The sequence below is a fragment of the Argiope bruennichi genome, chromosome X1 (assembly GCF_947563725.1).
Source record: "Argiope bruennichi chromosome X1, qqArgBrue1.1, whole genome shotgun sequence".
NCBI lineage: Eukaryota > Metazoa > Arthropoda > Arachnida > Araneae > Araneidae > Argiope > Argiope bruennichi.
The window spans coordinates 63,946,793-64,193,641 of NC_079162.1; the positions used below are offsets into that span (position 1 = coordinate 63,946,793).

Below are 246,849 nucleotides of genomic sequence, written 5' to 3' on the forward strand. Positions count from 1 at the left end.
TAGATGAATGAAATTTGACCCGCGATTTTATCTCTAGAATTCTAGATCTGTACTTGATTTTAGATTATATGCCTCAATAAGTACACTGTTTATCATTGCATTTTTTATTATCATGATAAATGAAAAACCTTACGTGTTAGATAAATAAACTTTAGTGGGTATGCCGACATAAAAATTGCAACTCCAAATCAAATTTTGGACCCAATCAAAATTCCAAGAAGCATACCTGATTTTCTTCACTGTAAGGTGAAGCTCAGTGTATTAATATATAATGTTACTCGTCGTTGACACCCCTCCCCCTTCTTACCATATATTGCTATAAAATATATTATGAAAATATCCCTATAAAATATATGCGAAATCTTAACTTTCGTTTTGGCGTCTAGAGACTCAGACAAGCTCATTTTTTTATGCGTTTATAACTAAGGATAAATAATAATTAGTTATTGGATCGTAAACTTCACATTTTATTTATTGACATTTTTATGGTGTATTGTACCAAAAATCAGTGAGCTGGGGTTTCATTTTTTCTCATTGCTAATAGGGTGAGAATTCCAGACTTAGCAATTTTTTAGAGAGCGTATTAGAAATAATTAAATAAAAAAGGTATGGTTTTGGTCAGGAAACAAAAGAAAATTTTGGAACAAAATAATATGACTAATTTAATATATATATATATATATATATATATATATATATATATATATATATATAGAGAGAGAGAGAGAGAGAGAGAGAATGGTATCTCTTAATTTAATTTAAATCCTAATTAATTTCCTAATTTTTATCTTAAATTACCCAAAATTACTTTATTCTAAATGTTTCTCTTATTTCCTGGTTCAAATCACACATTTTTTATTTAATTATTTCTAACACCTACGCATTCCTTTCAAAGATATCTAAGATTCCCTTTTCTAAATCTAACCTTCCCTAAAGTGAAAGAAATCTTTATTAGGGTCTCTAATTAAAATCACAAAAAGGGGGAAAATTCTGTCACTTTTCTCTTGCGTTGTGGGGGGGGGGGAGCAGCCATGCTCCGCCTTTTGTCCCCAGTTACAAATTATTGCTCTCTAGTCGTGAAATAAACTGAAATGTATCCCCATATATATATATATATATATATATATATATATATATATATATATATATATATATATATATATATATATATATATATATATATATATATATATATATATATATATATATATATATAATATAGTGCGCTGTGCCGGTTCCGAAAAATTGTGCCATTTCATTTTTGAAATCAAATCCAAAAGCAATTATATTGCTTCCATGAATTTTTAAAAATATATAATATAACGTTTTTTAATATATTTAAATTTTCTTTAACTTTTAAATATGAATGATTTTTCTTAAAGCCTAATTTGTAAAGAAAATATGTGCTTTCATATTCTATTTGTATAAGAAAAGTTAGTTTTGAAACGAGATATGTTAGACATTACCATTCATTATATTCTATAAATATACGGAAAATGTGTAGTCTGCACATCAGAATTTTTAAAGTAAATATTGCTCTAATCTCCATAATAATATGAAAAAGTATTTATTCTTCATTCTTTAGTTGACTCCTCGTTTATTTTCTCTTCCATAATATTAATTCCATCTGGTCTGGCCAAAATATAATCCAATTTGTTATTATAAATTCCTTAAAGAAATGTTTTTTAGTAAACCCTTGTATTGAGAATACTTGAATAGGAAAAGTTATTTTTGCTCTTAGAATTCCGATATCAAAGCTCGTTGAACGAAACATCAAATGAAAAGGAATTTTTGCATTCAATTTTCTTGGACAGCATAAAATTATGAAGAGGTGTAGAATGCATCAAGAGAAAATGCTTTATGCTAAAAATATTTATTGAAAACTGGTTTAAAAGAAAACTTCATTTCTTACACTATATGAACTATAGAATACTCTAATTCAGCGGTTTATTTTTAGCTTATAGATATCTTAGACTAGAACTTTATGCTCTTATAAGTTATTTTCATTTTTTAGAATATATTATATATGCACATATGAACAGCTAAACATTTTACGTAAAAAATACTGTTCAGGCTTTGCCAATTCGTTCACAAGACACTTATTACTGTTGTGGTATTGTCACGGAAATGTAAAAAGCAATTTTATAAATTTTTCAAGCAGTTCTAATAAATTTGTAAAAATGTCATTTAGTGTTTTTATTACAAAATAGAATTTATTTCAAAGCCCTTAGTTAATTTCGCTTCGAAATATTAAAAGGGGTTTTTTTTTTTTTTTGGCTTGCTTTAATATTATACAACAATCTTCAAGTAGCATATCATTCTCCATAACGGTTTTGTAACGTTACTGAAATGCCAAACATTATTTAAAATGCTTTTGAAACATTTTTAGTAAAAATTTTAACGAAAGCGAACTATTGTTACAAAAAAAAGTATTTCATATTTTTCCATTGATTTAATACCAATTTTTTTCACTCTGTATAGTAGCAAAATATTGATCTTTAAGCACTTAGTATTTCTTTCTTTTTCTAAGTTAACACTTTTGAGATTTGAATTTCCCGTTGTTACGCTTATATATTCAGATGTCGAAAGTACTGTACACTGTAGTAAGCTGTACATTTAAACAAGTAGAACTGAACAAGCTTATTACTCGAATATTTCCGTAAAATTGAATAAATTCGGTAACAGAATGCCTGAAGATATCCACCCCACCCCTTCTTCACCCCAATTTTTAAAAAGGCCCAGAAGAAATACAATGGGTGCATAACACAAATTCCAAAATCCGGAATAATTATCCACCGAAAACCAATGGGCATTAAAAAAAAGGGACAACTTTTTTGCCATTCCCTTAACGTGCAAGCTGTAAGGAATTTAAATGTGAGATAATGATTTTTACTTTATTCTTTCATCCCATGCGTTTCATTTCTATAGGTAATTGCCGGTAGGGAGCGCTGCGGGCGGACCAGAGGGGTAGGCCGCCTTGACTGTAATCGACCGGCGACATTCCACGGGGCTGTAGCGTCTGTTGCTGTCGGTAGTTTCCAACCTCTCGACGTAGAGATCGGCCGTAGATTTGACAGCGTTCGCTGGTTTCGTAGCGGAACGAGCAACAATAGCTGCTTTTGTTTCCTTTCGTCGCTTGGAGACGAATTCTTTGATCCCCAACCGGAATTGATTGGGATGACCAAAGGTAAGGTCGTTGATTATTTATAAATAATTTTTTGGCGGACTTGATTCGCATTCTCCGTCTATAGTTTAAATAAGTAGCACTTTTCTCCAAGTTGAAAAGTGCTTGCGCGAACGGGATGATTGGCCGCGCGGTTTCTAATTGTAACTCTTGGGACTTGGGGAAACTTTTGACGGAAATGCGGTTTTGTTTTTATGAGTGGGGACGGAGAAAAGAGGGTTTTAAGTGGTTTCAGATCATGAAGATTTAAGTTGCGGTAATTGGCCTTGAAAGTGATAAGTTTGTTACAGAGAAAACCGCAAAGTGTTATTATTTAACTTCTTATATTTTAGATAAGTAATATTGTTCGTAGCTAAACGTAAACTTTTAAAATTAGCGTATTAATGTGTTATAAATGTTTATGAGTTTTTTCTGGCAATCAAGTATTTGAAGAAACTTTAACGAAGTTAATTTCGTTGGGGGGAAAAAATTCATTGTTTTCTGTATATTTATTGCTAAGTGTTTTTTCTCTATTTCAAAAAATTTAAATAAGTTTTCATAATGTTACATGTAACATTACGGACAAGTTTTCGTGATGTTATATATAACATTGCCGAAAAAACTCGTATCATAAAATTGCTGCAATGAAAAAGAAAATAATTGTGCAATGAATAAATATAAAAGAAATTTTTAATTACTAATTATTTTAATTAATTTTTGGTATTAGATGTTTGTTTTCTCAATTTATAAAAACTTGAATTTCCTCGTATTGAATTTTCAATAAAGAATTATAATATGTATAACGTTAAACTTTGTGTATGTATAATTTGATATCTGTATTCAGTACTTTTTAGAATTTAAATATTAGTACATTGCCTTTAGCTACTTATAGATGTGCGTTAAGGTGTTTATTTAAGTTTTCTTTTCAAATAGATTTCCTCTTAAAAAGAGTGTTTCATATTTCTTTTTCTGTTAAAATAGATTGTAAAAAAATTCTTGTTGTTACTACAGTACATATAACTTACATTCTTTTTATTTAAAAGAAAATTCCCTTTTTTCTTTATAAAAATGATTATTCATTTATCGTATACTGGGTTTTGAGGGGGGGGGAAATCTTATGAGCTTCAATCTGAAAATTCCATTGTGTTTTTGGAGATAACTGTAAATGTACAAAAAAAAAAAAAAAAAAAAAAAAAAAAAAAAAAACTAGATTAAATATCTAGTTAGATGTTAGCTGTGAATGTTTAGTAGAAAGAAAGGGAAAAAAAGTCTCAAAATATTAAATATTTACTTATCTTCTTTTATTTAATTTTTCTATTATAATACTATGGCAGCAAAGAACCCTATTGATCCGAAAAAAAAGTCGACAAAAAAAGTGCAATAGAATCTTATTGATTTAAAAAAAAAAGTCAGCAAAAAAAAAGATGCTATTTTCTGTAATCAGAATATATTTCATTAATTATTTAATTTAAATATTAAATTATTATTTATTAAATTTGCCTTTATTAAATAAAAATATTGTCACTAATATCATACTTTCTGACCCATGTTTCAAATTCAATGTCCTTTTTAGTATATTAAAATTTATTCGTAATATAAAATTAATTCACAATTTAAAATTTCGAACGAAACGTAATTTGAGTCATAATGAAATATTAGAAAAAAAAAATTCAATGAACTCAACTACAGCATAAAGGAAAAAAAAAAGTTTTAAGATATTCTTTATGAATTCTTCTATTACCGTAACTTTAAGAGTTGCTTATTCAAATTTGTTAATAAATTTTATTACACATTTGCCTAAATTTTCCCACCAACTCAATTTTGATGTAGCTATTTAAATTCTTAAGCTTTTGGCCAGAGATTCTTAGACTATGAGACACGATATTTAAATTGGATAGCTATAAACTGGATAGCCTAAAAAAACCAACGAGAGTGATATTCCCGAAATTTTCCCACATATTCCCAAACTGTCAACAAAAATATATCTTCCTCCTCCCATATAAAAATTGAGAACCTTGGGCAAGGCCCTAAACACCACGAGTATTCTTTTTTTTTTTTTTTTTTTTTTTTTTTCCCTCGTAGAGGAAGAACGCTTAATGGGGAAAAAATGTCCCGTACATGAGCGCAAATAAGTAGAGATTCGTAGAATGTGAAGAAATACAAATTTTGGATGACAGATTTGATTCAGAGTTACAAGTTTAGTAATAAGATAAGATACTAAATTTTATATTATCTATGTCGGCGCGTTTTTGAGTTATCGTGTTTATATGCATACAAATGTATAAACCGATAAACACTGAAAATTTTTGATGGTTTTGGTTCAAAATATTATGCGAGTGCATATTTTAAATACTAAAACTGCGCACCAAATTTTATAGCTATTTCCATTTTGTACTTAGCGTATTAGCTTACACTTGAACAGACAGACAGAAAAAAACTTCATCTGAATGGCTTTCGTTCAAAATTTGATAGAAATCTACTCGTTTGGTGTAAAAACCATATACGAAATTTCATCCGTGTAGTTCTAAACGATTTTGACCTTTGTGTCCACTTTTTTAATCTTTTCTCTGCTTTTGACCAAGGCTTCTTAAATTTATTGCATTCGCATCAGGATAAAATTCTTTCATTCTCATTCTATTCCAAAAAAATTATTTCATGGCTCGAAACAAACAAATTTGCTGAAAAATCAGACAAAAGATGAGAATTCGTCTTATTGAAGTCGATAAAATATATTTATTCGTATCTTTTAATAAAGTAGCCAAATAAAACTAGCTGACTACCTTAATTTCATTTTTGTAGACAGTTACATTGAAAAATTTGGCAAATCAAATGATGATTGATTTGCCCGATTGGGGATCGAAATACGTGATTTAAAAATCCCTAATGCATACTCCAAAATATTCCAAATTCATATAAAATTATAAATATCTTATACTCAATCATAAAAATAAGAGAGCAACCCTCTAACTGCCTTAGAATCCGGGGTAATCTGAATGACCGGACCCCGAACGACAGTTAATACGACTACCGTAGCGAACGAACGCGAAATAGCTCCCCTTTAGCGCGCGGTCGATGCGGCCTCTCACGGCCGCTCACTTGAATTACACCACCCTCCCTCAGTAGAAGTCACTCAACCGCTATTCATTATTGTACCCACCAGGGAGTTTTCGGTCTCATCAAAGTCGTTAATTGCAATTATATAGGTTTTATTTTTCTTTGATAGCCTATAATAGAAAATGTTTCCTTTAAAAGTCAAAGATAATCAAATTCAACCTGCCTATATTATACATTTCCTGATAGAATATATGTGTAGAATATAATGCTCTAAACCAGTAGTAAAGTTTTAGAATTTCTGGAATTTTTCCCACTGACGTGGAAAATTTTCGAGATTCTATGTAAATTTATTAATTGGATATCAAAACGGACAAATAAAACATTAATTAAATACAGATTTAAAAAATGTTAAGCTAAATAAACTTGCTAAAATATTTCAAATATATGTCTAGGTTCTGAAGGATTTTTTTCAAAAACGTTCAGAAATAATTCTATATTTAAATATTTGCACGAAAAAAATGAAAAAACAACTATGAAACTAAAATATACCAGTTAAGAGAAAAAAAAATTTAAAAAGGGGGGGGGAGGCCTTTTTTGGCTAAAAAGAGGTATAAAGCAAAAATCTTCTAGTTTAGAGGTTTATTAAATAATTGGCTTAAAAGTTTGCAGAAAGCTTAAGAAATATGTATTCTAGTTGCTGAACTAAAAAAAAAATAAGCTATTTTTCTATCCATTCTTTCAAAATTGGGTTCAAATAATAAATAACACGAAATTTCCTTTTTTTTTTTTTTTTTTTCACATTGTGAAGAACAAAAACAACTATAAAATATTTCTAAATGAATAGATTACTAATTATCTTTTTCATGAACTACAGAATATATTGAATTATTATTATATCAAATTCAATCAAAAAAATATGCATTAGATTTTAATTTAGGAGATTTTTCGTAAGAAAATTCTATCATAGATTAGAAATTGAGAAAAGGGCATCTAAAAATGCCAAACAGGCTAAAAATGCAAAATGGCATCTAAAAACATATGTTAATGCAAATATAAAAATCAATGTAACTTCCCAAAAAATAGGGTTAGAAACAAAATTCTAACGATTTTATAAAGAAACCTGTACAAACATTAAAAATATTACATTTTTAAAAAATTCATAATTTCACAAAAAAAAAAATGACTTTTCAACGTAGTCACCTACCTTAAAAAGTGTTCACAATTACTTTTGCTTATTGGCATTAAAAAAAAATTGATAAATGTATCATGCTACCAAATATTTTTTTGATACAGTATGTCCGAGTATCGAAATAGACTGATGAAACATAAAATTAATATAAGCAGAAAAAAATATGTTCACGCTGGAAAATTTAATAAAATTAGTCCAATTAGAATAGTTTTATCGATTATTTTTGCTTATTAGCACTGAAAAGACTGTTAGGAGCATACATTGCTAGTTTCATGGCTAAAGATCCTGTGCATGATCCCATGTTTTAAAATTATCTATTTAAAAATATTCCGGTGAAGCCATAACAGCCAGTAATAGTATTCCCTTAATCCGCTGTGGAAAATCAGGGCCCTACGTCTGAATCTGACGTGTTCCTGATTTGATGGTTCCTTTTGCTTTCATATTCTAAATTCTATAACATCGCTAACCCTGTTGTCTTTTGCGAATTCAAATCCATATTACAATTGCTGTCATTTATTGGAAAAGCAATTACTCCGTTACACCATCCTCCTTTGCAGCAGTCGACATTCGGCAAATCTATCCATCAAAAATTTTAAATAAATTGCAAATAATGGATATTTTTCCTTAATGTTCTAAAAGATTTCTGTCCACATCTGTTAAACGGGGCCCTTGAAAAAAGTAAATAAAAGGAACCTCTAAATAGGCAAGGCCAACAGAATAAATCCCCGAATACCATAAACTACAAAAGAGTAGATTTATGACCACAGCTACTGCTTCCTTAAGAAACCCGAGAGGAATTAAAAATAGCTGTGGTGATTTCCCCCACGAAAATGCTTAAATTCTTTAGCCAAATCTCCCTACTTCTTCCAGACAAGTGGAGAGAGTGGATTTCAACGAATCTCCATTTACAGAATCGTTGTTGAACGCGACAGCAAACATGAAGCCACCCGACCATGAGGCCCCTTACGGTAGCTGTTTTGACCCGAGTAATTAATTATCCATGATCTTGGCTGGTGACATCTACATTAAATTTAAGTTTCCATTAAGTGGGTTGCAATGGTACGTCTCGTGTTATTTTAGTTTTCGTATGAAAAGAGTTGCTCAGTGCTCTTTTGTATATCGGGTGTTTCGCCACACAAACTCAGAAACAACACTCGTTCATGAGAACTTTTTCACATCCGCTGCTGTCGCGTTAGTAAAAAAGATAAATCACTTTGGCACTGCTCTCTTTTAAGTATTCTTTTGTACTTACTTTTGGTTTATGGAGGATACTGTTTCAAAAGAAGTATTTGTGTTGCTGACGCGGATACTAATGAAGTGGGAAGAAAGATAGTATCTTTTAGTGTAGTGTATTACGTGACTTGAAAACCTATGGCATCCTTTAGGCAATGTCGCTGCACTTTCTCAGTTAATCAGTTACCTCGCGTAAAACAAATTTCCTTTTCGTTTTAATCAAGGTTTCTAATTTATATTAAATTCTATTCCAAAATTTTCTAAAATAAGGCTATTCTCCTACTGCCTGTTAGATATTTGCATTTATTTTTGAATTCTTGTTAACTTAACCTGTATCTCTTTTAGGAATGTTTCATAAAATATGAGGGAGAAAAATAAGTCCAGAGAATCAACTCTAATTAAAATAAATGAGTAGATTTATGAATATTAGCTAGCTCTTATAATAGTACAAATAAATTCTTCAAAATGTAATAAAAAGCTAAAAAATTATAATCCAGTTTTGTTTTCTTTTGGATACAATATTTATACTTCCTCAAATAATTTTTAAATTTTAATTGTCTTAAACAAAACGTATGTAACTGCAGAGCATTGATATTAGATTATTAATATAATACTTAAAACTTGCTATAATTTGTTCTTTGATAGTATATGTAATAAAAACGAATAAAATTACAAAAGTTTTACCTTCCTTTCAAAATTGCAATATTTTATTACATCTGTTACAGTATGGCATAAATGCTGCGTCCATAGAAAAAGCCCAATAAGTTGTTTTTTAAAGATTAGCCAGATTTTCGCATTTCAAGTATTATGTGTCATTTATTTAATATCTACCATACCTGAGCCCACAAGCTATTTCTTCGGCATTAAAGTGAGGGCGTTACAAATTGCCTTCATTTCACCGTCCTTTTGCTTACTTTGGTGGTTTCCACTCCAAAAGTCTTCAAAACGCATGAGCACATTAAAATGCGACGTAAATGCTGAGAATAGAGTCGCCTTCGTCAAAGTCACTTGCGAGAACAATTAGGCAAAACAATTTTTTTTTCTACCATTAAAGGACCGGAACTGGAAGAAGAACAATGAAGTCTTTGAAATCCCTACTTTTCTCAAAGCGAATGAATCGTCAACTGCCCAAATTCTTCATTTCTTGAGCGAACTTTTTTTTTTTTTTTCCCTCTCCCCTCCTTAATTTTCCTTTTCTCGAACCACAACTATCTCATTACGACGACCCACCTGCCTGTATTAATCTTCCAGGCTTCGAAAACGTGAATAACACATGCTTGAAGATACTTTTAATGAGTTATCATCGTTCGCTTTTATGTCGCATGCCTGATTTTTTCAGCACTGACGAATGATCTGGCAGAAATGAATATACATCGCAATTAATCACAGTTCATTGGTAATTTGACTAATATAATAATTACTCTTTTCTGTGGCACATTTTGCTTTTAATTCTTAATCCGTTTAAACTTATTCACTGCTGCATTGGGAATATTCCCCGAATATGTTAATATTTTTTTTAAAAAATGGCTTCATTAGCACTTAATGGCATTTGATGCTTTTCTTCCAAATTTATCACAGTTCATTTGTAACTTATCGCACTTTATTAGCAATTTGGGTAAAGTAATAAATATTTTCTCTGTAACACTTTTTTATTCATTTAATTCCCTTTTTGCCTTCGTTGAAAATTCCATCTATACTTTCAAAAAACTGCTGCTGTAAGCGACTACTATTATTTTATACATAAACAAATTTTTGTCGAATTCATCATAGTTCCCTCTTATTTTAGTAATCTAATAACAAGTAAGAGTAAATAATGTAATTATCCCTTTTTATGCAATTCTATGCATCTGGTGTTAAATTCTTATGAGTTCGCTAGAAATTCCTTGAAATGATTAATAGTGTATTTAAAATATGAATGCGCTTAATGCTGATCGCTAATTTTTCTTCAGAATTTGTCACAGTTCATTGATAACTTTAATGCTATAATAATTATTCTTTAATGTGACAGATGTTTTTATCATCTGAGCTGAATTTTATAAGTAGTGTAGTAATTTTCCTAAATTGATAAGCATATAATGTTGTTTAACAGTTTTCTTTAGAGTACGCTTAACTTTTCCGAAAGTTTAAGTTTAATATAGTTCCAAATCTTAAAAATTATATCTAATCTGACAAATCATGTAGGAAAACTTGGATGCATATGCACTCCTTCAGAAAGATTTTGCAAAGAATTGTATTAAAAATAGATATTATTATTTAACACTTTAATTTATTTTTTTTAAATTCACAGAACGCAGACTGGCATGTTAAAATATTGAATACATAATTTCCCGAAATGTTCAAATTGAATTTAAATCTAAAACTATGATTCTAAAACTATAGATCATGACCCGATTGCGAAAACACTAAAAATTTGTGTTTTCTCCTTATTCTTTAATACTAATAATTAAAAATATGCAAAAATCATCTCAATTGAGAGTATTTCATCGAAATTCTTTAAATAAATGCATTTAATTAATATATAAAGAATAATTAACGCATTAATTTATTGTTATCATTATTAATACTCTATTTTAATACTTCATCTATTTGCCTATATAAACATAGCAGGTTCGAAAAAAACTCCTTTTGATATTGTGATATTTCGTATTTCTCATCTAAAAACTATAAATGGAAATAGTGAGAGAAAATAGCAAACTATATCTTTTGAACTTTCTAAATCTTCATAAGTTCTTGAAAAATAATTTGCTAGTGACTTGTAAGCATGTAGATTATTTTTATGTATTTTGTTCGCAAAATATTTGCTTTTCAATTTTGCTCCTGTTTATGTATTCAGAAAATATTCAATCGAAAAATAATTCAGCTACTGTATATTTCCGAATTTAATTTTTTAAAGCCGCATATCAGTAAAATCATAAGCGCGCACACTAGAAAAATTTCCCAGATTCTTCAAAAATAATTTGCTCTGTGGCTCATAAGCTGCAGCCAGTAATAGTTTTTAGAAACCGATTGAACTTTGGAACGACTTACTTCCTTGACAGCTAATAATATTTTGACATACAATCTTATAAAAAATTCCAATTTTCAGAAATTTTTCAAAAAAAAATTTTTTTTAAGCGTTAGCGGTTTTATAAGAAGTATACAATTCTGTAAAGTCAAAATTAACTTATTCTTTGCTGTCATAAGTATACAATGGTAGGGGGGGTAGTGAGAGAGAAAAAGTAATTAAAGGTGAAACTGAACTCCGATCACTAAGTAATATCGAAATGTTACACATTTTTCAAAAATTCTTTTCTAGTGGCTCATGAAAAAGTAGGTTATTTTATTACCATTCCGAAAGTAAAATAATCATATACTATTCAGACTCGCATTGATGTGTGGGGAAGAAAAGAGGCAGGTGAAACTGAAAACACCGATCTTTTCAGTAACTACTTTCGGTTCTGCAATAAAAACGGTCATTATTTCGCAGACACCCTGCACCTTTGAAGAACCGAACGGAATTCCTTTCTTAAACGCGTCGCACCAGGAGGAAGACCTATTCACAGCGGTAATCCGAGCACGATGACAACATTCTTTTCTCCTCATCAAAGACTCCCCAATTTCGGACTTGTTCATGCATGAAATAATTTAATAGCTATTCGTTACCTAAGAACTGAGTCTAGCTCGGAATCTGTAGTTTTCGAGCATTGGCTCATTAGAAAGCATCGGAATGAAAAGGGAAGAAATGATGTTAAGCGAGAGCGTGACATCATTGATGACAGGTTTAACAAGGCCAATAATGAACGACGGGGTAATCGAAAAAGAGTTCATTACTTGTCATCCGTTCAGCTTCCTGCGATACAGTAATTAAAGTATTCAAGAATGTGTGCAACTCCCTAAATCAGTATCTTACAACCGAATCTCGGAGATGAAGGATTTTATTGAAGTTGGTTGTACCATCCTCTTTGAGAAGTCTGGAGGGGAGGGAGTTGGAGAAGAAAAGGTTTTACAGGCAGACTGATTAAGAAGACAGTCGGTTTAAAAATCAGGTTTGGGAAGGTAGATGGGGTAGGAGGATCGCATGGCAAGATGAATGTGTTTGAGGGGCGTGGCCGATACCTATCTAACCGCCCTGCACGGCAGGGGAAGGACGCGGGTGAAAAAGTATCCTCCCGGCAGAAAAATCATACTTCAAGTAGTGCACAATTAGTTCCGCATCTACGAATGAAGTGGCAGATCAAAAAGTGAATTTCCTACAGGACAGGGAAAAGAAAACGAAGATTAATTGTTTGACGAAATTGGAGATTTCTCGTGAAGGCCGATATTTAAATGAGTTTCTTTAAACCAGGCTTCGAAGTAATACGAGCTATTAAAAAAAACTATGGATTTTTTTTTTTTTTTTTTGTTATGAGAAATGTTGAAAAGTTGACACTGTTTATAAATTGAAACATTGTAAAATATTACAATAGCTTAATGGTTCTCATCTTTTTAATGTGTAAGGTCCAAATTTCCATAGCTCCTTAAATGTTTGTTAATTGAATTTTGTGTTCTTTTAATTAATTTCAAAATTTTCGATAATTATTATGAAAATATATTTTGTATCTGTATATATTTACATAGTCTTGATGATAGCATAATGTTTAGTTTCTTAATCAATTAAAAGCATCGTTTCTCATTTTGACTGCAAACATTAATTTTCCAATTTGTTCTTTTCGTATGTTTAAAGCCTCCATTTTATTATATTTTCCGCTTGTTGAGAGGGTATGTAGAAGAGCCATATAGACTGAATATTGCTTGAACAATTAATATTTGTACTGTTTTAGCAACTTGAATATTCAATTATCTTTTTCTTCAAATACAGCAGTTTTAGAAGAAAAACATATGTTAAGAATTAAAAATCTGGATTTTCTCTCTTATTTTCCTCTACAGTAAATAATATTTGATTATTTATGTAATGAAATTTGCTAGAATATTCATTACAAAAGATTCTAGGAAGAGGGGAGGTTGCAAATCTCAAAAAACCAGCACGAAGTATCAGTTTTGAGATTGAAAAATTGGGAGTAAGGGGAATGGAATTTTGGATCCCAAATCTGCCGAAGATCAGTCACTTTTAGCGGGGAAGGTACACATTAAATTTGCGAAGTGCCCGAACGTTCCCATGGATGATGGAGCGAACCTCCACGTGTGGGGGGCCCGATCAGTCCTCGCGTGCCGTTACTGTCATTCGTCACTGGTTCGAAGCCGCGCGGCCCTTCCTGAAGATCTCATGGGTATCTTTAAAGGGGGGTGTCAGTCTGAAATTAAATCGAATGGAGTGCTTCATATATTTCTGAATCATTTCAACAAAAAAAAAAGGAAATGAAATTGTGAATTTACATGAAATAAACAGGATTGATTGAGTTAGTCATCACCGTTATTCCCGGACATTTAATCAAATTGGATCTTTCGTTTTGATTTTCAAACGTTGTAATAAAAAGACAATGAATATCGAAAACAATCATTCTATAATTTCTTAATTAATTAACAAAGTTTTTATCCTCTTTCCCTATTTTGGATATAATAACTATGTATTTATAATACTTCTAGTTTATTAAATGGGCATTTTCATGTCCTACTCATCAAGATAATGTTATTCGACTATCACTTCAAAAAATTGCACATATGTGCATTTTCAATTTAAAAATATGTTTGTGCATTTATTTAAAAATTTCATTTACAAATTAAAATGCATATCAATTAAAAAAAAAGATTGTGTAAATGTGAAATATAGAATTATGATTCGCTTCGCTTGGAGTATGCCAACAATGTTTTCCTAGTTTATAAAATGATATGCAATTGAACTGCATTGTTTATTATAATATTTGAATTATTATTTGTATTTTAAATTATTATATGTACTTCTATTATTACTCTGATTTCAATTTTTTAATGACTTATCTTTGACATGTCGTCCGTCTTGGAACTCTACCTTGCCTCATGGTAATTCCTCTGCTTGTTATAATTGAGAGTGAATTACAAGAAGCTGCTCAATTTTCGAGTTTGAAAAGGCTTCCCTTCTTAAGTGGTTCTTTAAAATTAAAGATTTCAAAAATTGATGGATTGAGATAGATTTGACTGAATACATATCTATAGCTAACAAAAGAAAATACTAATCGTTCTTCTGGAATCGGAATCTTGTTTTCCTTTTCTCCCTTATTACTAACATGTCTTGGGCGTTTCTCAGCAATCTTTCTTATAAGTGAACTTGTACATTTCATGCGTAGTTTTAATAAATCAATGCAATAAATAATAATGGTTCAAAATGCTTGCACTGCTAGTTGCTGTCATGATTTTAGCGGCTGCAAAACGTTAAAAGATTTTAGAAATGCGAAATCTGTTTCAAACTTTAAAGAGATTATGAAGATTCTGGCAATAGATTTGTCCATCTTTTTGACAGTAATGATAAGACTGATAAGAATTTATTTATTCTTTTTCCGACTTTCGTGATTGTTTTGTGAAAACTAAACAATCCATCTCATTGATTGTAATCTCAAGGTTTTAGTGACAAAAAGAACACTATGTTTCAGATTCTGTACTCTTTTGCATTTGGTGATGAAAAAAACTCCACTCTTCTCTCTTTTTTTCTTCTCCTCCGTCTGTATACAGAGTACGCTGAATTTTTTCCCCTTCTCCTCCGTCTGTATACAGTGTACGCTGAATATGCTATTAGTAACAAGATAGCGAGCTAATTCTTGTAAGCATAATTTGTGTTACTCACATTGATCGTTGACCAATCAGGAATTTAGTTTGAACATTAAAAGGAATTTACAGTTTCATTCTCAAAACTCAAAAATAAATTAAAAATTTTATCATATGTTGTTACTTTTATTTCTATGTAGTCAACATAATGCATATTTATGGCTGGATTTCTATAGTGAGCATAGTTTTTGAATTCCAGTTCTTCTTTTCAAGCAACACAATATTATCAACTTCTTTCGTTTAATAAAAAATTTCGAAAAGCGCTTACAGAAATTTAGAGAACAGATTTCAATTTTTGCGCGCCCAAAGAATTATCTTAGTCATTATCAAATTATTGTTCAAAAAACCGATCATGATGAATAAAAGTTAAAATTTTTCATTTTCGCTTTCGCTACTCAGCTATTCGCTTGGCAAGCTCGTAGCTGCTCATAGCTTGGTCTCCTACTTTAGTCTCTTCAACGGCAGATGGCAGTAGAATACAGCTCTGGAAACGGCATTGTTTCTTCTGTCAATGTTGCTTGTCCTAATATAAAAATCTTTCAAGAAATGGTTCGTTTTCCCGAACTTTCCGTAATCCGAACTGCTCTTTAATTGGGTAAAAATGAATAGAAACAAATTGCTTCTGTAAATAAAATTTATTTTATGACTGTTTATTACTTACGTTAGTTTATTTAGTGACAATGTTACGTTATTCATATTTTAAAGTTTGAAAGGAAAACTTGTAAAACATAAATCTTTGTTGTATGAACTTATATTTTACGCAAAGTAGTATTTTAAAAAAAGCAAAGCATTTTTCCAAAATCTTCTTTGTCTTAAAAATTTCAGTTTTAATTATTATAAACTTCGAAATATTTTGTATCCTGTGCTTAAAAATATAATCTGCTGAATTTTTGTTTGTATGTTGAAAGAATAATCTTTCAAATGATTCATTTATCATTCTTTTATCTTTCTTTGCGTTAGAAAATTTTGAAAAATTTCATCGTATACATGACTTTAAAAATTAAAAAAAGTGAAGTCTTTAGTAATTCAAAGCGAATATTTGAATCAATAAATAGACGTTCATATATCATTCTTTCTAAATGAAGACAAATTTATATGCATAAATTTTTTATATAAGTTTAATCGTGTCGTTCAGTAAAATACATATTACATTTGTATCAATAATACGTAAAAAAAAAAAAAAATCATGTTGAAGTGCGTAAATTTAATTTATATAAATAATCTTAATAGGATATCATCACAAACATAATTTAAAAATCAACAATAATTTCTGCTTTAGCTAAAAAAAAAAAAAAAATTCATGACTAAATGATGAATGCTTGTGATTTTATTGATTATCTCTTTTAGAAGCATCTTATAAAATTTTAAATGTGCTCTAACTATAAGTATTTAACTATTAAAATTAAAAAATATATTAAGTAAAAAGTATGAAGTATTACATATGCTATGATTATATATGCATTTTAAAATTTGTTATAATTGAAAATTGTTTATATTATTTTTAAATGGACAGTTAAGCTAATATTTTTCCGTTAAAAAAACAAAACAAAAATTGGCTCTGTGGGAGGAGCTTTGAAACCGGTTATTGCTGAGCAGAGCAACTATATTCGTCGATTTGATAATGACGTCAGTCGCATGTGACTTCTGTCTGCTGTGTTGATAGGACAGTGTTTGTTTTTAGAAAGCGCGCAGAAGATTCTCGTTGGATATTCTGTCAGATACGTAATTCACAGGGGCGAAAATCGTATATAAAAGAGGCGGTCGATTTTTCGGGATCAGTATATTTTGGTTTCGTGTGCTCTGAGGTTGTGTCTTGTCTTCTCCGCTGTCACCTGTAGATCGAGATTTATAGTTTCGATTCGCATCAGATGTCGGCAGTCGATTAACTTCATGTTTAGTTCTTCAGGAGAAGGTAATTATTAACTACGCATACCTCAATCCTTTTTTAAATTTTATTTAATTTGTTTTTCTAAATATCTTTTGTTTTAAAATTTCTTTTCATTAAAACATATACCTAGAAATTAGCTGTTCATTTTTTTTTTTTTTTTTTTTTTTTTGTAATCCAATTTGCTTTCCTCCTCCTTCTAGTTTTAAAACAAGTCATTAAATCGCATCACACAAATAAATCACATGATTAAAAGCAGATTCATGTAGGATTTATTTCTTGTTAATTTGTTAAATACTTTTCGTCATTAGCAATAAATTTCTTTTCGATCGTTAAAATTAAATATATGTGTGTGCGGGCATTTATTATTTGAGTTGACTATAATGTACTTTTTAAAGACTTTCGCATCTCAACCTTTAATTAATTATTACGTTGGGACTTCGAACAATTTTAATTAAAATTTCTATTCTGTCTTAATTAATTGCTAAGGGAGTACTTAAAATTTCGTTTGAATATTTTGTTGCAGTTTGCATTTTTTTTTCTTTAATTAATACAAAGTTAAATTATCTTTCTCTAAAATGCTTGGAATTGAAATAATAATTTTTGTTCTACTTTTATTGTAAAAAAAAATCTCAGATTTCTCATTTGTTTATATTTATTTATACATAAAAAAATTTAAAAAACTAATTCTAATTAAAATACTATCTATTGAGAATAAATCTAAGCTATTATATTTTATGATCAAATATTTCTAATATTCTGATTGTTTATCTTAACTTAAAATTACTTACGGACGCATTCCGTATTTTTAATTTGAATTTTAATTTATAGTAATTTTAAGCATAGTAATTTGAATTTGAATTTATAGTAATTTTAAGTATAGTAATTTGAATTTGAATTTATAGTAATTTTAAGTATAGTAATTTGAATTTGAATTTATAGTAATTTTAAGTATAGTAATTTGAATTTTAATTAATAGTAGTATAGTATACTACTATTAACTTTAATTAATAGTAGTATAGTATACTACTATTAATTTTAATTAATAGTAGTATAGTATAATTTTAATCTATAGTAAATTTTTTGGAATTATTATTCGACTAAAATGAATTTAAAAACTTTTTTTCGTTACCAAGAATTTAATTAATATCTAATATGATATATTTTCTCTGATTAAAATTGCATAATATGCAATTACAGATTACTTGCAATAAAATATGCAAGAAATATCCTCCCTACTTCTGCTGCACGGCATTATAGCTAATGTGGTGGTAATATATATATATATATATATATATATATATATATATATATAAGTCAATTACACTATGACATTGATTCTTCATCGTTTTACAGATTCACGCTTGCCACCTTCCATTAAATTTTCTCTCAATCTTAAATAAGTGTAGGTAAATAAGTAAACGAATTAAACATCAATTAGGAATAGATTAAAATAATTGCATAGCTAAAAATATTCTTGAAACATTTTTAAAGTTGGTTTTCTGATTTCCTGTTGTTTGCTAATACGGGGAAATATGAAGGAAGTATTTGTTATTGATTTTCTGCAATCCAAAATTTTATCACGTCACCCTATTTGGGCTCACAAAACTTAATTTTAAAAAATACTATAGTACGGCCACAATCTGTCTTTTAAGACGTATATATCATTAAAGAAATGATACGTCCATTGCAGATACGGATTGCTTTTCTGGTTGCTTAATATCATAATGCCTATATCACAGAATTTAAATTAATTCAAGTCTATTTGGTTACACACTTCAAGATTGACTGTTTGTTAGACTTACAGCTGCTATATTCGGCCCAATTATACGTTGAATATTGAAAATGGGCCGATTTTCCGAAATTTGTATTCGTTTTTTTGGTTATTTAAAAGTTAATCAAAGTTGTTTTTAAGCATTTTTTTTACATATACAATTTTTATTCACCTTTCCAATAACTTTCTAAGGAATATAGGTGCAAAAATGGTCTTGCATAATCTTAAAGCGCAAAAGAAAGAAAAAAATCTATCTTCTTAACGATATTAGCATTAGCACTGTACAATACATGGTCTAATTTTTACAATCTTTTAAACACATCCCGAAATATTTCCCAGTAGCATTGAAATATTGACATTTTATATATTGTTTCGTGCTTCCGATTTTGTATGCAAATCAAAAGCCGACATAATCAATAAAGAAAAGTTAACAAATGATAGTTCAACGCATTTTATTGATTAAATTCAATACATTTAGTAGAAGAAATTTTAATGGAAGGCTTCAAACGTTCTAACAATTTTTCTTATTGAAAAATATGATAGAAGCATGTCCTATTAATGTCTGTATAATCACAACAGGGGCTGGAAGCAAGACTTAAGAAAGTCTGCTTTAAATCAACATAATTTAGTTGACTGTGCTTCTTCTAGCAAAGATGTTTTTTGCAGTATATAACGGCAGAATGCTATCAAAGCTGTTTGAGGCTGAAGCCTCAATTTCACTTCGTAAATGAATGAGAGGCTTCATTTTAAAAATTCAGTCCTGTTTTTAATCAAGGTGATTTTCTTTATTGCTTTCGTATAAATGGAGAAGATTTTTACAGAAGTATACGACACCCAAATGCTTAAATCTTAAAAATATATGCGCGTTTGTGAATGCAGCTTCTTTTCAGTTCGTAAATGAAAGATGAAACTGGATTAGATCCTTCGTTTTACGAATTTGCATCATTTCGTTCTGAGCACCTACTCACGGATGATTGCTATTGATTAACCTTCCCCTTGTGCCTGCAGTTTGTTAAAATGAGGGGATAATTTTTTTCTAACTTTTCTTTCTCGTTGTATAACTTGATTATATAATGATTGCCACTGTTTAATAATTCTTTATTGTTTACCGACGAGGATCTTCCTCGTCTTTTGAGATTCATTAAAACAAGAACGTGTATTTTTATGTAAATGTTTCATTTAATCATTAGTTTTCTTCACAAAGTATGATTAAATGCTAATTTCATCTTTTGTGGTTCTTTAATTTCTATTAGCAAATCCTTTATATGATCGTCTTAAGTTCATTACTTTGAATACGTTTTGTGCATAAATTTTTCATCTAGGTAGTTATTAAATCTTAGCGCACTTTGATTATAGGCAGATTGGGTTGCTAATAACTATAAAAGAATTGAACTAGTGCTTAAAAATTAATAAGTATAATTTTACTAATTAATATAATTATTCTGTTTAATTATCAAGGACGATTGTAATGCAATGCAAATGCTTCGGGCACTTTGACTTAGACTTTTTATTTTAATGCTTGGTGGTATTTTTGGTTAGTTTCACAAAAGAAAAAAAAGAGAGAAGAGGAATTTCATACAAAGCAAATCAATAAGAAATAAAATAATAGTTTCTGTTTGATTATTGACTTTTTTTTTAATATAAAGATGGTGGCTAAAGCTAGAGGGATTTTTGAAATAAAAGTCCTCTGATAGTTAATGATAATTATTTAATTTAACTAATTATGAATGCTTTTGAAATCTTCTCTTAATTAAATATTTAGATTATAAAATATAGCTTTGGAACAAATGCTGACATTTTTATGTCACTGAAAAAAGCAATTAAATGCTAAAATAGTTACTTTTTTAAGAAAATATTAAGTTAATGTAGCATTAATAATGGCCGTCACTTTCTAATATAGTTTTATGGTAGCATTTGCATCTAAAGCAGATTTTATTTTTAAAACAGCCTTTTAAAACAAGCATTTTAGCCTTTCTTGTACGCAGAACAGTTCATGAATTGTTAACCCCTCAAATGGAAAGAAAAGAAGAAAAAAAGGCACTTCCATTCAAGATCAAATTTGAAAACACTTGAATGCTAGAGAGGGAAATCATTTATGATGAATCAATATAATTTTCTTTAATAGAAAATGTGATAGAAAAGAGGAGATGCCCTAAATCAATATTTTTTTTAACTATATAAGCGTATTTACTTTTTATGTTATTGAATGCTGTTATATGTACTTATTTTTATATAAGTTTCAAAATAATGCAGCATTTATTAATTAAAATTACTTTAACTAAATCTAAAGAACATTTTTAATTTATTTAAAATTACTTAATTAGCACTATTTGGAATTATTTAACTTAAATTAATTAATCTTAAAATTCCAATTATTAATTGCAAACAAAATCATTTCGTTAGAATGAGTTATAATTTGAAAAGTTTAATTTATTTCATAATACATTCCAGAAAATTAAGTGATAAGTTTTAATGTATGAGCCATTCTGGAACTAAAAACTTTGTAAGCATTCTCAACTTACAAAAAATCATTGAAGAAAGAGTCATTGCTTTTAGGTTGAATAATTATTTACATAGATTAACGCAAGAAGATTAATTATAATAGAAGGTAGAAACTAAAAGTTTTCATTCTATATTTGAAAAAAAAAAAAAATCATCTGTCATATTTCTCCCCCCCCCCTTTTTTTTTCCATCAGCCTTTCTAGTGCTAGACATATTGCAAGTATTTTGAACTTGTAATTGAGAACATTTGTTACATTTTCAGCAGAAGGGGGTAAATAAAATGGTAGAAAATTGAGCTTCAAAACTAAATAACACGAAACCGAAGTTTCTATAAAATCATAAAAAAATCCTTCAATTATATATGAAAATATATAAGTGTTTGGCTTACCCTTAGATTAAGAGCAAAAACATAGCATGTAAAATAAAGTTTTCGGTGGTTTTTAAATTAAATTTAAGTAAAAAAAAATGTTCTTTAATTGAAGTTAGTTGAAGGAAATTTCATTTATTATTATCATAAATTAAAACTAATGTGAATTAAAGTTCAAAAAAATATCCTTTGTTATTATTTCAAAATTAGCATTGACGCTAATGAGGTTTAAAGTCATTTTCCTAAAGTTTCATTCTTTTATTAATATAATTCTTAAAAAAGAATTGACAAACATATAGCTTAAATAATAGAAATGGCAAAAAAATTCAGAAAGTATAATAAAGTAAAGAGGAAAAAATTAAAAATTTAAATAAATTTTTAACTAAAAACTTTTGAAAAATTTCTCGAGATTGGTTAAAAGTGAATGCAAATAAATCGTAAATTAATTGATAAAGTGCCAAGCATTTTAGAAATTCCGACAGATATTAAATGTCTGAAATTGTTTTCTTCTTCTATAAAACTAAAATTATATTTAATAACATTTCTAATAATTGTCAAGAATTTCATATTACTACTTATATTTATGTGTAAAGGTTTAATTGATTAATATCAGTTTTCACTTAATTTATTCGTCATCTTTTCCTCCTCTTCTTCTTTCAGAGAAAACTACTTGCATTATGTCAAGAATTTCTTATTATTTATCTATCGCAAATAAAATTATTAAAGCGAACTCTTGGTACCCTTCCCAGAATGCCTTATTGCCATAAGTTAAAAACACTAAAAAATAAATGCCAATTTGGTTGCCAAAATTGTCTTTTGCCTTCAATAGAAATTTATTTGTTTAAATTAATTCATATATATTTAAAAGAGAAAAATTTAGATAGCAAGATTTGCATTTGATAAACTATGATTGTTTTTATTTAAATGTATCCTATTTGATTTCCGCTGCTCTTATCGTTTCTGTTGCCAAATAAAATCGGAATACAATACTAAGAACATAACTCACAAGCTCAGCACTTTCTTATCTCGATATTTGCCTGACTGGCATCCGAATGATTTTGATTTGGCAAACATCTTTATTCAACTGTCTCTGCCATCTTTCCTTTTCAATTTTTCTTCCGTTTCATAATGCTATAAAATTTTATTGAAGTATCAAAAGATTTCTTCAAAAGGCTGTTCAAAAATGCTCATTTGGTACTTTTATTATGTTGCCATATTCGAATATATTTTTAATTGGCTCTCCATGCTGAGCATCAACGTTTCTGTAGATGTGTGTTAAGTTTAAGAAATGACTAAAATAAAAATATTTAATAATAATATTTATATAATAAATAATCAATTAAGTGTATAAATTTTAAAGCATTTATTATATAATGAGATATGTATTCACATTCTTGAACATAATATTAATTTTGAATGGTCTTTCAAACTCAAATTAATTCTTTTTACGACCATGTGAGAAGCATGAATTGAGAAGTACAATATTTGAGAAGTACGATATTTATGAAAAGAAAATGGGATATTTATGTAAAGTACATATTGTCCCATTACGTATTGATCCATGATCTCGAAAGTTTCATGCAGAGAAGTGCAAACAAATTTTTCATATTGATAACAGGAAAAATAAAAATCATATATTCTACAATACTACTGTATCGAGCAAAGTATGAAAAATAGTTTATTTAGATATAAAATGTACACAGAAATACATAGAAAATTAATATACACAGAAAGAATAATACAAAAGAAGTGGGAGCATATTTCCCATTAAAAAATTGTATCGAAAAATAAGCAATTTTATAAACTAAATTTTAATAGGCTTTTTTAAAAAAAAAAAATTAGTTTTAGTTCTACCATTACTGGGCAATACATTTTTTTTAAAAATAATCTTGACAAATAAACATGTTATATCTTAAAACTAAAAGAAAACTTTTCTAATACTAATTAATACAATCCGTTCTTATTTATATTGATAGCAATCTAGTGAGATAAACTAGTAATTATTTGTCTAATTATACCGCAAATATAAAGTATTAGTTTAACCTATGTTCACCACCTTCCTTCTTATCTAACCATCCAGCTTTTATCTATAGAGATTTTCCTCCGATGCGGCAAACTGTTATTTCGGTTTTTCTGTTTCCTTTTTTTGGACCAAAATTGGCTCTTTCTTTTCCTTTTATCAGCGAACGGAACTAAGCTTTAATTGCTAGCTCGTTAACTTTAATTAAATTTTCTCACAATTGTGGAAGCTGCGCACGTGAACTAATGCCAAGGAGGCCTCACTTTAGGTAAAGATTTAAGCTTAAAGAAAGCACACTAAAATAAACTCCATTAACATAGCGTCCGTTAAAATGTGCTTCTGCCATGCTAATGCAGCAGGCAGTCCTTCCGTGTAGGAATGTGCTCCCGCGGGAAAACTTGTTCTTGCTTCAGACGCAACTTCAATTAGTTGCTATTCATCTTATGAATCGGTGATTGCACGAAAACGAACTGAGTAGCAAATTAATATAGAGTGCTCAATTAAATAACTACCTTTCGTTGTCCAAGCAAAGAGATTGCCGACCCTGCAAAACTAACTGTTGCGTTCGGTGTACAAGAGTCCAGACAGCTGGAGTTTGCAGCATAAATAGCCCTATTTTATTAAGAGATTTGTATATGTCTTATTACAACAGAGTACACTGAAATTTCTTTAATTCGTTTCATGTTAGTACGCCTAAAGTCATGGAAGATAAGAATTCAATTTACGGTAATTTAATTCGATGGAAAAACGCAAATTTCCCCTAAAAGAAAGAACTATTGCATTAAAAGTAATAATTTAAATTTCTCTCTCTATTAATAAAATGATATACAGTTTCACAACTTATCTAATAATAAAGGGTACATTTTAATGTTATCCGCTAAGATAAAATTTAAAGAAACAAGAAATATGAATTTATCTTTATTCTAGAAAATATGATTTTTTTGTATTTTGAACTATGTTTCGATAGTTATGTCCTTTAGAAATGATCATCTCTCCTTTGGTATTATGCTTGTTAAAACCGTGCATTGTAGTAGAAGTAAAAGCTCTGCAGATAAGCGATTCCTTTCCTCAATATCTTAAAAGTTTAAAAAATTGTTTAACCCATCTCCTGAATTTGTTGCTGACCGGAAATTTTAAATTGGTCAAAAAAATTTTTAAACATTCGAAGCTTAATTTGCGAGATTGCACTTCTTATTTCCCCAAGACTGGGAATAAAATTAATATAATTTATATTTCATTTGATTAAAAATGATATTGTTACTTAACGGGATCAAAGGTCAAAAAGAATTCTATTGAGTGCTAGATCCCATTTTTCAAATTTTGCATGACGACTGTGCATCATATAAATCGGGTATCTCGAAATCGTAATAGGTAGCAGTTTAATGAGCATGAAAATGCATGAAAATTCGTTTAAATACTTGGTCTTCAATGATTGCAGATTGTAGATGCATCAAATCTCTAATCTGATTTCATATACACGGATCTGAACTGGTAGAGTTATCTCATTGTCTACGTCAAGTTATCTCATTGTCTGGAGCGCTACTAAATAACAAGCGATTTTCATTATGATATTCTTTTCTGTTCGATGATTAAAAATATTAGAATCGCATCATGAGTATATTTATTAAAAATATAAATCTTCCTAAACAGGATAAAGTTTTATATTTTAAAAAATCTATCCCATTTCCTCTAACATTTAAATAATTTCTTCCGAATTTGTAAAAGTTCAAAATCATATTAAATTGCCAAAAGTAATTAAATAAGCATAAATTTTAAACTGTATGTAACGTAAATGACATACTATACTTGAAATCAAAAGTTGGAGTGAAATATACTTAGGAAGTAATAAATGGAAATGCTTATACCACAAGTAATATATCCTACTTCCTAAACTTCAATTAGCTATTCCCCAGCTGATGTATCGGCGATTGGTAGCAAATTAATACAGATCTGACTCAAATTGCTAGCTTTCGTTGGCCAAGCAAATCGATTGCAAAGCTAACTGTTGCATATACACATACGAGTAAGGATTGCTGGAGGTCGTAACATAAGTAGCCCAGTTCTATGGAGCGCTACTTAAGAGGATTGTACTTTCGCTACTAGAAGATAGTAGTTGGGTTTGAGATGATTGCTTTCTGAATCTCACGCTACTCTAAATTGCCAATGTCGGGGGAAGTGAACGACCTCGGCCCGTTACCTAATCGATAAAACCTTATGTTAGCTAATTTCAGAGCACTTCGGGTTCTCACACAATGACTTTCCAGTTGGTTTGATCATGAAAGAAAATTGAACCCAATGGAGATGGGGATCGAATGTGAACTTGCAGTTATCATTTCGGAGAACCAGGTTCGTCTGAGGGAGATTTCGAATGCAGATTTCCGCTCAATAATCGTTTGTTGAAAACTCCTACGGCGTGAGGTTGATTCGTGCAACCTTGAGTTAAGGGGAAGAAATAGAATATGTAACCTGTAATGGGGGAGGATAGATGTAGCATCATTATCTTTATGGAGTTTTGAGCGGATTGATTTAAATGTGACTAGTTTTCATACAATATCACCAGCTTTCAATTTGCAACCAGCCTTCTCAATTCATCCATAGCCGCTTTATACTGTTTAAAGTTTCCATGTTTTTGTTTAAATTTATCCTTTTTTGAGTTGAAAAACGCTTAATCGTCTTTTTTATTTTTTTGAAAGCATATAAAACATTTTTTTTTTTTTTTTATGTGAACAACGCTCACTCATTTCAAATTATATTATGGACTTGTAAAAGAAGTAATTATAATGTCATAGTATGTTCAGAATAATGTTGCCCTACTCAGTCATTACAGATTAAAGCTATATAGTTTTTATTAAAATTAATTACAGTATAATTTTAATTTATCAATGATTTTTAACACACATTGACATGGGGTTTCTATCTATCTAGCAGCTTTGCTATTGCTACATATATTAGATGGTACCGAACAAGTTTGTAACTTAGCTTTTATTAACACCATTCTGTAACATTTCTACTCACCATATATTTCGCTTTTATTTTGTTTCTGATAAAAGCAGATCGGACATTAACAACTAATAACTCGCATAAGAGAAAAATATATTAATTTCGTATGAATATACTTTGCTATTTTACATCTATAAATATATTGTAATAATACAAATTGCATAGCTTCATTAGTTGTGTTAGGATATTCAATCTTCATCAACGTCCGATTTTAATTCACTGTTGATTGAATGACTCTATAATAATATTAATCAAAAATATTTCTTTAAATTTATATTTTGAAAAACTTGAATAGTTTATGCGTGTTAAACAAGCTGATAGTAAAACATTTCAGTCTTTTAAAATTTTCAATCATCGGAATATGTGTAATGTTAATATGAAACTATGAACTGCTGGTGATACAGGTTGCCCAATGGTACATCCACGTGGGACTCACCAGTGATACACCGACATCAACGTGTTAATTTTTTTTAAAAATTACCCAATTATAAATTTCATTATATGACCAATGCGTCATAAAGTTGATAACCTGATCACCTTTCACACAAATTATTGGACTGTTAGTAGTCCTGAATAAAAATAAATAATTAAAAAAAAAACCAGTTTGAGGATTTTCTGAAGTAAAAAAACAACAACCATAAATAAAAAAAAATTAAGGCATTATATATTATTTTAAAATAAATAAATAAATAAATAAATTTAAAAGCTATCATTTATTTAATTAAATATTTTCATTAAATTAACGTGTTTTTAATAAAGTTTGTTTTATTGAAAAGTAATTAGTATAAAAGCATATAGTATTTATTAATTAACTTTATATTGACTATTTCTTTTCTCTTTGTTTTATTTCTAATTATTATGAATTTTTGCCCAAATATTTTTAACATGCAAGAAAATTTTTACCAACTCTTCACATTTCCCATTTCTTGAATTATTTATTATTTTTTGTTTTGTAAATTAAAATTGTTTTGCAATTAAATTTGTTTTGGAAATCAAATTACTGGTCTTTTAAGGCGCAACGAAATAAGCTGTAACCTTCACATTCACAATTCAGAAGAAACTTGTCATAGGACAGGATCCTTTGTGTTCATTAACTAGCCCTAGTAGAGTAACAATTATTTATTAAGGAGCGCGGAAGAGATTACAACATTTCTTTCAAAATTTTACAACACATACAAGGAAGAAGTGTTCATTCATGTTAAATGGTATTTTAAACTATATATCGGTTGGGCTGTTCAATGTTAATCCTTATAAACTTTTATAAAACCTTATGCTTGTTAAGTAAAATTACGATTATTATTGCCTAAATAATTAATTCTTCAAACAACAAAAGCGCATAATTTCTTGAATTTAAAACTTTATATTTCGGTGCTGTCCAACAATTTTTAATAAATAAATTGAACAACGATCTTCGATTTAAATTTTAAGGTTAGTCAGAAGTTGTTAGACTATGCCCAATTTAATTTTCAGTCCCCTTCAATTATTACTACCATACGCAACTACACCCATGCATTATGCAAAAAGAATTTAACTAATCTAAACAGTATTCACTGATTAGTTTCCAGCACCCGGACGCATAATTTAAACTTGAAAATTCCAAATGTGCCGATGGGAAGCAACATATTAATTTAGCTGAATTCTAAATTCCTTTTCTGCCTTACATTAAATAACCAAAGTCTATGAGCGAATTACCATTTCTGACGTAATTTTCAAGGGCATTAAGACGTACTGAGTTGAGATTGGAGTTATAAATGATACAACTCCGAGTAAGATATGCATGTGCAGCAGCTACGAATAATCGCGTTCTGTTAGACAGATTGCAGCAGATTAGATCTTCCCGAAATAAGTGAACTTTTCGTCTAGAAATTTAAGAATTAAGCATGTGCTCTTCAAAAAAATGTGATATTAGAAAAATAATTAACACATCGAAATTACAATTTTTAATAATTTAAAACTATAAGATATTAAATAATTTCCATCTAAGATTTAATTATTAAGTTTTCTGAAAAGTTTTATTGCATTTCTAACTTTTCGTCTGGCTTAATCGTGTAAGTTGTATATATATATATATATATATAATACATGAGATTTTGCTTTCTTGCATCCGTAGAGAAAATATTGTAGTCGCGAGAAAGTTTACCAAGAGATTTTGACCTTTCCAAGAAAATCGATCTCGAAATTTTGACGAATCTACACGTTTCAGATTTTCCTGAATCCGAAAACACAGTTTTTGGAGTTATGTTCGTCTGTCTATGAACACAATTTTTGGAGTTATGTTCGTCTGTCTATGAATCTAACAACTCTAAAACGGAGTTTACTACATGTTTGAAATATGGTATGTGATCTACACTAAAATTGTAAGCATGTATCAAATTTTAGATGAACTCCTCCCAACGACAATTCGACTATATGTCCATCCGTACATTTGTGAACACGGTAACTAAGAAATCCAACGAGTTAGATGGTAAATGGTTTTAATCGTAGATCTGTGTCATTTTATACAAAATCTGTCAATGGGTGACTCTGTTTGAGTCTATTTATTCGTATGCTCAAGAATGTGAAAAATCAACATCGAACAAGCTAGAGGGATAAAATTTAGTTTTTTATCTTATCACAAGGTCGGATTCCAAATTTCATTTATTAAATTCATTGCGCTTTTAAATTATCACGTTTGCATATATGAGAAAGTACAGACCAACAACCTTTGACAGATCTGTTTCAAAACTTGATAGAAATCTACATTATAAATGCTTCGCCTGTATAACAAATTTTATCTATCTAGTTCTTTATGTTTTGTAGTTATTGTGTTCACTTGTTCTCGTACAGACCAAAATCCTTTGAATGAGTTTCGTCCAAAATTTAATAAATCCTACAAATGTGATGAGAAGTCTACATACCAAATTTCATCCATTTAGCTCAAAGGATTTTTTAGCTATATCGTTCATAGACAGGCATAATTCAAAAAATGTGTTTTTCTGACTCGGGGAGATTTGTAACAGATGTTCTTGACAATTCATCTCTTTCTAAAGCAGCTCAAGTTTAGAATTTTATATCTAAAATAACTGTCAAAAATATACATTATGCTCCGCAGCTTTTTGACAATTCCTTTCTTTGCAAAACAGTGAAAAGTTTGAATAACTAAAGTTTAGATTTTTATACTAAAAAGTAACTTGCAGATATATACATTATATGCGGTATTTCTTGCCAGTTCCTTTCTTTCTAAAATAATAAAATTGCTACAATAGCTAAAGTTTAAATTTTTATACTATAAATAACTTGCAAATATATACGTTATACTCGGTACTTCTTGACAGTTCCTTTCTTTCCAAAATAGTAAAAGGTTTCAATAACTGAAGTTTAGATATAGACTAAAATAACTCTTATCAGTGAGAATGAACAGATGTGAATTTTCCGACACAACTTCAATCCACATCTTTTCATTCAATTCAGTATCCTCTGTGTGTAAAGGGATTTCTGCTGGATCCCAGCCGTTTCTTTTCAATCCTCGTTTGAAGTAGCCTACGCGGACGACGCCACACAGCTGAGTCCAGGACTACAAAGAGAGCAGTCCATTATTTAACTTCAGGAATCTTGGCTATCAAATCACCATACGAGCCTGCCATTGATCGCGGAAAGAAGAGGAAAGAGTTTTGTGAAATGAATAACGATTTATCAACTCTAGTGTATAGATGGGGATAAATTTTTCCCCTTCAGAAAAGGGGGACAATATATTCGAAGATTTTGAAGTTTCAAAAATTTGAAGTGGATTTGAAACATTAGATGAAAGAGGTAACTTTCTGATACAGAAATTTAGTTCCGTTTTGTGTCAATCTAATTCAGAGTTGTATTTTCCAAGTAAAATTATTATTGGTATTCGTTCGCAATTTTTATCAATTCTTTATATATTTGATAATCAATTTTTCTCTATCTTACAATCATTGCATAACTTGCCATACGAAAGACAATATCAGGGGAAAATAATTTAAAATAAAACTTTTTGTGTTTGGCGTATGCAGCTGAAAGAGATTTCAGCTCCATAAAGGCCTAATAAAACCAACCAAAAATTACTCATCGACTGTAAGATTTTCAACAAGATTAACTTCTTTCTAAAAACTGAAATGGAATCAATTCATGTCATTTCAAGTTCACATGAACAGGATTGCTTATATTATCAATTAACTAACAACATATTGTCTTCTGCTCTATTGCGGCGTCAACCACTTTTTCCTTCCTCAAGATGTGCAATGAATCCCAAAATGGTATTTGCATGCAATATGCAAGTACGATTCATTTTTTTTCATTCGCATCATTTTAAATGGTGCTTAAATCGAGAAATGATTTAATTACCTTACTTATCAATGTAGTTCCAAGAAAAAATGATATAAATAAAAGTTTTAAAAAAATTAAACTTTATCATGGCATTATCACTAATGTGCTAAGGTCTGGCACCACTATTCGGCTACTATTTATACTATCTTAACATCAACGTTTTAGCTTGGTGACAATATAATTCTTGATTAGTAAGAATTAGTGCTAATGCACCAAGTTCAGACCCTAATATTTGGGTATTATTTATATTAAGTTGTCGCCAATATTTAGCAACAATGTAGTATTTGGCGAAAACTGGTGGCAATATTTTAACGTAACAACGACTGGACGGAAAATTACCCCTTCTTTTGTTGAATATTAATTTAGCTTTTTCTGCTAGTTAGCAAGTATATTCAAAAGTTTAGTTTAAATGATATTACATAATATAATACTTACTTATCTAAAAACAGAGTACTTGAATTGAATGATAAATAAGATTTCTGGAACGCAAACAACTTAAACAAAGAAAGAAATAAAGAGAAACAATTCCTTTTACATAAAAGTTCATTGCCCTTATAAATATTCTTTATAACAATAAAGTATTATCTTTAATGATAGTGCCAACTATTATTGGAATTGTTTCAACATCTCCAGATTCATAAAATGCGACATAAATAATATAATCCTTTATTTATCAAATACCGCATTTAGGCTTTGCAGATATATGCAATTCCCAGCATAGACTAGATAAGTTTTTAACAATTATCATGCTCCAATCTTATAAATAAATCCTGCCAATACCGTTATCAAATACATTCTTATTCTTAAAGTTCTTTCTTCGCTATTTCTAAACCATAACTCAAGAACCATCTCATTAGTTCTAGTATCGGGACAGTTTTGATAAGCTTATGCACCTATTAGAGCTTTGCCACCGATTTTCTTCCGTAACAAGCAATTTGTCCATCAGGTTGAGGGACAATAATTCTAGCGAACCTTCCAACAGGGAAACGTTAAAATTTGTTCACCATCTTGGCAGGCTGATAGGCAGCTGAGTCATCGGGGAAGATACAGGAATGGGTCTTCCTAAATTGTTCTTTAATGAGAGGAATTAACTTGACAGATAAGATGTTTCAGTAGCACTCAACATTAACGAATCCATTTATAAACTGTGGTCTGGAGACACCTTTATTAGATAGTCATCTCCGCAACATTTCACTTGCGCTGCTTACTAATCTTAATTATGTAATCTTTTCCAAGATCTCCCTTTTCTTCTTTTTCTTAATCTTCATAGAATTTGGCTCCGATTTTACATTTAAGCTTTACATTGTGCATTTTTTAAAACTTTTAAATAGAAATTATGTCATTTATGTAAATAAATGTCAAGAAAATAGAAAAAAAATAATAATTTTCAAGATTCTAACACCTTTTATAGATAATAATCTTTATTACATTTTCATTTAGTTATCTACTAATCTTAGTTAAATAAAACTTTTTGAAATCTATCCATTTTTTTTTTTTTTTTTTTTTTGCTTTTCATAATCTATTTCCAATTCTATGTTATTTAGTTTAAAACTGCATTTTTCCTTTTAACAAAAATTACGAAATTTAAATAAATAATGTTAATAATATTGGAAAAATGATTTTTAATTATTAAATTTGACTTGTTTTATGTTTGCTAAGATGGTATCTTGAACTAGATATTTTTCTCATTTCCTCATATATTAGTTTCTAAAAATCTTGAATTTGCATGTTCTAGATATTTCTACATTTTAATATTTTCATGGCTTAATTATAAATTAAACTAACATAAATTACCCATAATGCCTCCTGGTAATGAGTGAGAGAGAAATGGACTTTAAAAATAAAAGAGAAATGTAATTCTAAATAAAAAGTTTAGTATACTTATAGAAGTGCGAATTTTTAAGAAGATTCATTTTTAAGAAGTTTAAAACTTTTTAAAAATAAATTCATTCAAAATATTTTTTAAGTTGTTCTTGTTTATGTATTTATTTATTTAAACAGTAATTATTTCTAGTACTTGTGTATATTTTATACAATTAATAAGGATATAAAAATTTAAAAATCACATATTTGCACCAATTTTTGACAAAAAAGAACCTCACAACATAAAAAAACACCTTTATTAGATTTTTACCTACACAATATTTCGCTTGAGCTGCTTACTAATTTTAATTAAATATTCCTTTTAGAAATCTAATTTTTTTTTCTCCCTTCTCTTTAGAATTGGTCTCCATTTCTACATTGATTAGTCATTCCTTGCGTATTTGTTTTAAGAACTTGCGTTTTTTTAAATATTAAATATAACAAATGAGGAAAAAATTAATTTTCAATTTCTACGTATATATTTCAAACAAGATATCATCTATATTGGCATCTAATGGCCATACGCAGTTTACAAAATCACAATCATAAACCTCTTTATTTTCTTACAAATATAGAATCTCATGAGCTAGCCAATACTTTTGAAAATTAATTTCGAATTGAGTCTATGAATTTTCATACCCTTTGAAGCCCAGTATCAGATCTATAGCTGAAATATAAAATATATTAAAGCTACTTAGTTTACGTCATTTAATGCTATACTGATTAATTGATGAATTAGAACTTAATATTCAGCTCAGTATTGTGTGGTTAATGAGATGAAATTTACGCGATTCTAATCGGAGTTTTAAATTCGAATTTATCAATGAGCCCATTTTAACCCATTTTTGAACCCATTTATCAATGATCGAATTTATCAATGAGTTCATCAATGAGCCCATTTTCAATGCAAAGAAAAAAATTAGTGTGCTGAAATATGCGTCACCATAAGTTTAGGGTTATTTAAATAGTCTGCTCCTTCAATTCTGAGGAAAATCCACATTTAAATGCGAGACGGCTGAGTTATATATTGCCTATTATCCTTGCAAGACGTTGGTATGGGTTTATCTTTTGAAGTTCTTCATAGCATAACTGAATTTTGAAGCTCTGCCAAAATTTGACTGAGATGGTCTGTTGGTAATGTCATGGCTTCAAGACTGGAGGATCATGGGCGGTTAACCCCATTCCCCTGAAATCCGTGTACAGTGGAGCATGGTATACGTTAAATAAGTTGAAGTGAAAAATTGGTGTGGTATAAAATTTGAGTGCGATGGCGAAAACGGGCCACATTATCTTATACTGTCAGGTCCTTAGTAAAGGAGCTTAAATGCCGCTTCCAAGCAGTGTTAATCTAATTAGAGTAAAGAGCACACCAGCCTTCAACTTTTGTTTCGAACGGATTGAAATCAAAGAGTTATTTTTATACAGTTAGACGCCGACATTGTAAAACAAACTATGTTATAATAATAATAAGAAAGCAAGCAATAACTATCAGAAAGCAAAATAATAATAATAATAAATAAATAATAAAATTTAAAAAATAAATCCATGATTGAAAGAAAGAAAAGAAAAGAAAAAAAAATATCTTCTGTAATAAATCATTATGAAATTTGTAATCAAAAGCTGTTAATTTTAATGTATTTAGCATCGGGTTCATTTATGTCCATCACCTGTGATGAAATTTTCATACGTTCATGAACCAGAATTGTCAAATTATTATAGGAATTGTAACTAGAGTAATAGCAGCTTCATTGTATTCGATCTTTAAACTCATTCTCTTAAATCAATTAATTTAAAACCATTTTCCTGCTAGTGCAATTATTTTTCTGATAAATAATTCTTGATGTCTTTTCCTATTTAGCAAAAGGAAATCAATTTTTAATGTTAATGAGTTATCAAATTGATTATCGCTTGTCCCGTGCGTTTAATGTTTCACCAGTGATTTTTCAAAACCTAATTGATTTTTTCAATCGATTATGGCAAAGGTTTAGCTTACAACTGCTAATATTTAAATTGTTTTTTTTTCTCCTAATCCATCCATCATTCGATAAAATGCGTTATCTCTTCAAAATTTTATTTATTATTTCTATATAGCTTATAAGTACCCTTTTACTTTAAATACTTACTAAGATTATTTGAAATTACTAATCTTAGTCATTTTCCTACACTTGATTACTTTGTAATCTATATAAATTAATATGCCCGGCTTATCTCGAGTTGAAAATATATCCATGCCTTTTATTAATAAAATATAATTTTTAATAAATTGTCACGTTTTAATTAATTGTAAATTTTATCTAAAACCTTCCTTATGCCTCAACATTTATGAGTAAAATTTGAAGTACTTATACTTAATAAAGTATTTATATTTAATGAAATACTTAACAAATACCTAAAGAAACATTAAAGAAAGGTAACAATTTTCACATACCATATTAGGTGTTAACAATTACGTAGTGTGAATGTCTATAGATGTCGAATTGCAATAGTATAAAAATATATTTAATATTAGCACTTGGCGAAATACCAGCGCACACGGAAGGAAATGCTGAGATAGATGCTTTAAAAATATACTGTACTTTTGATGAAAAAATATTTTAACTTAAAATATTATAATACATAAATTCATCTTATCATCTGCAAAGTTAAAAAAAAAAAATGAGAACACCAAGCATTTTTTTACCCTTTAAACAAACCTCATAATTCGTTAACAAGAGTAGCAATAGTGTACCAAACAATTTTTAAAATCTGCCTAAAGTTTTTTTCATAAGTTATAAATAATTTTTAAAGGCTGATACATATCTCAATTAATTATTGTGGTAGCAGCTCGGAGGCAAACACATAAAATAATTTGAGATATCGATAAAAATCTCATTTGATAAGACTGGCATCATTAAAATTAAAATAACCCTTTCTGTATATAATTATATATAATTTTTAAACTATTTAAATGTTTGGAACGAAACCTTCACTAAAAATTTAGAATTTTGGGGGACAAAATTTGAAGAATATTTATTTATTTTGGATTTTGTTGCTTTTATTATTTGTTTCGGATTTGAATCTCCCTCCCTCCCCCCCCCCCCTTCTCTCTGTATGTATGTGTGTGTATTTGCGTTTATTTCAGAAATACTTCAAATTTGTATACAAAATGAAAGAGCTGATGAATTCAATCAATCGAAGAAGAATGCTTAGTAATTCGGTTTCTAATCAAGAATTTCAAAATTAGTAGAGGCAGGCAGAAGCTTCAAAAGCATAGTTTCAATGAACTCTGAAAAAATATGCAATTTGTGGTGCTTTACGGCCGAAAACAACTCTCTTTTGGTATTTTGAAACCACACACACAAAAACAAATGTTACCATACATTCACTGCTGCAAATGACCGAAACAATATAGCGAAATACCATGGCAAGGGGTTGATATGTCTCCGATTCTGAAACAAAACAAATGTTTCAGGTAACATCCTAGAACAACAATATTTACTTTTATTCCTAAAAACAAGTAAAATCTTAATAAGATTTGCTTCTCTTAGGATATAAATGTACTGAGTGTGATAAATAATAATAGCTTCAGACAGCTATAGGTAGACTTCAACACTTGCCGGAAGAGTCCAGAATCAATAGGTATACCAATGAAAGACCTGGGTACAATAACCCTAAGAAGATTCATGGACATAGTTGTGTAATCCTGCGGGTTCAACATCTGAGCTTGTTTTCATTACTGGCTGCAGAAAAAAAGAATGTTATTTCTGGAGAAGAACAAAGAGATGGGGAGAGGGGATGACATGTCAGTATTGTAGCGCAGCTGCAGCTTGAGAACTGTCTAGAGGGTCTAAATAATTCGGGAAAGGAAAATTGGACGGTAATTGAATTAGTCACTAAAGCAGCGATGCAGAAGAGAGAGGTGCATGAGTTTTGCATAGTTTTGTAGAAGGATTAATTGTGATGAAGGTGATTAAAAAAATGGAAAACAGTCTTTTAAAATAACTAACGTTATATTCTAATTTACTAATTTAAAAAAAAAGTCTTGGTACATTTTTCTGCTAATTCTTTCTAGTAAATTAGATAAATTTAAGAAAATATTCTCTAAATTTCAATAATTAAAGGTAGTTTTTATTTCCCAATTATTTTTATTATCATAATAAAAGACCTTCCTATGATCTGGGGCTTGAATAATTTTTAATATTTTTTTATGACATGAGTAATATTTTTAAAAAAAATTGTTTTCAAATTATTACAGCTAATAATTGCCGACAATTATTACATTGTTATTTAATTTTTATATAGATCTTCTAAAGATATTTTTTTGTGATTATTCTTTTGTTCTAAGAAGTTTAAGAAATTAAATTATAACATATTGTCATAATTATATACATTGTTGGGTTTATCTAATCTAAAATTAATTGATTTGGTTGCTTAGAAGCCCCCTGCACTCATTTGAATATCGCACAGTAAAATTAATGCCATTTATGGTACTTATCTGAAAGATTATATATACATAGATAGATATATATCTTGTTTACAAAGATACTACATAAACCAAGAATCATCCTACTTTCTTTCTCTCCCTTCAAATAGTTAGTGAAGAATTTGATTACAAATTTGAATGGTTAGCAGCCTAATCTACGACATGAGCTTTGAGTAAATTTGAGTAAGACATAAGTAAAGTTGTAGGAGTATATCCAGTTATGTATCTTAATGCCATTAACTCTTTCGATCCAGTTGGCATACGTAATTCGCCTTGGCCATATGTACCCATCAGCTAAGAATTTTTCTTTTAATATTACCACAGAAATAGCAGTTTATGCAAAGATTTCATAATAAAATGCATCATGAATTCTAGTGTATTGAAGACTTTTCACGTGATTAAAGCAAATGTTTGATTACTAAGCAGTCTGAAATAATTTCAACAGAAATAGCTACATTTTTTTAAAACCCTAAATCTCCAAACATCTTTACTACTATATAAAGATGTCGTATGTCCGAAACGACCTGCAGCACATTTTATGTAACAATCGAAACCACTAGGGGCATATGACATTTTGTGAGAACATACAAAAATTACATATCACATTCAAGACATGTAGTTAACCTATGAAGTGTTTTGCATCAAAAAAAAGTTTTGGCAGATTTGACATGCGGCATTTTAAGTCATTTTAATAACACAGAAAATAATTTTTTTATTATTATTATTGATTTTTTTATTTTATTGTTTGTATTAGCAAAGCCACTAGTAACAAATGACATAATAAAATGACATAAAGTATAATCTACAAATACATTTTTTAAGTTTTCTGCATAAATAGAAAATGACTGGAGACAATCTCTCATCATTTGTTATTTATGCAGAAAGCTTATAAAATGTATTTGTAGATTATACTTTTTAAATTAATATAAAAGAGGTATAAATGACAAGTAATCTCGAACCACAATTTCAAAACTCTCTATGATCAGATTACTAAGCTGCTTTTAATCAATGGTTTATGCCCCTCAAAAAATACCTCTCTGGTCTATTATTTTCTTTTCAATAAACTTTAAATAGGTGGAAAGGCTCTTTAACACTTTTTTTAAAAAACTGAGTATCCAAACTTCAATGCAGTCACTTTGTACAGTTATTTTTTTTCTCACAAGAATTTCTGTTTTTCTTGATATAAAAGTGTGCTTACGAGCGAAAACAAACAACAAATATTTCGATAAATATTTCACAGAGCACTACGCGACCTAGTGGAAAAATACCATTCAGACCACATACGCGCGGATTTTCCGCACACGAACAAGAAACCAATAACCCAGACACTAATGATCGGAGAAATATCGATATTGTTTTCAGCCAATGTTTATGTGGTTGAGTAGTAGCCCTCCAGAACGCTTCTTTGCTGATCTTATAATTCAAGTCTTACCCTGCCCTTATCTAGTTCTTCTCACCCTATTCCTTTCTCGAATCCAGCTCCATTCCCTTCGATTTATTTTTCCAGCGCTACATCTGTTGCATTTCACATCAGCGAAAAATCACAGCCCTCTGCTCTTCCTCTGTATGTCCAAAGGGCAAAGAGGGAGGGAGACTATCTCTGGTTTAAAGCCCCCCTAGGTATATCACAAAACGCTTCGCCTTTACAGTCTCCGTGCCTAGAATTACCTCGCGCTGGAGATGTGTGAGTCTTGGTTTCGGCTATAAAATGTGCCAGGATTAGGGTCATTGTAACCATAGTGAAACCAGCGGAGCTTCAAGTTGCGGTGAGCAGACAGGTGAGTCATGGCCATCCACCCTCCCTAGTTCTCGTTTTGACCCAGCTCCCCACATTATGGCTCCCCCTCTTGCTATCCCCAACAGCTTTTTTCTTTTTCTTTTTTTTACTACTTAGGATGGATCCCCAACGACTTTAACTGCGCAGCCACGATGGCCAACTATTGCATGGGTAGTAAGACAACAAAACAAAACAAAAATACTTCTTGGTGCTTTTTTGTTTTGTTTTGTTTTTCTCTCAGTGGACTTTTCTTTCTCTTTTCTATTCTTTTTCCCCCTAGATTTTGATGTTGAACAGGGGCATGATGTTTTAAGCTTAGAGTTCACCTCTCTCTCTCTCTCTCTCTCTCTCTCTCTCTCTCTATATATATATATATATATATATATATATATATATATATATATATATATATATATATATATATATATATATATATATATATTAATCTTCTTTTTCTTCTTTGCCGCCTTTTTTGTAAAACGTGGTATTCTTCGGAAATGGAAAAAAAAAATATTTTCCAAAAATATTGAATGTATGGCATTACAATGGATTAGAATAAAAATGCGCAGAAATTTAAAATATGCAAGCGATTCCTTTTTTTTGGGGGGGGGGTGACTTGAAAGAAAGGGTGTGGTTTGTTTTATAAAATTTATAACTTCGAGGGAATTAAAACTGAAAATATATCGTTTTTAAATAAATATTACATAGAAAAAATTAATTGGATGAATAAATATCAGCAACCAACGGATGTTGATATATAATGGATGACTTTATTCAGACAATCGTTTTGTAGTTAGAAATCGCTGAATTCATTTAAATGTAAATATGTTATGTAAATAAAATCATATTTGTTGATTTTTATATTTACAAACATGTAAAAATATAGAATTGAATTTTTATTCATGTGTTAAGAAATTGACAATAAGTGTTAAATAAATTTTTAAAAGTTAAAAACTATACAATAAACTATGAATTTAAAAATGTAAAAATTCCTTTTTCTCCAAAATAATAATTTTCAGGTTTGGAATGCAATACTTTAAAAAAAAAAAAATCTAACTGTGTGTATTTAAATAAATGAACAAAAGTAAACAAACTTGCTCTCTCGAGGTTGAATAAAGAAAAATGTTTCATAAAAGTAGAAACTTGGTCCTTTTCATGGACCTTTTTCACGATAATACAGACACGGAAAAGAGTAAATATTGCTTTGTTTGCTATTGTTTTGAATTGAACAAAAGAAAACAAAACTTTTTATGAAATATTTTAGAGGCACAAAGATAAACTATTTTTTTAAATTATTACTTATTTTAACAGAATGTCAAATTAAAACTGTAACTGAATTTTGAAGGATAGAAAAAGGTATTTTATCTCCATTCCTTTGTTTGAAATAAGCAAAATCGTCTATTTCGATCAGAAAATTGTACAAATCGTTAATTATTTTTAATAAGCCCTCTTTTTAGACATTTTTATCAAACGTAATTGTGCTAAAGAAAAAAAAATGTTTATTTATAGTTTTTACGAATGCATGGCTCAAAGCCAAACTGAAAATTCACATATTAAAGTCCCACTTTGTAGTTACACGAGAGTACTGGTGTCGAGTTTCGTTTGCCATGAGGACAGCTCTTGAGCCGACGCTTTCCACTTCAAGCTTCTAGTTCATTACAAGAGGATGATCCTCCGTTGTAAATCTAGAGCGTATCAGGCACTGATCCGAATACAGTATGAGATTTTGATATAATCGTGTCTCGAACTAGTGACACTCCGGTCCTAAAGTCGAGGTTTTGCCTTCAGGCTAACTCGGACAGCATCAATTTTCTAAATGTCAAATCGGGACTAAATTATTATTGAACTCAAGGCTTGTTATTGTTTGAATCACTAATTATTAAATAACTAATTGCTGAATGTCGGAATTATATATTCATTTATTTCCAAGGGGAAAAAAAACAACACTCAGCAATAATTGCTTTTCCAACAACGAACTCTAATACTAGTCATAATAATACTGCATTTTTTCCCCTTCTTTTTGCTATTTACAAGGGAAAGAAGAGTAAAAAATAAAATAAGCTGAACAAATTCGAACTTCTCACCTCACATAAAAATTGAAAAGAGCTTGAAAAATTAATGTTAAAAAGCTGCAATTAGATCCCTGGTATACTCATGTAACTAAAAGTAACTGAGTTAATTTTTAAATTAGCCCCTAAGAAGTGCGACAATTATATGATGCAATAACGAACGGCTGTGCGAGAAGGGAAAAAAATCCTTAAAGTTAAACGCTGAAGAGAAATCAATCATATTTTTTTCTTTCAATTTTGGCAATGCGAAAATTATTCAACTCACGACAACCCGTCAATTAGATATGCTCGATACTGTCTTTTTTTTATTTTTTAACACATGTCTGCCTCTCTAGCGAATCATTCTTTCTAAGCACACTTTTTACATCAGACGACTTTTTTTTTTATTTAATTTTGTGTAATCAATTGGAACTCTTCTGTTTTCTTTCTTTCTTTTCTTTCTCTAAGCGCGTGTGAAGATTATTAAACCTTGAAATCGTGTAAATGGTCATTTTATTTACTATTACATCTGTAGTGCTTTTATATAGATACAATGTGCAGTTTTGATGTATGATTACAGAATTTGAGAATTTTCTTTATTATTTTTTTTTTTTAATTTTTTTTTTTTTATTTTCCAAACGTGTAAGAAAATCTCGAGTTAAGATATATTTCAACTTCTTATTATTTAAATAAGAACATTAATATCTTGGATTAAGGCTTGCACATACTGAATAACCGTACTTACTAGTTTAATGTCAAAATGTATAATTTATTATGTAATATTTAAATTGCTTTCTTTTAGAGAACCTGACATGAAATGAGCACATTTAACAAATGATGTTACTATTATTGAGTATACATTTGTTATTTGATGTTACTATTATTGAAATGTACATTTATCAAATAATGTTACTGTTATTGAAGGCAGATTTGTCTAATAATGTTACCGTTATTGGAAAACAGTTAGTGAATTATTTTAATCAACTTAAATAGGCTGCATCGTTTCTATAAAATGCTGTATAAATCTTTTTGTTGCCTTTTTTATTATTTTTTCAGAAATTCATAATCTATTTGTTCCATATTTACACGTAAAGTGTATTTTAAATCATAGCTTATTTTTTATAGTTCCGAATAATTTATGCACAGTAAGGCTAAGCGCACGATTACTCTTAACAAGGATTTATAAATGACAGCTTCTGTCTAATTATTTGGGATAAGAATAAAAAACAGAATTAGGAATAGATTCCTAAGAGGGAAAGCATTATTTGTTAACTTTTGAAGGAAACTAACCAGCATTTTATTACAAAAGAGAAACATGAAGAAAGTCTTTTCACCTTAAACATAACTGCAGCGCAATAACTTTACTGAAATGCATTATAAACTGATGGTTCATCGAAATACCCACCTCAAGTTGCTTCAGATCCTGGTTATATAGGAAAACCTGGCTATGATAATTGGCCTTAGCTGTTGATCAATTTGAGCTTGGTAGTGAAATCTTTATTGAAACGAACATTCGACTATCGAATTTTATAGAGTGCTGTTTAGGAATGCAGCCACAATAAAAGCACGATCTTAACCCTCGAACCAACTTCGTGATTTATATTACAGGCTTTTGTATTACTTTCTTGATGCAAATTTGAAAATACATATTTACAAAATAAGGCGCAAATGCTTTATTTATCTACTTGTTTCTTTTTTCACTGAATATGATTTTAGAGATGGCATAAATATGGCAGATCTCATTGCTAGTTATATTTTTTTAATAATTAGCTCTTAGCAATATCATATTCAAATTCACCTACATTTATAATTATATATAACATTAGATTAAAATTAATTTTTACCATGAACTGCTAATTATTTTTGTGATATTTTTATGAAGCATATAAAATAAATTCTGAATCCGATTATTTTTCTTATCAGTATTGATTTGTTTAAGATTGAAAAAAAAACAACAACAACAACAACAAAAAAAAAACAACAACAACAAAAAAAAAAAAAACATGAACTCTTACTTTTGCGATTTCTTTATCATCTCATGCTTTTCTGTTTCGCTCTAAAAGACCTAATCCTTGAAAGCATTTACATTGCTTTAATTTTATTCGTTCTTAACGTTTCAAAGAAAATAAAGCCTTTCTTAAATTGCGTGACATCCAGACGTTACACTTTGTGGTTCACACGAATCTAATGTCTTTTATCGCGTGTTTTTTACCTATCATTTATTGTTGCGGAAACAACTTTAAAAAAGTCGTCTTGTTAATTGTTAAAATGTGTAAGAAACCAGCATCCTATTACTATTCTAATTTTAAAAAAAAATTGTTTAAATATATTTTTAAATACATTATTTTTAACCACAGTATAATAACTTTTAACTTAGTTGCATAAAGAATTTGTTACGGCATGAATATTTGTTTTAATCTTCGTTAGATTAATTTTATTCAATGGTTGCACAATCTGATATTCATTCTCTAATTATCGAAAACCAAATTTTAAAAATGCTGAAATTTTTATTCCTGTTGTATCAATTTTATTCGCTTAGGTTTGCCGATGGCGACCTAACTGAACCTCTGTTAGATTTATAATGATAAAATCCGAGATATAAAAGGATTATTAATATATTTACCATGATATGAATCAAATATAATGCGAATTAGATTTGTTTCATGCATCACATGGGTCATTATTGCTTCACTTTAACATCATTTGTATCGGATTGCATGGCTCACCCGTAATTCATATCTGAATTAGTTTATTCGTAATAAAAGTATGATTTATATATAAGTATAAATTTATATTTAAGTGCAAATTTATATATAAGGTGCGTTACAATTTCAACAAAATGGATGGACATTATGGCAATTGGTCTAAATTTATTAAAAATATTATTATTAATATTATATATTATCTAAATTTATTAAAAAATTATTTATTAAATTTTTTAATTTATGTTGTTACAAATGAGTCAAATTCTGTCTTCTGAAAATTTAAAAAAAAAAAAAAAAAAACCTAATAAAATGTCGTAAAAGCATAAAAAAAAACTGAAGTTATTAATAAACTGTATCAGACAGATCTTCTTTCATCAAGTTTTCTTAACAACGCTGTTCTTTTTCGCAATCTCCCATATTTGGACAATTTACAACACTATTTATTACAAAAACAAATTTATTCCATTAGACAAAACAATTAATGCTTATAACTCTTAGTAAGCATGTAATAAATTAACAAACTTGAACATGTAAATGCCAATTACGTGCTGCCGAAATAATAAAGATAATGATACATTCAGAAAAATAAAGATAATGATACATTCAGATACATAAAGATAAAGAGTACATTCGTCATTCACATTTATCAATTTTTCATTACAAGAATTTTAATGAAAAAAAAAATCATAATATATAATTAATTTGTTTTACTTAGCAAATTATAACAAAAAAGGAGGGGGCAAGGGATTACTTTTTTTTACATCATTGTGGTTACATGTTAAAAGAAATTAACTGGAATTTTTCATGCTGTATCACTTATTACAGCTGTTTCATCATGTGTTCAACTTATTTTTTTATTTTTAAAATTTTTAATTGAATCCATGACTGCTTTGTGATATCACTGGCTTCGAATTTAATCAAATCTTACTTTTCTTCATAAGTTAGTGAAGCATAACGAAATCTGACTGTTGCGCTTTTAGACTAAATCAACCGTATGCGGCAACCAATTCGCTCAAGCTGTGATGATTAACTGTTTCTTCCACACTTATCTTTGCAATAAGTACAGCAATCTGTCACCCTTCAAAATAAGAAATTCTTCTTTATAATTTTTGAGATTTAACACATTTCAATTAGGATTATTTTTACATTCTTACAAAGCAAACTTAAAATGTTTCATGCCGAATTTCTTCTTTAACTTTTAGATGATAGGGAAACTAGTTTAAATTGGCAATTTCCAGTCTTTTGTTTTGGGGATTTTAATTTTGTTGCTCTTGAAAGTTATTCATTAAATTGATAATTTTCAAATGAATTATAAACTGCTCTCATATAACAATAATAATTAATATTCATTTGGGCGTGGTGATTCTAAAGACAGAATTACCAGAAGGTTGAGATTCATTCAAAAATGTATGTCATATGCTGGCCTGGTTTAAGTTATATCTAGAGGGACAAAACAGCTTCATGCTGGTGGCATGTGGATATTTATAGTTAATAGTTTAATAGTTTAAGGAAGGTACAGTTCGAAAGTTTGTAATAGTGTGAACTAACGAAAAATTTCCAAGCTGCCTTATTACTCTCATATATATTACTTTATTAGAAAGTGTATGTGGGGCTCCCAAAAATATTTTAAAGAGAAAATAAAGTACTGGGAATTATTTCCACCTTTATAAATACATTTTTTGTGAGACTAGCCCATATTAAAAATTTTGGACTGAAAAAGAAAGATTCCTGTACATTGGGAGAAAAATTATATGAATCCAATTGAAAATAAATTTAAGCGAAATTACCGTAGAAAAGAAAGACGCGGTTGCTTGTCATCACTTGGCTAATTTCAGAAATGAATGTCATAAATTTTGGCCCTTTCTAATAAAAGAAATAAAGGACAGACCACAATAGTTTTTCTTTCGCCAAATTATCCCGCATAATTTGTTTCCTTTTTTTTTATTTTTTCGGAAATGAACTGAATTTGCAATATGCCATTGATTACGAGCATGGAAAAAAACACAAGCTAATCTTCGGAAAGCGATCATGTTGGAAAGAAGAAGAGAGAGAGAGAAAAAAAAATTCCTTGAATAACGACATAGGGTGACTTAATCAAATTACGAACCGCAGAGACCTAATCCATTAACTGCTTTGGCCTGGTCATTTGTAGTCTCTGGCATATCTTACGGACTTCTTTGGCGAGTGCAGTTGGCTTTAATTCGATTTACCCTCTTGGAATCCAGCGTGATTAGGCACAACGTAATGTACTGGGAAAAGCGGTGAGAAAAAAAAAGCTTCAACTGCGTCAAAAGAAGCACTTTATTTTCTAAATTAGGATCTCATTCGCTATAAAATACGAGATTTCTAGACGAAGTCTCCTCGTGGGAAACAGTAAAACGGACATTTATCTGCAGCTGCCACAGAAATACTCCTATTTCCCGTTCTTAGTGATAATGATTCCCCCCCTCCCAGCTAAAAGAAAATGCCGTTACAAGGTGAGGGCGATACTTTTGGGGTGGGGATAAACACACTCATAAAGACTCGAGAAGTTCTGCACCAGTCCGAAATGCAATATAGACAGACCAGAGATATTTTCTGGAGTAGGTCCGAGGTCTCTATTGCCTCTTAACGTTTTGATTATTGCTTACCTGGATTCAATTCTATTCGATAAATTTTTGGTTTTGATGAAATTTTCGTAGAAATTTTCGTGTAACTTACGTATCAGGTCCAAAGGTGCTTTAATTGAATTTAAAAGACTGCCTGTTTATTTGATTATTTTCCAATTTTTAAATAGATAATGGAGAATTTTTGTATAATTTTCAACAGATACAGGGATCAGATTCGAAAATACTTTGATTTAAGTTTAATGATTGGTGATTTCTTTTATTCTTTAAATCAAACAATAACAAATCGGCTTTGCATCTCCTATTTTCCCTTTGTTAATTCTGCCTTTAGTGTGCATTTAAGGGGTTATATAGGCAAATAAGTCCTTCCGGTTGTATAAACTGATGATGAATTGCTAAAGAGATTAATCTACTAGTTGAATTAGTTATGTTTAAAGCAGACAGTTTTATTTTGGCAAGGAAACAAAAGTTCTGCTCTTATTTAAGATGTTAGCTTTCTTCGCTCCTAATCTAACATAATAATCATATACGACAATAAATTATGTTCTTCCTTAATAAACTTTTCTAATTTCCCATTATGAATGACTCAAATCGAAGTCCGTTATCATAAATTTATAACAAGCCGCTGAAAGCTAATTACAATAACACTAAAATTAACTTTTTGTAAAAATCCGGACAAAGGGAAAATTCTCAGATCCGGACATGAGATCTTCAATTTTAGCATTTGCAAGTAAATCTCAACAAGCTCCATATTGTTGCAAAATATCCATCTGGTGGTATATGATGGTATGTCCAAGTTCGATAACAGATCACAATTTTTTATTCTGCACAAAAACACAGGTAATAAAACATAGCTGAAGCATATGCAAAAGTAAAACTTTCGAAATTCAGCAGCACACATGTAGACAGATAATCGTTAGTAAACAAACGCAGCAGCATAAAGCATTCAGAAAGAAATCACTTGAGACTAACACTCCAAAGAATTCACTCCACTACTTTTCTTGACTCGACTGATTTCACTCGTCTGTTGCGTGTTCATACTTCTCATGACATGGCACAGAATATTCTAGAAGAAACGTTGTAATTCGAGTTCTAACAAAGATATCATCTAATTTCTCGATTATCTGGGAATCTTCATTTTTGTCACCAAATGGTCGCCAAGACCGAAGGTCAGAGACTTGGCATCCATTCAACAGCCATTAAAATATCTGTGAAGCTCACTTCTTTACTGTGAAACTAAGTGAACAGGGAAGCAAAATTAGCAATTCGTAACAATATATTTAGTTGATTGCATTTAAGGCTTTTTTGTATTGTTTTTTTTTTTGTTTTTTTTTTTTTTTTTTTTTTGTTTAACTACACCTGATATGCTGTTAAAACACGTCTAAATCTGTCCATGCATAGTTTGACAAATCACTCATTAGGTGCTTACGTAAAACGTTTGCTTGAAAAAAAAAAGCAAATTCAAAATTTGCTTCTCGCAAACATTATTATTAATTTTTCATATTTCTTTTTACTTTATAGTTTATCATATTGAAAGAGAAAAAAAAAAGCTGTTTCATTATTTCCAACTTTTACTTTCCAAGTACAAAGCATTGCTATATTTTTGATAGTAAACTAATGTACACAAAGCAGTAATACCCTTTCTGTGAAGAGCCACACATTATATATATTTAACTACTAAAAACATGCAAGAACGCTTCTGCTTCTATACGGCTAATGTAAGAAATGGAAAGCATCCCAAGCACTTTCGTCGTTCTAATAATAGTTCCTAACAAAATTTTCTCTCATTTATGCCCCGCTGAAAACATTTTCTCTCTAACATGTTCTAATTTTGAAAGAGTTAGCATATCTTGCGGTGAAGATCTCTCTTTTCTCTCTTCTGCCAACTCGCTCTAGGCGAACATTGAACTAATTCTAGAATTCTGAACGAAAGTGACTCATATTCTTTATACAATTTAATTTCGGTAAGAAAATGTTTCTCACAATAAGAAAATTTTTCCGGCTTTCCTCATCGCTGGATATAAAAAGTGAAATAGAACTCTGTAGCTTGGAAAAACGGTACTCCTAGACCCTTAATCTCAACAAGTAGCGAGATTTTGATATATGCGTTGAGGTCAAATTAAAAAATCAAGGTCATTGAGGTCTTTTTTCTATACCCCTGGTATATGATTTAATTCTGCTCTATGCAGTGGTACATACCTGCACCACTTACATCCTTTTAAATTAATTCTGAATAGTTTTAAGTAAGTAATTAATAATTTATTTACTGCTTTTGGGAAATGAAGTTGAAAAAATTTGATAAACAGCATTTTATTTAACAATTTTTTGTTTTTGTTTATTTCTTTAATTGAAAACTTATGAAAATCATTTTTTTATCCTTTGCTCATAATTAACCAGATTTAGCGACTACGATAGAAAAAAAACCGATTTAATGTAAGATTGAAGACAGATACATAAATTGTTTGTTTTCAGCAAAATATGGGGTATAACATAAATTTGCCTTGAATATTTTAGCCTTTTTTTATTAGCTTTCAATAAACCGATATTAATTTTCAACGACAAAAACCTTCACATATCAGACAATCAGTTGCCATTATTTTATTTATACTTTATGAAAAGGGAATTCAATTCCATAATAACTATAACTGAAAAACAAAAGTCATGAAATATATTAAAGATGCAGACAATTCAGTAACGCTTCAGAAAAGTTTGAAAAGTTCAGAAAAGTCAAGTTACCTTATGAAAACTGAGTCTAAAATTTTTGAATCTCTTCTTATTAAATACAATATTTTTTATCAATTTTTCAAAAATTAAATAAAAATTCATTCTTGCCTAATTCAGAATGCCTAATAATGAAGTAAAATCAATCAAATTATGGACATTTTAATTAATTAGTCAAATGAAATATCATTAAATGAATATTAAAATCTCCTAGGTATTGGATTTTCTAACTTTTAAATTAGAATTTCTTTAAATTTGTTGTTTCTTTATTAAATACTTTTATAAAATTTCTGAAGAACCGAGTAAAAATTCATATATTATGTATGCATGGCTCTATGAAACAAACCTAATCAAGAATGCTTTCATTTAAAAAAACACACATTGAAATGAATTTTGGAATAATTTCAATTCTCAAAACGGCAGCTAAAAGGGAAATGAAATTTTTTTATTATTTTTGGTATATATCAATTCATTTTTTGAATATTTGAAAAACTATGAGCAAATTCATCTTGCAACTAAGTCCATGATTAGTATATAAAGTAAATCAGATGCATCATAAGATGATTAAATGAATCTTTCCTCTCTCACTTGCGGTTCATTAATAAAACAGCACAAATCATAAGGGAATACAAATGAGAATCCCATGAGTGGAAGATCGTTTGCTAATGATTACTATGTAGATAGATGGTCATTATGAATCACTTAAAAACAGCTAAACGAATACATTTTGAATTAGTCTTGTTTATTTGGATAGAAATAAATGCTGGAAGATGAGTTAATCAATTCTGTTGTTCATAAGGAGAAACATTTTCATAAGTTGGATGCTTTTAAATTTGTTCACGGTAATTATGATGAAATATGAATGCAGAAAGATAAGTTGGGCAAAGGTGAAATGCTTAAAAATAAAATTAGATTTTTGTTTACTTTTTGCCTAAAGAGGGTTAATAATTAGGACATAAAAAATTTCATCTAAAAGTAGAAATTCATTTGAATTTCGTGTTTATAAAAATTATCCTGATAATTACTTAAATTAGCAAAAAAAAAAAATCAGTACCCGATTTATCGTTGATAATTAGTCATCTTTACAATAAGTATATTTTTTAGGGTTGCCACAACTCATTTTTCTTGCATAGTGGCATAGAAAAGAGCATGGACTCTTTTACCATATTTAACAGAAAAGAGTGACTCAAAATGTAACTACTTAGTTTTAATATTAAATCTCTGATAATTGTAATTTATTTGATCTATTAAAGTAAAACATAACTTTTTCATATTTGAGAAAACCATTAAGGATGAAATTTCTAAAGGTTTAAGTCAAATATTGATACCATCGTTTTTGAAGGAATAAGAACATTACTGAGGATGAATCTTGTTTTGGAAAGTTTGAGAAAACGATTCAGAATATCCTGGTTTCTAGAAGTTTTTATAAAGTAAATAAGAATGGGCTTCATAATTTTGAACTATTCTCAAATGGCACCTGACATTCAACATACTTTAGTCTGACGTTCAACATACTACAGACTAGGTCTCTGGATCTTCAACAAAATGAGCATATATGACCATCAACCAACTTTACCATTGTACCATTCTGCCATTGTACGCAGCAAATCTTCATGACAGTCGAGGCTCGAATGTGAGTTTCACTGGCCTCGAAATCGAAATTCTGTACCAGGTCATTCACTGAAAACCTAAAGCTTCAGCTGATTTGCTAAAATTTATTTATCAATCATTTCATCATATTTATTACTCTTATTTTATAAGAATGGTATAAGAATAATCAACAGAGTTAATAAAAAAATTATCACAGTAATGTTAATTATTAAGAAAATCGAGATAAACTGTTTAGAAAAGATTTTAAGAGGTTTAAAGCTTCTTAATTTCCTTGAATTATATTTAATGCATAAATATTACTCCTTAATTTCATTTCTCCATCTTATTAAAAAAATTTATTTATCATTACTTTATTTTCTTAACCCTTAATTTATGGTAAAGAAATTACGCGTGACTTTTACCTTCACTGAATAATTTTAGAAGGAAGCTTTCTTTATTTTACCATCTTATGCAAAACAGGCCCATCTCTTGTAAATATTAATGCAAATTTTTATTTAGTATATCGGACTTTTTTTTTATGACCCGACATTTTACTTCCAATAAGTAACCATCAAATAAAGGGAAAAGAGGGAAAATCCGGAAGAAGATGAACCCGAATCTAAAGGTTAAAAGCCCCTTTTTGTAACGAAAAAAGAACGGTCGGGCAAGTTCGCCAAAAATGGAAAGGAGAAAAAAAAAAGTACGAAGCTAATGAAGAACTTTTTCCTTTTTTTACTACCTAGTTAGAAAGACGGGGTTCTTTGAAGTCTTTTTACGTAGAATACGAAATGAACTAAAAATATTTTTATTTTTTATTTTTGATACGTGATCCCAATTAGGACTGGTACACAAAATTATATTTTTAAACCGTACCAACTTCTTAATGGATATAGGTAACCCGGTGCGAATGGTTTTGGTTTCGAGAACTATTCAGTTTGAATTGTTTTTCTGTTTTATACCCATTGTGTGATTTCCTGGCTTTCATCACTTTGTTTATTTTCTTTTTTTTCTTAAATAAATTTATCAATGTAAATCTGAAAAAAAAAAAAAAATCCACCTTCTAAAATTTTTTACCAATATATTTTGGTCATTATTTTTTTATAATTTGCAGAGTTTAAATATAAAATGTATTCCGTAATTAAAAAGGTAAAAAAAAAAAAAATGTTTCAAATTTCCACAGCTTCAAAGTTGCGCAACTAAAGCTAAAAATCTTCGCTACATTTTAATAAGTTTTTCATAGAAATTGAATGTTTTTAAATTATCGCTTGGTACACAACTTTTGAGTCAGGTGATGTAATCGTAATTTCGGTAATCCAAATTCCCACAAGTTGGTGTTGCTTATTACTTATCAAAAAATAGTTTTTTTTTAAAGAAATTATCAACGTACTCGTTTTTAATTTCAGCTTATATTCTTTTTCTATGGGGGGAAGTGGCAATACTGGTGGTTTTCAATTTCAAGAAAAATAATTAATTTCATAGCATGATTTTTTTTTGTTGCTTTTTTTAGTTAAATTTCTTTTTTTAACTGCAGAGAGTTTAATAATTAAATTTTGCGCAATTTATTTTTCTTCTGTAACGCGCTTTTTCCTCGAGGTTTCTGTAATACTGTAGAATGATTTCTTTTTAGATTTTCATCTGCTATTGTCGTTTACGACACATTTCACTTAAGTGATTAATTTTTTAGTTCATTGTTTCCTTTCTCATCTACTTATTAATTTTAGAAGTATATTATTATTCTGGAGAAGCACAGATTTTAAAGAAATATTTTCTGAATATTTAAGGTGTATTTTTTATCACAATTCTAATTTGTTACTTGAATTTCGATAATAATAAAAGAATTCAAATAATTATTTGAAGTGTTGAAGAATTTTTCAGATTTATTATAATTTTAGACTCAGAAATAGAAAAAAAAAGTATCAAATTTATTGTCAATAACAATTCTGTAGCATTATATGATGACGTGTACACTTTGTTACGTCTAGTTAAGTAATCTTAAATGCGATGCGCCATATATTTAAGAGCTATCGATATTTAATCAAAATTTAGTGTTAAAAACGATAATCGATATTCTGTGAAATAAAATCGAATATTTAAAATTAAATTTGTTTAATTTCACATACATCTTTCTGTAATCATAAAACGCCAGAAGACTGGCATTAAGTCATTTTTCTGTGATTCGGACGCTAATAGTTTTCAATCAAAGCAATACCAATCTGAGTCGATTGCATTTAACCACTATTTAAAATCACGAGATCCATCCAGAAATAGTTATGTTGTTTCAAAAATGAAAGTAAATATAATTAATTTAAACTAAAACTAAACTAAACCAACTTGAGTTTAGGCTGACTACAATTTCCAACCTGGTCAAGCTATTTAGGATATTGTTTTTGATTCTCTTGATCATGTTTTGCAATACAAAGAAGCAAGCTCACGTTATATCAAATGGTTATCACATTAAATATTATTTTTTGGCGTTTGAATATGAATATAAAAGATATATCTCTTTTTTGTTATGATTTCACACTGAAATTGAAATCTGTAGAAGTACAGAATAAGGTATTTCTGTCAAGATAAAATAATTTGGAACGATTTATTAAAATATGAATAAATGTTGTATTAAAATCTCGACACTGATTTATCATATGGAAAAAAAATAACGAAGAATTAAGATTTTAAAAATTCACTAATTGAATTCCTGAATTAAAAAAAAGGAATTTACTGTGTCCATAATCCGAATAAATCCACGAAAGTTTTCTACAAGGTAAGATTGGTATCTTTGCATTAGTATATAATTAACACTTCTATCTTTTGGAAACTTACATGAATTAGCTCACTGTTTTAAATGCAAAATCATAATTAACATCTAATAAAACATTAACAATAGTTTTCCATATTCATCTATTATGGTGGCGTGACACTTAATGTTGATTTTACACGCAACACAAACATAATCCTGTCAAACAGCATTTAAGGACAAACTATAATCCCTATTCTTTAAAAGTTGAAAATCATAATGTATCTTTTCTTCTCACTAATTTCATCTTTGTTTTAAGGGATTTCCACTTCCTCGAGAAAAAGGCAAACCTCAATAAAAAAAAAAAAGACAGACTACAAATATCATTTAATTACAAAAATTAATTTATTGTAATGGTTTTATAAAAGAAATTTTAATGAAATGCTTCGTATCATGTAGATATTATTGGGTAATAGCCATTTTATTAGCAATATAAATAAAATTAACAGACCAATATAAACAAAATTATTAGCAATATAAATAAAATTAACAGAAACATGCGCTAGGAAATATTTGGCAAAAAGCCAAATAAACCAATGTGACCTGAAATATGCTGTTTTGTATACTTTTCATTCAGCGAGAATGAATTTTGTATGAAGGCATAATGCGGATAATTTTAGACAATAATAACAAATGGCTCACAAAATGTTGACGGAAGGCAGAGGTCACAGTCTACAATTAGGGATAGCTCGTTTTAAAGTGGAAGGTGAAAAAAAAATCCTGTGCTTTACTACTTTTCTTTACCATTTAACGTTCCCTTTGGGTACAGTATTCATGAAACTTCCTTCCAGCGACAAGTTAATCGTTCCATTTTAAATGATCCGCGATAAGCAGAGAATTTTATACTCGCTGTAAAATTATACCATAACTGGCAGACAGCTTTCCGATTATCTGTTTGAACAGAAGATCCTGCGGCGGAACCACATCGAGGGACCGATATCGTAAAATCATTGCTCCACTTGATTTAAATGATTCGCAACTCGTATCTCCCCACTCAAAGGTTGTTGATGAAACGTTGAGAGCCATTTGCGTCGAACTTTATTGTCGAATTTCAATCTAATGTGGAATGATTGCTTGTTCACTTAGCTGAGCGCAATCAATAAGGAAGAAGGGTTCAAATGAACAAGAGATTGCGACACAGAGATAGCGGTAGAGAAATACTTACATTTTTATTGCCATTCCCTTTGATCGATGGGGCTATTTGTAAAAGTGTACATAATACACTCTGGTGTGCTTTCTGCCGTAGCGATCTAAGTATGATGAATGGCAATCTTACACGGCCTGCATTGTTTCAGTAGTGCTTTTTCCGCACTAGCTAACGAGATATTAAAATGCAACTTTCGGTTGAAGGTTGCTTTAAACATTTTACTCTGACAGTTGAAGATGAAAGCTCTCATTTGCTATGCAGTTTTCGATCATCTGCTTGTAAGTATGCATTTCCAATCCTTTGGAATGCTATGATAATCTCTTATCGTTTGAAGCAGAAATAACGATTGAGATAATTACCTATTGGAATGCCTTTAAAACTGCCATTTCAATATTTGCTATAAGACATCATATTGTGGATTTTTAGCGAATATTTGGCAAGTATGTTGTTTAAATTTAGCATTATTGTCCGATCGCCTGCTACTCGTAAGTATGAGCTTGCGATGTTTCGTAAAGTTTCGATCATTATTTGTTAATAATTATGGAATAAAAATTATAGTTTATTGCAGACTGACATGGTGAATTCAAAAGTAGATTCTTTTTCTTCTTCCCGTCAATAAACATTTTTATGCCCTTGGAATATTCGGCATCTGTTTTTCCTATTTCATAACTAATGTTGGGCTTATTTTATAGAATTTCCAGCTTCTGAGTTTTTCTAATGTCGTATTTAAAATTTTCAATATTCTTGCTATTGTTTAATAGCTGTGATATTTCTTATCAGTTTCTGAGTAAATATTGTTAGGCTTAAGGCATTCAGATTCTTCAATAATACTTCAGTTGATGCTAATTTAAATTTTCCAAAGAAATCATAAGTTCCCTATTATATGATTTCAGCCTGCTGCTTTGACTTATTAATCAAGGATATAATTAAATACAACAGTGAAATGAAAATTATCAATATTTTTGATTTAGCATTAGATTTCTAACATTTTTTTATAATTTTCAGTCATTTATGATAGATTTTTTTTAATTAATTGTTTATAATTACTAGCGAATTCAATCTATACCTATGGACAAATTTCGAAATCTTCAAACTTGTGTTTTTAATGTTTTTCTAATGATGCAGCAATACAAAAATGATCTTACATATAAAAATAATAAATGAATAAAATTTTGCTAACCAAAATCTAAAATGCAATAACTAAAAAGAAGTTAAGGTTATGAGCCATTGTCGCCTTATGGCAAAATTATTTTTCTAATAAATAAGATTTACTCTCAAAAGCAGCTTTAATTTCAATATTATCCATTTAAAATATATGAATAAAAATTTTCTCATAAAAAAATATCTGCGAAAACATTTTTTGAATTATATTAAAAAAAAATTTGCCATGGAACCTTTTTGACTCGGGCTAAGTAAAAGTATAAGCAAAATTATCTTGATGTGAAGCATTTCTTTAAAAGTTACCTGAAAATTTAAATTCTTAGTCATAAGATACTCATTCATTTGCCCATGCCAATTAAGTAACTTATTCATATGAACTCGCACAGCTAGACCGATAAGATCTTATCTAATGGGCTAATTGGGCTGAAACCTAAGAGAACCTAATATTTGTTGATTTTATTTCAATTTGGAAGCAAAAAAACTTATTTAATTATAAGTTTAAATATGTTAAAGGTAAAAAAATAGTAAGTGCTTGTAACTGAATAATTATTGATTTTGTAATGCTGCATAAATTTCTATATAAGCTCGAAAAATATTCATACGGAGAAAATCAATAAGAAAATTCTTAATTATTCTTTGAATAGAATTTACCTACATTATCAGTTATAAAGTTGGATGGGTAGAATTTTATACTTTGTATAACAAAGTGTCGCATGATTAGTTTAAAAACAATAGTTCTCTTTATATTGTGAGGATATATTTAGATTTATTCAGTTTAACTGCGAAGTTCTATTTTTAAAAAATCTCAATTTATAAAATTGTAAGACATCAAACAAAGAATATTAGACTTTTTTTTTTCCTCCCCTAAATTAGTTTATTATAGACGGTATTTTTTCCAACTGTAGACGTTTCGATTCTAATGTAAACACCAAATTATTCGAAACTAGGGTTCTCAAATTTATTAAGGCTACAATTTAGACCTACATGTAGTTAATTCTTCGGTAGACTAGTGGATTTCACACAAATTTAAAATTCTGGTTATGAAACGATGAAGATTCGTCAAAATCTCGTACGGTTTTTAGACGGTTACAGTACACGCCCTGATAGCATAATTTGCAAACGAGAAACCAAAGAACATCAAGTCTTCTATCCTTATTGTATATGTTTAAAAGCATTTTGATGTTTTAATAGGTGAGATTTTCGCAGTTAAGAAGAAGAATTAACTATTCCCCAAGCCGGCCCACTTACCTTTGCGATTGCCAGCTTGACTGAGTCGTGAGAATTTTACCATTTCCATCTATCTGATGTTCTCACGAGTTCACAACAATTATGCGCGAAGTATAACTTTCTCTCAATCTGGAACTCTTATCTTAATGGTCTTTGTAAAACTTCGTATCTCACTTTAATTACTCAGCGACTGATTGCGAATTACGTTCGTTAAAACTAATTAATTTTACTGAGTTTCTGCTGCCGCTGCATTCAACATTAAACATTCTTTAACGCGAGGGAATGAACGTCAGATCCTGTTGAATGACATCTGGACCGAAAACGTTAATACCATGTCCTCCTCATTTATTTGAATCCCTAATGAAATTATTTCATTAAATTTTAAATGATAACATAACAATCAATTTTCAAATTCGCTCAGTTAGAAAGTTTTCCTTCCAAACTAAATGCTACTTTTTCAATTATATTTATTCATTTTGATAGGTTTCACTTGATGTGAAATTTTAAATAATCGACATGTTTGTCGAGTCCAAAATTAATTTTCATCCTAGCATTAAATCATATGAAATTGTGCAACTTAGTAACTGTAAGTTAACTCGGGCTTAGTTTTCAGATTATCTTTTTAAAAAAATACTATCGGAAACTGACATAAAAAAATCATTTTTTTTTTCAAATGTTTGAATTAAAAATACTAGATCAAAAAATTGCTACAAAGAGTAAAAATGACAATTTTAAATTAAAAAGGGCATTAAAGATTTATCTGTAATACTCAAAAATAATAATTGAAATTAAATCTCATTAAAATTATTCTGAAAATTTTCCTTAGCCTTAAAACAGAGTATGGCACAAATTTGCAAATCTTTTATTTTAGGAAGACAGCTACTTCTTTTTTTTTGAATTTTTCTTATAAATATAGAATATGTATTTAATCATATGCTATTAGAACAAATAGATGGCGATTTGTAATCAAAATTCTGCAAAATTTGCCGTTTTGGTTTAGAAACTCTCAAAAAACTTTTTTTTTTTTTTTTTCCAATTTCCATGTTTAAATTTATCGTTGCGAAAGTTTATTTTTTTATAAAAGGAAACTAAGTCTTTTTTACATGAAAATTACTGACGTTTACTTGAAAACAATAACTGCCAGCAAGTGTCCCCCGAGGTAAATAAATTTATATCAGAGAGCAGCTGACAGCAAGGAAGCTGTTTTATTTTTTGTTTTTATTCAGCATTTTTCGAAAAAGGCTTGCGTTTCTATGACAAAAATAAGTGCTTTATGCCTTTCTCCTAATTAATTATTTATACATTGCGATTTTTCATGTATGAGTTACATATGTTGTGACCTCAAACCTTAGACATTAACACAAACCTTGTTTGTATATGAAGTACCAGTTATACATTATTGACAAAATATCTTTGTTTAAAGATTGTTTTTCACTTCCAAAAATACAGGGAGTTTCTAAAATCATGAACTATACTTAAAGTGTATATCAAGCAAAAAAAAGTAAGTCCTTTTTACAATTGAATATAGGATCATAAATATAAAAAGAGCTGTTACAGAGAGTCCCTTATTAATGAATTATGAATAATTACAAAAAAAAAATGCCGATATATTAAGCTTCCTTCATTGCATTTCAAATACATTTGGAAAATCTGTGAGATAACAAAAAACATATTTTATCTTTCTTTTTGCTTTTCTATCTATACTGATTTTCTGATTGTCTTTTTTTAAATTTTTATTTATTTATTTTTCAATTCCTACTATTAGTTCACACTCTCCCTATATATATTTATATTTATATATTGTTCAAATTTTCAATCGTTAATAAAATCTTTGACTCATCCACTATCGTATCTTTTTACTCATCCACTCAAGTCCAAATACATTTTTTTAAATTTGTAGTGGATGACACTTGATTTTAATAAAGTTTTTTTAATTAATTAATTAAATAAATTTTTCCAGTAATTTCTATTTGGTCGCCAAATCCGTTGCCGTGTCGCCAAATAATCGTGAAATGTGTCACCAATTTTGTAATTATTTAATAAAAAGTAACTAAAATAAAAAATGTTTTGTTGACCTAAGTAGGAATTGACTTTAAAATTTTTGTTTTATATATTATATGTTTTATTTTTTGGGTTTCTACTTAGATCCGATGTTATATCTGCTGCTCTAATATCATTTAGAGTTTTTAAATGTAATAATTATTTTAATAAGTTTAAAGTTTTTAAATTAATAATTACCTTGTGCTTACACTAAAAATGAATATTCTTAAGCAAATTAATGTTTTGCGCTATTAACTGGCTAAAACTATTTTTAAATTTAGCTTTCTTTATTCAATATATAACCATATGCTAATTATTCATTTTTAAAAAAATGAATCGATAATCTATGTTTCTAAGTTGTCATTATATTTCCATATAAATTCATTCAGTTATTTTATATTAAAATATTTTATTATCTTTTATCACAATGAATAAATTCAGTGTTATTTAATGCACATCAGTGCATTAAATAACAAAATGAATTATATTTTAACTTTTTATTTTACTGTCAAAATTCTTTTAATTAAAAACGAATTTAAAGTTCATCTATCTTTATCTAATTTACACCCACTCAAACTTCTGCAGTCAACTTTCTAACTCCTGCATGTTTTCGCTGTTCCAAGCTCAAAGAAGTTTTAATTACTTCGAATGCGAATCTGTCTCAGGCTTTGATTCCGGATTCCTTTAAAATAGATTAGACATATCATTCGGCTCTATTATTCAACTGTGAGACTATTTCAATTAAAAATTTCACTCTTTTATTTCGGCTTTAAATGAGTGTTTAATAAAAGTCATACTACATTAATAGGAAAACATATGTATCTTTCTGAGATTTAAATTAAATTGAAGAATGTGTGATGATTGCAATAATACACAGTCTGCTTACCATTTGCTGCTTTTAGATTATTCAAATAAAGTGTTGTGATTGATGCTTCTCCGTGGGCTGAAATTCTTGCATTCATTCGGATGGCATTATTACACTAAAAAGTACTGTTGTTTATTTAGTTAACTGTAATTAAAATTGAAATGTTTAACTAAACTTACTTAATGCTTGGCTAAACTTAACTTGTACAGTGCTTAACTTAACTAGCTGAATTTAAAAAACTCAAATTTCGGAATTCTAATTGTTTGATTTGGGATGTTTTATTATCAGAATTAAAAACTTAAATTTAATCTCGTAGTAAAAAAAGAAATTAATGAATTTAATTTGCGCCCTAATAATAGTAGCAAAAGAAAATATATAGAGAGATTAACATTTATTATTAAAAAACTTATTAAATTGAACAGTAAGTTTTAAAAAAACTATTTATTCATTTTTATTTTGAGTGTTTCAAATAGCTTCTGTCTTTTTCAATAATTTTGTTTCTGTATTTTAAACTTGTTGATAGGATTTCTTGGCTGCGAAGCTTTGCCTCCGTACTTTTTTTGCGTAATAAAGGGTTTGATGGTGCTTGAAATTCGTTTTATGGATTCTTCTTTTTCAAAATTCGGAATAATGTACACTTAGGAGCTTCAATCGCGTGAGCTGCCGATCTTATGGTGCTTCTTCTGCTAAGAGAAACATGTCTTTTTTCCATAATCTTCGCATTTCTATCCACTGTTTTTTTTTTTTTTTTTTTTTTTTTTTTTTTTTTTTTTTACAAGGGCATTAGCATGAAGTTTACCTTGACAATTATTTTCAGAAACACGTTTCCAAATTCTTGATATAATCATCTTGTTGCATTTAAATTGTTTTGCAGCTATCGTAATTGTACTTTTCTGCAACTTTTAGTGTTTCAAGAATTGAACGATCGCAACTCGATATTTGCATGAAATCTTTCTCTCTCTCTCTTTTTCTATCTTACTTTTACAGTGAGTTGCTATTCAACTGAAATAAAACGATTCCATTCCGATCAACGAATGGAATTAGAAAAAAAAAGGGCTTAATTCGTAATAATTGGAATAATTCCTTATACACTTAGAATGATTTTAATTTAAATTAAAAGAACCTAAAAGTAAGCATTTCTGGCCTTGTGCATGAAGAGGTTAAATATTCTCTTAAAATACTTTACAATAATGAAAACTTTCTAAATAATCCAGAATTTCTTTTCTTTCATGCTTTTGAAAGCACAATAGTGATCATTTTCATTTAGAAATCTTAACTCTCGAAGCGTGTTTAATTTATTCTCAGTAAAATCAATATCCCATCCAATCACAAACAATGAATTTCTTTGTATGCAATTAATCTCTTCCCCGATTGGTTATGCACTACTTCTTCGTGATTACCTTTTCTAATTAAGAAAACTCTTAATAAGTGTACGTGATTGTACACAAACAAGCTGCAACACAATTTCGTGAGTTTGAGCTCAGTTCGTCTCTGTAATGATTCAACCATATGTCAAAGACTCGCACGTTGCTGCCAGCCAAGCTGCCACTTCAAAATTCCTCGTATTATTATCCAACGATTAATTCCGATAGTTTCAGACGCAACGGCTCCAAGTGGCACGTATTTTATCGAATCGAACAGTGTAAATGATTTTTCTTCTCTGTGTCAGTCCTTTGTTTCGGGAAGAAATGTTTGGTTGGCGCCTTTTGGCGATTTCGTTCTATCCTGTGAGGTATGCTGCAAGTGATCATTGCTACACGACTATTATCTGTTATTAGACTCCATTGCACGAATGCCCGTTCTTTCTGTGATCATTACGTCACTGTTATCTTTAAAGCTTTGACTCACTCTTTTCTGCAGCAACATGTTGCCCTCCCCCTCCAAGTGCAAGGGTAATGTTTCTTTTTCAAAGATCATTATGCATGGACAAAATAATGTCTTTCAAAATCCATATGGAAATGGTATTTCAGGCACAAAAGAAACAGGTGAAAAACGTGGAAATGCTTAAGTTTCTTTCTTTATGGTACTTTCTGAAATGGCGTGTGAAATTTTGGATCATATTCCTATTTTCCAGCTGTCATTACAAAAGGTCATTATGAAGACTGAAAAAAAAAATGGCTTTAACGGAAACTATTATAATTTCGATACTTCACTTTACTTCCATACGAATAAATATCATCTCTTCGCACAATTCGAATACAGCAGTTTTTTTTTTTTTTTTGCTTGTTTTCTTTTTTTGTTTTTTCCCCTTTTGCTTATTTGGACATAAGGTAAATTTCAAAATAATAATGTCATGTCTTCCCCTAAGATAAATATTGATTCCGTTTCGATGGACTCACACATTTTTAGCAAAATTATTGAGAAGTCTCAAGTTCGAATCTCGATTTTGTAAAAGATCTAGCTTTTATGGAAGAGTGGTGCATTATATGGAAGGGGATAATAATATTTCAGGTGAAAGCAATTTTTTTCCTTGTATTTCACATATGGTGCAGCGATTATTTAATATTTTCCCTGCATACTATTTAACTTAAAACACTGACATAATGGTATTAATATTTTTTTCCATGGCACCTCCTTTGACTGGCGTCCGGCACATGTATACTTTCTTTACACTTGTCGCTAAGTCACTATCAAAAGAATATTTATTTTTGAAGTCATTAGGTTTTTAACATTTATTTTCCGTTTAAAATTTTCCGTTTGTTTGAAGTTTCTCGCATGAAATATATTTTTCGTTGAACTTATTGAGTAAATTATATAATAGCTGCAAATTATTGTATAAGAAACGAAAGCAAGTTGTAAGTTACATCATTTAAAAGAATTATATTGTTTATTTCCTCGTCCCTTTGGAAAAAAGAAAGCCAATTTTCAATAAATAATAAATAAGTCCTGATGTCATAAATGTAACTTAAGCGGAATAATATATGTACGATCTTTTAAACATGTTTTGAGATACATTTAAATAATTATGTGGCATTTAATTTAAATGTCTAACAAATATGCTACTAACAAAGAAGTTCAAATTATGTTATTATAAACTGAATAACTATACCACAAGCAATTTTATAAAACAAACTAAATATTTATTGTCATTATTTATCATTTCCTCGTTGTAGTTAAAAATAAAGTATTTCGAGACAAAGAGTTTCAAGCACGAGAACATTAATCACTTTAATTACATACAATATGATTCCAACAAAAAGATTTTTCTTCTAAAATTAAATTATTGATAACATGCAAGCAGTTTGAATCGATTTAAAAAATTTGTATCCGTTATCAATGTTTGTGTTACTTAATTACTAAAATTCCAAAGGAATTAATTATATAACTAAATTGTTTCTTAAATTCCATTAATCGATTTCCTTCTTTCCGTATATGTCATTATTAAAATAATAGTTTAAATAATATATTGTGGTTTGTAGTGACATAGTATAAAGGCCAAATAAACTAAAATTATTGCATACATAATCCTTTAATAGATTTATTCATCGATAAATGTTACTAAAACTTGTTTTTCTATGATTAGGTAGAATATATGCAAATATTAATATTTAATATTTTTTGTTATATGTAAATGTATTTTAGAATAATTAGAATCGAATAGTATTTGTTACTTTAAAATGAAATATCGTATGAATATTATAAAGCATGAATGACATCTTTTTTGTTTAATTTTCACGCCGCACCAGTATAAGAGTTTAGAGCATATATTTAGCGTTGAATCTCTGTAGCCAAAAGATAATTCAAAAGGATAACTTGAAAAAAGCTACCATCACTGATGATTGTGTTATAATTTTATGTGTATCTTAGAGGCGCTGTAAAATTAAACAGATTTAGTTTTGAATTTTACTACGTAAAATATCGATTGCCGGTATTAAAACAAAATGCGTTCATATATATCAATTACTGTGAATACACTCATCAGTAGATACTAGTAGTAATCAGTAGAATTTACTCATTATCAAATGATTGAGTTTTATCCTCTGCTTGTACTCTTAATGAACATCATTGAAAAGTTGGAAGACTAATGTGTGCTTTAGAAAAAGCAAAAGCAAAAAAAAAAAAAAAAAAAAAATTCACGGTCGAGTTGGTTAGAGGTTTTTCACCAAATTAAACATATATATGGATCAGTTGCTTTTAAAAGTTTTCTAGGAAGATTCAACTAAATCTTGAACTTCGCTCAAATGATCCCCATTGATTAAATTCTATTTCTTTCGACCCATAAGTCGATTCCTTGAATGCAAGTTCACTCAAGGTGAATATAGCTACGCACAATTATATAAAAAAAAACCCAGTGTAGCAGCTTCTGATCATTTTTATTTCATTTTAGAAAGTAAATTTACTTTTATTATTTCTGTTAATATTTAAAATTAATCTTTTTCAATCTATCTGTAGATGAGAAATTTTTGCATTGTTTGATTTTTTACATGCAGAGAGGGGAATTTCATAAAATATACGTCGATAGTTCTCATTCTTGTTATTTAAATATTTCCTGGAAGAAAGTACAAATTTCAAACCAATTTAGTGATATTTCTTAATTTTTCTTCTTAATACAAACACAATTTCTTAGTATTTATTAAAAATTTATTCCATCATGTTGTATTGAAAGAAATTGAATCACTTTCTTTTGGAATGGTGTTAGCCAATGTATCAATATACAGATAAAAAAAAGGGGGCAGATTGACTGGAATTTTATTAAATTTTTCTATTTTATCTAAACAACATTCTAAACTGCTTCCGAAGAAGAAAAAGAAGCTTCAAAGTGCTTAGATAACAAAGCCTTATTTTGTCATAGTTCTCCTCTTTGGAAAGTCAATCTGCAAAACGGGAAAGACACTGGCATTGAAACATCTGGTGTCCCCAGAATTATCGGTTTGGGATCAAAGCGAAGATATACAAGGTCGTATATGAATAGAGTTGAGAATTGTCCAAGTATTGGCTGCCAAGTATAGAAGTAAAGGCACCGAAAAGTAATCTTAACAGTTCTATCTGACTTAAAACTTAAAAAGAAAACTAACTTCTTACTTAAAAAGAAAAAAAAAGAAAAAAAGCATTATCGGAAACACGTGCGATCTTATGTGTCTTTTTGATTAGTTTTCCTTACTCGTGAAAAATGTTTTAGTTATGACTTCTTCATTTTTTCTTCGTTTGATATATTGCAATTCCTTCCATTTTTATCTGTAAGGAAGAAAGAAAACCTCATCATTTGTTACTGAGAAGCTTCAAAGTATGTCTTTACCGAACATGTTTCGCGTACTAACTTTTAAAACTCAAATTCTACCACTGTTGCTAAACGAGTTCCGCTATAGAGGCCGTTTCACCGGCTCATTATTTATGCCTTTATAATGCATTCGATGCCGAAACGAGTCATTAATGATATTTTGACGGCATTCATAAGTTTTCGACGTTCTCAATTATTTCAGAGAAGTAATGACACTAAAGTGTCGCATAAGCTATGGATCCCAGTTCATCAGGTTAAAGTTAAGCTCGTCTATTTGTGGGGGGATAAAAAACAGACTTGAACGTCTTTAAATAGTGTTTTATAAAAATCATTTTGGTTATTTTTAAATAAAGCATTCCTGACAAGAACAAATACAGAGCTTGTTAAGCTTTTTCCGCTGGCGATCCAATTTTAGATTGAGAAATAGAGGTATCAAAATCTGACGATACATAAAGAAACCAAGAATTCTTTAGAAATAAATAAAAATGATCTCAATTAAAAATAAATATTAAAGAAATTTTTACAAAATTTCTCTAGATTTTCTTAATTTTAGTTTAGCTGACAAATATTGCAAAATTTTAAAGAAGGCAATATGAAACCTTTTCACGATTCCTATCTTGATTTAACAATTAATTCAAATCAATAGCGGGAAATCTAAGTTTTCTATGAAATGAAATTTTATGTTTTGTTCTACATTAAATGAAATTATTAAAAATAAGAGAGATTTTCTTATGCTTGGTGAAGGAATTATTGTTTGCATAAAATTTTTTGAGTCAAGCTTCAAAATTAAAAATAGTTGCAATGTTTTTACAAAATCTCTACCTTACATTAAATATTTTATTTTTATCTGAAGATCGCAGCTTGTTTTTACAGCAAATATTCATCGCTTTTCATTCTGACATTGCTTTTATATTGATTGGCATCACAGAAATGATATTAACTTTTTGGTGACAGAAAAAGAATAACTTCCATGGCTTTATGATTCAAAATAACAAAAAAAAATGTTTCATCATTGTTTTGAAAGCGACTTACAAAAGAACAAGCTTTTATCTCTAGTTAGTTCTTCTACATTTGCCTTGAAGGAATGAATGGGTCAAGACAATTCTTTGCAACATTCTAACCTCTCGAAACAACGCCAGAAATCATCATTGTTCTCAACAGAGCTTTCACAACGAGTCATTGTAACAATGAATGATTTTGTCTTGAAAAATATCTTCTTTTTATTATAACACCTTTAACCACCGGATAAAAGTTTCTTGTCATAAATATTTGACAGCTTCCTGAATAAGATATGATGCAATGCAGAAAGATGCACAACATCCTGATGTGAATGTTAAGTTTCCATGGCAGAAATAGTTATACGCTTAAGCTAAACTTTCAAATAGTGGCAACCTTAGTAATTATATTAGCATTTAGTGCCAGTGTAAATTACAAGGTACTGCTCCGGGCAAGTAACCTTGAACTTACTTCAAGATGATTTCCGTTTTGCTTGCCTTTTTCAGAGGTTTGTTTCCGCTACCTAATTCCCCCAGATGGTTTATAAAACCAATGATGCACTGAAGTAGTAAAATCTCCAGGACCCAAATTTTTTTAAGTGGGAGAGAAGAGCGAAAAATGAAAATATTAATATTATATTTTTTTTTAAATCTATGCTCTAGCATTAAATTATCAAAAGATTATTTTATTCTAAAGCAAAACATACAAATGATGATTTAGATAATTTCTCATTTCTTATACATTTTACGAGTGATATTCCAACTATTATTTCGAGGTTTGCATATGCATAAAGAAAAAAATAGATCACATTTTTTTTTTAACTTTATAGAGCCAAAAGCAAATGAAGACTTCAATTTTTTTCTCTTGAAAAAGTGACTAAAAACATCAGTTAAAACTCAAAAATAAGAATTTCAAAAGCAATACTTGAACATTTTTAATATTATTTTGCCAAAGAAGACTTAATATTTATTAAGAAGAATTATTTTAAATCGTAAATAATATATATAGTTCTTAATCTATGCATTTAATAAAAGTTTTTGGAAAACTAAGACGAAATAAAAATTTAGGGAAGTTTTCTGCTATTTTTTAGTGTTTTCTCATATTTTTTTTCAGATTATTATAACCCCAATTCTGTTTCGTAAATGATAACTGATGTTATACGACATCAATTTTCTTATATGTTTGATAAATTTTATTATGCTTTCCCCTCCTCCTTAAAGTTGTGAAGCTTTTGACAGCTCATTTCTCACATGTATAATATAAACATTTTTAAATTAATTTCAACTCTTTGCTTTGCATTATTTTATGCAAATGATTATATATTATAGTTAAACGCATAGGATCCGGGGGGGGGAGCATAGGAGTTGCAAACAAATAGAGGTTTGCTGAAGTTTTTTTATTTCTCCTGTAAGGGATACATTTAATGTGTCAGTTCGTTCCTTAAATAGTTATAACTATTTGTTGGTCAAAATGACTGATAGTTTACTTGATGAATGACTTGTCTATTTGTTTATTATTCTGAATTAAATTTGTCCATTATTTTTAAAATATATTATAATCAGTTAGTGAAGCAGAAAATATTTTCAATTTTTCTCTAAATCGCGTTGCGAAATATTTCTGTATTACTAAATTTAAATTGAGGTAAAAATTATATTACTCTTATATATGCCATTTCTATGAACAATTTTGCATTTGAAAAATAAGATGAAAAACTCCGCAGCTTGATTTAGAAATTTCGGGTTGATTTTTTTTTTTTTTAACAGATGCCGTGTTCTTTTCCTTGAAATTAAATAGGGATGACAAATGATCCCTCTAATATATTTCAGATTAAGAAAAAAAATTTCGAGTCGATTTATTAATGAAGCATTTTAATTTATAAACATGAAAACATTTTAAATGATGTGGAAAATTCCCCTTATTCAGTCACGCCTACTTTTCTTTGCTCAAGAGAAATTTTTTCCCCCACATATTTCCCTTCATTATTTTTTTCTTTAACTATTCCCTCTCACCCCATCGTAGATAATTGTGTTTGTATGCAGCATTGTTTCCCCCCCTCCTCCCTCCCCTATGGTTCTCCTCTCTTTCACTCTGCCTCTTGTCAGTTTTTCCGACAATGGTAGAACCAATCCTGATGAAACCGGTCATCATTTTTAAACAGAATTTTATGCCTCATTTATATGCGCTTTTTCATGCTGGCCATTGTACTCAGTGTTTTCCTGCCTAAACGATAAAAAAAAAAAAAATATGTATCGTTTATTTTAGTAAAGAATTTTTATTTAATTTTTTACTGATTGCTATTACATTCGCATACATTTATTTTTCAGTCGAAATAATGTTGATAAAAAGCAAAAAACTACGAATTATATCATTTCGTTCCGAATTAAAAGGCTCTAAACACGATATTAAAGTACAGAATTATTCTAAACAACTGCATTGATTATATATGGCTATAACTTCCGCGGGCTACAACAACCTAAAGAAAAAAGTTCAACACAAAGAAAAAACTCTTAATTATATATAACCATGACTTCTATGGCTACAACGATTGGAAGAAAATTTTTGAGCACTATGCACAGGAAATATCAAAATTCGTAATAATTGCTCTATATGACTTCCCTTAGTCACACTGGCAATATCCATTCAATTGTCCATTTCATATCAGATTCTGTGAAGCATATTCGCAACCACTGATGAGTCTTCGATGGCTACATGTATCTTCTGAATGTAACTATCTAAATCTTCTGAAACTCCTCCTTGAGTCTTTATTCCACTGGGTTATGTCATAAAGTCTGTCTTAATACTTCTTTTGTGTGGAACAGCTAAAAAACTGTACGCATGCATAAAGAATCTCAACATAATAGTGACATAGATATTGCCCGTGTGACCAGGGGGGGGGGGGGTTACATATGGCACTTATAACAATCAAAACAGAACTTTAAGTTTCCTTCTTTGCTTTCATTTTTTTTCTCGAAATTGTTTTATTACAAGAAAATTATAGAAATTTGTAATCGTTGTAATAACTCTGTATTTATAAATAACTGGTATATTTTAATAGAATTTAATTCTAAACATCAAAATGCTTTGGCGTCCTAAACTTTGAAATAAAACAGAGTTATAAAAAGAATTATTTTAAGACGCGTTGAAATAGGAATGACGTCATCCAAGTATCGTAAATTGCTTTTTTTTTTTTTTTTTTTTTTTTAGCCTTTCTTATATCCGTCGGGGCCAAATGACTTCTGTGAAGTAGGCTTCGAAAGTTTAGAGAGGAGGGTGCCACCCTCACCATCTGAGCGTGGGTGAAAATTATAAGGTCAGTCCCCAAATAGCCATAACGTTGCTTGAATATAGGACTTCAATATAATTGAACTAAACAAAATTTGAAGAGAAGGGTGCAGGCTCAGGTGGTGTCCTTATCATCCAAATAAGCGAAAAAAAATGTTTAAATAAAATAAGCGATAAATCAGTCCCGAAAATAAAACGTTAATGTAACGAAATTAAACCACGGAATCATAGTCCTATTTCTTCTTCAAATGAATCACCTTGAATGACCTTTTACCTCTGCTAATACAGGATTATTCAAAACATTTCAATCGATTACAAATAGATAATTTTCTTTAAAAAAAAATACAGTAAGGAGGAAAAATTGTGAACGCAATACAAAAGGAAACTTAAATTTTGTTAACATACTTATTTATTTCCCTGTGTGACTTCTCCTGGTCTTACGGGCAACATACATGTGGTAGTAAATTTCACGCTGCGCACTGTGAAACATATTTGCAGCCATTGGCGTTCGTTCCATACTCGCATAAAGAACATGCATATATCTATCTAAATCTGAAATCTATCATCTTCTTGTGCCTTTATTTCATTTGGATAGGTCGTAGGCATTTGCCTTATGGCTTCTATTGCTTAAAGCAATAAACAAACTAAAGGTAGCATAGAGAGTACTTCATATAATAAATAAATGGACTACTCCAGGGATGATGTCTGTGTTACCAAGAGAAGTCACATATTGCAATTATTACTTACGCAAACAAAACTTTAAGCTTCCTTCCGCATTGCGTGCAAATTTTTACTTCCTGTCGTTATTTACAACGAAGTCATAGCCATTTGTAATGAGGGAAGCGGTTTTGAATAATCCTACACTAAAGTGTTGAAAACGAACTTTTTCTAGTACACCATTTTAGATCATTTTTTTTCGGTAACAAATAACTTTTACAAATACATAGGGTTTGATAAACAACTCTGATGATAACGGGTAGTCTTAACGTTTTCTTCAATTTAAAAATAATAAAATGTTGTTACTTTCGATAACTTAATAATACGTCATCTTCTGTAAATGCACTAAGAGTAACCCTACTATTATAGAACTGCTTAATAAATAACTCTGTAAATTTGTTGCTGAGTTACTCTGTAGAAATTCTCCGCTTCAAGCGTCGACAGTGCAACGGAACAGAAGTAAAAATGATGATGAAAGATGATAAATTAACTCCGAGGAAATTGCAACAAAACTTTCATTTTTCCCCCCTTCCTTTCATAGAAAATGTTGGTTGGGTTTCCTTATAAAATACGAAGCACTTTGGAAGGTTTTTTTTTTTTTTGGTTATGTATGTATGTATGCGCTATGTGAATTTGTTTATGTAGAAATAAGAACCCAGAAAATATTAGGTTACTAAGCGGGGGAAAAAAACTTTTTTTTCTTTCACAGTATCCTAAAATGTATCACTATCTTTCGTAGCGGAGCAATTTTTAGAACATTTTTCAAGAAAATATGCCACCATAAATATAAACACTTAATACCTAACACGTATGTGTTTATCAAAATTTTAACTGTTTTTTTTAAATTTTTCCGGAAAAATTATGATATAAACCATTTGTCAAAACAAGCTGACATCTAAATTTTGCAAATATTACAGAAGTTAAATATTGAAACTTGTACAAAATTATTCTTTTAAATTTATATTGAATATTTTAGCATTTAAAACCGTCATATAAACTTTTACTGCCATGAAACGCGTTTAAACACTCAGTATGGTGAAACATCTTTATGTTAATTTTTTCAAAATATTTCACTTTGTTTTCAATACAAAAATAAAATAAAATCTGTTAGTTTTATCGTTATTTCTTTTTTCAAAAGTAAAATGATATTTTCAAATTGTGCGACAAATTCTTCTTATCATACAACTAGTTTTGATAACGATTAAAAAATAAATTTTTCAATGAAATTTTAATCGATTTCTTTGAAGTACCTTCTAATATCACTTACTTCTTTCCTAACAAAAGATTTGAAAGAAACGAAAGGCATTAGAATCGTCACTCTATATCCCCTATGTATTTATCTGGTATAACTGTTTAAGAAAATCTTTAAAATTGCCGTATACTGCTATATAATGTCATTCTGTTTCACGTTTATATCGATTTATCGATATACGATCTGTCTTTCAAAATTTAAGACAAGAACCTTTAAACCTAACAAAAGCTTCAATATTGGGTTCTATGTTCTTTCTTGTTGAAATTTCTTCTGTAATAAAAGAGAAAATACATAGATTATGGTACAATGCCTTTCTCTCAAACGCAAACAGAAAACTACAAATTTATTAATTATTGTAATTGGGATAAAGTTTTATCCTTAGTTTTTATTGAGTTGTAAGCTGAAGTTTCCATTAGTTGATAATCGGAATTTACTTTTCATGAATTATTTCATTTTTATTATTGAGTTTGAATTATTTCGCCATGACCAATTTTTATTCGATTCAGCAATTTACACTCCCATTTTCTGTAGAGTTTTCATCTCAATCGAATTTATATCTTTCTGTTTTTAATTTTTGAAATAGTTTAGTCTAATCTTTCAGGTCTAGTACTAAATATTCAATTCTAAATGTTCCATGAAAAATGAAAAGAAAGAACGATTATTTTTTTTCAATTAGATAATAATTACTCGAAAGATTATGTTATTTTTAAAGTTTAAAATAATAAAAAAAAAATTTCGTATTCGCATAAAAAAACTCTTAACAAATTTGTTAGCATTCACTCCTTGTATAATAATACTTTTTCATAATATAAAATAATTTGGATAGTAAAAAAAAAACTATCTCATCGTGTAGAAGTACACAAAGAAAAAGTAATGTAATAGCCAAGCAATCCGATCTCGACATTTTAATGGATCTGGTAGTTTTAAACATCCCTGATTTTGAAAATTCCATTTTTTAACTTATGGCTGTCTGACACGCAGTATCGGTACAAAATAGACATATGAAATTTGATAGATGATTTTTACGCTAAAATTGTAAATATGTATCAAACTTTGGCTAAAACAAGAAATTTGTCTATCTGTCCTCTTATATGTGAATACGATATCTCAAAAATGTTATGAACTAAATGGATGAACAACATGCAGTTTTATCACTAGAATCGTAGACCCGAATCCAATTTTAGATCAAAATTGTCAAAAAGTTGACAGTCTGTCGGTTTGTCTGTACATGTATACCTGAACCCCATAACTTAAAAACGTAACTGGAGATAAATCTATTTTGATTCATGGTATTCATACAAAAATCATAAATCTATATCGGAATACCCATTCCTATAGATCGATTGAACCTAAGTGATCTATATGAAAATATCCAAAATGCATAGTCGATTTTCTACACTGCGCCACGAAGCTAAACTCAAAACAGGCCAAATATGTAAATATGCGAGGATGCGCAGTAGAAAAACTCCTGCTGATCCTTATTATTATTTTCTGAATTTGCAATATATTATTAAATACCTTTTCTAAAAAGCTTATTGAAAAAATTAAATAAGCGCAAAAATCGATAAACTTTCTTGAAAGCTTATCGAATTTCGTGAAAGATTTAAACTCGATTTTTCACTCTGTTCTTGCTGTGCCAAGACAGCTCAATCTGGCAATTCATAAAATTTTGGTGCTTCATTTTTGCCACAGATTAATCTGAAATGTTTTAATTTGAATTTAATCTATTAATTAATATATCAATTTAAATTTTAATGATTTTTAATCTCTCAGCGAGCTACCGAATATAGTAAACTCTTAGCCAATAACCATGACTAACCAAACCATTTGAACAGAATAATTTTTAAATGTTTTCTCGTCCTAGTAGATGGCTGTAGCAGTTTTCGCACTCCAGTTAAGCTACATTATTTTAATAATTTTCGCAAGGGCGGTAGCATTAAGTATAAAGCAAGTCGAGAAGTTACAATTTTAATATTTGTAACGCTTTTTCCGATTATTGCAATGTCCAGAACTAGCAAACCCGCTATCGCCATCATCCATCCCATTGTACTTCGTCAATGTTTTATCTTGTCTACTGCGTTTACTATAATAAAAACTTACGTATTTAAATGCTTAATACTGACGAACAATGCTTTACTAAGCTATCTGCTCTCAAGAGTATTCTTGAAAATGAATTGGTTATAATATTTTCATCATTTTAATTAGCCGAAAACAACACCCAAGAGTGGCGCATGAAACAAGAGGGAACTCCCGGTTTCATCAATCACTGTGGGTCTCATAGGGGTGTGGGTCTATCCTCTTGGGAGTTGTGGGAGAATCGCGTCAGACAATGATGGCTATATTGCGAAGAAGACAGCTATTGTTAACGCTGAGTGAATTAATCAACTCAACTCAGACAATTACATCAGTAGCTGTTTGTTTTTTCATAAACTGGACAGAAGAATTACGGATATTTGTGGGAATATTTTTCACATACTTGATACAGTTCTGTTGAATATATACTTCAGTTCTTTTCGTGTTGTCAGAAAAACATTTTCTTTCATTTAAAAAGAAAGATGTGGAAATTCCTGTGGATTGCTCCATTTTTTAATGCCTTATAAATTAACTGTACACAAATAGTTCTACTAAGTTAAATTTTAAATATGGAAAACAAAAAATAAAAACTAATTCAATAAGCTAATTATAATTTGAAATCATTGAATGATATATAAAACCAAAAAAAAATAAACATAGAAGTACTCTTGAAGTTTAATGAGAATGTACCTTGTGCTGAACCTGAAATTTTGAATAAGCAAAGACAGAAAATCCAGTCATTTTCTGTGAAGGGGGGGGGGATTATTTTAATAAAAATCGCTTTACAGCAAAAAAAAAAAAAAAAAAAATCAATTGTTTCAATGATTATTTATGGTAATTATCACTTTAAATGATAGAAGATCAATTAAAACATATTGATTATTTCAAATGATTTTTAAATTGTGTGTATGGAAGGAGTTTTGAGATTTTCAATGTGGGATTAAATTTAATGTTAAAAAAATGTAGATGAATTCTCAGTAATAACAAATGATGTATTGAATTTAAGTTTTCTATTGGAGAAAACGTCTATTTCAAATATAAAAGCCAATATTAAAATGAAGATGTATTAAACAGCAGTACCAATATATGGTTTAGAAGTTTATAAATTATTTTATCCTTACAGTTATTAGTTGTATTAATAAGAAACCAATAATTCATTAGAAAAGCACATAGAAAACTATAAAATAAAAATAAAATTTTATAAATATCAATTTTTCTGCCAATATGTGTCTAAAAAAGGGTGACTTGTCGGATTAAAAAAAAAAAAACATAAAAAATATTTACTAAATCTTCTTTTTAAAAATAATAGTTACAAAAATAGGGAACTCATTTTTATCTGAAAGTGATGATAAGAATTATACCTAAATGACGCAAATCGATTGCAGGTAATTATCCATCGAAATCGGAAAGAGTGGCCCTAATGAGCAGAACGCATGCAGCTGCTTCGGTCACTGATTGGGTGCTCCCACTGAATCAAACTTTGGTGATTGGTTAAAGCTTTCAGTTAACTCCAGTCCATCTGAGAGTTGTTCTGGTTAAAATTCATTTCCGATCGCTCAAACCGTTGACTAAATGAGTTTAGCTCCACTCTTGAGGAAATTTTCATTTCAACCTGAATTATCGTTAAGTATGATAAGTCAGGAAGAATGAATTTCTATTAAGAAGGTATTCAGACATATCAATGATTAGTTTTATCGGAAATATTCTTATGGTCTTCGACTAGAGGCGTCATATAATTTACATTTAATGATTTTCTGGCAAATCTGCTATGTGATCATCTGCTTTTAGGTGATTACGTATGAAACTAAAACTAATTAAAACTCACTATCATATTCTCCTAATGTAGTATGAAAATAAGTATAGCTGTCACGTAAATAGTACAAATTCTGTGTTGTGATAACGCTATAGAAAAAAGTAATGCACTGTTTGAAATAGGGATTAAACATGAAAATATTGTCTTTCTTTTTCACTGAGCATGCTAATGGTGAATATTTCTTACGAATACCACCTACGGAAAATGGATCGAATCTAGTTTCTGTAGATGCAGATAGGCGTAGATTTCATGTTAGCATCTGTCTTCGCGACTGACAGATGTTTGACACGGATTAGATAATGTTAATGTAAACTCTAAAATAGCCACTTGCATTCTTTTCCACGTCTCTTGCCTTTGATGGACATTAAGCTTTAAAACAGTCATTTATTCTCGTCTTTTACATGTTTGATTCTGGTTGGGAATTTCTCAAAATCTTATCAACACGCTCGCTCTAGGCAAAGATAATTGCAAAGAATTATTTTTCGAGCTGCAAGGTGCATATCTTCTTGTTTATACTATTAATACCAAGGAAGAGATTCTTTCTCCCAAAAAATTCTTATTAATTACAGAAATATTTTCATAAATATTATTTCCCAATTTCTAAACAAAGGACAGTTAAGATGACAGTGGATTCACCATGTAGTTTGGAGACAGTACAAAAATGAGAGTAATATTCTTATTGACAATGTTTATGTGTAAATATGTAATGCTTTATAAATTGTAAAATCTGAGAAAAAAAAACTTAGTGCAGTGGTGTCACCAGAATTTTTCTATTGCTGACAGCACTGTACTTGTTGAATCCGACAGTACTTGTTAGAGTTTTGCACATAATGTTTTAGAAAAACGTTATCATGTACTTTTTACAAAACAGTCAGCAATTTTAATACAGGCATGGTAGAAGGTATATAAAATTTTCAAAATTATATCCCACATCATACCTGTAAAAAATTTATTTTAGACGCATATTTATTTGTTGGGATAAACATATATAAAAAAAATTGTTTCAATTTTCATTCCAGAATTATTTTTTATTTAGTGATTATATTTGCCATTTATTGTAATTTAACTCAATTTTCCTTTTTTTTTTTTTTTTTTTTCGGCAGAATGAGAATGTATTCCTGTAAGATATTTGCTCTCTTCTGCATCTTCCTATTGGCTGAAGTGGTTCATATCTCATCAAAGAAGGGAGGTAAGTACATTTATGGGCTTATTTTGTCTCCTTTTCAGCATCAAACAAAAAAAAAATGAAAAAAAAAAAATGGAAACATTTCGTCCAATGAATCTTCATATTAAAATCTGAAGTTATTTTAAAGTCCAAAATAGAGTATTTGCTTACTCTTCAAAGTCTGAGTAATTAAACATTATCTGATGATGTGAAAATAAAACAACCTTTCAATCCATTGTTAGAAAATAATAAGGGTTTTCTGTTATTAGTTTTAATAAAGCAAGACATGAGAAAAGAAAGATTAAATTATGGTATTGTAACGATTTTTTTAATATGTTTGCTTTATTCTGAAGGATTAGACTTCAAAATAATTTTACTGTATTTTTTGAAGTAAAGTCTATAAACACTGTTTCATCTTTTTTTTTATTACTTCATAATTAAGGTCTTGGTATAATTAAGATTTTTAATTTCAGTCTTTTAATTCCAAATTAGAACTGCAAGATGGAATTCTTTGGAAGTTTTCATTTTGATAGCGACACTGTTTATCGTGTGTTTATTCTTTACGACTGCATAAAAAGTCATTACTTTTGATTAAAACTGACCGTTTGTAATGTTAATTATTAAAATTTGAATTACTTCATGTTTCTAATTAAAACTGTTTTCTGTAAAAATAAAATGAGATGTAATATTAAGTTACGAGGAAACTGTATAAAAATTAACATAATCTAAATTCTGGCATTTTTGTAATTCATCCCAGTATTACGATTAAAAATTCCCTCATTTTGCTTAAAACTAATTTGTTTTATTCAGCAAAGTTTTGAATATATCCTTATTAATAACCATTGCTAGATGTGTCTCATTTCAGTATTTTTTTTTGTTTATTGATAACTGCAAATTAATAAATATGCCATTAAGCATAATTTTGTGCATCATTATTAATTTTTAAAAAGTGGATAGCAAAAACTAGCAAATAAATATTTGCAATCTAGCATTTCCGTGACATTAATTTATGTGAACTATTTTCCCCTAAATATTAAAAAAAATTAACAAAAAAAGGGTAACAAAAAAATTTGTTTTTGCACTTTCTTGAAAATAGTAAGATTAATAAACGAAAGCAACTCATCACATTCATTTTATTGTAAAACTTTATGCCTCCCTTATACAAACATTCAAAAGCATTTCTTGATATTTGAAAACTTGCTTTAAAAAATTATGATGTTAATTCGAAACATTAATGCTATTGTAAATTTAAATCCATCGTTAGTTATCGCGTGGTATAACCAAACTGTTTAGATTATTTTAATATTTGAGTAAAGATTAATTTAGCACTTAATTAAAAGTTAATTGAGACTTAACACGGTTCTTAAATTTAAAGCGAACGGCCGTTTATTTAGCCTGATTCGAAATCGAAATATTTCCAAATTGAATACTCCGCCCCGAAACCATCCATTACATTCTTTCATATTTAATGTATTGCAAATGTAATCAAAAGAATAAAAAGGGATGAATTATAAAAATTGCTATGATATTCAATATAAGCAAGAAAGCTATCTAAAACATAATAAGCAATATCTCTTTGTGCGATCTTAATCCTTTTGTGAAATAATTCAAAAGTCAGCAAGATAATTACTCTAAAAATTATTCTGAGAATTCTGAAAAATGGGTTTACAGTATATATTGGGCATTATTTTATTTATTCGAAGAAAATGCGAAGACCTGAATCAACTTCTTAATGAAAATTAGTAATTGTTTCCATACTTAAAACATCACAGCACATCTAAATTTAAAGCGAGCCATCTTAAATTCAGCCTGGTGCGAAGCCGAAATGTTTCCAAATTGAATACTCCGCCCCGAAACCGTCCATTACATTCTTTCATATTTAATGTATTGTAAATGTAATCAAAAGAATAAAAATAGATGAATTACAAAAATTGCTATGATATTCAATACAAGCAAGAAAACTATCTAACACATAATATTCAATATCTCTTTGTGAGATATCAATCCATTTGGAAAACAATTCAAAAGTCAATAAGATAATACTAGGGATTGCAGTATCGGACCAAAAGTTCCATACCGGTATTCGGTATTTTTTAGATCTTAATACCGAGATACCGGTTTTAATACCGGTTGTAGAAATTTTAGAAAAAGAAAAAAAAACACAGGTGTTTCTTTGTTTTATTTGCCAGTTTTATTAGAGAGTGTAAATACCACAAAAAATAATTTGTAACTTATAAATTATAACAGTATATAAAGAATCACAAAAAAAGCATAGGAACATTTTATTTATTTAAATCACAAAAAAAGTATAGGAACATTTTATTTATTTAAATCACAAAAAAGAGTAAATATCACTATTCAGTCTGTTGTACTATTAAAAATTTTTGAAATGTGATCTTAAAAAACATAATGCATCAATTGTACTGTCATTAAGCTTGGAACGTAATTTTATGCAAAAATTACCAGCTGTCGGAAATGCTCTTTCGGCATCTACGCTAGTTGGTGGTACTGTTAGCAATGCGCAATATACTTTTTCCAAGTATTTAACTCTAAATCCCTCATCTTCAAATAAATCAATTTCTCGTCGGATGGTTTTGGATATAGCTGATTTCTGTATTGTATTGTGGTTTGTTGAAATTTTTTTTATTTATCGCTAATTCTAATTTTTGTTCAAGAGACAATTCCTTTCCATTATCGACATTAGTGTCATCATAATCTTCGATAACTATACCGAATTCTTCTGAATGTGAATAGGTTTGTGGGTAAAAAATTTTAAGAAAATTTACTACAAACTTGATCAGATTTGAATTGGTTAGTCTCTTTTCTTCTTTTTCATTTTCATTTTTTAAAATCATTATAATTATGTAAATACCGTAAGACATTCTGTATTACTAATTATCTGTAATGTTTACATTTCATAAAACCACGAGTCTTCATTGTTAAATGTAAACATCTCCTCCTTTCATCTTTCCTCTCAACCCTATTTTGTCGAATTAAACCGATCCTAACGCATGCGCAAAAGAGCGAATGGTTTTACAATCCGTTGTCAAACAGTATTTTATCACTTCTCTTGATTTTACGATGCAACTTTGTATTCACAGTCTAATTCATTTCGCCCGTTAGGGAGACATAAAAACAAAACCGTATACTATTTTGCTATGTTGGCGATCCCTGAATATATAGTGGAGACAATTAAAAAAATATCTAGTAAATACCGAAAAATGGTATTTAAACTTGTGAATACCGGTATTATAAAATTGTACAAATGGCTCAAAATACCGGTATTCGGTATACCGGTATTGCAATTCCTAGATAATACCTCTAAAAATTATTCTTAGAATTTTGAAAAATTGGTTTTTAGGATATTGTGGGCATTATTTTATTTATTTCAAGAAAATGCGAAGACCTGAAGGATCACGACTTCTTAAAAAAATATTAGTAATTGTTTTCATTCTTAAAACATCACAGCACATCTATAAACGTAAGTTAGAAGCATACATTAATAAGTATGCTCAACAATTCCATATGTTCAACGATTTAATCTTTCCCCCTCCTTTCTTGATCTACAACTTAAATGATTTATCTTTCATCTTAAATTGCAAGTTCTTTGAATGACTGAAAACAAATTTCCATTTACGTCAAATATCCTTGATGGAGAGTCGGAAAGCAGATTCCTATAAGATACAAAATTGATATTTATCCTTTTATATGTTATTACTCCTTGTTATTTATTTTCCGGGAAAAGAAACTTTATCTACACTTATAAATATCAAACAAAATTCTGAATAGATATGTTATTAACTTGTCATTTTGAATTCTTATCTTTGAATATAAGAATGTAAGAGCCATTTAAAATCTATATTTGGTGATATTGGCTAAATTGCTTGGAAGGGTCGTTTGTCGTTTTGACTGCAGAAATAAACTTCGAAAATTCACTTATAATTGCATTTTGACTACAAACTTATTTCAGTAAAAAGATCATATATTTTATCTCATCTTGTTTCTCAATTTAAGATGTCGCCAGTTCAACCTAATCCAGCCGAATATCTGCAGCTTAATTTAGAATGCCGATATTTTTGTCCCTTAATGTTTAAAACCTCTTTGGAAATTCATTCATCCATTGGAAAGATAAGTTTTATTGTTTTCTAGCTATTGGAGTTGTGTGGAGTTCTTTTCCACTCCATTTTAATTCCCCGCATCCTGGAAATTAATTCGTTATTAGTATTTTCATTTTATTCAATGCAAGACAAACGGATGGAGAAATAATTACAAGTTCCGGTTTTTCACTCGATTGTATGGATCATGACTCCTAAGCAACAATGTGAGTGTTATCTATTTCCTGAAATTAAGCACCATTTGATTGCAGACGAAATAAACTGACTGAATTTTAGAACCATTTCTGGTATCTGTAACGCTTTGGTCACTATTATTTAATCACCATCTCGCTCGAATTCTTTAATTTTTTTTTTCTTTTTAAAAAAAAATAAATCGCAATCAAAAATATTTCTGCTTACGTTTAATTAAGTAATCAAGATCGAGGAACTTAAATAATGTCAATTTCATTCATTTTCAAAGAAATTATGTGTTAATTCCTGAAGTTTTTCATTTACCGATTAATTTTTATTAATTATTTGCTCTTTAAAAACTTTGCGAGACACGTTGGAGATCAAATTTTTAATTTTTAAACGAGGCAATAATCAGTATGTGTTGATTCAACTAAAAATTTTGTTCACATGGAGAGAAAAAGAGAAAGTATGTCGCAAAGCTTCGTTTTGAGAAAATGCTGAGTTTACAGTTTGTTTATACCATGTGCCAGTTCCGTGTTTAAATAAAAATAGTGCAAGGGGCGGCAATCGAATTGGCCATAAAAGGAAGCATTAAATGATTACTTTTAGCAGAAAGCGAATTCACATATATGTACAAAATGTTTGCTCTATTTATGTACACATTTCAATCTGCACGTCCAAGTATAAAAACTAAATAAAAACCATAAAAAAGTGAATGCTACATCTAAATGCAAAAAAGAAATTTTCTTATAGATACAACTTTTATTGGTATTATTTATTTACACACCCAACCTAGTAAGTCACTTGTAAATATATTTTTCAGCGCCTCTTCCAGATAAGAAATCATTTATTTCCGCATATCAAGCGCGAACTTGACTGAGAACCTTGGCCATAAACATCGATTTTGTCGTCATTTTTAGAAAAACTCTTACACACACCATTTATGACGACCCGTCATAAATTGCTATGAGAAAAGATGGAAAATCACACATAAAGGATGTGTTGAAAACCTCGGTGACAGCAACGACGTTTTCTGTGGGAAATCAAAGTAAACAATCTCTATAGGTCGTAACTCCTGTAGAGGAGGGGAAATGTTAAATAAAAAGTGGAGGGGGAAAATAATTTTTTCTTTTCTACCCCCTCCCTCATCCTTTTCCTCTCTCCTCCCCCGCCGCCCTTTTGTGTAGATACTCCCCGTCCTTCAACAAAGAATTTGAATCCAGATAAATGTCAGAATGGTGCTGCGGGATATTGCAACTAATTTCAATACCTCTTATACAGAAAAGCTCGCTGCTTTTTGTAGGCTTAAGAATTTATTTTCATTCCGGTGCAAACGCAGGTGCTTTTTCTTCAAAACACCTTTCAATCCAATATATGAAAAGAAACCCATACAGAAATAATTTAGTCAATATGTTTTTTCGAAATATAATCGTTCTATCGTAAAAGTTCAAGGAGCTTTGTAGAATTCACAGTGCCAAGATCGGCTTTGTGTGTGTATTTATTTTGTTAGCTGCTAGCTCCTTTACACTTAAAAGATCGTCCCCAATTAATGCACAATCTTCAAAAAAGATTCTGAATTCCAATAAAAGTCAAAATGGCGTAGTGGGTTATTAGAACTAATTTCAATGGCTCTTTAATATAATGTTTATATTTTTTTATTTTCTGTAAATCCATGAACAATATTTATTTAAATACAAACACAAGTATTTTCACTTTAAAAACATTTTTTTATCCTACAGCAAATCTATATTCAAGTGAATGTCCGACAAAAAATTAGTTTAATGTGATCTTATTTATAAGAATATTCACCAAGTTATTCAATAACTTTAGGGAATCTACAAAAAGATTTAATAACATTTGTGATATTTTGTTCAGATTATTTGCAATTTTAATGCTAGCTCTAAAAATCTCAGTTTAAAATTAATGCATAACCTCTAATCATTATTCAGGATAAAATCTGAATACCTGTTCCGAAATAAATATCAAAATAATATATAATTTGATTAATATAATACATAATTTTATTACGTATACAGGTATATATGTTTGTATCTTCTCATAAAAATATATATAAGGCAATTGTGAAAGGAATTTTAATATCTGTAGTGTTACCAATAACAATATAATGAGCAATAATAACCGAAAGTACTGAAATTAAAGAAGAACGTCCTACTCTCCTTTCGCAGCATCAATTAATACAAAAAAAAATTGTCAAATTTCATTTAAAAAATGCGTTGTAAATAATAAAATACGAATCAGATACCATATACATCAATAAAATTTTGTGTGTGTTTGTGTAAGGGAACATAGGTGCTTTCTCACAATGCTTAAGCATATTTAAAAAATTCTATGACATTTTTTTTCCTTTCTTTTTGTACATTTTTCATTTTACCAAAAAAAAAGTTAGCTATTAATTAAACTAATAAAATTGAGTTACTGAATTTTATCTATTAAGATTGATTAAAATGTTCCTTTTTTTCCAGTTTTCTATACAGAATTTGTGTAGTTTTCTTAAAGTACGTATTTCGAAGAATTCGTATTATTTAAACAATTGTGGATATAGTACTAATTCTGTAAAAATTTTATTAGGGAAAAAAACCTTCTTTCGCTGAATAAATGATGTTTTTATTTTCTTTCCCGTCTCTCTTCAAACACATATTTAATATTCTTAAAATTCTATGAAAATAAAGATTAACTCGAAAAAATGGAAGCTTGCTGAATAGACGATTCTCACGACACTCAATTCTCAAGTCCGTAAAATCTGTTCAATTGTCGCCAAAAAAAAAAAAAGAACTTTCTTAATTATACTTCAAGAGCTTTCAAACTCGTTAATCGTTGCATTCACTTTTATTTCACACCTCTATGCTTTAAAAGAAAGAGCTTAAAAAAAAAAAAACTTAAGAATTTTTAGAATCTGAGGAATTTGAATTGCTTTTAAGAACTTTGAGCTAATAGTTATGCACGAAGTAAATAATTATTAGCATCTCAAAAAGAATATGAGATGCTGATTCGTATTAAAAAGAATTTTATTAAATTACTTTTAACTTTTTTTTGTATCAAAAACAGAAATTTGTATCTATCTATTTTTAAATAAAACTGCTTTGTAATTTTTTTAAAAGAAAACAGATGTATCTTTTTATACATTATTTATCCTTTAAAAAAATTCTTAAAAATTCAATTTTGAAACTCTTTAAAACTAAGCCTTTTAGAATAATTAATCATGACAATTTCTGTGAAGAAATTGAAATTCTCAATGTTTGATTTTTCGGGGAAATAATCATCCAGGTTTTATTCTTTCTTCCATTTTATATAAACCATGTTATGACAACCTCAGAATTAAATCGTCTGCAAACTTGAGCAAAAAAGAATGTCAGATGCTTAGAGTTTGGATCAAACTGTTTGAGGAAATAGATTAAACAGTAAAAATTCCGATTACTTCTTTTAATCGTAAATATCATGGAAATTAGGGCTATTTTGAAAGAAGTATTAAACCAGAATTTTATTCCTCACTCACTCCTTTTACGCTAGAATTTTGAAATTCTGTCCAATTTTGTTTTTCCTAGAACAATGCAATATTTTAATATTTTCATAATTAGTAATTATCTAATTAATCTGACTGAATTAGTAATTAATAGCAAAATTGTGCGACTAATTAATTATCAGTTAGACGTTCAATTTTATATAGGTCGGTCAAACGCCATTTGGCATGAATTTGAGAAAAATTAATTGCATAGTTCCATAGTAATTTTAAAAAGGAGTTATAAAATATATTAAAAATTAAAAAATAGAAAATAATAATAAAAAGTTTTTTAAAGTTTCCTTTTGTTAGTATACTAAAATATGAAAAAAAAAAAATCTTTTCTCAAAATCCTGGAGGCAAAGCAGAAATCGAACGGATTAAGGCCCTGAAGACAATTCAGTAAGGAAAAAGCCTCAATCAATAGTAAAAGAAAGGAAATTCTTAAATATACATTAAATACTAAAATGAGTTATGAATGTAGCAAAAATTCTTGATTATTTAAAGTATTTGTATCAGCGCTTCATGATTTACGATTTATCTTCGATCACCAGATTTTTGTTTTAAAAATATACTTTCTAAAATTTAATACATTTAAATAAAAAAAATGAAGAAAAAAAGCATTTATAAAGCATTTTTTTTTCTAGAGTAAGCACAGCTTTCAGTACTCAGGCAATAAATTTAAATTAATTACGTCTTTGGAATAACGAGTTACAGGAAATGTTTATAGAATTTGTCAGATATATGTCAATAAAAAGTAGTGCAATGTTACAATGAATATTATTATTTATTCTAAAATGAAGCTTTTATGAGAAAATACTGAAAGTGAGCATTTTGATCATTTAATGTATCTAGCATTAAGCATATTTTTCCTCAATTAAGCCACCATTCGCAATAGTCCGTTAATATTCGTTAAATTCGAATTTTTCATTGTGAGTTCACAGTAATATTTTAAATCCGGCATTAAAGCGAAGACAAATGTGCCGTTTTCTGTACAAATTTTATCAAATTAAAGTTAACCCAGTAGACTTGAATATCTACTCGGTTACGAATCCGAATCCTAATTAATTACTGGAAACTTTATACAAACGCACATAGGCAAACTCAGATTTACTTCCTAATTGCATTCATTCCTTACATAAGCAGCCTGAAAGGTCATTATAACTACCACATTATGCTCATTCACTGTGACATTTGGCCCGTTACTCAAAAGTTCCGAACCGTGAATTCAGTGTTCCATTCGTGTTTTACAGTTGGTCTAATTTGAATTGGTTTCTGTTTCCAAATTAAACTCGAGTTTTGAGATAGTTTCGTTTCTATTTCAATAGCAAAATGTTCCTTCCTCAATTTACAACAGCCACCGCTCTGCACTTAAATTAGTTATGCTTATAGTTAGCTTAAAACGCCGGATTGCTTTGAACTACATGTTGTCAGTAGACTGCATTCGGTTTTAAGTGATACTTTTTAATTGTTCACTCTGCTGGAATGGAAAACGTTTTAAAAAATTAACTTCATCCACGCGCCAACGGTTGACGCTTCGAAGATTTGTTGATATAACGCTTGAACCCTCCTGCTAAAGTAAATATTTCTTTTATCCGAACAAAAAAGAAAAATCTGTTATTTTATCGTTTGCTGGCTCGTTCGAGACTTCAGCACTTGTACGATGAGATAAAGATCACCCTTTTGTGTTATTTGATCTTCAGCTGTCTGGCATTCTTTGAATGATAAATTACTTAACAAGTTCACGCTGTTCTAATCAAATTAAAACTGTAAAGATTAAAAATAAGTAGACAGGAAGTTTTGGTATATCCAAGGATTTTATGTTTTTATGTAAACATGCATTCACTCATTACTCAGTAGAATAATTCATATTATCATAGCTTAAAAAATACAATAAAAACAAACATATGTATTAAATATTACTTAAGAACTTACAGTTTAAGGATCAAGAATTTTAAAATATGTCAAGCGTCATCATTGATTGTTTATTTTTTTGGTTTTTAAATTAGCATTTAATATGTTTAGTCTTAAGATATTTAATCTAATTATTAATATTAAAGATATTAAAATTTAATCTTTAAAATGTTTTGATATTCTTAAAAAATCGTTATTAAAAATACACTGATCATACACTGAAAAGCAACCAACACAAAAACTTAACTGGGTTTAATTAAACTAAGTTGTGGTCAAAACACAGATCAGACTTTTTTTGTATTTTAAATAAGAAAATTTAATAAGTATAAAATCATTTTTTTTCACACCTACCTATAATATCTTAAGCGGAAATGGTCTTGTGAATTTCAGGACTTTTTTTATGCATTTCTTTCTCGTTGAAATTCTATTTACTTATTTCATATATGTCAATTTACTATAACGAACAATTTAGTAACATCAACAAACAATTAATCTTCTGATGATCGACCGTCTAGTGACACTTTACGAGAAGATACAGCAGTATATACTTCTGTGCAATGTACCACGGTACAGAGAATTCTAATTCACAAATCATTGCATATAATGCATATTATTCAGCTGTCAATATTTCTATGTTTCCACTTGACTAATGTTGACGAACATGGTACCATTGCTCTCGTCCTCTTAATGAGATTCCAGAGTCCTTTTGGCTATGATATCAATGGAGGTGATTGATATTGCTCCAGGGATTATTCAGAATGGATTTATATCAATATATGGAGGATGGGTGTTAGATCTGGAAAGAAATATGGGCGAGTGTAAATTAGGTACAATTTCAGTGTAATATATTATGAATTACACCGTCACTTTTGGTCTGCCGTTGTTACAAAGATTAATTAATCAATGTAGGAATTAATTTCTCAGCTGTTGAACAGAAATTAGCAACGGTGAGTCGGTTTTCTCAGATGTGTCGTAAAATTGATAGGAAGTTTGATTTTGTTAGTTATTTAGTTTCTGTGATAGATGTTGAAAATACAACATCCTTCACAGGCACATCCTTCTCTTTATTCAGTTAACAAATTAATTAATTGGATGAATTTAAGGTTAATCGTACACCGGAGACTTAGGAATAAATAATTAACATTAAATTAGTTAACTTTTTTAATATTATAATTAATCTCTAATATTATAGAATGTATAGATGCCAGGAATATTACTTACATTAGAATGGCTAAGCTCTAGAATCTTTAATTTCGATTTTTTAAAATTAGATTAACGTCCTTTTTGAAGTTAGCAACAGCTGTTTTGTAATGGACTTCTTGATTTTTGAACGTGATCAGATAATAAGAATGACTCACGAGGTGACATTCTACATCATAGTAACAGAAAGACGTTTGGTCTAACGAATTTACCGCGCTTTAAACCTTTGCCACGCATTAAACAACTTTGGCCAACTGCCTGTAAAACTAGAGCCGCGTGTTTAAAATATATCAAATTTTAAATTATAGTTAGATTAAATGATAGCAAAATCTTTATTTCTTAAAAATTATTTTTTCTAATTCACCAGGAAAACATTGCATAATAAATTTTAGAATTAAGATGCGTATTATGTAAAATTACGGTTATCTTTATTTCGCAATTATTTAAGTGTGCTTGAACTGAGCGGATAAAAACTCGATTACAGGTTAATTTTTCACGGGGGATTTATTTTCTCTAATTTGCAGAATAAAGAATTTTGCTACTTTAGCAGACGATTTAAATACCCAGTATAATTATCTTCTTAAGCAGCATTAATTAATCGTTATGATAGTTTACGGAGATCGTAGCGCTGATCCTTTAAATAGCTAAGAAGGAGTGTAAAAATAAATACTGGATGGAAAATTCTAAATTGATCATTTAAGAAATTAATATTATAATTGGTAATAAAAATAATTATTTAATTGATTAGCTTTTAATATAAATTTAAGCAATTAGTTTAATGAATCAGTTAATAATTAAGTGCTATCAATTTAATTGGATGCTGATGCAATGTTAAAGCATTTGGGTAAATAACAGGTTATTACTTGTAAATGAATATATTAGCTTATAAGAATAAATATAAGCTAATAAATAATAGAATGAATCAATTTATATGAAATTTTCCGCAACTCTGCTTACATTTATTTATTTTCTCTCACTGATTAATTAATTAATTAATTAATATTAGAGATTTCCGATGTACAAACACCTATAGTTTCACATTTTGCCACATAAATGTAAAGCTTACTTGGAGTTTCTGCTCTAGAACTTGGCAACATATATTTGGTCAGGAGAAAAAATATGAAATTTTTAAGTTGATAAGACAGTTTTAAGAAATTAAATTTTAACTAAAGCGGATGCAAATTTTCAGAGAAGCTAATCTGTTAAGTTCTTCTGATTTAATTAGTTAATGTTTCTTTCATTTAATACTCGACATAATAAAATACATAAATCTTTTAATATGAACTGCTACTTAATACAGAATTCCAATAATTACATAATTCTGGTAAATTCAAGTAAATAATTATCATGAAGTAACATGTAAAACACTCAACGGAATGCCAATGTTCATGAAAATAGCTATATTTTCGATGTGTTTATTTATTTACTGTAGAGTATTTAAATTTTTGTACAGATTTTGTAATTTGCATTCATACCCATACTGTTTTAGAAACCATGATATACAAATATTCTTGTATTTTTAATCAATTATTCAAATTCCAATATTTGAATTGTGTCCTTTAATGTTATGACAGTAAAGGCTAACAGAAGGGGGGGGGACTGAATTCTAGGTGTTACGAAGTTTAAAAAAAAATCCACAACTTGTTAAATATAGAATAAAGTGCACTTTTTGATTTGATTTTTTTAATAATAGTTTGATCCGGTGCTATAAAATATGTAGTAATTGAATAAAAATTAATAAATTTATCGATGGAATTAAAATCTTATTCATAGAGCTCATGCTAAAAAAACTACCATGAAAAAAGGTATATGATACACCAACTGAGACACTAAAAACTGGAAAATGTTAAAATATGAGATAAAATTATGGTAAACAGTGAAGAAAAATTTCAATGGTTTTAAACGGCAGTATTCAAAAATAAGTCACTGCGTTCGTACATAAATAAGGTAGTAAGAAATAAAATCAAAATTAAAATGTCTGAAGAAAAAAAAATTTTAGCATTGGCAAAAACGTGCAAAATATAGAAGTAATTAAACAGTAAAATAATCTATATAATATAATGATAAAATGATAAATAAATATTATATAATATAATATAGCAATAAAATATTTACATTATTATGAATTATTAAATTAAATTTGAAAAATTGATAAAAAAATCAAATAAACAATCATCCAGATATGAATTTTATGTTACTGAAAAGCTAATTTTTAAAATTTTAAGAACCGATTTAATTAAGATTAAGATTTATGTGCAATGTTTTATTTTGAAGGTAGGGAGGAACAATGTAAAGACATTCAACCCTCATTTAATCCTCTTTAGGGCAAATTAGTAATTTTTTAAAAGCGCAATTAATCTTTGTAGGTTCTTAATAATATGTGTGCCAAATTTTATTCAGTTCTATCAAATGAAATGTGGAACTGTATAAGGTTCAAATGGACATTCAGTTTTATATTTACAGAATAGATATCTTGTTTGTGACTTACAAAATTAAACTGGTTATTTTAGAAGCAAATAATTCCAATCTTAATTTTTAACAATAAAGATTAGAATTATTTATTGAAGTAATTCATTACTGTTATCTAACGAAATTTCCATAAGAATAAGACAAAACACATGCAATTTCATGTTCATCCTGCTCTTATTTTATTCAATTCGACAAATATGCTACTTGGCAACCTTCTAGTTGATTGATTAAATTAGATCAGCATTCCGTTTTGAAACAACAGAATTTTTAGGATCAATTTAGGTTAAAAATAAAAAGTAGCCCGTTCTGAAGATTAGAAAAGAACTATTGTCTATTGTTGAAAGAAAATAATCGTAACTATTCTCAAAATAATTTCATTTACTATGTACAAAAAACAGAACAAAAGAACCCTACATATTATGCAAATATTTCTAAAACAGATAAAAAGATTTTAATAATTTTGTTCTTTAATAAAAAGAAATGAATAGATGGATAATAGCAAGAAATAAGAACGATTTCGACGAATATAATCAAGACTTATTGTTTATGGCTTTCATTCAGCAAGAAATAGCCACCTGTCTATAAAATGAAATAACTTGCAGTGTTTTCCAAAGACGCGGGAAAGTACTGGCAGTTGGACAGCTATCTACTTCAAATATTTGCGCAAGATAAACTATACCGCAAAATATACACATTTATCTTCACTCTGATATTGACTTTATCTAACTTCATTTGAATAAGCGAAGATAATGTTTAATAATAATTTTGAGTTTTCAGTGTTCTTAAACTCGATGATTAATAATTAACGATAACGATTAACTTATATTAAAAAGCATTTGAGAAATGTTTTTGATAAACTACCAATATTCCATTTGAATTAAATAAAATTAATATTTTCAAAAATGTTTCGATAATTAACTGTTTAAGACTGTTCATCAAAGTTTTTTTTTTCGGATGAACAACCTAAAAAATCTAAAAAAGGTTTCTATTTTATGCTTCTTTCTTTATTTATTTATCTTTTTGTCCTATAACGACATAGCGTTACAACTTTTTGTGGATTGTTTTACTGTAATCGAAGCTCGAAATCCCAATTCTGTTTTTTTTTTTTTTTTTTTTTTTTTTTTTTTATCTATCCTACAACAATACGACGAAATAAGTAAACGCAGTAATACAAAGAAAGCTACAAAAGAAACAGATGCTTATAATGCCCAGATGTTTCTTCTGTTTATTCTAAAATCAAATCTCATTTCCCTAATCCATCGCACAAAATCTGTTACGTTTTATAATTTCGTGTCAAATTTCATTTAATAATAACTATAGTCAAATGAATTCATGATATATAAAAATAATTTTTCACTTCAATTTTATTTTTAAAAAATGTATAATTTAAGTTCTAATTTTAAAATATAATGTGAAATTTTATTTGTTGAAATTTAACACTTGTTTATACACACACACACACAACATGCAGAATTCTTTATCGAATAATTATATTATATGCTATCGATTTGCTGTTATAATATTAGCATTTTATGATATAGCTATGTGACAGATTGAAGCAAGAAAATTTCGAATGCTGTTTATTTTATCTTGCTGAATTCCCTAAATTTTCATGTGCATAGATATTTCGAAATTCGAACTGATGAAAATAGCAGCATAAAGATCTATTCCTATCGCATATGAACTATTGATATAATTTTTTCTCTTAAAATGATAGAATTAAAAAAAAAAATCTTAAACGGCTTCGCATTTTAGCTCAATTATATTCTAATAATTTAAATCATTAATTATTTCTTCGTATTAGTGAAAATAATTAGTAAATGAATGCTAATTATCTTGCTGAAATTTCAAATCATTTAGTTAAGCATTTAGAGCTCCAAGAACAAAATTCTATGGTTAATCTATATAAATAAAACTGAAACATCAGTTTTTCTGTTGCCTAGAAAAATTCAAACTATTGAATATATTTTCTTCTTTCTTGCAAATATTGTGAAACATCAAGTAGGTTTCAAATTAGAAATCATAGTAATTAAATAAATAGTTAATTTTTTTAGTAACTAGAAACTTTTTATTTTGCACATACTCAGGTTTGCACCAGCAAATAACATGGCGACATCCATTTTTTTTTTTTTTCTTGACAAATAGAATTGATAACAGCCGAAACATAAGAGAGATTTGAATAATATCTATTTTACCGTACTGATTATTAAAATGTTTCTTTTACTTGAAAATGGTTTTGAGATTCCATGTTATTTACAAATCACATTGAATCACATCTTCGCAACATGCTCTTAATGGTAATTGAGATAAAAATTCATCACTGAACATGGCTGCTTTTAAATTTCATGTTGTAAACACATATTTAAGCTGCCACTCACAATATTGAGCAAAATTTTATATCATTCTTATAAAAATATTAATGGCTTACTGGAAAAATTCGCTTTCCGCAGTTTTTAAAAACCATTTGGAACTATCTGCAATGTTTTAAGAAACTGCGTTATTAAAACTCTTTGCTGCAACAGACTTTTCTCATTCCAATTAATAATAACGAAAAATAAAAATATAATTTTTTATAAAAAAAAAGAATTTTTTGAAATAAAATATAAGTTACTTAAACGTCGTTTGTTTAAGGCAGTATTGGAATTCCATCGAGGGCAAATATTTAATACATTTTTACTTTATTGCGTATGACACGTACGTAACATTTTGCTCACAAATATTAAAATATAAATAATGTTTTAATGAAGTATTTATGACAATTAATTCGTTGTTAATTTTTCATTAAAAAACATGAAAAATTCATCCTAAGCAATGCTGGGAATATCAGTTATGTTATGATAAATTATAATATTAATTTCGAATACTCATAAATCGACATTTAGAAAAAAATGTCTCGTACGTCTCTAGACTCGTGATTACTGCACATGTTGTTGAACCATTGAATGCATTAATACAATTCTGTCCACTAATAATTAAGCTATCTACAAATTTCCTTTTGACTTTGAAGATATATAGTGACCTTTAATTATTTTTAATATAGCTAGCAATTTTTCCTTTCGGAAAAATTTCTTTAAAGTACCGATTCTGCGCATAAATATTTATCACATAATGTAGATTACCAGGCAGATAGTTGGTATTTACATAAACTCTAGTAATTTTACCAACCGAAGCTAATCATACCTATCCTGTCAAACAAAAACATATAACCTTGAGAGTTAAAAATGTATTTAATATGCCGTCTACCTTTCTTCTAATTGTACTCACCCCTGGCAAAACATGTTCTTCATAAATTACTACTTTTTTTAAAGTAAAACTAATCGTTTTCATGGGCATAAATTTTATTTATGTGCTCATTAGTAATTCAAGAAGGGTATTTAAAGGTCTGGCACCCACGTAGAACCCGTATCTGGAAATGTAACGTAGCGTATCTCGAAGATTAACTGAAGATTAGATTTGAAGAAGGAAGTCTTAATGTTCTGTTACGTGACTTCATCCGAATGTAGTACTTAGAAACATTTCAAACTGATGTATGAATAGTAAATGTTATCGAAAATGTTGTTAGATTGCTTCACATTTTTTCATCTGTCATGAGTTTTATTTTTGTTTTCATTTTACGTCTCGTTTCATTCCTCCCTCCCTCGAAAAAAAAAGATGGATGCGCTGAATTTCAATGAAGATTATTTATGTTTCAAATAAATGCTTTTAATATTTAAAGATTTGTTAGTGGCAGAATACGATTAAACTTCATATCATCTTTTCCGCTTTTCTCCCCTGGTACACGAAAAAAAAGTAATCGTAAAAAAAAAAATGATATCGAGATTTTGAAGAGTTATTAAAAATTTATTTTTCAAATTGTATTTCTTTCTGTCTGACACAATAATTCAAAAATGCAACGAGCTAGAAGAAGAAAAATTGTTGTATTTACACTTAAGCTGTAGTTTGTTAGCAAATGTTAACTTTCCTATAAACGGATTTTTCTATCTTTCCGTCCGTCTGAGTGACTGTAAACAAGATAGATCAAGAAGGCAACTTGCTAAATAAATAAAATTTGGCATATGGTTTTTGTCATCAGAATTGTCTACTTGAACAAATTAATTAACGAATAGGCTGTTTATTGGCTTATAATTGAATGAGACCAAAAACGCAACAAGCTAAATAAATAAAATTTGATATAGGCTTTGACACTAAAATATCTGCATCAAAATTTAGATATGATTGATCTAAAATAAGCGATTCAAAATGCATACTCGATTTTCATCATTATATTACGAAGCTATGCTCAAAATGCTCCTTATTTTGTAAATATATGAGAAAAATTGACAGTTTTTACTAGTTTTTATTCTAAAGTATAGACAGATATTGTTTCAATTTATTTTACAATTTAAAAATTTTAATAAAAATTATATATCAGAATTTTAAATTGAAGCAGCTATTCTTTAAGGTTGGATGAAAACAATTTTTCGTGAGTCCTAAAATACAAAGAAATATGATGTTAGAAAAATGAAATACGCAAATTTGACGTTTATTAATGAATAAAAAATAATGTAATGAAACTGCTCTATTCCCTTTAATGAGACGAAAATAAATCTCCCTGATTATGTTTATTACTGATAGCGACCCAATCTGGAATCAGAACCATAATTTAAGAAAACTTAAATAAAAGTAAAACTTATTCATTTTTAAGTTATACAAAACCATTTTAGAACAAAACATTTTTGTTTTTTAACAATAATTGCGCATTATTGGGTTTTGATTGTTTAGCATATCATTATGGCAAGCTCACTGTTTTCGCTTTTTCTTGGACAATAAAATTGGCATTAAAATTCAAAGCAGTAAAAACAAATAGAATATATATGAAGAATTCAATTCTTGAAGTTAGATAAACAAATAACCATTTTTTGCTTATTCTCAATTATTTTACAATTTCCTTTCATGATCTTAGTAAACATCAATTTTGAGTATTTAAAAGAAAGACTCATTAAATTTTTATTGCATGTAAGGTCCATGTTTATAAATAAATGCCCAACTGACGAATCAAATACACTAAATTCTAACCATTCGCAAAATTCTAACCATTCGCCTTATTTAATACCATTTAATTTCACTGAAAAAATTTCTTAGATATTTGTTTGTATTATAACAGTTTCGAATTGGTTATGTTTTTTACTGATAGCGGATAGTGAAAATTTTGTTGATTATTTGCTACACAGTAGGACAGAGGATAAGATGAGAATTTATCAGAGCATATCAGTTGTTTTAAACCTAGAAACCTATGATCGAAGAAAATTTTTCCTCGTCTTTTTAAACGGAACTATAAGAACGCTTTACTTACCTCTTACCTATCCAATGTTCCATTTTCAAATTTTATATATTTAATGTAGCATTATTAAAACGAAGCAGTGAAATTTGACAGCCCAAAACAGGTAGAACTACAATAAAAATGTAGTTTATCCAAAAATTCATACAGTTAGAAAAATCAGTTTTTTAATCTAAAAATGTAAGTAGATATATATTTTTATTATTTAGCAAATTTAATAAAAAATTAACACTTAACAATGTAAATAAATAAAAAGTAAATAAGTAATATTGATGAATATGGCAGTAATAATAATTATTTTTAAAATATATAATTTTAATAAAATAAAAAAAATTATTGCACTTTGAATACAGCAGTTGTACCAGAAAATTTCAAACTAAACAGTATAATAGACATTTAACGAGCTTATGGATTTTATTGCTGCTTTTAATAAAATGCATTGTCGTGTAAAATAAGACAGATGCGGTAAATACAACATAGGATGTATTTATCAAACAAAAATAGCTTTTATTTGAGATTTCTTATTAACCAAAATAAATTTATATTAAGAACAATATTTTAACATTATGTGAATAGGAAATTAAAAGATCGAGAAAAAATACGAATTCAGTAAATTTTCAAATTTATATATTTCAAAGCTATAATTGAAGTCTTAAACTCCGTTATATGGTAGTATTCCTTATAACCCAAATCTTTCTGCTTCCGTTTGTAGCAAGTTACCATCTGCATATGTTTTTACATGATTGAATTTTATTAAAAAATTTTGCCCCACGTTGTTCGAGACGTGACATTAATTATACTCGAAGGCCACAGTTTGTATACTTATAATGAAGAACCATCTGCGTGTGTATGTTTATGCGTGATGAAAATTTTTAAGTTCTTGCTTTTTCTTTTGCTATAAATACTTGTGAACAGGCCGATGTAGATTAAATAATGGAAATGTGTGACTAATAAATAGCCTTCCGAAATTCCTATTGTTCTTTTTTTTCTATAAGACTTAGTTGTTAATTTAACCTGAATTCAATTACGGTACCTAATCGAGTCAGTTACAACGCAGCTGCTTTTATTTTATTGAAAATTATCGAGAGCATTTGTTCAGAACTTTGTTAGTCATTTAATTAAACATTTATTTGTATTGCTTTCATTTAAAATCAAATTGCTGAGTTTATAAAATTACCTTACAGATTTAATTTATTACCCATATTAGTAATTTGTCACTATTGTATTTTCCCCGACTTTTTAAATGTATCGATAAATTCATTCATTTTTAAAAAAATAAATCAGCAGAAAAGCAATGAAACGGAAGTATTTTTATTCAATGATTAATTTTATTCTTTCATTTCATGGATTTCTTCTTTGAAAGTTATGCATTTCTTTTTCTAATAAAATGAGCAGTAATCGTTAACATGCCCATGAAAATTCTGTTCTAAAGTTTCACTTTTATTCTGGCTGAGAGGCCTCAAAAATATGCAAAACTTATTTTTAAAATATAATTCTTGAAACAACACTTAAACTTACTCTCTAACTTCTTGGATTTCCTTTTGGAGAATATTTTTGCATGAAACTTTCAAAAGGGGTCATTAAATATATGCATATTTTGAAAAATAAACGAAAATCGGTGAATTTGGTATTTAGCAAAGTAAGTATCTGATTGCCTTTAATTCAAACATTTTTCGACGGTTATCGTTAAAACTGTATAACATTGTTCTCACCCTTTTACAGATCTCATTAAACAGCTACCAAGAAACGAATTCAATTATCCGAACTTCCACAATTTCAAAATATTTTATCTTCAAATAAACTTTTTGAATAAAATTTATTGAATCGTTAATTTCGAGTACGTGCTTGCTACGTTTCTGACTAAGGAAAAGAACTCACGGCACTGATTTTATTTTAAACAATTCATCAAATTTCCAATTAATTCGCTGATACCGCTTTAATTAAATATCTTTTCGAACCTCATAAGGCTTTGCTAATTAATTCAGAGAAGAGTAATTTATAATTCAGTTTTAAAATATTTCATTTCAGAAATATGTTTGCGCATTTGGGGAATGTGAAAAATTCTGCATGAAGAATTCTTGGAATAAAAATCATTTTTATAAAATTATTGCCTTTTACATCCTGACAATCACATTTAACAAATGATTAGGATGTAAAAGGTAATTAGATACACATGAAAGAAAAATAAAGTTTTGATCCGAATTTTACTGAAGTTTCAAATATTCATCAATGACAAACACATTTTTCAAGTAAAATATATTTACACACGCTTATTATGTTCCCTACAAAGATTTGTAATTTGAAACTTACTATCAAACTTTGTTGTGATGTATCCCGACTATGTTTCCAGAATGAAATTAAGATATACAAATAACAACTGATATTGAGTATTTGTATTGGCAAATAAAACAAGCAGCTGTTCTACATCAACTCTACGGTAAGCAAGCAGAATGGAACCATACTTGCTATAGATAAGAAAGCAAACTAAAGGAAAACTTAAAGGAAAGGAAAGGAAATCTTGAGGAATTTAAACATACTGTAAGACATTTGTAGACTGTAGACATTCAGTTTTGAAACAAACAATACATCATGAAGTAAAATGGGGAAAAACAAAACACTTCATATATAAATTGTGTCTTTGACTGATAAAGCAAAGGTTATCTTACACTCAAAGGTCTTCAAGTTATCTACTTATAAATATAGAAGTGTTCATTTCCTGTTCAGTTATATAGTGGTGTGGAAATATTAAAATCTACCAATACATATTCATCATTCTAAAAAAAACCGGTGGTTTTATTTATTATTTTTGAACAGAAAGCTCTGCTATAAAAGGATAAACATGAAATATAATTTGTTTATGATTTGATGTCAATTTTATGTGCTACAAGATATACATAAATGATAGATAAAAGTGGATGGGCTATTTCCACATAAATTTCTTAAGTAGGCATTTAGAATTAACTGATTAGAATGCAGAATGATATACTAGTATAGTAATTCCATTGCGTTAAATTTATGTATCTTATTGTACTAAAACACAAATAATCTTAACTCAAAGATTGATGTATATTTTAACATACATAATAATAAAAAAAAACTTTTAAAAATAATTATTCTCTACAATCTCCAAAGAAGTTGAACTGATAGGTTATTAAGGAATGTTGAATTCGTTTTAAATTACTGATAAATCAAAAACTAAATACCTGCGAGATATTTTTTTTTCTTATTTGATAACTTTAATGTAAATTAATCGTAAACTAATCAAAATTTTTAAACTTTATCAATTGACCCCATGGTCAAATAACAACCCCCATGACATATTTTATTACTTTTTAATTTTTTTATTGGCTAGGTAGTATTTTATACAATTTCAGGAAAACATTTCCAAACATTTCCTTAAAGTAACTTCAAATTTTTAGATTTTTTGCCTTTAGTAATTTCAATTTCAATTTTTTTTTTTCCCCTCAATAGCGATTTTGATTCGTATCCCATTTAATCTTTTTAATCTTCTTTTCAATGGCAGTGAAATCACAAAGCAACTTTAAATCATTTCAGAAAAATATTTTTTTGCAATTCCTAAAACGGGCTTCAGTATTTTTCCAGCATCCAAGCTCAAGTTTCAACTTTGAATACTAAAAAAATGCACCTAGCAGATGCTTCCAGACTGTCGAAGTGAAGTGGACAAAATGGCGTTCATGAAATGAAAGACCAGATGATGCAAGGCTGCTTTTTTACAGTCACGATTTTTGCTGGGGACACGCCTCTTCGTTTTTCTTTCCCCCTTTTACTTTTCTTCCCTCTGTAGAGCAGATGCTCGCCGACTTCAAGACGAGAAAAATGTATCTCTAGAAAAACCAGTTTTCAATCATGTGTTCCATATTTGGCGATTCATCTGGTTCTCGGAAAGTTGATTGTATATGAATATGTATCATAATGGTCTTTTAACTGTCAAAAAATTCCGCCAGCTACATTACAGCATAACTCGCCAAAAGATAATAAAAAAGAACTTCTCGTATTTACTTCTAAAATGATGGCAACCCTTAAGAGAGTTCTGATATTATATTTTTGTACTCGTTTTCCTTGATTATCCGTTCTTCATAATCACTTAACGTCAATGGATTACTGGGGGTATCCCTCTTTGTATGCGCTGTGCATTAATGCACTCAATGAAGAACCAAAACACCTGTTAGATAAAAACCCCGAAGTGAAACAAAACGCGAATTACCAAAGTAATAAAGATGTAGCATTGATATTCAATGCAAGTTCTCGTATCAAATGAGATTTGGTGCTATAGATGAATGAAAATCTCTAAAAGAAAAGCAATGATAAAAATGATTCTTTAGAAGTGACAGGCAAGAATTATTCATTCAAAATACTCAATGGCTTTATGCTGGCAAATTAAGTCAATCAAATTATAGTGCTGCGAAAAAAAAATTTGAAATAATCTGCTTGAGTTGTTACTTGCATATCGACAATTGGAGCAGAAAAATTGTAATTACGGGGGGTAAAAACGGTTTACAAAGCAAACTGGATGCATTGTCTGATATATAAAGCCTATAGTTTTAATACATATGTTTTTTTTAAAATGGATAAGAATTCCTGTACATCGATTGTTTGATTAAACATAGATATACATGACTACCGATTGTTTTTTTCTCATGTATTATTCAGTCTCAATTTCAAATTAATCAAAAACGAGCAAATCAGAATATTGATGCCATTATATATTGTTTAAGATCTCCAATTGTATAAATTTTCTTAATTTATTGCATTTTTCGGTGTACTTATTTTAAGATTATTTCCAGAGAATGATCATTACTCATTGTGAACGTAAAGCTGTATCCAAATGAATAATGTACATGATGATGCGCCCAGATAAAATTCTACTATCTTTAAGCGGCAACACCTCTAAAAAGCAAATGAAATCTGATAACTCCTGACTTGTGAAATTCGTGGTTCAGTGATCAAAGTGAAGTTCCGATGGTAAAATTACTACATACATTATCACTCAAGTGTTACAAATCTGTTCGACAGATCATGTCAAGATTTTACTTTTTTTGAATTAAACATTTGTTGAGAATCTATAAAACCAAGTGAATATTCAGTGATTTTGGACTAACATACGTGCAAACAATGAAAAAGTCATAGTACTTTCCAAATAGCATATTATTTTTGGAAGAAATATTTTTGATCTATAATTTTATTTCTGATTTACAAAATAATCATTTAATGGTAATAAGATAAAAATAACAGTACTATACAGATGAGACTGCAATTGAGTTTTCAGTAGGTTGAGGTTAGCCATAAAGATTCGATACTAAAACATTAATGTTTTGCAATAATAACAACACTAAAACCATCCTGTGTATTTTCGATATTGCAACTGTTGTATATCTTGTCTTCAAACTCAGAGTGACAGGAATATTTCGGCATGTGTTGAATGCTAATTTCTGCTTCTAAGATGTAACGAGTTATATTCAACATTGTCTCGGTATAAAGGCATCTATAAATTCAATATTGATAAATTCTAAAATAGGAAATAATTAACAGAACATTTTTAGAGCTCTTGATGTTTACGTGACATTATTGTTTAATACAGTTAATTTTAATTTGCCTGTGTAACCTCTAAATAGGCATTTTCCTCTTTCAGATTCGTCCAGTAATTTTTCCTTAAAGAGTATTTCATAAAATACAACTTAACTTTTAAGCACATATAATAATACAAGATCGAATTTGGTTGGGTTTTTTTTTTAATGTAATTGGATATCTTTATTTATGAATCCAAAAAATATAATTTTTGCCCTGAAGATGCGTGCACGGAACACTTTGATTAAAGTTGCCTGGGTAAATAAAATAAAATGTGGCATGCATATTCATTCCAAGTCTATTCACTTGGAATGTTACCAACAATATATGAAATGCAGTCATGCTGTAGAATACCTGTATAAAATATGAAATTCTTGATTTTATTTTGGTATTTTGCATGTTTTTCTAAGGCACCTTACAGAATGTTCAGAGAATAAACACATGTTTTCCTGAAAACCATGAATAAAAATTTTTAAGAGACGCATTTGAAAATATAAGAAGTATAAACTGAAATGCAGAATTTCTTCCACAGAAAAATGTAGGACAATTTCTGAATTAATAATTCAAAAAAAAAAAAAAGAAGAAGAAGAAGAAACAGACTAAAATGGCAGCTTGAATTGCACTTAACTTGCCTCTGTAAGCCATACCTTCATCTTGTATGTTTAACAAACCTCAGAAATGTCTGGGGAATATTATGTAAATATTGAAATAAAACATGAATTTCATAATTTCCTTGAGCAAAATTCAGTTTTCGCTTCTATAGAATGCTTGAATTTTATACATTGTCATCAACACAAAAAATCATGAAATAAATGTGCATTTAAATCGTTTACGTGCTTAAATATGTATGCTTGCATCTCAGATTTATTCACTTGGATTCATTTTAGGTGCACTAGATGTGCATTACAAGTTTATTCCATTAGAATGAATAAATTCCCTCCCATCCCAAACACCTTCTGCAGCACCGCTGGATTAAATGAATAGGGGCCCTTCTAGTTTTGCTTTATAGTGTATCCATTCACTAGCTCTATTCCTTGTATCCTACAACACGAATCTTGAATAGAAGTGTAATTAGCTCGTTATTCCTCAAGAATTGGAGGCGGTGTTCCGAATAGAGTTCACAGGACGAAAGTAAGAAAAGCGATCGGAAGTTTCCGAAGAAGATTGATCTGTGTATTTTCCCTTACGCCAAAGCACTTCTTTTCGATCTTCCATGTTTCTTTTTTCGAAGTGTTGCAACAAGTAATATCCAATAAACTCGAGCAGATTTAATTAAAAAAGTGTTACCTGTATACTTTTTTTACGAAGATGTAGTGACTGAGTAATAGAAAAATCGATTGTTGCCATTCTATTGAGTTTTAATTACGAATATTAAAGGATCAGTTTGAATGTGTGTGTTTTTACATTGAGTTTGGTATATTTAAAAGAATAAGAAACATTACCAAATGTTCCAGTAAATGATATCCTTTCAACTACAAAAGGCTGAAATACTTCGTTATTTTTTGTTCAGTTATATCACGCGTCTCGTTTGAAAATAACACTGAGTTATTTTAGTTGGTAGCTCGTTATTTCGTAGTCGTGGTCAGATAAGGAGAACGATTATAGGCATCTCCTCTCCAAATTCCCGTACCACACTAACGGAAGGATGTTTGGTTCTCCAATGTGATATTTAGCATGTCCCAGGATCGCATAGACGATGGTTCTTTAGTGGAATAAGGTTTTGAACTAGAACCTTCCGGCCTAGAGACCAAGGCCTTAATACTAGGCCACCGTAATTCCCTGCGTTATTTTTGAAGAGTTGCCACATTTTTAACAAAAAATCTATTGTTTCATATCTATATGATTTATTTAGGGATATGAAACTGCTAATTTACTGTGGCTATCATGCATCTCGGTCTGGCCGGAATGGTTCTAGTTTTAAAAATTGTTCAAACCTCATCCGGTTTGATGGTTTATCCCATTTCGTTTAAAAACTAGTCTGTATGACATTATTTTAATGAAAATAATGTCTAAATAATCTTAATCGTCTGGAAACAAGTGATAAAATATTAAATAAAAAAAGGATCTGAATAATATTTTACCCCCCCCAAAAAAAAATATTTTCTTTTATAAATGTATAAAAAATTTTAAAAAATTAAAAAACGAAGCAATTTTAAAAGCATAAGGATCTAAAGAAGTTAGCGAATAGTTTCAACCCTATTTTATTTTTGAATCCTTATGAGATACCGCATATCTTATATCTATACTGATATTGCGGCTTAGTGGTTCTTGTCTAATCATGTTAATGAAGGAGGAATTCGATTATACACTCTCTCATAATTCAACTTTCCTGATAATCTAAAAAAAGAATGTCTTTAAGCCGAAATTATCAGTTTGTATACCTGTTAAATGCTTTTTTAAGAAAGAGAACTGGTGATGTTTTTTATTTAGAGCAAATCATTAATTTCTGGAATCATTCATCTGCTACTTCATTAATTGAACATCATTCTGAATTTATTCGGCTTTGATAGTGAATTTTTTTGTACAAAATGATTAATCTTCCACTGCTTCAGATTCCTTTTCAATGATTTTTCCTTAAGTTGTCACATAATATTTCTCTTTTCATTTCCCTGCATATTTCTAGAATACGAAAAAAAAAAAAAAAAAAAAAAAAAAAAATGCACACCATTTACGTAAACCATAAAGATATCTTATTAAGCCTTTTCTCTGCTAATGAACAATATATATCATTCCAAAAACACTTATATGATGAAATTTTTCCCAAACTTGCAAGCAATTTTTGACAGTTGGTTTTTAATTTGACAAAGTTTGTTCAGTATTCTATTAAATGTATGGGTACCTGAATAGAGACCTTAAATTCTGTCTATGGCGATTAATGACATAGCTAAGATGCATAATTAGAATAGTTTGATTAATGTTCTGGAAAATCAATAGGTTGACAGGAACCTATTTATTAAAACTGACTGTCTTAGCCTCAAACATTATTAGACCACAAATCATTTTAATCCAGAAAATAACTCAAGAAAGAGATTCAATGTCTTACGGTTCCATAATTTCCGCAAGTTGCAAAGTTTTATTCAGCAAAATGCATACATTGTAACCACCGCGTGTTTATAAAACATTACAGTGCAATGTTATATATTTGTGTATAATAGAACAAACATCTTACACGTTGTATGAATTCGCATTATAAAACATCATGTACGAGAATTAATCTTATACTGTGTTATACGAGAAATCTCGTGTGATAAGAATAATCAAATGCAATACTTCTGGAATAATTATTTTCATGCCAACTTTTACTTTTTATATTTTATCAAATATGGCAATGTTTTGAATAAAAATGGCGCTCATTCGATGCTGATACAAAAAACAACACATCGTACCTTGTTGTTTGTTATATATTTTTCTTTTGTAGGAATTTGCCAAAAAATTTTATTCAAGTTCGTAGTTTTTACTTTCTTGCGCACGAAGTGTAGAGTTAGTATTGTAATAGACAAACAAATTCAGTTTGATATTTTAAAAAATTTCCATGTTTCAGGCCTCTCTGAGTCCGAGAAACACATTTTTGACATTGTATCTGTCTGTGAACATGATAACTCAAAAACGCTTTGAGCTGGATGAATGAAATTTAGTATGTGGACTTACAACCAAATTTGTTGATTTCTATAGAATTTTGAACGAATTCCCTTCACTAGAAGTTTGTTTGTCTGTTCAAGTACAAGTGAATTCGATAACAACATAACGCAAAGAGCTGAATTGATGAAATTTGGTACACAGGTTTAGCATCTAAAATACATATACTTATCAGAATTTGATCTAAATCTGTTAAATAGTTGACCCTTTGTCGGTTTGTACTTTCGCATGGATGTAAACGCAATGACTTAAATCAATAAAACTAGGTAAGGGATCTTGTGATTACAACTGTAGTGCCCGTGTCAAAAATCGGAAAAAAAGCCATTATATTCACACGATAGATTCAGTAAAAAGTTGGATTCACATCAAAGATCTTTTTTTGTGACTATCATTTAGCAATACCATGCAAGAAACATAAATAATATAATTGGCATCTCCTTCTTTGTAAAATACATTCTTTTTAATTTAATTTTTTCTTATTCGTAATTCTTTAAAATGAACTCTGTAAAATTTAATGTAATTAAATCATGAATCAATAGGTTTAATATACAATAAAGCATCTTTTATACGTCTTTTAAGAGATTTGGAATTAAAAAGACGTATAACCGAAAAGATGTATAAAATTTCAATAAATAACTTTGGTTCTTACGAAATTAATACTATACTAAAATAAAGCCACTGTAATTCTTAATATAGTGCTACTGTATAATTGCGTATTATTGGAAACATTAATTAAGTTTTAAAGTTAAAAATATATCATAAAAGTGAGAAAATTCTTTATTTCATATCTTAAATATAAATTATACAATTATTTCATACGATTTATATACCTGCAGGTTGATGCAAAGTTTAAAAAAAATCTTTAATAGTCTTCCGATGTGCAGATTGTCTCAAATATTATTATATACATCGATCACTATGAATCAAGTATTTTTGTTTTTTCCTTTAGAGTTTTTACGAATGAGTTAGAAATTTTTCAGTAGAGTCCATAGCGTTTTCATTCTTCATATTCTTCTTCTTCGTCTCTTTAATTAACATAAGTTAATTTTACTTCTATTAATTTATCAAGTATGAATAATTCCGAAATCGCAATAATGTTACCCCAATTCACATATTCCTCAAATAAAATAAATCTCAGCTTTCAGAAGATTCCCGCCTTCAACATCAAACACAGAATTCTGATTTTGTGCTCGTCGCGCCATCTAGTAGTGAATTGAAGAAACGTTAATTTCAAAATTCCATAGCATTTACGATAGTGAATAATAAATTGAAAACTGAAGACGAAAATGATTTTTTAAAAACTCTATATTTTAGAACACTAATGAAAAGTATGTTTTTAAGTATAGTTTTTTTTTTATTTAAATTGCTTCTTTTTTTCTGATGCAGTTGTTGAATAAGTGACGCATTTTATGATCATAAATTATACAAAAGTAACATTTTTTTCAAAAAATTCACTGAAGTTTGTTTTTCTGTCTTGTTTTATGAAGAAAAGTGGCATAATGATTAATGCAACCAGAAACAACAAAAAAATTTTAAAAAATTGTAATTTTTTTTAAAATCTTTATCTAGTCTTGTGTATATATCTTTCAAAATTCAGGAGTTATTATTATATAAATAAATGAAATTATATCTGAATTTTTTTTTAAATATGGGCCTGTTTAATCTTTTAGTTTATGTATTTTGGATTCAAAATATTCATGAAGTAGTCTGAAAAGAATAATTATTTTCTTTAATTTCCGTTTCCCCGTCATATCAAAAAATATTTTATTTCAAAACATTTTTAACTGGATTTTTAACCCCTTATAAACAAATAATTTCGTGTTTAATATTTTCAGATATCCTTAACAGTATTTTTCGTCACTATTAATAATTTATATCGTTCGGCAATTCTTACATGCAGAGCTGGGAAATTTTGAAATTTGCATTCATTACTTATTTAAAATAATTAATTCTTAAGAAATTTCTTTCTTTATTATGCAATTTTAATTTCGTCATCGCCATTTGAGCCATTACTAGTAAAGCTTTTCCGCAGATTCCTTTTTGTATGAAGATAATTTAGGTACTTTGCTTTTATATTTATTTACGGGGTATGAAGATAATGTGTGAATTTACTTTCTGTTGTTGCTTGTACCTGAATTCACAATAGTATTTTAATTAATTCAATAAGTGTTTCACTTCATTTTTAAATTGAGTCAACTCTCGGATATTTAATTTCCGTCCGACAAAAAATAAATAAATAAGAAATTTACTGGACTCGAAATTCTCAAGGAAGATTTGAAGCACTTTTGAGATCGTGGCGCCATCTAGTAATCTACTTCAAAACTATTTCATCTGAAGTATGTTAGCGTAATTTCTAAATTTACAGCAAGGATTTAATTTCTTTGCTCAAAAATATGAGAAATTAATCTTTTAAAAATATACAAGTGTATCACCTTTCTAATCACACTTTTTTATTGTATATTGTAATATTTTTAGTTCAATATAACTTTTTTTCAGAATAATTTCATTTTTACTGAAACTTTGTCAAAATGTACAAATTTAATTCAATATTTTCGAGTTGTTATAAACGTAATGGTGATAACAATCTCAATAATTGCTGCAATGAATAATTTATTCCTAAAGAAATGAGTATTATATTTGTGAAATTCAGCTGTAAAGACTAAAGGCAATTATCTTTTTCTCACTGGAGTGCTATTCTTTTAAACTTTTAAGTGTATCTAAAAAAATAATTGAATTTTAGAATTCTTATTACCGTTCAACAAACCATGTGATGTTATATAAGATTAAAAAAGAAATAATTTTTGTTTAATTTATTCTGTAATTTTGTGTTATTGGAATTCAGAATAACATCTATACTTAGTTGCATTCGCGGGCAAATGCTAATAATAAGAATGATTTGTCAATTTTTCTAATTTTTTTTTTTAGTTACTTTCATGAAAAAAATATGCGCAAATAAATAGCTATTGAATACGAGTTTACAAAACCTTCAATAAAAAAAGTAATACAGGAAAAAGAAGTAGCTGTTCGAAGCATATTTGCCTTGCTTTTATTCAGTTGTTTTGCTATTCATTTATTCAAAAATTCCATGCTAGCTTTCCAGTTATTTAGAATTATATCCAAAGTAATTCTTTAATGACTTTTCATTCATTAGATGTGCATAAAACTTTTATTATTTGAATCTCATATTTAATGGATGCTGTCATTTCAAGAATGACATTTATGCTTATGATTGTAGAATTGCTTTAAGAATCTAAAATTGGGGATAGATTTAACTATTTATTTCTTATTTTTGGCTAACAAATCATTGTAAGCTAAAAATGAAATCGGGATTCTTTAATCAAAGTATCCATCCACTCATTCCACCAAGCTAAGCTTTCTTATAAATATTAAGGGTGAAAAAACTGTTGTGTTTAATGTTGAAACAAATTTTCATGAAGTATCTTGTGATGAGACACGCAACTATTTGTGAATGTTTCGTCGATTTTTATTTTCACATCATCAGATAATCAACAAATATGAATTTAAAAACATATATACTTAAACCTTTATAAAAAATGCAACGTATTTTTAATGATTTCTTCGCAAAACTTTTGTCAATTTTAACAATTTTTCATCACATATTAGGGAAAAAATGAATAAAAGAAAAATACTTTTATACTCACAAGGATTTTTGTTTTTGTTTTTCATTTGATTTGTTATCTTTTTTTTTTTTTTTTTTTTTTTTTTTTACTTATTTAGAGTTTTTTAATCAAAGCCCTTCACAATTGCTTCTTTTATTAAGATTTTTACTTTTTTTGCGTTCAAATGTTTTCTTTTTGCTTTTGAATTTTGTTTCTTTAATTTTGTGAATGCATTTTGTTTTGTTTTATTTACGTTATTTTGCACTTCTGCTTTTGTTTCAGTTTTATTTCGTCGCATTTCCCTGAAGCCTCCATTAATATTAGGTAAACATTTTTGTTTTCGTTTATTATTATCATTTATTTATTGTTTTATTATTATTTTAAATGTCAGACATTTTATTCATTTTTTTTAAATCGTTCTAAAATTCCACAGCTACAATAATCAATTTGAATTATACCAACGCAGGACTTTTATAACCAAAAAATTTCATTGCAAAGTTTCTTTTACTTTTATCTATTATTATTGTTTTGTTTCGTTTTTATCAAAAATAAATGTAGCCTCTTATTTAAATAAATGGATTTTTGTAACTTTGAAGTGTTTAACTTTTCATGTTTTATTTAATACCATCGTCTTTTAAGCTCTTTTAATAACTGAATATTCAACTCATAATAATTATTGGCCTTTTCATAAAAATATTTACATCAACGATACTACTTCATTCTACTTCAAAGGAATTAAATTTCCTTCTAGAATTCTATATTTACGACTGCAGAATCCTTTTTGACAATTTTTAATACTTAGATATTTACCTTATTGTTATGCTAAAGCGTCTTCATATTAACTTTTCAGGGACTATTATCAAATATAAAAAGGTTCTGCCTCCCATCAAGTCTCAATTCATTATAAAACTCTAAATTTACGCTTATATTATAATATTTATCTCTTGAAAACTTTAACCCCACATTGGAAACCTTTTATATCAAAAATACTATACTGACCATTGTCAGCACATCAATCAAGTTAAAATAACTCGCGAGTTACATAGAATCACAGTATATTGTAAAGTTTTCTGTTTCTCAATACCGCAAAATCCTCTCTCGTCACGACGAGCTTGTATTTTCTGTCGAATCTTCATTGTTCGACGTTGTGATTCTTTGGGTCACATCCTTACTAGTATCCTGAATCATTCCGCAAGAAGAGATTTCTTCAGTTTTTGAAGCCTGTCAGTTTGATGGGACTTGAAATGGATATGTCAGGAATCTTATGATGGATGAGAAAATACTTCCATTCATAGTTTCCTTGGAACTTTTTTGCGGCGCTTACAAAATGCTGTCTGGAATGGTCAGATGAAGTGGGGTAACATACTGCATATGTATCACTTTCTTTGAAAAATTTTTTAGAACAAACAATTCAGAATTATTTTTATTACGTTACTGTCCTTCTATTGTAACCATCCAATGTGTTGGATTAACATTATAATTAAAATTACTTCAAAATACAGGGAACTCAATTAAATTAGGATTTCATGGTCCAAAGAAAGCACTAAGTATGCCCTCACGCCCCAAATTTTTAATCTAATCTAATCAAAGTATTAACAATTTAAATCAAGGAAGCTATATCACGTAGTATATACACTGTTAACAGTTTTTATCATGAAAGACATATCAAGTATTATATACTCTATTAACATTTTAAGTCATGAAAGATATGTCACGTTACTTGTACACTAGTAAGGCTTTAAATCATGGAAGATATGTCACGCACCATATATATTATTAACAATTTAAATAACGATAGGTCACATATCATGAATGTTATAAATAATTTAAGTCATAGAAGATATGTCAAGTACCTCGTACATTAGATTCTGTGGTTCAAAGTTATAAGTGAAATTTGAGATTTTCCGACCAAGTAAATTGAGTTCTGAATGCGCGTATTTTCTAAAATTCTGCCATATTCTGAATGGTATGAATGTTAGCCCAAGTAAAGTCAAAATCATACTTTTTTTTATTTATAAGATATATAAAAATAAAGGCTATTACAAAATAGAAATTATTTTAATATCTGACTTAAGAGGCAGAAAGAGAGCTCTTAATCTTTTCATTTACCCTAAAATTATTTCACATAGCTTTCATTAACCCATCCGAGACGGATTGCAAAGAATTTCCGAGCCAAAAAGACGTATACACACTATGTGTGCAATGATACAGAATTGTAAATTTCAGCTTCTGGGAATGGTCTCTAAAAACAGACGCCATCTCAAATGAGTTAAATTGGAAAAAAAATTAAATAACCAAACAAAAAATAGGACAATTTATTTTTAAGATGAAATGAAATAGTAAAGAACAAAATGGCAATTCGCATAGAATTCTAATTTTAGAGACAAAATATAACAAAATTCTTACTTTCAGTAAAACCGTTAATAAGATCCTACATTTTAAAATATTTACTTTTAACCTACTACTTTTTAATATATTTCACGGTAGAAAAGATTTTCGTGAAGGAGTCGAATAAAAAAAGCTGAAAATACCTTATTTGCTTCGGTTTAAATACGAAACTTCAATAAATTAATCAGTTTCCTTCCTTCAAGTCAAATGCGATGAATTACTATTTTTGAAAGAAATACGAATAAAATTTTAACGGAGAACTGAAAATGAAATTGTATTGTATTTTTAAATTAAACACTGGAATGATAAAGAAAAACTTACTCTAATTACGGAATTTACTTCGAAAAAAAGTATTTCGATTAAAAAAAAACTAAAATACTGCCGCCTAAAGTTGGTCTCGCAAATTTCGTGCGTTAGAGATAACACATCTCTAAAATACGGACTGTACAATTAACATGTTAAAGAAGATTAGCTGGTTTCTGTGCAATTGAAGAAAGACAAAAGACTCTTGGAGAATGAAATTACTTTTGGTCCTTTTATTTTATTTTTTTTAAAAAAGGAAAAAAAAAGCAATTTAGCCGGTTCTTTTTCGTCTTTCTTCCTTTTGTCATGTAGAAGAAGGGAATTCTTAATTTGAAGCAGTTTGATCATATATTTGATGCAGCCTTTAATACTTCTCACACCGCAACAAAGTTCTTAATTCATTATTTTACGTATTAATCTCGATCTCAAAATTGATGTCTTCTGTAGAATTTTTCCATATTCAGCTATCTAAAATGAATGACTAGGTATTAAATGCATCATGTTTCTATTTTCAATATGCGGCTCGATTTAATGCTTAACGTTTTTGTTTGAACTGTGGAAATAAGGGTTTCCTTTGTGTGTGTGATTTATTATTGAGTAGGTTTTTAAAAAAAATGCTGTATTCGGTTAAATTAGTAAAAAAACGAAATTTAACTTAAAAAATGTGTTTCATTTTTTTTAAAAAAAAATCTCTTGTTTGCTTTGCTGACTAAATAATTTTTCTAATGGGCTTTAAAATTTAACCCATAAAAATTTATACTAGGCAATACATTTTTGAACAAATATGAAATGTATTCTGATCTGTAATAATCATACTATAAACTGTATTCAGAATTACAAGTAAAAAATATTAATATCTGAAAGCTATTAATGCTAAAGCTGTTAAATGCTTAATTTAATTTCTCTTTAATTATAATTAATGAGAAATCGACATTAATTTTAACCAAAAGCAATTGATTAATTTGCTCGCATTCAGTGTTATTCAATGCCTTTCATTTTGGGAGTGATTTTTAAAAACTGGTCAATTTAACATTTAAATCTAAATTTAAAACTAAAATTCAATAACAAAAATCAATGAAAAAAATTTCTTAGAAAGATAAATTTTCAATCTAGAATAGTAGCAAAACTTGATTAATTATTATTTCATCCTAATCATGAGTTTATAATAAGCTTATACACTATACATATCAGTATAAATCACATTTTTTGTTGCAGCATAATTGAAAATTTAGCTCGTATATGTTGTAGTTTTAAAACATTAAAATTAGTGTCTGTTAAGTATTTCTCATATATTTCGTAAAGAGATGCCTTTTTCTCTATCAGACAAAAAAAATAAAAGTATATCTATTTCACTTGATCCAAAAGTGCCATTGAATTTTGTATGCTATTTTAAAAACAATGTAGTAAATTCATTTTAAAAGGTTAGAGTTACCATTTAAGCTTTGAAACAGACTTAATCCTAATACAGCATCTGCCTCAAGAATAATCCTCGCGTCCATTAATAATACAAACAGCCTGGTAATTATTAAATTTAGGACCGTACACTAAGTGCTTGTATTAGCCTAGAAAATAGAGAAAATTTCGTTTAATCCTAGTTCATTGAAATTAATTTCACTGTTAAATGTTGCTGAAAGGAATTAAGAAGGGCTCATTTTACAAAACATTTTAGCAAATTGATACCAAGATGAACAATAATTTAGCTCTACTTTAATGCGCTAATACTTAGCTTTTAATGTATTGAATTGAATAAAGGACCCAAAGAGTAAATTAGGAATTTTAAAAAATAAAGTAATTGTGAGAAATTTTGAAAATATTCGAAGAAAAAACGCATTTTAAGATATTTTCTAAACATCCTTATTGTTACTAAATTTTGTAAAATGAGTTTTCTATTTAATTTATTTTGTCACTGATATTTCGTAGTTTATTGTTTAAATAAATGAAGTCTAATTTTGTTATTATTTAGTATCTCAATATTTCCATTTAAATAGGTTTTTATCTAGTTTGGGAAGCTTAACATATATTCAATTTGCGTCAGCTTATCTCTGGGATTTTTTTTTAAACAATAAGTAAACAATTATTCAAAATGTATATAAAAACTACTGTGAGCTTAAATATTCACATGTTGCAAGTTTTTATGTAATTAGTAATACGAAAATATAAATCCGCTTTCATTGCCAAAATTGATTCGGAAATCATATACTTCTATCATTTACAACAATTGAAAGAGGTTTATGAAATAACTAACGAACGAGATGAAACGGAAACCGAATTTTAATTTCAAAACGATGCCTATTATTGAAAAAAAAAAAAAAAAAAAAACGTTTACAAAAAAGGAAGCCACATTTTTCACCATTTAGAAGATAGCGATTTTGTAATTTTGCAGGTTACCAATATAACAACAACAACGACAACAAAAACCTCTTTTTTTTACAAAAAAGAATATTTACAAAAAAATAAAAAAATAAAGGGCCTTTCATAAATATTCAATAAAGCTTAATGGAATTTAGTTTGTGGAATAAGAACCATTGAAAACGCATAAGAGAAAAGGAACTTTGGTTCTAAAGACTTGTTATAAACATAAACAGTCAATATTTCTAGACCATTAGTTTAACATAAAGAATAATTGCACGAAGATGAAGTGCTTTTGATAAATATTAGCTACACCTTAATGAAATTTACTAAGTGAAACGCACAAGTATAAGAGAAATCGAATTTTAGTTCTAAAAACAGTTTTAAAAATTAAAAAGTCAATATTTCTCGGCGATTATTTTAAAAATAATAGAAACCTTCTTTCTTGATTGAAACTGATTCTGCAATTTCGCTCTTATTTCTGGAAAGGAAAGCTAATTACTTGAAATGCATGGCCATCTGGGGCAAATGGCTTAATAAATATTCAGGATTGCTTTATTGAAGAACTGAATAACTTTCTAAAATAAGTCCTTTCTCAAAATGCAGAATTCTTTCGCATTTCCCCCATTTCCCCAAAGAGAAAAATATTGAATTTTTCTGCATTGTGATGAAAGCGTTTTCATAATCGATACACGGGGATTCAACCGCAGCCCGTGTAACTAAGTATATAATTTATTCAACAGAGGAGTCCATTGGTTGAAATCGATCCGAGTTTCATAATCATATTCTTGTCTACACTTTAAATGGCTTTTTAATTTTTCTGATTTTTAAAAATGGAAACATTTCCATATCTAGGCCTTAAAAAATGCTCTCATTTTTCTTTTTATTAATCCTGTAGACTTATTCAGTTGTCAACAAAGTTTAAGAGAACATATGATATTTTGGTTGAAAACAAATATAATTCGACTTTAATTTTAGGCATCACGTACTTCATTATACTGTTAATACCTCATTGATTTTTTTTCTGACATCATATACAGCTTTAGTCTTAGAATAATTACAATTTGGAGCGTAGAAAGAATATGACAGTTTTTCTTCTTATGATCATTGAAAACTTATTTGATCGTAAGCAGTGTTTAAATGAATATTTAAAGTTCCTGCACCTTTTGAAATTAATTCATCAAAATCATAATATTAGCAAAGAAGTTCTGTTCCTACAGATAGACATTGTAACTTCAAATAAATTTTGATTCGAAAGCCGTATTCTTCTTAAAAGATACATCATAAAAAAAAAGAAGAAGCAAATATTACTTAAATGCATTTAATTTTATAACTTTTCTAGCATTTAAAAGTGAATGTTGAAAGTTCTCTGTATTCTAAAAATAAACAAAAAAAAATAATAACTGAAATAAGAAAATGAAACCATAAATCTTCGATTCTTACTTGATGAAGTCATAATTCTTTGTTTTAACAAAGGTTACTTCTTATACAGAAGAGGTCCAGCTTATTCAAAGGTTAGTCCCGCTAACAAACAAATATATCATAAAGTTTATTCTATGTTGTATTCGTTTTATATAAAGTCCATAAACCTAATACAAATGTTATAAACTTTACTAATTTATTTTTATTAGTAAAGCTTATACGTTGCTCTTTTTTCACTACTTCAAAACAAAATGTAAAAAGATGAATTTGTAATTACGGATTTTTCAAAACACTGAGTACAAATAATTGCATAAAATTTATATTATAATTGATATCAATATATTAGATGCATTAAACTCTTTTTTTTAAAATGCCTTGAGTTTTATACATTTGATTCAGAAACATAACCAAAATAATAAACAATTACTGTTTAGCTTAAAAAACAATATCTTAATTCTGCTTTTTTGCTCTGTTCTACATTTATTTTTTTTAAATCAAAAGCATATAAAAAAAAAGACAAATATCACTTCAACTTTATTTTTAATCCATTCTACTGGATCTTTAATGTTTAAGAATAAATATTATGAATTGCCCGGTATTTACGATTTCAATTCTAAAATCAGCTCAATTTTTAAAAATAAAAAAATACTTGTTTCATCGTTCTTGAAAAATTTCAGTACAAAATAAACAGAAAACCTATTCAAAAAGTAAATGAACTTAACTTCACATATGATATTTCAAGAATTGAAATCTAGGGAGTTGAAGATTTTGACTTATCACTCATCAGAATGCCATTTGACTTCTCTAAAAATCTACAGACTTCTCAGTTACTATCTTCCCTACGTCGTCTACGGGAAGATAGCAATGTTGCAACCATCCACTCAATCTATCTTTTCCCTTCACACTACTTAGGACAAGTCAACGCTTTCATGTCCTCAGAGACCATTCATCTTGTCCTTATGGAATCAATTGAAAACGGTTATCCCCCTCCCCATGACTGATGCACCAATTGTTTCCGCCTCCTGCCAAGGACTGCCCAACGAAGTAGGTGGCCTGTTCATGGGTAGAAGATTACCTACCCATTGTGTGTGACCAAGTCCAGGTATCATCTCACAAAGAAGTCGGTATTTCAACCCCACACCTGGAGCAGTACTTTCAATTTGTCCTCCCACTGACATCCTGTAATACTTGACTTCTATAATTACATAGTTGATGTAGCCGATAAATTTAGGGTTCCCTTAAGGAATGATGGATGTTTTTAGATTTTTCCGCTTTTGTGGAAACGCTTTCTTGGGTTTCGAAGCTGTATGAGTTTCCTGCCAAAGATTGGTTTGAAGTCAGTTTACAATGAAGGAAGAGTCTGTAGGCCTTGTTGAAGAATGATTGATGTTTTTAATTCCTTTAATTCCAACCACAGATGCTTCTTAAGATCACTCATTCTGTTACGTCTAATTGTTAAAGTAGATTACAAAATTTAAACAAAATGCTAGAAGGCATACCAGTAAAATTGCTGGAATTCGAATTGGCAACAAAATCATTATCTCTCAATTTTGCTTATTCAGCTGAATAAGAGGGGAAATATTCCGTAGTTTTCATAATGAAAAGTTCATAATTTAAACCTAAAAGTTCTTTGATCAAATGTATTGATTCAAATTGAAACTAATTTTTTTTTCCGTTATAGGGGAGCTTTGAATCAACTACTCTGGATTTTTTTTTTCATTTTCTTTTATTTTCTCTATATCCTCATAATAAAATATATATTAGTCGATTCTAATCGATAAAGCTTTATTTTTCTTACTTATACTTTATCTGTATCAGCTGTGTATAGATTGTGTTAGTATTAAGCAAATTTAAAAGCAGAGCAGTTCTGAAATACAAAATTTATGTAGAACAGAGTCTAGATTCGATAAATTGAATATGAATCCGATACGAACCTGAAACCTCTAACACATATTGGAAATCACATTTGTTGTTGCCAAAAACGTTACATTGATGCTAATTTGAAATGTTGCATTCGTGAATACTAACATAAAATTTTAAAACGAACAAACAAACAAACAATTTAGCTTGAAATTATTTATGTAGCATACATTTGCAGACAGTTGGAGGAGGAGGGAGAGGTCCCGGTAAATTAATAAACTATCAGAAAATTATTTTAAAAAATTATGGAAAAATATAGGTGTGTGGGGGGATTCTAATTATCAAAATTCGATTTAAAAAAGATACATTCTGTTAAAAAAATATATCTTTCTTTAATCTAATTTATCTTTCTTTAATATATTCTGTTTTAGAATGTAATTTACACATTTTAAAATAAGCAAGCTGTATTCTGTGGTAAATATTTAAAATTCCGAAATTAATTAGAAAACGGCAAAATTCGTAATAATAGGGTGCAATTAAAACTGTTATAGGTAGTTGGATTTCTACACAAAAACGTTGAGAACGCTGATACTACTTATTACTTAAATATTTACACAAACATGCACTGATTTAGAATTTTATTTTTTAAAATTTTCTCAGAAATGAGGACTGTACGTAGAATTTTTTTCTAATATTCTTTTAATTGTCACAGAAAAGTGAATTTCTTAACATTCAAATGGCTGATTTACCTAACCAACTACGAATTTTTGCCATATGCAAAAATTTGAATAGCAGCTGCGCAGAATAAATATTTGAACGAAAAAAGTAAACACCATTATTTTCAAGAATTAATTTAATTGAATCTTATAAAATCATTAAAACAATAGCTCTCTAAATAATGCTTACCAAATACATAAGTTTGATTTTGTAAATATCAGGGAGGATTAATTAACTATAAATAGTAATGTCAAATCGAATCAATGATGTTGCTAAAAAAATTTCTCTAAGAAAAATATACAGGTTCTTGAAAAAAAAGTGAATTTCTTAACATTCAAATGGCTGATTTACCTAACCAACTATGAATTTTTGACATATGCAAAAATTCGAATAGCAGTTGCTCAGAATAAATATTTGAACGAAAAAAGTAAACACCATTATTTTCAAGAATTAATTTAAATTAATCTTATAAAATCATTAAAACAATAGTTCTCTAAATAATACTTACCAAATACATAAGTTTGATTTTGTAAAAATCAATGATGATTAATTAACTATAAATAATAATGTCAAATCGAATCAATGATGTTGCTAAAAAAATTTCTCTAAGAAAAATACACAGGTTCTTGAAAAAAAAAAAAACTACCACATTAGTGTGGTGTTAGGCTCTTGGTCTCGAAATCGAAGAATTGCAGGTTCGATAACTAATTCCACTAAAGACCTATCAGGTATGTGGGCCTTGAACATAACATAACTTCCGTGGTGCATTGAACATCCTCATATTGATATGGCGCAACAATTTGTAAAATGAGATGAAGGCTAAGCCGTCTTCTGATGTTGATTCAGAATGGAAAGGCCCATAACATAACAAAAGAATTCTTCCAAAAGGGGTGTTAATAAAGGGTGTCCCAAAATTAACACAAGATGTGAATTCTCCACCATTCGTGCAGTAAATTTTTAGCAACCCTATTAAAAAAACATTGGACAGCTGATAGTTAGTAAAAATGGAGCGTTACGCGATAGAACAACGTGTTAACGCAAGATTTGAATTAAATAAAAAACAGGGTTTTTTTCTTTAAATTGTTATATGTTTATTGAATCGTAAAATACATATGATAAGGCTATGTATGGAATAACACATAAGGCAAATGGCCTCCACGCCTTTGCTGGCAATTATGCACTCTTTTGTCAAATTTTTTATTATCATTTTGCATAAATGTCGCTGAATTTCGTTCATGCAGTGTTGAATTTCCTCCTTCAATGCACGTGTGCTTGTGGGCTTGTTAACATAGGTATATGGCTTCAAATAACCCTATAAAAAGAAATCTAATGGTGTTAAATCACACGATCTAGAGGCCAATTCTCAAATTTTCGAATTGTGAAAATTTTCATTATTTTTGAAATATTGTTCAACAATGAAAACACTTTGTTCTATCGGGTAATACTCCATTTTTACTAACCCTAAACTATCAGCTGTTCAAATGTTTTTTTAATAGGGTTGTCAACACTGTACTGCATGAATGGTGGCAAATTCAAATCTTGAGTTAAATTTGGGACATCTTTTATAAATGAGTTAAACAATAAGATAAACTCTCATGATTAATTATCACTAGCACATCGTAAGTTGTAATCATCGTAATCATATGAAAATAAATCTCTGCTTGCAATTGGTATTAAAATTCTAGAATAAGCAAAGCTTTCATGTTGATATTTCGATATTTTTTTGCTCTGCATTTAATTACGAAATATTTTGCTCTCTTCGCTATAAATGGAATTTAATTTGACCATCGGATCCATCGTGAATTCGGAAAAGAGACTGAGTGAGTTATAAAAAAGAATCTTATTTAAAATGGGAAATACAATCCGAAAATGAAAGAAAATGAGAGAAAGTGCGAAAGAACTCTTTGATAGCTTCTTTTATAAGTAGAATAGGGTGATAAACAGGATGCCCAGAAGCTTCATGTAAAACTGGAAACGTGACGCCTTTTTTCATTAAATCAGATCTAAATTTCCAGAAAAGTCGTACAAATGTAAGAAAACCTACTTCCGCCGAGTAGTTAAGAACTTCGATTGCTTGCATCCTGGAAAAAAGTTAGCTGGCTTCCTGCAATTGCAGATGGTGATTTCAATTCCTAGAGGGGTTTAAATTTACTTCGGTCGTTTAAAATCAGAAATGTGACGCCTTTCTTCATTAAAACATCTCTAAGCCGTCTTTCGCGTCAAATGGCTAAAACTAGATAAATCATGTTCGGGGAAATTTAAAAACGACAACAACAACAACAAAAAGTAATTTCAGATATTCTACGCATTGATCGAAGATTTCATTGTCTTAATTCCTGCAGGGATTTAAATTTACATTTTAGTGATTTTGCTATCTAAGATGAAGCGGAAGAGGTAACACAAAAGACTTCTATTTCTACCGATATCTACGGTAGTAATTAAATTAATCGTTGTAGTAACTTAAACTGTTTTATACGTTCATGTGTGCTGTTGATTTTAAATAACAGCTGAAGGATTGATAAAAATCTCATTCGATGCAAATTTTGTGGAATTTTCCTTTTTTTTCCCCACTAAACATTAATTCTCAATCAACTAGCTGCAATCTTATATGGGTTTTAAAAATAATTTCATTTCTACTAAAAAATAATGTAGTCATTTAAAATAACATTGACTAATACCTGATACATAATATCGCATTATTCAGTTCTGTGTGCAACCTTTTTTCTTTTCTTTTTTTTTTTTCTTTTTCAAACGGATATTAATTCTGAATCTATTTTTATAACCTGATACCATTTGGAACTTAAATAGTAGTTGTGGCTAATAAACTACAGTATAGAAAAAGAGCTTCAGTACTCGCAGTTCTTATTTCAAAAACATGCATTTTGCTTTCTTTTTTCCCTCAAAATATCAGCCTACATTCCTTCGTTGATTGTTCAAGAATCGTTTGCTAATAAATCGCTAATAAACGCAGTTTGAACTTAAAAACAATTTGCCATTCCACTAAGGTTCAGCGCTTATCGAAAATAAATAAAACATTGCCTGCAAGTTGGTTCTCGTTGTAGCTTGAATTGTGAGATAATTCGCTTTGTGCGTATCGCAAAATTGGATTTAAATATCAACGATTTAGTTTCAAAACCTAGTAAATCTTTTTTTGGAAGATGAGATTTACTTGAATTCTAAGATTTAAAAAAAATCGGGAAATATTTTAAAATCCTCGAAAAACAGCTCATCAAAATAGTACTCCTGGAGGTTATTTTAAAAACTTTAACGAGTGGGAATTTTAAATAGATATTAGAATCTCCTGAATTTTTCCATTTTTCGACTTTAATTGCTTTTGAAACCAAACCAATGATTTGAGAAAAATGTTTTCTTTTTTCTATTAACTTAATAGTAAAAAAAAAATAATAATAATAACATAAACAAACATGTAAAAATAACTTAACTGAAAATAACAGAGCATTTGAAATTAATATTGTTTTGAAATATGAAAATAAATGCAAAAATTAAAATAAAATGTATATTTTTCTTTATTAACCAAAATGCATTTACGCTAACTGTAGACATTAAAAAAATTTTATAATTAATATTAAAACCAAAAGAACTATTTAAAAAATAAAATGATTGATCACATCTCTCTTTCAAGATGTGAAATCTGAAGAACTATTAGGTAACTAGAAATTTTTTTAGGAATTGAAAACGCATGAAAACAGTAAAAAAAAGAGAAAAAAATGAGAAAATATTAGATCTTTTAATTTATCTAAATGGATAATCTATCTTTTAATCTATCTGAAACTGCTCTTAAACTTCAAATTTTTTCGATTTTTTTTTCAAAAAAAGTATCATATCTTTATAATCTTTTTGAAAAAATATATTTATAATCTTCTTAAAAAATATATCTATCCATCTTTTCTGAACATTTTGGTATTAAAATTTTAACGATACTATCAAAACTTCCAGATTTATCAAGAAAAAACTAAAACAACTCAGATTAAATGTAAACAAGATCTCTTCCTCTACCAGAATCTCAAAAGACATACAACAGCAACATTCTTTGATGCACATAAGGACAAAGAAAAAACTTAAAATTTCAAAAGAAATGGAACAGTTCAAACTAACTAAGGGAAGTTCTAATACTTCTGGGATTTTTTTAATTAGCATTTGGTTGTTCAAATTTTTTTATGCAGTTTAATTTAACGTCATTTTTCTAACAAAAAAAAAAAAGGAAGCTTAAGCGCAGAATTTCTCAAAAATTACATATCCTAATAATCCAAAATGTCACGCAAATGCTCAAAATAAGTTCCTCTGTGACTTATATATCAATTTTTAAATAATTATTTATACAAAAGAAATTTATTTGTATTTTAATTAGATTTTTCCTAAAATTTCAATAATTGTATTTTAAAAATGCTTTTTTTTTAAAGTTTATTAAAACAAAAGTAACAAATTAAGCTAACTAAAGGCAGTTCTTATGCTTCTGGTACTTTTTAACTCACATAACTTTATTCGAAATCTTCTTTTGCTATTTTTCATTTAATGTTATTTTTCTCAAAACAAAAAACAAAAAAATGAAACTTGCGCACAGGATATATCAAAAGCTACTTACCCTATTAATTTGAAATTTCATGCAGATGCTCGAAATAAGTTCTTCTATGATTTATACATGAATTTTTAGAAAAATTATTCACAGAAAAAATTTTACATTCATTTTCGTTAGATTTTTTTTTCCTTAAAATTTTAAATTTTTTAAAATAATTGTGTTTTAAAAATACTTTTTTCAAAAAGTTTTATAAAAAGCATGTATAGCTTCAAAATTGAACATTTTTATTTACGTTAATATTAGTTCTGTAAATTTTGACCGATTTTTAAATTCAGAATTTTGCGTGAAGTAAAATACTGATTTTTAAAATTTTGAAAAAATATCCAATTTATATTTCTTTATAACTTTTTAAATTTTTTTCTTCAAATTATATGAAAACATTAGAAATATTGTAATTGTATATAAATAATTTAAAGTTAAATTTTCAAATTTCAGAATTTTTTTTTTTTTTTTTTTTTTTTTTTTTTTTTTTTGTAAATTAACTGGGTTTGAAAAAGAATGTTTTCTGCTTCCATGGGTAATTGTTGAGTCCAGAGACCCCTTAAAAGATTGTTAATTTATAACACGAAAACTGGACTTCATTTCGTATTTGAAACGTATAAAATACATCAAATTGATAAAATATCATTCAAATGAGCTTTTGTTTTCACTCAATATATATATATATATATATATAAATTAGATCCATCTATGTGAATTGTTTAATGTTTTTTATATAATTTTTAACAATTGTAAATTTATGAATGCTAATCGGTTGTTTTATTAATTTTTACAGATGCAGCCGGGTATCGAACCACTTATGCATGCGAGGGAAAAACCCTTCACATCGTATGCGATGAGGGGATGATTCACCTCATCCGTGCTAACTATGGTCGCTTCAGTATAAGCATTTGCAATGACCATGGTAATTTGGATTGGAGAGTGAACTGCATGTCGCATCACTCTTTTTTGATCATGCAGGAAAGGTATTTATCCAAATTTTATAAATTCATAACTCAAGTATTCATATATGTAAAATTTGTGGAGAAACACAGATATTTATGAAATGTCGCACAAAAATAATGTGTGTGTGTGTGTTTTATGTATATTTAACTATATTTCAGTAATTTTGTTTATTTTCTTGTATGGCTCTATGAAAGATACAATTTATCCTTTGTTTACACATTCTTTTCATTTATTTTTAAAATTTTCTTTTGTGTGAAATTTTATTCATTTATTTCAAATCTAGAAAAATAAGTGGCAAAAATTAATGAAACACTGAAAATTGTTGCTTCAAAAAGAGAAATTATAAATTGTAATATTTCCCTTTAGTGAATGACTTTGAAAGTAAATTATCTTCAAAGCATGAGGTTATTAAATTTTATTATTGAATCAAGCTAATGGAAGTAAGTATAAATAATGAATTACATTTTGAATTTTTAATCTTCTACTTTTGAAGCATTCTTTTTCATAAAGGTAAGTGAATGCATTTACTATTATTTATGGTCCAAGAATGAATGCTATGTTCTCAAGGATTCAGTATAAGGTATGGAAAATAGCAGTTATTAATCATGTTTGAAAAGTATTACTAAATAAAAAGATAATAAAATGAATTTAAAAAGATCTGATATTGCTCCAAAAGAACATATTTCTAATGTTAAAGTTCTATAGAAACTGCTGCAACCTTAATTTTTCAGACATGTAGTGACACATTATTATTAGATTATATTCTTGTAGTCATTTTTCTCAAATTAGGTACACGAAAGTTGTTTCAGTCATCTTTTTTTTTTTCTTTGCACCATAACACAATAAAGAAATGCTTTTTTTTCTCTTTGTATATATATTGTATTCATTTGTAAGCAGATTATTTTGTTTAAGATGAAATGGTGTTTGCTTTTTTTTAAAAAAATGTTGTCCAACTGAAATATTATAAAATAATCGTACAGCTTTTGTTCTATGTTGATTTATACTCTGTTATTATTTTATCTATCATTATATTAATGTATTTTTGTTTTTATTTGTATAGGAAATATTATTATTTTAAATAGAAAATATATTATTTGGTTGTGCGATTATTTTAATAATAATTTTGACTGAAAATACATGCATATTCATTAAGTTTCCTTTTATTAATTCAAAAAAAATTGCAGAAGTAAAACAATATATGTGATTACGTGCGTCTGCTTTACGAATAAATAATTAATCAGTATGTATCTATATATATAATTAATCTAATTAATGGTTTATAGATTTTGTTCAAAATATTATTAGCAGTATGATTGAGCCAACTGTTTGCTAAGGAGGTTACACATAAATAACTAAAAGTCATTTATGCGTAACAATTTTTGCAATATTGTGGAACTGTAACTATCCGAACTCCAATTATTCAAATCGATTTTTGAAGCAAAAAAGGAAAACCGGAAAATATTAATGAGAGATTGGTCAGTGGTCTTAACAAGTTCTTTTCCAGCCAAAGCAAGTTATTTTTCTTAACTAAAATAGGGATATACATATTGTATTGCTCATTTTAATAGATATCTATGTAATTAACCTTCATACACAATTCAATTTATGGTTTCTTTTCTTTTTTCTTTTTTGTTTTGGTAAATTTCAAAGTATTTACAATCTTTTGTAATTTATGTTGTTTAAATTTCTTTTCATTAAGTTAAGCTTTTTCTCTCTAATGTATTTTTTTACATAATTTTTTTATCTTATTCAATCATCCGAATCTCTGCATATCCGAAACGGCCCGCTCCCCGTTTAATTCTGATAATTGGTGTTGTGCTATACTTGGTATTTGATCAATTATGATTATCATTTCATGTGAAGGGAAGGATCAATGCTCACAGATTGCAGTATCGTAAGTAATTCAAATATGAGCAGCTAATTTGTAATACTAATATTCCCTAAATTGTGTATTTTAAAAACAAAGGTTGTGTAATCTTATGACATCTTTCAATTATCTTAAGAAACGTAGAAACACATATTCTTGGTGGCGCGTTACACATATCTTGGCGGCTGCTATCTGTTTGGGTTGTCTTTAATAGTATTTATGAAAGCTATCACTCGGATAACATGAAATAATACGAAATATGAGGATATTAAGGGTTTTTTTAATTATTAAATGAATAAATATTGGCAAATTGAATGACTTTCAAAGTTTTCCTAAAACTTGATGAAAACAAAGATAAACAATTAAATAAATATTTTCATTCTTTTCAAAGAAAGAGTTTTTTTAATTATTTTTCAATGTCTCTCATAAAACTAATTTGCTTTTTATTAAGAACGTATTTTGAGAAAAAAATTCCTTTTTATATTCAGAACAAATATGCTCAAAATCTAACATACAAAAACAAAAGCAATTTTTAAAAAAATTGGGAATTATTTGAAAATTAAATTGAAATTATTAAATTAATTGAAAATACTTGAAATTTTGAAATAAATTAATAACTTTAGTTCATTTATATTATATTTAGTTTTTATTTTTGAATGAATTTCGTGATTTTGAGCATGGTAAAAAGCTGAGGACGGCACGGGAAGCTAAATTTATTAAGCATTAGAACATATACAGGGTAGATCATAAGGGAAATCTGGTTTTAATCCACGATTCTTGAAAAATCCATAAGAAGACAATTAACGTTGATTAATATTTTGATAACATCATAATTTTGATAAATAATTTAGCGTTTGTCAGTAAATATAAAAAAAATGAAATTAAATAACATTTATATAGAAATTAAAAAATGAGTTAAAAATGAATCTTGCGTAATATTTTTTTAAAGACTTTGACATCTAAGTAATATTTTGCGTAATATTTTTTAAAAGAAATATGACATCTAAGTAATATTTTGTATCTTTTGAAAAGTATCTAAATGCTTTGCCTTTACCAGTCTTCTAAATTAAGATTTTAGTTTGAAAAATGATTGAAGAAAAGAAATCCGTGTCCTGATTATTGTTATGGCATATCATAACACTTAATTAATAAGTAGTGAAATGAAACTAACAGTAAAAGTGGACAGTAAGTTATCATTTAAATGTTTATTATAATAATTAAAGAAGAAATAAGAGTTAGAATGTGTTTTAAAAAATATATATAAACTTAAAACTATGTCCTAATAATTATTTATAAGTTAATACTTAAATACTGAACTCACTATAATATTTTAAAAAGTAACAACATGTATGAAGTGTCTTAATAGCACTTTATCAGATTATCATTAATATTATTTTCCTCTTATCTTACATTATGCAGAAATTTTTAGATTTTAATTTGAGACATTCTTATTTGAAGATTAGAGCTTTATACTGAATTGGTCTACTTAAATTAGCCTCTTTTAGTTGTAATGTCTAAAATATACACATGAAATCTATATTTATTAGCTGTTTTTGACTAAAAGCTGAACATATCAAGATATTTTGCTATTACTTAAGGGTGAAAAGGATTGCAGTTACTGAAGAGTAACCGCAGTCTTTGATTTGAATGTTTTTGTGTAAAAATAAATTCTATCAGCCAAAAATCATTAAGTTGTGGAACAAAAAATTTCTAACATTTTGTTCCTTTATTACAACAGGCCGCTGTGGCCTGTTGATAATATCTCAATTTTGGACCAGGTTCGAAACCTAATTCCATCACTATCTTGCCTTGCGTGTGAACTTAATTCACATTATATCTGATGTCGAGCGTCAAACGTCCTTCCCTTGTTACGAAGAAGTGAGAAGAGGGAGATTGCCGACTCGGCTGTCATCCACGTCTCACCACAACTCAAAATTACCAAGTCAATAAGAAAGTAGCCCTCGTATAGCTCCATAGTGGGATGCCAATATTATTATACTTATTATTAATTAATATCTCGATGTATGATATTATCATTTTAAATCAAGCTCTCATAAACAGTAAAATCAGCCCACTCAATTAATCATCTTGAATACCGTTTCTCTTAAAGGAATGTTAAAGAATTCTTTCAGGTTTGAGAAAAAATTCACAAATGAAAAATATTTTCCCGTCCACAATTTTATTGAAAATTGTGGAAATTAAATGCTTTTTAAATATTAAACGAAGCATAATCTTTCATGAACCTAACGTAGGATAAGTTAAAGATTTGATTGGAACCAGTCCTGCAATTTTTGACCATCGAAAAGAGAATTAAAGGCAAAACTTGTGGTCCTCATGATAAAAGAATATCTTTCTCGAAATAAATACAGGAATTCATTTAAAACCTTGTTATAAGCTAAAATAATTTTATTAAAATCACATTTTTATTATTTACTTTTTTATTTTCATATATATTTCTTACTACTTTTGCCAGTATACATCTATTTTCAACATGAATACATAATTCACATAATCCAAGCAATTTTAAACAACAAGCTGGACCAGCATCTTAAAGATTAAAGTTTTGGCAGTTTTCTCCCATCAGCTTTAGCTTATACTTACTAAGACGAGTTTTGTGTTTACTTCATAATATAATGATGAAAATCGAGTGTAAATATTAATCTCGATAATTTGCATGACATGTTCAGAAATAAACAAGTCTACAAATAATCGATCCTTTGGCCTTTGGATCCAAAATTTAAAATGGATCTAGAATTCTATTTGTTCTTTCTAATTTCATTTTCCATGTACAGACAGAAACTCCCCACCCCCGACGGATCCAAAATTTTATATAGATTCATAGTTTTGGTATAAAGACTACCTCCCAAATTTCATTTCTCTAACTCGTTTCATTTTGAGATTTTGAATTCACGGACAGACTCAATTCCAGAAATAGTTTTTCAGACTCAGAGAAGTCTAAAATGTAAAGATTCACTAAACTCCAGGAGCCATTTTTTTTTTTTTTTGATAACTTCAATGCTTTTTCTTTGTGAATTTAATGTGCGGTAAAATAAAAAGCACTCCCTATCAGGATACTAAAATAAAATATAATGTTTACAAAATCTAGGCGTTTCCTCCTCTTAAATATTCAAAGCAATTCTGTGATGGGATTGGAAATTTAATAATACAGGCAAAAATCTAAAATTAATTAAACATTGATTATAATGTTTCTATTGATTTGGAAGTCGTACAGTATCTACCTCTAGCAGCTCCTGTTCCGTTGGTTATTCTTCCACTCTAAGAATCTCTAACTTTTCGGTTGCAAATGCCACTAAAGAAGTCCCTCTTTTTTGTAAATAAATCACGATATAATCATATCCCTTCGATATAATCAGAAGCATTGTGTACAACTGGCTTACAGAGATGCAGAAATCGTAAAATACTTGTAGCAATTCCAATTCCTTTGGTTAGTCTGTCCATTTAATAATCTCTGCAATTCTTAAGTAGTGAAATCCCAGAAGTGGTTCCTTCTTCTATGGAAACAAATTATAATCATATAATTTTCTGATATCATATAATGCAACTCTCAACTCCCGTGGACAAAAAATGAGTCATGGGCTAATACCAAAATGTTTCAGAGATTCTTGAAGCAATAAACTTATCCATCTAAACCACCAAAATAACTAGTACAAGTATTTTACAATTTTCACATCACTGGGAATAAGTTGTATACAACGCTGGTATCAACGTCGAAATACTATAAACGTTTCAAACCAGAACTAATGTTGTATTGGCTGTTATTATATAGTTGCCATTGTTAAAACATTGTTGACTGCTCATTCTTAACTCGTATTTTCATTCTCAAATACGGAAACATAGCCGGTAATATGAGATAACTTTTGCATTATGTACATTTTCAATCCTTATATATACAAAACAGAAATTAAATGTGTGCTATACTATAATTTTTAACAAAAATAATAAACTGGTTTTGCGTGTTTCAACAGAAATGTATTAAAACAAGGAGAAAATAAGGATACATTGCATTAGTTCTTAAATAATAAAGAAAAGGGAAGGAAAACTTTCTGGCCCTTTTCTGACAATGACAAATTGTATCTTGTCACTGTGATGGTCATCCTTCTCTGCAATTACCGCTGGTGACAGGTCACACCTACTAAATGATCTGTAGAAGATCCAAAGATTTCTTTTTGTCGGAAATTATTATGTCGTATGTTACAGTTGGTAGTTGTTACTTCGTTTTTCTTTCTGCCTTTCGAATTCTTTAAAAATGTTTTTTTCTGTTATTTATTTTCAGCCATATTGTCATCGAAAACGGCTGTTTAGTTTATTTGTTCTTTTGCCAATCACTGTTCAGTCTTTTCAAAAGCTTTGCTTTCTTGATATTTAATGTTCACAGATTTAAAAAATAGTCCTTTACCGATTGCATTTATTTAAATTTGTTTGATAAAATAGTCTCCCCTCTCTTCGACAGGAAAACATTAAAACTTCAGTAAACATTCCTTTAGAATGTACATATGTTTAAATAAATACAGTGAACTTCGCTAATTCGAAGTTGGTGGGAGCATCAAAAAAATTGGATTTATCCAAATATTGGGATTAAGGAAAACAAGATCTAAAAATGGGTACAGCTAGGATAAACAACAATTTTTGTGCAAAAAATAACAGTAAAAATCTATTTTTTATGTATGACAATTTTAATAGATAATGCATAATTAATAATTAAACGTTAAATCATTTTAATAATAATCAGATTTAAATCAATTTCCTTAATAGTTTTTTAAATAATAATTCCAGTAAAAAAGAAGCATTTGTAATGTTATAAATGCAGCATTTTCAATACAAAATAAACAATACAATTCACAACTAATATTTAGGATTTTTTTTATATAAAAAGTGAGAAGTTTTAGTTGCATTTTTGACTTAATACAGTGCACAGTAGTAAAATCCTTTAATGAAATAAAGCCTAAAAAATACTCGCTTATCTTCACTGCGATAAGAGATATTTAACCCTTATTTCAAAAAAAAAAAAAAAAAAATTAGAAATAAAAACCATAATACCACATTCTTTACTTATTTGGTTACAAGATTTGGCTTAGAATTAACTAAAATAAATTCTGATTTTAAACGGTTTTTTAACATTGTATTAATAAGAAATTCAAGCAACCAGAGAAAATGTTATTTATTATTATTTAAAATTAGGAATATTCCCTATTTATATTTTTAAATGAGGCCCAGACAGTATTTTAAAGACAATAATTTATATTTTATTATAATTATGAAGAATACAAGAGCTTTTAAAAAATAGCTTTCAAAATCTGTAATTTTCCACAGTTAAAATGTTTCATCTATTAATTTGGAATTTCTTTTAAATAACCTTTAAAAATATTTCTGCAACTAAACGGTTTCCCATTTTAATCAGTTTTTTAAGTTCTGTTTAAATATTCTTTAGAAAAACTCCTGCCATGCTTGGCAAATAAATTACTATTATCTTTCCTCCAAAAAAAAAAAGATTCTAAAAAAAAATCAACATTTTAACTTTTTTAGTACTGCACACCTTGTAGAATATAGACCTCAGAAGCACAGGGTACTTACTGGCTGTTTATACAGTACAGGTGAAACAAATGCTGCAAATGCAATAGCAGATCTAGACTTGGAAAAAACTGTTAGAAAGATCTTAATAGCTTTGAGGTGAAAAACTGCAATATGGTTCATTTGTCAATTAAAGCTACTCTGAAAAACAAGAGAAGCTCTAAGCGCTCTATGTAAGGAATGAAAATCCTCAAAAAGAATTATTTTTATACCTACAGCTACCATGCTTTAATTAGAACACTGAGAAAGAAGAATATCGAAACGAATAAAAATTAATCCTCTATCCCCAACTTCCCTGGATACTCGATTACAAGGAACACCCATCAAAATCATCTTACTTCAGAAAACTGCTCCGTCCCCTCCCCCCCCCCCCTCGTTGAAAGAGGGCTTGTATTGTTCATTCGAGAGAAAGCAGTAACCGAAAACACGATTCCAGTAAAAACTGTTTGCTTCAACAGGTTTAACGCATTGCTTTGAGTTCTTACCGATAATTCCTTTATGGAAAAGTGGACAGCTAAAGCCGTCATTTGTTGCAACATGTTAAAAAAAATTGGTATTATTGAGTCTAAAACTTCTTCTGACGAAATTTGATCGATTTAGCTATCATTATTACCTTCATTTCAGTTAAAAGATTAAACGTTAAATGATTGCTTTAAAGAAATATTTTGTTGGATTTTTATTATTTGCCTTGACTTTAAAATAATCCATAAAAATTTCACAATTCATAAAAAAAAATTGATCAAATATATTTTAATTTTTATTCTTACAAAATTAATATTCTTTAACAAAATCTGAAGAAGAAAATAATAATTTCTATTAAAAGCCCTCATTACTAAAGATGTATTAAAAAGAATTTTTTTTTTTTTTAAAAAAAACCCTTATTACTTGAAAACAGAAATATCTAATTACACTAGATTTTTATTCGTCGGAAATGGTTCAAAATAATTCGGAAAGAACACAGTTCCTCAAAGAATCTATGTACCAATCAAATAAATTCTGATTGAAGCAAATCAATTTCACAAGAGTTGACGATTCGATTACATGACTCAGAAGATTCATAATGAGATAATTCATAAAAGCTCAACTTCAGTGAAAATAACCTTCGTTATTTGATGCTGTGTTCATTTACAACAACTCAAATAAATCAGAAATTTCTCAATCATAATAAATATCCGTGAATGCTGCTTCATACAAAGAGATTATTGTACATTATGGCTATTTATTACTGTGCTTCTCGATAGTGTTCTAAGATTGAAATCATTTTAATTTTCATCTGATCGAAACTATTCTTTTTATCATTTATTGCATTCAAAAATATAAAAGATTTTTTTTTAATCCCTGCATCAACCAGCAAATGAGCATTAAAATAAGCTAACAATCTGATAAGTTTTGTTGGAATTTTAGTTTGGCAAACGTTTTCTTCCTTGTATTCCTTCTGAAACAAATAACTAAATCCTGAATTTGTCAAGTGATGATATTTTAAAGATCTTATATCGTTTGTTCTTTAAAATCTTTCTTTCCTTCTCTCTCTCTCTCTCTCTCTCTCTCTCGTTTTTTTTTTTTTAATGAATATGGAAGTTTTGAAAAATTAGCCAACTGTCCAATCAGAAGGAATTCAAATCACACAATTCGTGTAGTCTTATTTCATGACAGAAACAAAAATCCGAAAATAGAATTTCTGGTTGAATATCAAATACTCATCAACTCATTAATAATAGTGGATCAGCTTCGCCAATAATTTTTTTTTTTTTTTTCGCTTAAGGTATTTCATTCAAGGATAAGAAAAAAAATCATATTTAACTTTACTAATTTAAAAGGCATCTCATTACAAGCTGATGCAAAAAAAAAAGTGCTGTTGTAGATGTACTTCGTTGCAATTTATAGGTTTGCGCAGCACTGACAGGAAATCCCGTGATAATACATTATTCCCCATTTCATATAATTGTCAAGGCGTAATACTTTTAATTCGAGTTTTTCAGCCCTAATGTCTTTGCGTTCAATTATGTCCTGGCAATTCTTTTTGCAAATGCAAAATAATTTCTTTTTCATTTGTTTAACATTTCGTTGTTTTTTTTAGTCTGACATCTTTTAATGCAACGGAACTATCTTCTGTGATTTATATATACAGCATAGAAAATTTTCACATTGTGTTCGGGCAACAGATGTAGAGTTTACAGAGTTTTATTTGACTGCAAGATATTTGCACCTCGTTATCATAATTTCTTTGATGAGGAGTTGCCAGAACCTCGCGGGATTTAAATACAACTTTTAAAGATTATATGATTAATAGTTGGTGATGATTAATAATAAATAAATTTAATATGATTAATAATAAATAAATTTAATATCTAATTTATTCGAAAAATCTTGGTTATGATTTAAAAAGAAATACAGAGTATGTTCAGATGGAGAAAATTTGGCTGGAAATATTATGAAATTGTGCAATAAATGGATGTTAATAGAGGCCTGCGTTGCGATGACAGAGAACTTTTGAGATGTAGTTCCAAATTAACTTAACGTGCATTACTATCATCTTACATAAAATTTTCAGAATTTCACATATAATCCAAGCTTAAAAATTCCACGCTCACGACAAATAAGTCTTCTTTCCCATGAACATTGTAACCCAAAAGAGCCAGAAGCAGTAAAATGACTTTGAAAATGAGGTCCCCTTTTTTAAAATATGGTTAAAAATGATTCTGTTTGAAACCTTTATATTTCAACAACATTGAGTTTAGTTACAGTGGTGGCCAAAATTGTGCACAATTTCGGAAAATTTTGTTTTCCAACTTTGTATACTTATAGAAAATGTAACGTTTCACAAAAAGCAAACTCTTTTATATCATTTTAAAGAGAATTTAATGCTGATTTCAATACAAAAAGCAAAATTCAAATATTTGCAATACAAAAAAAGTTGACGACATATATTAGATGCGGATGACTGCAGTGAATTATCAGTACTTAGTAGGGTAGATTTTATTTTTTACTAGCCACCTTTGGCGACCAGCCGGTTCGCCAATCTTAATGCACGTTAAAATTTTGATAATTAAATATTTTATAGAACTCCCATTTTAATTGCTTCTTCATTAAAATATTTTAAAACTTCAAATTTTAATAGTCATATAATTCACTCATAACATTATAAAGGCCTTCAACCATAACGTAATATGTATCTCTCTAATTTTCTGTTACCTCCCGTAGAATTTATGCTTTAAATTAAAGTGTAAATGATTAATCTGCAATTAATATAATAATATTTTTTACTGAAACAAAGCATTTTTTTAATAATATAATATGATTACTGATGAAATAATCTGTCGAAAACATATTAAACCTTCAAAACCAAGTCCGTATCCGTTGTCAACAATCAGAACACAATGCGCATGCGTGAATTTTCAACGCCAATTATGGTAACGCAAATGCGTGAATTTTTTTACGCCAGTTGGGTTAACGCTATGCAGATTATAAATTTTTAATTTCCTTTATTCTGTTTTATTTTAATTCAAAAGTACTTCAGAATGAATCTGGAAGATCGATAAATTAACAATGTTAAACTATAAATGAATCAAACCTTAAGAAAACAAACAGAATCCTTTGAAATAATCTGCTGAAAATTTCTTAAGCCTATCCTCTTTAGCGTGGGAAAAAAAACTGAAGCCTTACTCATTTGGGGGTGGGGAAATGAAAAGATTTTTTTGACGAGAAAGTTAGTTTTTAATTAATAATTAAAACTCTAATTAAAAATTCAAAAAACGGGATCCCATTCCCGACCTCCAAGGTATGCATGTGCCACATTTGGTAGCTGTAGGTCGAACGGTCTGGCCTGTAGAGCGCCAACACACACACGCATTGAACTTTATATAAGTATAGATTACAGCTTCAATTTCATGTTTCATTGAGTTGACTAGAGTTTTAAGCTCTTCTTTTGTTATTACAGGATGCCAGGAAATAATTATAGCCTCAATTAATTCTCTTTTATTTGACGAACGCTTCATATGTACAAGAGTTTTCAAATGGTGCCATAAGTTCTCAATACTTTTGAAGTCAGGACTGTTTCCTGGCCATGACAACAATTCAATTCTCTTTGTACTAAAGCACTCTTTCCATATTTTTGCTGTGTAGAAATGAGCTGAATCCTGCTGAAAAATAAATGATGCGTTGTTGGGAAATAAATCACTGATGGGAGGTGTAAATTTTTACTCTAGAATAGTGTCAATGGATTTTCTTGCATTTAATGTCCCATCGATAACATGAAGGAGACCAATATCGTCTGCTGGCATGCATGACCAAACCATAACACTAACTGAATTCTTCATAGTTGCCTGAATGCAGTCATAATGTATTTCTTCGCCTATTCTGTGTCTTATCTATTTTCACCATCACTTCCGATTAACAATATCACTCCGAATAACTTGAGATACTGATAATCTATCCAATTAATGCGTTCCTTTGCCCACTGTAATCTTTTTATACGCTGCTTAAATTGAGATAAGAATTTTTTCGTTCAATTCTACCTCTTAGTCCAACATTTAATAATTTTCTCCTGATTGTTCTTGAACTGACATAAATGCCAGCATCATTCAATTGACTTCTGATGGTCGCTGATGACATTTTTCTATCTTGGAGACATAGTATTTTTATTTTTCTGTCATCAACAGATGTGGTGCACCTTTTACAGCTATTTCCTACTTTGTTTTTTTATTGAATTTGTCTCCTGATATCGTAAACAAAATTTTCGGATCCCAGATGTAGTCACTGAACCATCCACCTGTCTTGCAATTTCAGCATAGGAAAGACCAGATTCATGTATCACAATAATCTTAGTTCTCTTTCTAGAAGCCCAATGTATTCTTTTATTTGATGTCATTGATTCTTGACTAAATATTAGAAATATTTACAAAAATTCCAACTGTATATTAAAAAGTTTAACAAAACTTCTAACTTGCAATTTAATTACATAAAAAACAGTCATACTTCTACATAAAAAGCACAATAATGACTTGTTCCAACTTTAAACATGATGTCAGCTTCTGCTAGCAGTTAATAACATTTGATTGGTACCCAGAATAAGAACAGTGATTTGCCAGGAAAGTTCGAAATTACAATCCACTTCATCAATTTATTTGTTATTCAGATTAAAGTAAGAATAAAATTTTTTTTTGCATAACATTTTTGTATTGAAATAAGCATATAATTCTCTTTAAAATGATATGTAATAGTTTACATTTTGTTAAATGTAACATTTTCTATAAGCATACAAAGTTAAAAAACATAACGATTTCCAAAAGTGTCCACAATTTTGACCACCACTGTATATCGACGATCCGTTTTGAAGCAACACAAAATCTATTTTGGAACTTATCTTAAAATTTTGAACCACAGTTAGATGTCGAGAACAAAACCTGAGCTGGCATCCCCTCTCAAAACTTCTACTCCACACCAATTGTAGGAAGTGTGACTTACAAAATCGGATTTAAGGTGTATCAGGTTTTCAAACATGGCGTTTCTTTAGCAAAATCGAGTTTCGACCCTGGAACCTTCCAACCCCGAAACCAAGATTGCTTTAACACATGAATTATAATGAATAAAAATATAGCATTAAATAATTGAACGAAAATTAAAAATAATTGTTCGCATATATATTTGAAATAATAACAATCATTTTAAGACTACCATGTCCACAAGTGAACTGGCCAGTTTTACTTTTAAATAGTTTCCTTTGAAACTCTGACTTTTGAAAATTTCAGATTTCCACCCCTATTTAGGCATGAACTTAGAATTCGAAGTTTCCATTGTCAACGCCCTCCCTCTTTTTCTATTATTTTTCTTTTTTTTACACATGCTTTTTGAATTGGACTGGTAAAATTTTTCATTGAAAATACAACTTCGGAGCATTTCAGATTAGAGAGAATTGAAATGCTCCGAAATAGATTCAGAAAGAATTAAATATATCCATTTTTTGCATGCATGATCTATATCGGAATGTTTTTTTAAAAAATATGTTGTTGCTAATTTAACTGAAAATAGATCATGCATTTTTGATAATAATATTAGCTCACAAAAATCATATGCGTTTCTGACTATAATTTTTTTTCTTGACTTTAGTTTACTGTTGATGATATTTTTTTCCAAAGGTTTTTTTCTGTTTTTCTTATCGAAAGTTGTCAAATTAATTTTTATTTACACATGGAACAATCAAAAATGTGTTATTAGTACTTTAGTTGAATACAGATTATGCGTTTTTGATCATAATATTCTCTCACGAGAAACCGAATATATTTCTGACTGCAACTTTTTTTTTCTTGACTTTAATTTATTGTTAATAATTTTTAAGGTGGTTTTTTTTTTTTTTTCATAGAAAGTTTTTTTGGTTAATTTTCTTTACTCACAAAACAATCAATATTTCGTTTATGACGATGTTTATTATTTTCATTCTGAAAATACCTATGTATGCATAACTTTTGTCTATCTGAAGTTTTAATGTTTATCCTTCGGAATTCCCCCGTTTTGTTATTCTTCTTAAAGCATAGTATGATGTGGTGGAATGAACATTATAACTAATGATAACAAATACGCGATTCCTTTATTTTTATTATTTGTATTTTTAGGTGCAGCTTAAAGACAAACTGTAGTGTGAACGTCTCTAGCTCGACATTTCATGATCCATGTCCAGGCACACTCAAATATTTAGAAGTCCAATACCATTGTGGAACAGGTTTGTACTATAATGTAAAAAAAAAGTTTCGAAAATTAAGAACAAAAAAAAAAATAGGAGGAAGAAAATGATATTGTTTCTTTACTCTCATCTAGTTTTGAGTTTTTATAAATTAAAGGGTTGTTTTTAAAATTTAAAAACAACCCTTCAAATAATCATGGTCAAAAAATTCCGCTTTTAGTTATTGGTCCCCAAAGCGATTGGTTCGTACTTCGTATGTAGAAAGAAAGTTTAAAAAAACTCGGTTAAACGACTTTTGTAGCGATTTGTTGAAAGAATAATATTCTTGCAAGATCATTTGAATTGTAAATCTTCTTTATTATATTCGTGAGGAAAATTTTAACTGCAGTCTAACATGACTGAAATATAAATGATATTGAATAACATGAAAAATTAATTTTTCGAAATAGCTTTGATTTTTAACGAATGGAATTTTTTAAAAATTCGTCTGCCACATTTTTTATTTTTTTTATTTTGACAGTTAGTATATGTTAATGCACATTGCTTTTTAAGAAAATGTGATATGTTTAAAATGCTTTATGTATTTCATCCAGCACATATATTATTAGCAGGATTATTCCAAACTTTTAAATATTAATCATATAAATTCTTTTTGAAAAAAATATAAATAAGTTGATGTTTTTAACTTATATATGCGTCTGATATGGTTTTTATAGCGGATAGTAGATAATTTGGAAAACTTCTCATGTCTACCTCCTCTTCCTCCCTTATCACAAAAAAAAAAAAAAAAAAAAAAAAAAATGAAAACTTTTTTTATACATTTTCTAAATAATATGTAGATAAAATCTAAAATTTAGCCTTAAATAAAACTCAGTTGCTAAGTAATTTATTATTTGAAATGTTGTTGCTGTTTATGACAAATATTGTAACATTTTCTTCTAGGTCCTCCAGTATTGACTATGCCTGTCACTACACCTTATTACAGAGCTACGTATTCATCAAATGTGACAGCAGTTCCAATTGGAAAAATCCAGACTGGCACGTATAGGTCCTACCTGTCCACTCCAATGCCTACCATTCCAACAATCCCATTCTTCAGGACTACAGCTGCATTACCCAAACAATTTGTACCTACAACTGCTACTCCCAACAGAAATGATGGTTTTCCTTTCTTTATTACAACAAGGAAAAGTGAGTTTTATATCAAAATAAATGCATTTCTAAACTTTCCAAACTATATAATTTGTCTGTGATATTACATATTATTTGTGGCTAATTTTTTTTTTTTTTTTTAGTCTTTTATTAGTGATACTCAAACATTCCATATTTTTCCCCACCTTTGCAAGCTTGCTTTAATTTTACCTGAATTTATTGTCGCCTTTATTGTTATGGAAAAGCACTTAAGCGATTAGCGGCCTAGGAGTGATCCTAATGGGAAATGCTTCATAGTAAATGCTAAATAGAAATGTGCATTTAGTCTTTACTATAAATGAATTAATATGCTGATTCGGAGTTTAAATATCAAATACCTGGAAAACCGAGCTTCGCTCGACAAATTTTTCTTTATCGCTTTTTTTTTTTTTTTTTTTTTTTTTGTAAAATTGTAAATAAAATCCTATATTATGACTCGCTTAAAGTTATAAGCAAAATCTAAAAGAATTACAAACGCGGGATCAAACATAAGCATAATGCATGTGAGTCCGAAACTCTAACCATTACTACATCTTTGATACGCTTATGCAAATCATGTATAACCGCTTGTCAATATTTAGTTATAAAAAAAGTTTTGCTTTATATAAAATTGCGTTTTTTCAGGAGAGACACCTATATAGATAAACTTAGAAAGCAAAACCTTATCTAAATATAAAATATGACCCCAATCGTTTAAGCCATTTCCGAGATACACGAAATAGATTTATATAAATACAAGAATTGCTCGTTTAAAGGTATAAGACAATTCATTAATAAAAATCACTGAATTTTTTTTCTTTTGCATTTTAAATGCTGCTTTATTAATATAAAGGTATCCAATACTACTTTTATATTTAACCATATTTATGTGTATATAAGTAGGCAATGATAAAAAGGTAAAGGAATTTTTCTGTGTCTGAAGGCACCAAGTACAATTCCATTTCATCTGTCTCCATCCAATGACTATTACTTTATTTAATTATTTATTTTGAATTCTTTTGTTTTTTCATTGAATTTTGAAAATTTTAATAAATAATATCAAAATGCCTTTGCGTTAGTTAAATGTATTTCCCCACTTTTAAAGTAGGAATTTAATTTCTATGTTAATAGAATGCATCATTTCATAATATTTCAGTAATTGTTTCGCTAGTTTTTTTTTCTTTTACTTTTTTCATATATTTGCCCCCATTTATTACTTATTGATCCTAAGAGAGCACATTTTACACATTAAGAATCACTGCACTATGTAATAGTCAAATAAAATAAAGCATACTAAATCATCATGATTTTACAGCTGTTAACTTTAATCAAGTTTTAAAATCAATGGCTAAATTTTGTTCCCTTTTCTTTCTGTTTCTTCATTAGCTACGGAATTCAGTCCAACAATTCATTCTCTGACGTCAGCTATTCCAACATCAACAACATTGACCACTACAGCAAATGTTAGCGAAGATCATTGCCCGTCAATGATATCTAGAAGCATTAACTGGCCATGGACTAAATCCGGACAAACCGCTTCTGTAAAGTGCCCCGATGGAGCCACAGGTGATTGAATTATCTTGAGATTCTCCGTTATTTGTTTTGAACACAGTAAATGCTATCAAAAAAGCTTCAAACTGTTGTGTATGAATCTTTCGTTTGGCGATTTTATGTTTCAAGCGTCCCGCTCATTTATTCTTTTCATACATTTTTAATGTATAATGAAATTGACTTTGAGGATTTTGTGCTTTAGTCATTTGATAGTCGGACTATAAAAATAAGAATTCTAAAGTAGTGAAGTTTTTATAGGGTTTTTTTATTGTCTTTGTGTGTGTGTGTGTGTGTGTGTGTGTGCGTGTGCGTGTGCGTGCGTGCGTGTGTGTGCGTGCGTGCGTGTGTAGCACTTTGCAGAAACGTGTTTTTGCGAAAGGAAATCCGTATAAATAGATAATTTATTCTTATAAAAAGAGTTGTAACTATAAAAAAAAAAGGTAATGCATAAGCGATTATTGGTTAAAGTTGGTTTTTGCCTTATTCTTTTTGAATCATTGTGTTCGTTTAGTCTTTAATGAAGTCTTATGATTTTGTTTTATGGAATGTTACGTAAATCGTATTTTCCCGTATAAATATTTTAAGTCCCGATGACAAATACATGTTGTTGTTTCTTCTCTCAGATCCATTAATTACTAATACATACTGTGATTTTATTCTTTGACATTCGAAGTTTTTTGCGGCCTGAAAACAATATTTTCTCTCGGAAAATTCGTTTTAAAAGTGACTTTAGAAATTACACTTATTTTTTTCTAATATTTGATTTGTTTGGTTAATATTTCTTAATCGCCTGTTAGGAAAAGACTTCACTATTTCCTTTGCTGTTTTGAGTGTTACAGAATTGCCGTAATTGATAGCTTTTATTTGTTGTTGTTTTTTTTTTCGATTTAATTTTGTAACATTCCATCTGGAAGCAAAAAAGAAGAACGAACGTCATAGGTTTGAGTCCCAGGCAGATGACGAAAATGATAGTTGAGCTGGCACCTCCCTCTCCAATTCTTCTGCACCTCTCCAACTTGAAGGCGTTATCCCACAGCTTGGGATGTGAGGTGCACCAGGCCACATACACAGCGGATTTACGATGGCATCAGATTTCAAGCCTAAAGCCTTCCGACTCTAAAATAGAAAACTTGCCACTAGGCCCTATAATTAACTGTAACAAAAGTAGATATACTTTAAATCTTCATGAAAATTTGAACATATTCAATTTAGATTACAGATTTTCAAAGTGTATTCGACAAAACTTATAAGAAAATGCGAATTCTTTAACTTAGGGCTAAAATTCAAAATTGAATCCAGCTTTGGATCACGATCAAATTATGTAATAAAATTGTTGTGAATGATTTTTCACTACCAGATAGCATGTAAATTATTAATTTATCAAAAACATTTTCCTCTGGACAGAACATTTAAGCATTTTTATAAGTATTTTATTATTTATACGAATATATTTTTATATAAAGGAAGAAGTGATAGGGTTCAAGAACCAAATCCGCCGAAGATTTGTGTTATATGTGGGTTTAGTGTAAATTAAATCTGTCATCGCTAAATGTTCTCATGTTAAAGGCATGAATATTTAGAAAATACGATATTGACTTAGGAGGCGAATGATTAAGGATGGAATAATGTTTTTTTTTAATTCTTGGTCCCTTTTACTTTTATCCTATACGAAGTATAGTAAAAGTATTGCAATCGTCAAAAAAAAGTCGAACTCGAAATTTTGACGAATCTCCACATTTCAGACTTCTTTGCGTTCTAAAAACATATTTTTGGAATTATATTTGTCTGAAAAAAAAATAACTCAAAAACACTTTGAATGCTAAGGATGAAAGTTAATGTATGTACTTTACACCAAATTTGTAGATTTCTATCAATTTTGAAAGAAATCCATTCAAATGAAGTCTGTTCTGCTATTCGAACATTAAATTAATACGATAATTATAGATAGATAAAATATAGTACATAGGTTAATCATCTAAAATGTAGGTTTTATTAAATTTTTAACCAAATCTGTAGACGGATTGTCTATTTGTCGTTCTGTACATTTCTCATACATATAAACGCAATGACTTAAATCAATGACATTTTTTATGTGTCATTGTGACTTTACGTGTCAAATTTCGGTTTCAATCGGCGGAAAAAAAGCATCCAAAATATATATTCACACAATAGACTCAATGAAAATGCTAAATTCGCACCAGAGATTTTATTTCATAACTATTATTATCGCCATGCAAAGCATTCGCGACCTTATCCAAGGTCCATAATTTTATGGGGGAGAGGGGGATAAGATCTTTATTGGAGAGTATGCGAAAATGTTTAAGAGGGGATTTCTTGCTGGTTTAATTTTAAAAATTGCTCATACCTCAAATTCATAAGAAATTCTTTTTCCCATGATATCAACAGTACATATGAGTAGCAAAATTTAGACTGCAAAAGAAAAATCGAAAATGACACAATAATACATTTATATACTATTATTATTACAAATGTTATTCACGTTAATGAGATTATCTTGTATATGTTTTCTTCATGGCGTTAAAGACAGACGGACGGACTTTGAGACGGAGGATACTCTCAAAGTTCACGCGGCTCCAAATAGCGACGTGACCTGCATTTAAAAAAATCGACAGTGTGTTTCGTATCTCTAAACTGGAATTTCTAAGTAACAGTAACATTTTTTAAAAAAAAGCGTGATTCTAATATAAATAAATCAAAACCTTTCAAAAAAGATCACACAAATAAACTCAACTAAAACTGATCTTTCATTTATTGGTGCTCTTTGAGTTACAAATCAAATCACTGTAACTAATTTCTTCAAATCTTTTTTACTAACTATATGAATTATTTAAGTCATATAGTCATTAAGTCATATCAAGTCGTATTTAAGTCATAAGTTAGTGAGAAGGAGTCTTAAGAAAATCCCATTTTGCCAACAGGGTAACGCTCCACTGTATACAGACATCCTAATTTACCAAATAGTTAAATAATTTTTCTTTTAAAAATGATTTATGACTATAATAGTATACAAAACGACAATAGCTACGAAGGTCTGAATTTGTGTAAAAGTTTGAGCATTTTGAGTCTAATAATGAAATATACCATTTGAAAAATTGTCATATGGACAACCTGCGTGCGACTTTGTAAGTAGCACAATTTTTAAAATTGTATTTGATATTTAAATTTGTCAAACATGGAGGTTGTTTATTTAATACGGAAGATAGATCCAGAAACTCCACCAATGTGCTTTCACATAAAAAGAACAGGTAAGTTCATAAACCATTTGTTCAAATAAGAGGCATTATGGGCAGCAGCAGAATTTACACAAGAAGACAACGGACCATATTTAAGTGTAGCAACAGACTCAAAGCACCAAAACTTTTTCAATCGTTTTGAGTTTAGCTTTTGTGGTCATAGATTTCAGATGCCATTTAAATTCTTATTATAGGCAATATCTTGTAACTTTTATATATTCCATTTAAAAAAGCATGCGGTACTATTCATGTTTTGGTAATTTTGCTGTTTGCATCATTTTTAATTAGTAATGTTATTATTAATTCTATATTCCAATTCACTTAATTCGAAAATCTTCGATAAACGGGTAGATTCCTTGAGTATATCTCCAGATTTATTCATCTTGAATACCTTTGTGATGTTTCTGAAAAGAAGATGAGATGACATTGTTAATTTTTTTTTCACCAAGCTATCAATTTCTGAAGTGCAAACATTGCTTGCTGCAACTTCTTTATTTGAATATTTTTTTAAACAGTACGGTTTTAGCGTTATATTTCTATTAGGGAGTCCCTTAAAGTTGTATTCTGAGGTACTAAACTATTCAAATTCTGTTATTTTGCCTGTTTTAATAGGATAATCTTGATTTGTTAAAAAAAAAATGTTATATTAGTGTTCCGAACAGTAGAACCATTTGTCACAGATCTTGAAGTAGTGAACTGTGGTTAGATGACTAGGATGATACAGGATCTGACAGTTTCTTTACAAACTTCTATATCACAACAGTATAAAGAGATTTTTATAATAGATAACTGAAAATATTTTTCTTTCTTATGTCTATGTACTAGTATCTTGTAATAAATAAATAAAAATATTTATTAAAAATATGTTTTTGTTCATATACTAAAAACTAGAATTTCTGTTATTAAAATTATATTCTGTTTTCTAGTCCTAAATTTTAATTCATTATTATAAATATAATGGAATCTTGAAATATTTTTTTTTCAAATGCAATATCACGTGACGCTACTTATACAGAATCAAAATCTATTGATTAATTGATAACTAAGTTCTGAAAATATTAAAATAGTCTGTTGTAGAAAATACATAATACATAATGTACAAAATTTCAAAACTCTAGAGTATCAGGTTTAGTTAATAATATTAATGTCCCGTTTAGAAGCAACACGAGGGCTTTTGGGGGATAAGCCTCAAAATTTTTAGCCGTAGTCAGATGAGGAAAGCGACATCTGAGCTGGCACTCCCTTTTATAAGCTTCCATACCTCATCTATGAGAGAATTCTTGATCATGACATTAGATTTAGCGTGCACCAAGTCCAGATGAATTTAATGGAATCGGGTCTCGAACCTGATTCATCCGGCCCTGAAGCAGACCTTGCCATTATGCCACCACGACCCTCAGTTTACAAGGAAGCGAAGAAAATGGATTTCGTCTTTACAAACATGGAAAAAATGAAATTGAATAAAAGTGTTTGACAAAAATAATTGGGAGAATACAAGGTGAACTCATCAGTTCAAAGTGAATTTTGTTTGTTTGCTGTTTAGTTTTGTTTTTCTGGGGGGGGGGGTGTATTTACCGAAGCTTGCATTTTCGAAAACAAATGGAAAGTTCACGAGAGATACAAGAACAAGAGCTAACAGAGGAGTGCCATCTGGTGCAACAAATTAAATTAATCTATATCCTACATGCATGTTAAATAGCACAATGGATCAAAAACAAAACTCAGTAAAAAAAGAAGATACTTATTGCAATACTTGGTATTGTTTCAATATTCTGATGTCAGATTGATAATGCATTCTTAATTATTCCTTGCTTTAAATGACTCAGACTCACTATAATTCGACATTTCCTATTAGTGCAAGATATTGCAAAATACTCTGCATATAGTAAAACATCGTAAAATTAATCAGTCTTGAAACATTTTATGTTATTGAGACTGGTTATTCTATTTTGAAACATTTTATATCCCGCATTATATTGACAAGAAAAATTACGGTATCAGAATGATTGATTTGCTGAGTCAACGTGAAACAACACCAATAAAAAAAAAATGTACAATGCAGTAGAATCCCCATATACCGAAATTTCATAAATTGAAAATCACAATGTATTGAACTTTATCTAGGGATCTTGGACCTTCAATTAAAAAACAGTTTATCGAATAAAGTTTTTGCACGTCAAACAAAAATTTTCACATAAAAATTATGCGTACATATTACAGTCAAGAGAATTTTTGTTCATAAGAAGGATTATAAATTATAAAGAAGAAACTGTCCCAATGATTTTTATTGCAGCAGAAATTCTTGGAAGACTTAAGTCGTTTACGAAAAAACAGTAAGCACTTGCCGGTGAATGATATTTTTTGAATCTATGAATGCATTTCCTAACTTGAAATGAAATGTTTGCAATCAATTTAACTTTATATTTCATATACGGAATATGACCCCTAAGAGGGAATATTAAAATATGAAAGAGAACCACAAACTAGCCACTCACGCCCCTCCCTAAGATCTAGAGAATAACTACATTTTATGTAGCCGCAGTGGGAACTATGGTTGAGACTTAAGGGCCATCACCGGCCCCGGCGCAACTCCTCCCACATGAGACACGCTCTTCATCGGCAAGTTGAAGCCAACCCCATACATTACTATACCCGAAAGGAATCGAGAATCAAACACCACACCAGAAATTTCTCCTCCCCATATCTGAAGTGCCTTCTGGTGGAATAATTACAAAAGAGGAATTGAGCTTAACAAAAGGAGTAGATGAAAAATGAAAGTGAAGCAAAGAAAAATGAAATTTCGCCATTTTACAAAACCAACAATTTTGAAAAATCAAATTTTTAAAAATAAATCTCTTTTGTAGTTTAATTCTTTTAAATCTTCTATAATAAAAAAATAACTTTGCAATATAGTTTTATTAGAAAATGATCAAAATTTTTAAAATTTGTGTTTCTGTATACTAAACTTTCTATAAATTAAATTTTTTCCAGGGGTTTTCAATTTCGATAGGTAGAAGTCCGACTGCATTTATATACTATATTGATTTTCTTTTTGAAATAAACAAGGCGTCGTAAAGAATTGCATTGGCTTCCGTTTGATTCCATAAAGAATTTCTGTTATTCGTTCTAAATCTCTAGATTTAATTTATCTGCTGCTACTTTTGGTTAACAAATTGAAAGTTGGAATTTCATGCATGTGACTCAGAAATAGCTTAGTGACAGTCTGCAGCCAAATCATTGATACTTTGCTTCCAACAGCGATGTTAATAGTCATCATAAGTAGCTTTTGCATAAAAATCACTTGCAAGAGGCATTTGTAGCTTTGATTTAAATATATTTCGCCTGAATCGATATGGAAATATGAAGATCGAATTTTTTACCCAAGATCAACAAGGAATTCTCATCTTAATCCATGGCCAAATATCTGTTTCTAAAACATGCAATCAATTGTATAATATTTTTTTTCAGCCGAAGTGCGATTGGGAGAATGAATGGTTACGATTTTCTAATACCATATGCAAGGCAGAAAATGCTTAAGTCATGCAACCATTTCATTTGTGAACGGACGTATCTATAGTTGTAAAAGTGTCTGCTCTTAAGAAAGAGGCACTAGAAATAAAATACCATCTTACCTCAAAAGCTTAAAAGAGTGGGATAAGAAGTAGTTAGAAAATTGTTTATCATCTTTGATTTTGTCAGGAATAACATATCATATACATAAATAACCTAAAACAAAAGCAAAAAGTGCGATTGTCAATTGATGTGACATGCATCATTGTTCCAGCATGAACGAAAATTTTCCGTTTTAAGCATTCTTTATACTCTAAGTATTATCTATGACAAAATCAATCCTACTGTATCCAAAACTAACCAAAATATGGCTACTCTGGCCCTCCCAAAGGCATACAGATTAAACTGAACTAGCTACCTTAGGCGACCAGCTTTTTTTACCCAGTTTATTGGCTTTTCAAGCAGTAAAAAGATTAATATGGAATGCAGTTAAAAAAAATTTTCAATGTGTTATTTGATATGACTGAAAGACAGGAATTTAATTGAATCAGTCTGCTACAAATTACTGAGGTACAAATTAAAAAATGTATATATTATGAAATAAAAGCGGAAATGAAAATCCTAATTCGGAGGTCATGTCCAAAGAAAGCATCTTTTAATCTTAATTTTTATAATGGCAAAAGCACGCGATTGAGTTTTTTTGTGTATGAATTTGAATTTCGTCACAACATTGCTTCAGGTTGAAATCAAAGTAATTTTTTTAATATTAAAAATAGAGAAACAAATTGTATGGAAATGAAACTGATAACATTAAATAGATGAGTTTTAGAATTTTAACAAGCCGCATAAAACATTTTTGGGAAATAGTAGTTTTGGAAGATTTGAATATCAGTTGTCATAGGCTTGGAAGCTCGTCCCGTCATCTGTAGTAGGTAGCCAACCCCACACAGTTTCTGTATCCACCAGGATGGCGAAAACCAACTCCTATACTAAAACTTCTTATTCGCATATCTTAACCTTGGGGAAGGAGGAACACTAGTATAGATGTGAATTTCTCAAATTTAAATCAATTGTTTAGAGTTAAGGCTGTCATTAATGGTCACTCCACATCACGCCATTGAAGCAATGGCAATCCACCCCATTCCATTCTTTCGCCCATCCATTTAGATTGATCATTTGTGATTACAAGTGATTTTCATCTCAATCTCAACAACAAACCCTTTGTTAAAGTACAACTCAAGTCTCCCGCCCTACTTGGACTCAGAGAGCACCCAAACTAAAAGCCTAATTGCTTCTCATTCCAGTTGGATTGAAAGCATATTTACATGGACTGAATATTCAACCTTCTAATCCACACCATGCCAATTCTGACTGTTTTTACGCAGATCAGATCGCCGATAGACCTTGGAGTGTCACTGCTGCATGGCATGATTTGGAGTGATCGTAAATGTCCAGATTTAGACCTATTAAATTTTGCAAAATTATCTCGTGTCCTATGGTTTTAGTTTATTAATTGTTTTTTGCTTTAATGAAAAGAAAAACTAATATCTTGAAGAGTTGACATTGCATGCGTGACATCTGTGATATCTCACAGAATAAATAGTGGAAACGTTTTACAAATTTCAATTGTAGACCTTTAAAGATATTTTTTGAAAAAAAAATTAATCTTTTCTAGATTAATCAATTTCTGTTTTTAAAGAAAATTCCTATCCTGTTTAATGCTTGTCTGTACTAAGATTAGAAATTAACTGTTTGATAAAATAATAATACACTGATAGAAAATAATTTTAACTTTAAATTTTCAATTATTATGCATTTTATACTTATGCATCCAAAAATTTTGTTCTAATTTATTATTCTTTTTTTTTTTCTTCCTGGGTAAAGGGAATGCTAAATGGCATTGTAAAGGCAAACCAGCTCACTGGAATTCTGAATTCCCTGATCTTACAGAATGTCGCTCTTTATGGCTGGAGAACCTTAAAGAAAGAGTAAATGTATTTTTCATTTATAAATAAATAGCATCTTCTTTTTTTAAAAAAAAACTTCTTTATATTAAACTTTAAATGAATACTTTCCTTTGCAGCTTCAAAATGGAGATTCAATTATAGGTATCATATCCGAACTAGCTGTTATGTCTTCTGCAAAAGCTTTATTCAGTGAAGATATAAAAATACTCAGTGAGCTAACTCAACAAGCTTTACATAAAAGTATAAGCAGCATGGAAAATTTCTTGGATACGTGGCATAGATACCATGTCCTTCGAGAACTCTTGCAGGTATATTGTTTGGAACCATCGTCCAAATTTTAATGCATTTTATAGTATATTATGATTACAATAGAATGTTACATATTCAAACTTATGATGTTTTATAATGCATTAATGATTTTTATTATTACTTATTGCACATTTTAATCCATTTTATAGCACTTCTGAAATTCACATGACTTAAAAGTCAGGTATCATCTACGACTGAGAATGTCTTCTGAAATTTCATTAAGAATAGAGTTAAGAATCCGTTTTTCTTAAACATATCGATGACCGGTTTGCGTTCCACCAGCTGTTAAGTTTACATTTTATACGGGGATTCGAAATTATTAAATTTATATATTTACAGCAGATTACTAAATCACTGTGCATTTAAAAATATATTGAAGCGGGAATTTGCTCTATTTTTATGTACGTTTATTTATATTTTTTCTGAGATAAAAAGAACATCTACTAAATATCTGAAGTTTTTTTAATATTTATTGAAGGTACTCTAATGGCATTAGAAGATAACGACCATTGTTAAAAAATATCCCATTCTCGTCCATTTCAATCAATCAATCAAACCAAAGCAGCTTGGTTTTAATAACATCCTTTTAATTTTAATTTTCGTGCATGATTCCTTTATGAAAGTCTTTTTTCGTTGACCTAGAGAATTATTTTCGATCAGAAACTTTTGATTTTTTCTGGATAGATCTATGTTTAATATAGTAGATACTACCATTTCACTTTAGATTATTATCAAATAGAATTGCTTTTTAGAATGAATGAATTTTCTGTTTTATTAAGTTGGGCTTGTATAAAACTTTTTCACCCAGTATGTATTTAATGTCACTTTATCAATGTGATCTGCTAATTTTCAAAGCTATCTGAAGGTATTAAAAATAATTTAAAATAGATTGTTTTTAATGTTTAAAATATCTAATTTGATGTTCCCATTTCTGTTGCTATCAGTATCTGTTTAATTGTTAACTGTTTGGTTAAGATTTTAATTGAAAAACACAATTTAATTAAAATATTGACTAAGCAATCAAACTAAGCAAAAAAATTTTCATTTGTAAGTGAGCCGTTTTATTATTATCAAAAAAAAAAAAAAAAAAAAAAACCTTCTCTGATTTAGAATAGCATGACGTTACTTTTGGGGAAACATTTTAATTTACAATTAGGATACATAAAATTGTAATGTTTCACATTAAACTAAGATTGCATGAAATAACCCCCATTGCATAAATGTATTTTGTATTGCAATAAAGTATATTGTTTTGCTTTCTTCGAAGTATTTACTTCCAGTATTACATGTAATTGCTATATATCATAAGTGTAATGAAGATAAACATGCTTTCAAAATTATTTCAGTTATGAAACATCAAAATAACACATTATTGTATTCTCTACAAATAATATTATGAAAGGTATAACTGTTTTCGGTTTAACTAAAATTTCATTTTCCTAAAAATTTGTAGCTATAAAATGATAAACAATTAAATTTTCATTTTTTTGGTAGATTCATATAAATATATAATCAAGTCCCTTTACATTACAATATTAAATTTCCACTTATATATTGTTAAAATGTATTATCTGAGATTTAGCTTGCTGTAACAGTAATTACCTGAAATGCTAATTGAGTTTTCTGAATGCTATTTCTGGCATCTTAAATTAAATAATTTAAATATTGGATGGTTATAAATTTGAATTCATTACTTGAATTGAGGAAAAGGTGCCTTTGTGTGTGTGTTTAATACAAATGTGATCATATATCTCTGCTAATTCTTTTCATACTTAGTAGAAAAATTAAAATGATTAATTTTCAAAATAGCCTATATTTGTTTTAAATTGTAATTTTATTTTCAATTTTAACAGAAAAATATTTTCAAAATGTATTATATTGTAAAATTAAATATACAAGAGACATTGTTTATATGTATAAAAATTAATTAAATATTAATAGTTGTCTTATTTTATTTATTTATTATGATTCATAATTATATATAAAAAGTTTTCTTCAGCATTTTTACTTTAACTGTCATATTTCTTACTATATCCTATATTAGATAGTTCCATTTTATTATTTTATAACTCTAATTATGCAACTAAGCAATTGGTAATTTTATTGAAAAGTACAGATTTAAGTTGTAAAGTTACATTTTATTGTGTGCAATGTATAAGATATTTTTTAAAGTTAATACACAGAATGGCTCTGTCTTTAAAATTGAAGATAATTTTAGTAATAACATACTGTATGGGAAAAATCTTTACTTAAGGTGCAAAATACTAATTTTATCCCCACAATATTATGGCTTCCTAACTTTCATCTTCTGATTTTACATATTTTTTTTCAAATGTCATAAAAAGCAATTTTTTTTGAATTTTTTTTTTTTTTTCATTTAAATTACTATTTGTATGTAAAAAAAATCTTAACTGGTTAAATTTTTGTTACTTCAAAACGGAAATTTACAGCCTTTTCTTCTTTAATATAACCACTCAACCAGTCATTCACTTTAAATCTATTCAAATAGAAATCTATTTCTTAACATAAAATTTAGAATTAATGAAAAAAAAATAAATAGTGCACAAATCAAATCGTTCTCCTTAAGAAATACCTTGTACACCACATATTCTTCTGTCTGTTCTCAGAATGGGAAAATAATTGCAGAAATTATATGAAAGTGCTGCATATGGGTTGTTTGGTACCTGTCATGTGAGCATAAATTGACCTCATTTCTTTAAAAAACAAATTTTTTACAACTTCAATTGCTGTTAAGTTGCCCTATTATTATCATAATATAAATTGCAAATATTTTAACTCAAAATTAACAGAAAATAAATTAATGATGAATAATTTAATATCAAACAAATGAGCATATGATCAAAATTACCTGCAAAAACTATTTGTTAATATTTATAAATATAGAATTTTAGTAAAGATATTCAACGAATTATTAATATTCTATGAGTTATTGATATTCAATCAAATTAGCACATTTTTGTTTTTGGATTCTTATATTTTTTCTGTATTTTGAACAGTCCGCACTTCAGACATTTAATGGTCTCTTAGATGATAAACAAGATATTGCATGGAAAGATATACCATTATTCGAAAAGAAAATGATTCTATCTAAGCTCCTTCAAAAACTGGATGAAAGTGCCCTCCTCTTAGCTGAGTCATCAAGTGAAGACGGCTCATTTAGTTTAATCAAGAGTAATATTTGTAAGTAAACGTACTGTTTTTAAATGTATATAACATTTTCAAATAATTTAATTACTTATTTCTTACTTATGACTATCTTAAATTATATTTTATTAAATATGCTAACTCTTTAAACCTTGACATTTTGTAAAAGGTCAATTATCTACCTGTAATGAATTACCCAAATTTCAACGATGTAAATCATAAATTACCTGCAGAGAGTAAAAAAAAAAAAAAAAAATTGATAAAATTTTTTATCGGAAACAAGTTTTATGCTTTTTGATAGCTTCAATAAAACAGCTGAGGAGTAGCTAATGTGAAAGGAAGCTTAATTTATTTTATTAATTATGACCCTTCATTTTATGCTTATCAGAAAAACTAATTATTAAATTAACTGCATATATCTATCTTTATTAAAAATATATCTCTTGATCTAAAATATATCTTATTATTTTAGGGTTTTTTTTTTTAATTTTATTTGATTAACAGACTGTACTCATTTGCAGAATTTTAGGTTTATTATTATAATAAATACATTTATGTAGACAACTGAAAGTTTGAAACATTTGGTGTGTATTCTACTAAGAATTTTCAGATATTAATCTGACTTCTAATTACTGCTAAATTGCATTGACTACTTAGGATGCATTAAAATCCTTGAAAAAAATCAGGTTATAAAATTATTTTATGAATTTCTTCATATAACATAGCAAGTGATTACTGTGGCAGAAGTAATATTTAATACATGAACATAAAGCCTACTGGTTTCTTTCATTGCAGGAAAAAATAGTTTAAAAATTCCTGTTTAGTCCAGAAGAGAAAACTTAAGATATTAAAAGTTAAAATAGCATTTTATGGATTTCTATTCTGAATGTTTAGATTAGCTGCAGGATTAAAAATAATAAATATAATTGTACTAATTCATATATATTGGTATGCTCATTTAGTTTATGTTTTTCAGGGATATCCCTTCAAGTTATCAAATCAAGGAATGCAAAAATTTTTACGTTTCCCATATATGAGGATATATTTTTGGAGGCTGATGGTATTTACTGGGTAAATGTACAAGACAAAGTTGTTATTCCAATAGAAGCTATAGAAGATTATGCAAAGAATGGTATAGTTGATTTTGTTCATTCCTTGGATAAAATACATGTTTTTGCAGGAATTCAAAAACCCCTGACTGTCTAATCTTCTAATAATTTATTAGTTATCAACCTGACACTAAAACATTTTTACTTTTAAACACTTTTTTTTAATATTACCAATATATGTACTTCCTCAGATTATAACTTGATTTTAAATCAATTTAGACTAATTTATGAGAAGCGAATGAAAACATATTTATTTCATTCTTAAAATATATCAAAACATGCTAATCTAGTATTACACATTTTTTAAGAATTTATCATTCAAATACAGTACACTCCCGATTATCCGCGAAATTGGGTGGCGCGGCCACCGCGGATAACAAAAATCGCGGATAATCCGAAAAAAAAAATAAAAACGGGTATAGTAAAAGAGAAAACAGTCATTCCAACTTTGAAAAATGTGCAATAAAACGTAAAATAAACAGCAAGAAATGTTTAACTAACGCTTAATATTTTAGTATATCACTCAAAATTAACCTAAAATGCATTTTATTAATGAAAAAATAAAAGTCCTTTGTACTTACGAGAGGCGTCAAGGATACACAGAAAAATTAATACATATGTACTGTTTTAATACTGTAATGTATTATGTAATTACAAAAGCATAACTGTAAAACTACACCTTTTTGAAGAAATCAGTCATTTGTGTTTGCTTCTTGCTTTGGAAGCATTTTCTCTTTGCTTGGAAGCAAAAAAAAAAAAAAAAAAAAAAACTTAGTGCGGCAGGCGCGGATAATCCGCTCCACGGATAACCCGCCCGCGGATAATCGGGAGTCTACTGTACATAGAGTTATTCAAAATTAAATAAATTTGGATTTTATAAAATAAGTCCTACTTTATTCATAATTGAATAATGCATTGTAAACTCAGGTTTCAAACTGCAAATCATAAAAAGAGTCAATCATGAGTTCATTAGTGAAATAATTTATTATGATAAAAAATTTACTGGAATATAAATAATTGATTTTTATATTTTTGAAATCCAATTTCGAATAAAACTGGATCAGCACATATTGGGATGAAACTTAATCAACATATAGTGAAAAATGAAATAATCTTTTGGAAATTTATAAAGTTTTTATTCAGAGTTTTTCTCTAATATTAAAAAAAATTAACAGTAACATTTCGCAGACCTTTCTATATCCAATTTTATTAATGATTCACTCACAAATATTGCAAAAAAATATTTGAAATTTTATCCTTTTATTATTGTTTCCTACTCTGTTTATATTCTAATGCAAACAAAGTCAAGTATTCTTAATTAATTTATGTTAATATTTTTAATAATAATTTTCATATCAATTAAAATGGATGGTTTCAGCATTGAGGGTTTTTTTTTTTTTTTCCTACTAATGAATTGCTTTATAATATTTTCCCTCATTACAGATTGTGCTTGTTAATATGTACAATTTTATGTATTTAACTTGTATATATTATAATTTTTTTCCCCTCTTACTACTTTTGCTTTCTACTCATTTTGTGAATATTCACCGTTGTATGATTGCTTCATTGGTAAATGCAGAGGCATTGTTCATTTTAATCGCTAGAATCAGTTAATATATAGTATTATTTTAATCTTCGGAATAAAGAGGGGCATTACAATAAAAGTTTTATGAATTATAATATTACTTTCTATGTGTTTTTGCATGCATTTTATGCTACAAAATCATTTAAACTTTATTCATGAAAATTATTAATACTTAATTTCTTTTTCAGGGTTTTATAAAGTAGTTTTCTCTATATTCAATAAGCTGGATGATTACTTATTGCCAGGCTCTACAATTTTGCATTATCCGCTTGATCATACTTCTGAAAATATTACACGAATTCTAAATTCTAGAATTATTAGTATATCTCTAGAAAAAGGTGGAAATGTTAAGTTAAGTCGTCCTGCTGTGATTACCTTCAAACATCGATATGTAAGTAAAGTACTTAAACTTCTTTAGTATTTTAACTTCCATGTTTCTTGCTCTCATTGGTATTGACATATGATAACAATTAATTGTTTTATTGTAAATATATGACATTATATTGAGTATAAGTGAATTAATCTATCATAAATAAACTACTTTGTATGCATAAATGAAGCAAAATTTTGGGGATATTTTTTTATGAAGAAATAAATTATTTTGATGCTTAGAGATTAAATGCTGAAATATCAACAAAAAAAATATTATCATCATCTTTGCAAAATGCTTACCTTAATTTTAAAAATCTTGACATGGAGGTTCTAAAAAGTGTATTTGCTAGTTTTGTAGTCTTACCTCTCCCTCTTAGGTTTTGCCATTTTCTGTCACTAGCTATAATCTGTATATTTTCTGTAGGCGCGTCAAGGACAGTCAATTTCCCCACTCTTCATGCTTTTCACTTCTACATTACCATGGTTTCGATAAAGCTTGTTTTTTTTCTATGCTGGTGCATTTCAGTAAGAAGATAGAATTAAGACAAAAAATTAGATTATGTAGCTAAAATTTGAAAGCTTGTCTATTACTGAAATACAGTAACATTGTGAAGATTTTCTATGGTATTTAATAAAAGTTTTATAAATATTTTAACATCATATGTTATAATGTAAAGAAAATTATAAATATTTTGACATTAAAAATTAAGATGGCAATGTAAGCAAACAATTTTATTCAATCATTGAGTTTGAAGTATTTTCGTAAGTAAATAAAATATAAAAAAGCTGGCGTGGTCTCCGTAAAATTTTCTCTCACATTCTTTAATAAAGTTGCTAAGAACCCCTTGCATGGTGTAAAATAGTTATGAAATGAGTTTTGGCATGAATTTAGCATTTTTTACTGAATATACCATGTGATTCTTGGCCAGTTTTTTTTTTAAATTTTCGTTTAAGACGCAGGTTTTTTTTTTTTTTTTTTTCTTTAACTGATTGAAATAAAAATTATAGTCATAAAATCACACACCAAATTCGATATATTTAAAACTTTTTTTTTTTTGAGTTTGAAAAATAAATATATATATTTTTACACATTGTTATGATTATCAGAGTAAATTTTTGCCTGTTTCATATTAAAATAAATAAAAGAATTTTAAAACATAAAAATATCTAATTTAAAGGTTTTGCTTAACTTAATCGTCGCTTTCGCTGCCATCTTGTAAATTGATTAAAATATTTTCAATTGCATATTCTGTAACACCAGAATTAACTAAGTCCTCTTCTTGTATTTTCTCTGCGTGTTTTATCATTTTTTCTAATCATCCACTGTTATGTTTAACAGTGCTTCATTGAGCAATTCCCTAACATCTGTAATTTTGAAAGTTTTATTTTTCTTCGCAATTTCGCTCTTCACCTGCACCCAGATAAGTTATATAGCATTGTACTGGCAGTGATAGAGTAGGAGTCTCACTACTTCATATTCCATTTTGTATGCTACTTGATCAAGCTCATATGCTTTATGTTTTTCTTTGTGCTTCTTTACAATGCTCAATAATTCTGGTCTGGTTTTGGTAGTATTGTAAGGAATATTTTTGCTCAGAAGCCATAACATAGTGTCAGAATTTTTTGCCCTTGTGGAGGGAATTTTTTCAGCATATGCCAAATGATAGCTCACATTATCCATGACAATGACAGATGGTTTCTCCAATCTTCTATGTAAATCAAGAAACCACATTTTGAAAATTTTACTATTCATCTCTTCATGACAATCAATTGTACTTTTGGATTGAAATACAAGTTATGCCAATGGAATAACGCCTAAATCAGCATGGCAAATGATCAATCTTGGTACTTTCTCCAATGGTATGTTTAAGCTTCATTGGGAAGAGAAACGTTGCCAAATATGTTTAGGTGAATGGTTAACGTTTACCCAAATTTTATCAAAGTGTATCATAGGCCTGGATAAAGAGTCATTTCTAACTTTGTGCATTTTTCTCAAAAATATCATTTGAGAAACAATGATGTTGTTTCTTTCCATTAAAAACCTTCGATCATTATTGCACTTTTTGTAAAAAAATCCCAAGTTTTTTAAAATTGTCCATAATGATTTTGCCCATTTAGAAAAATTAATTTTTCCACTGTTGGATATTCACTTCTGTCAAAATTCTTGTATAGTCTGACACACAACAACTTTTGTCAAAATCATCCAAATCTGTGACAGGCTTTGTTCATGGATTTCTTTTCTTAGGCGATTCGAAAACTGGATTCAGCATCTGTAGTCTTATCAGCTGCTGCACAAATTTGCTGTACCGTTCTGTAGAAAACGCTACACATTTCAGCAGTTACATTCTGGTCTGTAAAAACAATTCTCTTACCATAGCATTCAGTTTGGACGAGAACAAATCTTTTAAGTAATTGTGTACATTGTAAAAAATCATCTTTGATTGTCTCTGGACATCAGGCCTATTCATGATAGCAGAGCTTAAAAAAGATGCTTCACCACTGTTTTGTGATAAAACAAATTAATTTATAATTAAGAAAAAAAAATGTCGAAGGAGCAAACTATAATGAACTAGAACAAACTATAAAGCAGAAAGCTATCAAGCACCATAACAGCTGTGTAAAAAAAAAAAAAAAAATATTGTTGTCTGTTGCACTGTTGTCAAGGCAACGTGGTCAAAAATTTGACCTTGATGTACCTATAGAAATTACATGAACTATAAAACAGGATAAAGTTTCGAGCAAAGAACAGAACATTTCATGGGAAGTGCAAAATCAGGGAATTTTAAACAGATCTATGAATACTACTTTGCTATTACTCATGCTAAGAATAATTAACTAGTTTGTGGAACTGTTCCGAATGTCAACACATAATTTAGGGAAGAATGAGATATACAAAATAAAAAAAATCAATCAGGAATGGACTGTCTGATTTCAAACTGTTCTCAGGTTTTGTTTTTCTTTATGGTCATTTTTGTTTTCTCAGAGTCACCATCATGCTTTGAATATATCATCATCTATGACTTTTAACTTACTTTCACATGGCAGATCTACTTTTTAAATAAATTACTAAAACTCAGAAGATATCTTGTTACTGCCTTAAACTATGGAATGATTCAGTAAAATTTTTGTTAACTCTGTACTTATTAAATGTTGCTGCAATATAAATAATAATTGTGATTGATTCTAAATTGTATGCATTTTGAAGATTGCTTTTGTGATTTTCTTAAAATTCTTTTATTTTTAATATGATCAAAAAACACTTGTAATGTTCATGTTTTATAGGAGGAAAATGTTAGTAATCCAGTCTGTGCTTTCTGGGATTTCCATTTAAGGTATATTATGTTTGTTTTTCCCTTAAAATGTGTTTGACTATAATATTGTTTGTTACATCATGATAAAGTAATGTTGAAATTTTGCATTTGATAGCAAATACAGTCAAATTCAAAATGCTGAGGTCATGTTTTTATCCTCAATATCCTTTCATAAGCATGTATTAGGAATGTACACATTTCACTTTGAAAAGACTATCTCTTTGGTAATGTTATTGAGAACAATGGTGCATATGCATAATGTATTAGTAGATTTGGAGTATGATTGCCATTCTGCAGAAACTCTTTTCATGAAATGTTTGATGAAAAGTTTTAAAATATAATTCATTGGGGAAATAGTTGCTACTAGTGATTGCAATACCCGTATTTTGATCCATTCATACAATTTTGTAATACCGGTATTCACAAGTTTAAATACCGTTTTTTCGGTATTTACTAGAAATTTTTAAAATTGTCTTCACTATATGTTCAGGGATCGTCAACATAGCAAAATAGTATATGTTTTTGTTTTTATGTTTTCCTAACAGGTGAAATTAATTTGACTGTGATTTTTGAACGATTTTTAAAACTGAGAAATCCAATTCAAAAAGCAATAATCGACTTAAACCTGCAAATTAATTTTTCAGATAGTGAATTCGACTTAATATCCAGAACTATATCAGCTCTACTTCCAATAAAACTGCTTATTGAGGCATTATGTCGAAGAGATTCTAATTTATTAACATCTAATGCAACAATAAATTTCATGTTCTGTCTCTGAAAGAACAGCACACATCACTATCTGAAGAATTTTATATTACATTGAAAAATCTCACAGAAAAATTGCATACCAAAATAGAAAATGTCTTACGGTAATTATAATATTATTACATAATTTAAGTTCATTTGTGTTTTAGTTGCAGCAGCATTAGCGCTCTCTAAATACAATGTATATTTTATATTTTATTATTATATAGATTCAGAAAAATTATATAGGTGTTTTTGCACATTGTTTACTTATGGATTGATAGTTTCTTATTACATAATTATAATGATATTTAAAAGGAAAATGAAAAAGAAGAAAAGAGACTAACCAATTCATATCTGATCAATTTTATGATAAATTTTCTTAAAATTTTTTTCCCACAAACCTTTCCACATTCAGAAGAATTCGGTACAATTATCAAAGATTATGATGACACTAATGTCGATAGTGAAAAGGAATTGTCTCTTGAACCAAAATTAGAATTAGCAATAAATAAAAAAATATCAACAAACCAAAATACAATACAGAAATCAGCTATATCCAAAACCATCAGATGAGAAATCGATTTATTTGAAGATGAGGGATTTAGAGGCTAATATTTGGAAAAAGTATTTCGCTCATTTCTAACAGTACCACCAACTAGTATAGATGCCGAAAGAGCGTTTTCGACAGTTGGTAATTTTTGCACAAAATTACGTTCCAAGCTTAATGACAGTACAATTGATGCATTATGTTTTTTTAGATCACATTTCAAAAATTTGTAATAGTACCACAGACTGAATAGTGATATTTACACTTTTTTGTGATTTAAATAAATAAGATGTTCCTTTACTTTTTTGATTCTTTATATACTGTTATAATTTATAAGTTACAAATTATTTTTTGTGATATTTACACTCTCTAATAAAACTGCAAATAAAAGAAACACCTTTGTTTTCTTCCTTTTTCTAAAATTTCTACTACTGGTATGCAACTTTTGGTCCAATCTTGCAATCCCTAGTTGCTACTGTGAATTGCTGCAATATTGAGGAATGTTCCAGTCAAGATTATTTTCAAGGGCTTAAAATTTACAATGATATTCAGATCTTCATTCCCTTTATAAATCATATTAATATACTCATGAAATGGATATACATCAAGTTTCATAGACAGTCAGCCAAACTTGAGTACTTGGTCGGTTGCAATTCAACAATAAGAATTTTTATTCCATTACATAAAAAATTGTAAATAATTTATAATGGCTTTTAGCTGTCATTTTCAGCTTTGGGTGTGTTTTGTTTTCACTTTCAGCTAATCTCATCATAATCAAAAGTATCTTGGTGTTCAATTGTATGGATAAAAATTAAACTTTTACCTTAAATAAAAAATCAAAGGATTCTTGATCTTTCTGTCTGTTCTTTGGAAAATGTAATGCTCTTCTCTTTCAAATGATATTTTTCCTTGTATCCTATTATTTTTAAAGCAGCAAAAATTGATGAATAGGTTCAATTCCAACTTGATAAAATATTAAAAATAGTTTTTTTTTTTTTTTTTGTAATGAACTGTCTTGACAGTAAATGCAATAAAAATAAGCTTCATTTCTGTACAATTAAAAAAATATAAAATGGCTTATTAATGGATGTGTTTCAATAGGTTCAACGGCGGCCTGATAAAATATTAAAAATAGTTTTTCTTTTACAAAAAAAACTGCCATGCAGCAAAAACAAATAGCTTCATTATTTCTGTGCTATACAAATAATGTAAAATAGTGTGTTAATGAATGTATTTCAAATTTTAGGGACTGGTCTGCAAAAGGTTGCCGGGTAGAAATAAGTAATAAATCTCATACAGTGTGCTTGTGTGATCACTTAACCAATTTTGCTCTAATAATGGATTTACAAACAGATTTTGTAAGTAATTTATTGCATTATTCTTGTTTGTCATTAATTTATTTGTCATCTTGTATCTAAAAATTACTTTTTAAACAAAAAGATTTATGCAGCCATTGATTTTATTACAAGTTCTCATTTTATTGTACACTTTCTAATTGTATAACTAATTTTCTTTACTATTAGTTACAATACTGATTTTCATTTTCTTTCCATGAGTTAATACATAATTATGTATTATCACATCATATGCTTTTAAAAATATGAATTCTTTTTAAATAAGAGGTAATACAACTTTAGTTATTTAAGTCAGCAATAACAAAAATGTGATCTATGGAATGTAGAGAATGATATGAAAATCTAAAATGCATGATGGAAATTATGTATGGAAATCTAAAAGAAATCAAACTTTCCTTTGAAATTTTTTCTTCTGGTCTAAAATAATTTTATGATGTAATTGAATATGAGTAAATTATATTTTCAATAATGCAATTGTGATATCCTTTTCAAACTTTATAGTGCGTTACTTTAAAAAAAATTGGAGTCCCATCAATGATTATTTATGCTAATCATTAAATGAAAATCAAGCATATTTAACTTATTTGGTGAAACTGATTCATTTCATGATATTACTCTATTCTTTCATAGACTCCTTCATTGAATTCTGATATATTATACATGATCATCACAATTGGTTGTGTAGTTGCAACAGTTGCTTTACTTTTTACTGTTATTGTGCTGTTCTTGTTAAGGTAAGAAGCTATTTATAACTATTAAGAAGTATTTAAACATATCTGCCATTCAACTATGTATGAGATACAAATTAATTTTATTAAAAAGTGAATTTAACCTTTATTTAAGAATAAAATCTGTCATTTCTCTTCAATTTGATTTCCATCATTCTCATTCTTTGTTCGTGGAATTTTCAAAATCCTCTTCAGAACTGCAACGTGCAAATTCAGTAAATTAAAATTCAGATTATCTTTCATTCTAATTATATTTGTACCATTTTATTTAGTAACTGTAGACAGCTAGAAAAAGTTTTCTGACACCCACAAATATTAAATGATTGTTATATGGTGGCAAATATTGATACATTTGTAACTTAATGTATTTTTACCCACTGCCGCTTTCTGATTTGTCTAAAATACTAAAACTCATAACAAAATCATTAAAGTTTCTTAAAAAAAGTAATGGAAAGGATATCTAAAAAGGAATTTTAGGATTTCTTTTCAAGTTCATGTATCAAAAATTCATTGTGTGGTTGATCTTCAAGAAACTGTGAAGCTCTGCTAATGTAAATGTAAAAGTTTTACATGAAAGAGGACATGAGGGTACCTTTACAGTGATTTTTATGATACATTTTATATCATTTCTTCATGAAAAAAGTAAACTTAAATAACAAATTTAAGATTATATGGTGGAATATAGTATAAGAAAACATAGTGGAATATTGAAAATATAATAGCATTATATTTCATAACAATGTAATTTTGATTAACTACCATTAAGCACAATATTTATATCATTTACTTTAAAATGTACTGTGGCATAATAATGAATTCAATAAAGCATGGTTATAATCAATCCCCCCCCCAAAAAGTGAAAAATCTCAATAAATTTAAATAGAAAAGTTAGATTATTTAAATGCTTAATTTATCTAATAGGGAATGCACTGCTTTTTAATTAAATGCAAATTTTCATTGAAGTTTAGTTTTGAGATTATTTTAAATAAGGTGATTGAACTGATATAATGAAATTCTTCTTTATGTAAATTTTGTTTCTAGTGCACTTCAACTAGAATTTTATATTTAAATATTTGTAGCATTGCAAATATGCACAAGTTTATAAAATACTTTAACAGCAAAATTTTTTGGAAAATCGTCTTTACTTTTAGTTTATCATAAAATAGAGAAAGTAAGTTGTTACTGTTGTCTATTGTTGCTAAATCCACTGTTAGAAATAGAAAAATCCACTGTTAGAATAGAAAATAAATAAGAAAAAGAGTTTCGAAAAATGAAAAGGTTTTAACTTGAATATAGTAAGAAAAAAATTATATGAAAATAATTTATTTTCTAAATTTTCATTGCTTATTGAAATAAAATATCTTCTAATCTTCTGCCTTTGTAGCAAGAAATTTACTAAATATTTACTGGTCAGTACTAGATCACGCTCCACAACATAATAATGCCTCTTTTATCTTTCATTCTTTTGCGAGTTATTTAGGAATAGGAAACAAAATATATTGCAATTATTATTATCCTTAGAATTAAATGCAATCCACATTAGTTACTGATATTACATAATCCTGTAATTTTAATTGTTTCTTAAGAAAAAACTTAAGAAAAGTACCAATTTTCTGAATGTTCAGCTCTTTAATCTTGCACTTGTCTAAATGAATTTCTGTCTTTTTATTTCAGCGTGGATCTTTCAGAAGATAGCACTTTCATTCATAGAAATATGTTTCTATGCCTTTTATTATCAGAACTTGTTTTCCTCGGCGGAATTAAACAAACAAACCATCATCTTGCTTGTTCATTTATTGCTGGAATATTGCAATATTTATTTCTCGTAACTTTTTCTTGGATGTTCTTTGAGTGCTATCACCAATATGTAACACTGATTCAATCTTGTGATGGCAAAAAATCAAAATCCTGGTGGTATTATGTAGTTGCATACACTGTTCCTGGAATCATCACTGGTATCTCAGCTATAATTGACCCTAGCAGTTATGGTACCAGCCGCTATTGCTGGTTGCAAGCTGATAACTACTTCGTATTCAGTTTCGTAGGCCCTGCTGTCAGTATAATATTTGTAAGTATTTCCTTTCCTATAATGTGAAATTGTATTTTGCTAAAAATTAACTTGTAAGAGGTTGTGTGGTATTTCTTTTAACCAGAAAAGTCCTGTACTAAAAAGAAATATCTTAATTATCAAATTTTCTAAATTGGAGGTTCTTTAAAAAATTTTTATACACAATTTCTATTTGGTAGAGAAACATTTCTGCGTCAGCATTACCTTCTAACAAATTTTGCTGTTACTTCATAATTTAGAGACAGATTATAACAAATAGGTAAATAATAAAATTTGGATGCCCAGCAAATTTTGGCAAAATCTCTGAAGTCAAGATGATTTTCTTCAATGTTTTATTCTTGCAATGTTGAAGAATTCCAAACAAGAATCTGTAACAGCTTTTTCAATTCTAGTAATTTTCTAGAGAATCTACATTTATAAACCTATTTCTGTTATATTGTGTCATCATTGTTATTACCTGTAATTAGAAAATGAACAGTAAAAATACTGATATAAATAAAATTTCTACAAATTAGTTTGCAACAAGATATAAAGAAATGTGAAATTTGAAGAAAAATATTTAAAAACTTAAATGGATATTATTCTATTTATTTGTAATAATGAGGTCAGTTAAGGTTTGGTTGACAATTACCAAACAACCTGAGTGCACCATTTCTGCACGATTTGCAGAAATTATCTGTTCATAGAGATTGCTGATTATTATTTTCTGGTTGCGTGATAAATTGTAAGAATATGACTAATATGATGTATTGTGCAAGTGTTTTTCTGAGGAGAACAATTTGATTTTTTTTTCATTAATTCTAAATTTTAAATTAAATAAATAGACTTCTATTTAATAAGATTTACAGTTAATGTCGGTTTGGTGACTATATTTAAAAAAAAAAGTAGAAAAAAGAATAGACTGTGAATTTTGATTTTGAAGTGATCAAAAATTTTCCTGGTTAAGATTTTTTTTTTATTTGTTAAAAAATAGTAATTTAAACGAAAAAATTTCCAAAATATTGCCTCTTATAACATTTTTTTTTCTTTTTTTTTTTTTATTAAGGGAAATCAAAAGATGGTAGTGAAGGGGGGGAGATAAAAAAAATAGTATTTTGCTCATTAAGAAAAGATTTATTTGACATCAACAGTATGTTATTGCTGATATCTTCAATTTTAAAGATAGTTATTTTGTTCATTAACTTTTAAAAAATATCTTATGCACTGCAAAAAAAAAAAAAAAAAAAGCAACTTTGCAACTAAAATTTATACTTTTCATTAAAATTACCAATTCTTTAATTCCATTTTTAGAGGGTTGTTAAATAATAAAATGGAACTATCTATTAAAGTTTCAATAAGAAACATGACAGTTAAAGTAAAAACACTGAGAAACATTTTTAAAATATTAACACTGAGGAACATTTTTGTATATGTAATTATGAATCATAATAAATTAGTAAAAAAATGGGAACTGTTAAAATCTAGCTAATTTTTATTCATGTAAATAATGTCTATCGTATATTTCATTTTACAATATAATGCAACTTGAAAACATTGAAAAAAAAAGTGTTTTTTATAATTTAAATCATGGTTATTTAAATAAACATGGGCTATTTTGATCATTAATCATTTTTAATTTTTCTATATGATACAAAATAATTAGCAGAGATATATGACCATATTTCTATCACAAAAAACATGAAGGCACCAATTCCTCAATTCAAGTAATTAATTAAAATTTATAACTATCTAGAATTTAAATTATTAAATTTAAAATTCGAGAATCAGCTTTCAGGAAACTCTTTAATCAGTATTTCAATTAAACTTTAGAATTTTGTGCTATATATAGCAATCAGTTTAACTATAAATTCATTGATTTGTGTTTTTTGCAAATTACCTGGAATTCAGTCATTAACTACTTCTGTTACAGAAGGCAAAATCTCTGATAATATATTTTAACAACATATAGGGGAAAATTTAACATGGTAATGTCAAAAGACTTCAATATACATATAAATTTTCAGCAAAATAAAAATTTGGTTACATTGAAATTCTAGACAAGATAACACAAATAGCTATATACTTTAAAATTACTAATTACATTATGATACTTTTTTCAGAACAATAACAATTGTATCTTTCATAATATTATTTGTAGAGAATATAATGTGTTATTTTGATACTTTAAATAATTTCTAAAGCATGTTTTTTATTACATTTGTGATATACTTAGAAGAAAGCAAAAAAATATACTTTATTGCATTATAAAACACATTAATTTAATAGAGTTATTCATGCTACCTTAGTTTACTGTTAAATGCTACAATTTTATGCATGCCAATTGTAAATTTAAAATGTTTTTTCAAAAATAAAATCTTGTTTTTCTGAATTGGAAAAGGAATTTTCTTGATAATAATAAAGTGGTATGATTAAAAATGAAATTATTTTACTTGATTAACTGCTTATTTAAAATTTTCGTTGAAAAGCCTATTTCAATTAAATTAGTCTTTTCAATTAGGATTTTAATTGAATTAGACTTTTCTATTAATCACACAATTAAGAATTAAATAGATATTGATAACTACAGAAATAGGAACCTCAAATTTGATATTATATTTTAAATTCTTTTTAATACCTTCCAACAGTATTGAAAATTAGAAAATCACATTGACAGAGTATTATGCTTTAAATTGATCCTGATTGAAAAAGGACAATAATCCAAATAAATAAAACAGAAAATTCATCCGTTTTGAAAAGCAATTTTATTTGATAATGATCTAATGTAAAATGCCAGTTTCTACTATATTAAACATAAGTCTATCCAAAATAAATCAAAGGTTTCTGATCTAAAATAATTCTTTCAGTTAACAAAAAAGGCTTGCATAAAGGAATCATGCACAGTAATTAAAATTAAAAGCCTGTTATTAAAAGCAAGTGGCTTTGGTAGAAGCTCTTTTTACTCAGAAAAAAATAAATAAAATATACATACATTAAAATATAACAAAATCTTGCTTAAATATGTTTATAAATGTGTAATAATTTAATAATCCGCCATGAAATATATATATTTTATAACTCCAAATCACCACATAAAATGTTAACATAACAGTTTGCAAAATACACACGGATATGTTACAGACAGACATATTTACAACTCAATTTTCAATGAAACTACAGAAGACAAGCACAATGTCTTCAAAATGCCACATGACTTTTACGTCTCTTGAATTGATCCCGTTGCATCATTTTTTAGTTATGGTGACTGGGTCCATTCTTTGAGAACTGCATGGCAACTTCAAGCAAATATGGCAGTCACTCATACAAATCTGGTGGTATTTGATGTTGCATCTCCATCACCTCCTCCTTGTGTACGACCTCCTTATTTTCACCATTTGCTTAGTGGTGTACTTTATATCATTAATCTTTTGCATAAGATATTTATATTTTGCTTTTATTTAGTGTTGGAAACAGTTCTTTTATTTATTTATTGTTAGTTTGTTTATGAAAATTGTATTAGTGTAGAAAATTCCTTACTTTGTTTTTACACTGTGTATTTTATATATTTTTACAGGGTGGACTTGTATTTTTGTGCATCTCATTATGCATGATCTATCGTAAAATCTCTAATATTACTGCTATCAAAGGAAAAGAAAATGTTAATCTTGACAAATTCAGGTAACATATACATAAATTCATTCATTTTCATGATGCAGAAACACTTATTTTTATCTACAACTTAGCTTACCAAATTTTTACTATGTTAAACTTTACCACAAATGTATTTGAATTTCCCATCTAATGTTACAAATTTTTTCTCTATTTTAATGCAAATAATGGGAGAATTCTGAATTTAAACACTCGCAAAAAAAATATTAAAAGATATTTAAGTAAAGGAACATTTTTTTTCTTTCCTTGTATCTTATGTAAGCAATTAGTTATATTTTAATGTTATATTGTTAATAATCATAAAGTTTCATAATTTCATGCATATTTTATATTAGTTTAAAAATTTGATCTGCTTATTGTATATATATTTAGAGTTATTTGTATTTTCTTTTCTGTTTAAAATACAATACAAAAACACATCATATCTTTTTTTAATATTTTTAAAGAGAACAGTAGTAAACTCAATTGCATATTTAGTATTGAATTCACTACAATTATAACATTAAATTTTCTATGAAACTCAAATATCTAAATTATTCTTAAAAAATATGCAAACTTCAATTCTCAGACTGTCTCCTAATTACATATATAAACATTATATAAAAGAGTAAAGATAAAAAAAAATCATATTTTTTCAATTATTATGTGTAATTATAATTGTGAAAATATATTCTTTTATTGTTTCAGATCCTGGAACAAAAGGAGCTTTTTGTTGACTGTCTTATTGACCCTCACTTGGACATCAGCATTTTTCTTTATTCAAGAGGAATTGGCACCCTTGGCTTATGCATTTTCTATTCTAAATGGCTTACATGGAATTGCAATACTATTTATGTATTGCTTTCAAAATGAAAAGGTATGAATGATGATAAACCACTAGTATTTTTATCTCTTTCTCTATTCTTATATATTGAATTAGTGTTCGAATAAAGTAATTAAGTTCAACCATAAAGTTATAATTATTAAAACTTGCCTTAAAATGTAAACATATTTATGATATAACCTTACAGGAAGCATAATAAATATCAATTTATAAAAAATATAATTGAATTTTTCTTTTTGTAATACTTATTTTTATAAAAAATTAATTTAAAAAAATAAGATTAAAACCCATAATATTCTGAATATTGAAATCTAAATTTTGAAAACAATCTTAATAAAAGTTTTGGAATTCCTTTTTCATACCTGTTTTTGACAAATATGAAGTTACAGATCACTATTTCTTTCTAACTTTTTGGATGCTTTCAGAATTATTCCACTTTTCTGGCATTAATTTGAGTCTCTCTCTCTCTCTCTCTCAATATCATTGCTTCACAAGTAATCCAGGTTGTGGGCATAGTAATCTCTTATCCTCATATATAAAATGTTTCCCTTCATTTGGACAACTTGTTTTTGTGCTGAATTCATTTTTAATTTTTATTCACTAATTAAATGCAATTCATATAAAGTAGATTAAAAACATGCATTTTATAAACATTTATACAACTTATTAGACATAATTATCTTTTATATTGGTGTGAATTTAATGCACTTTAATTAACACATAATTCCTTTTTTACAGGTAAGAGAAGATATTCAAAAGATTTTTCAGCATGATTTATGCTTCAGACAAAGGAATCAAGAACCTCAAATTGCTCCTGAGACTGTAAACAATGGGAATAACTCTAGAGACTGTGATGTATGTTTGTTTGTTTATATTTCTTTTTCTGTCAAATATTTTGCGAGTAGAAATAACATAAAATTTGCTTCCCATAGAATAAAAGATTAATGATTACAAATATAAATCTTAAAACATAATTTATTACCAAACTAATAAATTTCTACAGAAACACAAAAAATTCTATTATTCAAATTTATAGACTACCCTCAAATGCATCACAATATTGCAACATTTATTGGTAATATTGAACAGTATTGTGAAATACTGAAGAATGCCGAATAAACAATATTTAAAATATGTTACACTATTTAAAAGATACTGAGATTTTTAAAAGCATTAATACAGTAAAATTCTGGCACTACTGTAAAATATGTACTTAACAATGTGATATATCAGTTTATATTTCAGTATCAGGGATATATTAAGCTTTTTCTAGAGGATCTTGGCACTGAAATTCTTGGAAGCATCCTACATATGTAATTGCCCAATTTGATGTGTCAATCATTTCATTTTAAAATAATTCCATTTCGATTTCTGTTAATGACTATTATCGGTAACTACATTGTATATTTGCTGTATTCTACAATTTTCTTTAGTAGTTCAATGAATCTTTATTGTTAATCAAGATGCTTTGAATTCAGCAACTTTAAGATTATGTTTGAAATTCGAGCATATATATTTGCATAATTATTATCTAAAGAATTTAAGAAGGAGAAATTAAGAAACTGTTATCAAGGACGACATTTGGCTGATTGCTTTTAACAGGGCATCACCCCAGAGTGCTACAAAAATAGTAAAAATAAATTCAAGTATCAGTTTATTTTAGATAATTAATAATTTTTTCATGTTTTTAAATTCTTATGTTGAACTATATGATCCCTTTTTTCACAATCATCAATTTTAGAAAAGCCAGTCGTTTCCAGTAGTCGTTGAAGTACCATATTCTGTTATTGTTATTCTTTTATTTAAAACAGTTTTTTCATCATGAAAAAAAAAAATTTAATGTCATGCATCTATATACGAAAAGAAAATGTTCCGCAAATTTGTTCCGTGAAGTTATTTATAAATAATAGAATGATATCAAACTCAAATTATGCTGAAATTATATTTTAAAAAATTGTGATGCAATATGCTATACCAAATTAATTTTACTAACCATCCATGGTTTAATGCTTTTTTCATGCAACTAAAATTCACAAACTTTAAGAAGTCTTGAAGAACATTTTGCATTGAATGCGCATAGTTTTTTCTGAAAGTGAATTATGAAATACAAATATATAAATTCAAAATCTTTGCCCTTTCTAATGAAATTAGAAAAAGATACTATTATATTAATTCTGAACAATAAGCAAATACTTTTTACTTCAACTGCTTTTTGTTTGTTAAATTTGAGGTAAAATAATAAAGTTGTAGTTTTTAGTTATGAACTGTAGGGAAGTTTATTGATGAAATGTTTCCTGAATTTAACATGATATATAATCTGTGTATTATAAAATAAGCGTGCATGTTGCATAAAAAAATACAGCACTGATTATGTCAAAAGTATACTTTTTATATACTAAATGAAGATGTCAGTAAATATCATTCTTAAAAATTAGATAATCTATGCAAGTTTTTTTTTCTCCCTTTTTGATAAATAATTAATGTTTACAAAGTTTTTTAAATGTTCATAATAATTTAATGAGATATTATTCATATATCTAAAAAAATGTGTTCTTTTTCTTTCCTCATTTTAAAACTCTAATATTTTTTTGTTTTGTCTTTTTATTAGTCTCAAGAATTCTGGACTTTACCAAAGGAAAAGATACCCGTAACTTCAAATGTTGCTTCAGGTAACTTTAACAAATGACTATATACAAATTATATTTTTATAAATTTTCTCTTAACTAAGCAATTAGTAAGTCTTCATAAAATTATTTTTTTGATATCAAACGCTTGTTTCACTCAAATGATTCTCATGTACCAGAGCTTTGTATTTTAAACTAAAGTAGACTGTTATCAGCATTTATCTTTTAAATTTTAATTACATATCATTTGTTTCATTCTCCATTATTATTTTTTTAGACTCCTCTGCAACACTCCCTACTAGAAGCTCAATCAATGAAAGCAATGATGGAGTTAGATTACAAAATGCTTTTTGGATGATGAGGGGAAATAATACTTGGAAGTCTGCTTATTACACTGGGAAGGAAACTCTTGGAGAACAAGAAGGCGTATCACATAGTTTTCGTCGATATCAAACTTCAAAGGATAAAGGCCACCATTTTTTTGTAACACCAGAATCTAATGGCCAGTTCTTGGATCACATTTATGAAACCATTGATGACGAAGCTCTTGCAGATGAAGACGGAGGGAAGAAATCATTCCAAGGTTGCCAAAGATTTCCACCACCTGAAAATTATTATGGAGATCACTCTGACTTAAGTCAGCATTCTTCATCTAGTTATGGGTACGATCAACAACCACTTATTATCGCTGGTCTCCAAAATGGTCAAAATGTATCTCAGGTACCTTATCCTGCTTCGCCAGATAGTCAGGTCAGTCCACAAATTTGGGAGCAAAACCAAACACTGTCATTCCGAAAGAAAAGAAGTCCCTCTGAGAAACCAGCCAGTTTACGAACATCTCATGATGGTAGTCATCATAATTTCCCATCTGATAAGCAAGCTTATCCTCAGAAAGGGCCGGCAGAACTTTGGGAAACTCCTTTGCCAGATCTTCTGCAAAGTCCTCCTGATAACACAGTTGTGTTAGCTGTATTGGATGGTGACAAAGTTGTTAACAGAATACAACAAGATGATGTTATCATTAAACCACAATATAAGCTTAGTACTTATTGTTGACATTGAAATGATATTGATTTGTCATGCTTAAGAAAGGAGGAGTTTCTATATTCTAGTCAGAGCGCCCTTTACTAGTCATAATTTTTACCGTCCCATTTTTGTAATCTATTTACTTCTATGTTTATTCTTTTCCCCGTTTCTTTTTTTCATTAAAATGCAAAATCAGAAGATGCTCAATCTACTGTAAAAAATTATCATTAAGCATTCCGAGCTTGGTTTCTATGCAAGTGAAATGGAAAATTCCTTTGCTATTTTTTTATCTGCTCACATCCTGTAAGACATGATTTTTATTTCCAAGAGATATCTGAAACAACTTAAATGGACAATAATAATTATATATACAATTCCATTCACATATCTAAAAAATAATTTTTTTATTATATCCTGATATCGACATTTCTTCAACAAATAATATTTCTTAATCCGTGACCATGAACATTATACAGTAAAATATTTCTTTAAATTCTCAACTCTCTAGTTATTCTGATAAGTCCTTTCAGGAAGACATGCTCTACCAATCCTTCTAAGAAGACTGAAAAAAGAAAATTATGTTCAAATATGGAATATTTATTTAATTCAGAAATATCCACATTTCAGAAAATTTCCATGTTTATCAGAAAAGGACTTATCTTGGAAATATAAATTTTAAATTACTGCTACTATTCATAATCAATGCAAGAGTTAAATTTCTTTTAATTATAATTCATGAATATCTCAAGTATTTTAGATAGGCTATTGAAAATGATTGCAGATGGTAGAAGATATTTTGTTACTTGTAAGAAAAGAACAGGTGGTAAAAGTTTAACACATCCTTCGAAAACCATTTGAACCTATTTCGAAGTGTACGTTTTATAATTTCCAGTGATTCCAGCGTTGCGTTTCCAGTGATTGTTAACAAAAGTATTCAGAATCCATAATTAGCCAAGAAAGAACCTTTTTCTGATACAAAAATTAAATATTGATTTCAAGCTCAATTCTCTATCACATGTTATAAAGTTGTATATTTTGAAAAAGAATGATGCATTTTAATTCAATCTCTCTTCTTAGATATGAATATACACACTACTCAACATGTAAAATGTTTCGTTATCCATAGCAATTCAAATAACTCAGATGAAGTTGGCTTTGTCCACTCCAAAAAATTGGCGAAATCACTGCAATTTTACAGGTAAGGATTTGTGTATGTGTCAAGTTTTGTGCTTTCAATATTATCACCTTGGACATATATTTACTTCCAAATCTACCACAATATAAATTAGCTAAATTGTGATTTTATTCTAGTCATTGGTTTTAATTATTGTTAATACAGGATGCAAATGTGCATCTAAAATTTTGAAATCTAAAAATTTTGATAGTTGCTACATTTTAGTAAACATATTAAATACAAAATTAATAAGAAAACTATATATTAATGGACAATGACTTTAGCATATTTTAAATCTGAAAAAAAAGCATCAATTTTTGCATTAGTTAGATTCTGAATACTTCAGCTGACACCCCACTTCCCAAACTTGTATACACCAATGTAGGACGTTCAACCTTTGTCATCAGAATAAAGAAGCAGTAAGCCTACATGCATAGTCAGTGAAGGATTTTGGCATCTAGACACTGTAATTATGAAGCCTTCTAGTAATAAGATCACTTAAGTTTCACATTTAACAAATTTTTAATTTAACAGCATGTTAAAGATGTATTTTAAGTTGACTTTTTTATTTGTTTGTTTTAGTAACTTTTTGGAAATGCATATGTTTTTATCTATTTATTATGAATCGCTATTGCTTGGCCTCTACGTTTGTATACAATATTATTTAAGCAAATCTTTAGTTTTTATAAATATTGTATTAACTAAGTGAAAAAGATTGAAACCTGTCCAGTTATACTTTACAAAGTGTTAATAACATCTTATGTATAAAATTCATATTTTTCAAAATGTATTTATTTTGAACTGGCTAATAACAGATTTTTAATCAACTGATCAAATATCTTTTTAATCACCATCTTTTTAACTTGATCAAATATCTTTTTTTCACCTCTGAACATGCTTGATCTCTTCTTTGAAACCGAGTCTGTTAAGTCATGATTTTCCCTTTTTGCAGTTGACAGCCTGCATCAATTTAATGACTAATATAATAATTTTTGTAAAAACAAAAAAAAAATGTCAGTAATTTAAGATTTATGTATTTCCAAGTTATTGGTGGTTTACTGTATTTTTTTTATCTAATCTTTTTTTTTCTCCCCCCTTCTTTTTTTCCTCCTAAACATTGTATCAATCATCCCATTATATAACATTAATTATATGAATGACCAAAATATTAAGGAACATGGAAACTTTTGTAGCTCTGCAGATTCTAACACTTTTTCAGGACAAATGTGTGAAGGAATTTTCCATTTGATTTTGCAAATTTGACCTCTCAAAAAGTCGCTCCTGCTTAATTTATGACAAGGTATTATTTCAGAAATATTTATTATTTTTGTTAATCTGTTTGCATTCTCAGTGTTTCCACATTTCAATCAAAAATTTAATGAGCAAAATTGAGAACTGCAAGCATTTGCAAATATGAAAGGGTAACAATGTTATCTTGCAAACTATTGATTATAAATTTTTTATACTTTAATTGGATGTATGTAATGATGTGTGAAATTATTATAAGCAAAAGAACAAATTTTACCATGTAGTTAATTAACTTGGCACAAAAAAAAAATTGATATTGTGCAGATGAGCTTTTCTGTAATTACATGGTTTTTTATTAACGTTAAAGTATTTTTTTTATACATAAAGATTTTTTATTCGTGATTAGATTAATGGAGATTAATTAAATAAAATACTTTCATAATACTAGAAAACTGTCTCGCCACCTTAATTATAAACGAATTAATAACAAATTGTAATCTTGTACTTAATGATCAAAATTCTTACATATATCACTTAATTTAAATAATTTATTGATGCAATTTTTGTTGCTGTGAATAATTTTTTCTATCTTATTTGTAAAGAAGATTCTTTACATGAACATGAATTTTTCATTTATGATGTACTTGAAATATTCACATAATCTTTATGATGAATACATTTCTGACTAGTTACAGAATGCATGCATACATTTCTGACTAGATGCACTTTTATGTTAAAATGGAAACTAAATGTTGTAGTAATTGTTTCAATAGTCATTCTTCTGTCGTTTGCTCAATATGCATTTAAATTTTAATTTAAAGATTTTGAATAAATGTTTCAATACTCAGTATCTTTACTGTTTGTCATTGAAGGTTTCACAATTTTTCTGTTAAATTGATGGCTAATGTTTGACTATGTGATAAAACAAATTTAAAACTGAAACCGTTGCATTATACTATAATATTATTTATAACTCGATGTGTTCTTGTGTATGTGTATGTGTGATATGAAAACCTTTAATGAGCACTGCTTACAATACTTTTAAGTAAACTTCTTGCTTTCATTTTTGTACATACCATTTGTGAATTTTATTTTTTAAACTTTATATAAAATGTTTTGTTTATGTGTATATAATTTATATTACCAGTATACTGAATGGAGAATGATTTGATATGTTCGATATGTAAGGGAGAAGGGCATTCTAAAACTGACATGATTTGTTTTTCCATTTCTATTTAAGCTTTTATGAATGTCCAAGCAGTGTTTCCCAAACATTTGTAATTCATTTTACCCTGTGTAAGCTAAGATCCTAGTGATTTTTCATCAGGAACTGTGATTATACTCAGCTTCTAGTTGTCTTTGAATGAACACCTAATTTCAAATTGGGTGCTCCTGATGCTGTGATACTCGTCATTTCCAACAACTATCTTGCTAATGTTGGAGTTTGCTGTTTGCACAATTCATGTTTTTGGCTTTATATTGTGTAATATTTGCTCATTGTAAATTACATGTTGTTTTATAAAAAAATCGTTAAAAATAAATTGAAAAAAAAATAATAATGAGTTGTGTCTTTTATTCATAGTAGGTTATCATTTTATTGCATCGCTTTCTAAGTCTAAAGACCGACATGATCTGGGACAAAGCCACTTGCTACCTGGATAGCAAAGTTCTGTAAAATATGCACTTTTTCCTTAAGTTGAACAAATATAGCCTGTTATTGGAAGAAAGGGTCTTTAATTAATTCCACTTCATAATATGTCACTAAAGACTAAAACTAAGCATCAATGTGCAGGGGAAAAAGTTGCAAAATTTTAATATAACCTTTAATTTTTCAGTTTATTTAGGGTACAAAACACCAAAATATTGTCATAATTTTAGGTACATGTTTAAAATATGGAGATAAAGAATGCAACAATTAATATTTAAATGGTTTCTAAAAAATTTCAAAGAAATTAATTCACATTTTTTTAATAGTTTAACATTGTGGTGTTTTAGTTTCAGTGCAAATAGACTGTTTCAAGTCTTTAATGTTTTCTTTTATGTTATTAAGACCGTTGTTGAAACTAAAATATTTGGAGGCCTGTTTTTAATCAAAAGATTCCATGCCTAATACTGCTCCAAGAAATGCTTACCACGAATAAGTCACAAATCTCAAATGCAGATTCTGGGCTTCTTGTAGAAATATGTCTTGTAAGACAAACACTCTGCAGTGGAAAACTTACAGCCTTCAACTGCAAAGGTATTTTCTCTTTTCAAGGAAATGGAAAAGGAATTAGAGTATCATTGATGGTGCTGAGAACCCGATTACTTATATAGAGTGTTTCAAACCTCGTAGGCAAAAATTTAAGGGGTGATAGAAATCATCTAATCAAGCAATTTTCACCATGCAATGCATGAGCGGAAAGCAAGGGGTGAACCGCTAGATGGTGCTGTAATGGAAATCATAAAGAGCAAGTTTTCTTCGTCATTTCTACAGTGGATTTCAGAAGGTATAGCAACATACAGTAATCAGGAAAAAGCAAACGCATTTTATGTATGGTCTGGCAAGTGGGAATGCTTTTGAAGCCGCAAGATAATGTGCAGGATCACTAAAACCTTCTTTACAATACAATAACAGATTAAAGTTGAATTTTCGTCAAGCTATAACATAACATGTATTTATAACCATGTTACAGGCACATCTAAAAATCACCATGTTTTTTTATTATTAATTTTGTTGACCAATTTTTGCAAACAACACAAATTTGACTGGTTGTAATGCGTTATAAAAAGATATTACTTTAACCCTTATGTTCCTTTTGTACAGTATACCATACATACAACTTTATAAAAATATACTACCACTATAAAATAATTTTTAACTTAGTTTTATTAAACACATGACATTTCTATGCGTTTATTTATACTTCAAAAATAAAAATAGTTGTTTATCTATTATAATTTTAAATCAGTTGTGAAAAATAACCGTCAAGATGCGCCACTCAGGTTTATCTAAGGTAAGTTTTATTTTATTTTTATGTTAGTACCCCTAAATATGCATGTTTATTATAAAATACACATGCCAAAATGTTTGTTCTTACGCATTTTAATATATACATACCTATATACATTTTTTTTTTCTTTTTTTGCTTTTCTTCAAAAAAGCAATCTTGCCACGATAAGGGTTAAAACTTTATTACACGGCTGCATTCACAAATGGCAGACTTCTATGACACTTAACTATAAAAACTTTGCCACAGTATATGAAGCATTACAATTTTGGTAGTTATTATTTTGAGAAGCGGCTAAAATATCACAAATATGTTCCAGATTACAATATTTTAAAATTAAATGCAATATCATAATTGCCATCCTTTATTGTAGTTGTTTCCACCCAAAAGGTCTTAATGAACATTCAACTTATTATAAATGCAAATATTATCTTAAGTCTCCAAAGCCTTCACCATTTAATTTGCTACTGAATCCATATGGTAATAAAGTTTTTGATTACAAATATAAATATTTTCTAAATCTCCTCTTCTATTTAAATCCACAATTCTTTTTATCTAAAATGTCAATGCTTATAGTTTTATTATTTCAGAAGTAGGCAATCTGGAACATATAATTGTCATAACATTATTGAAATTAAAAATATTTATTTGGATTCAGATATACTAGTATAACAAAATATACTAGTTTATTAATAAAAAAAATTGAAGATTTAAAATATCTTTTATTAGATTTATAATTCTAGATCAAAATAAATTTATTGAGATCTAATCAAATTTAAACTTAATTTAGGTAAAAATAATTAACTGTGTAAAGATGTTTCAATTCTTTTTGTTATACAAAAACTTTAAAGAAAAAAATTTGTGATTGTAATTGCTATAGAAAAAATTTAGATAAAATAAAACACACTTCAATTACAATAAAAATTACAAAAATTTTTTAGATGATGATACAAGAGCATATTAAAACAGGAAATTTAGATTATTGAATCATGCATTTTAAGAATTAAAGGAAAATGGAACAAAATTTAAATTGAGAAAAAAGTTAAATATTAAAAAAAAAAATCATACTTTCTATTAAACAAGATTTGGGTATTTTTATTTCTAAAATATCTAGGAAATGACATTAGATTAGGTTAGAGATTGGAAAGTGAAAATTATTGAAGAAATGAAGACTAGAATTCACTCTATTAATAACATATCTAAAGAATAATGTATTTTTATTAACAAATTGTTAAACAAAAATTAAAGATAAATTTATTTTTACTGTATTAAACAAAACAGCAAATAATTTGTTTAATTTATGATTATTACTATAAGCAAATTAATTAATAAATATAATTCTAATTCAATATACATTTTAAATAATAGTGATAAAAAAGAATCAAACAAGAGAATGTTAGCTTTTGCTAAAAAGACTAAAATGAAACATGCTCATTAAGTTATCCATATTTATTTCCAACAGTCAAATAACATTTAAAAAACCATTGAAGTTTAGATTTGTGACTTGTAGAAGATATAATTGTAATTACTACATACTTAAAAATTACTCTAAATAAAATTCAAAATAAAGACAACTTTATAATTAACAGCAAAAAAGAAGTTTTGAAATTTCTAAAAGATAGCAATATCAATAAACTTAATGCTTCTGATTTTGAAAATTTGTACACTAATCTATCAGACAAAAAATTGATAGATATTTGTACTATTAGATATAATGAATACTTAAATAGAGATTTCATTACTAAAACCAACTGGCTTGAACTATGTAAATTTAATATTTCAGAAAATTATCTGTGATTAATCTTTATAAATAAGTGAAATGAGAGAAATCGTTCCTATGAGAACAACTTTTTCAAGCGCATTACTTAATATTTTTCTGCATTTCCATAAGAGAAAAATAATTATAATTAAATAATTTAATAAATGGTTTTAGACACATTGATGACTTACTTTCATTAAACATAGATAATTCATCTTATAATTAACTTTTATCCAAAAGAATGAAAATTAAATGAGACTAACGGAAAAAGAAGGGGAAGGTACCCATTTAGAAATAAAAATAGAAATTTCTAACGGAAAAGCTTTGGTAGATATTTAAGATAAATGAGACAAATTTAACTTCAAAATAATTTTATTTAAAATAGAAATTACTTCGTTTAATTTTAAAAAATTCAAAAACTTAATTTTCTCACAATTTAACAAGATTTAAAAAATTGTAACAAAATTTCTTATATTAAGGCAACTAGCAATTTTCTTTAAAATTTATATTTTTATTAAAGGTACAATCGCTATACTTACAATAAAATCCGAAGGTATAATCAATCTGACTCCATTTCTGAACTTTATAGAAATAACAACAGCCTCGTCACTCAAGAAATACTTCTCAAATCAGGTGATAAATTAAACCGCCCCTCTCTCTCTCATACACACACAAAAACTCAGCATCAATAATAGCGTAGGAAACATTAAGATATAAAATGAATGATAAATTTACTGCGTAAATTAAAATTTACTGTGATGGATTTTAGTTCATAAACCTTTATAATAATGCTATTTGTGGCCTGCAAAGTTTGAAAAATTTACAATTTCTTTTAGCTTTTATTAGTTAAGTACTACTGAGTTAACATCGCTGCCAGAATCTATCAAAAAACAAATACCTGAGTTTTCTTCCCTGCCGAACAGATACGTACAAAGGAAGAATCTCCCAACGTTACTCTTCCTGCGCCAAGTTTCCCGTACAAGAGCAGGGCAGAACGCTCTTCTTTACCTTTCCTTGAAAACTTACGCGATATCAGCAAAGCTTATTTTCACGTGATTTCGAACTTGGACGACTGTTGTGTTCGATATCGACTGCAAGATCGACGGAAATCTGCAACTTCTTTACATAGTTTTTTTTTTAACTTTATTTCGAAGCAAATCGGTTATAGAACGATTCTCATTCACAAAATTTTTCACAGAAGAAACAGACTGGATCGAAATTGGATTGACAGCGAGAATTAAGACCGCTACCTCAGCTGCCTTACCAGAAGTAATTGGAGAAATAGAAGCGAAAATCGTTTGAACAGTAACAGATATCGTTTGACTGCAGAGTTCAAAAGTAGTGAATCGTCGACGTAATTTCATCAAGTGAAGAAATTTGCAATGCTTGCTATCACCGAGACTTCCACCGGTCAGTAAATGACGAATTTTTTGAACTGTTGTTTCTGAAAACCGCTCGGTAATTTTGTTCTTGTTATCCATATATGGATCAGATAGGTCTGGTTGGAAAATCACATCTCAAACAACAGTTGCAGTGCCCAATGAGCTATAACGTAATTATATTTCTTTTTTGTTCGATAATAGCATTCGAGAAACCAATTCGATGGTGGGCTGATGCATGTGAAATCATAATAAGTAATCTAGATGAATAAATAGTGTAATTACCAAAGCTATAGTTTCAGGAGTCATCATGTTGAAGAATAGATGTAATTTAAAAATCAAAACCAGAAGTAGTGTCCCGAATTCCAGCGGTTACCAATGTTGAAAGTGCAATTACCATTCATCATGAAACACAAAGGTTATATTCAATCTGACTCCGTTTGTAAGCTTTGTAGAAATACCGAAAAAATTATACAAAAATATATTTATTCTTCACTCTTCCAAATTAATGCGCCTCGTCAGTCAGGAATGCTTCTGCTGCTTCCAGGCGCTGCTGAAATTGAACTGTCCTCTGTGCTTTCCTTTTGATGACTGGCCAGAGAAGAGAGAATTAAGATAAGTCAGCATGCTCTCCTCAAGGCGCGAAGCACTAAATTTTAAAGATTTTCCTAAAAACTTTATAATGTAGAAGGATTAATAAAGAGGGATTATCTATATTCTAGTAGAATTTCACAGAATTTTTATATTTAGCATTGAACTTCCAAATTTTCTAAGCTTGATCTGAATTTGATTAATCTTTTTTATTAAATATTTCTACTAAATTTGTAATTTTGTTTACATGACTTTCTTGATGGCTAATTTACTGTTTTTATATTGTATATACTAACTCTTGCCTTCCCAAACCTCAATTTCTTCGGATTTTTGTGTCAAATCTAAGGCCAAAGTCAAACCTCTGACAGAAAAAAATCCCGGATTTGAAACCCTGCATAAATGAGACCTGTTGTTAGAGTCTTCAAGTCATATTCATAATTTTTTTTTAATTTTCCATTTTATTTTATTTTATTGCACAAAATCCTAAGACTTATTGAATAATTCTACTGTGGATAGGTGAAATGCTTGTGGTAGAAGCTAATTCAATTAAATCAATATTATTCAAATTGTTCCTTGTCATAAACAAGCTGAAATGTCAAGGGATTTTTAAAAGGAATGACGGCTATGCTTCATATGTTTCCAAACGACGATTTTATTCATTTCTGGGAATGGTAACATTTCATGATTCAATTTTCATTGGCTCTTTCTTATTAAGGTTTTTACATTTGAGGAATTTTAATTTTCGTTACTTCTGAAACATCATGTAAAATAACAATAGCTGATCATTCATCTTTAGGAACATTTATTGGTTAAATTCCTGTCTAGTTTCTTCTATTATTTTATAGATCATCAAAGTAACTCAATTTTTTTTAATGTTCATTATATTTAATTCTTCACACACTTGGTTTAGGATTCCCAAATATAAAGAATTTTAAAATGACAAATATTTTAGCATCTATTTCTGACAACAGAATTGAAAATAAAATTTATATTAATAAACAATTTAAGATCTAAAAATCCAAACATATTAGTTAAAATTTTTACATGAATATAATTTTCAATAAAAAAAATAACTTAAAATATCCGATTTAATTAATTTTTAAATTCAGGTTATCATAGAAAGTTTAGCACTGAATTCTTTTCTGAAAAACTAATACTCATTTTTTTAAAAATTATTATAAGGAAGAAATATTAAATAATTTTTAAATTAATTTTCCACTTGAGATGCACACTTACAAGTTATAGAATGCAAAATCAAATTTTAAAATGTCAAATTTATTCACTGAAATATAATGAAAGCATAATATTTGCTATTTGTAACAAATAACTCAATAAGAGTCCTCATCCATGTAACACTATAAAATGACAGATTGAGTGGAACTGTGATTATGAAATTTAATGATGTATGGATAAGGATGGTTTCAGATTACCAGGTTCACAAAATATTTTGATATTTTCTAAGTAATAAATCAACAAATCAATGCATTATTTTATTTTAAAAATCAAGATGTATGATACAAGAGCACATTATCCAGTCTTTTGGATATTTTTAATTCACTGAAAGCAAGCAAAATCTATATTTCCATAATTAAATTATACATTTGATTTAAAAAAATTTGTCTATACAATTAATACTTGGCAAAATAAAATATCTTAGAAATTCTTTTTAAGGCCCTTTAAAGCTATACTTCTCAAATAATTTATCTACAATGTCTTAGTCCAGGAAGGTCAGCTTCCAATTACTAACCATTTTTCACGAACTTCTTCAACTTGCTTTACCAGTAATGGATCTCTCACACGTAATTTAACCTCCAGTTTACCACCAACAGACTTGCGACCATCCATAAGCTGCCAAAAAATACAGAATAGTCAATAATGAAAACATCTCAACTTAAATATTAAATCATCTACAGGTGTTCAGAAAATCTGCTACACAACCATGATCTTCGATTATTCAAATATGATATGAATTGTTAAGAAAATGAACTAAATTGACAAGGAAAAACAACATTTGCCTACATTTTTATATTGTAAATTCTTTTTTAGGAAAATGTTAACACATTTGAAAATTAAAAATAAATTTGACTGTTTTATAACACAAGCCATCTGAAAATATTTGCATATTTGTAATTCACTGAATGTCAGAATGACAAAATCAGAATATCACATATTTGTGTTACTGATAGCTAAAGTAAATAAAATACATAAACTGTGAATCCACTTACATTTGAATAAAATAATAAAAGCTATACAGATTATTTTAATCAAACAATAATCAGTATTCTGATATTCAATAAAAGCAATTCTTTAATTTTATTAATTTGTCAAAGAAAATATAGTTGATCGATCTAATCTGTAAGAAATTCATTTTGACTCTTAATGTAACATACAAATGCACTATGTTAGCATTCTTTAAGCAAATTAGCAATAAATAAAATAAGACTGCAGATAAGCAAATGGTATTCCAATATTAAATATAATTTAACAAAGTAGAATCTGATGGCGTTTATTATTCATTTATCAGGCATTTAATTCAATGGTGTTTCATAAAAAATGGTCATACCCCATATAAATTGTGAGGAATTAGAAGGAAACTATGCATTTTACTCATAAAACAAAAATAAGGTATTTTTGTTTTGGCAATTATTATGTTTCTTTGACATTAAAGAACAGGATTCTTCTTTTTATCTTATTTTGGCATGAAATTATTTTTGTGCAGATCATATCAAAGGAAAAGAAGTTAAAATCTTCTGAGAACTAATACTTCAATTTTGATTAAACATGTTCAGAAATAAAATATTACACAAAAAAGAAGTACTTAGACTACGAAAACGTCTCCCCCTTTCCCCAAAAAATAAAAAGAAGAAGAAATGAACTACCATCAATACCAAAACACCTAAATGTTTCATGTGCAAATTCATTTCTGCTATTTTCAAAGTAACAAAAACCTCTTCACATTTCAGATATAGAACAGTACAATTTTGTATGTCTCATTCTTATTATAAATTTGATAGAAAATGAAGTTATTTGGTTAGAGACGATTCAATATTCTTTCTTCATTATATTATACTTCAAAAAAATTGTACTGTTAATTACAATTAATTATACTGTACAATTAATTGCATACTGTACAATTAATTGTATTGTAAGGCTACTTCCAATATATAATGAAAGTAACAAAAATTACTGTCATTCAAATAAATTGGCAAATATTATTATATAAATATATTTGGAAGATGAAATAACTCATGAGATTTATAAAGGTTAATAACATTATTATCCACAAATATATACAAGAGAGAGTTGGAAGAATAGGACAGATTTCACAAAAAAAAATTTTTTACTTCATTAGTTCATACTTACCAAGAGTGCAGTTTATAAATAGTATGTTACTTAATTTATTTTTTACAATAACAGCAAAATACAAACAACTAGCTTTTATTTGCACAGTTAAAAATTATAGCATTTTCATCTCCAGCTTTGTATACAAATTTATATATACAATATAATAATGTAAAATAACTTATATATTTTAATAAATATAAAATCATCAATTTGCTATTGCACCATAACACACAAACAACTAATTTTCTTGAACAATATTAAGAAAAATTAAAAACTAATCATTAGCATATTTAGCAATTAAGTAAACGTATTGAAATGTAATCAAGCTTGTCTCATTCCTCTCTCACTGATATTGTCCCATTCCTCAGACTTCAGAATTTTCTTTTAAAATGCATATCCCATAAAGCATGATACATTTAAACTTAATTCTACTGTGGTTTATAAACACTATGTTTTTCAGTTTATTATACTTTTAAAATATTTTTATTTTGCGATAAGATTGAAAAAAAAATCACTGAAAAAATAGGAATTTACATTTACTTCTGAGGGATGAAAACCATATTTTTTATTTTAAACACAAATAATATTATAGCTGGTATAACAAATAGAATCAGGTAAGGAGCTATATAGTTGCTATTTCTATGGAGAAATTAGAAATAGATTCTAATCTTTTATTTAGATAGAAATGCAGTTGTCCCATTCCTCCCAACTATCCCATATGTCACACTCATAACATAGAGACCTTGTAGCAAAATTAAAATAACCTTACAGCTTATTAAAAAAATTAATTATACAATAATATTTTAAATATCCAGAGCGCAGGTTTCTTAAATTCCAATTTCATACTTATTTAAGACTACTCAGTTACGAAATAAGATTATTGTTTAAAACAAATCTTCTTTTTCATTCAATTCAGCTCAAATTTTGAGAGGCATAATAATTATGAATAAAACACTTTTACAATACTTCCTTTTTGTTTACATTATAGTTCTAGTACCTTCAAAAATCAGATGTTGCATTTGAATGATGCATGTCATTACAAATTATTAATATGTTTAAAAAATGTATATTCAAATTCTTAACAGAAACCTAGATTTAATAGAATTTGTGAAATAATATTCAGAAATGATAAAAATCAATAGTATAATTACACATATAAGAAACTGAAAATTATTATTTTTTTTTTTTAATTTTAGCAGATAGCAATAATTCATTGGAATAATTTTATTTTAAGACTTCAGCGAAAATATTGTGGATATGAAATAAATCGGATTTGCACAACAATGAAAGAAAGTCAATATAATCCAAAATAAAGCCATAATTTGACTAGAAAAAAGTAATAATTGCTCATATATATTAAAACTAACCTATTATATTTTTTCTAAAAAGGTGCAAGTTCTTTAAAATGCTATTTTTCTATTTAAGTCAAAGTCTGAGTGATTATGGCATATGCTTAAAACTATTGTTCCCATAAAACAAAGTAGCCCATTCATATATACCAAATTACTATTTAATTTTCAAAACGCATAAAACAATTTCACACAAAAAAAGTGAAATAATATTTCTGTAAGAAAAATGGAACATTATAATGGCCATGCAACATAAGCAAAATAATCTGAGTTATTAGTCAATTTTCAGTAATTTGTAGTAATTATTATTCAATGGTCATTTTTAAAAAATTACTATCTACCCAAAGGTTTAATAAAAATAATTTATTAAAAAAAACTACCTTAAAATATGTACATTAGATGTTTCCTTTAAGCAAAGTCCATCAGAAAGAATCAATTTAAATTATAAGCTTTATGTCAAGTAATATTTCACATATATTTTTTTATATATCATACATGCATTGCAACAGAAAATATATATGTATGTGTGCTAATAAAGAGTACACAAAAATATTTTTCAAGCACTTGGGGCTCTAAAGTTAGCTCTCATGTCTAATCCCTTAAATGAGAATGCAGAAAATACAGCTTAACGTTCACTCTGTAATGCTTGCACACATGTTATATATAGTGAATTTTGCAATCCTATTAATCAAAATATTTCAAACTGAAATTCTGATTAAATCTTCCAATGAGTTAAAAAAATGAAATGAGTGAATGTTTTAAGATATTTATTCATAAATTAGTCAATACTTACATTAAAACTATCATGAACAGTGCATTTCGATTCTAAATCAGCTAGCTTGACACTGACAGTACCCAAAAGAGTATCACTTCTTAAAAATCCACTAAAATAATATAAACAAGTTTCTTTAGATTTAAAATAAGCATTCATAAAAAATTAAATCATACACATTTTAGATATATATTCAAGAAAAAGTTGAAGTATTTTTAAACAATATATCTATTATACAAGATTAAATAAGAAATATTAATTTAATAATTTTTTGGTTAACTAATGCTATACATTTTATTTACATTTATTACTTACCACTGATATACCAGGTTTTCACAATATAACATATTTTCAAGTCTTTTATTAATAAAAAATAAATAAATATTTAATTAACTGTCACTTAACCTTCACTGAAATCTGCCAGATACTCAATAGCCTTTGAGAACAATTCTGATGAAAATATACTCATTAGTTTCGATATCTATAACATATACAAACTACTTATGTGTTTCATTTTTATTTTGATATGATAGCTGTTTGTGTGTGTGTGTGTGTGTGTGTGTGTGTGTGTGTGTGTGTGTGTGTGTGTGTGTGTGTGTGTGTGTGTGTGTGTGTGTGTGTGTGTGTGTGTGTGTGTGTGTGTGTGTGTGTGTGTGTGTGTGTGTGTGTGTGTGTGTGTGTGTGTGTGTGTGTGTGTGTGTGTGTGTGTGTGTGTGTGTGTGTGTGTGTGTGTGTGTGTGTGTGTGTGTGTGTGTGTGTGTGTGTGTGTGTGTGTGTGTGTGTGTGTGTGTGTGTGTGTGTGTGTGTGTGTGTGTGTGTGTGTGTGTGTGTGTGTGTGTGTGTGTGTGTGTGTGTGTGTGTGTGTGTGTGTGTGTGTGTGTGTGTGTGTGTGTGTGTGTGTGTGTGTGTGTGTGTGTGTGTGTGTGTGTGTGTGTGTGTGTGTGTGTGTGTGTGCTTTTGTTATATTGATGTGATTAGCTGTCTGTTGATTGTATCTTGAATAAAAAAATTAAGAATTTTTAAATAAATATTTTTGAATGAATTATTTAAATTGCAGGATTCTGTAATAAAGTTTGCTATAGAGTCTGTCTTTTTTTTTTTTTTTAAATCAGCCATTACATTAAAATAATACTGATCATACAACTAATTAATATTTAAACAGATTTACTACATTAATGGATAATATCAGATAACTTCATCAAACCATGAATTTTGTTTTTTATAAATAATTAAAATGAATTAATGTGAAGTAGTCAAAAACAGTAATTTAAAAATGTATATTTAAACAACTGATTTTGGCTTGATAGTTTCCATTTAGTCTTTTGATTTTTGAATTTGGTTTTATGGGGGAGGAAAAAATACACTAAACACTAACTGCAATATCATAAAAAAAACTAGTATTAAATTCATACATAAAATTATAAACTATAAAGGCAAACATTCATTAGCTAATTTAATTTGCAAACAATAATCTTAACAATCCAAATTAATTTACAATAAAATGTTTCAAATACTTATAAAACTGCAAGCATATTTTAATAGTGTTCTCTTTTCTAACATGTAGTAGATTTAAATAGGAGTTACATTTTCTAAAGCAAATGAAATGCAAAGAATGACAGGAATTTGCTTACCCTTTAGACCAGACTTCAAGCTTCAAAGCTTGTCTTTTAAATTGGCGAAGTTGTGAACGAGACTTTCTATTGAACTCAAATTTAAATTCTTCTTGAAAAACTATAATAAACCAAATAACATTTTAATATCTATAAATAGTGACAGAACAATAACAAACAACATTATTAATAAAAATTAATTTGTCGAAATTATTCTTCAACCTTTATTTCAATATAAATTTATACTGTTTCAAAATAGAGGTTGAAAACCCTATGAATCATTAATGAATCCTTAAAAAAACTATTTAAAAAATTATTTTTTTAATTTTATATTCACATTTATGCAATTTATAAAGAACTTATGATGCATTGCTCTAAATCTTAAATTTCGATTTAGCCCTTAAAGCAACTAATTAGCAGTAAACCAAAACAATGTTTTCTATGATTTTTATTGATTTCAAAGTCGATTTCTATTTATTTATTATTAATGAACATTTTATATTTTAAACAATTTATACTTGATGCCTACTCTGTCATAAGAAAATAGGAGAATAATATAATACATATTACAATAAATCAAATTTCCTGGATATGAGTTGTAGATAACAGAAAAATAAATTCTTGTATCCTATAAATTTCAATTTTTTAAATAATAAACACAAATTTTAAGATGATTATTAATATGCATGTATCAGTGAAGGCTTGCAAGCTCAAGAGCGAATGGTACTGTCAAAAGTATATCTCATACAATTTATAAAAAAGTTCTCTAAATAACTCAATTGCAATGGTTTCAAATATATTTTAGAAAATTGTCAATGAACCTGTTTTAATGATTGATTTCTACACAAAAGAATATGAATGTGTAAAGCAGATTAGTTTCTGTTATGCCAACATGAAAATTAAACAATCACAAATTAATAGCAAACAAGAAAAACTGAATAAAAACAAATTAAGAGAAGGAAGGTAAGTCTTAGATGGGAGGGGAAAAAAATTAAGAGTACATAGTTGCATCAAACAAGGGTTATGACTAGAGCAGCAGAACTACCACTAAACTCAATGGGAGGAAACCAATTTTGGCCTTTCAATATACTGATCTACTATGAGCAAATTTTGATGCATTTGAGGCCTGTTCAATAAGGGTCCGACTTATTGATTCATTTTCTGTATTGCTTTTTCGTTTTTATTTTATTATTATTATTTCGATTTCCGATGTTCACTGACATCTATCTAAATGTAAAAAAAATAACCAAATGATTAAAAAAAGAAAAACTAGCTTCTAAATAATTTGAGAGAATGCTGCATCTTTGTTTCTTTAATAAATGAATCACTGACATGTATATATATTTAAAATTAATATCCTAATAGCAATTTAATTTCCTTGACACAGTTTTTTTTAATAAAGTATCAATTAAGAAACTGCAAGGATTATCAAAAAAAAAGCCTTAAAAAGAAAATATCTCTTAAACAACATAGCCATCTCTTGGAATAGATATAGCAATTGGTAAACTATTTTTGAACATATTCACCACTAGCACTGAGATATTTTCACACAGTGAGATCAAATTTTGTATTTCTGTATTTGTCAGTTGTTACATGGGACAAGAACCAGTTTACAACAACAATCTGAAGCTCTTCGTCAATTTTAAAATGTTAAAATAACAGCAATTACTGGAAGCAAAATCAGAAACATACATAGAATAAGCACACAAAAAATCTTCCCATTGAAATTCTTGTAGATAATGATGGCTCTGCAATAAGCCAAATGACAGTATTATTTTGAATCAATGCTCTTAACGAAACTGAAAATAAATTTTAAACAGCACTGCATTCTCAGAATTAAAAAATAAATAGATAATAAGTCTGCTGTCAGCAGAAGAATGAATAAAGAGCCAGTATTTTGAGCTATTACAATAGCAATATTTTGAGCAATGAAACATGGCAAATTGTCACATATCATAATCATGCTCTAAGCCAAGGGCATTTGTCTTTCACAGTGCCTGACATGTAATCTATTAGAAATATAGAAAATTTATGTTCAGGTTAAGACTTGCATATTCAAAAAATTTTTTATGAAATTTAATGAATAATAATTTAATAGAAACTTGAAATGCATTTTTAACTATTTTTTTTTTTTCAGGAACACCAATATTTTATGCTCATTTCAGCCAGTATTTTATAAAGGAAGATATTTTTCCCATTCACTACACAAAGTTCAAAACAGGAATCCTTTGGTTCTATTGCAGGTTTCAAGAACTCATGGTTCATTTTACAAGATTTTACTCCACAGAGATGATGTGATAGGCAATGAATATGAGAGAACTTTTCAGAAGATCTTTGTTAGACATGTTTTCCTTTTAACTGTTCTTTTCTGGTGTTGACATTCATATTTTTTAGGAATCACATTATTTTAATTGAAAACTTCATAATACTTCTCTTTCTATATTATATATATATATATATATATATATATATATATATATATATATATATATTATGCTTAATAAAAAACATACTTCTTCCTCCACATTTTTCATTTCTCTAGTTTTGGTAAAATCAAATCTGACTGGTGCACGTGCAAAAGGACAGAAAATTTCCATATCTGTGAAAGCTAAAGAAATGTAGTCTATAACCTGTTGGCATCTGAATAAATAAAGATAAATGAAAGGATCCAAATTAATCATAAAGTGGAATTCTTTCTGAATCAAGAGTGTCCAGCCTTGCTTTTGTTTGAATCCAGTTTTATAGCTATATATTCCTTCATACATAAATATCCAACTGATAACTGCAACCATTTGCATCTATCATCTGTACATAATATCTCAGCTACTGCATTTAATTTAGCAATAAACCTTTCTTAAAATTAAATCATTTTATGTTTAAGATTTGTCTACCATAAACTCTTCAAAAGTGCCTTATATATTAACAATGAGTTTTTTAGAATCTCCATATAGGCAATTCTTTACAGATATTTCTTATGTATAGACACTTCTCTCTTCCTTTCATAGTACTACAAATTATAAATAAATACAATTGAAAAATCTGTAACAAAATTTATAAAATTAGATAATCTTGACACAGAATTTTGCATCTGCTTTTCTTTGTAAACCTACTATAATCATGTGTACTTTTCTGCAGATGTATATAATTTTTATTGGCCATAGATTTTTAAAACATATACAATTCTCAACAAATATAAAGATTCAACTATTAGTCAACTATTCAAAAATATACTGGTTAACAGAAAATTATTACAGTAAGAAGTAAAATTGATTTACATTTTCCCTTCCAATGATAAATATTGAGAAGCCATATCATAAACAAAATGTACTATACAAAGTTTGTACTGACAGTCATTCCAGAAATGTAAGTTTTACAATTAATATGAAATATAATTTACCATTACAGAGAAAGCAGCACTATTTATTAGAGCTTTTATATTATTACTTATCTATGTGCAAAAGAAGTGATATTTTCCTTTTCTCTGCAATGATAACTATTAGTAGATTAATTAGAACCAAAATATCATCCATAACAAACATAAATAGAAAAATTACAGTTCTACATACTTGGATTGTTTGTATCTCGGACGGTATGCGTCTTTGCTCGTTGAGGTGATTCCTGTGAATAAAATTATAAAAAATACATTAAGTTAAGAAAACTTACTCAAGTATAAAAGAATCACTTAATAATAAATCTTGAAATTAAATCTCAATATGATATATTTACAAAAATAGTAATAAAAAACAAAACGTTTTAAATTACAGGGGTGTTTGTGGGACCCCAAAAAATCCCCTGAAACTTTTACGGACTTACTACCGACATTTTGGAGTTTCGAGAAGGGGGGAGGGAGAAATGAAAAATTACAATTATGAAGTATTGAATGACCTAATTATAAAAGTTCAATGAATTACTTTTTTTGCAAAATTAATAACCATAAATTTTCAAACATATAAACTACTACATTTTATGTAAATATTTTAAATTACCTGAATTAATTCTTTAAAAAAAATTATCTAATTTCTGCTGCTTTTTTTTTATTTTCTGATGTTTGTGGGCTTGTCTTTCTTTTGTGGTGAACTTCATAATTGCAGGAAGGTTGACTTTTATTTTCCTCATTTACAGTTGAAGAAATTTCCTCGAGAACTGCACATGCAGAGGTGGAAGCAGTTTGCTGTTTTGCTAATGTAGAAAGTTTTTCAGAGACTTTTATAGGTGACTCATCTGAAATACATGTTTTTAAGTCCTCTTGATATGTTTTCCAACTTCTGTTCATATTCAGAAAGAGATCTTTGTGAAGTGGATCAGTCATTGGATTTTTTTAGCCATATTTTTCACATGAGGTTTCTTTAAAAGCCATTAAATCATATTTAATAGTCTGCACTGCATATAGGGAATCAATCTTAAGAGAGGTTCTATAGTCAGTGACAAGTGTATCCATTAAGTTGAATGCACTTTCCACTAATGGGCCATAGAAGCAGCTAAGGCAGGCTTTGACCAATTTAGCCAATGTAGGATACTTATAATCATTTGTGAAATCATCTTTTAAATTAAAAACTTTAGACCAATATTTATCAATTGTACACTTGACTTGATTTCCACTTTCATCAGATGTGTAGAGCATTTCTTTGGTGATATCAATATCACTCTGGTATAACCTTATTTCAGCTTCTACTTTTGACTATCACTAAAAATATGGGACATAAAAGATGATAATTTTTCAAAAGCTAATGTTGTACTGGTTTTACCTCTTAGCTCTGGATCTAATGCTGTAACACTAATTAGATATGGATTTTTAAGGGGTAATTTCTGTTTCATATGCTGTGCTGTATTAGTATAAGCTTTCATCAGAGAAATTTGGAATTCTTTTGCTATTGGATGATTGGATTTTAGAATGATTTGTGAAAGCCTTGAATCCTTCCCCACCATACTTCAGCAGTGAGTTACAAAAAACACAATATGCTTGTCCAGCAGCATTTATTTTCTTGCACCATGTGCCGATGGTATCCCCATTACCATCTCTCCGTTCAATCCAATTCCACCTAAATGCATTCCGGACACCTTCTTCTAATTGTATAATATCACTATTTATATCGAGAAATTTCATAGTGAAATTCTCTTGCATACATAAATAAAAAAAATATTTCAATAAACGAAACGAAAAATTTACACGTGCATCAATAAATGAAACGAGAATTTTACACAGCGGAGAGAAAAAAAGTTGCGAAGCGATCAATGACAAATAGCTAATACGGCGAAAAATCCCCCTTCTCTACTTATTGGCGCCACGCCAGGAGAGATAAGACCTTTGAACCCAGAGTCACGTGATCGCACATCTGGTCGAACGAAGTCTCTCCCTTTTTTTTTTTCTGCCGCGCCTACTTTCCGAAAAGAATCCAGAAGAGAATGTCCGAGAACCGGGGGAATGAGTCATAACTCGCAATAAGGAAAGAACAAAAAAGAAGTTTTTTCCCCCTTTTCACGCATTATCACTGCCTTTGGAGAAAGAAAGGAAAAGTTTTCACCACACACACTGACCTTGCGTTTTCTGCTTTCAAAGCAAACAAAATTACCCAGATCAAAATAAATAATTCATTATTATTCCTACTTCCTTTTGAACGACGATCCCCGGAATTTCCGGGTATCAAAGTTCAAAATCCCCGGAATTCCGGGGTTTCCCCGGAGCACAAACACCCCTGAAATTATGAAAAGCTTTAACATAAAAAGGGGGGGGGGGACTTTACAAACAGCTTAACAGTTTTCAACATTAACACTACAGATTTCACAGAATAAAGGCGTTTTTGATAATAGAGTATCAAACAAAAATATTGAAGAAAGATAAACAAAATTTAAGTTAAAGTTCTTACTTGTGGAATTGGAAATTCCAGTCTTACATATGAATCCAAATCATCTGGTTTGCCTAAATAAATAAATTTTTTAAGTAAGTTTATCTAAAAAATAATCATCCATAATTATCAGATAGATAACTAATTTGCTGTCTATTCAATATAGTTTTCAGCAAAAGAAAAAAAAATTAAAGATTGTTGCCAACAACTGGAAGGATTTTACATAAATCAAAAATTTAAATACTTCAAGTGTATTTCTTTTTAAATTTTTGAGATAGCATAATAGTACACATTCAGTACAGCCTTAACAATAACCAACAAGGAGAACTACATGTTGAGTAAAAATATCTAACAAGTAGTTAATCTAATTATTGTCAAGAATAAATTAATATATTTTTACAGAATTTACATTATTAATTAACATAAAATAAGATGCAAGCATGCTTATGTTAATAATAATATTAAATTTGCCTCCAGCTGTTTCTCATTGTTAACGAAAACAAATTATCTTCTGTGTGATCAGCTATTTACCTGGTAAATTAATACCTCTTTCAACAGTAACTTCTAAGTCATTATCTCCTAAATCTGCATGGCATCTAAAGAAGAATTGGAAATTATTATTGCTTTTCAAAATGATTTTTAAATATCACCATACTTACATAGAAATAAAAGCATATGATCTAATGCATGCTTATATTAAAGATTCTAATAATTATTATGGAATTTTCGAAGAAATATTGATAACATGAGAAATCTTATTAGACAATGATCAAAAAACCATCTCATAAGTAATGGATTAAATAATGAAAATTAATACTCACTGAACCATAGAAAACAAACGTGTTTCATAGTGAAATCTAGGAACTGGTTCTCCTTTCTTTTTCAAGTGTTGAATTACTGAGAGATCTTTCTTAGATTCCAAACATAGCTTCTCAAACCTGAAATATAATACATTTTGAGAAAATATTCCAACATTATTCGAAGAATAGTAATTTACTGTGCTTAGCTATCAGGTTCCCCCGAAAAAAACTTTACTATGGCTCAATCTGGAAACTTTCCACAATGCTTCGAAGAAGAGTACACCATGCCACAAAATGGCAATCGGAAAACAGCTCCCAACAAAATTCAAAAGCAAAACAACTCAATAACCTTCCAACTAATGACCATTCCAGAAATTAATGCAATACTGAACATATGGAACAAATGTTAAAAAATCTAACAGATTACATTGCTCCATCTGATGTATCCGATTGTTCGGAACAAGGCTAAGGAAACTAAGAGTTAGTAGTAACAGGGATAAAATACAGCCTGCACGGTGCGCACTGGTTTTTAAAAATTTTAATCAGAATTTGTACTAAATAGGATTCTTATAGCGAACCTTATTACATTAACACAATCTGTGCTCAGTCGAAACAAGCAGTGAAAAATTGTAAACACGTGCTCCGATTTAGCTAGTAAATGGAGAAAAAGATACTTCATAAATTTTGATTTAAGATAAATTAATAGATCTTATTAAAAATATTTTTACTCGTGTACTTTGTTCTATGTTTAAAGTTTTATAAAGTTGCTTTAATTTTTTTTAGTAATTGCTTTTTTTTTTAATTAACAAAATGTCCGAAACTATGGGATGGGGCAAAATGTAACACAGTACAACTTGTCACATTTATTTTCATTTGTGTTAGATTCATGTAGTTAGGATTTCAGCATTTAATATTTACATGCGCTTTCAAAGATCGGGTCATGGATAAGAGGATTTCTCCTTAAGGATTCCACGCCCATCCACTAAAACAATCTAACACAGTCTCACTCAATAATAATAAATAAATAAAATTCTTAACTCATCCACCAGGCAAAGAAGTATTGGAAAAAGAAATGACAGTAAAATCAATAAGAAATAAAAACAAGAAGAAAGAATAAAAGAAAGGAAAAGGTTTGAGAAAAAATTCAAAAGAGAAAACAAAGGGAAAAAGAGCAAAGAAGATTTGAAGAAACAAATTCAGAAAGAGAAGAATGATTTTGCTCCAACTTACGGAGATACGTACAGCAATGACGTATGTTGGATTAATATGAAGTTGTAAAGCAAAATTAGAAGGATCACCTGATTTTGAACAATGGTCAGATGACGACATTAATGCCAGACAGATTTCGCATACACCAAATCCGTTTATATAGTGTTTTATTTATATAGTTTTATATAGTTTTTCGTTGAAATCGGATTTCGAACCAGGAACATTCCAGTCTCAAAGCGAAGACATTATAAACAAGCCCCCGCAGGCTGCAATTCTGTTGACGGAGAGTGGCTCAAAGTTTTCAAAATATGTCAGATGGGAAGCAGTCTATCATTTGCTTGAAGTAACTGCAATTCTGATGACCTTTTACAAATTGATTGATTAAATAATTTTATCTTTATTTTACGATAAACGATTTGATATTTATTACCACTATGGCAAGTGATAATAAATACCATATATTTAATGTACTTTAATTAAATAAAAGAATGATAAAGAGAAAATAGTTCTAAATATTTTTATTTTTAGTAATACGACTTGCCCTATGTCTGTTACAACTTGTCCCATATCCGAAGAAAGTTGTAACAGCAGTGAAGTTTAGAAAAAATATTTCTGACACTAAAAAAAATTGTTGCATTTTTTTTATATGCATATCATAAATAAATAGCTAAGCTGTTAAAAATAGCTACAATCGAGAAATCGCAAATAATTTTTTTAAAATGAAAACGTTTTCAAAATCTATAACAGCTAGTTCCGGCATTTCCTACTCAACGAGCGATAAAGAATCAAATTCCTACAAGATGATTAAAAGTCAAGGAGGGGGGGGGGGTAGATTCCGCGATAATTCATAAGCCTTTTCAGAAAAATTCAATCCAACATTCTGGAGATTATAAACAGCTACGACTCAATTTCTTGAACTGATACCCAAGACGAAGAAGCAGAATAATTTAATTCGGTCCTTCAAGAAGTAAAAGAAAAAAAAAAGACCAAGGAAGAAGAGACATCGGTCACCGAAAGCGAAACAGCATAAAAAGAAAACTACTAGGGCCATCTATGAGGAGAAAGAAGAAATAACGAAGCGCTCAACTGAGTGAAAACATCGCAATCCGCTCCGAAGAATCCACTCCGAAGAGCGCCTCACGAACTACTAGGGCCATCTATGAGGAGAAAGAAGAAATAACGAAGCGCTCAACCGAGTGAGAACATCGCAATCCGCTCCGAAATGCGCCTCACGATTCGCCGCTCCTAACTAAGCCACGCCCTCTCCACTAGAATCGGATCCTTTCAATCAATCAAAGCTCAGCCAGCATTGAAGAAAGACGATGCTCTACAGAAACTGAATAAACTTACTGAAAAGATGTCAAATTCGAATAAAATGATGAGCAGTATAATGACAATTTTCACAGCCATGTTGGCGAATTTTAAATCATTTATATCGGCTCAGGATGCCATTTGAAAATAGTTTCTTAACTATCTTCATGCTTCTTTCATTTTTCTATACCTGCAACAGAGTAGAATTGCTTTGGCGCAGGCGCTTGAATCGCCATCTAATATTGATCATTCTAACATTGATAAATTAATCTACAATGAAACTAATAAATTGATTTTTAAAAACTGTTGGGAAAAAGAACAGTATAATTACTTTGAGGCAGAGGATACATCTCCAAGACGAAGGAAATGTTCTTTATTTCTAGTGCACATCTAGAAAAAAAATACATTCATATATATAACATGCCAACATTTGTGTTAAGTATAATAAAATATATATTCATGTAGAGGAGAGTTGGGAAAAGTGGGACAGATTTCACAATTTTTTTTTTTTTTTTTTTTTTTACTCCATTAGTTTAGACTTACCAAGAGTGTGTATTACAAAAATCTAATGGTATTTTCTTTAATTTATTTTTAAAAAATACAAACAATTAACTTTTATTTGGATAGTTAAAAAATGTAACATTTTTACCACACACCTCCCTTATATGAGGGAAATATGGGACTCATATGAAGAAGAAATGGGACAAGTCTTGAGAAAATCAAAATTAATAAATAAAGTATTTTGATATCTTTTCCATTCAATGATTTATGGTTTTGGACATGCCAAATATAAAATCAACAATTTGCTATTGCAGCATAGCACCCCAACAACTAATTTTATTAAACAATAAGAAAAAATTAAAAACTTTAATTGTTAGCATTTTTAGCTAATTAGAAAATACACTGAAATGTAACTGAGCATGTCTCATTCTTCCCTAATTGATGTTGATTTATTCCACCCACTGCAGAATTTTCTTTTAAAATTCATATCACATAAAGTATACAATATTTAAACTTAATTTGACTGTTAGTTTATAAACACTATATCTTTAATTATACATTTAAAATATTTTTATTTTACAAATAATAAGATTGAAAAAAAATCATTCAGAAAATAAGAATTTGTATTTACTTCTGAGGCATAGAAATCATATTTTTCTGTTTTAAACATGACTAATGTTATAGGTGGTGTAACAATTAGGATCAACAATTAGCTGCTTTCTAATGGAGAAACTAGAAATAGATTCTAATCTTTTATTTAGACATAAATGCAGCTGTTCCATTCTTCCCAATTCTCTCCCCTACTTAATGGCTTAAATGTATTAACTTGAAATGCATTGTCAGAAATAAATAAATAAATAACAGATAATGTGCAAAAGTATTGCTACATAAGAATTTTTAAATGGAAACATTTTTGGTAATAAATACAATAATCAAATGTTGGAATTCTGAGAAGTTAAAATGTATGTCAATAAGAAATACATAGTTTTAAAAATTACCTAGCAAAAAAGTTACTTTATTAAATTATTATAAAGTTTTTAAAGAGAAAAAATTTGCCTGGTCTGATATTTGTTTTCGGTCCCCCCCCCACTTTATAATTATTATTATTATTATTATTATTTTATTTTATTTTTTTTTTTTTTGAGAAAATTGCCTGGAACCACCATCAAAGTTTCAGTTTTTACAAATAGGAATGGTGAAGAATCACTAATTTTATTATGTATAAAATTGTTCACAATTCCACTGAAAGAGAAGCTTTATTACATTTTTGTCTGTCTTTCTCTCTACAAATAGACAGAAAGTTAGATATCTTAATTTATGATGAAGATATGTCCATCTATATCTTTCATCTGTAACTTGAATTGGCAATCTCTTAATGATTCCAGTTTTTAAAAGAGTAAAGACTTAAAATTTAGAATTTAAAATCAACAAACCTCAATACAGGGTGAGTCGTGAAATTTTATCTTAAAAATAAGCAGTTTATAAGCACTTTTAGGCAAAAATTAAGGACCAGCATTAACATAGCAGTTTTGATAAAATTCACAAAGTCAACCAAAAAAAAAACTATTGAGTTTAAAAAAATAGAAACACTGAATACCACCAGTAACTTTTGTATTTTACGAAAACATTAAAGTTGTTGCTTAAAAAGTTTTTTTGCAAGTTTCTCATTAAAATCTAATTTCAGCATTTTGAATCCACATTTGAAATACTTAATTTACATTACATTCTGTTTAGAATAGCTTCACATTCATCTTAATGCATTTGTCTTTTCTGATGCAAGTACAAAAGAATTAATTTCATTTTATTTTCACACTTACTAGTTTTCTCTGCCATGTATACTGGGTCAATACATATTGAATTTCTTACTGAAGCATAATCTATTGAATATTTAATTATTGCATATGCCAGCATTTTTTAAATAAATTTTTGACAAGCATGCTAAAAAACCAGATAATTTTTACAGGATATTTATTTTTTGGAATGTGATTTTTCCAATAATTTATCTCCTCTTATAACTACACTCAGTTTATCAATTGCAGAATAGGATTCATCCTCAGAAAAATTAAATTTACATAAGCTATTTACTGAAGAAATTTCAGCTAAGAAATTTTCTTTTAAAACTTTAAAAAAAATGCAAACATTGTTATAACTTATAAACATCAGATGCACAAAACATCAACAGTGGGCCATCATTCTGATACATTCGAAGAAATAGATCAATGTGATCTGCAACACAAGTGGGGGGGGGACGAATTTTACAGGTATTAATTTATCTCTAGTAGCTTGGGAAAAAGTGAAAAATGATTCAGAAGTCACTTTGGCAAGTTATCACTTTCAAGTAAATTTACATAATTTATCACATCTTGCCAGATTACAAATGCATATAGGCTCAATGGTGCATTTTCTAACCATCTATGATTACAGAATTTAAGAGATAATTTTTTAAGCTTAGAAGAGTCCAAAAATTCTTGTCTTCAACTTTTACAGTTGCTTCTCCCATATTAGAAATGTCAAATTCTGTGGAGCAACCATATGCATTTTTCACTTTATATTTATTTTTGCCAGCCTTCAACCATTCAAAATAATTTAGTGCATTCACTCTTGTAAGTCCACAGTGAATTGAATACACATTTTCTCATGATATTGTTAAAAAAAAGTATTTTAACAAAAATTACATTTAATTAATTTATAGACCAAAATGTTAAAATTTAATAAATATTCTGTAAAGAAGTAACCATGAAACATAAGTGCAGCAGTGAGCTTAAGTCACAGTTAAACCAACTTTATATATGTATTTTGGACCAAAGCATAAAATTATACCTGACAAGATTTTTTTTCCCCCCCTCTCTCTCTTCTTCTTACCAATGCAAGCCATAGAAGATAAAAAGAAAAGTTAGGTCAACAAAAGAGATATTTTTTCCTCCATGCATACTATTACCAATAAAAGAGAAACTTTTTTCCAACCTTTGGACTCATTAATGCAAATGAATCAGCATCCCTTTCATCTTTATGATCAACACTTTTCATTGAAGGATGAGGCAAAACAAAGAAAATTTATTCCTATACTAGGATAAAACTAACTTTCAGAAAATTTTATTTTATCTTCAGAAAGAAAAATAAGCACCTCTGTAAAAAAGTAAGTACTTATATAAGGACCATAAAAAATAAGCAGTTTTTAATTACTTTTAATGATGCTACGCACCTTGTAATATTTAAATCAGGTATTCTGACGATTTAAAAATTCTTTTTAAGATTTGGCTAGGATTTCAATATAACATGAAAGCAAATAAAACAGCATTTGATATTTAGTAGAGCGGTTTGATACAAACAACACAAGTCATACAAAAAAAAAAAAGAAAGAAAAAAGAAACACTAAAAGAATTTTTCAGAAAAATTAAATAACTTATAGAAACTTCCATGACAAATGAAATAGTGATAAAATTATATAATACAAAAGAAATAATAAGTATTTTTGGAATAAAAAAACTTCAAAATTTCTAGAATAACAAAAAATTCAGCTTCACGAAAAATTTGACAATATTTAAATTTTTTATTTGTATTTATTAGCTAATTAACAAAGATAATTAATTAACGTTAATACAATCAAATTAAAACTTTGCATTTGAAGTACTCTTTTAATTAAATAAATATCATAACTGAAAATCTAATTTTTTTACATTTAAGGAAAAAATGAAGCGTATTTCTTTTGTAAGTAACAGAATAAAAAGAAGAGCTGCAGTTCAATAGCTTAAATTATTCTTTAACTAACAATATCGAACTATAATCATTATCTACAATATCAGACATCTGAACATACAAACATGCAGTAAGTTCATGGAGTGGTTGAACTCAATTATTCTTAACCTCCAGACAATATTATTGTTAAAAGAGGCACAACAATTTAAACATCCGACAAACAGGGAAGTGCCTTTAAAGTTATAAATGAATACATAAATGAGAGAAATGTGAATATTAGATGTAAACTAAAGTATCAATTTAACATTTCACAGAAGCATCAACAGAAGTTCAAGAATGCTAAGTGTTCACTTTATATCTTGAAAGCAATTGTCTTTTGTTCTTACAACCTACAAATATGACACTTTACCTGTCCAAAGATGCAATCAAGATAATTCAAATATGATAAAAAAAACATCAAAATCCACAAAATAGTAAAAATAACCTCTGAGGCAGTGTGGACATTAGAACCAAAATGAAATAATGTTAATCTAAATTGCTTGTTTGTTTAGGAAGATATCAGAAATAAGAATGAAAATATAGTAAGTAAAAAGCAACACAAGATCAAGAAACAAACAAATTAATGTAGTGAAAAATTAACTCTCCCTCCATTCATTATTACTTCAATTTGGTGGCGTAAATCCTTTTCTAAATTCTCATGCAGTTCTTCTTGACTACAGTTCTCATTTGGTGTGCATTCCGAAACATCAACAATGACAAAGTCTGATGACTCCAATTGAGGTGGTGTTGGGATCTATATATATATATATATAACATAAATAAATAACAGCTAAGAAATTATCTCATTACACAAGAGAGACTAATGATAATGCAAAAAAACAAGCTTGTAAAAAATTTTCTGCATAGAAAGAAATTATGTACCTTAATAAATTGAAAAGTTTATGAAAATAATAGTTAATAAAATGTACATACAAGCAGTAAGTATGGCTAAATGTACCTTAGAAAATATTTTGAACAAAATCTTTGGTTTTAATACTCCACTTAAAAATAATTGAAATGGCTGCATGTGGAAGTTAACAATTTCAATTTAAATTATACAGAATTATTATATTTCAATTCTCCATTGTTATTTGCATATAAGAATTTGGTTGAAATATATCAAGATATCTCCTCTAACTTCCTTTTGCATAAAATATTAAATGTTGAAATGCAAAATATGGTAATTGCCATATTTTAAAGGTTTTACTTATAAATTCTGTTCACTAGAAGAAGAAAAAACTAGACATCTAGTAGAAACTAGAAAGATATTTTGAAATGGCATCTTTCCGTACAAAGCTTAGTAATTTTACAAACCAATTTCAGGATTTCTTTTAATAAATATATGCTTAATGCAAAGAATACTTATAATAGATTTGTAATAAATGGCACTGCTCAAGCAAAATCATTAACCTAAAATTCTGTTAAATGCTTTCCTCCTTTCTGGATCTGTGAGAAAATTGACTGTAGTTATGAAAAATCTAGCAGCAGATAATAATAATGAAGGTAAAATTACCTGTATTATTAGTGCAACAGAAAATAAAATGAAATCAAAACGGCAAAAAAGAACATTAAATTAATATATATATATATATATATATATATATTATTAAATATTTGAAATCAGAAATTCAAATTTTTCAATGCACAATTTTTTTCCATATACTTATACTAGTTGCAATATAGAAACACTTATTCTTATTATTTTGAATTAAATTCTTGTTGGGGCTAATTAAAGAATTTTTTTTTAAAAAAAGCAGCAGTTTAATCTTATGAATTAAAATGAAACATACAATTCTTAATTTAAACAGAAATTGAATGATTTCTGACAACTTATTTTTCAAACTGATTGCTGAACAAAAAAAAAAATGAACATAAATTTAAAGGAAAAAAAAAACATTCTGATTTTCGTGGTAAAGATAACAAACAATTTATAAATAAAAATCATTATCTTTCCAAATAAAATAAACTTATAGAAAAAAAATAACAATTTTTACAAATAGTTTGATGTAATAAACTTGAAAAGGATAGAATACAAATTTAAGTTCTGATACAAACATGTAATAAAAAAGTCCCACTTACTGTAGTAGCATCAATTGGCAATCCACATTTAGTGGCCTCTATCATGGAGTCAAATCCCTAGAAAACATTAGTAGATGTAGCAAATATTTGAGTAATATTCAAATACTGGTATTAAAACAAAATTTTACAACTACGAATTTCATACTGTTTCAACAATAAAATGTTTTAAAAATATCCTACCTTCGCCATGCGTAAATATTCTTTAGCCTGCTGAATATCTCCATTCTGTTTAGCTGTTAAAGCTGCCTGACGAAATAGCTTTTGTCTTTCTAATAAATAGTCCAGTTGTTTATCTCCAACAGTTGATGTATTTGTTCTTTGAACTAAACATAAAAATTCATCATAATATAAGTGTTTCTTTCCTCTCAAATAAATTTTGCAATATTATGCATTTTTTTTTTTTTTTTTAATGAGGAGATTCAATTTTCTCTAGTGAATACATATTTTAGGGATATACAGGAAAGTATTTATTGTAATGATATATATATGATCTCACTAAATGCTGTTAACTCTCCCCTCCTCTTAGTAAGATTATTCGTTTCTATTTTAATATAAATTAAAGACATTGTAACTATGGTTGTACATAAATATGTGTGTATGTTTCTGCTCCTAAGCAATTCGGCTTAATTCAACTAAATTTTGCACATTTATTTGAAACAACAGATAGAACAGTATATTTCTCAAAGAATTAATTGAATATTCATTAGAAATTAAACAAAATGTTGCCTTTTTTTCCTATAGTAACTATGGATGAAATTATCCTGAAAAAAGTATTTTTACAGTCTTAAAATTCAAGATTTTGCTTTTTCATCAATACCAATTTCCCTTCTGCACAATTTTTTCTTCAATTGCCAAGAATTTGAAATAAGGAAATACATATGGGTACTCCATCTTTAGGCAATGGCAAGACTGAATAATTCTATCACCATTTTTTAAAATTTCTCTGTTTTAATACATATTTTTTTTACTACAATTTTATTGGTTTCAAAAGCAGTGATTTAATGATGTCTTAAAATAGGCCTAAGTAAATAACTCAAATGAAAACAATGAAAGTAAATCTACAAGTAAATGATTTCTTTTTCTTTAATGAAAAACAATATGTACAAAAAAAACTATTGTTGGAACACAATAACAAAATTCTAAAAAGGAAATTTTCAAAGATAACAATAAACATTCTCCATACAAATGATTTGGTTTATTCTCATGTTTTTTATTAATGAAAAATTATCTATTTCATTAATAGTCTCAAAATTGCTTTAAAACCTTTCTTATACTTCAGCATTTGTGAACAAAATTTTCAGTACTATTAATGCTATCGGAGGTTTTAAAAATGACCAAATTCTATTGAAATTCTAATTTTAATTTAACATCTCAGGCAATAAAAAGTATTTTGGATTTCATAATATTTTATCCAAAAGCAATTTTTATATTAAAATATTATATCTGAAAGGACTTTAGTCCCAAGCAACATCAGATATATCGGGTTACTGTATAAAATTCAAACAAGTTATTCCATTATAAATGAATTACATGAAATTACTATATAAAATTTTATTATACAGTAGAGTTACAATATCCAGCATTCTGGTTAAAATGAAATCAGTTATTATTATAATCCCTCAAAGAGATTATTATTATTTGATGATACAGCATTAAAATGGTTTTACACTAACCATTATTCTGGCAGTAAAAAAACGGAGGGGAGGGGGGTCCATTTGAATAGAAATATCTAAAAGCTTTTTAAGAATTGGTCTACACATTGAGATATTCATTAATTTCAAAATTTCTTATAAAAAACAACTTTCGTTATCATAATAAACCCACCATGTCAAAATTAGACCAAAATAAGTTTTAGTTGAAATAAAAATAATACAGTGAGGTATAAAAATTTACCATTTTTATGTAGAAAGGGTTCATCTCACATTGAAATGGGTGTTTTTAATACCAGACAGAAATGATCAGCAATAGACTTATCATTTTAAAAAAAATTTATAAATGCATTAAAGCCTAAAAAGCTTCAAAGAAGCTTCGTTATCCTTCTTCTTAGGTATTTCCTTAAATAAAGGTTGTATTGAACTTCAAGCCATCAATTACTTGCAGAGGAAGTTTGTTCGTAAAAAATATTTAATTTCTTTTTAATTTTAACAGCAATTAACATTTTGTTTAAATTACTTTAAACTTCACTCAATTTAAAGCACTAAAATTTATTTTTAAAAATATGTTATTTCCAAATATTTATGGAAGTAGAAAAATTCAATTAAAATAAATAAATTTTTTTTTTCAATAAAAGTTTATAATGAAGTCAATGGCATTACTAATTTATAAATTATATTTTTGGTTTAAAATTAAACTGTTTTTAAATTATCCCTTTTTTAATATCATATAAGAGACTGGTCATATCAAAAAGATGCCAACTTATTTTAATTACAAGAGTTTTCTTAAAAGAACTTCATATTAAAGAGCATACATATCTACTTTATAAAGAACATACATATACATTAAAGAAAACTTATTATTATATAAAAAATGCTTTGCAAATATTACTTTTTTCTCCAAAGAGGCTAGAAGAAATAATGAATAAATGTTTTACTCTAGAGATCATTATTTTCATGACTTTTTTCACTGAAAAACCTTGAATTCAGGAGTTCTATATTTTGAAAATATAAACTTTAATGAAATAATAACAGAATGGCTATAAATTCGGATTTTTGTAATTGGAACAACTTTTTAACATTCAGACAACATTTCTGTAAATTTTATTCATCAATCATGTTCTTAAAACTTCAAATTGGAAAGAAAAAAAAAATTGAACTTTTACAGAGTTATTCACTAGGTTATCTCAGAAATGAAGTAATCATCTTACTGATCAAAGTCTAAGAAATTTATTAACTTATATTTCAAGGTTTATAATATTTAATGTAATACATGTATGAATAAGCAAAAAAATTTCATAGCAATTCAATCAATTTTTGTTTAAATTGGTAAATGTTGCTTTCAAAAAATCTTAACAACCAATTTTGAAATATTTTACATGCTAATTTTTTAAAACTCAAATGCATATGTGGACTAATGCATAGATACTCCATATTACTATAACAACAACAAAAAAAAAAAAAAAAAAAAAAAAAATCTTAATTTAATAAATTTATTTTTCCAGATGTCTATAATTTCATTTTAGCAACAGATTAGAAATTTTACTTGTTTGGAAATGAATACATCTAAAGAAATGAAATCTGATATATGAACATAAACTGTAAAGAAACTTTGAAATTTGGCAACAAAACCGAATGCTGTCAAAGGAAAACTTGAAGTTATATCCTTTTTCAATACATAGCTGGTTCTTTTAAAAATCTTGAAATTTTTTAAATGATCATACTTTTTCTTTCAAATGATACTTTTTTTAAAAAAACAACAACAAGGAATTGTGCCAGAATTATCTTTGCCGACTAGGGCACCATATTCCAATTAATCTAAGCAGTATGACAATCATATAATAAAAACAATAAAAAATTGCCAACCAAATTGTCAATTTTCACAACTGTCTACTGCTCTTTAAAAAAAAATTCTACTTATTACTTACCTAGATATTTCTTAATAATTGTAGTTTCATTATTTTAACTGATAATTTTCATACTGCACCAAGATTCACTAATAAAACTACAATCATGAGCATCAAAAGATGATGGAGAAAGTATCCAAATAGTTCTTTTTTTAAGAAGATATGAGCCATAAATTACAAACTGATCATTAGGATTTTACTTTCCTTTTGGCACATATCTATGAATTAGAATGAACATATCTACGATTATCATAAGAAATATTACTCCCTTGTTATAATGGTTGCACCTTGAGTGATGGATAAGTTTATTTCTAATAACAATATTATAACAAGAGTGAACAACAGGTAATAAAAGGTATCTCAATGGTCCAATATAAGGTATATAAATGAAACAAACAAAGGAAAGCATTTTCCCCATTTCTTTGTTGAAATTCCATATCTCAAAAATTTTTCAATTTCAGAAACGCAATCTAAAGGTCAAAACAGCTTCACAGTTGCTATTAGTAGTAAAACACTTTCATTAGAATCAACAGTGAAACTTGGAATAATGAAACTGTAATGAAGTGAAACTTCAATAAAATTTTCAAAAATATTGTCATCAATTCTCCACTCTTTCTACGCACAAATGGCAGCCAATATTAGTTCATTGATATTATTTTCAATCTTTCCCTTTTGTTGTGCCAAAGAATGAAATTCAAAAACCATGAAGCAAATACAATTTCTACTATTTGATTCTACTTTTTAAATTCTAAAATTAATGTATATGTTCTTTTAGAATAAAACTGCTAAACTTATTGTTGAAACATCTACAAATATGGATAATTCTTATTTTTAACATATTTTTTTTTTTTAATCTAAACTTTTACCAAGATCCAAAAATGTACCAGAAAAAAATTAATACAGCTTTACCTTTAGGTTTTTTCACAGCAGGATTATTTGTATTCACATTAGACTGGTTAGGACTTTTATTAAGATTGTTGCTAGTTTTATTCTGTTCTTTAGGAGATTTTCCTGCACTTTCCCCAACAGGTTTTATCACAGACGGTTTTGTACTAGGAACAGGAATAGGAGCAAATCCTGAGAAAGATATAGAACATTTAAAGAGCTTTCCAATAAGTAATTGTACAGTAAAATTGACTCATAGTTACAGTAATAATTGAATAACTTTAAATGAACAGAAAGAATTTAACTATAATAGGCAATATACAATCACAAATAATTTTTAAATTGATATAAAAACATCCTCATACAAATAGTGTGCTTTCATTTATAAAATGCATCTGGATGAAATAAAATTACTTTCAATAATACAGTGAATATTTCATTAATAATCCATTCTAAAAATCAATGAAAATTTTTCATTTATTAAATTATATGATTTATAGTACTATTACATAAAAATCTGACATTTCTAGCCTATATTTTGATATGTTACATAAACAATTGCTAGACATTTCTAGACACTTAAACATTAACAAACATTACTAGACACTTAAAATTATGAAACTAAAAAGAAATACTCCTAATATATGCTGACTTTTGAATGTATTAGCAAACAGATTTAAAATTACAACAGTAATAATTCATTCCTTTTCTGAACTATTTGCATGTAGATTTTTTTGTAGGATATCTTATTTGAAGAAAAAATTAATACAAGTGCCTTTGAAAATACTCATAAGTTCAACACGCACATAATACATTTTTTAAAAATTAACTTTAGGATTTCAAACAGACAAGTAGTTGCATAAAAAACATTTTAGATAGTTTAATCACAATATACAAACTTAATAAATAAATAATATTCTCAAAGCAGTAGGAAATTTAAACACAAGAATTATAATCTCTACATATCTCTTTCAAAACAAACATGAAGGCAGATATTTAAAGATTTGCTACATGCCATAATAATAAACTATTTTTGAAAACAAAAATTATATGAATTTATCTACATATATGCAATTCATTTAAATTTATAACAACTTTTTTCTGCAACAAAAAATCATAAAATTACCAGGTGGAGTTGGAAGCTCTTCGAAATCTATATTTTTTCCAGCTTTGTAATCTTTGATAGCAGTTTCATATTGCTATAAAATGAAAACAAAAAATTAGATTTCAACAAAATTTCAAACATTTACTTAAATAAAAAAAATTAATATCAGAAGGTCATACTTCACAAATTAATAAGTGGGATTATGAAGCATACAAAAATTAGATATGTGAAGAAGAATAAAATATTCCTACAATATTCAGAAAACGAACGAAATACCAAATAATAAAAATGAATGCAAAGCTATGAAATGCAACTTATAAATTTAAAAAAATTCATTTTTAAATACAGATTCCTTAATAAATAGCATTTTTTTTAAAAAATCCTTTTTATATAATAAACAAGTTCTTTTCACTATTTATAGGTGCTTATCTTAAACATGGCAATTTGTCAGAAAAATGTATTTCCAATTTTGATTGCATAACACATATCAAAAATTTCAGAATGAATGCTATTTTGTTCCCTTTTCATATATAAAGGCAATGAGTTCGCAAAAAATAAAAATATGACTATAATGCATGTTAATGATCTGAATGTAAATTTCCTAAAGGTTAAACAAAACGGCTTACTTTAATTATTCTTTGCAGACGTCTCACTTTCCCACTATTGTTTTCTGCTTCTGCAGCTTGCTTAGTAGCTGTGTACTTTTCCAGTCGTTGTTGAAGAGCTTCAAGAACTGAAGAAGGTGGAGGAGGTGCAGCAAAAATTTCAGGCTCATCAGCATCTAATCAATCAAAATTTGAGCATCTTTATTAGATTACAAAAACTATCTTTAACCAATGAAATCTAATACCTGATATCAATGGAATAAGAAAAACAGATAAAAGATGATGGAAGTTAGTTTATTTTTCATACATGTACAGCATGTATGTAAGTATGCATGTATGCCATATATCACATGCTTAACAGAACAAAAAAATGAAGAGCCTAATGAAGAGTCTGAGTTTCACTAAGAAAATCTCACAAATGCACTATTATTATTGGCTTTTTAAACAAATCCCTTAAATTAGCATTTTTTGGAAATTTGAATATTCAGCAGGTTGAAAGAATGGCTCTTAACAGCTATTCTTTCAATCTCCTTGTGTTTTATCAAAGTAACCAATAAATTTTAGTACAACATTATAATAATATGATTTCTTGTTTGTGTCATTAATTTTATTTTCTCACACATGATAATCATTCATTCAGACAAAAGCTCCTTTTAATTGCTTTTACAAAGCAATGATGATCTAAATAATTAAGTATAGCTTTTCCTAAAATGTTTATGCACAAAGAGAAAAATGAAGGACGGAATTTCTGGAGTTGAAAAATCTTACATTTCAAAAATATTACTATTTCTCAAAGAGAATAGCATAATTATCAATGCAACATAGTTATTGGTATTATATCGCCGTAACTTAAAATATCTTCTAAGTAATATATAATATAAAACATGCCCTATATTATCAATTAATATTTTATGTACAATTTAGAGTGCCAGTAATTTCTGAAAAATTAATCCCTTCAAGACACACTGTGTGTGAGCAAAGAATAGCACTGCAATTCAATATATCCAAAAAAATGTGCCATTTTAAATGGGTTAATATACAAATTTTGATTTGAATGACTAACTAATCTTGAAATAATTGGAGACAATATATGTTAATTTCTTAAATTTAAACCAAAACACAGTTACATGAATGAGATGGAATTTAAAAGTCCAAAAAATATTAAGACATTGATGCAGGACTGGCCATTTGGGGGATGCAGTTGATGCTAAGCACTGGGGCCCTGCGATTGAGAGGGCCTCAACATGATCAAGAGCTAAAATAATGATCTGAACGGTAATAGAGGAATGGAAAGAAGAGAGGAAGAAATTTAAATGGAACAATCGATGGGTTTTGAAATATACAAAGTTTAAAAATATACTACAATTTAGTGCATGTGTTCAACATATTATAAACAAAATATGGTCATTTACCTCACCCACTAGGTTAAATTACATATATTACCTCAATAACTCATACTATAAAAGGTTTAATATTTTTAGATCTAATAATGTCCAAGTATCCCCCTGGGTGTCGACTTGGTTTCAAACAAGAAAATTAGCAGAAAAGAAGAAAAGCTGAATTTCAAAAAGTTATGAGTATATCTGTTTTCTACTCTTTGAAGTAATTCTGACAATGAAATTGCTTCAATTTCAGAAGTTACAATTGAAACTTCAACTGGTGAAGAAAGTTTCGTACAAACTACACAATCTTTCAATAAAAGTGTAGACACTGTGAAAATCTTAGAAGAACTGTATGTTTATACAAATAGGTTTGAGTAAAGAAAATAACGACGAAAATAATAACAAATGTGATCAAGTGCATATAAATGATTTAGGTTTATGATCAAGCATTATAACTGATAAGTTTAAAATATTTAGTATTAAAATAAATCTGTATAACACAAAGGAGTTTCTGCTGAGGATGCTGAAGATAGATCATTTTCTACTACTTACTTTTCTTTTTAAAAAGTGCGAAATAGTGAAATGGTCATTACATGACTCGTTATTTTATTTTTGCTGTACATTATTTTCCAGAGGAAATGAAAAATCTACACAATTTATAGGTGTCCATAATAACTGGAGAAAGTTATTAAGTGTAATTCAAGATCATGAGCATTCTATTTGTTACTTAACTCATTTATTGCTAGGAAAGAATTACCGAAATTATTAACTTTATGTTCGACTATTAATAAAAAAAATCAAGTTAATACAAATAAGGAAACGGAATGACTTAAATTACTATTTCAAAGAATTGTAGATGCGATTCTATTTTTAGCATGAAATAATCTTCCATTTCGAAGAAACCATGAAATAATAGGAACGCTTAATAATATAAATTTTTTAAGTTTAATTGAATTATTAAGTAAATACGACTCTATGTTTATGGATCACATAAACAGAATTAAAAAAAAATTCTAAAAATAGAATTGTGCATGATTTAGCAAATACATCACAAGAGCAAATTATTCCTGCGTTAGGAAATGAAGTTCTTAATAAAATTAAAGACGATGCAAAAGAAGTCACATATTATAGCATCCAAATGGATTCTACTTCTGATATTTCCCATAAAAACTAACTTCAGTCTTTATTACATATGTTAATTTTGAAGAGAAAAGATTAAGTATAAATGCTTATTTATACTGTTTGTTGAAGTAGATGTAATGAAGTATTGAAGAAGATGTGACTGGAGGACTATCAAAAGCTCTACTGGAAATATTAAGCAAGCTTGATTTAAATATTATGTAGTGGACAGGCATACAACAACAGTAGCAACATGAAAAGGAAATATAAATTTGTACAATCTAAAATAATTACTCTAAACTCCCCCCTCGTACAATTTATGTGCCTTGCCTGTGACACCCTTTTAATTTATTAATTTGTGATGTTGCTTCCAGCAGTATATACTGTAATTTTTTTGGATATTGCAATTTTTATATTGCTTATTTTCTGAATCTACAAAAAGATGGGAAATTCTACAAAAGCATTTAAACATTACTCTTAAACCATTCTGTGACACTCATTGGGAGGCCAAAATTGATATGGTTAAAGCATTCTATATACAGTTTGAACAAATTTGTAATGCCCTAAAAGAATTTATTGATGCAAATAAGAATAATACAGTGGTATCCAAAGCTAAAAGTCTATTGGATTCAATACAAGAAATGACATTTATTTTATGTTTAATAGCATGGTTTAAAATATTGTCCGAAATAAATATCTATCCGAGCACTATCAATAAACTGTTTCAAGTAAAAACAATTGTTCTTGACTGGGCTTTTAATTTAGTCAATAAAATTAAAACTGAAATCCAAATTTTACTCATTTTTCGATGAAGCAAAAGCGAAAAAAGTACAAAGAATCTTAATTAAAATAATTATTAATCAAGTAATTAGAATCTTTCAGAACATTTTCCTGAAAAACGAATTCGAAAAAGCGAACAATTATATTTCAAAACAGCAGAAAATGAAATTATAGAAAACCCGTTTGAGGAATTTAGATGTTATTTTTTTAACTCTGTAACTGATACTGTTATTGTACAGTTATAAAGTAGATTTTAAAGTATTTTAAATTAATCACTGACATAAAAACTTTAGAAAAACATAAATTAGAAAATGTTCCAAAAATTTTGTAACATTTTCTGATAACAGTGCAGATAAAAACCTAATCAAAATAATTGTTTTGCTACAGGATTTGATTTTGAATGAAAGGGATGTAAATAACTCAACACATATTACAATATTTAATAATTAATAAATTTAATTATTTATTTCTAAAGGTATTAATTGTGTTAAAACTTTACTTTAAATGCCTAGAGAAGACTGATTTATTCCAATCGATAAACTGAGTTAACTCTTATTCGGAAATTTTTTCATTATGAAAATTTGATAAACATTTTTTAAACATGTATATAAAATTTTGTTCTGAAATTCGTAGTATTTCTTCATAATTAAATTGTTTGCTAAAATCTCCGCCCGAATACTCACTGAAGACAGTATATGAAGTAAATCTTAGCTTATTAATAGAAAGGAAAAAAAAAAGAGCTTTTCATTAGGATTTATTTACAGAAATTAAAAAAATAATAAAATATAATTAAGATTGATATTTAATATAAACATGATTATTCAAACAATAAAATTTTTATTATTTTTATGTAAAAATAGAGGCATATTTTTAATGTTCCAAATCAATTTATAATTAGATTCTAGCTGATTCTGCAACAGAAATTAATAGACACAAGTTTTGATAGTGGATGAAATAGGCTGTTTGACATTTTTTTTAATTGTTGATTGGTGAGATATGAACACTGTGAGAACATTTTAAATTAATGAAATTATTAAGCTTTACTAAAAAAAAAAAAAAAAAAAAAAAAAAAGGAGGGAATTTTATTTTCAGACAGCAACGATTATTAATAGGCAGAAAGTTTAGTAAGTTTCATAATTTTTTATAATAAAAATATTACACATTCAATTTTTATGTACAATTTTGGAAATATTTTAATTATTTCAATGCTATAAACAAATATCAAATTATTTTTATAATAAAACTATAATAATAGAATTTTAAAATATGAAAATATTATGAAAGTAAAAGTTAATAAGAAAATGAAATTAAAACTTATTTGATTAAAAAAGCTATATGAGAGTAATATTTAAAGTAATGAAACAATATTTGGAATAAACAACTTTTACTTGATCATATATGAATTACACAGGATAAAAAACTGTAACCTTCAAACAAATTGATGAGATTCAGATTTTAGCAAATCTCGATATTTCAGACCATCCTGAGTATGGAGAAGCATCCGGGTTTGGAATTACACCCACCTGTATGTGAGCATGATAACTCATAAATGGAACAAATTAGAAGAATGGAGTTTGTTATCATTACTTGATAATCATTAATTCAAGTCAAATTTTGGCCGAAATCCATCTAGAGGAAGTCTATCTGTCTGCCTAAATCTATATAAATGTGATAAATAAAAATTGGATAAAATTTGTGTAATCTTAATCCTCAAACTTGTGTTTGTTTATATATCACATATTTAAATTCCAGCTCAATCAAAATTTGTATCAGTCAGTCTTTCTATTCCTGGGTATTTAAATGCCATTTCTGAGAAAAGGCATGTGTTAGAATTGTGAAATTCAGTTTACAATTTTGATACCAAAATTGTTCTTCTGTATCAAGTTTTGGATCTGATCAATTGAAGGGAAGGGATGACAGTTAATATATATACTGGCTTGTTTTCTTTAAATGGCGAAGCTTACCAGAAGCATATTTCAGCAGCATATAAAAAAAAACTGTGGTATTCAGAATCGTGTGTTGGCTGAAATAAGGCATGCAAAAACTATTCGTTAGAATAAAAAGGGAAAAAATTAGTACAATAAAGATTTGCTGTAAGAATGACAGGTTGATAGATATTCTTTTGGTAATGCAACAGCTGATACAATCAAAATGAAAAAATACAAACAATAGAGCCTAGCACATTATCATACTAGGATTTTTTGAATAGATGTTCAAAATTGTATTTTTACATAAAGACAACTGCAAAGAGGAGAATGCTTTACAACTCTGAGGGAATTATTTTAAAGAATCTTAAAGATATTCAAAAAATATTCTCCACTTAATCAAAGAAATTTATGAATGAATACACATCATTAAATAATTAAATATATAATTAAATAACAAGGACTAATTAATTTCCTCATTTTAGTGTTAGTTAATTTATTGAATTGTAAGAAATGGAGTAGATTTCCTTAAACTACTATTTCATTTATTTGCAAACTGTAATTGCTTGTCAAGAGAATTCCTACAATCAAGTTTTAAATTACCCGAGAGAAAAAAAATTTAAAGAAAATAAAATGAATATTAAATTAAAATCAACTGACTCATCCAAAATTTAATAATTAGCCAACAGTGATATTATATGTGCTATTAAATCTTGTCTCTCATGTGAAATAGATTTATAAATAAAAATAAATATACTATAAGGCTCTAAAAAAAGTGGATGTTACCCAGCAACTATGGGAAATTTGCAATTTTTGCATATATTGAAGAAACTATTAGAGATAAGTGCACAATTTTTTGGTAAAAATTTTACTATTTTAGAATTAACTTTTTTTCCCCACATTATTTAAAATTTCATAAAAACATTAAATTTTGTTATTTATGCATTTGGTTCATAATTTGGTAGAATGAAGAAATTTTCTTTTAGTGGGTGAAAAAAAAAATGATAATTAAAATAAAACAGAAAAAAATTGCAAATTATATCTCCAAATATTATATGACCAAGAACATCACACCAAACATTCAGTAGTTTGATAAGCAACTTGAATGCCATAACACATGCCTGGTGAATTTCAATAACAATAATAAAGAAGGTTTTATTTTTTATTTTTTTTATTTAATGTTTGAAAGAATAAGCAAAAAAAAAATAAAAAAAATACTACTACTTGAATCATCATTAAATAGGAAACGGAGCTTTAAATATTTTTTGGTAAAGTTTTATGCTCTTAATCTTTTTAAATATCAGACAAATTATTATGTGAAGTGAAAATTTCACCTTATTATAAAAATACATTGCTTCATCCAATAGTTAAATAAAACAGGTAAGAGAGGGAAAAAAACATTATATACAGTTAACTGACTGATCAAGATTGCCTCCCAACTTTATTTTCCTAATTCTTATGCAAGAAATCTGCTTCTACTATGCAATCATGAAATGTTTAGCTCTTTTTAAATAGGTCATATCAAGTATAAATTCTCTAGAAATAGTTTTATAAGTATAATTTGATTCTTACACGACTGAATTAATGAATCCTTTAAAATTTTCATCAGTTAACATTTATAACATATCATGAAAAGTCATACTGTGTAAAAAAAAATACGAGAATAAAAAAAATGTGACAGTTTACCATTTGCAGCAGCCAAAGCAGCTTTTTCCATGTCTGATGAAGTTTGAACTTCATCATGAATCACTCTTTCAGAACTAACTTTAGGAGTCATAATTGCCATTGCTGGAACAATCAAATGCTGATTAAAATCAAATATGAATTGATTAATACATATCAGGGTGTATACTTATAGCAATATATAACAAAATTACACTCAAAGAATGACAGAAATGTGAGAGCAAGCTATCTTCTGGCACTGAGCACCGCAACTAGTGATGACTTTTAGAAATTAGTATATTTATCTCAAAAACTATGGAATATAATTAAAGAAACCAGCTGCCCACTTAGAATAAAATGACTCTCTACATACATGGATAATACATCTGAAATGCATTTCAAATGCATCAAATGCAAGTTTGCATGCATCAAATGCAAGTTTATCACCAATATAACTACACCAAAAAAAAACGGAAATATTATGAGAGAAATTTTTATTAATTAAAATTTAATAAAATTTAACAAAAACATTAAATAATGCTTTATAAATTAGGTAAAAAAAGAGAAACAATAGACTTATTTTCCATCGTAAAAATACACAAAATGAAAAGATATTAAAAATAATGCACCTAAATACAACAAGTGATCAGATTTAGTATGGAATGGAAAGACCTCTAACAACTATACAAGCACAACTGCCATATTCCATGTTCAAAGTTATGTCGTTTATTAACTCAGTAACAAAGCCTAATGGCTTGTCAAAGTATTTTTGATATTCCTGAAGCTGAAGCATTATATGGAATGGATTAAGTGAAGCAATATACCTTCCTATAGTATTCCAAACATACTCAATAGGGCTTAGGCTCAGAGAACAGATGAGTCTCCTTATAAAGATAACAGTTCACAAATCAAGCACTATGTGGTTTAGAATTATCACTACTGTAAATAGTAACCAACTGGAGTTAGATATAGAATATTATGCCTGCTTAACTGAGCAAAAAAGATGCCTTTTGTGACGGATTATATAAAGGTCAAAGCAGTCCGAAGATATATCTATCATCAACTGTGTAATTCATGCATATAACTGAGATAATATCATATTCCTTGTTCATATACCAAATAAAAAATCTTCCTGGGTTATTTTGCAAATAAAATATGGAATCATGAGTTATGAATACAGGCTTCCATAAATATGCAAGTGCCCAATTAAACTTTTTATTTTTGTGCCATGATAGGAGATATATATATTGATGCTCTTGCATACAACCCTCTTTCATGGAGCATTCTATGCACTGTTGTTCAGGATACCAGCCTTCCATGTGCTTCTAAACAAGCATATCTGAAAGGGATTAGTATAGCAATTTTGTGCCATCTTGTAAACAGGAGACATATACGACCTACTACCTCTATATATTCTTATGCGGTTCTTTTTAGAAGGACTTGTATTTAACCTTTTAGCCACATAGGACTAATTCTTGCCAGCTTTAATTTCTTAAATAGTACACGATAATAATTCTTCAGATAAATGATGTTAAGTGATTTTTATAGAAAAAATGGTAACCTTGAAATTTTAGTACAGAGTCCCTACTCAAAAGAATTGTGGATGCTTTTAAAACTTGTTTTGGGCCACATGTCCAATGGCACTAAACAACAAATTTTCATAACATATTCTGATGCAGCATTCTTTTTACGTAAGCTGTATAATTTTGGAAGAAAGTTTACTTTCTTTGGTGGTAAAGTAACACTTCCTGATTTTTCCTTGATTTTTGGAAACCAGTGCATACCCATAAAACAAATAATGAAAAGTGACGATTTAAGATGAATATAAATTAATTAATAAAATATTCATAAGAAAGTTAGGCAAACTGAAGATATTGATAAGAAAAAAGCATAAAATAATATTCTTGGATTATTCCCTTTAAGAAATTACAGTGACATATCCTTCAAGTGCTTAGCACTGGTAACATTTACAAAACAAACAATAATACAAATCTCTCTATAAATATGCCCAATGTGAAGATTCAATATTTTCACTTTTTTTCGCCCTTATTTGTTAATGTTTTTAGAGATGAAATTTCACTCTTCTTATTTATTCTACTAGGAATACCCAGATTCTAAGATGATTGAACATGACAACTTCACCATAGGTACACTGTTTTTACAACTCTAGATTCTGTCACTTTAACATAATTTTGCTATGAATTTCTTGTGCTATAATGACATGCTAAGTAGATCACAAGGGACAATTCTGCCAATTTATAGTATAAGAAATAAAAATATATGGTCAATATAACAGCAATATTAAAATATAATGGCAGTACCAAACAAAGTAAAAAAAAAACAACTGAAATAAACAGAATAGCAGATACACACACAACATAAAAATAATTAATTTCTATTATTAATTTTATAATTCAATTATACCAAATAAAGTATGCCCAATGGAGTTAGCATACATCTACTATATACCTGGAGGTGGAGGAGGCACGTTTGATAAATCAACCGGTAAATTATTATTCATTGCTTCAATAACAGCATCAAATGTCTGAAAACATATAAATAAATAAATATTTCTAAAATTTGCTAATAAACATTAAATTTATATATTACTATAAAAAAAATTTTAGTCATAGAAAAACTGAAAAGGAAAGATAATAATTCACTGCTTATACCAAAAAGATAACAAAATAATAATAATAATAATTTGTATTAATTATGATTTCACTCTATTGTCACATTCCTAAAAAACATCATTTCAGCAAATAACAAAAAAGATCAAATCAAGGAATTAAGAGAAACAGTATTAACATCATTATTCCTTATTTCCGAGAAAGTAGTATAAAAAATTTTGAAATAAAAATACTCACTAAAAATTTGTCAACAAAATTATATTTTAATGGTTAATATATCAATATAAAAGTGACGATGAATCAATAAGCCATTATAGCAAAAATAATATGTATAAAAACATGTGAATGCACTTCAACTCCAAAATTTTATTTCTTTGAAAATACCATTTCAAATACCATTTGAATTTACCATTTCGTTCATTTTTTACCCTTCTTTTTCTTTTTTTGATAATTATCATAGTATGAATTAATGAATAAAACTATTATAACTAATGATATGCAAAAAACAAGTTAATTTTTGTTTACAATAATTTTGCAATATAGTAAAATTTTACGTATTTCTTCAGTAAGAAAAATAATTACTTGGATAAAAAAATTAGCCTTTTTAAGGACCTCCTATAAGGATCATTAAAAATTAGCCATTTTTAAAGACTCTTAATGATGCTATGTACCTTGCTTTTGATGAAAGTTCAAACTCGACTTATTCCGAATTATCAGAATTTGAAAATGAAGACCAACAAAAAAGTGACCTTTCGTCAGGTAAAAATTATTTTTTCAGGAAAATGGTTCTCTGGTTTTAAATGGTTCTCTGATGAATCAAAATGAATTTTTAGAACTCCTGCTCACATTATCATCTGACTTCCAGGATTATGTTCATATAAAAAATTAGAAGGAATACCCAATCCAAAAATTATCTTGGAGCTTCTCTTTACAGATGGATTTTTACAAAATATTTTAAAATGGACAAATATATTTTTTAAAAAATGGAAAATGAATCAAATGAAGCAGTTTTTCTGATGTAATCAAAAGTTTAAATAGCAAATATTGATTTGAAAGAATTAAAGGCTCTTTTAGGATTACTTATATATACAACAGTGTTCAAATCAAATCATGAAAATATTAACATTTCTCATAACTGATGGAACTGGATGAGATACTTTTTTGCTGTTATGGTCAAGTTAGAAGTAAACAAAACATGTAATTTTTGTCCATCAAAGAAAAGGAAAAAAGCATATTCATGCATAAATTGTAAAGAGCCTGTATACTTAAAATATATTTGAAAATTGTGTTATTGATGTGTGCAAGAAACAGAACATATATAATTTTATGTCAAGAGACAGGGCAATTTTTACCCAATGTTAATTTTTTTTTTCCCTCATAACCAATAATCTTACATTCCATTATTTTCAAAATACATTTGTAAATAGGAAAAATAAATATATTTAGAAAAATAAATTATTTTTCAAACAAATACTAGTTACAGCATATATTCTGAAAAAATGTATGTTACAAAATAATTTATTTTATATAAAGAAAAATGCCTATAGAATATAGAGGCAGAATTTCATATTACAGTGTGAAGACATGTGTATTTGACATTTTAGAAAAAACTACAACCCAGAAATTTCACTGATAGATGGCATATTAATGTTTCTATGCATTCTAGAGTTACTCTGTTAGACTTCAGTAACAACATAAAGCAAATTTTGTTTTCAACTTCAGATACAACAAATCTTTGTCATAACTCCTCACTTTCAAAACAAAAAGTGAAAACTGTCAAATTAATCAAATACTTTTTTTCACATTATAGTTAAGTGCATAATTTATGTATTATTCTTTAAAGTGAAACAACAATTTAAAAAGAAATAAAATGCATTAAAAAACTCTAGGCCGCTGAAAATGCTAAGCATATACTATATATAAATTTATTATTTCTATAATTTTCTAATAATTGTGTGTGTATGTGTGTTATGTTAACATAAAGAGTTTATGAAATGTTTCAATAATTAAATGCAATATATAAAAAGCAATAATTAAAAACATTTTTTTAAATTATGTATATTACTTCATGGGATGATATTATAATAAATTTAGAATTGAAACATAAATTTAAAACTGTACATAAAATGACACAAAATGTTTTTAAAAAAATTTATAGCATACAGAGTCATATGGAGAATTTTTTAAATAGTACTGTACATACGTTGAATAAGTTATATATTTATTTTACATAACAGCTACAAGCGTCATATCCTATTTATATTTTTCATTAATACTGTTCACAATTTTACAGAGACTTTCAACCCAATTTTATCAATTACAATCCAAAATTTATTGTATTTTCATTGAAGTGCATATCAAGCAAACTTATAAAATCAATCAAAATTAAAATATAATATAATAGAAAATCAACGCATTTACATTGAATAACTATAATAAAATAAAATTTCAATAAATATCAAACTGCACCACTATCTTTAAATTATAAGTACAGTAAACCTTTCTTTTCTTTTTTCGAATGAATACTTCTAAGTATTTGAAATTAATATGGTATGTATATTAAATATTTTACATTATTCATAGGATAACTGCGTCGTAATATTTTAAATATTCTTCTTAACATCATTCATGATTTTAAGGAAATTTCTACCCAATTACATCAACAATAAATTTAGCTAGTGTTCTAAATTGTTAAATTTAGTGTTTACTATATTTAACATTAAAATGCAAATTAAAATATAAAGTAAGCAAATAAACATAAAAAAATAACAAATGTATATCAAATTTTGTGATACATACTGCACAACATTCTATATATATCAGTTAAATTCAATTATATATTCAAGTTAAAAATCTAAATGATTAATTAAAACGTCACTTTCTTTAGTATCATCAAAGTCAGAAAGTTGAATACTTAATTTAGTTTATGTCAAAACATCTTCCATCAGACCATGTATTTGCTTTTTTTTTTTTTCTTTTTCTTTTTTTTTAACATGGACAATAGCATTTTTATGATATATTTTATACCATACCATATTTTATTTTTCAGAAATTTTCGACCATCTTGCAGTAAATTTTGTATCTGTTGCAATTTGAATATTAATTTTGGTGAAGAACATCACATTTTTATATGAGTTAAAACATTACATTTTTATATGTTATTCTTTTGTACCATTATATTGAGATAAAAGATTCATGGAACATTTAAACATTTAAAATATTAACAATGAATAATGATAAAAATTTAAACTGAATACTTGAATTAAATTTCAAAAAATATGAAACTGTGACCCAAATTTTTAACCATGTATTTAGTTTTTTCATCTGAAAAGAACGAAAAAAAAACACTCTCAGGAAATGTTTTGAAATTAATACTGCATGCTAATTACTTATTTTACATTTATATTACACTACACAACTGCCAGCTTTTTATGTGAAATATTTTTTACAGCAGAATTCATGATTTCACTGGTCCCATTATGCTCCAAATAATCTGTTAAACCCAGAGTTCACTATATTTTATATTCTTCTCAGTTTATTAGACAAAAAGAAACAGAAATTTGTTATAGGTTTATATTTCTACAATTATGCAGTTCTGTAAAGAAACTGAGCACCAAAGCCTCAAAATTGGACACAAATTTCCATGAAAAGCATAAAAGCACTATTGGGGGGGGGGATGCACAGATTATCCAACAAATAAATGCAGCATTAAAATTGATATTCTAAATAGCTTCATTGAATATCTCCTTCAAAATTTGTAGAGTTCCATACTGTTTTAATCATTCACTAAAAACTGAAAACGTCCTTTATTTTCTCCTCAAATAAGAAGAAATGCATCTTTAGAAAAAGGTATGAATTTAATATTGTTTTTAAGAAATCCCACTGAATTTTGAACTGAATGGCAATTAAAAAAAAGAAGATCAAGAAAGAGACATTTAACTATTTACTGAAACTATATTTGTAATAATAAATCATGAGTAAGTTCACAAAAGCAAAAACTGGAGTAGGTTTAATAGGATATATCACACACCTTGCATAATGAACGAAATCACTCACTTATTAAAACAAAAGAAAAAAAATCTCACAATTGAAGTAACTGAATCTGAACTGAAATAAATGGTTATGTTCTTAAACCAATGAGTTGAAATTTTGGCAAAAATAATGAAATCTGATTGATGAAATTCTGTTTTAAAATGATATTTAATGCTGGAAAAATTATTTTAAATTGGAAAAAATATCAGTAACAGCATTTTTATCTTTATTGTTCTCTTTTAATGTTTCGCTCTTTTTTTTTTTTTTCGGTCTTATTCACATCCTTATTTTAATTTAATTCAGAGATAACATTATAGTTTATTTTGACTTTCTTCAGATTCTAGAAAAGACTTTATGTTTCACTGTCCATAGGGAAAACCAAGGCTCGTTGTAACAGCTAGTTCCAACTAGGCCCAACAATATACTCTAATCAATAGATATGGAGCACGTTGCAACAATAAAAGAAGGAATTTTTTTAAATTTTCTTTGCAATTTTTTATTAATTAAAATGCACAAAACATTAGGCAATTATTATCACTAAGCATGGTGATAACTGTCATCAAGAGATATGTAAAATAAAAGGTTATATTATGTTACTATGTTCTTTTTCCATTGCTTCTCTTTTCTAATAGGTCAATTAAATGAGTCTTTGTTAGATTCCTTCAAAGGGGAATACTTTGGAAGGAATATAAAATTAAAGATTAGGGCTAATATTCAAATCAGAAAATCTGACCACAAGAACTAAACACAAATCAAGATAAAATTAATAATTTCAATTTCAGATTTTATTACAACTTGCCCTATCCCATAGTATCAGACATTTTTGTTGATTAATATCAAAATATAGCAATTACTAAAAAATTAAAGCAATTTTTTAAAACTTAATATGTAAGCAAAACAAATAAAAACATTTTAGAGAAAAATCAAATAAATTATCTTAAATTTTATAAAATATTTATTTTCCTGTTAACTAGCTAAATCAGAGCATATGCTCTGATTTAGCTATTACAACTTCTTGCCATCTATTTTGGTTGGGCACTAACAATAGTGATGTAATAGGGTCAGTCACAAAAATCATATTTATAAAAAATTGATTAATTTTAAAAGCCTCTGTGTAAAATGTGTATAACAACCTAAACCTATTATAAACAGAATTGCACACCTCTACGTATGTATATACATAATACCATGTGCAAATTTATATCAGTACAAAAGCAAAGAAAAAAATCATTTACAATTTTAAAAGCAATTATAATTAGGAAATTCTAAAATATAAAAAAAGAGCTGAAAGGAAATAAGAAATCAAAACCACATGAAAACCACATTCTGAAACAATTATTAAGACCAAGAGAAATAAATCACCAAATTTTGTGTTTCAAGACTGCAGACCAACTGTTATGTCCCCCCCTTCTTCTCATCCCCCCCCTTTGAAATGTACCAAGTTTGAATTTCAAATTGTGTCAACTCAGACAGAAGGGGGAAATTATGAAATTAAACTAATTTTGCTTTTAAAATAAATTTTTATTACAGAGAATATTGAATATTACTGTATAAAGGCAAATTCTGTTCAAATGCAACAATAACTTTCAAAATGCATTAGAAACATTTCAGGACTATTTCATTAGATTGCATGGCATGCTTTGTGGCTTTCTCTGTAGTGTAAAGTTAACCTGCCTTAGAGTATAGAATTTTATTTGAATTTTAAAAAATGCAATCACAAAGACTACACCTCATCAGTTAAGAATTAAAACTCTAATAAAGACATATAATTCCAATACACAAAAAAGTTCACAAAACATAAAAGGCTTACTTTAACAGTTCTTAAGTAGCTTAAAGCTAAATCTTTATTTCCACTCCTTTTAGCTTGTACTGCTGCTACTTTATACTGATCACGTCTGGCAATCAACTGTGATTTTGTAGGAAGTGCTACAATAAACAAATACAATAAATGAAATAAAAACTTCAGAAAAACAACCATATTTTAACGAGAACAAAGAAATAAATAAGAAAAGACAATATAAATTAAACTAAAAATAGGTACTTTTAATAATAAATCTACTATTCAATAAATGCGCAGTGAATAGAAAAATACAGAATTGATCACAAAAAAAAGCTTCCATCATTTTTAAAGCACTAATAGTAAGTAAAGATACTTTTTGAAAAAAAATCTATACTTTATTATAGAAAGATATTTGAAATAAGTCTTTAAAGCAAGTGGATATGAGATATGAAAAAGTTCACTGCCCAATTATTATGAGTTTTAAAAAATTAAAAGATAAAGAAATTTCGTTAACAGCGTCCAGGTAATCTACGAATTTATAGTATCAAGACAAAAAATAACATACACATTTAAATTTGTTTAAACGTTCAAATGAACACAGTATATGGAAATAAAAAGTCATAAAATCAAAAACTGGCAGGGGAAAAAAAAGAAATGTGTTTTTACAGTAAAGTTACATTATTCAAGTCATTTGTGTTTTGATGATTTACAAGGTTATCAGTTTTATCTACAGAATTCTGTCTCAAAAAGTTTCATTTAGGAAACTAAAAATAATTTCAAGAACATTTCACTATTTCTACATGGCTCAATATTAGGCTTTTATTCATGTTCTCTCATCTCAATAGAGTTGAACTCCTGAAAATGAGGATCTATTATAAATAAGGTGAAGGCATGGGGTACTAACATAATTCAAACATAAAAAGAAATTGAGTTCAATGACTTTACTTCTTACAACTCATATGTGAAACATTTACTATATCCATACTTTTAATGACTTACTTATGAAAAGCTTATGATGTATTTATGAAAACAATAAAAAATATTGACATGAATTGAAAATTTAAAAATCTTCAGCAATGACAGCAGAATATTTTATCTGAGATGGTACACAAATGTTAAATCGAAGTAAGTAAGCATTTTGTTTCCAATTAGGTAGGAATTTAGAAAGGAATTTGATTTTTCAACTAAAATATAGGAAAACAATGCACATAACAATAAACAAAACATTTGACAAACTATCAGAAAAATAGCATACATTTTAACAGCCTATACATTTACTTCAGTACATTTATTTTAATTTCCTAAATATCAAATGGTAATCAAATAGTGAATCAGTTATAAATGACAATATCAGTAGCTGAAAATACGCAGAAAATATAAATATTCCAGAGGTATTAACAATGAGGTATCTCATGAAACACACATTTAAAAAATGAACATCTTTTTATAACTATTAATAAAAAGACAAAATATTTACATTTTTAATAAACTCCAGATTTTTTTTTTTTTTTTTTTTTTTACTATGCACACATTATTTTTTAAAACTTTGACATGTAAAAGTAAAACCTCTCTAAATTTGAAAAAGTAATTCTAATCATATTCAACTGAAGTTACAGAAGTAAAAAATATGAATCAGTTGATTTACATCTGCCCAACTCTTTCAACATAAATGCCTCATTCAGCAAAGAATGACTGTAACTCAAAATATTTCTGAAATTTCCAGCACATTTCACAAAATATGACTGGGACTGAATACCCAAAAATTATGCTTGCTCCTCAGTGCCTCCCCCTAAAAGAAAGGAGAACCAAACTCTATTCTTTGCACAAATCTTGCAAATAGTCATCAGCAAAGCAGAATTCTCTTTCCTGCATCAATAACTTAAAATTACAAACTGCAATTGGGTTTTTGAAGAGTAATATTTCTAATATTTCAAGGAGGCACAACTCTGGCATATCAGTTTTTTGAGAACCCAGGACGTCAACATTCATAAAATTCAGATAATTAAAATACAGATTTGTGCAAAAAAACATTTTTCCTGAAAGCTGATTATTCTTCATTTTATCACATCAAATCTATAGTCACATGATACTTCAGAAAATAATCAAACTTAAAACAATAATTTACAGCATCTAAAATTTAGTCCAAAGATGTCAATTTAAAAGATAGAAAGATTTAAAAGTTTTTATAGAGAAAATTTCAAACAAATGTTGTATTTACAACTTTTAAAAAAATATGCATCTTGAATTTCACATGATAAAAAGATGCATTGCAAAAGATGCCCATGCATTTCCTCCCCCCTTAAAACTGTTATATGACAAATATTTCATTTCCTTACTTATTTAATAAAGTAGATACTCCACTTGTTTCAATGAATAAAAATTCAAATTCTGATTTGATCGATATTAAAAACGGGGGGGGGGATCGTAGTAATATACTTATTAATTCTTATTCTGCATTCCTCCCAACACTACTGTACACAAAGAATACATTTCCTTAATAAAGTAAACAAAGAAACTTTCAAAAGCATTTACAGAATTTCAGTTTCTTCTGTAATTATTTGTAATTAAATAATTTAACAGCCTGTCTTAAATTATTGTACCAATACCTAAATCAAACAGGAAATTGCACTTTCTTTATATCAATTAAAGATTTTTTTTTTCTGATTTTTTAATACAACTGGATCCTTATATAATTTCCAAATAATATGTTGAGAGAGCATAAATATGACTGTTTAGAATTTCGGTATGTATCTATCTGAGTAAGCAATCATTTGCATGAAATATATATATTACATCTTGTTTGAAGAACAAATGAACTGCTTGATTCAAAATTCATATATTATTATTAAATTTTTATGCTAAAACTTACAATGAATGGTCAAATAACAGTTTTCTAAAGGCATTTTTAATGTAACATGGTAACATTTAGAGTAGGGTACAGGAGTGGATTATCAAATAGGCACTAGGACCTAATTTACTTGTTGTAAGAGGCCCCTTACATTTGGAGGGCCAGCAATTCCTGGAATATTTTCTTTTTGTTTTGTAATACTTTTAAGTTAATCTAATTTTATGCCTTCATTTGCTATTAAAATTAAAATTACTAACTACAAAATTCAGATCATTCTTAAGACTTTTAAGAATGACCTTTTTTTTTTTTTTTTTTTACAAAATTATTTATAGACTAGTGTGGTTCAGTCTTTTTAGCAGTTGGTTGACAGAGTCTTTTTATTAGAGTATTTAAATTATGTTTAAAAATTATAATTATTTTACTATTTTGTTTAAAAGCATTTTTAAATATATTTTATATATATATATGGGTTACCGATTCTAATTATCATGATGGTGATCCCTAAAGGTAAATATTTCCTCATTTGAAACAGACATAATTTAGGTTACTTAATAATGACTTGTACAGATATTAAATTAAATAAATTTAAAAAATCTATTTTGGAAATTGAGAAGGGAAGGGGGAGTCCGGAAATTTACACTGTCCAAAGGCTTCTACAGGATCTTTGATCATGATGTGGTTTAGAGTAATACTTATTCATAGCTAACATAAAATAAGAATTCCTACCATCAACACATCATAATCTGAGCCATACTGATAAAATTGGAATGTTAATTTAACATCAGCAGGCAAAAATTTCAGCAACTAGCAACTAACTCAAAAACAATCACAATAAATTAGCTAAATTACATATATTCTTGCTTTTATTTCATCTGGAAAAATCTTATTTGCATTTCCTATAAAAATATCTTTCCAAAATATGCCTCAATTGAAATTTAAATACAAGACTTCCTTCATTAAAAAAGCTACAAAAATATGTTACTGCTATTTTTCATAACAGTTAATACTGCCAATATTTACTTGAAAAATAATAAGAACAAATAATATATTTTGATAATTTTCTCATACAAATCAAAACTTTTATATAACATGTATAAACTAGGAAGAATCCTTCCATCAGGGCATGTGCAAATTCATAACATAAAAACAAATAAGCTTCAAAACATATAAATTTATAAGTTACAAGTCGTCAAAATTTTACCTTTTATTGCTGTAAACATTTATTTGAAGAAAAAAATAAACATAAATAACTGAACATCATGATTTATCACACAAATGAAATAAATTCTGCTCATAAATTATGAAATGAAGTGTCAACACCTTCTATTAAGGTAAGTTATATTCCTCTGTATAATTACTAATGAAATTATTTCAAGTGTGTCACAGTATTTTACACAAGAAAAAGTGTGTTGATGTAAAATTTATTTACATGTACTATCAAAACACACTGATGCTATTTAATACTGCACTTTCCAAACCAATATAGTATTTAATTAATTCTAACATATTACACAAATATATATATATATATATATAAAATTATTAATGATATTAAAACAAGATACTTAAAAAATTATAGATACCTTCAGAAGATAACAATTGAGGCTCTTCTGAATTGTTGCTAATGGCTTTTGCACTGTGTTGAGTTCCATTTGAGGAGGCAGAATTACTCAGACCAGCAGCAGGAGTGACATTTGGCCCAGAATTATTCACACCAGCCACAGGTATGTTAGAATTTGCTGAGAAATTAAAATTTTATGACATGCAATCAATAAAACTTATAAATAATATATTCATACAAGGATTATGTGCAAGACCATGAATTCAGCTGGCTATTGGAAGAAAATAAGCAAAGAAAATACTGAGAAAGGATGTGTAATTTACAAATTTGTGCATCACTCCAATAATAAAGGAGAACCCCAAATTTTCAAATTTTTTTTTTTTTTTTTTTGGCAAAACTGTCATAATAAAATAACCTTTCATTATTTCATCAAATATTTAATAACATGAATTTTTTTCAATTGTTGAAAACAAAGGAAGAATGATTATGTTTATTATCTGTTATGTTTATTATTTATTATGCCAATTTACATAAAGAATAAGGAGAAAATAAAGCAAAGTAATAGACCATATCCAATTAGAAGTCAGATTTTCCAGACAGTTACATTACAAATGACACTGCAATGTCGAGTACACAATAAACAGAATAGTTATCGGTTCTAAAATAACATGACTTTAATGCCTTACACAATTTGGTACATAAAAATACTTTGTCGCTAGAGCCATGAATATCAAGTTATTTAATGAGAGGTAAAAAAATAACATTATATACACATAATAAAATTCACAATTAGCTTTTAAAAAAAATCCTTCATGAATCACTGTTTCAACTATACAGTGAATGCAATGGATACCAAAGCTTAATGGACCCTATTAAAAAAGATTCATTACTAAAGTAGATGCAAATCTTGAATGTATAGCAACAAAAACTTAAATATCTATTATATATTGCTGCCTAATAAGCAAAACCACATATTTCAGCTTTCCAAATTTTCCAAGAGAAAAGAAAACCTGAAATATTCACAGTCAATAACAAATACAGTGAACTTTTTCCTCATGTTTGTACCAGATAAATGTGGGTAAAAATCTGTTAATATTCTTAACTAGTTGCAAAAATTTAATTTTTCTTCCTTTCATAAATTTTGATGCTACTTCTTAAATAACAATATAGGAGGTTATAATTCTGAGGCAATTTTTCCTTTCAGCATTAAACAAAACTGAATAGAAAAAAACTTTCACATTGTTAAAGTGTTACCAAATGAAGTATTAAAGTGATTAGCAAAAGACTAGCAAAAAAAAAAAAAAAATCAAGAAAGTTTGAGGTAAATATATTTGGGTGTCCTTTTTGGACATAACATTTATTAAAAATATAGGGCAACAAAATCTAATATTAGAAAGAGTCAAGATCATTTTATTTCACGTGACTTTTTCCTCTTATACATCAACTGCAATTAATGGAGCTTCAGTATTAATTGCATGTCAGCAATTAATCACCAAAGATCTCATATTATCTATTGACTATGTTCACCAATGACATGTGGTTAACACACAAATACTTAATCAATCATCTTTTCACTTCACAAAATACACTACAGATAGAAAACAAATTTTTGTTTGTTTATTTTTTATCATGAGTCATTTTTTAACTGTATTAGGAATGCAATGGAGCTTAAGATTAATAACATCAGATTTATTACTTTAATCAGACATTAAAAACATCAGATTTATTACTTTAATCAGACATTAAAAACCTCAGATTTATTACCAAAGCAAATAATACCGAAAATGTAAATCCTGAATGTAAAAATGCAAAACTATAAATTATCTTTATTAATTTTTCTAATATTCATATTATATTAAAACAAAGCTTGAATACTTCATTATTTATTGCGGCAATTTGAAATAAAACATTAATGGACAAATCATTTCCAGTGCTTTCCACTCAGTCTCTTTCATAATTAAAAGGCTGCTATTAATTTTTTTTTTTTTTTTTGTATAGTAGGACTAAAAATTAGATGTTATATTATAGATTACTGATACAGACAAATATGAAGAAAAGCAAAACCAATTAATTCAGCATATGCACAATATATTGCTGTGTATGCAATACATACAAATTTATAGCTTAAACTTAAATTTTAAAAATTTCAAAAGTATGATGAATATTGTTCTTGCAAATTTTAAGGAATACTTTATTTATTAATTATAGCGACCAATAATTTGATGCAATTTAAAGGCGTATATTTGCAATTTAAAGAAGGCAGGTAATTTGATGCTATGCATAAAAAGTAGTTAAAAAGTATTTAATAATTCTAGAAAAAAGGATAGAACTCTTCAGAGTTATCCTAAATGTTTTCAACAGATGTCAATTTTCCTGAGATTTCATTTCTGAAGGTTGGGATACAGTTGCCTTTTTTCTTAAAATTTATTTTTTACCAACCATGTATAAAAGGATTTATACAGGAAGAAATGTGTGCTATCAATATAATTTATTCACATTAATGGAAATGGATTGAATGGAATGCATTTAAATTTCTATAAGAATGAAAAAATGAGCACCAATAAGTTTATTTGTATTTGAACTGCAAATGAACAAAAAAAAATTTGTTATGTCAAAATATGAAAACTAATCATTTCAAATTCATACTTCTAATCTTGCTTTTTAAAAAAATATAAACTGAAGAATTTAAGTTAAAAACTACAATCTAGAAAATAAGTATAGCATTTCACATTTTATGGAGGAAGCTAACTGAATTATTTTCAATTCTCTAGGAAACAGTGCATGAAAGTTACTTTTATTAAATTAAAATAAATCTATGGTTGTCCAAAAACCTGTTTCTATTTAATGAAATACTGTGTATTGTTTAATGCTTTCAAATTTTGTGTATATTTTAATGTTTACTAAAAATAAATGTGATAATATTTACTAAAAGAAATCCAGAATAACACCATAAGCAGTGACTATACTACAATTAATATAACATACACACAAGAATCAAAATGTTCAGCTTAAGATTTTTAAATATATTTTACAGCACATAATAGCTAAATAATAGTGCATTAAGTCTTTATTAATCTTCCAAAAACCTATTAACAACATAAATTAACTAATTTCTTTCATTCATAATATAGCCATTTTATATTATTTTACAGTCAAGAATCTCAACTTTTAATTCGTTTTAAACTGAGAAGTGTAAAAATGTGTAGTGTACTAGTGTAAAAATACTATTAATTTGAAGTGAGACACATTCAAATGTCTAAAATGTTTCTATAGGAATGATATAATGAATGTGAATACTTTTCAGCATATTTTGGGTAATTAACAAAAATGCTTACCTGTACTTTCGGTATCAATTTTTGGTATTTTAACAACAGGAGGAATATCCTCTTCATTAATAACTGCACCAGACTTTGCGGATTTTATCAAACCTTCCAATGTCTAAAAAATAATAAACATTAAAATGCTAAAAATCTGCATTTCAGATAATATATTTCTTAAGTCATAAAAAACTTCACAATATATATTTATTAAAATATGGTCAATATGAAAAAATAGCCACTGATCAATGTTTCTAATTAATGCAACACAATTACAATTCCATTTCAAAAAGAAAACAAATTAGATTTCATGTATAAAAACATTATATGCATGGATATTTGTTAGATTATAAATATTTAAACTAAGATTCTTATTTTCCTGTGAAATCTGCTGGGAAATAGGAAAGAGTTATGTAATTGCAAACAAAATGTCAAAAACAACCTTGGCAGAAAAACCATTACTCCCAGCTTAATATGGATGATTTCTACATAAACATTATTCCCTACTTGAAATTCTCCTCAAGCAGCTAAATTTATTTCACAAAAAGTGAAAAAAAAAAGCAAAAAAGGAAATCATTATAATATATTACAAAGGTTAGATGCATGTTTCATTTTATTAGCAAGAGACAAGACAAATTACTTTAAATTACAGAAACATAGATTGGAATAAAGATCAACCTATTTTCTCTAATAACTAAGCTCGAAAACGAAAATAATAATTTATTTCAATTGGAACAGCTCTGACAACTGAATGTTCTAATAAATAATATTCATCCTGTAGCAGATAGAGTGCAGGAAGCAAAACTTGGTACTATAGATGGATATAATCATGTCTTCTAATAAAGCAATACAGTTTAGTAGTAAACTTACAAATTATGTATTTAATAGAAATCCATAATATTATTAGACATGATTATAACTTTATTTCAAAAATGTGAAAAACTAACATGGGAATTGAAATTTAAAACAATGTCAAATAATTCAAAATATTAATGCAACACATAAACTGTATATTTTCAAATAGCTTTATTGCTAAAGCAAAAAGAATATAGCTATTTAATTAAAAATTAATTTATATTTCAATACATCATTTCACAAAATTATTTAGAATTTTTTGATTTCATGTTATTTAAAAAAGTAATTAATCTTAACTCCTTTTTCGCAGAAGTTAAATTCTGAAACATAAGAATGCTCATTATAATCAGCAAGACATTTGGAAGCAAAAAAAAAAAAATTTACCCTTTAAATATATGGACTTAAAATATACATATTAATAAGTGTTAAAGATGAACTGCTAGATGGGAAAGAATTGTTAATGGAATGTGAAGAATTTTGATAAGCTATACAGCATTCAATAATTATCTCAAAATTTATTTATTAATAATGTCATAATATCATAAAAATTTACACATCTATTTTAAATTTCATACTGTCCTAGAATTTTAAATTTGTACCTCTAAATAATATTATTTTTAAAAACAAATTTTTGAAAAGTAAGAAAAGTAAGTGGTCTACTTAAGTAAGTGGTCTACTTAAATGTTTAAAATTTAATCTCACTTGAAAATGCTTCTTACACTGTTTATGTATAAATAAATGAATGTATTTTAATCAACCAAAATTTTAAAGAATAGCAAATAATGTCTGATAAAATTCTTGATACCATACAAAGAAATATCAGATTTTATATTAGAATATATCACAAAAATGCTTGAATCACCTTTTAACCATCTCTTTTTAATCAACATATTTTCAATAATTCTTTCAAAATTTTATCTTAAATTACAATATTTCAAAAAAATAAAATGAGCTTTCCCAAAATGCTGCTTTTGTCTGTGCTAATGTATAAACTAATTTATAATAAATTTTGTGGTTGTTTTTTGGTTTAAGATTTCATTTTAAAAAAATATACTTTATGAAAGGCACTAAAAAAATGTTCTGATTTTTAAACACTGTTTTTCAAAACTTGTTTTTCACATTTATTAATACCCTTCATGATTGATATCAAGTGATATTTAGATTATATAAAATAAATACTATTTCATCATTTTTCAGGGTGGTACACAAACTTTAAATAGAGTCTTGAAAACTGATATATTTTATCTTATATCTTGCAGCAGCTCTCTTTGAGACAAATTAAACTACAGTAAGATTAGTTCCTTATTCAAAATTTCAGAAGAAAACAAATGTACACAAGATTTGTTTATATATGTCACATATCAATCTTTTCATATTCAATTTCATTGAATATCATTAAAACAAACTTTTTAAAAAAAGAAATGAGAAACATTCAAATATTTTTTTATGGTTTAATACTTTATATGAGAAATACAAATGCACATTAAAAAGCATACACACCTTTACTGCTCTTCCATATCGCCTAATTTTCGAAGAATCTCCAATCAACTTGGCAGCGTTCACAGCTTCATTATACATGGCCAATCTCTCTTGCAACATAAACACTGAGCTTCCAGTGTTTGATTCTGTACATGAATTTGAAGATCTTCTTTTTGGCGGTTCAGGCGGTTCACTTCTTTCATCATTTTGTGGAGGTTCATTTATTTCAGTAGGGGAATCCGCAGTGATATTTTGCAATTCACTCTGAAAAGAAAATTAACATGTTACCAGAAAATTAGGTAAAAATTAATAACGTCATGAAGGAAAATTTTCATGACTTCCTGAAATATACATAACATATGCATGCAAATTTACAGTACAGAATTTCATGATATATTGCAGTAATCACTCATGTTTCTTTATAAAGATTTCCACACTAATAGATATTAAGAAATGATACAATAAAATACCAATAGAGTAAACAGATTGTTTTTATTAGTTTAAAAAGCAATCAGAAAGCATTACTTATTTTTCTATCCTAAACAACTAAAAACATTTTTCAGCATAATGCATACATTTTTTTTTTTAATTCTTGAAAAAACGAGAGCTATTAAATTACATTCAATTAAATTGTTTTATAATACAGTGATATTAAAAAATATTCAAGAAAGTTACATATTTTCATTAATTTTCCAATTATATTAATGTATGCTTTTCTTAGAACGTTTAACTTAAAATAATGGTAAATGGATGTAAAAAATATTATATATCAGGTTTTGAGAATAATAACGATAATAAAACAGCTATAAAATAGAATGTAACTATTTACATTATATTTTATAGCTAGTAATCAAACAAAGTCCCAAGAAAAAGATTGTAAAGGGGAGGGGAGGGAAGGATCACATGAATAAAAACATGAGAAAAATAAATGCAATAAGCATTTTTTAATTATTTCATTTCAATATCATGGAAAATCATAATAAAACATATAAAGAAGGAAGCATTACTATTATGAAGGACAGTAAACAGTTCACTCATAAAGTGCTTTGTTGTTATTGTCTGAATCTATATTCTGAAAGCTGAAAGCAATTGGAAAAATAAAAATACCAAAAGATCCTCATCTCCAGATAGATTCCCATCATCCTCTTCATCTTCATCATCTTTCAAACATGCTTCAGCTAATTTTTCAATGTCAACAACTGGTGCAACTAGAAAACAGAACATTTAATCAACTAAGCAATTTATGATGAACAGCTGAAATCAGAATAGACTAACAAATCTATCTTTAATAAACAAGAAAATAAATGCCAGCAAAGAAACTTCTATGTATATTGATCGTTCTGAAGTATTAATATGTATTTTAAATTTATTTTAAACATATATATTTATAATATAATCATCCACCACAACCTGTAATGCTGAACAGAGTTTAAAAATATACCCATGATTTTTAATTGCATGATGATAGGATATGCGAATCTCAATTTCTGTTTTGACATTTAAGGAACTTAACGAGGCTATTTTTATGTTTAAAGTAACTGAGTAATCAATGCCAAATAAACCTAAACATGAATAAATAGCAAAGATCATTTAGCTGAAATCTGGAATTTTTATTATTTTATATTTATACAGATTCATTATATTCTCTCTTCCCAAACTAATTGAAAGTTATAGCTAATATTTTCTTTTGGTGTTTTATTATTATTATTTTATATTTAGCATCAAATTTTTTTCTGTTAGTGAATCACTATTTATTTCAATCAGAGTGCTCAATGTTAGTGCTTAGTTTTGATTCGGGTGTTTATGAACATTATGGATAAAGAAGATTCCAGTGGAAGGAAACAAAACTTTTATTACTACTACATATTTACATTTAAAGTATACCATAAATAATATTAATTTTTATTTCTGAAGCACTCTGCTAATATGCATGATATTCTTTACTATGACTTTTGTTAATTAATCTATGACAATCAGATCTGATATACTATTAACAGGATAACAGCCCATAAGACGAATACATCACTTAGGAAACGGATCACAAACATTGCTAATATGGAATGTCAAGAGCACAACACTATCACTTTGATCATAAGCTCAAATTATTTAGTATTATGAACTATTAAGTAAAATGCAGGAAGCACAAACCACTAAATTCCATTAAGTGAATTCAAACAGCATACCATGACTTCAAAAGAAGATGATTTGAAATTATTTAAATGCAAGCAAATTTTATTATACATGTTTAACAATTTTGATTTATACTAGTTTTGTAAAAACAGCGCTTAGATAAAATCATAGTTTAAAAAATTAAATATTGATTCTGTGATTTCAAAAAACACCCAGAGATAATTCATCACGTTTGTAGACAACTGTGAACAGAGTAGTTAATTTTTTACTATACTTTTATACCAGATTATTTTTTAAAGTACATTAATATAATGTTAAGTCTTGATATAAGTCTTTTTATAATAGAATTCTAGTACCAATGTCATATTATGAAATAGAATAAACTTGTTTCTTAATGAAAGATAGACATGATTGTATTAATTACGTTTTTTAAACAACAAACCTTTGGGCTTTGGTCTGTTAGGCCTGGCAGGAGCTTTTCCACTCAACAATGCTTCTAGTTCTGATTCGAGTGCACTTTCATCAATATCACTATCATCATCAACATTATCTGCTAGATCCAAATCAGGAATGTCGAAAAGACCAAGCTGACAAAAAGTTATAATTTATATTACAAATGAAAAGCAAATTATTTGAAACTATTTTTTTCTGTTATTCTAAACTATTTTTTAAGCTATTGAGTCCTTACAGACTACTATCACTCAAATATGAAAATCAAACATGGAGTTAGACATAGTTTCAGCCCATTTATTAAGTATATTGTTTCAAAGCACCATAATTTTTATGTGGCACATTACTTTTATATTTATTTTACATAAATATGAGTATGTAATTAATACTGTATTAGCAACATAAGAAAATGTATGCATTTAGAATGCATTAACTTTAAAAAACTTTTCATGATATTTGAGGTCTGAATATCATCAGTGTTTTATGTCACTAGTACACAGTAGCACTAATGTTAGCTAGGTATGATAATGGCCTTTGTGCAAATATGAGTAAACATTTTAATTCTTACTACTTAAGTTTTAAAAGGAACATAAAGAAAATTATCTTCCAACACTCAAAATAAAACTGAAAATATATATATATATATATATATATATATATATATATATATATATATATATATATATTTTAACTACAACAAACCCATTGTGTTTGTTATTAACATACAATACTGCAATATCTAAACTGGAAAAAGAAAGAAATAGAATCGGAGAGGAACAATTACAAAAAAAATTAATCATTTTTAAATTTAGACACAAAAAGTGTTAAAGATGATAATTATAAGGAAAAGTATTTAAGTTATAAGAATAATTACTGTTAAGAAGGCTAAACAACTAAATATTGCCTAAAATATGATTGATTCACTTATAATAATAGCATTCCATGTTCAAAAAGAACAGGAACAAAAATAATTATGCCCCTATTGTTTCTGTCAATTAAAACAGGCTGAAAGAAAAGTCCAAGAAAACTTGTCTCTCCACCCAATTACTTTTAGCAAAAGAGCTCTGATTTATTTTGAGATAATGCAATTTTAAATTTATATGTACTTCATTTTTATTTAAATAAATATTTATTGAAAATATTGCCGAAATATGGTCATTTGAGTAGGACCATAAGTACTTTTAGCGATGAATGATATAATGATAATTCCTTTTAATATTATAATGTTCAAAAGGTAAAATAATTTTTTTCTTTTTTTTTTAATTTCTTGATCTAAAAATTTTAAACTTAGAAATTCAGTTTTTAAAACTGTTCATCTGACCAAGTTTAAAATCATATCTACTCAATAACAATTTATTATCTGAAAATCAAAGTTGTAATTTTCAAATAATGCAAAAAAAAAGAAAGAAAAAAAGCTTTTTCTTGACTATTATTTAGTTCATTTGCTAAAATTACTTATAATGAAAGCATGATTTTACTCAAGATAAGCAAAGCAGAAGTAAAGGGTTATTCCTTTCAATTATTTCTTTTAAAAAATGCAATTTACCACTTGTTCAATGTCTTCTACTTCCATCCCATAACAACCCATAGCCTTCTCCAATATGAAGAAAATAAATGTTTTTTCTCTTCTTTTCTTTCTAACAGAATAGACCATTAAAATATAATTCATGTAGGTTTACTGTATAGTTTTGAATTAACAGATTCAAGGAAAATGAATTTTCAAAGAATAATAAGAAAGGAGCTTTAATAAACAATTTTTTAATATCCTTACATACATATTACATTTATTCATAAAATTTTAATTAAAAATCGAGAGAGACATAATAAATTTTATAAAGAAAATATTTAAATAAAATATCAACGTTCTATATAAGAAAAATCAATTTTTGAAAAAGAATAAAAAAATACATAGGAAATAAATACTAGAATTCCACTTATAAGTTTTTGAATGATAATTTCATCATTATTTATCCATGAATATTTTTTTAAAAAACATTTCAAGATACATTTGTTATTATTACCCTCATCTAAATTATAACATTCTGAAAAAAAAAAACTGCAATTTTGAACAGAATGCCAATACATTTTAACCCTTCTAAAAAATACACAAAAACATATTCTCTATACAAATTAAAATACAAAAACTCTCTTTTATATATATCTTTTAAAAAAATCTGAAAGTAGTTTTCAGATTTGAATTTAATGATAATTTATCTAAAAGTTATAAGCAGAGATCATTCCAATTAATAGTACATAGAACGATACAAGTTACCAAATTGTAGTAGATATTTCTAAATGTTTTAAGCTTCTTCAAAGAATTTCACGAAATAAAACAACTTTTATCCGAAATATAAACTTTTAATAACTCATAATATCAATACTTAACATTAAAAATGAAATTATGCTTATATGCAAGAATGATTTTTAAATACATTTGATTCAAATTAAAATTATGAAATATAACTCAATAGTATGGTACAAACTACAGCTTTTACTGTGCTATAAAGTTGAAATGTCACTTTCATTTAAAAAAAAAAAAGAAAAACTTCATAAATATAAACTAGCAAATATTTCAGTTTTTTCAGGAATAAATAATGTAACCAATTTAAATATTACACATAACCCATACTTATTGGCACTGCATACAAATAACACTTTTAACCCCACTTAAGATTATCAAATGAAAATTATTTAGGAAGACTCATTTTTATCAGGTCCTAACATTTTCATAAAATATAAAGTCATTTTCATTAGAGAAAGAGGAAGAAAGCAGAAACAAACAAACAAAAACTTAACCACTGTTCAATAAGTAGTGTTATAAAATATTTCATTATTTAGATAAGCTGAATCTCAAAAAATAGAGCTGCATGAGAATATCTGTCTCCATATTTGAAATCAAGACAAGAAATATAATCAAAATCAATTTAAAAAATCCCAGGCACCAAACAAATAATTATTTTTTGTTGACTTGTATAATTATGCATCAATATGAAGACATTTATATCATTATTTAAAATAAAATCATATTTATAAATGCTATATTGTACAATAAATTATTACATAATAATTTTACTAGATTACTCTGTTAGCAAACCAATTCAACTGCAATAAATTTTAGAAAATAATCTGATTATATCCAGATTTTTTCCTTTACCATTTGCTTTCAATTAAGAAAAGATAATTCTTGAGACTTTCAGAAAAAAATGATATTCTAGATCAGTTTTCCCGACTTTTTATTTAAATGGCAATCTTTGACAGGGTTCGAAAGATCGAGTTACAAGTTAACTTTTACTTTTCGGAAATTTCAAATTCCTTGAAGCTTAAAAACAATTTTTATCCATGAGTATGGATATTAACTCACATTAGCAAGTTGATTTGGTTGTCTTTTCGGTCGTGGACGAGATTTGCTTGCCATTTCAAAAAGTCTTGGGTTTATGCAATCAATTAATCTGCCACCATAGAATTTTCAGAGTAAACATTATTTGCAGAACAACTTACGCTCTTCTGATTATAGCTTAAGTCATGCAAAATATTCTATACCAAAACAGTAATCAATTTCACAACCAAAAAATTCTCTCATAAATCGAATGTACCTCAGCACCAAATTTCAATTGTTTTGGTTTAGAACTATGAAGGAATCATTATCAGAAGAAACATATCGAGTCCGCTCAAGCAGGTAATAAAGGTAGAAAATAATCAAGAGGTTTTGTCAGGTCCTGAGCCTAAAGCAAAGCCAACTAAACAATCGGAACGTACTTTGAGATGCATAATCCACGAATTTTTGAATAACAAATATTTTTGCTATTGTTATTTTTAAATATTTATTCCAAATAACTGCTTTTCAATCAAAATTTGAATTAAAAATTAAAATTATTATTAATAAAATTTATTAATTGTAATTAATGCTTAATTAATTAAATAAAGTATGATTGACTTCATTTATATATTTAAGCCTAATTTTTAATTTTAATTCTATTCAAAACCATTTACTCAATTTATTTATTTAAGTTAAGTATTTTCTAAAAAAAATTGAAATAAAAAAAAATGTAATTTCTTTTGACTTTAGTTCTGTATTTTGTCAACAGATGGCGCCTATAAAGAATGCCAATAGCAGGTCATTTCAGAGGTAATTAAAAATTATCCTTATGCCAAGTCATTGAAAGTCAAGAAGTCAAGTCACCGATACTATTAAGAGCGACTTCACACTATGGGAAATAATTTGCAGTTATCAGAAGATTGTTTATTATTCTATCTTCAGAAATAAAACACAAAGGAATCATTCCGATTAAAATCCACACAATTTTATTTACACCTCGCGTCTTATATCGTCTGAGCGTATTCTCCTTAAACAGGAAATCCGTCAGATATCGGCTCTATGGTATAATAACATCCCACCTAGATAACTCATGAGCCTTAATTGTACTCTTGAGGTGGCAATGCATTCTTTCGACAAGTCCATTGGCCTTTGGGTGATAGGGACAGCAATGAATTCGGTTAGTTCCAAGGAGATTATTCAGTTCTTTGAAAAGATTCGATTCTACGTTGATCTGTTGTTATGACTGCTGGGCAACCAAAACAAGATATCCATCCAGATTAAAGAGATCGACAAATCGTTTCAGCAGTCATGTCCACTGTAGGGATTACTTCCATCCATCTTGTAAATCGGTCAATTATTGTGAGACAATAATTTTTACCATTCGACAGAGGAAAAGAACCGATTAAATCGATGTGTATATATGAAAATATGTCTGGTGTTTATCATGAGATTCCATGCGATACTAATAAAAAAAAAATTTAACGTATATTTTTCTTTCGATGTTATTCATTTTCCACGTAATTTACCACAAAAGTTATATACTCTTTTTTTATTCCACATGTTTTGAAAATAAGTTTAAAAATGTTATCTTGTAAAAAAAATTTCATACAAAATATATACTTTTATACATGTGTTTCATAGATCTTCGTTAAAAAATCAATTTATTTCTTCTATACAACCAGAAAGAAGCTGTAGATGAATGAAATAAGCTAAGCATAACTAATTTTACACCCATTTAATTTATCTTTCAGTTATCCATTTCGTAGGCTTCTTGTACTCTTAAAATTACATTTTGAAAAATATAATTTTTATTTTTATAATGTTTATTTTAATTCTAATTTTTAAAGATAGATGATGAAATATATTTACGCACTGCATTGAGAATTCACTACTATTCATTGGGATTTCCATTGGATTACTTGGCTAAAAGGGAAAATACACAAAGGTTGGATGAGACTTTTACAAATTACAATCTTTAAATCCTTTCATGATTTTGTTGAACGGTGATTTGAAATTATAAATTTGTTTTTAAATTTGAAATTATTAATGCTATTATATATAATAATTATTTATATTAATGAAATAAAAAAAAACTTAACTCTAAAGATAATATATTAACTCCCAAAAACTTTGTAAGTTTTGAGAATCGCATTTAACTATACCCTACATATACACAATACCAGTTTATTAAAAATTTTCTATGAAACATGGATAAGAATTTTTTTAAATATAACATTTATTTTAAAATTTAAAAATGGTAATTTGAAGATACTTTTATTTTGCTAATAAATATTTTGTAATTAATGAAATTTTAGTATTTTTTAATATACTCTATGTGCGTTTCTCTTCTTAAAGCTTTCTCTGAAAAAATAAAATAGAGTTTCAGTAAAAATAATATGTAGACATTACACACTGGGATATAAATGACTGACAGTCAAAAGGTGTTTTACAACCCTTTTTCATCGATTCATTTTTCTTTATTTTCAGAAATTTCGTTATCGATTTCAAATATTATCGGCATTTTCTTGAAATAACTTTATAGCAAATTTAACATTTATTATATTTTCGACTCTCAATGATTTGATTCTCTTTTACGTAGCTCTTAAGCAGTTTTTAGCAACAACAAAAAATTATGTTAAAGTAACAATCTATTTATTTGCATTACAATTAAAAATATTTTAAAGGAAACATTAGTTTATTGAGAAAAAGAAAAAGAATTAGTTTTAAAAAATAATTTTAATGCGAACATTATAATTTTTTCCGTTTAGGAGAATCCATGTTACACTGAAAATGAAATTAATTGCATTAAAACAAACGAAACTATTTTCTTTACCACATTTCCAACAATATTACTGATGATAAAAGTCATTGATGTATGCCTTATGCCAACATTTAGATTTTATGTTATACATTTTTAAAAAATATCCACATTTGGATCAATTTCTATGCATTACTCAAGATGTTTTTAAAAATGTATGAAGGGAAATTTATCACAGACAAGTTAATTATAATTTTATTTTATTTTTAAAAAGACTTACAAATAAATTATATCTGTTTTAAAAAGCTGGGCAGTCTTTGGCAGCAACGAAATTCTTGATAATATGAAATATTTTTAGTTTAATTATCTCTAACAGATTTTTAACAGTTGAAAGTAAAGTGCAAAATCATTAATTTCATTATATTCAAAACATGAAGTATGAAACTTTAACTCAAGCACTGAAAAAATTCTCATTTATTGTCCTTCATTTACTATACAACTAATTCATTTTTTGGTCTTTTCTAGTAATCAGTGCTTTTACTCTTCAAACATTAACTAAATAATCGAATTTAAAGCTGGTTGATATAATATAAATGAATAAGATTAAAAAAAATTCGGCGAGTGGAAGAAGGGGATTTTATTTATCACAAGGAAGGCAATGTTGAAAATCAGAAATAATCATTTATACTTATCAATTTGAAATATTTTTTCTTCTTATCCAAGATATGAAAAAAGTGCAATGATTTTTCTCTGCATTCCCTGTGTGGTGACTAAAAACAAGAATATTATCCCCTCCTTAATTTGCAACAACAACGACAAAAACACATACACCTTAATTCCTGTTGATTGAATCTTCTTTATCTAAGATTGAATCTTCTTTATCTTTTATTAATATGATTAAATAAGCAACCCGAAACACATGAAACTAGAGATGCATAATCCACGATTTTTTGAATAACAAATAATATTGCTATTGTTATTTTTAAATATGCGTTCCAAATATCTGTTATTTCAATCATATTTTTAATTAAAAATTATTACTTAATATTAAATATAAAATTTATTAATTGTAATTAATACTTAATTTACTAATTTAATTAACGTGTGATTGAATTAATTTATCTGTTTCAGCTTACTTCTTAAATTTTATTTTTTTCTCAAAACTATTTATTTAATATATTTATTAGAGTGAACCATTTTCTGGAAAAGATGAGTTAAAAATATATGTCACTTTTTTAAAATGTTTACTTTAGTCCTATATTCTACCAATAGATGGCGCCAGCAGTAAACAGAGTACATGTAATCGAAGTCAATCATGTCACGAGCAATTAAAAATGATCTGTATGGAATAGCGCATCATCAAATACGAATATCGGTCCCTCCCGTAAAGTGGAGCTGTGACTTCGCACTTTCCAGTGAAGCCTCGCACTTTCCAGTGAAAGCACCGTTCCGATAAATTTCAGTGATATGCAATTCAATGATACGATACGATAATTCCAATAACCGGTCCGTTCACTTTTCCATCCAATCACAGATTTCTTTCGAGAGCTTCCATTTTACAGATCGTTTCGATTCTTACTTTCCAGTAAAGTCACCGCTCTGGCAAATTTCAGTGATATCGTATCGATTGGTATTTTCTATCGTGATCCAAAACTTGTAATCGAAATATCATCAGTAAGATCGTATCAAGGATTTGAATCACACCCCTCTTTGAAAAGTATTGATCACTTGTATTTGTGACTTTTTGATATTGGTTACGTAATAACCGCTCTGAAAATATTCGTCATCCCTACATGAAACTGAAAGGTATGCATGTCTCCGGACTCCTTTTATCTTTGATTGTTAAATTCTATGATTTTTATCTTCACAAACTCGCCTTTTATGGCTGAAAGTTTTTGTAATGGTTTTAATGGTTCGTAGAAGACTTTATTTCTGTTACTTTAAAAGATCAGCGAGTTCTCTCGATCATTAGTTTTACACCGATGGATTGCAGCTGCGAAAAAAGAAAGGAGCCAACTCTCATAAAAAGGCATGCTCAAGACATATTATTTAAAATAGGATTGATGCTTTGTCCCGAAGATATCATTTAAGACTGGTCCCTGTGTCACTTACACTTTCCTTGCCAAATGCTCGTTATTCCTCTGTTTCGAACTAGAGATGCCTAATCCACAATTTTTTGAATAACAAATAATATTGCTATTGTTATTTTTAAATATGCGTTCCAAATATCTGTTATTTCAATCATATTATTGATGAAAAATTATTACTTAATATTAAATATAAAATTTATTAATTGTAATTAATACTTAATTTACTAATATAATTAACGTGTGATTGAATTAATTTATCTGTTTCAGCTTACTTCTTAAATTTTATCTTTTTCTCAAAACTATTTATTTAATATATTTATTAGAGTGAACCATTTTCTGGAAAAGATGAGTTAAAAATATATGTCATTTCTTTAAAGTGTTTACTTTAGTCCTATATTCTACCAATAGATGGCGCCAGCAGTAAACAGAGTACATGTAATCGAAGTCAATCATGTCACGAGCAATTAAAAATGATCTGTATGGAATAGCGCATCATCAAATACGAATATCGGTCCATCCCGTAAAGTGGAGCGGTGACTTCGCACTTTCCAGTGAAGCCTCGCACTTTCCAGTGAAAGCACCGTTCCGATAAATTTCAGTGATATGCAATTCAATGATACGATACGATAATTCCAATAACCGGTCCGTTCACTTTTCCATCCAATCACAGATTTCTTTCGAGAGCTTCCATTTTACAGATCGTTTCGATTCTTACTTTCCAGTAAAGTCACCGCTCTGGCAAATTTCAGTGATATCGTATCGATTGGTATTTTCTATCGTGATCCAAAACTTGTAATCGAAATATCATCAGTAAGATCGTATCAAGGATTTGAATCACACCCCTCTTTGAAAAGTATTGATCACTTGTATTTGTGACTTTTTGATATTGGTTACGTAATAACCGCTCTGAAAATATTCGTCATTCCTACATGAAACTGAAAGGTATGCATGTCCCCGGACTCCTTTTATCTTTGATTGTTAAATTCTATGATTTTTATCTTCACAAACTC

At 28.0% G+C, this 246,849-nt stretch overlaps 2 protein-coding genes across 7 annotated transcripts; one reads left to right on the forward strand and one right to left on the reverse strand.

The window, feature by feature from the left end:
• The first annotated feature begins 3,013 nt into the window (after positions 1-3,013).
• LOC129958714 (latrophilin Cirl-like) lies at positions 3,014-175,818 on the forward strand. Of its 5 annotated transcripts, none has more exons than XM_056071363.1 (21): positions 3,014-3,187; positions 76,691-76,776; positions 108,580-108,621; positions 122,709-122,898; positions 136,943-137,049; positions 137,953-138,201; positions 139,567-139,746; positions 148,380-148,489; positions 148,579-148,770; positions 151,789-151,972; positions 152,913-153,068; positions 154,819-155,021; positions 158,285-158,334; positions 160,854-160,965; positions 161,593-161,696; positions 163,365-163,758; positions 167,309-167,412; positions 168,091-168,259; positions 168,965-169,081; positions 170,835-170,895; positions 171,128-175,818. In XM_056071363.1, the coding sequence occupies exons 2-21, from the start codon at positions 76,692-76,694 to the stop codon at positions 171,904-171,906; spliced, it is 3,588 nt and encodes a 1,195-aa protein (XP_055927338.1). In that variant the 5' UTR covers positions 3,014-3,187; position 76,691; the 3' UTR covers positions 171,907-175,818. The 5 variants fall into 5 exon arrangements, with proteins under 5 accessions (XP_055927338.1, XP_055927340.1, XP_055927341.1 ...); XM_056071365.1 differs by having other exon boundaries at positions 148,380-148,483; XM_056071364.1 differs by lacking the exon at positions 3,014-3,187 and adding an exon at positions 17,160-17,265.
• A 6,676-nt stretch (positions 175,819-182,494) lies between these two features.
• On the reverse strand, positions 182,495-241,353 carry LOC129958775 (coiled-coil and C2 domain-containing protein 1-like). Of its 2 annotated transcripts, XM_056071450.1 has the most exons (24): positions 241,037-241,353; positions 239,222-239,312; positions 237,668-237,812; positions 236,203-236,303; positions 235,117-235,359; positions 232,780-232,882; positions 229,467-229,622; positions 225,066-225,181; positions 219,063-219,138; positions 216,618-216,719; positions 209,747-209,901; positions 209,142-209,214; positions 208,040-208,207; positions 203,752-203,894; positions 203,572-203,628; positions 202,115-202,246; positions 197,588-197,646; positions 194,758-194,874; positions 194,468-194,532; positions 193,958-194,010; positions 191,660-191,711; positions 188,115-188,214; positions 186,505-186,595; positions 182,495-182,865 (listed from the first exon to the last, which is right to left on the reverse strand). In XM_056071450.1, the coding sequence occupies exons 2-24, from the start codon at positions 239,261-239,263 to the stop codon at positions 182,746-182,748; spliced, it is 2,469 nt and encodes an 822-aa protein (XP_055927425.1). In that variant the 5' UTR covers positions 239,264-239,312; positions 241,037-241,353; the 3' UTR covers positions 182,495-182,745. The 2 variants fall into 2 exon arrangements, with proteins under 2 accessions (XP_055927425.1, XP_055927424.1); XM_056071449.1 differs by lacking the exon at positions 239,222-239,312 and having other exon boundaries at positions 241,037-241,351.
• Between the last annotated feature and the right edge of the window lie 5,496 nt (positions 241,354-246,849).

Coding starts and splice junctions, on each gene's coding strand:
- LOC129958775 (XM_056071449.1), bottom strand. CDS start 241,090: ATGGCAAGCAAATCTCGTCCACGACCGAAAAGACAACCAAATCAACTT. Junction 216,720..219,062: donor CGTGCCTCCTCCACCTCCAG/GTATATAGTAGA, acceptor TGATTGTTCCAG/CAATGGCAATTATGACTCCT. Junction 203,629..203,751: donor AATATTTACGCATGGCGAAG/GTAGGATATTTT, acceptor AATGTTTTCTAG/GGATTTGACTCCATGATAGA.
- LOC129958714 (XM_056071363.1), top strand. CDS start 76,692: ATGAGAATGTATTCCTGTAAGATATTTGCTCTCTTCTGCATCTTCCTA. Junction 137,050..137,952: donor CCAATACCATTGTGGAACAG/GTTTGTACTATA, acceptor ATTTTCTTCTAG/GTCCTCCAGTATTGACTATG. Junction 153,069..154,818: donor AGAAGATTATGCAAAGAATG/GTATAGTTGATT, acceptor TTTCTTTTTCAG/GGTTTTATAAAGTAGTTTTC.